Raw genomic sequence first — 240,336 nt, 5'->3', positions numbered from 1 at the left:
TGTTTTTACTCAGTTTTACTTTCTTATTTTTGGAGTAAACTTGACCGATGAGTCACAGACTAATGTTATTATTTCAGAGAAAATCTGGCCAAAATAAAACACCTTTTCACAGAAACTGATACAAAGAGGATTATATAAATCAGTGGTCCCAAACCTCTGGTCCGAGGGACCATTACCGACTTGTGAGCTATTTGTTACTGGGTCGTACAGCAAGATTTACTTTGTTAAATTAATGATTATTACTGTTGGAAAATGGGTTTTGTTTTGACGAAAGATGGTGTTTTCCTCAAAGTAAAATGAGTTTGCGGTTCTTGACACATTATTTTAGTAAGAAAAATGTACCTGAAAAGGATTGAAACAAACTTTAGACGATTTATTTTTAATGTTTTTATCAGAAGGTCTGTCCGTGAATATAATGTCAACATAATACCGGTCCGTGGTGCGAGGAAATGTTGAAGACTCCTGATTTAAGTGAGTACGAAATCGCTAAAGAATAAAGATATGCAAAGGCCATTTAATTCAGCTTTAATTTAATTCAGCTATAGTTATTAATATACACTGTATACCTAACCTTTAACGTTCTTGCATGCACTTAAAAGGAAGCTAGCGTGATTTTCAGATGATGACGGTTTGTTAAAAATTATGCAGAAGGCCAAGAACGTTGGGAGGACTTGCAACTTTTTAAGGGCTGTAACTTGCTTCATATTTAAGCCAAATAGCTCTAATTTGGTCTAAAAAAGCTTTATATAAATACACATTTCTTACTTACTTACTTACAACTTACTTGGACCGAGATGAAGACTTTGACTCCTTTCCCGCTATTTTTATGTCAACAAATAATAATTTACGTGGGACAAATAAGTAGTGATGGTCTGATGAAGCTTCATGAAGCAGTGTCATGTGGTTTAGAGGTCAGTAGGTGGCGCCATCCGTTTAAAAATGATGAGATTTTTTCATTAGAACAGTTGTTCAAAACAAAGGCAAATAGAGCAGAGACCGCCATCTAGTGGACTCTGAAAAATAATGACACTGCTTCATGAAGCTTCATCAGACCATCACTAGGTTACAGGTCCCCGGACCAGGGGTTGTGAACCAGCGATCTAGACCCTCCTGTGATCACGGTGGTGCGTTCACGGTCTCATTAACATTCTCTTCTCCCATCCTCCTTGTTACTGCCCTCGCAAGTCTCATAAAAGTTAGTTCACATACTCTTTTCCCTTTTTTTTTTTTCCTCTGGAACTTTGTGTGCGTTTGTCGGCGTGAACGGCCTCTCCCAGCAGAGCTAACGTCAAACAGACGCGGACCAACCCCCTCCCCAGTAAACAGCTCACATCACCATGTTTCACTGGCGTAATCAAGTTCAGAGTGTTGTTGCACAGATGTTTTTGTGCTCCGGTGTCACGACGAGGACCCGGAGCAGCACACATGAGCTGAGTTTCCACTGAGAAGTGATTTCATCTGTAATGAGGCACTAGAAAGCTGCAGATGTTGTGACAAAACTCTCCGGCAGGAACCATGGCAACCAGGCGGGATGAACACACACAGAGGACCTTGCCCAAGGTGATCCAAGCTCTCCCGCATGCGCTGACTCGGTGCCAAACTATCTGGCGCCTCTCAGGCTGTAGTTAACACTCCTGCTCCGGCGTTCTTACACAACGTTTGGATTTTTTTACTCCGTCGCTTACGATTCCCTGTGACCACATGTATTCACACACGGATATAACATGCGACTCCGGCGACCGCAGTCATGTAGTATGTGCTTCCCACACTGAAGGAACGTCCTCCTGCCTCTGCAGAGCAGGATGGATTGAGAACTTGATCCGTTGCTGTCCTCCACTCACTTCTAGATTGTTGGCCGAGAGAAAAGGCTTCCCCACAATACAACCCAATATTTCCACGGGCTGCAGTAGAAAGTCCCATCTACGGTGGCCCTGAAGGACAAATGAAAACTACAAACGAAAAGCAGATAATTTTTACCACCGTAGAGAAGAAGTATTTCCTCTTTTTATCAAATAAGATCCACGCCGTGATGAAGAAGAGCTCATAAGTGAAATAGACCTCAATGTTTTCTCCTCATTTGTGAGTCTTAATGTCAGAGAATAAGGTCGGCTGCTGAGACATGGATGGAGCAGCCTGGGGGTCATGATGTGGCCCCCATTGACGTCAGAGTTGAACCATGAAACGGATATGGAAATGTCTCCGACGGCTAATAAAGTTCTTATTTTAAATTGTTAAATTGGTTTGTTTTAGAACTTTTTCTTTGACCCGTTTTGGTTTATTTTCAAAAAAAAAATAATTACAAGGTTTATTATAAATTATTTGCAATAAACTGCCTTTTACTAAGAACGTATTTGGACCTAAATAACCGAATACATTTTTTAATTATAACATTAAGGAATCAATATCCAAGAGTTTATCGCTATAATTCCATTAGCTGATTTTCACAGTTAAATTGTCTGCTCGTCAAGCAATCAAATCTAATTCAAGATTCCACTTAACTAAACTCCAAATATCAACACTTGAGGATTTGGATCGTCAACTTGACAAAGGGATCACTTTGAACTATTGGACGTCTTTACTCTGAGCAGCTCCAGGTAAGAAAGGCTTGACGTTCATTACCATGTTAGAGTCTGTTTACAGTTAGGAAGCACCAGGCCAGGGGGGAACAAAAGAATAGTTCCAGCTTGTTCCATCCACGTCCAGGAAGGCTTCTGCTCCCACTTAAGATCCCTTCTTACAGATGTTTGCTAACGTGATCGACCAAGTAGCTAACTTGACAAGAAACGCTTTAACACCAGCGAGCTGCCACAGGCCTGAGCCCAGAACTGGAAACGATACTCGTGTGCGATACCTTTGAAATAAAGAAGGACATATTAGGGCGACACTTGACTTCAGTCTGGCAAAATCCACCATCAGAAATGTTTATTTTAGCGTAATTGTGAGCGTTTTATTTATTTAGCCTTTTTAAAGTTGAACACATAAAACAGGAAACGCACCTTTAGTCACGGTTGTCCCTTTGGTGAGTCGCACTTGTACCCGACAAATATGTTTTCTAAGATGTTTCTCACGTCACACCTGAGCCGATGTTACAACATGGACGTTTTCTCTTTGATAAGATCTCTGACTGAAATCATCACCAGAACACTCATGACCTTATCAAAACATCCTTTGTTGTGTTTTATTGTGAGTAATGGTGGAGAAAGAAGTTGTAAAAAAAGCAGCAGTGAGTGCAGAGAGTGTAAGAACGACATGTTAGTGTGCACTAACAACTGTTTATTTACTACACAACACTATGGTTTGGTCATATTGAGCTAAAACAAGGCGTCTCGAGAGATAAAACGGGGGCTGCTCACTGACTGGCCCCAGAATGCTTTGCTCCTCTCGCCATCGTCAGTTCTGGGTTGTGGATCAGGTGATGTAGATCCGGTGGAAGTCGTTGGCACCGAAGGCGCAGTTGCACTTGGGGCACTTCCTCTGTCGGGTGTCGTAGCGCATCTTCAGGCACTCGTAGCAGAAGACGTGGAAACACTTGGTGAGCACCGTCTCCTTGTCGCGGGTGTTGCAGCAGGGGCAGCGCAGCTTGGCCTGCGGGAGGATACGTGCGTCAGGAATGTAACAGAAAACTCAAGCCACCTTTTCTTCATTGTGCGCCTCAGCATTAAAACACCTCGGGGTGTAACGCGTTAGCCGCCTCCCCGAAGAGCAGTAATAATCTTTGAGGTCACTTCCTGGCCAACAGAAACGGCCATTACTAATTACAAGTGTGGTATTTCTCATGACATCACTTCTCTCTCTGGACTGTTGTGAGTCTGTGACAACAGTCTCCTGCCGCCAGAGCCAGCAAACACTTGGTGATTTCTTCCACTAGCAAAGGTCGCCCGCGGTTGTGAATGCGTCCTTGTCTTCCTCACCTTGTACTGGTTGATCTCCTCCTGCAGGATCTCGTCGGCGTCCGAGTACACCTCCACCTTCTTCTGCTTCTCCAGCTTACGTCTCAGTCGGGACAGCTCCTCCTGGGGACGCCAGACGTTTCAATACATCTTAAACATTCGGTACTTAAATATGCATTGTATTGTTGCCATGGAGACTCGGGACCTTGAGGCACAGCGAGGAACACGCGTATGAAAACTCCGTCTCAACTTACACCAGGACGTCAGACCTGGTTTAACGGACTGGGCCGTGATGGCCACGTTTCTGTGCCATGCTATTGAAAGAACATTCTTCCCTATAAAGCTCGATAAACTCGTCAGACGTAACGTTACGAAAACCCGTATCGCTGTCACTTTTGGCAAACTCTGGAACTCACTAACGCTTGTCAAATTCTATAGCAGATGTTTCAGTATCGCTTATATTTAAGATGACTTCGTCTGCACCAACATATTCGCTGATGGAGGACTGGACTGGTTTGAATCAGGACTAAACGTTTAATGCCAACTGAGCTGAACAGAACCAAAGCTAGTTTACATCTGACAACATTTTACCCCAAAGCTTTTGATACAAGTTTATTGATCCCTCGGGAAAATGTCTTTGGGACAGACCAGTTTCACACAAAGATTATTACTTTGGAAACATGCAAAAGTGTATTAAATACCAATCAATATTGAATTGAATTGAAGTTTGTGGGCAAAGTTAGTGTTCATTCTTTAAGCAGCGGCACCATTTCAAAAGTAACCATTCGACAGCATTGTTGGATAAAACCTGAAAGATAAACCTATCATGGTAATGTTTGTGGTGGATTCAAAAGAGAAGCACAAGTGAAAGGAACCAAATTAACCCAAATTTCAATTTCAGTTTAAAGAGAAAATATTAATTACAGAGAACTTTACCTCTAAATAGAATTTGAAAATTTTTTGTGGAAAAAAATACCACAAAATAAAACGGTCGAAACTAAAATGACGTATTGAAACAGACTAAACTGAATAAATAGAGGCTAAAAACAACTGGTTCTCCAGCTCTAGCTAAAACATTTAAGAGGTCTAATGAGGAATGTTTAATTATCGTTATTGCATTTATTTTTTGGAATTAAATGTTCAGTATGAGGCCCAGACATGAGAAGGTTAAAAATAATAATTATCCATGACGACAAAGTACTTTCAATTCTTTAATATATCCTACAATTTAGTCACTAGTATTCATGGGCCACAAATTAATTATATTTTTTTCCATGTCATGTCAGTAGATATATATACTCAATAAAAACGAACTCTCGAGAGTTGTGTATAATGACGATCTCAATATAAATCTAAATAAATGTGGTTATGTCCTTAATCGCACAGCAACGATAAAAAAAACTTTGACTTTACTTGACAAAAACTTTCCCCTCAAAACACATGACTGGTTTTTCAATATGAATTCAAATGTGTTTCCCAAGGGTAGGACAGTTCCCACCAAGGACGCGCATCAATGTGACATCAGTCTGTGCTTGTTATGTAATATTGTACATTACATTGACAAATAAATGCTCTGCATCTCTTCAGGGTTCTGAGCACCAGAGGAAGACGCTCACTGTCAAAGACACCCAGAATATTCTCTACATGTTAAAAGAGTTTGGGGAAGTTCATAGGAGTTTAGAGAAGCTTTCAAAGACTTAAGATTCAAAAGAATAATACAGTAAAAACATGGTTTCTCTTGGAATGACTGTTAAGGTTTAGTTTTAAACAAAACAATTGTTCTTTTTCGTCCACAGTAAAACAAGAGTTTAATTTACTACTAATTCAGTCAAACACAACAATAGTCTGACAAAACAGCTGAAACCCAGATGAATGATGAACAACCTCCTCACAGTTGTGCGTCAGAGGTGTGTGCAGACACACACTCATGAGGATCATCATTGAGAAGACTCTTCTCAGAGAGTGTGAGCAGATGCACATGGAGTGTGACTTCAGGTAGCAAGGGTGTGGAGTGGAATCGTACCTGAGCTCTCTTCAGGTTGCTGCTCTCTCTCTCCCGGGCGGTTCGGTTCTCCGCCACAGAGACTTGGATCTCTTTGAGTTTGGCCTGCGTGTGTTCCAGCTGCACCTTCAGGTCCTCTGCCAGCTGGGCAGCCTCCACCGCCTGCGGCAGGGAAGGAAGCGGATACAGTCAATAAAAAAAAAGCTAATGATGAGATTCCAGACTTGTAATGTAGCGGTGGTACAGTGATCTGTGATCTAACTCTACATGAAGGGAAACTTTGCTATTTAGATGTGTGGTCACAACCAAGAGCACTCTCATGTGGGATTGTGTGTCAAGACAAAACACTTAGATGGATTAAAAATACATGACTTCAGGGATTCAAATACAGCATTCGACTTTGTTTGGGAACCAAATACATTAAGATAGGAATCAGTCAAGTAAGACCATTTTAGTGTTGATCAGAGTCTCAGTGGTTCTGCTTGTCCAGGTTTGAAAAGATTAGCCTGAGGGTCGAGTAGCTTTTAGGTTAAAAGTAGACGCCAGAAGAAAAGAAAGATCATGAGAAAAGTAACAGAGCCGTTTGTATCTCAGACTATTTTAAACTCAAATGTTTGAGGCACTTCTCTCTCCTCGTTTATGGTTTTGTTTTTAATGCATCACTCTTAAAGATTTATTATTATGTTGTGTTTCTTTAAGCAGAAATGTAATATATTATAATTAAACGAACTATGCAAAACATAATCAAACATCTTTACAATGAACTATTCGTCAAAGCTATTAAAATAAATTAACTTTAAACTACTTTATTATAACTAATTTGTTATAACTTATTGTCTCATCATCCAATTGAATTAATAGGTGAGTTTTTATCCTTTGTTGTAAAAAAGAGACAGGGTTATATTTTGTATGGGAAATTATTACAAATTTGAGTGATAAAACCCCATTGATAAACTTAAATATTTAGAATCGAGGATTAAGAATAACTCATGTTTTTTCTCCATTTTATGTTAACATCTAATTAAAATTAAAATGTTAATGTAATGGCAATTAAATCGTTAAAACCATCAACATGTTTTAGAATTCCATACAATAATTAGTCATTTTTCCAGTCCGTATTGCAGTTTTACTCCCACACATGGATCCTCAATGGTTCAGAAGATCCAACTCTTCAAACAAACTGCCTGTACCTGAGGGGATTAGTAGAATAATATACAGCATAATCCAAAGTGCATGTTCACTTATTAATGGCATAAGGCTCTTGTTTAAAACCCCCACTCAGGCTATTCATCCCATAAACACATACAACGCTCACATAATGACAAGTTCCGAGCAGATGCAGAGAGAAAGACAACAAAAGGAACAGAGCTTGAAGGGGGCACGATGACTTGACATCATTATCGGGGGGGAAATCTGTTCTAAATTAAAGTTATAGTAAAGTCCGAGGATGATTGTCCTCGTGACAGTGATGATTTGTTCCAGCATTAAACAACCTGGCAACTATTATCCTTTGTTAGCTAGTGGCTCCTTTTCATTCAAGATGAAGAACTTTCCTGCATCAATCGTTTTGTCTGTCTCACGTCGTCTCTGTAGTTCGGTAGTGTTGTTTTAAAGATATCATAACGTTGGCCAACTAATAATTCAGCCTCATTCGTGCCATTAGATGTTGGTAGTGATTACTCAACCGAACAAAACTGACTTTTGACATTGGAAAAATTTTCTCCAGAATAAATTGTATTAATTGGTGATTTCATGGTTAGATTCTCAGTTAATCAGCAATAATAACAGCAGACGGAGTTCCTTCTTCAAGTTAGTTCATCCGTCGTCTCTGCCAAGTGAACATGCTCCTCTCGCGGGGCCAAACTCATCCAAGTGTCTTTCCGATCCAAACATTTATGAACACACTGCTCTGGTGGAGCTTCAGTTATGCACATGATTGCCAGTGTCTTTATTTTCATGAGGTGAACGTCATAGTGATGAGGTGATGAGACACAGATGACAACTCTCATTTGTAAAACATGCAAAAATAGACTCAAGTTAGAGAAAACTTATGTGACATGGAGAAAACTCAAAGTAGAGAATTTGCCACGTAGATTAGTTTAATGTCTTTAAGCTGTAGAAATTGTGACATCACAAAATCCAGGAGGAACCTCTGCTAAATCAACACCACAAATCCACTTCCTATTTAAAAGGGAAACTAATGTGTTGATTTAAGTGTGTCTTAAATAGATCTTCGACTCTATTGTATCATCAGTATCTGTCCGTTTGTACATAACTCTCTTTTAACTGAAATATTTACATAAGAAAATGATGAGTTTTTCTGGAGATAAAATCTTGTTTACCATAACCACAACCACTCTGACTATATGGTCAAGTGTGGTTGTTTGTCACTGCGTGTCATTAATTCTGAAAGTCTCCACCTCCAAGGGACTCATTGTATAAACAAAGCAGGGCGTGATTAAAGCTGGCTGGCTCTCGTAACCTCTCGTTCGCCAAGATTTCACACAGGGGACAACTTTATAAAGTAATACGTTTAGAACATAATCATGATGAGAGACTTATTGTATCTTGGAGAAGACGACTCATGGTGGGTGGATACAATTTGGAGACATGAATAAAAATTCTTCAAGCTTTAATCTTCTTAGCTTAAATCACGTCATACAATTTGATAAATGCTGGTAGGCTACGGCCTACATTTGAATATTGATTTCAAGCCTTGTATGTCTGTTTACCAAGGATTGACCATTTTATTCACCATCATTCTCTATCCAACTTCCTCACCAAGCTCAGTTAGAATTAAGTGAAAAACACATTGAATGCATTTTCAATTTCGACTTTTAAGTCGTCCCCAGAGATTACGTGCAATCTTTGTTGACTCCTCTCCACAACAAACATATTCAGATCCTCACTTCCCCTGCCTCCAGAAGAAGCTCCTTTTTGAGTCGTTCTGTTTAGGTTCTGGCTTTATTGTTAGCAGATTGCAATTATGGAGCTGCATAATTGTTCCCACTTGTGAAACTTTTCCCTTTTAAAACAAGTTGCCAGGCAACGGTGCAAACCTCCACAACCATACGTGCTGGCCTGATTGTTATTGTTTGCATTTGCCAAGAATATTAGCAGCAGCTTGATTACTTACAAATTTCAGTACAAGAGTAAAAGCCGAGTCTCATTAATGTTATGAACCGTCGGTGCTTTCCCCCACCACCTGAACAACAGGAGAGTGATGATAGACGTGCAGTGTTTTGGCCGCTGCTATTGTCCAGATCCACTTACACCGTGGCTCTGTTCTACCTCACAAACATCTGGCAACAATGAAACCCTGGTGATTAGCGACTCATTTCTTCTCTCACCTTCCTCTTGTTGAGTTCTAGCCCCTGAGTCCGCACAGACAGCTCCTTCTCCAGAGTGGCCAAGGTGTTCTGAAGAACACCTTCTTTTTCTTCAAGCTTCTGCACCACAAGCAGTTGAGCGTCCACCTGACACACAAACACAGTTACACCGCCTGCTTCCTGTGAACTGGATCTGCCAACCTTCGCCTCACCTGGGTCTTGAATTTAAGAACTTGGTCGGCCAACTCCTCCTTTTCCTCCTTCAGCAGCTTGTAGATCTGGTTGGATTTTATTCTCTCACTCATCAGTTTGAAGTTGGCGTCGTCCTTCTCCCGTAATTGTTGCATCAGTCGACTGTTCTGCTCCTGCATGTCCTCGAAGGCCTGGCCGGTAACATCCATCTCACTCAGCAGCGCCTCCTCCTCCTTTCAACAAGATCAGGCCATTATTCATTTCAAAACATAAAACATCTGTCAAATCTTGTGTCAAATTGACTGCCACATAAACAGGCGTTCTGAGTCTGAGTGAAAATATGAAACATTTCTTCCAGTAAAACACTTGTTTTTGTCAGACCAAGGTAAACACGCGCCTGAGAACTGAAATTCATCTACGTTTATTTGATTTTTAAATTAAATCTTGTACAAGAGGCGGACAAATGATACAATAAATATTCAGATTTATCGTTTGACTGGTTTAATTAACAGACTTCCATTTGAAAAACACTTTTCTGCTTCAGGAAAGAAGAGAGTGTTCATGGTCCCCATAATTGGCAAAAGCTTCGGCCTCCGTCTTTTTGAGCAATTTTATTTGCTTCGAAGAAAACCGCACAGAAATGTCTTCAGGTTTCACAACTCTATGTCGAAAGTCATTCACCTCCGTGAGCAGAAAAGTCCATCTTACAATTGGTGGATTTTCTCACCAATTAAAGCAGGAAAGATGATATGTGCTTAGAACAAACTTGGAATATAAACTTGGTGCCGGAGTGTCTGCTAAAATAGGAACAATGAAACAGGGTTTCAATACATTGCAACAGGATTTTCTAATCCAAAATAAAATGTTACCCTTCATGAACACTCAATGGGGGATTCCTATTCGACTGTTGGTGAGAAATAAAGAAATTCAGAGTCATGGTAAAGGACAGGACAGTGTTGGAATCTTCTGAATCATCACTAAATCAGCCAAATAGACGCTTCTTTTTCCTTTAAAATAACTTTGTAAAACCCCAAATAAAATACAAAGCATCCCAAGAATGTACTTGTCAGCCGCAACTATAAACATTTACACACTTGGACCTACACACTTGAGCCGTCACTCACTGCTGAACATAAACTCTGGCAATGACGTGTCATCATTTGTTGACCGATCTTTGTTTAAGATACTCCACACAATTTGTCAAAGAGAGGAGCAAACAAGAATCAGCTGCTCAAGGGGATTCAGAGGCCGTTGGTTCTTTTTGCAACTCATTCTTGAAATCAATGCCTTGTGGACCTTTTCAAAAAAAAAGGCAGGACATTTAAGAGGTGCTTTTTAAATCCGTTTTGGTATTTAAAGAAATACACTTCATACTTAAAGCTGGTCATTAAACATCGTATGGTCTTTTCATACATGCATATGAAGAGTTTCCCAGCACCAGACAAATGCCATATAGAAGAACATTTCCTCTTAAGCAGCCGTCTCTTCCTGGTCAAACTTCAAAGGGCAGTATCAACTGTACGTGGTTTAGGGTCTCGGTGCAAAATGTTTTTATTGGGCAATAGAAAACGTTCAAAGTTTTTTGGTAAAATCTTTGTGTAAATGCATGAAGCTGGAGAAGAGAGGAAGTCAAAGGAGACAGATGTCTCATATTGAAAGGTTTACATTTATGACTTGGCCAAGGTCAGAGCAAACATTCGCAGCACAGCGTGCCGTCAAACCGCCTTCTCCAAAGACAATCTAGAAGTCGCACTTCTTTTCCTCCTGCAGCAGTTAGAGAAAGATGCCGAGAATCCGACTGTGTTAGTCGCTCTGGAATGTGTGGTTCCCTCTGATAAGGATGGAAGCAGATGGCCCTGAACAGTTAAGACGCACAATGGGCTTCTGTGGCTGTATCTAACTTTAGGTGAGATGGTATCATGTACATATTAGGAAACGAGATAAATACTTTGACAAAGACATGTGCGTTCAGAAAACCTGTTGCTTGTTCAGTAAATAACAAGGTTTACAATTAACATTAAAGCCGTTTCTAAAGTAATGACACAAAAATCAATGTTTTCTTTCTACATTTGTGCAGTGACTAAATGCTGGTTTAAACTTAAATGGAACTAGAATTTGATTTTAAAAAAAAAGAAAAAAAAAGTATACATTGTTGGATCAAGGCATAGATATACAGTGCCTTGCGAAAGTATTCGGCCCCCTTGAACCTTTCAACATTTCGCCACATTTCAGGCTTCAAACATAAAGATATAAAATTTTAATTTTTTGTCATGAATCAACAACAAGTGGGACACAATCGTGAAGTGGAACGACATTTTATTTATTATTTATTTATTTCCTTTACTTTCAGTGCAGCAAACTCACTCCAGAAGTTCAGTGAGGATCTTTGAATGATCCAATGTTGTCCTAAATGACTGATGATGATAAATAGAAGGCACCTGTGTGTAATCAAGTCTCCGTATAAATGCACCTGCTCTTTGATAGTCTCAGGGTTCTGTTGAAAGCGCAGAGAGAACCATGAAGACAAAGGAACACACCAGGCAGGTCCGAGATACTGTTGTGGAGAAGTTTAAAGCCGGATTTGGATACAAAAAGATTTCCCAAGCTTTAAACATCTCAAGGAGCACTGTGCAAGCAATTATATTGAAATGGAAGGGGTATCAGACCACTGCAAATCTACCAAGACCCGGCCGTCCCTCCAAACTTTCATCTCAAACAAGGAGAAGACTGATCAGAGATGCAGCCAAGAGGCCCATGATCACTCTGGATGAACTGCAGATAACTACAGCTGAGGTGGGAGAGTCTGTCCATAGGACAACAATCAGTCATGCACTGCACAAATCTGGCCTTTATGGAAGAGTGGCAAGAAGAAAGCCATTTCTCAAAGATATCCATAAAAAGTCTTGTTTAAAGTTTGCCACAAGCCACCTGGGAGACACACCAAACATGTGGAAGAAGGTGCTGTGGTCAGATGAAACCAAAATCGAACTTTTTGGCCACAATGAAAAACGATATGTTTGGCGTAAAAGCAACACAGCTCATCACCCTGAACACACCATCCCCACTGTCAAACATGGTGGTGGCAGCATCATGGTTTGGGCCTGCTTTTCTTCAGCAGGGACAGGGAAGATGGCTAAAATTGATGGGAAGATGGATGGAGCCAAATACAGGACCATTCTGGAAGAAAACCTGTAGGAGTCTGCAAAAGACCTGAGACTGGGACGGAGATTTATCTTCCAACAGGACAATGATCCAAAACATAAAGCCAAATCTACAATGGAATGGTTCACAAATAGACGTATCCAGGTGTTAGAATGGCCAAGTCAAAGTCCAGACCTGAATCCAATCGAGAATCTGTGGAACGAGCTGAAGACTGCTGTTCACAAACGCTCTCCATCCAACCTCACTGAGCTCGAGCTGTTTTGCAAGGAAGAATGGGCAAGAATTCCAGTCTCTCGATGTGCAAAACTGATAGAGACATACCCCAAGCGACTTGCAGCTGTAATTGCAGCAAAATGTGGCGCTACAAAGTATTAGCGCAAGGGGGCCGAATAATATTGCACGCCCCACTTTTCAGTTTTTTATTTGTTAAAAAAGTTTAAATTATCCAATAAATTTCGTTCCACTTCACGATTGTGTCCCACTTGTTATTGATTCATGACAAAAAATTAAAATTTTATATCTTTATGTTTGAAGCCTGAAATGTGGCGAAATGTTGAAAGGTTCAAGGAGGCCGAATACTTTCGCAAGGCACTGTATTAGCACAGATGCAGGATTCTTGTTTATCAGTTGAAGACCCAATTCCAATGTCACTATATTTTAAGAAAACTGAATGTGTATATTTGTCACAATTATAACAATCCAACTTTTGTAAGGAACAATAAAAATGTCCCAGGGGATGAAACAGTCTTAAAAATAGATTAGAATAGAATTTCTTATTTTCAATGTCGCTTGTTCCACTGCAAATGAAAATCAAACAAGCGGCATTGTAACCAAATCAAACCTGCACATAGAAACCGTAAGGTGTCACAGCGAGTCATTGTTACAGCCCACACCGTCACAGCTGCTCCCACCACTAACCACCAACGTGTCTCTAATCTACAGTGACAAGTTTCTTTATCCAAGTCAACCAGACCCAGCATTGTTAGGGACAGAGTAACTGGCACTCCTTTTATTTACAGTCAATTGTGGTTTGATTTTATATTCCAAGACGATGAAGTCACTCACTGAAACATTAAAGGAAGGCAAATGCACTTTCCGCGCAGAGTTTCGTCACATGCAAATGAGTGCTTCACTTATTGACGTTTGCTGCGGATCAAGAGATGAAACACAAGCATCGGAGCCAAGGCTCGGTGACACTGCTGCAGATGCTTCTGGCCACAGTCGCCACCATGATCTAATCTCAACAATTTACATATTGGTTGCCGTGCTGAAACCGAAAGAAACATGGTTTAAGTTTGACTGAATCCATTCAAGTAAAGCGTAGCAGCGACTGAAAAACATCCGTTGGAAGTCATTTTTCGGGGAGAGAACAGCAAGGCTACTCGGAATGACCAAAGTCAGTTAGTGTGTGAAGAGCAATGTGTGAAGCATTAAGCACGCTTAGCCTGTTCCCTTGAACATTTAGTCTAACTACCTCCCGACTTCCTTGACACAAACGATAGAAAACAGATTCCGATTGCTCACAAAGGAATATTGTGCCATCCTTTGTCCCAAGCTGCCCATTTCTTTGAGGAAAACACGGCCAATCAAAGTAACCAAAACCAGTCCTGCGCCTGCAAAGGACCACCGACAAGTATTTACATTAATGAGCGCTGTCATCTTCTCCCCTGGTGTGATTCATTAAGTTACACCTTTATTTGATTTTGGGCGCTGTAATGAGAGAGGGTGGGGGTGGGGGCACATATTTGACTCACAGGCTTCTCACTGCAGGCAATGGTTCTGCATCTGTGAGTACTTGAGCGTCCACTGGGGTCCAAATGACGTAAATTAGTCGGAGGGTGTGTGCGTAGGCTGTGTGCATGTGTGGAATGTGGGTCCTCCATGAAGTCGTATAAACAAAGCACCGCGCCAGGCCTTACGGAGCGGCTATAAACAAATCCATATGTACTGCGTAGTTGAGCTGACGGCGTTGTTTATTGGATAGTTTGGGATATCTGTCATTCTGCGGGGCTGGACCTTGGCAGTGAGGAGCTGCAGGGAACACGTTAAGAGGGTCTGAGCTTTAACTACTACCTATGCAGGTTAGAGAACTTTCTAGGGTAGACTGTGAATTGCTTTATGCTGATTGCATTCAACTGGACCTCCCAAGTCAAACATGCTGCTGGCTCAAATCTGATCTCAACATCTGTCTTCTTTTCAAACAACAAAACAACATTTCACAATTCAACTTTCATTACATTTATTTGTATAATTCACCTCCTCGGGAACATAAACATGTGCAATTACACAAACAATTTCAAGTTTTGGAAGAAAGAATTGATCTTATTTACTGTAAACAAAAGGGAAATATTGACAGGAGTATTATGGCAGCTTGAACACTGGTCGAGAAAAAATATTTAATTGAAGAATAAGGTGGTGTTCTTTATCAGTCTGGGATTGAACATACTGTATACAATGTTTTGACATATCTTTTATACATATTTTTTTTTTAGTTTTACCATGTCCACCAATAGCATCTGCTTCTCTATGTTTGAAAAGTAACGTCAGAATTCAATAAGAAAGAGCCTCTTTGTGTTCTTCACAGTATTTATCAAAAGCAGACCCTCGATCACTTATAATGACGCATCTCATTTGATTAAATGTTACCAAGAAGAATCTCTGTCGCTTCCCATTTTCAAATGTGCCACAAATGTTAATACGAACTATGAAACATCTGCTTTTGCAAACATTTCCAATAACTTATATGAAGCAGCAAAAGATCATAAAAAACAAAATCTAATTGCAAAACCAGCCAAAAATACATGAATGGTCTTGAAAAAGATAATTACAAAATAAGCAACAGATTAAGCAGCATCTGATTTGCAGTAATGGCGAAACGGTATCTTCCTCATATCGGGAAACCAAGAGCTAAACCTGCTCTTGATTTATGTGTTATCGCTCCCTCATCCATCATCTACTAGAACAAGATCAGTGGAGAGAATAGTGGAGTAAGGAGTTATCAAATAAGTTCATTGTGCCAGACTAAAAAAAGGAGAATGAAAAAGTCTACTTCATTGAAAATAATCTCTTTTCTTTCTGCTAAATAATGACAAAAGAATATGATTTTCCGGATGTCAACATCCATCTATCTATATTCAGAGGAATGTAACTGAAACTAGTGGGATGATCATAAACCTATGCACAGAGACATGCATCTTCTTATTTAAGAGAAAGTACTGACAACAATACATAGACCAACAAAAGAAAAGTCATAAATCTCACGCAGCTGGATACCTGCTGTGATTTGTATTCCCTACGCGCCTGGAAACGTGACACTCGCTGGAAAATTAAAGTTACTATAACAATAAATAAATAGTTGTATCAGCAGTCCTAATCACGGTAGATGACGTTATCCACTCTGGGTGTGTCCCACAAACCAAATACTTTAGAGGGACAACATCAGTACTTGTGCAACATTTGGTCCATATCTGATAATGCTTTAAATCCATGACATGAGCACCAGCCCTCTCTCTCCCCCAAGTGTCTGACTGACACTGACAGAAAATGATTGAATGTCCGTGGAGAATTAAACATGAATAAACATTAGTAACAGGCTCGCACAAAAACATAAACTAACAGAAGTAAACACTATACAGCTGCGGTACAGATGTTAGGTGTACTTAACTTTAACTGAGAAAAACAATTTTCTAAAATTCTTGATTTAAGACAGCAGGAGGACATATTTATATTAATACATCACATGATAGTCAGGCAGCTCAAGATTACTCTCTGAGGAGCTCATGGTGCATATGTGAGGACATATTTGGCAGTCAGGAAACACCATTAAAAGACATATTGTATTGTATTGAATGTATTGTGAATGATTGTACAATATTTATTTAAAATCTAACAGATTATCTCCTTTTAATATAAACAGCAAAGCTTTTCATTAGTGGATATTTTAACCCAATATTGATTGACAATATACTCTAAACATAAAAGTCTTGACAAAAACATATTGTTAAATGAGCATTATTTGATAGGTTGGGAAGGATTTGGATTATTTAGTAATTTAAGTACACCTAATGAAGAAACCACTAATAACTTGTGCATCACTGTGGAGAATGCCAAACTTTTTCTGTAAATTGTAAAATATTGTACATTGTCTTCTAAGAAAGATTCAAATTGTTGTGTATGATTCTTTATGATTCTTATTAACAAAGCGATATTAGATGTAAACTTGGAATATTCATCATCTACAATGTATTTGGTTGCATTATGTTTAGGAAATTAGGCTCTTCAAACACTGTAAATATCTTAAATAACAACCTAAAATGTAGCAACACATTAATGTTAAATTGATCAAAATAAAAAATATATTTTGAGGCTAATTTGCCCGTTAAATAAACAAATATTCTAAATAACGTCATAAATCCTAAATACCTGTTTTGTGGCAGCAAGTTTCTTCTGTAGATGTTCAATAGTCTCTTCAGCCACTCGGATTTTCCTCAGGGCGTCTTCGTCAGCAAGCTTCTTGCTTTCCTTCCTCTCCCTTTCCTCCAGCTCTCGAACTCTCACCCTCAACTCCTCCACCTGGAAAGTTGAATAACAATCAGTGACATTTATTGAATCTGATCTATTGTTACGAACAAAGAAGAAAAATAAATAATCAGAATTCTTTATATTTGCCATTATTAGTGGAGAGGGTCAACTAATTAGGAATATGTTTTGGTCCTATGTGTAAAAAATCAACATCAAACATAGAATAAAAAAAATATGTATAAAATAACAGCAAACCTCAGCTTTGGATTTGCGTTCAGCAGCCATAAGTTGAACTTTGTCTCTTTGTTCTTTAGGTGCTGACTTGTACATGTCCAGCAGGAGCTTCATTTCTTTCTGGGACTCCTGGGCTTTTCTGAGGATGACAATCAGGTATGTAAGTCGGACTGAAGGTGAATTAAACACAAAGAATAAAAGGAAACATGAGTTGCATTATCAAATGCGGTACAGCAACAATGAGACTTTCTCTCAGCGTGCAGAATTATTCTCACAACTCAGCCAACTCCACATGTGTTCTGTGCACCTTGAAGTGACAAACTCTTTCCACAAACACACATGGACAACATCTTTTCGCCCTTTTTAAGCATTTCAAACATAAGCCACATTAATCAGGTCTGACAGCGTCAGGGTTGTAAATGAAGGCCAAAAAACAAACCAAAGTTTTCAAACAGAGCAGACTAGATTCTTATGCATGTTATAGTATATAACAAATTAAAAGACATAACATAAAACAGATTCAAACATTACATGTGAACAGTTTGAGATGCAAGAAGAAGAAGTTACTTTAGCTCTACTCTGAGAAGCTTCAGCGTGTCTGAATCCTTCCTCTTCATCTCATCAGTTCGCTGCCTCTCCCTCTCTCGATCTCTCTCTCGTTCTCGTTCAGCTTCCCTCTCCCGTTCTCTCTCCCGGGCCCGCTGTCGTTCCACTTCTTTCCTCCTCTCCTCTTCATCCTCTTGATCTTCATCATCTTCTTTTTTAATGTCCAGACCATCACTGGACATTTCTTCCAGGATCAGGACTGTTACTTCACCACTTTGGCTTCGCAGCTACGAAAACGAAAGACAATGTTGATGAGATAGACGGACAAGTAAAAGTGGTTGGTTTTAAAGTATATAAAACAAGCTCTACCTTGTTTATCTCAACTTGTGTTTCACGGAGCTTCCTTTTGTATCTCTGTACATCGCCTTTCAGCTGCAGGTTGTGGTTCTGAAGGCTGCTGATCAAGTGCCTCATCTCCCTGTTGATGGGTCCTAAGAAGAAAAAGAACAAATAAAATCATATATTTAGTCAAGGAAGAACACATTTAACCCCGATAGGCAGCCAAATAGTATAAATGTGTAATAATAAAAGCATGATTATCTTCTTTAAATGTCAGTTATTATTCTTTTGTTTATACAGCTGGACCATGCAGTCTTCTGAGTCTCGGCGTAAAGCATACCTGCTTGTTCATTGGCTGCCAGGTTCTGTTCAAACTCGATTCGGAGCATCTCATATTCTTTTCGAACTTGAGCCAGAGTGTCTTCCAGCTGGATGACCTCTGTCCGTAGCTTCTTTTGTAAGGACAGCTCATCGCTCTGACGGGTTCAGACAGGAGTCAAACAAACTCAGCATTATTCACAGTTTATCATACACTTCATTAAATAATTTGTAATTTCATTTTAATAGTTAAAGTTTATTGGTTGAAATTTCTGCAGGTCACTGAAACCAGGGCCGGGTCTAGACAGGCATGTATGAGGGGGCAGCCACAAATCTTGAGGGGGCATTGTGCTGTTACTTACTTACTTACATGTAAGTTTGAGGGGGCTCAACATTTATTTGAGGGGGCCATGCCCCCTCTTGCCCCTGCCTAGACCCGGCCCTGACTGAAACGCTCATATGGATATGAACAACTCTTACCTCTAGGTGCTCAATTTGACGCAAGTGGGCATTTTTCGTAGTGAGCAGGAGAGTTCGTGCTTCATCAAGCTGAGTTTTTACCCCAAGAGACTCGTTGTACAACAGAGAGAACTGCGACTGCAGGCATTTGTATTCCAGAGTTTCCTTCACAACTTCCTCTGGAATATTACGCAGGTCCATCTTTTTCAAAAGAATGAAAATTGTAAGTGGTTAGATTCGGAATGTTGGGTTCATAAGGATGAACTGTGTTACCTTGAGCTTCTCACTCTCTCTCACAGCCTCTTGAAGTTCCACCTGCAGTTTCTCCAGCTCCGCCATACGACTGTTAGCCAACTCCTGGTTGTGTTCCAACTCTGCATTCAGACTCTCAAACTGAGGTTAACAGACAAACCACAGGTTAAGTACGTTGGAAAACAATTCATTCCATCGCAGATGTTCCCGTTTCTCACCTTCTGAATATTCAGCGTAATCTGGCCTCCAGCTAAAGCTCCAGAGCTGCCAGTGCTGCTATATCCAGACTTCAGCTGCAGCCAGGAGAGCACAGGTTAGACACAGAACCAAAATAAAAGAGTTAGAGAGAGTTGATATTTAGTGAATTTTGGGAGCTGGTCATTATAAATCCAATAACTTAATGAATATCACAATTTCACCAACACACATGTAACTGAAACTGTGCCACAGGTGTTTACCTGTTCCATGGCTTCTGCCAGATGTTTGTTGAGCTTTTGTTCCCTATTGCGAAGTTTCTCAATATCCCACTGAAGATCCTCCACTGTTGTCTCCATTTCAGATACTTTTGTCTCTGCACTGGTCACCTTGTCCACCAGCTCGTTGTACTGGAGGTTAACAAATAACAACATGTGGAATTAAGTATATTTCTCAGAAATAAAAAAAAGTGAAAGCATGTCATTTAAAATGGTTAGAACTAGAATTTAAACAAGGGGTTGTGCAAAACTTATCTCACCTCCATGGACATTTTGTGATGTCTTCCTTGAAGCAGTGTGGCAAGGTCACGCAGTCTGCAGTTCTCTTCTAGTAGACTGTGGCTTACATTTTTTATGTCAGATTGATTCTCACCCTCTGGTGCTGCAATCGAAAATTACATGTTAAAATTGTCCCTTTTCCAATAAAAATTGAAATTCTGTTCAAGGTTCCCCGAGTTCATTCAGGGTATAGTTGGGATATCATTACACTAATCAAATAAGTTATTCTCTGAAGGAAAAGCATACCATTTTTAAATATGCCATCCCTTGTGTATACAGTATCCAGTTTGGCATAGTTTATTATTGCTTTTTGCAGAATAAATATATTTCCACAGCTACAAAAAAAGACAAACACATTCATCCCTTTAAATAAACTGGATTCACTATCATCAAAGAAAGTAGAATTTCACAAAATTCAAGGTGTTTACTTCATTTACAAAATTAGACTGAAAATCACAAAATGTATTTCTAGGAAATAGGAAAAATAAAATGTTTACGTCAAAACGACTGTCCAAGAACCAGTTTGCCTTGGTGCTTGGTTTTGTTTTTCTATTGCTTATTTTATGTTGTCTATTTATTTTGTTTATTTTATTATGTAATGAAACCACAAAAAAATCCTATGTTGAAATCTTAAAACTGGCAAAACATGTTTCTGATTCTAAAAAAATGAATATAGACAGAATACAAAAACAGAGCATCATTTTTTTTATATATATCTGAAACATTCTTTTGGTTCTGCACTTTCAACACAAGTTTAAATCAACTCTGCCTTTTACCACTTAATTATCTCTAACCAAGTAAGGTTTATAGCCACTGATACATTGAGTAAGTTCACCTGTTGTTTGCACTTGTTTGCACATCTCTTCCATGTGGCTGTGCAGGCGGTCAAAAACACAGACCAGACAAGCAATGGCTTCCTTGCTGAACTGCATACGGTCTTGTAGGTGAAGGCTCAGCTCCTCCTCACTGCTGTGCTCTAGAGTCGCCAGGAAGCTCTTTGCATTCTCACTCAAGGGTGGAAGTGGTGGTTCTGTGTCTGCACTCGGTAAAAAATGTAAGGTTGGTGAAAATAGATCGGAGGAAAAGCCATGCATCAGAAGACCGAAAGAAAAAAATAAAGAAACAACTGACCAGATGTTGTTGAGTCTTGTGGAGGTTCTGAGGGCTTGACTGTCTCCTCTGAACCCTCTGTGAGTGATGGTTTCTCTGGATGGTCCCCCTGTAAGATGTCACCCTGTTGCAGAGGTTGGGGAGGCTGTTCTGACTCTTCTTCATTTTGTGTCTCTGGGAGTGGAGGTGGTGGAACAATAGATGAAGGTGTCGCCAGGTCAGTACTGTCCAGCTCCATCGATGTAGAGTCCAGTGAAGGACCAGTCGGCGGTGCAGGTGGCGATACAGAAGGTTCTTTCGGTAGAATGCGATTGCGTAAAACATGCACTTTGTCCTCCAACTGCAGGCAAAAAGTTTTATATAAATATGAATCATGGGTTACTTGCTAAAGTCTGCTGACCAACCAACTCTTTCACAACAGTATTATTAATGCTGAATTGTAGCTTTTGATTAAAAAAAAACAAAATAACTACCTGTGACCAGTAACGATTGACAATGAGCAGGGTAGTGTCATCTGTGGCTTGTCTTTTCTCTAGTTTTTCAATCTTTTCTCGTAACTCATCCTCCATTGTCTGCCTTTGCTCCAAGCGCTCACATAACTTTTTATTCTTGAACTGGATCACCTTCATGTCCATTTCCTCCTGCACAAAAATAATTGAAATAAGTCAGAAATTAGACATTGATTGAATTTACGCTTTAAAAATGATACAACATAATTACAACAGTGTGTAAGAAGTAAGTACAAAGAGGTTACACAAATAAAGCTTATGACTTTTTTAACCTAATTATTTAGCATTTTATATTAAAAGGGAACCTACCGTAGAAGAAACTCCAGCTATTCGAATTGGCTCAATTAGAGTGGTGGTTGTCTTCTCTTCTTTTTTACTCTTCTTTTCAGGTGGACCAGGGGGACTGTCCCCACCAGAGGGACGCTTTGCTCCTCCAGCCCCCGACATCTTTCCTCTTCTCCTGCAAAATTAAAGATGAAGGGAATAAAAACCCGATCTCTGATGCTACAAATAAAAACAAAAAAGCTTTTTTCATGAGGATTAGCCCTAGCTTAGCTTTATTACGAGCAGATAAAAATGAGTAATCCTTAACAGAATATCGTTATGAAAACTAAATTGCGTGTAACATGTACATAAACCATAAAAACGACTGTATCATTACAACTATTTCCCATTGTGATGGATAGTTGTGGCAAGCTTGTATATACAGCTAGGCTAATGCTAACGTCAATCATTCGATCGATGTACAGGCTGGTGCGTTAGCGAATTATTTAACCCTGTACTTGAGCATACTATGTTTACTTTTAGCAAGAATAATAGACCAAAATAAAAGCGTAGAATCCTTCTCTATATGTGTACAAACCTTCTCCTGAAACGAATTAAAATAACAGTTGAAACATCGGAGCTGCACAGGAAGTGGAACGATAACTTCCGTGGTGATCAATGTTGTCATTATTACTGTTAAATATATTTACAACTCAAAAATAATATAAATCGTTCTAAGGTTAGTGTCTAACTATTGTCACGGTTAATAATAATTATAAAAGTGTTTTTTCGACATTAGCTCGCTTGTCTTAACTACTCCGGCCACACGGGGCAGTATAGGTGTAATGTGTCAAATACAGTCGAGGAATGTGAGCAGAACGTAAACAGAATTCTGCTGCTCTATAATATCAAGTCTCTCGTATTTTAGCCTGTACTCGTTGTCACGCCGTCTACGACCATGATTTCGATTTTGTTTTAACGCAGTAGTGCATAGATCCTCTTCGACCGCCGGGTCCACTTGTTGTTCAGCGACATTGATGGTGAGTTATTTTCTCCCGGTCACTGGACGAGCTGCTGCAAGGACACTGCTGTGGTTCGACCACTAGATGATGGACATGTTGACAACAACACCCGTGAAAATAGATGCATTTGAGTCAGATCACTCTCAGAAATTGAAGAACTAGACACTTCCTATAAGTTAAAGGTTTGTTTTTGTCACAGACTGAGACACTGGAACAATGACCAAAGACATTGTTGTTGGGGACGAGCTCCCGGACTGGGTAGGGGCCAAAGAGTTCTATCAGAAATATGACCCCAAGGAGGTGATTGGAAGGTAAGTTTTTTTTGGTCTTTTTTCAACCCTTCAGCATCTTTTTATTACTATGTTTAAGTTTTTTTTACGCTTGTTCAGTTCAATGTAACCAATATTTGTGTTGTTGTTTTTTTTTTGCAAAATGAAGGAAGAACTAGCACAATCCCATATGTTTACAACAATAGTTTTCACGATTGTACTGAGATTTCCGCCTTTATCCGACTCTTGTTTAGGGGTGTGAGCAGCGTGGTGCGCAGGTGTATGCACAGACACACGGGACAGGAGCTGGCTGTAAAGATTATTGAAATCACTGCAGAGAAAATGACGGCACAACAGCTGGAGGAAGTGAAAACCTCTACAATGAAAGAGATTCATGTACTCAACACTGTGAAAGGACATTCCTCAATTAGTATGTATAATCTTTCCTATTTTACCATGAAAATAACTATGTGATTTAATACTTTTATGTCCATTGATTGATCTAGTCACACTCATCGATTCCTATGAATCCACAACATTCATTTTCCTGGTGTTTGACCTGTAAGTATACATATTTTCATTATGTTCACAGAAAGAGAAATTCAAACCATGTTTTAAATCTTGCGCTCTCTCCTGGAAATGGTGAATATTTCTACATGAAGCATTCTTTTTTATCTGCCTCTTCTTTTCTTTAGCATGAGGCGAGGAGAGCTGTTTGACTACCTCACAGAAAAGGTTACTCTGAGTGAGAAGGAAACAAGGCAAGTGATAAGATTATTGGCTATTAATATATTTGTCGAAGAATATTCTCTACAGACCTCAAAGCGATTGATTGATTATTTAAAATGAGCTCAAACTTTTGTCAAGCATTTTGAAAGAGTTTTGTAATCTTGTAAATGTTCTGATTTACTTTTATATTTTATTTTAAAATGGCCTTGTTCTACAGATACATGATGCGAGCTCTGCTGGAGGCAGTTCAGTACCTTCACTCTCTCAACATCGTCCACCGTGACCTGAAACCTGAGAATATTCTCTTGGATGATCAAGGACATATCAAACTTTCCGATTTTGGCTTCTCTGTGCAGCTGCAGCCCGGACAAAAGCTAAGAGGTACTACACCATAAATCCAAACCAATTCTATCATATTTCTTCATGTCGAAAAAGAAAAGTTGACTTACTTGTTTGTTTGGCATCTAGAACTTTGTGGCACACCTGGTTATCTGGCTCCGGAAATACTGAAATGCTCCATGGATGAGACTCACCCTGGTTATGGCAAAGAAGTTGATCTGTAAGTCTTAACGTGGAGTGAAGTGGTTAAAAGGAATCTAACAGTGATGGTGTCCGTGTGCAGCTGGGCCTGTGGTGTGATCCTGTTCACCCTATTGGCGGGTTCACCTCCGTTCTGGCACAGAAAACAGATGCTAATGCTGAGGATGATCATGGATGGTCGCTACCAGTTCAACTCTCCAGAATGGGACGACCGGTCAGACAATGTTAAAGATCTGGTGAGCTTGTGTTCTTGCATAAAGAAAAAAAAATACATTTAACAACAGTTGCAATATATAAAAACATTATTGATGGAATCGGAGTGCGCTCAATAATGCAGTTATATCTTTAACACTTCCGTGCAACAATTGATCAAATTTACACTGTACACACGTGTTTATTTAGTTGTCATCCACAGTGACGATGTTGTTCTGCCAAGACCTCTGAGAATTTCCCGATTTATTTCCATGTATTACTATGAGGCAATCTTGGCAAACACTGAGGTTACGTCAGTACAACCGCTAATGCTCTTGCTAGTTCTACATGTGGCCTAGGTCAGACTTTTTTTCACTAATTTATGGTACAACAAAGATGTTTAGTATGTGACATTATTTTGAATATCAATATAATTATTTAAAACATATCTTTGGACAGGCTTTAAATGCCCAAAAAAAAGATTCATCTTTTTAACTTGAATTCATTTTAATTGACATACCTTTATTGATGACGTTTCCCAAACAGAATTTGATTTGATGCAAATCTTTCAAAGTTTTAAAATGATCGTTCTCCTCAGATATCAAGACTCCTGGTTGTGGAGCCAGCGGTACGCCTTACTGCTGAAAAAGCCTTGTCACATCCTTTCTTTAGACTGTACCAGAAGGAAGAGGTGCGACTCTTTTGCCCCAGAAAGACATTCAGGGTGAGTCCTTTTTTAGCTTGAGATCATTAAAATAGGCGTCTTTTCTTCTCTAAAACTATTAAATGCAAACTTGGACAGAAAATGTTGCTGTAACCAAATGTTCTTTAGAGTTTATTTATTTGTACTCATTGGTTTAGTTTTGAAAATAATGAGTAGCTCAATAGGTTATTTTGATGATGTTCTCACACATGGACAACACGCCCCGAGGGAGGCATGTGACCAACCACTGCTCTACAGAATTGGGTTTGATTAAGTGTTTTCAGATGAACTACTGAGAGACTTTTTCGACTTACCAGAAGATGAAGCCAGATATTGAAATAAAAATAGATTTTTTCTTGTTTTGTTAAAAAAAACTACATTGCAGTAACACTGTACTGACACTAGGGGGAGATACAAAAAATACTTTCTATTTAATGTATTGCTGCTTTATCATCAAGCAGTTCATTTCAGGAAATACTTTTTAATAACGGATTCATGACAAAAAACAAATGAGCAGCTGTAACTGAAGTGATTTTGTGTCGTTTATTTCCTTCTGTTTCTTCTCTCCAGGTCTTGATTGTAGCGGTGATGGCCTGTATCCGCATGTACAGTCGGTATCGCAGAGTTCGGCCACTAACTCGAGAGGTTCTGGCCAGAGACCCTTACTCCCTCCGGGGCGTTCGCAAACTCATCGACGGATGTGCTTTCCGGATTTATGGACACTGGGTTAAGAAAGGAGAGCAGCAAAACAGAGCTGCCCTCTTTCAGAACACTGCTAAGATCATGCTGCTGGAGCTGGAGGACTTCGAAACCTAAAGCACCTCATTCTTAATTATGGTCTCGCCATTAGTAGTGATGACATGGCGTGATCAAGATACTGGGTCTAAGTTAAAAAAGAATAATACATTCAGGGACCAGGGCAGTTGTTTGAGTGGCATGTCTGAGTCCTCGTTGCCTTATGGGCTGCTTTGTCTTCTTGAACTTATAAGAGATTATCTTGTTTGCAGGAACATTTTTGTCTTGAATTATTGAGATATTTACTATGTATATTTAGTATTATAACTGTGAATATACATTTGCAGCACTGAGTGGATTCTATATACTTCATAAAGACGATTATAAATATATTCCTATAACAGAATAAATGACTGTATTATTAGGTACGTAATGGTTATATGATAGAATTGCATATGTGTATTACTATGAACCTTGAAAAAAACTACAACTGTGAAAACATTTACTCATAAATATCCTCATTCTCCACTTATGTCATTCTTTAACTGTCAAAACTGTTGACAGTTAAGTGTTTACATTCACTGAACATCCATATAACATTTTATGTGGACTTCAAATGAATAAACTCTTGGAACAGTCTAGTTTCTGTGTTGTTTTTTTTATACATATAACATGACTCCAGTATCTTATCTTTTTATTAAAACAGCAAGCAAGAATGACATGGTACAGTAGTTGAAGATGATCTGAGACTTGAGTATCTTTGTCAATAATCTGAAACAATCTTGTCAAGGTGGTTGAAGCATGTCCTTAGAAACGAGAGTTACAATTAAAATCCTGAAGGTAAAATTGGACATAGATAGTAGCTTCTTACTGTTCCAGTGCTCCCTAAATATAAAAAAAGATTTTTACTAGTAATAAAATTGGTAACTTCATTACTTCATTCATTCTTACGTTCACATCGTTTTAGCCCCATATGTTGTCTACTTTTGCTTCCTCCTCCTTAGGAATCCCACAGTAAGATGTGATCAGATCAAGCGACACCTTCAAAAACACAAACTCAAATAAGAACTACTGATGATTTAATGAACAATATCTGATCACATTTCTTACCTGTGGGGTGAAAATGTGTTTGTAGAGTTTGTAGTGTCGGATATAGTTGCCGTGGATGTACTCTAAGATGCTGGTGGCTTCTTTTAAACTGAAGAGGTTGATGCTGAACGGGGGTCGCTGATGTGGGGGGGAGTGAGAGGCTCAGAAGTCATTTATAATCAGGTAGAGAGACAGACGATAGACTCACCCTAATGGAGTGACACAGAAGGAGCTCCTTGCTGTATTTGTAACACTGATCAATGTTGTTGAGAGGAGTGTCTGCAAACATACACCAGATAAGACATTGTTATTGTAGTCATTTGTTGGCTGGCTTGACCTTGAAACTATTTTTGATTCATTTCAATACACATGAAATATTTTATTCACTGTCCACATGAGTCATAAGATGTTGCTGGACAACTAGAAGAACCCACTATGAGACATGCAGTCAGAGAGGGATTTGAGGTGAGTCTACCTGTGTTTGCCTTGTGAATCTGCTTGAAAATAGACAAGAGAGCTGAGGTTTGCTCCTTTTTGAAGCAATTCTGTCGGCAGAACTGCACAGTTTGGACGTACAGCTCCAGAAGGATGTCTCTCTTTGGCTCAGGAAGGTTGATTTCAAACAAGCGACATAAAGCACTGTGATGAAAACACATTAAAACAAGTTTAATTTCAAACACACTTCTTTTGTTTTTTTTGTATGGACTTGAAATAAGAACCTTTTGAGATCAGAAGTAGATTGTAACTTCTCCATCTCTTCCATGTCCTCGTAGCTCAAATCTGTCCTGTTCACACACAACATTGTGAGGATCACCTACACCGTGTTTATAAAACGATTTTTAGGATATTAATATGAATCTTACCATAGCATTATTTTGGCTTTGAGCACCCGTGGCACCTGAATGTTCATGCAGAGTTTACCGTGAGTGAATATTTATTTGAGTAGCAAACAAAACAGAAAGAAAAGAAACACATTATGTTTTGACGTTAACAAACCATTGCGTTTAGATCCTTATCCATGGAAGTCCCTGGCTTTGGTTCCGTCGAGTCCGCCATTAATGCATTTATAAAGACTAATAAAATAAATTCACTGTGGCCAAACGTGGATTTTAGTCAAGTAAACATTACCCTAAAGTCTCGCGTCCATGTCGTATCCTAGCAACAATTTATACATCTACTTCCGGTGTCCTGCGTCATGAGACTTGATGAAAGTAAACATTTTTTTTCAACCAACTCATGTTCGTTTATTTCTTAGAAATTCACACATTGAATTGATTCTCTTTATTTTGACTTGTATCGTATAACTTTGCGTCATTCATAAATATGGCTTTAATGTGTTTCTGTCAGCTGATGTTTACACGAGTGACGTCATGACGTCAACCATACCATGAATTTCAACATGTGATATACATTTAAATAAATGCATGTAAAAAATAACATAGTGATAGTTGGACACATTAATACAACGCAAAAATTAAGAAATCTTTGTATACTTCAAATTTCAAAACTTGCTCCAAGTTTCTCTTAAAATAATATATTTTACGATAACATTGTTAGTTTATTGCATATTTGCAGAATACATCTTCTTACAGCTGAAAAATAAGCAAGAAGAAAAGATCTGTAACATTATCAGGGCATGAAGATGATCCCCTAAAAGCCTGACATTCATTAGATTCTAAATTATCCCACTTGACCTAACTTGCAATAATTTATTGTGAAAAATATAAAAATGCTTACATTAATGGTAAATATATATATATATATACCTGTATATATATATATATATATATATATATATATATATATATATATATATATATATATGATGTTGTCTCTTTAAGCACAATAGATTTTATGAGTGTTTTCTGAGGTCACCAGGCTAATTGTCTATCACTTGACCAACACATCGACCCCTCGTATCTTTTTTTCTTTCCTACTATTTCACACATCATTGCAATACCAACAACTAGCCCTCCTCTGTGGAACCAATGCTCCTCTAGAAACTGCTGCTTCACTCTGGCTGAACAGTCTCGTCCAGTTTAAGAACATTATCCCTCTTTAATCCACTTTGCCTTCTGCCACATGCAGGTGGACAGTCTGTCAGATGGACCTGTCTTAGAACAATTGGCTCTATTTAACTATAGTGACATATAATTATCCGCCACTCGTATTCCTTTTTCGTCGTTTTACTTACCAACCAGACTTGATCATGGAGGACCCTGACATCCGGCAGCAGAAACTGGACAACCAGGTACAGACATTTGTCAATTCTCAAGCTTTGTTTTGATAAGACGTCGTCTCTCTGTTGCTCCTAGATGCTTGAAAAAAGATCTTAAACTTAGCCTGTTTGTTTAATTTGAAGTTTGAGGACATTGATGCTGCCCAACAGGGATTTATTTATAAATATGCGAGGTCAAGTGTGGTCAGTTTAAGTAATTGCATGGATGCAGCGATAGGTGGCTATGTGAGTGACAGCTTGAAAGAAGGTACAACCAAACAATAATTGGAGGTCAACCTGCCAATATTTGTCTTTTGTTTCTCATTTACACACTTAATTAAGTCAAAGTTCTGGATGTTTTACAGTGAATCATTCAAGATTCAAGATTCAAGATTCAAAGTGTTTATTGTCATATACATCGAGAAACACGTTTCCCTATGCAATGAAATTCTTTCTTTGCCGTCCCTCCACAAATATCGGCGTAACAAAAAAAATAAAAATAAATATAAATATACATAGCAAAAAAGTCAAGATGAAATAACAACAAGAATGTGTAATAAATAAATAAAATGGGTTTTAGACCAAAAGTAAACTAAAGTAAACGAAACAACACCTTACACTAATAAAACTGCAAGTATTTTGAGCTTAATTTCAAAAAGAAAATACTGAAACTGTTTACTTAAGGTTGTACTTTGAACACAATGATGGTGGCTAGAATTTGAACAACTTAAGAATGATTGTTATTTAGTTATTAACAAATGGCCAATACTTCATGTTCTACAACAGAATAGGTGTTAAGTATTAACATTGTATATTTTAGCTCAGGCTCTTGTGTATTTTTTAACTAAAATGAGATAATGTATTTTCGCCGAGGTTTAATTTAAAGTGAGGCTTTGGTCAAACCTCTTCGTTCAACCATTTGTTCTTCTATTATTTTTCGCTTATTCCTTTAAAAAAGCTACATTAGATAAAACAGTGAATCTCCTCCCTGACAGAGATTCCTGTTGATGAAGAAGCAACAGAAGAAAAGGACAGACACTCAAATGGTGGTCGTGAATCGAGATGCCCGACAAAAGACCCGGAAACATAAACCTTCCCGTTCAGACGAGACCCCGCTGTTGATCAGCCAGTCCCTCAGCAGCACCTCTCTGACCGGAGAGGGTGAGAACCACCATTGAAGGATGCCGACAGTAAAGCCTGTAACTCCGTTAATAACTTCTCTTCCTCTCATGTTTCCTGAAGACCAAGTGGAACACGCACATGACAACCCACTGGATGAGATCACGCTGGGGGAATGTGGGCCCACGTCCTCCATGAAACTAGAAGAAATGAATGCAGAGAATCCTGGAAATATGAACTTTGACACTGACGAGGATGAGGTGGTGAAGATAGACAAGGAGGCTACACAGCAAGGAAAAAAGACCAAGAAGAAGGACTTGAAAAAAGAGAGATCCAAAGGCAAGAATTTAAAAAATGTATCTGTACGCCGTATCTGAGGCCAGTGTTATTGTAAGTCACAAATTAACAAGCACATACAGCGGTGGCTAAACTTGACTTACTCAATCCAGCAGCACAAAACAAAACAAAATGAATCTACAATGCTGACATAATAAAAAAAATAAAACCTAAAGAGATAGACGGCTGTGGCAAGGACGGCTTTTTCCTGTTTGGTCCATGAGAGTAGCCCATGAGCCTGTTCAAAAATATATGTGTATTTTTGTACTGATTTATACAAAGCCACTTTGTATCTAGTGAAATCATACTTAACTATTTTATAAAACCAGGAACCTGATAAGAGTATTTGAGTTTTCTATTGTAAAGTATGTCATTTTTTTATTTGGAAGTGTGTTTCAAACCTGAAGTATCCTCCTGGTCACTTAGTAACTTGCATCAGCTTGTGTTATCAAACATAGATTTGCGTCAATCATTCCAAGTGAGCACCAAGAGACAATGTTATAACAATAACATTAGTTAAAAAACTGAGTCTGTAAGATCCCTCTCTTGCACACACTAAGTTTTCAAACAATAACATCCACCAACTTGTTTTTCCCTTCCAGAAGAAGAGCAAAGTGACGAAAAAGAAAAAAAAGAGAAGAAAACCAAGAAGAAAGACAAAATGAAGGAGTCCGATGACACCCAGACGACCAAGAAGACCAAGAAACAAACACAAACAAGTAAAGCTACAATCTGGTTTACATTGTATACATCATAGCACGTTAGTGTCTCATTTTCAGAAGTCAAGTTTTTATCCACTCGCATTGATCCAAATAAACTAGTGAAACTAGTGACCAGGGTGTTGCTGGAATACTGGTTAACATGGGTTAATCATAGAGGTCTCAAGTAAGAAATTAAACTGGTATCATGTGGCCTTAAGTATCACTCATTGGTACAGAAAATTGGGAGATTAAGATATAGAAGAGTTACTAAATCGACAGCTTGATATTTTATTGAGTGACATGAGGGAGGTCTGGTACTCGCTCTACACTGGACATGAAAGTTTGACCAAATAAGTATCGTTAAATTATGAAAGATTATGGTTGAAATCCATGGGTTTTTGAACATTGCTCTGCTGGCAGAGAAGAACAATGAAGAGGCTTCTCCTGATGCTGATAAGTCCGTGAAAGAGGAAGGAAGTTCTGGCAGTAGACATTGTGAAAGCGAAGATGACGAAGAGGAAGAAAAACCTGTGAAAGCTGCCTCTGAATCCTCCAGCAAGAAGAAAAGACTTGACACAAGTACGTTTTTTCTCTACCTCTGCCAGGGGTAACCATTTTGTGGGACTCTTTTTTTTCACACACATTAAATGTTGTTATATACTGTAATTTGTATACAAAAAACACGCAATAATTACCCTTATTAACAGTTAATTCACACAATATTCCACAAAACATGAAATAAAAAAATATATAAATACATTTTTGATCAGAGCCGTGCATAAAAAACAACTGAAAGACAATTTGAAATGACAATTCCCCTTCAGCCCAGTCTCTACAATAACTGACCTATTGTGGCCCCCATCCCGATAAGTTTGAGACCCCTGTTGTAAAGAGTTCATGTGTGTGTGTGTCTAGCCAGGTGCCAAATAAGTGACGACAGCAAAGACGAGGATGTCCAGGAGGAGAAGAAGGAGGGAAAGAAAGGAGAGAAGTCTGTGTCTAGTATGGCATCTCTAAACACTAATTTCAAAGATGGATCTTCGGGCAGTGAATCCAATGAAAGAGTGAGACATCGCCACCAATGAACTTAAGAGGTTCTGGGGTTAACTATGCTTGTTGGGCTTTCACAGACAACGTCTCCGATATCTGTGGAAGACCTTGAGAAGTTTGCTTTGCAACCTGCACCAAGAGATGTTACCATCCAGTGTAGAGTGACCAGAGACAGGAGAGGAATGGAGAAGGGTCTTTACCCCACGTACTACCTCCATCTGGAGAAGGAGGATGGAAAGAGGGTTGGTATTTTCGACCACATTAATTTTACAATTGAAATTGGAATGATCTTGGTCAAGCTTGAAATTTGGTCTTGGAAGCAGCAGTCTGTCCTTTCCCCCCAGAGAGTTCCCCGAGACTACCCAACATTTGTTGAGGGCTGAGACATCAAGCAGAGAACTGTTGGATAAGCTCTCCTGTTACCAGGGAAAAAAGATCCCCCCTGCAGGCAAAAGGATAGGATAGAAGGATCAGCTCCCAAAAGTCTTAGAAGACACTCTCTAGCTTAATGGTAGTCCCGGTTGGAAAGGAGATCCTTCTTAAAGTCTGGGAATATCTAAGGCTCTTTTAACTGGATTGCCATTTTTAAATCTGATTTTACTGTGGATGGCTGATAATTTGTCAAGGTAAAAATGTTAAAAGAGGCAATTTATTCATTTATCTAACTCTGGAAAATTATTATCACAATAACTACCTGGACAGGAGGAATAAAAAAAAGACACGCAACAAAAAGTACATATAAGTGGTCATGGTAGACCCAACAAAGAAACCACTATTGAATATCATGTTGAAGTGACTGTCACTACAGAATATGAATCTTATTTGTCTTTTATTATCCAACTAGGTCTTTCTAATGGCAGGAAGAAAACGGAAGAAGTGCAAAACATCCAACTACCTCATCTCCACGGACCCCACCAATCTTTCCAGAGACACCAGCAGTTACATTGGAAAACTACGGTAAAACTGTGTTTTATAACTAACGAAATCCAGAAAAAGTATGGTAATATAAAGGGCAACTAATGTGTCAATTTAAGTTTGTCTTAAATAGATGCTGGACTCTATTGTACTCATGAGTATGTGTCTGTTTGTACAAAACTCTCTTTAAATATTTACATTGGAAAATGTGGTTAAGCCCCGCCAACTGAACATTTTTCTGGAGATGAATTGTTGTTTACCATAACCACACCCACTCTGCTGTGATTGGTCCGTGTGTCATCAATCCCAGAAGTCTTCACTTCCAAGGGACTCGTTGTATAAACAAAGCAGGGCGTGATTACAACTGGCCGAAGGAGGAGTGAAGAACCATTATTATGTTAAAATTGCTTTATTACAATTGAAGTGATTGGTAAAGCTCTCACCACTATCACATTCTTACTGAGCAAAATCTTTGAATTGTTCAATAAATGGAGCTTAAATTTAAAGGAGCAGAAGAAGTAAAACATGTTTTTGTTTCTGTACAAAGAATAATAAAGATGCAAAAAAACAATGAGTGTATCACCTTCGCCCACCATCACACTGACTGGATGTAACTTGTGTTTTTAGGTCCAACGTTCTGGGCACGAAGTTCACTGTTTTTAATGGAGGAGAAAACCCAGACAAAAAGCCATTCGTCCAGGAGTGTGAAGCGGTGCGGTTGGAGCTTGCAGCCATTTGCTACGTGAGTGCAACACATCTGTGGACGATAAATAATCGATGCCAGTCACTGAGGTCATCGACAACTCACTGGTCATTCTGCACAAACATATGGTTCTTTGTCTTTTTACTTGATGAAGCTCAAGTGAGGAAAATACTTAATACAAAAGACTGTACTGACTGTAGTGTTTCTTTGGGGTAGTTTGGTAGTTGTTGATTGAAATGTGTCAGTTTAGTCATGGGGGAAATCAAACTGTAAACACTATCATATTCAATCACATTCTACTCCCTCACAACAACAAAAAAAATATCTGTAGGAGACAAACGTCCTTGGATTCAGAGGTCCGAGGAAGATGACTGTTATCATCCCAGGCATGCTGGAGAACGAGGAACGACTGGAAATCTGCCCCAAAAACGTAAGTGTAAAATGGCTACAATGCCCTTCTTTAATCAGGCATTTTATTCAATAAGCTTCGTCCAACGACAGGATCAGGAGACTCTGCTGGCTCGCCACGCCAACCACAACACGGACAAACTGGTGACACTGGTGAACAAGTCTCCCAGCTGGAACGAACAGACTCAGTCTTACGTCTTAAACTTCCATGGTCGGGTCACCCAGGCATCAGTGAAGAACTTTCAGATCATACACCCGGAAAATGGTGAGACAAGATTTGGTATTGAAATAAATCAGTAAGTAAGTAAGCAAGTAAGTAAGTAAAGGTTATTTGTAGAGCGCCTTTCTAGACCAGGGTCACAAAGCCCTTTAACAATCAAAAATAATACAAAGTTAATTATATATTTTAAAAGGCCAAGACACAAAAGACAAACACGGGAGTCTCAGAAAATCAAGGAAAAGCCTGAACAAATAAAAATGTCTTAAGATTTTTCTTCAACCCTGGAACCTTATCATCAGGCACAATCACCAGAGTTTCAGTTTTGTCAGTTTGGCTGTTTGATCAGGTGGTGCAAGGACTGTATTGACAGAATGTGTGATACTTTGTTGTGCATTTAGGAATAAAAAAAAGTTATTTTAATCCGTCGTTGTCTTTTGCAGATGATTACATAGTGATGCAATTCGGTCGTGTTGCCGAGGACGTCTTCTCTATGGATTACAGTTTTCCCATGTGTGCCCTTCAAGCCTTCGCCATCACCCTCTCTTCGTTTGACGGCAAACTGGCCTGTGAGTGACCCGAGCTGCCGATCCTCTGCTGCTGGACTCAACCCCTGCACTCAGTTGTATTAATGCTGCCCCCTGTACAGTTTAAAGTCCTCAATAAATATTAGCTTTTTTAAGAGTGTTTTTATTTTTTATTTACATATGATTAACGTCCCTGCTTTAAGAACAACAACATCACTTCACAGTTGAAATGGTTGCTGACGTATTTGGTGTTGAATCATTCATTTTTCAGCAGGAATAAAATAAAAACAAGACAAGATTAATTAACAATTGAGATGATTTAATCACACATTAACTCGCATTAAATCTACTTTTATTTTGACTCAGGAGTACAGATCTGGTCCTCAGGCGTTGAGTTTGACATATTTGTAATAAGATATGTGGGTTATTTTTAATAAATCGTCAGCTCAAGCATACATAGTGCTGTAGATCAAGGGTATCAAACTGGCTCTGGGGCAAACTACGACCGTCTAACTTGTTTTATGTGGCCCAGAAAAGGATTCAAATTAAAAGGCAAAAATAAAATCCAACACCAGATAACAAATGTCAATCAAGATACTTAAAACATGATTAGGACATTATTGAATGAAGATGTTTCTTTTTCAGTCGAGACACGTTTGGACTCACATCCTTACTTAGGAACAGTTATTGACTTATTATACGTTACATTTTGTTTTGGCCTGTGACTAAAATGGTGGATGATAATCTTCCTGTTGTAAGTAAGTAAACATTCCTCAGATCATTTTGGCATTTCTCCAAGACTCTTCCCCTGAAGGGTCTGTTCATGATATATCGCCATCTTATCACTTCCAGGTGTTGATTTGCAGTGAAGGCCTGCATGTTTTCTATCGTGGGAAACTGCCTCCTGATGGCAGAAGACATCCTTTAAATACCTCATTTTCTCTACTTGAAGTAAATGAGATTTTACAAAGCAGTTAAAGGTTCTCCCCTCAGGTCTGCTGAAGTTTATGAGGTTGAAAATAAGGGAAAAGCTAAAATTCCTGAGAGTGGTTTGAATACTCTTAAGGGTTGCGATTCTTTCACTCGGGAAAAACTCAAACAAAACAAGGTCATGTTTTTGGGAAATGTTTCCGTTTCAGATTACAAATCCTCCATCAGAAATGGCAGGCCAATTTTGGTGCAGCACGGATCCAAATATAACCAAGACTATTGGACCAAGCATGGAAGTACCAGATCACAGATAGTTAGGTAAAATGAAAATACATTCTGGAAAGCATCTAGTGTTCAGAATAATATAGACAAACCGACTTAAGATGGTGCACACCTCTATGGAACTGATCTATATTTTAAAACTACCTTAATCCCTAACATCTATGAACAACTGTAGAAGAAAATCCACGTTTATTCATCTAGTGCCTTCTTTTTTTGTAGAAAGTTTTATTTACGCCAACACATACATGACAAAGCACCATAGAACCGTAATGTCTGATACAATAGTCAGCCTCCCGTCCTCCATTATCGTGACCTCATAGCAATCACTCGGAATAACAAAAGACAGCCAAGGCAGCAGATTCTATCATATATTACAGCATGCTGAATAGAAAACCTGGGAAGAATCAGACAGACTAGAGACACTAGTGAGATACAACAGTATAAAAGTGCCATTCATTACACAGCAGTCCAAATACTGTCAATGTAAGAAGCTAATTGAACATTAAATTTGAGGGAGGAAATAAAGGGAAGAAACAAAGGAACAGATTTTTTAGAGAGCAAAATAAAAGACATTTCCTTCCTCGGTAAATGGAAAGCACCAGCTTGAAGGGGAGCTGGTGTGGAGCTGTGTCCCTCGCACCTCATAAGACGTTTTTAAAAAGAAATGACCCGGGTGCTGAAGCACCGAGACCCTCCCAGCCTTGTGCACCGAACAGTGACGAAGAATGAAAAGAAAAAAAAGGGGAACAAGTCAGGAGAGCGGATGGCACAGAATGTGTGTAGTTTAAATACAAGTCTTTAAGCGAGTCCTGATGTGAGGGGACCACATTCATGGTGGCTGAGCGGGGAGGTGATTCTCGGTGACCCAATCCTTCTGCCACAGCTGCCCTTCAACCTTATGACGGAGAGAACTTTTTGGCTTGTGCTCGAACTCTTTTCTCGTATTCTACTCTGTTTTGGCTGTGGATGGAGAGAAGAAAAAGATAAATCAGTTTCGTAAATAAAGATGATAGAAGCATCTGCACTATAAAACGTAAGGACCACTCAAATGATCAGCTTTTCTCAAAAGAGTCTACTTGCCGTTTTAATTAACCAAACAAATGACCGAAGAAGGGAAAACTGGTCAATAAGTGATGGTTCAAACATCTTTTTTGTTTGTACATTCTTACAGTTTTGGCCACCAATTAGCTAAAGTATTTTTTAAGTTTCAGGTTTAAAGACTATTTATGCTTTTGCATTACTAATACCTTTCTCAAGCACAACCAGAAGTAGGGCAGTGACCCTCCATTTATATTGGTATGACTGTTTGTGTCATTTATATTCACCCGTTGACAACAGTTTCATAAGGACAGTCTGAACAATTTTATCAGAACAATTGGAGAAAAGACTTCACAGACAAGTCTTAAAGGGATCGTGTTTAATCTTTTTGGCTCCCTCTAGTGTCAAAACAATGCAACGACCGTCTCGTAAAATATTTGTTTTCGCCGTTAACAAAGTTATGCGTTTATTAATTTACAAAAAAAAGGAATTGATAGTCTTTGTTGAGTTAGTTTATCTTCCTAGTAACTTCAAATTGTCTCTCAGCACTATTTATAAACACAGTCTCTAAAAAAGGGTTTACTGGTCACGAGTATAGACAAAGTTACGTAATGAAGAGCAATGTTCAAATAATAGCTAAAGTTCTAGAGCACGGGTCACGGCTGTTCCAAATTAAACCAACAATTACACAAATTATAAAGGAATAAACTAAAAACATTACGCATTTTATGCATACTGAATAGAAAAATAAGAAAAACATGTCAAATATTTATGTTGTACCAGAGTTGCAGTCCTTCATACAAGTCAGTTTCGTAGCATGCTAATGAAAAGTGATTAGTCTTCCCCCCCTTTCTATCCATGTCTTAATATTTTTAGTTATTTTGCACTTCAATTGTGCAATACATGCTCTTTTTCTGAATATCCTGTAAATAATTATGTGACCTATGCGGTTATACCCACCATAGAACAAATAAAGGTGCACCTCATCTTTCATACTCAAAAATGATGGTCCAAGAAAGGTGAACTAAAGAGTGTAAAAATACCACCGTCTGACTCACTGTTGCACATTTAATAAACCAGGTAACATGTAAATGATTGAAATCTAAATTCCACACTGCTGCCGGATTGGGATTCAATTCTTACCAGTAGATTGTGTAAGCCTCTGCTTGGGCTGGATCCTGGATATTTGGCTCATTTAGGAGTTCTTGGATACCTAATAAGATCTGTTAATAAAAGACAAAGTTGTTACCTTCACTATCCCTTCTTCAAATGCATTGTGTCCAAAGATAGAAACACATGAAAGGTGTGAATAATACAATAATTAACCATTAATGAAAAGACAATATAAATAATGATGCAGTCCAACCTGCTTTATTGTGATGGCTGGTCTCCAGTCTTTGTCCTCCTCTAAAATAGAAAGACATACTGTGCCTGAGGGATACACATTTGGATGGAAAAGCGGGGGCTCAAATTTACCTGCAAAACAAAAATGTTCCATTTAGAATACGCTTTAACCAACCATGCCACATGAAAGACTGACGTTAATACATATTTATGATCATTTAGCAGAGAAACAAAGATAGACATTTGTTGAGGTCATCAGTGACAGAGGTTTAAAAAAAACATTGCTTTAGTAAAAAGCTAGTAATGGTTCAAGGACAAAATACTTTATGACATGACTCTAACTGTCAGGCAGTTTAGTAAATAAAATATTTTTTCAGGAACCAAAAAAAAAAACAACAACTTTTAACAGTTTTTACACCCCTGGTTTAAAATTACAAAACCAGTTTCTGTTTTTAGAGCTCGCCAAATCGTCCCTATTTAAGAAATATTTTCTATCTGCCATTTGCTTCAATTACATGAAACAGGCTGTCATGGATAATTTAAAAAACAAATACAATGTCAGGGCTAGTTTCATTGGATCAAAGTTACTATAGTGAGGTAGAAGATACTATAAACTGTACAATTGCTGTACATTCTGGTACGATCATTTGCACCTGCAGGCTACAGGACTGTTTGTACAGTAACATCATCCGTTCTACGAAGCTGATAAGTAGCATCAACAGGTGACCAAATGACCTTCCCGTCAAACGTTTCAACTTCCTGACTCATGAATAGACCTTTTTGAAGACTGTCAAAACGTGCACAGTACAACATTACTTACATTTTGGAGGTGAAGAGGGATAGTCATCCTTGAACAACATGCGCAACTTGAAGAGGCCTCCTTCCCACGGAGTCTAGGGAGGGAAAAGTTTCCGTCAAATTTCTGCAATAACTACATGTAAAAGAAAATCTCCAACTTTTAATAAAGTACCAAGTAATTTGATATCTAAAAACTTGTGCACCAAGATCCGTCATTTGTAAAGGAGATTGAATAGGTATCAATTACCCCTTTCTTGCCAGGAATTGCACATTCCCAGTTCATGAGGTTCATGGTTCCATCTGGGTTTTTTGTTGGTACAGCAACAAAACCCTGGGAAGACAGAATGAAACGATTAAATTAAAGCTTGACAACAAGACAGAGGTTAAATGCAGAACTGGTGGATTGTTATAACGATAATGGATTAGTTTGCACTTATTTATACAACGATACCCACAACATCCCAAGAATGAATTTTAATCTTAACTGGGGTAAACATTTGCAGCTATGGTGACCACAATCTATTCGACTTATGACCCACCAGTGTACGTTTATGCTTTCATTGCCTTGATTAGATTGCATGAAGCTGGACTCACTGGTGACAGTTGCTGAGAGGAGATCACTGAACAAACTACTGTACATCATGGATGATGACAGTCATCCTCTCACCACTGTCATCAGTGAGCAGAGAAGCAGAATGAGTGCACGAATGCTCCTTCCCAGGTGCAAAACAAATAGACTCAAGGACTCATTCATTCCTCGGGCTATTAAATTGTACAATTCTGAGTTCGCGGGCAGGAGTGGAGCGAAAGTATCATGATGTTCTGTTCTATGATAGTCTTTGTTATTTGTCTTTGATCCATGTTCTTTATCTTTAGACTTAGATTGTATCATCTTATACTATCTCTTTGTTCTTGTTTTTATGAATAATTGCTGTAGTGTTGTGTCTAAGTGGAACAAAACAATTTCCCGAAGGAGACAATCAAAGTTCTACCAAACAACCATTCACACTCATGTCAAAGACAATTTCCACAGGTCCCAATCAACCCCTGTATGTTATTGAAATGTAGGAGGAGACCCCCCTGGAAGACACCCACGCGTCATACAAACTCCACACAGCTCTCTGCCTTTGCTGACCTGGAAGCGAACCTGCAACATTTTTGCTAGGAGGTTGTGTAACCACTGTGCCACCATGGACCTTACAGGAATCTTAAAGTTGTACCAGCCCAGTCTCAAAATAAAGAAACCATATATATTTAAAGGTTTTTTTGAAATACGTACAAAGGGATGGTCCTTCCGCCATGCCTTGCGCTCCTGTGCAAGACGACTTAATGCGATGCCAGACATGGTATGAAGACTCCTGCAAATATAGAAACAAAGACAGGTCAAACAGTTGTATAACTTGTATGCGTTATAGACAAATATACATCTATACACATTATGCATGTGATAAAATCTTGTGATTCCCTTTACAGAAGTATTAGTTCAAATTGAACACTGGATCTAGTTGTGTCCTAAATTACATTTTAATTGTGAAGTGTGCCTCTGACAACTACTGTTGATCCAAGAGTAAAAAAAGCTCACTCATCAAATGAGTTCAACCGTTAATGAAACTGTTCTTTGACCAAGTTTTAGATTCTTGTTTAGGAGACCTCCTGAGGATCAATAAAGTTCTACCTAACCTACAGGGATGTTGACATGGCGAGCCTTGTCAACAAAAACTATGGACTATATTAACCAAATTACACGTTTATTGGGTCCAACTTGAGGAACGGCAATGTACTTTGAAAGTAAAATACATAAGGTTGTCTAAGGAAAGGAAGACAGTGAACGCTGATGGAAATAATGTGGTTTTATTCAACAACTGAATATGTAGTAACAGTTGTTTTTTTTAAAAAGCGCTCGAGCCATGTTTCTATTTCCATAAACAACTTTTATTCATAAATATCTGCTCAAAATCCAAAACTGGACGTATTCATGTGAATTTCCATGAGTTTACAGTTAATGTGTCATTAAAAATCACGCTAACTATTCCTGTCGCCTACACAACATGTTCAAACGACCGGCATGCTAACGGCTAACTGAGTTAGCCGGTGGAGAAGAACGACAACAAGACTCATTACAGAGAGTTCCTTCTGTCAACGTGTTCCACCAGCTGTATACTCACGGTTGTGCCACGATATTCTTTCTCAATATGCCTAAAATGTTCTATTAGAGACGGACAACTAGCCTGCTAGCGAGGTCAGCTAACTCATGTGCGCCAGAGCAGCGAGTCAATACAAACAGGCGCAGTTAGCGGCTGACACGGCCTGGTGCAGCACAGAAAATGCGCAAATGCACTTGATTTGAAACGGATTCTATTTGAACTTAGATCTATCCGGGTTTTTATTTATCCGCTTAAAACATTGCTTCCCAGTAGTGAACGTTAAATCCAGTGGAGGTTCTCGAAGATTCCAGCTGATAACACATAACAGAGTAAAGACAAAAGAGCACCGGGCTAAAGGCGCACTACGGTGCCTCGCAAAACTAGCTTAAAACAGCGCAAAAATCGAAGCGCCGATATTATTACGGGGAATTCCAAAGGCAAAATGCGAACAATCCAAGTGTGATCGTACCTTTCAGTGTGGTCGCTCGGGCTTTAGGGAGTTAAGTGAAATGAATTGATCGTGTTTGAATCTTCCTGAACCGTGTAAAGTTTCCCTCCTGAAAAAAAAACACCCGCTTTGACTCAAGCGCCGCAGAGTATTGCAATCATCCCTCAGCAACTTCCGGCTTCGCTTTAATACGACAGCGCTGTAAGCGACACATCGTGACTTTAAACTGTCATAGAAATAACTTGCCAATGTACATATAATAAGAATATATATATATTTTAATATTTTTAACCTGAAGAGATACGTATAATCAATTGGTGTAAGTATTAACCGCGCATGCGCGAGTCTGAGTAAAAATGTTCGTGTATACTATACTCGTCTCTTAAAACATATATTCCAATTTAACAGAAGTAATCTATAAAAAATATACCTTCGCGAAATTTCCCATGTATGTATCCGATAATGAGTATTATCCAAAGTGGTTTCGTTACGGTTTAAGGTTCTGATTTTCCGATCTTCATCTTGCCTTATATATCATCTTTGATCAGTCCGCGGATGGCAAACTATAAATAAAAATAAAACTAGGAAACAGTTTACGTTTTGCAAAACAAATTCATGAAAATAACAAATTAGAGATTGCAACCATAATACTAACATTGCAGGTATGTCTTTACGTTAACATTTGCATTTATATAGTTGAAGCCAACATCTGCTAACTAAAAGGTAAATTAGGACAAGAGAATAAAATACAACAGACAAGCAAAAGCAATGATTTTCTAAAAATACAACAGACTTTTGAGAATTACAACATTTTATTAGGATTTTCTAAATTATGAGTGCACTGAGCCTTATCATGCTCACATTTGTAAAGCTTGACGTTGCATAAGGTCATATATATCATGTGATTTATGAAGTGATATAGAACATCAACTTAGTCGTTTTACTTATTAAAAAAAAAAAACTATTCATGGTTACAAATGTGATCATTACTAATGCATGTCAGTGATTTGTGGTAAATACAAATTAAACCGGGCTCTTAAAGATGTTTCTTTTGGCTATACAGGATATAGTTGCTCATCAAGTGAATAAACATGCTGAAAACACCACCAGATAACCTGCTCACAAATGGAAATGACAGATGACATCAATTTGAATAGAACATCCAATAGTTATTACCAAACTACATGTCAAATGACCTTAAGTAATCCAAAGAGTAACAAAAAAATATGTTGAATCGTTTTAGAAAATGCTTCAACGAGCAACAATTGAACGGCTCAAACGTGAGCGTCGCCTCCATTGAAAGGGGAAGCAAGATTGTCTGCAGCGCTCAAGCAAGGCTGTTAGTGGATGGAGTGTCAGTCTTCTTTGTTCATTATAACTTGGGTGGAGGGGGGGGGGGGACTCAGTTCCCATTGGTTTATACACACATTTTGCATGTGTGACGAGAGCAAGACATTATTGGAAGGCTTCAGAATACTATAGCAAATGTAAACATTGCCTTTGCTCTTCAGAGCATCCAGTCGACCTCGAGCTGCTTTGCAGATCATGTTTTGTATTTAAAAAGCCCTTGTGTTTGTGTGCTTCTATAAAACATGCATCCATATTAATGTCTTTGACTATATAAAATAGTTAAAATCAAGTGTCAACAAGTGTGAGTATTTAAACTGTCAATCATGACTATTTACAAACTGTGCCAGCTTTGAGAAAGGTGCACATATGGCCCTGACGCCAAGATCCATGTGCAGTTCACATAAAACAATAGATTTGGTCATCGGGAAGAAAAGGCAACACTAATTCATCCGAGATAGAAATATTAACCTATCAAACACCACACAGTAAATTAGAAAACGATAAAAAGAAGGAGTTTAACCATGCCATATTCACACAGACATTACAGGCATTAAGTGATGTGCAGTGTTTCCACTGTGGTGCTTGTAATGCTGCGTACAAAGTCTACCTGATTAAAAGATGGTTAAAGAATCGATCACTGCAGAAAATAAAAATAGCATCATGTTCAAATGTAACAGTCAATTCATAATCAGCCAGGTACAGGTTTGCCATCTTAACATGTTCCAGGGATCTTCTAGGTAAAAAGACACTGACATAAGCATCAGCTTCCAGCCAAAACGTCACTCGGAAATCTCTCAAGTTGTGTACAAATAATGCAAAACAAAAGTTCAAGACTCTTGTTATGTAATATCCAGTATAAGCAACTTCCATCCAAAGTTGTTCTCTATACAGTGTACAAAACATGCATTTTCTAGGAGTTAAATATTGAGCTTGGATTATGTACATCAAACGAAATCTTCAGGATATGATCATAAATTCCATCACCTCTGACCCCCCTCCCCCCATCCACTAAACTAAAACCAAAACCTACCCCAATCTAATGATTCCCTCAAACATAAATAGAATTAATAATCTGTTTAGAAAACTGAGGAGCTACTATAAAGACAGATGCGTCGTCACTAAAAATGTTCCCTGACCAAAAACGTGATATTCCAGCTTGATCTGAATTTGTGATCATGAGATTTTAACTGAACTTTTACAGTTCAGACGTCAATATTTCCAGTTAGATTTAGTGCAGTATAAAATATATAACAGTCTATTGTCAGTAGGGGGGGCTATGACTCTTTTGACAGAACTGGTCTGAAACCATCATTATAAGATGAGGTTTTTAAAAACTAACCTTCTTCCTTTTTAATAACTTTATCCGCATTTGAGGATTTAACATGGCAAAGGCGTTTAAGTGTTAAAAATAAATAAAAAATTACATAAGTCATTTTGAATGAGTCTCACGATTAATATTAAATCAGTGAAATGTTTCAGACAAAAAACGATCCTCATGATCACAAACCCAAGAATGACCTGCAATAAAGACCTCATTTATATCTTATGGGCAAAATTCCGAAAGCATGTAATGAATAAATTCCCTTCTTAACCGCACTGGTTTTAATTTGATACTTCTGCCAGAGATACGGATCATCCTGCTCCCTTTACAGAGCCTGAATTTGCAGGAGAGAAGACTTAACTGGATATTTGACCCTGAGTGAATTTTTAGCTGCGACTGTCAGCCATAGTTTTAGAGCATAAAAAACATTGTAGGTTAAAATTCCTAACTTTTCAATAAAATAAAAAAAACGGCTGCTATTTGTAAAGGTCCAGTTCAAACATACAGGCACAAACTGTCAGTAAACTTATTTACATTTAAAAAAAAAAAAGAAATGAAAGAATGGAGGGAAACTCAAAGATAAATGCACCCCTCCGCATTTAAATCTCCTTTGTGCAGAACGCTCCTCCTCCACAAGGACGATGATATGTTAACACCTGGAGCGCCTAATACTGAGTCCTGTTCACATCCGAGAACCGCGCTCCTGAAGAATCTGCAGGAAGAAAAAACAAACTTGTTTGTGTGGTAAAAAGTACAGCCAGGTTCTGCCAAAACAATGTCCATTATTACCTAAAATGAAACCATGGATAAAGGTCCCAAATTTCACTGCAATAGTTATGTTTCAAGTCAGATTGAATTTGTTACACAAATGTCCGTTTGCTGATCAAAGTCAATTTATTTTTAATGTATACCGTGTTTTTATTTTCAAATCTTTACTGGTCCATAAAATGTTTTACCTACAGTTAACCTGTTTCCAAATGTCACTTATTGAAAAGAGGTTTTCAAAAAAGTTGTTTGTAAGGATATCAGGTGTCAGTTTTAACTCTTGTAATACTCATCGTTCTTATTTACATTTACTCATAGCACTGGTGTGTTTACACTGTTGTCTTCTACCCTCTATCCATTTGAGAGACACTTTAGAGTCCCCTCGATTTCCCTCAGCTTCTCTCTGCTGGATCAATCCAATTAAAAGTGGAAAAATGGATGATTTAAGGGGGTGTAAAAATAAAATCCAACAACCTTAAACGTTCTATAATGCAAGGTTTTTCTGCTGCGACACAGGTTTGTTAAAGACATGGAAATAAATGTTTGCTTCTAATGGCAAATAAAGCGGATCAGTGAGTCAAAAGGCAGCAGCTGATGATTCACTGTCCCCTCCAGTCACCATGTATACGGCATGGAACCAATTACGAGCTTCTTATTTACACCTCCTCTGGTTTGAACATTTCTGGGCACTTCAGGAGTTTTTGGTTTTCTGTTTTTTTCTGGTCAGTTTATGGTTTGTGGACTCTGACTGATTAATAGGCTTCTTCCAATTGTCCTGAAAATCAAATTAAAGAGGGGCAGGGGTGTAAACGCTGCAGAATTAAGGATGAAGGCATCTAATTATAGGAGTGTGGTCGAGGGGCTCCGAGCAGCCGAGCACTTACACTCGTGACTCATAGAAGCGTTAATCAGCAACATTTGTCAGCATCTGACTTAACATCCTGGCTATAAGCGATACGTAGCATCAATGTTCCAAACCTCCCCGACCCGGCGCTATATAAATAGAGATTATTGTTATTATTATTATATTATATTTATATGTAAATGTGATGGCCATTGAAAAAATATAACAAAAGAAGAGCCAGTACAATGCATTTATGCATTTTATTTTTTATGCATTTTTACCTAAACCAAAACTTAATTTAATTTTTTCTGCAATTTCCTTTATTCTTAAGATATTTTTATGTATGATTTCCCTTTTGACAGGTTGTGTTTTCTTTCATGGTCGGACACTGCATCTAATTTTTCATCTGCCCCTTTTACTTATTGATCACTTAAATATTAGAATATTATTATATTACCTTGACATGTTTAATACATATATGAACATAAAACTGATAAAGAAATCTATTCTTCAAATCAAATGATGTGATTTTTGTTCATTTAAATTACATCATTCCTTTTTTATCCCCTATTGTTTTTACCATCTTTATAGAAGCCAATCCTTCAGAGCAATAGTAAACGTCTAGTTATCTTTAAAAAAAATCTTTAAAACATGAAGTGAAATGATAGTGTTTATGTCCAGAGGAACTAAACCTGAATTGTGAAAGCATTAGCAACTATTGCAAAGCCACACTTGTGTCACACCTTCATCTCTGTCCGATTAAATGTTTGTAAATGCGATTGATAATCATCAGCAACGTTACTTTTAACAGCCTTTACAGACAGTCTTCACCTGAAAGAGTGAATAAACATATGCACTGTAATCCTTCATTGAAGCTTCTCATCAATAAACTAGTGGGTGTTTTTTTAAAATCCCATGGCGCACACTCATGAATGCATTTAAAACATCCTGAACAAGCAAGCATTCAGTAAACGATGGCCACGGATGGATTTGAAAAACATCTTTCCACAGACGGGGAACGCTTACCTTGGCCTTCTCACTGGGCTCACTGTTGGTCCCGTATGATTGATTGTGAAGCTCCTTGGAGACGACACACAGGAACTCTGCTTGGTCATCGTAGTTGTAAGAGGATCCGATGCTGACCAACTAAAGAGACAAGACGGTGGGAAAACAAGAAGGGAAAAATACAAACCAGAAATTAGAAGAGCTTCTGATTTTGTAGTTTTTGCAATGACATGAATAGGACCCATCACAAAAAAAACTTTCTGAAGTCCATTTTTGAATTCCAGAATTAGGGTAGACAAATCTTTGCTGGATTTCAATCAGTTGCTTAACACGTAGAATGCACTGAAACACTGGAAATGAGATGGTAACATTAAGATATTGATGCTCAAACAGATGACATTGTACGAGAAAGGAAAAAGTGAACACAGTCAACCACAAAAATGAAACATGCCGATTCACATATGAGGGATCAAAGAATGACACAGACCATAATTGCAGATAAAGGTTTTTCAAAAGATATGGGCTTTATATACTTAAACATTTGCAGGGATTCATAGGTTCTGACCCCAAAATTGAAAGATTAAAAAAAAGAAGCTTTGAAATGATGTAATATAGCAACACGTGTCATTTATATAAATGGATAGTTCTATTAAACTTTAGGTGCTTCCAAGGTCAAATGCATCTTTTTAAGTAAAGACCTGAACCTCTCGGTTATGTCTACATCACATAGTACCCAGGTGTGCATGTTCAGACTTGTATCGACTCATTAGCTGCTCACTACTACTGAGACTTGTCGTTTAGTGGTTTCTCCAGTCATGCATGACTGCTGCAAGTTTAATTAACTAGAAATGATAAACACCACAGCAGCCCCATGGTATCAGTCTTAGTGCATCCTATACTTGAAGCGAGGTCTTTCCATGGCTTTGATAGTCTTGAGTCTTAGTGTATCGTCTTAGGTCCACTCAGGCTTTTAATTTTTCTATCGTTTTAAGCTGTGGTAATTTATAATGTGATCTTATAAACAGTGGAAAATATAAAACAGCAAGTGCAATTATTTAACACTGAAACTTGCACTTGTGAGGTGCCGTTATTCTAAGATAACTCATTATTATCACCAGAATCATGGATTTTAATAGTGTGTTATTCTATAAAATATATATTTATTATATTTTACAACAAGCACCGTGAAGAAGAAACTAGAAAGAGAGAGTGAGATAGTACAAATGGAAGCATGATACCTATTTAACATTGTTGAATTATTTTGATTAAAGCATCATCAACATTCACCATAAGTGTGGTGACATGAATGGGACATACAATTATTGTTATTTTCACAAACCGTAACTCAAAAAGAAAACTTGTCAAACAGCACAGTTGCATCTACAATATACCACTCAATAAAGATGAGCATTATTTTATACACGTTTAATGTTATTTATTACTCAACCTCATTTAACTGTGTGATTCACGAGAAAAAAAAAAAAATGTAATCATCGAAACCAAAGAAAACAGGAAATATTTACTTAAAACTTGAATGACTTTAATCAGTGGTTAAGGCTTATCTACACCAATTACTCTCCTTAGCGACCATCTGGTGTATTTGATCTAAGAAGATTAGCAAGATTTCACTTCAGCTGCTCCACCCCGCGGCCCTTATCTTAGTTACCCACAGACAAGATACGACGATGTGTTGTTGGACCCGTTTTCCTTCTGACGAACGCCATTGTCTTTGGTTAGCAATAATGTCCAAGGTGACTCTAAATTAGAGCAAAGTTTATGCGCATCTCATGGTAGGCTATGTAAACATTTGCTTGTATAATCATTGTTTGTCATATGGTCTAGTGCTGGAGGGGAAGTTGACATCATGCTTGCTCAGAAACTCCTGAGAGCACCCTGTCCTGCCGCTGACTCTGCCAGTACTCTGCAGCTAAACTGACTCATTCAGAAATGATGATCAGAGGATGGCTGCACTAAGAGTCCAGAAAGGGATAAATAAAACATTTTCAGCCTTTTATAACTGCAAAAGCTTCTCCGCGAGCACCCAAAATAAAAAACCTAAAATTAGGTTTAAGGAAAATAGGTCTCACTCGATGTTTGAATAAGGAATTGATAGACGATTATCATTTCTTGAAAATAACTTAACAACATGACAGCCAAAGCAAATAATTGTGCTCAAAGGAATGTATATTTAGCATAAAAATAAAGAGGCATCATGTTTCCATGGTTTTTGGTAGAAGCAAGCAGCACAAATGAACGGTGACATTAATGTGTCGACTCTGAGGAAAGCATTGTGACGGGTAAAAACAACACGAGGACCATGCGGTGACCATCCCGTGGACACAGATATGTGGGACACACCTCTCCGCTGTTGTTTGGCAAAGCAGACTCCTCATCCTTCACCTCTCTTGATACAATCAGCAGAAACTCTGACTGGTGGGCTCGCCCGTAACCTATACTGACAAGCTGCAACAACCAATCAGAGCACAGAAGGGATGCTCGGATCATGTATGCAGACAGTGAGAAGAACATGACTTTCTCTGGGATTGAAAACAACTCCCAACATCCATACATTCTGGGCAAGAGTGATGCACAATGGGGAGGGTGAAGCGAATGAAAGGGGATTTGTGTTTGTGATGCTCTTATAAGACTCTTACCTGTTCAAACTTCCAGCCATCAGACATGGTGGACATCATGCGTGTCAATTCTTCTTCTTGGCACTGAAGCACTCGGTACACATGCTTCACAGGGACCTTAAAAACAGAGTTGAAATAATGGCATCACAAGAGTGACATCACATAGTAAAGCTCTGTAGTAGGGTTTACACACCTGTGCCGTTTTGCAATCTCTGTCTCTGATCATGTCCTTGATGAGCTTTATCAATGACGTGATGTTATAGAATTCGGCCTCTTCTAGCACACCTAGCAGCGTGTATAGGAATCATTAGGAGGAGACACTGGACCATGCAGGAAACTTTTAGATTTAGTACCTTCTTCTGCCAGATCCCTGTTCAGCACCAGTTTGCCATGTCTTAAGTAGTTGAGCACTGGCCCAAAATATGTGGGATCTCGGTCAATGAGATAGGCACCAGTTTCATCCTGAAAGTCAAGAGAAGAAATGTAATTATTTAATACTCATCTCTGTAATCCCTTCCCGTCCCAAGTTAAAATAAACGACCAGTCTTATGATAAAAACATAATGTTCTCACAGGCAAGTTCATATTTAAACTGTAATACACACATAACATGAACATACCATGAAATAAATCCACACCCAAAAATGCAGGGTGGTTTTAACTTTCAAACAGTAATATATCTCAATAACAATGTTAAAAATCCTTTCAAAACCTCACAGGCAGCGTCTTATTTCTCAAGCACAAATGAAACACTTTCACTGTTGGGCTCTAAACTCAGCATCTACAAGTGAAACCCAAGTCATGTGCAGTACTGGCACACCTTAGGTGTTCACAAGTAGGGCACACATCTCTAGAATATCGAACCACAGCGAATCCCCTTGGACATGGTTTGATTTCATTTCTTTCGTAACCACTGGGTTACTCTTCGTAACTCTTCTTCGGTCATTAGATGAGTTTCATCCCAGGAGATTCTAACAATTGGAGCAGAAGAGAAAAACAAATTCAACAGGGTCAGTTTGATTTGATTTGATTTGATGAAGCCTCATGTTTTGCACAATTTAATGCTGAATATAAGGCAGTATGTAAATGCTTTGGTTGGATCACATAGCGTCTCTGACATCAGCAACTAAGTATATGTACGTATAGAATTGTTACAAGAAGGCTACAACATTGAGCCTGAATCAATGATATCAATAAGCAATAATTGTGTGTTTAGTCCATTGTTTTAACTGGTACTAATATCACAGTATGTCTATCTTCATAGGTTCTTCTCCATAGTGAGCAGCAAGCAAAAAAAAGATTAATCATTGGATAATGAGAAAAGGTCCCAGAACATTTTCCTCTGTAATGAATGTCTGTACCCTGACGGCTGGCCAACCTCCTTTCAGTGCTTAAAATATCTCACTGGTTCCCAATTAAGTCAGTACAACTTTTACGGCTCCTTAAACGGTCAGCAAATTTCAAATACAAAAACAACTAAAGATGAAGTTCATTAAATACTATTGGTCTTTACTATAGCAGCATTCAGAACAACAATGCGACAAAGTTGGAAAATAGTAAAAACAAGTTGGAGCCACAAGCACGTATTTCCTTTTGCTTAGTCAAACGATCAACCATGGTTGTTCCCTTCTCAAACCTTAAATGCAGACCCCAGGCCAAACTGCCCAATTGGACTATGCAAACAATGAATGCAAATAAAAAAACAACCTCCTGTAATCTCCTGTAGTGTTGAGAGAGGGGCCATTATAATGGATGTTGTTTAACAACTGTGGCTTCCTGCGTCATAAATGTCTTTTTTTTTTTAATCTCAAAAACCAATGCCTGAATTATCAAATATTTAAAAAAGAAAATCATATTTGATGAAACTTCCTGGAAAGAGTCCAACACCAATATAATAAATAAGTAAGTAGGTAATTTATATTTGTAGATTTGTAGTTTTCCATAAGACAGAGTTGAAAAGGAATTACATTGCAGTTTAATTTTTTTTAAATTTGTACAGTGACTCAGAAAGTGATAATCCATGGTTTACCTTAACCTCTAATTGTTCATGGAAACGGTCATTTCCTGGCTTACTACACAAACATTCTGCTCGTTCTGTACTGTCGTCTAGCTAGCGACTCTACGGACACAAGATTATTTTTTTAAGTCAACACACTGTCCCCTTTGTTTTGTGGGGGTTCCAACGGGGGCCCAGATAATTATCTCTATGTGAACTGGGTCATCATGACACAAAGTACAAAAGTAGCGACTCAACAACAGTTTCTAGGCACTGAACGGACTCTAAAAAACAAATGTCTTCACCTTTGTTTGCACTGTGTACTGCTGCCAATCTGTAATTCCCAATTTTGGGATTAATAAATAAATATGTCCATGTACTGAACTACCCATTTTAAATGTAACATTTGTGTTTTAGTTCTGCACGGCAACGTTGCTACAACCACACGGGTGTTGACATGTCTCAAACTCCATCCATCTGCAAGTTTTATGAGGCCATATCCATTACTTATTACCAATTGATTCAAGCCATTACCCTTACTGGAAAGGGCAAATGACAATTACAGAAAATAAGCGCAACCAAAAACTAGAAGCAGATTCCCCGAAAACCAAAATCATGATTACAAATACAGAAGCGCAACCACAGAAACTGACTCACTCACATTTACAAAAATAGAAGTTCAAATACATGAATTTAAATTGGAAATGCGCGTGTATCTGCTGTGGCGTTGTATGTTGCTGCCTGGATGGATACGAATCGGACAGTACTGGCCCTTCTCCTCTTCACCATCTACACTTCGGACTTCTGCTACAACTCAGAGCTGAGTCTCGTCCAGAAGTATGCTGACGACACTGCCATTGTTGGATGCATCAGGGACAACAGCGAAGACGAGTACAGGAGTCTGATACGTGACTTTGTGGACTGGAGTGAGAGGAACCACTTGCAGCTGAACACCTCAAAAACCAAGGAGCTGGTTTTGGACTTCGGGAGGTCCAGGACAAAGCCACATCCAGTGTCCATCAGAGGCGACGAGGTGGAGATAGTGGACAACTATAAGTACCTCGGTGTGTGGATGGACAGTAAACTGGACTGGTCCTGCAACACAGACCATGTATATAAGAAAGTTCAGAGTAGACTGTACTTTCTGAGGAGGCTTCGATCATTTAACATCTGCAAGAAGCTCCTCTGCATGTTCTACCAGTCTGTGGTGGCCAGTGTCCTGTTCTATGCTGTGGTGGTTGGGGTGGAAATGTGTCCAAGAGGAGTGTCAACAGGTTGGACAGGTTGATCAGGAGGGCTGGCTCTGTGGTTGGAATGAAGCTGGGCTCACTGGTGACAGTTGCTGAGAGGAGATCATTGAACAAACTACTGTCCATCATGGATGATGACAGTCATCCTCTGAGCACTGTCATCAGTGAGCAGAGAAGCAGAATGAGTGCACGAATGCTCCTACCCAGGTGCAAAACAAATAGACTCAGGGACTCATTCATCCCTCGGGCTATTAAATTGTACAATTCTGAGTTTGGGGGCAGGAGTGGAGTGAGAGTATCTGGATGTTCTGTTCTATGTTAGTCTTTGTATCCTTTGTCTTTGTTGTTTTTCTTTCCTTGACCTATGTTCTTTGTCTTTGTCTTTAGACTTAGATTGTGTCATCTTGTTCTTCCTCTTTATGTTCTTCTTCTTATTTTATTTTTTATGTATTATTTTTTATTGTTTTTGAAAAATTGCTGGCTATTGGTAAAAAACAATTTCCCAAAGGAGACCTCCTGAGGGATCAATAAAGTTTTACCTTACCTTATCTTTTAACAAGTGGAATATGAGGATTACCAACCTTAAGCCGTTCAATTTATACAAATATTTAGGCATCATTTTAGCCCAATTCTGCATCCATGTCATGCCCCGATCCCGATTTTAGATTACTTAAGTGTTAACACACTGCAAAAAGAATTTTCAGTGACAAGCATCTTTCAACGGTGAAAACGAATTGTTGGCCAACACATCTGAATACAATTACTTAGAAATGTTGGCCAAGTGTTATATAATATAATTGGTCGTGATAATAGAAAGAAAATAATTAAATTGATGATATTCCAGTATTAAAGGTTTTTATAATTTCAGATGCTGAACTGAGCAGATGAAGATGGTATGATAACGTTTCTATAATTACACATTATAATCCATCAACACAAAAGGCTCCATACTGAAAAAAACGTAACAAATTATGTGACCGTAGTGGTTGATTTTTTACTCCGCTTCAGGGTTTTAGGCATGACACATAACCTAAATCAGGCATTGAAGACAGCCCTATTTCACACACACATACACACCACTGAGTGGACGTATACAAGCAGCAAATGGATGTTAAAAGAAAAAATGAGTTGAGGGAACAGGAATCTTTTGTGATGGATGCTTGAAAAATTGATGGAGCTTTTAGAGCAAGACGGAAAAGCCACATTAGGTTTAGAATAGTTCATGTTTGAGAGTAGACGTACTTCTTAGCAATTCATTTTTTGGAAATCTATGGAATATGTTGGTCCAAATCATCCTCAGTGATGACATGATTCATAGGCTTTCCCTTGTATTACCTTATTTTACTTTCTAGTCTACTCCAAAATGTACCACACAGGCTCAAGTCAACATCATGAATAATGCAATTCTCTTCAAGAGTCCTGCTGAAGCGTTTTACCTTGCGTGACTGAAAGAAGATGCACTTGCTAAATGATGAGGGGATAAAACACTTTCTGCCCCCCCGAACCACCACCACCTTATACACGCATAATATATATATATATATATATATATATATATATATATATATATATATATATATATATATATATATTTATATATTATTGTCCAATGATTCCAAGGACTGTTTGTAAAAGAGAGGAATGATGAGGAGACTCGGATGCTCACTTAACACAATGGGTTTGAGATGGACTGATCCGATCTAAATGAAGGATAAACCAACAAAAAAGAGGATTATTAAGAGATTAGGCTATCTGCATGAAAATAAGAGATGAGCCACAGTCTTAGTTTGACACAAAGGAGCTTATAGTATGAACAAATCACGAGACAATAGCAGGGTTTTAAAAGGAGCAATGTGATAATGTATATTTAAAGGAGAGGCAAATGTTGTGGTTTAAGCTGGTGAGGAGCTGTAGACCTCACACCAGATGGATGGGTGTTCCGGCATCTGGACCATCGAGGGACTACATATTTATGAGGTTTATTGTTTATACATTTGAATGTGTAGGGGTAGACTTAAGGCTCCAATAAATAAAAAAATTATTTTGCTTTTAAAATTACGGAAAGTAACCCCCTTATTATTATAAATGCGAATTTGTTCTGTAATGTTCGGAATTGAGTTCTTTACTATATTATTTTACACTAAGTTGTTATAACACAATTCAATGGCCTGGGTGAGAGAAAGTTAGGGACCAGTCAGCAAAAATAAAGCTATTAAGTCCGTCTACATACTTAAGATTTTGTCCACATTTAAAATAAAAAATATACCACAATGTCTTGGAAGCATTGAAAGCGTATTTATTTTCCACTTGTAAAAAGTCAAGCAGCAACATTCTGGCTGCAGCTAGCAAGTTACTTTTAATTTCAGTGCTATGTTGTCAATACTTTTCCCCTGAAAAACAATTGGGTCTCCAGAAAAAACTTAAACAAGTTTAAAATAACAAGAATGTCCGGAATTATTTCAAGCTAAAAACATTAAAAAAAAACAAAAACGATTTAATCTTCTCGACAGCCATTCAAACCAGAACCCTGGTGCTAACTAGCTTAGCATGTACCTTGTCAGAGTCGAGCTCGGGGTTAGCTTGGCTCAGCCTGTAGAGAAAGGACTTCGGGTGCTGGCACAGCGTCTGCCTCGTCGTCAGGAAATACGTCCCGCCGACGTTCAACCGAATCCACTTCGATGTCCCGGAGCCGGAGGTGGCGTTTCTCTCCAGAGAGGACTGGGTCAAACATCTCCGGTGCGTGGAGGAGCCGCTGGTCTCGGAGCTGCTCTCGGCCATCCCTCTCGCCTCTCTCCTCCGCCCTCGGCTCGGCAGCACTGAGCGACTGACAGGAAACGTCTCATGCCTTCCACACAAGACACGTCCATTAACGACAGGAAACCAGCCCTAAAACACACACGATTTGCTCCACTTCATGTAACACACTTTTCATATATTTGCATAGAATACACTTGGCTTTGTCTTGTACACTTTGTGTTATGTATTTTGATAATAACAAATAAAAAGAAGAAAATGTGACTGTGATGACGTAGTCGCCCCGTTTCCTCTCTGGTTGGAGCTTCTGTGACCGAGCCGTTTGATTGGTCGAATTCGTACCACGTGACCCCGTTTAAGTTATTTATGGATTCTTGAAAAAAGATAGTTTTGAAATTCGGTCACAGGGAAGTTAAAGTGATGAATACGTATTTATCTTTTTTTTCTTGTAAAATAAATAACGGCACAGAAAAGTGGATAGATGTGTATGTAGGCCTTCCAAGTAACAAATATGTATAAACCCACAATATGAATTAAAACAGGTTAACATAAGTAAGAATTAATTAACTTAATAATAAACTAGACAACTAATGTCATATAGTGTAACGTAAATGACAATTTACAGGACAGTATGGATGTTTTCTATCTTAAGTGAAAGCAATATATATATATCAATAAATATTTAAGCTACAAACAATATTCATAGATTAATGGTGTTCCTCAAATGTAACAAAATGTAAATAGTATTTTTTGTTGGTATATTTTTTGAACAATTGAGACAAGGCATATATTTACCACCAGCTAGCACACTGTGCTTCATTTGTAGACTTCAGGTTTAGTCGCTTCCAAATAAGACAAACAGTAACAGACAGAAAAAAACGTAATGGGCCAGTTCAGTTCTTTATTTACATGCTGCAAAATGTGAGATGCCATTGCCACTGAATGCTGCTGCGTTGTCAATTCATGTCCAAACATGGGTTTGTCAACAGAAGACAGGACAAATGGCTTTATTTGTATGCCTTAATTCCCTACATGCTTTAATTACTGGACTACCAAGCATTAAGTGGAAAATTCATCATTCAACATCTACTGACCGAGCACACAAATAATCAGAGAGAATGAACAGAATCATTAAATTATCAGAATATGATTAAATCACTGAGCAAATAGAAAATGTATGATATAGTAAGAAAAAAAGCTGTAAAATATTATAGTTTACAATAATTATTCACATTCAAAGGCTTTACATCTCAATACATACACAACATGGCCCCTGAACATGACTTCAATCCAAATATGATTCATATATTAGAATTTAAATAACAGAGTGAGCTAGAGGCTAAACAATAGCCATCAAATAACATTATACAAGAATAAAAATACAAAACTGTATCCTAAGATCATTGCATTACTTATTTCAGATTTTAATAATACATCATCTGTACATCACAGTTCTAGTCAGTTACAAGCGAGGTAGAGCTCGCACAATGTAACCGACTGCCCTCAATTTGATTCAACGATTTCTCAACATGAGGAAAACACTGCTGGAGTGTTCCCTCGACTTAGACAGATACAGCAATTTCTCCGGAAATTTGGATTCGATAGATATTCTGTAACATCCAACACCGAGCTCTGGGCCCAAGGATCCTGTTCATCTTAACTCCAGACACACACTGAAGGAAAAGGACCTTGTAGAGCAGGACCATCAGGTAATATGTAAAAAAAAAAAAAAAAAGAAAAAAAAAAAAACTAAATCAAAAGCGGTATGATAAAACATATTTCTAAAAAATGAACACACATCAAAATAAATTCATTTCCATTGGGTCAACAGCTGGATGATGTGGATATATGAGAAAGTGTACTGGAAACGGTGTTGCCATATTGTCCAGGGTGAAAAGCATTACTATGATTGAGGCAAAGACTTGATAGCATCTCTATGCGTTTGTGGTTTTTTATGTTCAGCATTGGTTTGTTCAGCACATAGGATTTCGGTTTCTCTAGGTCGGGGAGTATTTGAAGGTGAGCCCAGTATCCCAACTACTAAAATATTCACACCACAGAAGTAGCAAGTGAATGATCGAGCAGCCAAATCATCAGATAATATTCACTATGTTGGCCATTGTAGTAACAAAACAAACCCACCGTTGAATTTGTATAAAATATACCTCCTGTGCCCTGGGAGAGAAAAAAGCAAAGGAGCTACAAAAGTGGCCATGCAGGAGAGATAAGTTAGTTCTGATAATGAAGTATGAGTTAGTGGCTTTTTTACCCCACTCCTGTAGGCAACATCCTCAGTAACGATTATGGAAGGCTCACACTTGCACAAAAACTAAAGCAGACATACACATTGTTGTAGGAGAGCACTGTTTTTTTTTCCCATATCCAGGCTTTGGCTGGACTGAAGTATGCATGAGACAGAGACAATTACTCTGGTAATATTGGGGAAGTGACACAAAACAAGGAAGTATTGAATCTTCTTGCAGCATCTTCTACAACAATAAAATATATGCACAAGACAAGGACTGCCGACAGACAGCTTGCACATACAATGTATGGTATAGTTAGTGAATGACATCTGGAGAGGATCTGGTTTACAGGCTACTTTGTGTGGTATGGTATCTTTGAAGCAGGAGATCATTCTGTGCGTTGGAGAGTCTGGTTGTGTTGTTCCACACATAGTTTTCTACCTCAGAATGTTCAAAAAGATGATGGGTAGCCTTGTCATCTGTTCACAGGAAAACTGCAGTGAAAGTCTCACAGAGTGCACAAAGAACAAGCAAAGCAACCCTGAATCCAAAGTTGTATTTTTCCCATGATTCTACTCAGGAAAACAAACAGATGCCAGTGGCTCTAAGAATTTGTTGAGACTGCGGTGATGAAGGGCACTAAAGAGGGTGTGACTCTGCTCAGTGATTGGCCTTGGAGCTAAAGAGGAATGGCCACAGGAGGAACTGTCTTCCTATAGGCCAGGGTTTTGGTGCCTTTGATAGATCTTTCGCCAAACTTCATGGATCTTCTTACACCATCTGTCAGCGTTTCCGCTTGGATCCATTAAATAGTATGTTCGGTTAGGCTGTAGACATAAAAAAGAAAAGTTTTAGACTACTATAGCCACATAGGAGGAGAAATGTAAAAACAGTGGGCAGGTATGGACATGCTGTAGGAGGAAAAAATATACTGGATAGAACATCAGAGATAATCATGTACCGTGTGAACAAAGAAGGTTTTGAAGTTCTTGGCCTCAGGGCGTAGCTCCAGAGACCAAGGAATCTCTCCTTTCAGGACCTTGTTGACAGGATCCACATAGTACAGGTGTGGTCCTTCAGTGAGGAGCAGCTGTCTCCGTCGTGCAAACAAACCCTGCATTGGAATGCAACATGACTTGAGATTGTAACTCATCAACCGAGGAGGCTATAAACCTGTACTTCAATTTTAAGCTCAGTCTAATGGTGAACACTTAACATCAGTCAAGATCGGATGCTTATCCATCAACTTAGAACTGAGGTTAGTTATTTAAAAAAAACAACCACATCATCTATCCGTACTTAGACAGGACAACTTATTCAGTTAGGACAAGGTTAGTAAATGACAATTAGATGTCCCTCCAATTTAATTGGGTGAGCCAATAATAGTCTTGAGGCAAGAACATTTAGATAACGGAAGGAAATTAAAAGACAACAACTGATCAAAGGGGTGCCTGAAAAATTGACTTAGATCAAAGAGCCTATTATAAATATAATATATGTAACACAAAACTTAAGATGAACATATATTGCCCCTTTATGATGTCAGTTTTGATGTTGGGGAAAAAAGGATCTAAACTTTCTTATTAAAATGCATGTTAAAGTCAAAATTAATCTTTATGACCGAGTAAGAATTGGGGTCTAAGACACTTTATAGTGCAGGATGAGCAAACAATGGGTTTGCTGCTTTATGATTGATGCTTCAAATAAATATGTAACAGAGACAATTGAGCATCATGGCTCATTAAAACCTTGGTTTATAGTCATGTAGGCCTTGCATAAGGTCTTCATTGTCGGGAAGTTACGCACCTTTCGTTTGTCCACTGGACCCATTTTCAGAATTAAGTTGTTCTCAACAAACTGATGCCTATAAGAAAGAAAAAAAAAAACAGCTTGAAATGGAACTATTCAAGAAGTGACGATAAGGTTAAACAATATTTTCATATTCAATAGGTTACCAGGGATTTCCAGTGGTTTGTTTATCCAGCAGCAGCCGCTTCTCCTCTTCAGTAAACTGCAGGTCCAGCTCGAAGGAGTTGTTGTCCAGGTCATGGATATACTGTTCGATGTTGCTACTGGATCTCTGAGGCGGCGTGGATTCATGCGGTGACAGGGAGTGTGATGAACTGGACTGGGCCACCTGCATGTTGCTGAACTGGCTCAGGAGGTCGTCGTACTGCGATAGAGAACGGTAAGTTAGACTTTGGTTTCCAGTTCTCAAATCAAATGAGAGAAAATGCACCCTACATTTCCATAACAATCCTCATCATCTTCAGACATGGCCGGCAGGTAAGGTGTGAGCTTGGGGGGCGTTTGTTGGTGAAGATCATCCCAAGAGATCGTGTCGAAGAATGGGTGATGCTTTAATGGGCCATAGCCTCCCATTTCTTCACATCCAATACGTTTCGATGGGTCCAGTGACTAGTAAAATATTTGTAAACACCAAAACATTAGTTTATAATTATTACATAAATAAAGTCATATAGTCACAACAGAGATGCGACTACTTACCAAAAGCTGTTGGACGAGATCCTTGGCTCTGGGAAAGAACTTTTCAGGAAACTCGTACTCCAACTTTATTATCTTTTGGAATATAAGATACTCATTCCTACAAGAGATGGTTCAGAAAAGAAAGACAAAGGTCAGAATTTGAATAGCCCGAAAACACAATTTTTTTTCCACCATCACTGATAAAAATGTATATGATCGATTGTGCCTAAATTGACAGTTATATTAAACATCCATAATACTAACATGCTAAAGCCTAAGCATACTTATACCCTTGGAAAGTTTGCACAACTCTGCATGGAATATTTATGAAGGCAAAAAATTCAACTGCACATAAATTATAAACTATAATTAGATAAACCATTGAATAGTTTATAGTGGCAGTAAATAAATAGGAGATGATAAGTTGACAGTCAGAAGACTAATTGAACATGATAATAAGTAATAATCCATTTGTAAGATATAAATGGACAATGTATTGATGCGAGTCAGGCTATGATGTCCGACGAGATAGAAGGTAATACTTCTCCAAGTAGATGGAAGCCGAGGATTGGGTGGTGGTAAAAAATACTCACCCAGCTCTGAATGGTGGTAAACCGGCCACCAGCTGATAGATAATACATCCCAAAGCCCACAGGTCAGAGCTAAGAACGAACGATAAGAATGGTCAGTTGAAAAAATAAATCTTTAAACTTGTTAAAATACATAAAACCTACTGGGTGAGCACGTTTAACTTACCTCTTGCAAGCGGATTTCTCTGTTAGCAACTCTGGTGAAACATATTGTGCTGTTCCAACAAATGAGTTTGCTCTCGCTGCCAAGTAAAAACAAAAGCATTATCTACAAATGTATAATAATAATAATAAGAAGAATAATAATAATCTCCATTTATATAGCGCCTTTCTAGACCAGGGTCACAAAGCGCTTTGACAGCCATTCACACATACTGGGAGCAAGGCATTACCTTGTTTACTCTCTGACGACAACTGTTTTGCTGTCCCAAAATCTGTTATCTGAATGTGCATGTCTTCACTCAAAAGAATATTCTCTGGTTTTAGATCTCTGAAAGAATAACAAAACAGAATACAGTATAACACGGAAACATAGGACAATTGAAGAATCATGAAAAAAAGTTCCCCTTACCTATGTATAATCCCTTTATTGTGCAAGTATTCTAGAGCACAAACTATTTCAGCCGAGTAGAATCTAGTGCAGGTCTCATCAAATGAACCGATTTTTCGAATGTACTTCAGGAGCTCTCCGTTTTTGGCATAGCTCAACCCAAAATCTTCAATCACAAAGTTAAGGCTCAATATGAATTTAAATGCTTGTTGTTTTTTTGTAATCAAAATAGTTGAAATTCAAAATGACTTAAAGAGACACCTCTCATGTATTATAATGGAAGTTTAGGCCTTAAGCTAATGTAGCAATGCCCCGACACATAGACAAACATGTTTTTGTATTAATCAGATTATTGGAGTCGGTGATTTTGGAACAAAGTTTGACAAACAAAGCCACTGGTTCAAAAGGATACACAACTTCTCATCGTCTTGAAATGTGAAGTACAGTTTGACGAAGAATGGGTGGTCCAGGTTTGACATCAGATCCCTTTCCCTTTTCACATACTGTGATTTGTTCTCCTTTATTATATGTCGCTTCTCTAAAATTTTGACTGTAATAAAGAAAAGGCAAAACTTGTTATATGAACAGATTTGGTAAGGTCAAGCATTAATCTTCCCTATCACTTACTTGCATATTCTTTTCCCGTCGCCTGCTCTCTTGCCAGGACAACCTAGTGAAGATAGGATACAAAGTCAGAGTCAGTATTATTCTTACCAGTTGATTGCAAATGTTTGAAAGGTGACTCATCTTGGAATATCAAATGAAGGAATGTCAACGTGTAGCAACATCTCTTTAGCAATCATTTTTGAATACAGTAGTACTTGCCGTCGAGAAGGAGCCCTCTCCCAGTATCTTGCCAAATCTGAAGTCTTCTGGCTTCTTTTTGCGAGGCTGGACCGCCTGAGTGGCAGGCTGTGTGTGGAGGTCTGAGCCCTGCTTGCTGGCAGACATTCCTGCAGCACGGGCTTCTGAAGATGAGCCCTCCATGCTGGGACTGGGACAGTGGCTACTGCTTGCGCCTGGGATAGCAAGTGGCGAGCAGGAGTCAGGATGGTTTCTTACCATTGATGGATGCGAGCAGGAACAAATGACAACGCTGGGCTGAATGGGCACAACATCATACTGTGAAGAAAGAGAGAATGAAAAAAAAAACGTAAGATGGGTAATGATGCATCTGTCAGAAAGAACACATTTTTTTATTAATACACTGGAGACAAAATAATCCTCTGGGCATATCTCTAAAATGTTTTCAAAAGGAGATAATGTTTGATTAGAGAATTCAGGGTCTGATACTTTCTTTTGGTTGATGACAAATAAACAAAACTTGTGTAGCTGCCTTGTGACATTTTGCTTTACAATATGTAATTTCATTTTGTCGATGCTTGTCAATATTTTGGAATATAAAATAACCATCTGTTATCAACCAAGCACCCAAGATGCAACACTGTGTGTAACTCACTGCTACATTATGACAGTCGGTAAATTTGCGGTATGATGCAGAGTATGATAGATTATCAATAATCAAGATATTGCTTCCATAAATCTGTATTTGACTTTATTTCTGATGTCTAAACACTACTGTTGAATAGCAAAAGAACAGATGATTTCTCACAAACCAACCATGTAGTGTTAGTTTCATCCTCTGTAGTTTCCCCTTATTAAGCCGTTGTAACCGGGTCTATAAATTGAAACTGGCTAGATTCCTGGAAATTGAAGGACGATAAAAACACCCATGTCAAAACATCCTGATAAAGATGAGTCATAATAATCAATCATCCTTTTCCAACCAGAGGCCACTTGTTCAGTTTAACTCAAACAAAAGTGTTAGAACCATAGCACAAATCTAACATGGGCATGTTACTTATGTTACTTGAAATAGCTGAATGTTACTTTACACTACTTTTGTTCTATCCCAAGGTTTTACCACAAAGTTTTGCTTTTCTTGTTAAATCTTTGTAAGCATATCTTACTTGATAATGTTGTGGGGACAAGACCAGCAAACCATGTCTTAATATATTCAAATAAATGCCAAAACACTTGTAATGTAAGGCATACTTTCTGGTAATATACAGTATATACAATATGTATTTTTTCATTTCAAAACCTAGGTGTGGCCATTTCAAAGCATCATAACAACATGAACATTAGCTTTCTAATTTAAATCTTGTCATTTGGTGCATCATAATTTACATTGTCGAAAAAGAAAACTCGGGAGGAAAAGGAAACATTTAACCCTCAGCAACAGACGGGCCTGTGCGAACTTTCTTTGGAAGCTAACGGCTGCTAGGAGGCTCTCCGTCCAGTCAATTGTAAACTTGACGCCAACCTTAGCAATCCAGGTAAATAACGCTCATTCAAAAACAGCCATCGCGGTAAAAAGCGCGTTGTCATTCAGTATAAACGTCAAATGTGAAGACACCGACCACAGTCCGGAGGTTAAAAGCAACGAAATGACGCCGGAACTACACAACTTTATCAGCGTCCAACCTTAAGGTTGACACAGCACCGCTAGCTTGTTAGCATGATCCGAAAGCGCCAATCTCTATCTCTTAGCTTTAGCCAACAATTGCAGAGAGCCTTTTAAACGTCGTCGATAGTGAATGAAAGTAAAATGAAACGTTGTCAAAGTACGGACTTGACACACATATAAGCGTTTATGTGGGTGAAAAGGTGTGTTCAAGGATAGTACTTGAAGTAGCAGCGCTCAAGTAGGTGTTAGCCAACACTGGCTAACTAGCATAGCTAGTGAGTGGTATCGATCTCTCCAGTTGAAGGCCCAACCGAACTATTTGTTGTCAATCACTCGTCCCGCACTACCTTTCTCTCCCCGGCTTCGAACCCTGGTTCACGTTAAAGTTGTGCCGCTTACCATGTGACTTGTAGCTCTTGCCATGGGGAGATTCCTTGAGAATTTATTTGAAATAAAATAATTAGAGAAGCTCCAGTAATGGCTGCCTCTGCGCCTTCATTTTCGAGCTGTGACGTCGTTCCACAACAATGTTACCGCAGGAGAGTCCCTGTGTGTCCGCCCACTCTACTCACTCACAACTGCTACAATCACACAGATTTGATCGCAAAAGAAGACTTAACTCTCTCAACTTATTAATAATTATTTTTAACAAGATGTTGCCGATAACATATATTTATAACTTAAACAGTTTAAATCGCTAATTTAAAAAAACACAGAGAATCATATTTATATTTTATTTTGTAACTGTAGATAAAAACTATTCATAAATATACACATATTAAAGCGGATTAATATTGAGTAATGTTTTAATGCAGTTGAAATGTAAAGTAAGTCACAATAAGACCACTTGATGGCGCCAGAATTACACATTGTGCTGTATATATGGACCACAACTACAACAAACGTAGGGATTTATCAGCTAGGTGTTCATAATCAAACTAAGGTGAATATTTCGATATATATATATATATATATATATAGATAATATATAGAGTTTTACATGTATTTTGGAAGTGGATTGAGTATCAACAGCGTCATGTGTTTTGCAAAGAACGGTGGGTAAATTGGACAACATGCTGAATAATCTTCCTTCAATGATCCATCGCAGACAGACCTTGAGCCCAACATCACCAGGACCACGGTCAACAGTTTTGGTTCTCATGTAAATTACTAGCTTAAAACCCCACACAATGTGTTTACAATATAAACTCTAAACTGTGTCTGACCTATTGTTTACCTCTTTGTTAAAGTGAATTGAAATTGATAAATGTTTATTTGCCTTATGATTCAACAAAATATTCTCTGCTGTATATTTCTAAGTCAAACATTGTATTTTCCAATCTTTTCAAACAATTTTAAACCATGATTTTTCCAATATGTGATACCCCGGTTCACCATGACCTGGTGTACATAGCCTGACAGTTGATTTGTTTAAAACTTGTAATGCTTCATGGTTAAATAAAGGACAATATGTGAGTAAAGAAATATTTACATTTTAATATTAAAAATCTGATGACACTTTCTTATCATTTGAGGATGTTTCTGACTCATCATTCTTTTCTGAGTTATCATTTCCTTCTTCTTCTTCTTCTTCTTCTTCTTCGTCGTCTTCTTCCTCTTCCTCAGATGAGTCAGATTCTTCACCAGAATCTTCATTTTCAGGTTCACTAGAGAAAGGAAAAATATAATCACTCATCATCATCTCAACAGACATTTCTGTTTACCATTTCTTATTTTTAAACTAACCAATCTTTATTTAAATAGCAACGTTTATTATCAGTGTTAGAAAACACAAGAATTTTGGTTGGTGTTGACAGTAAATAGAAAAACGAATAAAATAGTTTATTCCTTGTAATTATCATTTACTAAATTCTATTTAATTAAATTCTAATTTTTTGTAACTGTTTTTTGATTTCTATAAACATTTTGTTTAAGTTTATTTGGATGTTTTAGATTCCTCATTTGAATCAATGTATTTCTAAATTGTTCTGCCTTAAAATAAAAACTTTCTCAAGCTCTGCTTGTCAATGTTGTGTTATTTCCATTAAAATGGCACACTTATTTGTGCAAATAAAAACCTTACCACTGTTTTCTGTTAAGATTTCTGCACTCTACTCCAGAAGAGACATCAAATGGATCTAAAACAAAAAACAAAACTTAATGAGACTGTAATAAAATTGCAATTTTTCCTTACCAAACTCATCTTCCTCAGGTTTTGCTGTGAGGTACTCCTTCTCCACATTCAGCAACTCTTCTTCTGTCTCGCAAGTAGAATATTTCTCTAAAAGATCTTTGTTAAGGTCCAAAAATACTCTACCCCACTTAAATTTCCCCAACACAAGTGAAGCCAGTTCCTCAAAACCTGCAAAAACAACAAGTTTTTAGATGTGAGACGGACTTTTAATTCAATCATTCATTAATTTCTGAGATTTTATTCGAGACCTCACCTACGATGCAGAAAGTGGCAGCGAAAGCCTCCACGCATGATAACTTGCAAGGCTTTCCGTAGTTGACAGGGTTTGCAGCTACAAGATAGGGCAGCAGCCGTGGATGACTTCCAGTCATTTTATTGAAGGGAGTCTCATCTAGTTTGGCCCAAGAGCAATCAATCACAGCCACACCATTGTTAGCAACAATTTCTCTGCCAAAAAGTGAAGGAGGAGATGATTAAATACTAAACTATATACATAATTTAGAAATGGTGTATCATTTCATCCAATTTAAAAGAAAATCCAGATTTGAAATACCAAAACACCTACACGCATACCTGTCTGCTCGGGTCACATACTTTATACCCATTGGGCTTAGTATAAGGCCGTTAAATCTTTGATTGAGACGAAGGTTGCGCACAAAGCCTTTACGTACAAGCTTTCTTCCAGTGCATCGCTTTGGATCACAGTGGCCCAACTCCCACATGGCAAGCGGACATGGTAGTTTGACCTGGGCAGCCTCTGCTCCTTCCTCTACATGAAGACTTGCTGAAAATGAATTTGACAGTGAGTTAAATATGATAACAAATACAGAGTAATATTAAAGGAATTTCATTCCATTAAAATAAAGGGAGTTCATAACTTAAGACAGATAAAACATAAGCAGTAATATGGATATAGAAAGAATTAGAATAGCCATCGACCTGTATGCAGGAATTAAAAACATCATAGAAATACTATAAATGTGTCTCTTGTTCATGACCACTGTTCATTTATTTGAAAAGCTGCTGCTCGGCCTAGTGGTTAGACTGGATGAAGTTTGTTTATGTACTATTGAGTTTACTCCTTTTTAATTAGTGATGACACTGGATAGACAAAACAGAAAAAACATTACATAAAGCTATACATTAGAAAAATAATCTGGAAGGTCATGGGTTGGTAGTTGATAATATTGAGTATACATCTGAACTGTAAGATAATAAATATTTTTGATAGTCATCATTTAAAAATATTTATATTATTTTGGCTTATAAAGTAGAGATTTATTAAGTCTTCTGACCTGTTGTCATTATAAGTACAGGGTTAAATCAATTGAGATATAAATGTTAAATTATCATTTACCTTCAAACGCAGTGTGCATTTCTTCTGTAAAGGCCTCCAATGTTTTACCCTTAACTCTGTGTCGAACGTCCTTGCCTTTGTTTTCAGTTCGCACAAACTTTCCATGTTTCTTTCGACCCATCGTTTCCACCAGAATGTGATATTTATCTATTGACAGACTGTTGTCAGCAGCAGTGTTGACATGTTGAGCTAGCTCTGAGCTAACTGTAAAACCCTGAATCCCTTAAAAGCAGAAGGCAAAGTACGATAGACGCACATTAAATTCGTGTTTAATTTTCTACCAATTTTTTTGTGACCTATCTTCCTTTTGACCGACTAAAAAAAAGAAAAGAATTTATAATAATAAACTAGTTCATTTGCATCGTGGAAAGCACGTCGCTCTCCGAGTAGGATTGCACGCATGCGTACTACTCATTTCCTGACAGGACCCCTTGCGTCACGTCACGTGACTCAAATAGGAACTGCTGTTTATTATTTGCTGCTGAATTGAAATGGAGTTGAAAATGCAACACTTTATTCCAAATACGCCGGTTTTATTCACTTTCTTTCTCACCTGTATATCAGTGTTAAGTACGCACTTTTATTTTTAGTAATAACGTCAGTGTATTACGAACAAAATCCAAGAGTTTGCTAGCATGATCGAAATGTTTCTGTTCCCTCGACAGTAAACTGTGGAATCGCGGGTAAGATGAAGATTGTCGAGGAGCCAAATACATTCGGGTAAGTTCGCGTTATAAAGTTTAAATATTGTTTAACACACGCCTACGTCCTCCTTTTTAAGGATCAACAATCCTTATCTGACCCAGGGGAATAGACTGCAGCCAAAAGTGACCCCCTCACCAGTGTCTGGTAAAACTATTAAAAACCAAAATGAAAAAAAAAAACGGTTTTGTTAACAACACCATTCTCAACTAGGACCTGTTCATCTTCATCGTTTGGCTGGAAAATGCTTCACACTCACTGAGTCAATGTAAGTTTTTATGAAAATTGACAGTATACTGTAGTTGGTTGATTTATCATCCCATTAAAATGATCGGGGTTCGAGTATTAACATACATGTGTCTGCTTACTTTCCAGGTATAAATATGAATTATGTCCCTTTCACAACGTCACACAACACGAACAGTCGTTCCGGTGGAATGCTTACAGTGGGATTCTTGGGTAATAACTCTGAAAAAACGAAATCACTGTATGTTTTCAGAAAAATAAGTTGTATATCCTCGATAGGATTTGGCAGGAGTGGGAAATAGCAAACAATACATTCACAGGCATGTGGATGAGAGAAGGAGATGCATGTGGAGCCAAAAGCAGACAAACAAAGGTTGGTTGAATTGTTACTAAATTACGACACATTTGAAAATACTGTAGGTCCAACTAGCAAGTACACAGATCAATATTTGACTAATTGATCTCATCAACCTGTGTGTATGGATTTGACAAGATCTAAAATCATCACAAGGTCAAGTTTACTTTGCATGTTTTGTTTCTGTGCAGGTCATATTCGTCTGCGGCACTAAAAGTAAACTTGCTAGTGTGTCGGAGCCAAGCACGTGTGTTTACTCGCTAAGATTCGAGACGCCTCTCGTCTGCCATCCACATGCGCTCCTTGGTAACTATTGTTAAATGGAATATTATAAGGCAAAACAGATGTTGATAAATTGTCTTGTCTATTAAAAGTTTACCCGACACTGAGTGAAAGGCTTCAAGATGAATGGGATGAAGCTGAGCAGTCGAAGTATGAGGGTATTATAACTGACCAGGTGAGTAGTTTAACCACTGTACACTTTATAACTACAGATCTTTCAGCATTTTTTGTGTATATATTTTGTAATTGAACATGTTTTTTGTTTTTTTCTGACAGGGCTACAACAATCTTTTAAGGGATATATTTGAGGAGGCTGGATTACTGAAGGGCCAGAAAGTGAATATAAATAAAAACGAAGTGGCAGCAGATCTAGAAAAATATGGCTCATTGCAAAAATGCACTGATGTGAGTATATTAAAATAAATGCAGTTATGTGGAGCTGATTTTTCAAAAGCTTATAGGCGTTAAATGAACATAACATTCACTTACTTGGTTATATAATCCTTTAATTTGACACGTTGTTTTGTTGCCTGCGATTCTTTTGACAGGACGTTCAAAAGCTACGAGAAGAGATTCAAAAGCTGCAAGCTCTTCTTAGTCAACACAACATTTCTTTGGGTCCAACACAGAGTAAGTTTTTTTTTTTACACAATCAAAAATAACGAGGTTAACTAAGTCATATCCTTTTCTTTTTTCTTTACAGATGAAAATCAAACTAAAGACACAGCAACAGGTTTGGGTCAACGTTTAAGAGGAGACTTTGGCCGCATTGGTTTACCCTGATTAACAGTCAGAACTACTGACAAATCAATGTAAACTTTGTGATGGCTTCAGAATAAACCAAAGAAGTATAAAAAGGACTCGGACGTTCTCAATCTTTCCTGAACCTGTTATCGCTTTTATTTGAATAACGTATAAAACCCAGGAAGCCACGATAAACACTGCAGGAACAATACTTGCAGTCGAGGCCAATTTCATACGTATAAACAAAAAGAAACAAAAATCGAGATTGAATAAACATATGCAACAGCATCCAGGTTCTGACTCCTCAAACATAAACATTTGCATATCTTAAAGGTCAGGTTCCTCTGAGCATCAGAATGGACAGGGGAAGCAACAACTGGTGTGGTTGTTGTCTAATCCAGAAAAAAACTGAAATGCTGGAGACTAGGTGTCAGAAGACAGTGGCTGGATATTTGATCGCTGCGGACTGAACGACTCAAAATGGCAGCCGGTGGAAAGTAAGACGCGTTACAGATATTAGTCATTTGGATTTATTTTTATGGCCCCAATGTGTATGTTACATGTCAAAATTAACATTGTATAAAAACGATTAAACCAAATGGATAGACTTGTAGAAAACAGCAGTCACAAAAAATAGTGCGCACTTTAAGACAACATAGAGACCGTTCAGTTGTTTCTGCCTCCAAGTCTTTTCAGTCTCTGACGCCGTCTCTCTCAACTTCATCAAGTTAGTAGTTGGATTACTTCTTTGGCTCGTTGCGCCCTCTGCAGGATGCCTGCATCAGTTTGGTCTTGTCCGGACTCCACGAGGACCAAAGCTTTCTTGACTGTGGTGTCTTTGGCTCCTCCTTTGAGACCCTCCATGTACTCGAGCATGATGGAAAACTTGTCATCAGGAATCTAGAAATGGAATGAGCCATGTGTTTACTTAGCCGGACAGTTTATGTTGTGTATTCTTATTGTATATACACTCTTTCTGCGCAGTATAAAAAAATGATCTTCACAGAATTTAAGGCAAGAATAATCCCTTTAGAAATTAATATTGCTTTTAATTTTTAAAGATGATTAAAACATGTCCAAAACATATTACATATATATTCAGCAAGCCAATATGTTTTATTCACCATATTATTGTGGAAATATATTTTGGGTGTTAATAAGTGCACTGTAGGTCACCATGACAGACACTTGATGATTCCCTCCTGTACAAACTTCTGCTGATTTTTCTTTCGACAGTGGAGCATCAACCAAACCTTTAGCCTTTTAGTTGTAGGTATTTACCATGTCTGGGTCAAACAGGTTTTGCAGTAACCAGGTCTGTCTCGTCTTCTGGAACTTCCACACGTCACGCTGGTCAGACCAACTGTAAGAAAGGCAGATGTTCAACACAAAGTGTCACATATAAACAATACCACAGACGTCCATGGTCGCACACCCTCACACTCTTAATCAGACAAACATGACGGAAAAAGCAACAAAGTACAAAATAACAAAAGTACATTTCTTTTTGGGCAAAACATTCTGATAAGGTTTTGGAAATGCTACAAATAATCTTTTACAAAATTTCATAAAATAAAAACAATGGCAGCGTTACTCATATACACGCATTTTGTCATGTATCCAATATCAAACATTTATAGAATTTAATGACATTTGTAGTATTTTAAATTACTAAAACAAATAAGTTTTTAACTAGTCAACTGGTGGCAGAAGGAAACTTGCTTGAAAGAACTTGAGCCGCTCTGGTGTTCCTTCTTTACCGCATAATGACAAATTCTCAAATGATGTATCTTTATCCAATTATCCAATTATCCACACGTCCTTAATGTTTTAAGTGACTTTAAGTGACTTTAAGTATGTGTGATTTCTGTATTTCAACACATTGTTTCGCTTCAGGATTTTTTTAAACCGTCCAATTAAACTTAAATTGTTTTCCTCCCAACGTCGTTTCCGTTTCTGTGAAAATATTGATATTTCCCTCAACAAGAATGCCTCGTGTTACTTTACGGCCCTATAAGCAGCTCTCACCAGGTCAAGTAGTCTAGGGCCTGCTGGGACGCCGGCGTTGCTGATGCTTCAGTTTTCTCAGAAGTCTTCCCCTCGACCTTCAGCCTCTCCTTCTCTTCCTTTTTAAGAATCTTTTTCATCTTCCTTTGAAGGACCCGCTCCTCGTCTGGGTTTAGGACCTCCTCACTCTCTAAAGCAGGAGTCTCCTCTTCGGGGAGACACGTCTGATCTGGAATCTGCAAACAAAAGGAAGTCAGACGAAACATGTGATTTAGCTGCTTGTTTATGTTCATTTTTTGCAAGTCAGGCTGTGATTAGAACAAGACTTTCGTTAAAGTCTGTGTTAAAACAGCACTTCCTGTGTAGCTGCTGTTTCCTGTATGTTATGCCTACACAGAAAACCACCCTGCATCATTTATTTGGAAATTTTGGGACTTCCTTTCTGTGCGTTATTTGAAACACACCGGCCCAAAATAATAATAAACCTAATGCAATGATAAAAACCTTTTAAATGTAGATTTTTAAAAAGGTGAGCGCACACGTCACCACAACTGCCAGACTGCTTTGGTGGGAGTTAAACAAGGGAGCCAGTATGCTCTCTCATTTAACAGATCTCTGTCTGCATGCTGCTGACGGAAAAAAAGAGGGAGGGGAGCAAGACTTTCTGATCACACGGCAACAAAAAGTCATTGAGAAAGTATGCTGCCGTTTTTTCTGTGCACTCGGACGTAGAAAAGCTCTTCTCGGAGAGCAGTCAGTCCAGCGGTGAGCATCATTTTCAGAGATTTTGGCTCCGAGTCCGCCAGCACCATCGCAAGATACAAACAAAGTGACGACAGCAGAGATGGTAAGTGGAAACATGTGTTGTACTCTGCAGGAACTTCCTCAAACAGAAGAAAACTACCCAAACCAGGGCGCTTCTGAAACCCGATACAAGTTTGAGTCAAAAGTTGTTTGATCACACAGTTGATTGATGAAGAGAACATTTACTACTGGAAGTTTGTACAGCAAAGTTGCAGCCGGATTCTATTCCGCATTAGATGAAAGTGTTCTTGACATTTCTTCCACCACCAGCACGAATAGACTTTTTTTTGTCACAGTTCATAGCTATTAAGTGCTGAATTTTCCAGCAAAAGCAGCCATTTCTGCTCTGGTCTTGCCACCTTTTTTCTGTAGCTGTAACTTTTACATTACATCAATCTTAAAAGAGAGCCCAGGGAAGACCTAGGACTGGCTTAGGAGATTTTTGGGGTCTCTTTTCTTATTTGAAGTGAATCCAAATAAGTATTAAACAACAGATGGATGGGTGGATGTATAAAGTCACTCATCCGGTATTGGGCAAGATTGGACCCGGGCCAAGTGTGGTTCTTAGGATGTGAAACAGTAAAAGAAAAATAATATTTAATTCAAATGTCATAAAAAATTATCATAATATTTGCCACTAGGGGTGTTTATTGGCAGGAATCTGGCGATAGAAAAAGTATCATGATAAAGGGGCAATGGTATATATATCATGGTACTGCAGCACAAAGGCTATATTTGTGGTATTGTCGAGTGTTTGACTCTGGCAGTACAGAATTTACAGACCACATGACTCTTGACAAAGTCGTAACTGCTTACATTTGTTTTGAAACTTAAATAAACATGCCCAAATATAGGCTTTAAAAGCTGCAGTATCCTCTCGTTCTCAGTCATACCTTGGATCTTGCAGGATTTGATTGTTCCTTGTAAGGACGTAATGACGCCTGTATATACATCAGTTCTTTGATGATTTATCTAAATAGATAGGTGTAAAAATGAAATGAAAGAGTAAAATCACAACTGAAGCTCAAATGATAACATCAAGTCATGTACTTGTTTAAATCCTAGAATCACGCCTTTATTCCATTCTGTTACTTATACTTAATGCAAGATTTTCAATATTATATTAAGGCTATTTGAACTAGATGGTCTTCTGCTTAACTAATGTGTATATTCTCTGTTTCCCTGCAGTCAAACTCGGTCACTCCACCACCACTGCCCGAAAACCCCTCCACCAGGAACTTTTCAAACGACGTGATGGAGGAAATAGCAGTCGATGACATCTACACAGCCAACTGCGTGTACAGTTTCTTCGCCGCTCTGGGCTTTGCTGCAGGCTGCTTCCTGTTCTACAGCTTCAGCCAGAGCTACAGAGCGCAGAGACGTTTGGCCTGGATCGACGGGCTGCTCTGCGTCTACAGTGGCGTCCAGATGCTGCTCCTGCTCCTCTCTCTCTACGCCGTCGCCTACAGACCGAGCTACCCGAGGACGACGGCTCTGGGCTGCGCTGCACTTTCCTTCACAATCAACACCGTCTCTCTCTGTGGCCTGTTTGTTCTGGTGCTCATGGCTTATGTCCTGACTCTGGATCCACCGTCCAGCGCCCCCCTGAGGAAGGCCAGGGTGTGTGCTGGTGTGGTGGGCGTCTCCTCACTTCTGATCGCCCTGATCCTGGCTGGTATTCGAGGACCGAGAGAGGATCTACAAAATACCATGAACTGTTTCATGGATAAAGGTGAAGCTGGAGTTTCATACCCTGCAGCAAAGTTGTGCCTAACTTTTCTGATTCCCTTTTCGTTCATACTGGTTCTCCTGATATGTGGGTGTATTCGGCAGAAGAAATCCAAAGGACGGTTTCTCTCCGGCTCAGAGGAGGGTCCGGTCTTCCTAGCGGTCACCGCTGTGGTGCTGGTCTGCCAGCTCTTCTATGGCATATCACTTGTGCGTAGTGCCAGGCAAGGAGAAGAAATAGGCCAACATAGGAAGGCGTTTCTCAGCGTGTCAGAGTTTGTGCTGTTCACGGGGAGCAGTGCCAGCCTGTTGCTGGTGCTGCTGGTGCACAGAACCAGTCGGGAGAGTCTACGAGGAATATTCAGTCAAATGAGGGACTGTTGTCGGAGTCCGGTTCGTGCACAGACCACAAGAAACATCATCACACCGCACATCGAAATCACAGACACACTGCAGGACATCGAGTCATAAACTCTCCAAGTTTGGTTTAAATCACGTATGTTTTGTTTTTTCCCGAACCCACCTGTATAGCATCTGCTTTACCTCGGCCCTGAGATTTCTACTTTTCTTCCATATCCCTCCACTGTTCCGTCACTTCTGTGGCTCGACTAAATCTATATTTATGCATCTTTCATTTGATCAATAAATCCAGTTTTGTCCCAACTAGTTTTTCTGCACAATTTTTCCTGTCATCATCTATAACTTGTTCAACCACCACATCTGTCCTATTTTTATTTGACTTTATCTACAATAAACATCAACTATTTACACTGATTTTAATAATATTTAGTCACCAAAACAAATGAAAAACAAAAACTACTACTCTAGTATAAGTAGATAGACCATTTTCTTCTGACCCAAGCAACTAGTCCGTTTATCTTACAGTTGATAATTCTCTACTCCAGGTATACAAGTTATAAGTTTATCCATCCATCTATCTATCCATTATCTATCTATTAGAAAAACAGCTCCTAATACAACTACTGTCCTCAACCACAATTACCTACAAGTTATTATCTGTCACTACAACAGCAAAAAAATAATATTAAAAATATGTTCAATATTACTAATATTACAAACTTATGTTTTAAACAAAAATGTATTTTATTCAGTTTCTTTTTTTGGCTATTTCAAATGATTCTCCTTTGCAACAGCAAATAACCTAGCATTGTTAGTAGCTAGTATCATTAGCCTTGAGAAAAATACATTTAAAATATTAAAGTCACATAAAAATAGTTTTCTTTAACTGTACATTATTTGAGTTAGGCACAGGTGAATATTAACCATTAGCCACAAAAATGGTTGTCATGTGACATGCAAAAATAAGTTAGTGAACTTCCAGACTTTGTGTGTAAAATCAACTTCACAGTGTGACACTGCTCTGGAAAAGCATTATACAGACAACATACAAACGCGTATTATTGTAAAACTGAAGAAAAAGTTACCAAACAACGTCATGTGTTTGCACCTGCATTCTGTTTGAAGCCGTGTTTATGGGTGCAAGTGTAAATGGTGGTGTCACACACGCACACTCCTGGTTACTGTCGCTTCAGGACGAGAAAATGTCACGGAATGATGTCTGAACAAATGTAGGTGAGTAAAACTCTTAAATGTAGTTTAACATTTTCGTTTTAATACAATCTTTGTCATTTTAAAGTGTCTGTTTAATTCAATGCATCACTGTATCTTTAAAAGGGTATACTGTGGTACTGTTTATACAAAAACATTGCACTTGGGAGTAGCAGGTGCTACAAGCTTTAAACTTATGAAAAACATGTGCTTTATGTCTTTTTTCCCACTGGGTTTCAAATTCTTGTGGATGCAACCTCATAGAAATATGATGTTGGGATATAAGGAAGATTTAATGGAATTTTCTTTCTCCCTTTGGTGGCCATGTTGTTGTTCGAGTCAGTTCAGGTCGGAAGAGGACATTCTTGTTAATTTTCTGGTGGGTAACTAGGTTGAATTAAGATGTTGTTTTTTTTACTTCTGCTGTCAGTGTTCAAATCTTCTGATAAATTGAACATGTACCGTGAGAAAATTTCAAGTCAGTTGTCCTGTAGGTAAAGTTCTAGATGTTTCAAAACAAAAGCCATATATTTCAGACAATGGATCATTTGTTATCTTGCCACACAGATATGGAAAAAAATCGGATGTATTGATTATTATTGTCTGATAGATGTTTTCATATGAAAAATAACACATTTTTACCGATAACATTCATCTGTGACTCTTGACACTTCTCCAGTCAAGTTATCTCAGAGAATAAGCCACAAGTGAAAATGAGTAAGATAATATTTGACAGCAGCAGTGAAAAAACAAATGGAGGATAAAGATAAGTTAAGCCATCCAAATATATCAAAGTGACCCAAAATAACATTTAAAGTTTTCTACTTTTGTTTTAATTTACTAAAATCTTTTTCAGATTTCCGGGGGGATCCAAAAGAAGCTTTAACCTCAGACATGGTGTCAATTCTTTGAAGATATGGCACCATGACAGACAAAGATTGATTGGCCTGATAAAGCGGAGGAATACTATGGACACAGAAATGTATGTGGATGACACAGTGATCTCCGACCTCACTCTATCCAACATATCTGTGGCAGACTTGGATGTAAAGCAGGGGGCTTCCGAGGGGCTTCAGGTTTACGTCACCAGCCTCGTGCTCTCCTGCCTCTACCTTGTGTTTCTCTTCCCGGTGGGATTGATAGGAAACACCCTTATCCTTGTTGTGAACCTGAAGCACAAGGGTCACCTTAAGGGTCCTGATCTTTACTTTGTAAACCTGGCCGTGGCTGACCTGGCCCTCGTGGGTGACTCTCTGATTGAAGTCTTCAACCTGAAGCGAGGATACTATGACAAGGCCATCCTGTGCACGTTCATGAATCTGTTCCAGCAGATCAACATGTACAGCAGCGTCTTCTTCCTGACCTGGATGAGCTGCGATCGGCTACTAGCGATAACAGGCTGGAGGGGTCGCAGCACACCACGTGCTCGTCTCAGTTCCTGCCTCATCTGGATTCTCTCATGCTTGCTCACCATGTTGCCCTTCACAACCGCTCAAGTGCAGCACGCTGGAGAGACACACTTCTGCTTTGCCAACGTGTCTCAGATTCAGTGGCTGGAAGTGATGATGGGTTTCTTGTTGCCCTTCTGTGTGATGGGTCTGTGCTACTGGAGGATTTCACGGGTGCTCCGTCAGAGCGGGAAACAACTTTGTCTTTATCAGAGGCCACGCAGACAGAAGGCTCTGAGGATGATCTCAGCAGCCGTGTTCGTCTTCTTCCTCTGCTGGTTGCCTGAGAACATATTTATTTGCGTCCACCTCTTAAGAGCAGGGAACCCTACCAACACCTTATGGGAGGACTACCAGTGGACCGGGCATGCAGTTCGGCTGGCCGCCTTCTCCAACAGCTGCCTGAACCCGCTCATCTACAGCTTCCTTGGAAAGAGCTTTCAAGAAAAGCTGAAACATTTTCTCCCCCTTAAAGCCGGCTCCACAAATGACACATTTGGTCTAAGAAAGTTTATCAACAGAGCGTCGCCTGAATCTTAATAATGAGACAACAAACTAAAAAAAATCTTGCCATGTTTGGATTGGCAAATTTAACAATTCTATCCATCCACCATTTAACATCTTTATGGATACTATAGAAAATTACTTGAATGTAATTGAAAAACAATCTTTAAACTGTGTTTTACATAACAGTGTTTTTTCTGTAATTGCAGAAGAGGCTGCTTTTGGAAAATAACGGTTACATTTTTAAACAATATAAATTGTTCTTCTAAACATGATTCTCTGTGTTGATTAAGACACTTTAAATGGGTTTTACCATTTAACCCATGTTTTGATAGTCTTAAAAAAAAAAAAAAAGGATTTTGTGCTTTTTACACATTTTAATCTCACCTCACTTTGGGCCCCTTTCTTCTTCTTACTCTTCTTTTCTTTTTTTGTCTCTACATCATTTGCTGGAGCCGTGTCCTGGGGGGTCTGTTCTGGAGACTCCTGGACAAAAAAAAACTGGTGTTAAATTATACAATTCAATGAACTTTTGGAAAAAATAAACGTATAAAACAAACTCACCTCTTTGTCCACTTTTTTCTTCTTCTTTTTAACTTCTACTTGGTCTGGTTGAGCCTCAGTTTCAGTCGGTTCCAGATTCTTTCGTTTGGGTGATTTGCTTTTTGCCATGTTGGGATGATCTACTATAAGATACAGTGCGTTTTATTTTTTTTGAAGATGTTTTTTTCAATTCAAATATCAAAACATACACAAACTGTCCACCTCTTATGTAATTAAAGTTAAACTACAAAAAGCTTCAAAGGAACAACATATTTAAGTGAGAGTTTTACAATGTTTATCTGATGTTTGGATTAAGATAGTTTATAGTATATGAAGCATTTTTTCATTATCTGGTATACAGAGGACATCAACAAAGAAAGAAGGCAAGTTCATTACATCACCAACTATAAAACTACAACAATCGTAATTGACACGTAATAAAATCAAGTTTAAACCAAAACATAAATTGTATATCCCGTCTGTATATATTTACGTCAACCTCGCAACACATGAAACACTACACTCAATGTATACAACAAGTTATTTTGTAAGCTATATATTAAGAAGAAACATCGCATTAAATACGCCATTACCGAGTCATAGTTTGCAACTACATGTGTCAGCACATTTTAAAAACACATTGACTTACTGAAATATTAGTGTTGAGAAAACTCCTGCGTGGAAACAAGCATGGAGCCGCAACACGGAAGTGGCTCCACTGTGCTTCACAATGATTGGTCAGAGTCCAAAGTAGTGTTAGTAAGTCTGACACTTTATTGTGATTGATAAAAAAAAATATTGAGCTCTCAAGTGAAAGACGTTTAATAATGTATGAATCATATATACTTGCGAGAAGAACATAAGAACATTTGAGTGTGATTTATATGATCGGAACCAATAACGAGTGATGAATGCTTCATTCCGGAAGGGAATACAGGTTGCACAACTCTGTGGTTACATGACCTGATCAGGGGGCACATAACAAAAGTTCTGTGAACTGTCGGTGGGTCCAAACACCAACGCACTTGTTCCAGATGTCTGTGGCTACAGGACGAGTATTTACCGGTCTCATCCGAGCGGTTGTCGGTCGGAAACCGCTGAGACACACCGAGACATGGAGCCGGAGGTGAGTTTGTAGTGAAGGGTAACTGATGTAATAATGTTGTAACAGAGATAGTAAGAACAGATGCTAATTTACGTCATAAGGGATTTGATGCTATATAGCTCTTGAAGCATTTGAGGCTTCCTGTATACTAGTAAGTGGTTGTTTAATGCATTCTCATGAAATACTACAGACGCTTATAGCTGTTAATTCTGAAGCTGTGTAATTTTTTCCCCCAATTTGATAAGCTCCCAGTATTCAGTAGTACAAATATATTCTAAAAAAAACTATTCATCTCTTTTTTTTCTACCCTTTTTTCTTTACAATGATTGTCCAATAGTGTCAGGACTACATCTAAAACTCTCCTTGTGTGTTCCTGCAGCGTCATCTGTGCCAGGTCGCTAACACAGAGCTGCACCAGGCGTTCCAAAGACAAAGTGACCGAGGAGGAGGTGAACATCGAACCCATGAAGTTCTCCACCAGTAAAGCAGGCTCAAAGTCATGGAAGATTGATATAAGTGTGGGAGGTGAACACGAGAGACCATGGTGGAAAGTCCTGCCCATCTCTTTGTTTGGCATCGTCCTCCTTCTGTGGTGCACTTATAGAGCGGGTACTGAAGTCGACGAAGTGATCGGCAGACCCACGAACCCTCTGGTTCCTGAACTGGTTCAGAATAAGGAACCATTGCAAAGTAAACCTAGTTAAATCAGATGGACTCTTGCTGTAAATATGATTGTATTTATTTTCCTTGTTTCTGCATTTGAATGTGCATTGTCACCTAATCAGCCTCATTAACAGTTGAATCATGTTGCCTTTTTTCAATAAATGGATACATTTTCATGAAAGAACACAGATGTCACTTTGGATCTTCTATTAACTTGAATGTATCGTTGGTTGCCATTTGTGATTTTTAGCTGCAATTGGAAGAAAGTTGTATGTTTATACAAGGGATCACTTAAGTAATGCCTAATATCTCCATAGCAGCTTTTAAAAACTTCAAATCTTCACTAATGTATTTTATACATCACTTAGCTTAAGTCAAGCTCATGATTCTTAAATTATTTATCACTACTGCTGCCAGCATGACTGGTGCGAAGCTGAATGTAGACATTAACAGGTGCCAGAGAATGAAGTGTATGGCAGGCATTAGTGTCAAAGTAATTTGTACTTATATGGCACTTTGAGAAAAAACCTGCACAAATAACATCTTAAGATGTTTCTTGAAGGAGTCAGATCCAAACACAGGGAGAGGAAGATCGTTCCAAAGCTGGTCCTGAACCGTGTGCGTGGAACCATCAGTAGATTCTGATCCACGGACCTCAGAGCCCGAGCTGGGGTGTAAGGCTGGATCAGATCACTGATGTAAGGAGGAGTCTGACAATGAATAACTCTGAAAGAACCGAGAAGAACTAAGAACTTTAAGAAAGTTGGACTTCCCATTTTCTCTTAATCCAATTAACAAATTTGTAGTTCAAGCATTTAGTTAATAACTTTTCTGTACAGACTGGGTGCCCTTCAGTGTAGCTTGCAGTATTGATGAAAATCATGACCATGGGGCTTAGAAGCACAGATAAAAATAAGTTGGAAGCAAGTATTGAGGTAGAGGAAAGTTTATTTACAATGTCAAAAATGACAACGGAATAAAAGAGTTGGAAAAAGCATTTCCAGATAAAGACAGTAATGGTAAAAAGGGGGTGATCTCAAAACAAAAAAAAAATACATGACCAGAAGACAAATGTAAAAAAGTCAAAGACAAATTAAGCACGTTCTCCTCTAATTCGTCTGGCCAGCTGGATGTCTTTGGGCATGATTGTGACCCTCTTTGCGTGGATGGCGCACAAGTTGGTGTCCTCAAACAGACCCACCAGATATGCCTCGCTGGCCTCCTGTTGGTCAAGAAGAGGAAGAACAGTCAGATAAATGCAATTAAAAAAATCCTGTCACATTAGATGGTTCAGGTGAACATACCTGCAGAGCTCCGATGGCAGCACTCTGGAAACGCAGATCGGTTTTGAAGTCCTGGGCGATTTCCCTGACCAGGCGCTGGAACGGCAGTTTCCTGATCAGCAGCTCAGTTGACTTCTGGTAACGACGGATCTCACGCAGAGCAACAGTTCCAGGCCTAAAAAAAAAAAACGTTATCAAAAAATGTGCACTGAACTTTGACACAACAACAAACAACTGAAACCTTGATTCTACCTGTATCTGTGGGGCTTCTTCACTCCGCCTGTAGAGGGCGCGCTCTTACGTGCAGCTTTGGTGGCCAGCTGCTTCCTGGGAGCTTTTCCTCCGGTGGATTTACGGGCGGTTTGCTTGGTACGAGCCATTTTAAAAACTGGAAACAAGAACACAAACTAGTCAGCATAACCTCGTGTTTATAACAATTCATACAAACGTACCCAAACAGACATAAATAAACCTAGAGAGACATACAATTTAGAGACACAGCGGATGTAAAAACTACGAATTCTGCTGCCTTTGTTTGTCTCGCAACGATCCCGTCACAAGAGGCTCGTTCGAACATGGAGGTAAAATGGCGCCACCAGGCTGCTTTGGCGGTATAAAATTGTCTACCGTTCACTTGGAAAAATCAGCATTAAAACTTGACTTATCGAGTAGTTAAGATATTTCCTTGATCAATGTGTTCATGTTTTCATAAGTATGAGGAAAATAAAATGTAAATTAGCCTCGCGTCACATTTGGCGGGCTCTCGGTGTGAGAGGAAATATAAACACGATCGACCTTCTTCTCGCTCAGAAGCAGGAACGAAAACATGACCACAATGAAATGATTACAATCGTTAAATTCGACAAATATCCATTAAATTACCTTAAGTGTTGCTGTTGAGGCACCCGAGTTTATGCGAAGACGACGTGAGACTTTGTTGACTATCGAGCACAGCCGGGGGGATTTATAGTCTTAAAGTGGCTCCGCCCACATCTCGTCGCGATTGGTTGAGGCGAGAGCCAGCGACGGGTCGTGATTGGAGGAGGATGAAATGACGTCAGTGTACGTGCCTGTGAATTTTGGATGGCTTCAGGAATGCCTTTGTTTCATGATTCTAATCTATAACAGGTTTAAATAAAAAAAAACCAAACAGTCTTTATGATACAATGTGACAAGTAACTTAAATGCCTTTTTCAATTTTTTTTAATTTTAAATACAAATAAAGTTTTTTTTAATCGAATTCCACAATGTGTTGTATTCGTAACTGAATCTTCTAAACCACCAACTAAGCCGGTTATTTAAAAAGAGCGCCACTAATAAGCATCATTTACATCTGACAATTATTTGTGATAAATTGGTATTCAACATGTCAACTGTTTAAATAATCGTCACACATGTTTTAATATCTTAACCATTCGTCTGTTATCATTAAACAGTTCATTTGACTTTTCAAATGTCCCGCGCTTTGCTCTCAAGCGCGGAACGACTTTTTTGGACAGTGTCATCAGACGGATGGACTTTAGTGAAACACTTCTGGTGAGTTTCTGGACGACGAGTGAAACATACGAAAACAAATGAAACCATGAAATTCTAAATCCTGAATGATTTTCTTCACCCGAAAATCTCTCAAGAAGCTTCGGAAAATAATGCGATGAATAAGAAAGTTGACAATAATAAGCGGCATGGACGACGAGAGACTTATGTTTATGGGTATTTGTGATTTATAAGTAGGATTTATTCTCCATGACTTCTGTGTTGATGTTTTAACTGACATGTAATGTGATTTTAATGATATATGAACTTGTACAACCGCTCTTAATTTATGCTACACCATGAGTTATTTTATGTAATATGCATTTTTCATTGAACAGATATCCAAACAGACAGTGTTATCGATGGGAAAGCTGCAACATCCTTTTGGAATCAAGGTGACAACAGCTTCAGGTTCAACTTCCTCTCTGAAGGCTCAGCAGTCGTCCAAAAAGCAACAAAGACAGACGAACCACCACAGAGCCAGGCGTCTACAAGTTCCACTTTTGCCTTCAACTTTCTAATCGAAGAGGAAGACATGGCCACAGAGACCTCAGACGTACCAGACACATGTAGCCGAGTTAGCGGTGATGTCCAGGATGTCCCGTCATCGAAAGAACCATCGAAATCCAAGAAGAAGAAAAGGTCTGGAAAGAAAAAGGGGGCATCAGTAGAACCTCAGGATCCCAGTATTGCTGTAGAGGAAAATGTGGAACTGGTCAGTGATTTGTTTTTATTTCATATGTCCAGTGAATTGATGTGAGCGTGTGTTCTAGAGCGCAGAGGAGCAGCTGAACCGAGAGCTCGACTGGTGTATTGAGCAGCTTCAGACTGGATTGAGCTCCCAGAAAGCTACAAGTCGACAAAGTAAGTAACTTTGATTTGTGAAATGATTATCAGAGGTCAATTCAATTGTTGGAATTCTTCTAAAACTATCTCAAAACAAACGGGTGCTACCTTTTTTTCATCTCTCATCTTTTGTAGAGCTTCACTTTTTAATAAGTGAAGTAAAGACAAACAATTGGGCGTCATAGGTCAGATGATAGATTGATGCTTGTGCTCGTCGCAGCCTACTCCCAGTGTTATTTTGAATGGGTGAATTTGTTACTAAGTGTAAAGTGCTTTGGGTGATGAATAAGCTCTAAAGAGCCATTTACCATTTTACCAATGTTTGTGTTTTTGCGTCTTTCCCTGGAGTCAGACAGGCTGTCTCCAATTTAAATATCCACTTAGGTTAGGGGAGTTGTGCAGGGATCATTACATCAGTTTTAGAAACATTTAACACAAACTCACCTAATTTTGTTTTGCTTGTTGTTTCAGAGGAGGAGGCATCTCGAGCCTTGAAGACTCTTCGCAGCTCCAAAGCTCCTCTGGTCAAGAAGAGACAAGTAATGAGAGCCATGGCGGGAGATTACCGGAAGAAAATGGAGGAAGAGAAGAGCAAACAGTTTAAAATGATTCAGACAGGCGAGTTGAGCAAGTCATTTCCTAGCCGAAAAAATGATTATCGTACAAGATATTTGTAAAATATTTTTCCAGTAATAGTGTCTAAAAAATGGAGGTTTTAGATCTTCATGGGGGTGCCTCCTTGACCTGAGTTCCCCCCCCCCAAACCTTCACTAAGAGTTGGTTCATTTACATGGTAATTGTATAGCTATTTTGTCGAGCGGTTTGTGAGTCTTAAGACACTTAGATTAGCCAGACACACACACACACACACACACAAACACACACACCTTCTTATTTACATAGATAAAAAAAGCATGTTCAGAAACAGTAAGTGACCATCATGTCTTTTAACTTCTTCAGAACTCTCAGCTGCCAAAGTCAAACCTGTGTCCAGTTCCCCGAAGAAGTGTGTGTTCAACCGCAGAGCTGAAGTCAAAAGCACGGCTGCTGAGGAGAATACTCCGGATGGGGATTCCAGCAAGAGCAATGAGGAAAAATTCGTCTTCACAGCTTCGACGACAGAGTTTCGCTTCAATTTTTTGTGATCTACATGTGAAGAAGCAAATGTTTTTTTTAAAGTGAACCCCAGCATGCCTTTATCCTTAAATAAATCAATGTGTGAGCAAACTTGTATGTAGATCTGTTGTTGTACAATAAACTTACCCATATGCCATCATCTTATTAGAATATATATTAATCGTAAAGGCCATTAAATCTACCATCAATTTAAACAAACACAAATTTTTCAAATGTTTTAATTTTTATAAAAAACTCGTTTAGATAGTCATTATCCCCAAATGGTGTTATTTTTTAATAGTAAAAAATAAAGTTTAGCTATATACCATTTATTATTTATGACCGCCATTAAAACGCCACTTTTACTGTATTTATTTGAACGACTCCTGCACACTTAAACACGTAATAGCGAATTTGTAATGATATTGTTACTACATTTGTTTGGTCTAAGTAAATCTAACTTTAAACCCCGCATCAGTGTTGGAGTGAAGGGTGAAGACAGGAACCTCTTAACAGGAAGTGGCGATGCTTGTTTTAACACGGACCGTATTAGGTGGGAGGCCCTAGAGAAAAAGTTTTAGTTGCTTGAACTATTTCTTTCATCTGACAACAAACTTGAGTCGCGAATTTGACTGTCGTTTTACATCCGTGGAAGCTTCTTGGCCAGGTATGTGTTAGGAACAGAAAGGTTTGAACCGAGAGCTCAGCTTCGTTAAAACAAAGCTAACTGAGACAGAAAAATGTATACAATGGCACCAAAACTACAATAATCACGTTCGTATCTATGCCGAGGTTCAATTATTTAACCTTTTAAAAATTCATTAAAAAAGAGAGTTGCCGGCCTAAACGTTACTTTTTTTATAGTGGTCACAAAAATATCTTATCAATAATTAGTTTATCTCGTTAATATTACACATTTCTTCTTATTCATTATTGTGTGTGGATTGAAAAACACCGCATTCATTTGTCGAGTTCAAAATAAAAGCTGACATTAATATGAAAAAATAAAATTGAATATACATCACATTATTTTAATAAAGGATTGTAGCTCACTATTCCCACAGATACATTTTATTAATTTATTATTCAACCTAATAATGTTTGTCGTTGTTTGTGCCAAAGCTAAACGATCCATGTAACTATAATCCAAACTTTTAAATATATTTCATTTCAAAGGAAAATTCAGTGGAGAAGATGTCGGAGCTGAGCGACGAGGCCAGTGAGTCGGAGCAGTTGGGCTCCAGTCTGTCCCTGTGGCTCGGAGACTCTCTGGTGCGTCCTGAGGAGCTGGACGTCCCTCTGGACCTGCACACCGCCTGCTCCATCGGACAGTACGACGTGGTGGCCGAGTGCATCATAAGGTAACGACAAGTCACTTCGAGGCTCGCTTGGAATAAAAAACAATTTTAAATCTGCTGTTCATAACCAGGCAGGAAGTGGACCTGAATAGAAAGAACATGGGGGGGTGGACCCCGCTCATGTACGCTTCCTACATCGGTCATGACAACATAGTCAATCTTCTGCTGGAGGCCAGCGTGAACGTCAACGCCACGACTTCAAAAGGACTGACTCCTCTGATGCTGGCGGCGAGCTGTGGGAACGAAAGCATCGCCTACTTCCTGTTGCAGGTACTGAAGTGACACACACTGATGACCACGTTGCACACTCGGGTGAAGGCAAACTCCAGATATAGAAGCCCATAACTTCACACAAATCTCTGAATGAATGAACGTCCCTCTCGTAGTTGCATATGAATTAAATGTGTGAGATTCCCACAGTTGCATCCTAATGATTAACATATCAGTTCGGGTGTCACTTTGTTTGCTAATGATGTCTTCGGGAGGTTCCCCCACAACCACGACGACCCCCAACAGGTTCTGATAATGATTTGACAACTGACCATTCGTCCTCCTCTTCTACATAGTGTTTGTCTCTTTGTCTTTGGCCTTCACTGGTGGTAACGACAGCAATCCAACATCTATCACTGCATTCTCATTGTTGTCAACAGTTGGCATGGAAATACAGAAGATTTCTATGTTTAAAAAGGGATGTTTGAAGTAAACATAAGCAGCTTGAAGTTCTTTATTTCTGTCTGATAAATGACAAACAAAGGTTACATTTTTTTTCTTTAAATATCATCTCACTTACCTGGGATTTGCTCGCAGGTATAGCAACCTCAGCAAGGAAGCCAAGTTTTTCCCATTCCCAGAAAAAAACCGGAGTTCCTGGAGAATTATATATACAGTATATATATATATATATATATATATGACATTATTTCCAGCATCCCCTCAATGCAAGAATCTGGCGATAAGCTATGTATCGCTTTACAGGGGCAACAATACGATATATTGTTAGTAACAAGGATATATTTGTAGTATTGTTCGAGTACTTGACTCTTGTGTTGAAGAATTTACAGACCACATGACTCTTGACGAAGTCGTAACCGCTTTCATTCGTTTTCAAACCAAAATATGTTCAAACATCCGCTTTAATAGTTCTGTAGTCGACTGTATCCTCTTGTCCTCAGTCACCGCTAAGATCTTGCAGGGTTACATTTTTTCTTTAGCTGCAACCACAACAACTGCTGCCATCTAGCAGACAGAAGTTTAATTGCAACACACAAAAAAACGCTATAAATATTTGCATGGCAATTATAGATAAAAATAATTAGTTTAAAGCGAAAAATGTAATGTCAAAACAGTGCTGTTGAATATTTGTATCGTGAAAAGATAATCACGATATTAAAGTGTATTGATATTTTTCACTGTCAATAAAAAATGACATGTCCCTATAGCACGGTGCAGAGCTGGAACTCAAGGACGTCCGGGGATGGACGGCTCTCTACCACTGCACAGGCACGGGTCACCAGCAGATGGTCAAGTTCCTGCTGGACAACAATGCTGACGCTAACGTGAGGTGAGTCTCCTTTGTTCACCGACATGTTTCCATCACAATGCTGGAGGTCTCTCTCTCTCCGCAGGGAGCCGGGGTCGGGGTTCACTCCACTGATGGAGGCGGCTGCTTCTGGACATGAAATAATCGTTCAGTATCTTCTGGACCAGGTGAGTGTGAGGCTCTCTGAACCATCACAACATCAACCGAGAACTTCTTTGTTGAATCTGCTTCAGAAGGTGAAGGTAGACGAGCGGAACGCTAAAGGAAAGACGGCGCGTGCTCTGGCCATGATGTACGGCTACACCAAGATCGTGGCCCTCATCGACGCTCACGGCCCCAGAATCAAAGCAGGTGAGGAGGAGCGCCACCTTGAGGGTGAATGTGGTGTTTGATTGTGAGGTTTGATTCGTCATCGTGATGCTTCAGGACATTTTGACGACCACAGCTCTTCTGAGGACTCGGACAGTGCTCCTCCGAGGTCAAGGCCCGGTCGCAGCCGAGCTAAAGGAGTTAGCATCCACGACGGACCACAAGCCATCGCTAAGTTCAGAGTGGGAGGAGCTCCAAAACCATGTGGTGGGTTTACTTCAGTTGTTTGTGTCGAGACTGCATCTGTGTGAGACGAGAGTGCTTCAGTGTAGAAAGAGTTTTTTTTAAATTATTTATAAAAATTGTAATGTTTCAGGCATCCAAAAATATTTGAATATTTATACTCAATGCTCCTTCCCAGATGCAACACTAATAGACTCAGGGACTCAACATTCTGAACATTCCTCGGGCTATTAGATTGTACAATTCTTCGTTTGGGGCAGGAGTGGAGCGAAAGTATCTTGACATTCTCTGTTAATCTTTGTATCCTTTGTCTTTGATCTATGTTCTTTATCTTAAGGTAGAACTTTATTGATCTTAAATTGTTTTTTTCCCAATTAGCCACAGCAAATACAGCAATTTTTCATAGAAGATAATCAAAAAAAATAAAATTAGAACAAGAACAAAGCGAAATAAAGAGAAAGAACAAGATGATACAATCTAAGTCTAAAGATAAAGAACATAGATCAAATACAAATAACAAAGACAAAGGATACAAAGACTAACATAGAATAAAACATCATGATACTTTAACTCCACTCCTGCCCCCGAACTCAGAATTGTATAATTTACATTGTAATTTAATTTACATTTAAGACTTAGATCGTGTCATCTTGTTCTTTTTTTATTACTCTTTGTTCTTGTTCTTGTTCTTTTTTTTTTTAATTTTATGAATAATCGTCGGTATTGCTGTGTCTACTTGGAAAAACAATTTCCCGAAGGAGACCTCCTGAGGGATCTATAAAGTTCTACCTTAAAATCTTCCCGTTTTAGCTGGACTGTCTGTCTGAAACTGTCTGTTTCGCTTATTTTCTGTCTAATCTTAATTCATTCTTTAATTCTGTACCGACACCATCCCCAACTCCTATTCTGTGTTTTCCAAACTGGCCATTAAAGTGTCCGATTCTCCTCGCTTCTTCTTAGAGCCTCCGTCCACGCAGCCTGGAGACGAACCGAGCGGAGGGATCCGCTATCGTGACGTGACCTCCCCCATCAACGAGATGGACGGTCAGAGCAACAGCAGCAGAGGTGAGGAGGTGCAGATGGAGCGACTGAAGAGAGAGACATGAGTTCTGTGTTGACAGACGACAGCCCGTTCTTCGACAACGACATGCCGACCATGAGGAGCAGCGGCAGCAGCAGCGAGAGCTTGCCTCAGGCGACGGGTCTGGACTGGGAGGGATCGGTGGAGAGCAATGAGGTGGACCTTCACCAGCACAGGTCCTCCTCCTCCTCCTCCAGCTCCACTTTCTAACAACTTCTCTTCTGCTCCAGGATTCTGACCAATGTAAAAAGAGTTCTCGCAGAATCAATAAGGCTCATCACCAGAAAGGAAAGGGTCGCCATGGAAACGACATCAGCGCGACAGCAAACTCTGAGGTTAACGCACACGCAAACGCTTCTCCCTATTCTGGACCAAAGGCCAGTATTTTCAAGTACTTCCCGGTACTTTGGGGTTTGTGTTACACCCGTCCGAATGTCTTCTTCTTCACAGGATCTGCCCGAGTTCCTGGAACAGATCGGCTTCTCCAAGTACCTGCCGCTGCTGGAGGAGCAGGACATCGACCTGAGGATCTTCCTGACGCTGACGGAGAACGACCTGAAGGAGATCGGCATCACGTGAGACTCTTTTTTCTTCACGTCGCTCTCAGCTTCAGATATTACCGAAAAATTCCCCGACAGGTTGTTCGGACCAAAAAGAAAGATGACGTCAGCAATCGCTCGATGGCACAGCGGTGCACGACCCCCGAGCGATGCCCTCGAGCAAGCCTATGCCGACCAGCTGGAGGCCGAAATGCAGGAGATGGCTATTCAACTACACAAAGTAAACCATTTAATCGCTGCTGTGTTGTTGACCCCGTTAGGAAAATTCCGAGTGTGGCCACTGATAGGAGACGAATCTCATTTGTACTCACGTGGGTGTCGTGCAGCGCTGCGAGGAGGTGGAGCGTCTGCAGAGTCAGGTGTCTCAGGAGAAGGAGCTGCGGACTGTGATGGAGGGATGCCTGATGGAGGACAAGATGGCGTGGAGGCGGGTCCACGGCGAGCTGGTGGAAAACCATAAACTTGCGCAAGACATGAACGCCACGGTGGCCAAAGCTAGAGCCGGACGCTCTCAGCTGCTCTCCTGCCTCGCCGCGGAGGAGGACGGTTCCCTCGCCAACAGAGGTGAGATTTATGGTTCGATAAAATGTGCCTTCAGAGAGTCAAAGTTGTCGTCCAGCAGGTCCCAGCGTGGCTGAGCAGCTGAAGAAGCTGGACTCGTACGAAGAAGAGCTCGGTAAGAGTCGGTGATGCTGGAGTCAAGTGCGAGTCTCATCAGCGTTTGTGCTCAACAGCAGGAACTTTACAAACTGTGCTTCAGAGTCTGAGGAGACTCAGCGCTTCAGAGAAGGTCGCGGACAGCTGGGAGAGGCCGTGATCGCGTCCAGGTAGGTTCCTCTTGAAGCTCTCGTAAGCCAGGGTGAGTTCATATTGGTCTCCTCTAGAGGCTCTGATATCGACGGAGGGTGATTCACCACCCTGAACTCTCGAAGGCTCGCAGAGCTGGGCCAGAACTGGGGCACCGCGGCAGCGTCTCAGGCTGGTGGACGCGTCCGGCAGTTCCTGCTGAAACATGACAAGCGGGCAGAGAGAAGCTCGACTTCCTCGCCTGTGCTGTGGAGGAGCTGATCCAGGCTGGATCGGAACACCTGAAACTGTGAAGACGGACAACTGGGTAATGAGGCGCCGTGTTTTACCTTAAAGTCCTGACTGAGAAGTGAGTCATTCGTTATGGATGAATGATCTCGACACGTTACTGTCGTAATGGAAACCAATCAGGAGGTCAAGAGGTTGTGAACTAATGTGAGACTTCATGTGTTGTAAGTACCATTTTTGTCCGTCATACTATTTCGCTCAGTTTTTAAAATCTTTTTATGAGTACAATACATTTTGAATGAACATTACCACACCTAAAAAATTAGAGATCTTTGTTAATCAGATAATTCTTGTGACTAACAGGGAATTACCAAATCAATAGCTGTTAGAATTATAAAATAAAAACTGATTAAATGTATCGATTGGTATGGGAAACATTTCAGCCTCATTAAAAAGACGTTAGTGTTTTCAGGGTGTGATGTCATCACAACTGAACGAAGTAGCGGGACAGACTGAAATGGTAAACAGCTAAAGTCCATCACAACTCCAGATATTCTAGAACTTGAAGAAACAATTTAAGTAAAGACGTGAGAAATGTTACACTTGTGTTTAAGCAGTAATGAGAGTAAAATCCATTTTAGTTTGTTAAGAAAAGAAGCTGTGACTCGTGTGTTGTTTTTTTTGTCATCTAAATGCACGGTTGAATAAATCCTCCTGCACTGGTCTTTTCCCCTGTCGGACTGAATCATCCTCAACACAACTTTATATATTGTTGACTTCCTAACATCCACTCATACGCTGCAACTGTCTTGACACCTGATTGGCTGGCGAAGACTGTTGGGTTGATATTGAGCAACATTGTTAGATTATATGAATTAGTTTAGAGATGCAGATGTAAATAACAGTTGAAGGTTGATACCGTGTTTGCGACACAAGTTTTTACATCACAAACCTGGTCTTACCAAAACATTTATATTGAAGAAATTGTCAAATAAATGAGCTATCCTGGTCCATATACAGTATATTCGTTAATTTAATTTTGTTTTCAAACTTAAATTAAAAAGGGAAATAAAGAAGGGTTTTTGACAAGGACACTGAAATAAGCTATTTCGCAGGGAGGTGATTTAACGCAGAAAACTATTAAAGAACATTGATGAGGTCGATTTGAACGACGATGGACATTTCCTTCCATCAAAACACGTATTTGTCCCGTCGATCGATGCGAGCAACGTCCCACGAGCATCTGCGACTGAACCACTAGGTGGCAGCAGATGTCCGGTCAACACAAACCCACGTCCATAAATGAACCAACTGTACACTATGATCAAAACCCTTGATATTCATAATCCCCATTCCTACTGAAACATTTGGCACAAGTAGTGAGAGTCAGTCAAATGTACATTCACCAAACAAAAAAACAACTTTTTAATTTGATAAAAATAGTTTAAAAATAAACTTTGACTTTAGTGGACGAGAGTTATGAGGTCTCAAATATAAAGATAATTATTTAACACGTAGTCAGATTAATAATGTACAGCTGGATGGAAACGGTTCATTGTTCATCAAGTCCTTCCAGATGTTCCCAAGGATTTTAAGAAACTGTGAAATGTAGCAGATTCAAGAAGAGAACTCTATTGAAGGCAACTCTGGAGCCGGTACAGGAGGGACAACATGATCCTCTGTGTCACATGACACACACACAGTCCATTTCCATGGTGACTGTAAATTCACAACTCGGTGCGCAAGTCGGAGTGGACGGTGCCGGCTTGTGTCTTCATGTGTACTCACACAGGTGACCACAGCCAGCAGGACAGTGGGTGTTGCCCTTCAGCCAGTCCATCATGTGCTCCAGGTGCCCACCGTGGCTGCAGCCCTGACACCACACAAACAGCCCCTTCACCACGTGGTGACACACCGCACACACGCTCGCACACTGGTGACACCTGAGGAAACAAGGATAAACACAATTAGTGTGACAACTTTAGCTTTAAAAAATACCTGTGTAACTGAAAGGATTTAAAACACACCGGTCACAGATCCAGCCCTTGTTGCTCATGGGTCTCTTGCAGTTGCTGCAGTTGATGTGCAGCGTGGTGGAGGTCTGGTTCAGACAGGTGATGGCGCTGCACGTGCTCAACTTGATGACCTCGTTGGAGACGTTCCAGAGCTCGAAACGCTGCAGCAAGTCGATGTAGGACATGTACCAGTGCTCCTGGAACCAAAACACACATTGCTGACGGAGTTTTAGGTTCAACTTTTTTTAAACGTACTGTCTCGGATTAAAAAAGGCAGTAGAAATAAAATCTTACTGGAACTTTTTTTTCATAGAAGCAGATGCTTTACAAAATAATAACAATCGTAAATAACAATCCAAACAGAGTAAGGCCACAAAAACAGAATAGAGAAATATTACCTCTTCAAATAAATGGCATGTGTTTTATACAGGATTAATTTAGTGACATTAAAATAAAAAACATTTACTTTAACATTAATACTTGTTAAGCATTAGATCCCATCAACACACGACATTATAAAAGTAATTGTTACTTTAACTGCAAATACCTTTTAATTTAAACTTGAGTAGATGAGTTAACTGGTTGATTTACTTTTACTCAAATGTTATCATATTAATAATATAAATTTTTATGTGAAATATTATTTCATTTCTCTTTTCACCTGTAAGTATAACATAATTGTTTTAATTTTTATGCATATATATCATTTTGATTGAACAGTTGAACAGGTTCTACTGTAGGCATGTAAAACGTGAGGCTCATGTTCACATTGGGGCTGCATTATCATTATATTCTTGCCCATAAATGAATAAAAAGATTTGTTGTTAATGTCCAGACTCATGCAAAAACTAAAGCGGTGCAACAGAGCTTAATGTTTAAATTATTATTCAGAGGAGAGAGAGAGCGAGAGAGAAAGAGTCAACTATTGATCTTTAAAAAGCTTCAACACACCTGAGTGAGGTCATCGATCTCTTTTCGGATTCGGTCTCCGAGAACGATCAGCACAGACACTGCCATCTGCACGTCGCCCTGCTCTGCGTAGTAGCTCAGCATCTCTTTGACGATGGGGCAGAAGAAGCTGGCGGGTAAGTGAGGGCTGAAGAGCGGCTGAGAGATGGAGATGAGGGAGAAAGACTCGATGGGCGTCAGACACATGACCTCCGCCTCGTTGCTGCTGGCGTGCGGCGAGTCGGCTTTGTCCTGCTGAAGGTGCTCGGGTGCAGAAGGATGGTCCATGATCTCGTGACGGAGCTGGAAGGCTTCCTGAGGCAGAGTGTACTCCTGCTCCTCTGTGGCCAAAGTTATCCATCAGCTATGTTTTCACCTCCACTGCAGAATATGCTGTAGATGAACCTCACCCGTTTGATTGTCGTGTTCCACTGAATAAAGGTCGTCGTCGTCCATCTCAGCGTCTCCGAACATGTATTCAGTTTGGCCGTCGCTTCCCTCCGTCTCTTCGTTTTCTGGACAACATTTCACCTAGTGAGATTCTCTCTTGTGTACTTGTTACCTTATACAATACCTTACCTCAAAACTGTATCAATATTCAAAACTAACAATATCGATTTTTATTTTCTTTTGGTTTTAAATTATATATTTTTTTATCATATCTTTTTTAAAGGTAAATATTCGAATAAAGTGTACTAAAACAATACAATTCTATTTTTATTTAGATATAACATACACATAAAGATTGCATTTGTTCATCTTTGTATTGCAGTTGAACTTCCGGCCACTAGATGGCAGCAGTAAATACATCCTTCATGGCTAAAGGAACAGTAAAATACTGCAAGATCTCTGATGACATAAGGATGAGAGGATACAGTGACTCCAGCAGTTTTTAAAGCTGATGTTTGGACTTATTTTGGTTTCAGAACAAATGAAAGCAGTTAAAACTTCCTCAAGAGTCAGGTGGTCTGTAAGTTCTGCAACTCCAGAGTCAAGTACTCTAATACTACAAATATATCCTTGTTTCTACAGTATTTCAATATATGGTGATATGTATTGTATTGCCATTCATCTGCCAATAGATAAAAACAAGCTTCTATAGTTATTCAATTCAATGACTGAATAGAAAGGAAATGAGTTTCTATGATGTTGGAAACATTGTTCTAATAAATACAGTGAGATTTTATAGAGTATAAGCAGAAGACAAGACTCACCTTCATTATTGTTGTTGATGTGAGAGTTTCCAGGCTCCAGGTGGAGGATGTCCTGTCTTACGTCCACCTTCCCTCGCTCCAGTCGACTCTCTGTGCTCATCTCCTTCATGCTGAAACTGACAGTGCTGGAGTGTGACGACGACTTGTTCACGTTCAGAGATCAAACGTCTCACCTGTTCATCAGCGGTAAGGTGCCAAGTTTATTGAGGTTGTGGTTGGTAGCTGGTGTGTTGAGGTTTGCCGGGTCTGAGAACATGATTCTCAGCATGGTCCATGTAGTAGAGACCTTTGGGTAAAGACACAAATGCTACTGAGACTATAAACAATATATCTAGACATGTATATGCATGAGCTCACACTAGGTATGAAGTTTTAATAATTTTTTTTTTTTTTTTTTTTAATTGGACTGACCTGTGGTCGCTTGAGCTCGCACGCCACTTTGGCATTGTGATCACAGAGTTCGCCAAACGGTTTTCCGCTGAGGAGATACAGTTGGGCCGTCTGCACAAACCAGTCCATGCGGCTGCTGTCCAGGTCCGTCTCAAAGACACTGAGAGCGCTGGACACTTGCGCAAACTGTTCCGTCGGGTCTGGCTTCTTGAAGAAAAAGATTGGGTAGCGGCGGTCACCAGCGGGGTACGGCTTCCTGTTGGCCTCGCTGCTGATCAGGCTCTCTTTGGCCGCGAAGGCCAGGTCGCCGAACAGGCCGAAGCACAGACCCTCGGGGTTAGCTTTGTCCACAGGGCGGGAGGCGTCCTTGAACATGTGCTGGTAGAGCGTGCTGTCTTTGGAGCCGGAGAGGAGGTACTGTGGGTTGTGCTGGTGACGCCAGACAATTCCAGTGGTCACATCTTTGTGTTCTTCAAAGGTCGCAAAGGGAATAAAGGGTCGGCGGACGTCCCACACGTAGATGTTGTGATCCACCATCATGGAGCACGTGGCCAGATGGAACTTCCTCTCTGGGCGCCACTTGACTCGTGCCACTGAGGCGATGGTTTGGACGCAGTAGATTTCCTTGGCTCGGTTTGTGGTCATGTCCCAGACCTTCACCATCTTGTCCCTCCCTCCTGTGGCCAGCCAGCCCCTAAAACATCCAACATCAATGACCATTACTTCGTTGAATAATTATTAAAAAAAACAGATAAGGTTGAATAAACAAGGACAACTGTCAACCTTTTATGACTGTTCTTATAAAGAATATAACAGATTAGATATTTCCACAGTTCAACTTTCTGACTTTGCCTTTATAGTTCTGACCTTGGTAGATAAAAAAAAATATTGCTGTAGATGAAGCATCAATGAATCCACATAAGAAATGCAGCACAGGCTCAGAACGATTTGTTCATCTCAGCAACAGGTCAAAGAAAGGGATTTACCGGTCATCGGGGTGCCAGTCGCAGCAGAACACAGGGCCGGTGTGGGCCGTGAACATTCTCTCATAGCGGTCGGGTCGTCTGATGTCCCACAGCTGGACGTTGCCGTTCTCAAAAGAAGCGGCGAATGTGTGGTAATCCTTCATGCTGAACTGGACGTCCCTCACACTTTCAGACTGCCCTGTGAGCAACGACACGAAAGGGTTAATTGAAATATTGATAATAACAGCTGCAGCAGAAGTCTGAGGGTACAGGATCAAAAAAGGCATCGAAAAATCCAAGGATTATTTACCTGAGAATGTGCTGACGGACTCCTTCTTCCGTAAGTCAAAACACTTCATGAAACCGTCCTGTGAGCCGCTGAGCAGCATGTAAACCTCCGTTGGATGAAAACACACCTTGTTCACAGTTCGCTTGTGTTCTGTAAACAACTGGTCCTGCTTGTTCCGAGAGGGTTTCTCCAGGTCCCAGGTGACCACCGCGCCGTTAGTGGCAGCAGTGGCCAGCAAGTTCTCTTCCATCTGGTGCCACATGACATCGGCGCAGCTGAAGTTCAGAGAGGGTTTGCGGCCGACGCGCAGGTTGAGTTTCTCCACAAACTGCTCTTCCTCCAGGGCGTAGATCTTGAAGATGTTGCGACCAGCCACCACCACCTGCGTGGCGTCTCGGCACACGCTGATGGCGTTGGCAGGAGCATCCAAGTGGCAGAACATCGTCTTGCCACTGATGGTGCTGTTGCTTAGAGCTGTGGTGACCCTCGCCATCTTCTCCATGTTCCTTTTGTGGAAGAACTTATATTATTATGAAAAGGACTCTGACAAGCAAGACATGCCAGAACCTTTTTTTTTACCTTCAATTTAGAAGACCCTTTCTAAGGTCAGCTGAGATTGATGATTGGAAAGGGAGCTTTACCCCTCACAAGATCTGAGTACATCACTGTAAGGGGACAATAAACAGTTAACAACTTCACAGTTATCTTTGTTTATTTTGAGGGTCTAAGATAAACAACAATGGTATTCGGCCTTGTCAAATAATATAATATTAATATTAAAATACACTTAAGACTAAACACCATGTGTGGGCACTGTTTTAACTATTTAAAAAAGTTTAATACAATTTAATAAAAAATGAAAATTTCCTGAAGAACTTTACGTTCCAACTATTTCCAAGTAAAACAGTATGAATATTTACTTTTTGTAGACGAGTCCTGATCAGGGTGTGAAGCCAGAATATCTTCACGTCATGGTCGTCCACTAGAGAAAACCTTATAGACAAAAAAGCCACAAACTTTTAAGCAAGACATATATCAAGCATTAATATCTAAAGAAAAAAAAGGTATATAGTTCTTAATGAACAAAAATGATCAGCTGTGGTTTTATTCTTTTGTGAGTGATCTAAATGAAGATAAATCAGAGCAAGTACATTTCAAAACTTGACAATTGAATAGCTAGAAGTAGATAAATTATTAACTAGTAAGTGTCACGAACCCTGAGCTCCTAAAACCTTAAACCACATACCAGGATGTACAATGTTATATTTTAGTACAACATTCATTTCTTCTTTCAAGTTATTTAGTTCAGCTTTTGATATTACCTTAATACATTAAGCCTGAGAGATTTATTATAAGTTACATTTATTAAAAGTTGTAGTCATATAATGTTAAGAAGCTCAAATGCAATGTTAACTTAACTAGTATTTGACAATAGTCATACCTCAAAGAAAATATCACTGCGTTTGTTGTCCCATAAATGTTATTAAACTAGTTATTAGTATAAACCTATAATAGGGCCGGTCGCAGGTTAAATACATAAATAACGAGACAGATATATCCAAGTTGTGCACCTTTGGCATAGTTTTCGTTTTAGTTATATCCTTTTTTTTCCAACTGTTTGTTTATCCACATTCGTGTGTTCAGGGAGGAAACAACACTACCGTGAGTCTGTCGTTTCTTCAAATTATTTGATCGATCTCATGTTGACAACTGGCAAAAACTGTAAACAAAGCTGGGAAGCTAACGCTAATAAGCTAGTTTGGCTGCACATGCTACCGCGTTCACTAAACGACATCTGTGCTTCAAAACATCTAGGACGTTTGGATAGTTGTTGACTGAATGCACTCGTTGAATATTTACGTCAATTTTACACTTTGAAGGAAAGAGATAAGTCGCCTAACCTTAAACTTCATAGCTCGTGGAACCGGAAGTAGTAGCAGCCTTGCGTCTTCTCGCGAGACTCGCAACACGCGCGCGGTTCAGTCGGAAGCAGCGTCTGAGGAACATCCTCGAGTGACAACAAACTAAATAGTGTTGTTGAGTCATTTATTAAAATCACAACCTGGCTTTATTTTTTTCTTTTAAGTCTGTGTTTAAGCTGCAATGTCTGCTCTCTTTACCTGCGAGGATCCCGCGACATGGCGGGAAGTGTTGGCTCAGTACTGGAGTGTTGTCAAAGTGAAGAGTTCAGCCAAGAAACCTGGAAAGCTGCTTAGCTTGGAGAAGTGGTAATGCTAGCTCAACTGTGCTTCTAGTTATTATCTATATAACACCTTTAAAGTCACCAAAAATGAAGCTAATTTTATTGTTAAAAAAACAAGTTGTAAAATATGATTCAAAAGTGTATTTAAGGCGATTATTACCAGCTGCATCACACTTTTAATTCATTAAATAAACCCAGCATCTTAAAAAAAAAACCACATTAATTCCAAAAATGTGTGTATTTGTTGACCAGGTACCAGGAGGAACTCTCGTCGGTGCTTCTGTCACGAGACGATAAACACGTCACGCACTCAGAGATGGTGAAGCTGATGGACTGGAAGCTGACAGTAGGTTGTCGGGGATGTTAGTGACACACACTTGTTCATCTGAGGAGGGCGTGTATCTTTTGTCTGCAGAGAGGGAAGTTCAGGCCTCGACTGCAGCAGCTCGTGGCGTCCAACTGTGAGGACACTGTAGAGAAATGTTCCAGAAAGGCCTTCCTCCTGCTGCCTGACGTGCTGGCAGCCATTACTGAGCTCAGCTCTCTGAAGGGAGTTGGCCCCGCCACGGCATCAGGTTAGCTCAAAGTGCTCTAAACACTTTTTTATCCATCCGGCGTGCAGAAGAGTGATACGGGCTTAAGGAGTGATCAAACGCCTCACTGATCCTCGCCAAGGCGGGCCCCGTCTTTCGCTCCACGTGCGAGGAATAATGTTGCTGACCGGGCTCAGTGGTTAAATGCTGCACGGACGTTCCGTTGTGTTCCAGCTGTGCTGGCGGCCGGGGCTCCAGACGCGGCTGCATTCATGTCTGATGAAGCCATGGAGAGTGTTCCGGGATTGAAGCCCATCCAGTACACGGCCAAGCACTACAGCCTGTATCTGGACCAGATTCTGAAGCGGACAGAAAGGCTAAACAAAGGTGAGATCTCTCTCTCTGTATTTTCAGAAGTGGTGCTAATGAGTGGATTCTTGTCCTCAGTGGACCCCGAGCAGGACTGGACCCCCCACAGAGTGGAGCTGTGTTTGTGGGCGTGGACCATCGGCATGAAGCTGCAGCATCCAGGTCTCATGGAGGTGGACGTGACGAAGGAGGGTGCGGACGCTGCTCAGAGACCAGCAAAGAGGCTTAAGGCCAAATAGAAATCCTATCGTTTTCACAGCAAATGCTATTTAATGTTAGTGTTTTTTAGAACTGAATGAACTCAAGCACGATTTACACTGTAAATAAATGTACTCTATTAAAATGATTGAACACATAATTCAAGTTTAACCACTTTGTTTTTACTTTCATACATTTTATGTACGGTATGAGAATGTAAGTATATCAGAATCAGAATATTGAACATTTCTGATTTTGAAACTTTCAGCCAATCACAAGACACGCCTGATCAACTGACTGATCGTAAAATAAAAATTGAATTTAGAACATTTATTTTTTGATTATTTGTATTAGAAAATCATACAATGTCTAAAAGCATTTCCTTTAGAAAATATTCAAATATAGTTAAAAATAAATACATTTCAATACAAAAGTTATTGAATTCAAAATAATACAATGGCTAAATAACTAAATTTCAATAAAAATGTCATTGTTTCAACATTTTAAATTCAACCATCCAACATTCTGATGAAACCGATACTTGAATGAACGAGCAATTCTCCTGACACACATTCACAGTGAATTTAGTTTAGGCTCATATAACATATATGAAAAACACTTCCTAGGTTGTCACGGTAACCGTATACTTACCATATTTGCAATGCGTTGTAATTAATCCTTATTACCACTAGAGTGAAATAGACTATTGAGACCAGAGCGTTGGCACAATATTCTTTATTTATATTGTTTCCAAATCAAAAGTAAAATACAATGACCAGTACAAAATAAAATATAGTCATATACTGTATATGTACAATATAAAATGGTTCTGTTTTCAACATCTAAAAAGTACAATACCTTGTGAAATTATTCATGAATGACTTTGATAGAAATTATCCAAAAGTAACATTTTGTATTCCATTAATTTTTCCCTCACGACCAGAAGAAAAATAACTTCTTTATCTTTTTTTTTCTAAACCTGGAGTTTTAAGAGGTCGAGGTTTGGGAGTTTGGCACCGTTTGATCCGGGCAGCTCAGACACCTAAAACCAGTGGAGCGCGGCGATGACTCGGCAGATATTTGCACCAACACGAGAGAGGCTTTCTCTGTGTTTTTATGTGTTAAGCGCAGAGAAACAATCCTGAATCATTCATGTTTTACACGACATGTCCTCAGTGCAGCTGCATTTGTGTTCCATCTGTTGTCGTGTCTGTGCCCTGAATTGAAACCTTTTCACCGTCGACCAACTCCTCTGGTTACCACGAATATTTGGCGTTAGTTTAACGTCAGAACTTTTTTTTGTTTGTTTGAGAAAAACACAAAAGGCCTGATTTACTAATGGAACACGAGTAAGAATCCTGGACAAATACCTTCAGTAACGTATTGTTTTGACACGATTGTTGGCCATCAACCCTTAACTCAAGGTCACTGATTGTTTCTGCACTTGAGAAAAAAATCCTCTATTGATCCTCATCCCACTTTAGACTCAGAACAACTCAAGGTTACAGACTTTTGAAGTCTCAATGACACAAACCAACAACATCAGTTTACTCACAGCATTTGTCAATTTGATATGTCAGCGCTAGTGGTGGGTTTGTTGTTTCATGAAACAGTATCGTATCAGATCCCAGTTTAAAAATGTAAAAGAAGGTTTCATATCATTGCTGCAGGTAAGTCCACTTCCTTTCGAGATGGGACACATTTACAGAACAGAAAGAGAGCTGGGGCCAAGTTTCAATGGTGACAACATTCCAAAAGTTTAGAATTTCAAAATAAAAGCAACTACTAATCAAGAACATTATCAGTAAAAACATTCATTGATTTTCATTCATTCTACCGCTTTATCCCTTACTGGGGTCGCGGGGGGACTGGAGCCTATCCCAGTATCATGGGGCGAGAGGCAGGGGACACCCTGGACAGGATGCCAGTCTTTCGCAGGGCACACAAAGACAGACAACCATTCACACAAACTCATACCTACGGAGAATTTCCTAAAGTCCTCCATCAACCTCTGTTTGCTTTTAGACTGTGGGAGGAAACCGGAGTACCCGGAGTAAACCCACGCAACACGGGGAGAACATACAATTCAATTTAATTTATTATAACACTTTGTGGTGTTTTTATTTGACTCAGGATCCTGTCATATGAAAGCTTGTGTGACGTTAATAAAGTTGAATTTCAATGCAAACATTGACATGTATTTTACATACTTTTTATATACTTTATCGCAATAAATGGCCCCCAGGATAGGAATCTAGAGATGCCTGAGTTAGTGGTTTACAGAAAAGAATATAGAGCAGAGAGTGCCACCTAGTGGCTTTTGAACATGATGACACTGTTTCATGAAACCTCATCCATCCATCACCAGTTAGTGAAAACAAAACAACGAGTTAAACCATAAAGAAACAAATCTAACATGGCTCCATTAGTGATATCCCAGTAAATCAGGCCGCTTGTGTAGTTGTGTGAGTTTCCAGTGGCTACTGTTGTCGACATCGCTTTATAAAATGTGGCTCTTCTAACTACGGTGAGTTCGTGGAAAGGCCGACATGTTGGCATGCAGCAAAGAAGAGCAGCTACTTTTTTTTTAGTTTTTCCCTCCCCATGTGGAGAGCTCCGTCTCTGAACCGTCACCCGCGCTGCGATAACAAGGCATCAGGCTTTTACAGCACGTTAGATTGGCACAGGGAAGAGAACATGTCTCCACACATGAAAAAAGATCATGTTGCTACTTCAAAATAACGCATGGAGACAGTTGCATGAGGACAGAAAAATCATGTTTCTCGCATCAAGAGTCGACACATCCTTGAGTCACATTAATGACCGGTTCTGAGCAAAGAAGGACGGGATCCCATTAACAAGTCACCTCCAGTGATGGATCTTTTTATTGATGGGCCGCACGTCATTCCCCGGCGACAGCTGACTCTGAATCGGAACATAAATATGCTTCACGCCGACAGCGACTAAATTAAAATCATGCAGTTTGTCGGATCCACTTATTAAAGGAAGATATCCTGTTTGCGGGCGATGTCTGCGCATCATCCGTCACACACCAAGAGTGGCACAAAACACACACACACACTCAAGAGTCGGGCGCTTCTGGGATGTTGTCGCGGCGGTGACCATCTGATGAGCTCAGGAAGAACAGCCGCCGTTGCCTCTAAATTATTATAGTCAGCAGAACAGCCATGACGGGTAATTGAAGCGATTCATCACCAGAACGTCTCCATTTTCAGCGCCGCCCAGTCGGTTATGAAAAAAGTGACACAAACGATGGCGGGTGAAGGTGGGTCGACAGAGATGCAGGCGAGGAGGACGACACGGTCAGGTGTGACGGTGAGGACGACCTGGCTGGGGTCAGGGGTCGTAGAATCTGCAGCAGCCTCGACTCTCTCTGCGCTTGTGATGTGTTCAAAGAGGACGATAAAGGATGAATGTTCGTCTGGATCTGTGAGACCAGCTGAGCCTTTTTGAAGGATCAAGTGTAGCGTGAAAAAAGTGTCCCTCCCGTTTTTTGGGACTACAAAAAAAAAACTTTATTTACAATCTTCCAGGAGTCATTCTTGCTACACAACATCTGTAAAAAAGAGATAAAACAAATGGATGCTCGTGGATGCTGCTCACTTTTCTTTCACTTTTTGTTTAGATTATTTTTATTATGTTGTCAGATTATCTCAAAGTGTAAGTAGCACCTCAAATTCTCTTTGTTTACATATTTGCAGATTTTGACAACGTTTTCTCCACTAAGCTAGCTAGCTATTGGCTTAGCAAACCACCAGCTACTATCTTAAAGCCCCAAATGAACAAACGTTCACACAACTACGTTTGCCATAAAAGTTGCATCTGTATCCCAGTACAATATATCCTGATGTTCTGGATCTCCGCCCCAAAGAAAGAGTTTTCCAAGTGCGTTTACAGCACGATGGCGGAAACACAAGTGGACGGCGCCATTACTGTCACTCTCTAAATGTGACTGTTGATGTATAATTCATCGATAACTTTTTAAGAGCAGTTCTTAGATGTCTGAAAGTACCGCACAAGAAGGATGGAGGAATGTCTTTTCAGGTTCCATCTGGAGTTCAGCGGCATGCTAGCTCTTGTTAGCAAACCCCCTTCAGTGTGTTTATGTTGAGGCTAGAGGCATGCTAGCCTCACGCTAGCATGTTTTCTATTGTCGTACGAACACGGCGTTTATTCTTTTCATATTTCCAAGCTGTGGTAAATCATGTTTCCGACGACAAGTGTGTCTGAAAATGGCTGGACTTCTATGCTAATTCATCACAGCAGCTTGGTTAGCTACAGATGTCTCACACCGACGATGAATTTATGACCATATGTACAATTCTGTTGGCAGCCACAGTTGGACAGTTGAATGAATTATCGATCGACAGACAGAAAATAATGAAACGTTGCATGAGTAACAGAAATTGCTCTTCTGGACTCAGCATTTTCAACAGCTTGAATCATTCAGGAGATAATAAACGCCACAGCCGGCGCGTGTGATTCTGCAACAATGCAAATGTGGAGGGGAGTTTGGAACGTGGCCCGCTCAAACAAGTTTGATTAGAAGCTAGCCATTCATGGATATATATATATATCATGAATATATATATGATACACGTATCCACAGGAAACGTCACTGATGTCAGCAGGTTCGCCCTCTGATGGCTTCAGTCTATGGCTTGTTTGGTAAAGCACTGAAGAGGTCAACTCAAAACCAGGTGTTGATTCAAAGACTGTTCATCAGAAAAACTAAACAAATCGTAGATTTATTTCGCACCATTTGAAAACCTTAACGCCTCCGGGTTATGAACACACGATAAACACGCCCACGGTCGGATGAGAACAGGGACAGCTTAATAACGATTTTCTTTTTTTTTCCAGATAGGTACATTCCTTTACAAAAGATTACAGTCCCTAAGATGGAGAAACTGAGGTAGAGACCAGGCTGGACTCGGAGAACCCAGTGCTCTCTTGGAGGTCAGAGGTCGGGTGATGACACTCATCTATGACCTCAGCAGTCCAGTACGTCACACGAGAACAAGTTGAAGCCACACGAACAGGAGTTTCTGGAGTTCCTTAAGCTTGTTGGATAAAGTCGTGGCTGATTTACGACGGGAAAGTTCCGTGTGAAGTCGACTTCTCTCCGACGATAGCCACAGAAAATGAAATGGCATAATTTACATGACTTGTTGCTTCACCTCTCTTTCATTCCTGACAACAAACTTCTGTTCAAATCCATTGGCTTCCACAGTGTAGTTGTGTTGTGTTTAAAACTAAATGCTTGAGTTGTGGTGATGCTTGTAGTTCTGTGGTGACCCTTAAAATACTCTTGCTACTAAAGTTTCAGTCCGGTTTTCAAAAATCTATCCGCCAAATGTTTGAAGAGAAATTGTTGCAACCCTTGAAAAAAAGGTGTATGTACAGTTTGAAAGAACGTGAAAAGCTACTGAAGGTGAAATATTTGATGAGATACAGAATCCAACATCCACACTACCACGGTTTCATGATGGAAATGTGCTTCCGCTCCACTGCTGTGAATGATTTCAGCCTCTTGAATCTTCTTCGAACATAAACCCTCGTGCTTCTATGGAACAATTGAACGGGGGCTAGCAAATGTTGAGACATAAGCGCTGCTTACTATCTTCCAAACCTTCTAATGAATTTAGTCAGTAAAGGAAACGTCAGTAGTTGTGCCTGAATGACATTTTCCGGTAAGCGATTGGTCTAACTTCGTAAAGCTTTAATTTTTATGCTGCATGAAAGTGAAAAAAATTGTACATATATATATATATACAGCAGGACTGGGAAAAGTGTGGCTCAAAGACCATGCATGATACTTTTGAAACTAACTTAAACCTAAAACTACAACTGTACAAATGTAAATTGTTACTTTAAATTTCATTTTCCAAATGTAAAGTCAAAATTCCCTCCAAACAGACACACATTGTTCAGGTGCAACTACAGATGCCTTTTAAAGTCCAAAGAAAATCATACTGAATGTTAAAAAAGTGTCAGGATCGGGTCAGATGATATATTTTATTTTCCCTGCAAGAACACGAAATTGTTGGCTTTGAGCTAAATTTTAATTAATAATTTAAATAACACATTAAAAATAAATGCATGACCTGTGGAGTGACGGCCTCCTGCCACTAGATGGCAGGTATTTCTAGCAGAGCTTGAAGGTGAGATTATAATCTTCAACAATAAATTCTGAAATTTATTTTATACATTATATCTAAACATTATAACATTTTTTTAATCTGCTGAACATATTTGAATGTGTTTAAGTGCACCCCTCAAAAATAATCTAAAACTAAAAAATGGTCTCTTAGCCTCACTAACCAGTCATGATCACGTTATGATGTGTGTGTGTAGCTCACACACACATCATAGGCAGGTCTCAAAGGAGCTGGATCATAACCATATATGCTGGTGTTTGTGAAGAAATTCAAGTAAGATGCTCATTCAGATGTCTCCTCTCACATATGAAACCGTAGTGTTGCGGACAAGTTCATCTCCTGTCAGACGACAACGTCTCGTCTTTGTGTGCTTTTCAGCATGTCAGAGAAACCGTTCTCTCGCCATCTTTTCAAAGTATTCCAGCGCAGCTTCAATAGACAAGTTATTCCCATTTTGTGTGTATGAAAGATTGATTAAAATGATGGATGGCTGGCTTTTCAAAAAGCCCTCCGAAACAAAAGCATTAACTGTTCAGTGAGCTGGTGAATTAAAGATTATTCAGTGAGTACAAAAGACAAAGCTCCCCAAAATGGATTTCAAGCGGCATTATATGTGAATTGTTGCTACTGTTTTTCCTCTTTAATAAAAGAGAAGCCTTTCTTTGATTCACACAGTATCTGTAGAGAGGAATCTTGGCCGACTGTGAGAGTGATTCATGGTTTTGGAACTAACTTTAGAGGAAACAGGAACTGGCGGACCTCTTGGTGCGTTTGAAGGGAAGAACCAAGGAGGGGGTTGGGGGGGCGGGGGGCTTCATCAGGGAGGTGGAGGTATCTGCACCCCCAGCAGCTCGTAGGCAAAGATGTTCCAAAAGATGGCGAAGAGGAGGAAGGTGATGAAGGAGAAGACGATGACCCACCAGGAGCACTGCTTCTGCAGGCTCTCCTCGTAGCTGCGCAGGATGAGGAGGCCCATGCTGATCCCCACGATGGCCCCGGAGAGGTGAGCCATGAAGCTGGGCTGGGGCCCCGAGGAGGGCAGCGGGGGAGAGAAGCGGAGCCAGACGGCTCGGCCCACCTCGGAACTCACTGAGGACAGAAGAGCAACGGGGTCAGCGTGATTCCACTGAACAATCTTGGCCGATGGTAACTGCCCTGATTTATGACTCGATCAAATCACTGTCTTTCCTGTTTCTAACAAATAGACCTTTTTTGGATTGAATTGTATTATTTTTTGGTATTTCTTGTTTTATTATTATATATTTTTCTCATAATATTTAGCCATACTTTTCTTTCTTTTGGCTCAGTTTCTGCGCACAGCAGTCACAGTATTGTAAGTACTTTAGTAAACATAATTTCCGACTTCTGACCCGGGTGAACAGCTCTGTCAAAAATAAATAATAAACATTTTATCTGTATAAGAAAACGGCATGTCTGTATGGCAGGAGTAATGACGAGTTTCCTTGACCTTTAAAGTATATACTTTATTGAATATCGTTTTGATTGTTTAAGCGCTTTGTGACCCTGGTCTGGAAAAGGGCTATATAAATAAAAATTACTTACTTACTTACTTACTTACTGTTTAAATTAGCAGCATGCTAGCTAAAAAAAAAGAAGCTAGCATTGGACAGTTGCTTAAATCAACTTTCAGTTATTTTAACAACGATATCAAGATTTTTGGCAGACAATTTTTTGGCGGCGTTTTACCTTGATAAGGTATTTCTTGGTGTGTTTTTCAAATTGACACATTAGGTATGACACTTATAAAGTGTCAGTATTTTACGTGAGGATGGGATTGTTTACCTCGACCTGACTGAACCCTCCCTCAGGGCACACAGCAGAAACCCCTGCTGAAGATATTTAAGTTAAGTAGTTAAACCCTGGGTTTTCATCTCTGGTTTGTTCCACTCATCAGAAACTTCTCCTTGAAATCAAAGACGCATGACAGCAGGGAGAAGCAACAAATATTCCACGAGTGTTCTCAGCACGACGTCTGTCTTTGATGAGCTGCATCCTCTGACAGTACAAAACTCCGAGGAGGAAACATCGCCGTCCTGCAGAGACGAGCCCATCTCCCAGTTCGGGGGCGGGACAGATGGAGGCAGCATATTGCTTACTAATGAAAGTCACAGCTTATTGCTACGTGTGTTGGGAGAAGAAGAAGCTGACGTGTGACTCAAATCCACTGGCAACAAAGCAACGTGTCCGACCAGGCGACAGTGAGTTTCAGAGCTTTTATCAACCATTTCAAACCTCTCGAGAAAAGGGGATTTAAACCTGAATTAATGAAAAAAAGTAAGTATATCAAAAAAATAAGTTTCAAGCTTGATTCGGGAAATATTCAGGAAGGAAACTTACTGCAAACCAGTGCCAGGATCATGCGCAGCAGCTTGTAAGGACATCGCATCCCAGCCCAGTTCTGCAAGATAAAGACTGTGTCATTCATTTGTGAGTCTAAAGTACTTTCAAGGTCCTTTTCTAAGGTAACAGGGAGAGATAGAGAAGCCTTTTAGAACATCAGAGAGATATTTCATGCTGTAGAAGACTGCAGAAGATTATGGCAACCAGTCCAGGTCCATGACATTTATACAATTCAAAATATGTTTTCTTTTATTAAAAAAGTATATTGTCGCTACATATTATCTCAACAGGTCTTCATGATCTATAAAATATGTGTCTCAGGCACACAAGGGGCCATAAATCCTTCAGCCAAAAAATACATTTACTAAACATCATGTTACTAGAATTATGTGTATAATTCTTTTCATTTTTATTCTCTGTTCATTATCTCAGCTTAACCACTGGCATCCTTATGAATCACAACAACGATCTACTCCGATTTGAGCCGACCATCTGACTGGCCACAAAAAATGACTTGACGAATTTAACAAACGTGATCTATATCTAAATAAAATGCAAACACAATTTAAATATACCATGAAATCCTATACGTTTTAGTTTTATGAAATCATGATATATTCATAAACATTAATTATTTTTCCCCATTTTGAAACAGTTCTTTTATATATTATTTTTTGTTCGGCTCCTCACAACAGCCATGGTACACTCTGTTAACCTAACACAGGAATTCAAATTTAATTTTAAACCTTTTACTCCAATATTGTTAACGGTCATTCAAGCTATAACTGCACTGCATTATGGGACTTGTAGTACGAGTGGTGGGGAAAAATCTGACTATTGTAATTCCAGGTAAACATTAGGGGTGTGAATTGGCAAGAATCTGGTGATACGATATGTATCACGATACGATATATTGCGATACTAAGGATTGTAGTATTGCACGACTGCTCTGGTGTTTTAGGATTTTCAGACCACATGACTCTCGATAAAGTCGTAACTGATTTCATTTGTTTTGAAAACCAAAATATGTCCAAACAGTATCCCCTCGTTCTTAGTCTTCGTAATCGCACAGGGTTTTATTATTCCTTTAGCTACGGGTGAACTAATGACTGCTGCCATCTAGTGTACGGAAATTATATTGCAACACAAAAATAAATGAACGCAGATAATATTGTTAATTGCAAAAACAAATTCCATTGATTCAGTGCTGTCATGTATCGTGACAAAAATATTGCCATATACCGATGTTTTAACACCCTAAGTATGCATGTGGTGGAGATTGTGTGAGCCACAATAACACACAATACTGGTTAAAGCTCAGCCGATGTCACCCCTCTGGACATCTGAGACCATCCCCACATGTTGAACAGGATTACACACCTGCCTGCCTCTCCTCCTACTGGTGCCGGCCCAGAGCCGCTCTATTAATTAGAGCTGAGAGAGTTTCTCAAAGAAGGGAGCGCGTCCTGTAAACAGATACCCTGACTCTGCAGGGAACAAAGAGTAATGGCGTCGCGACTTCTAATCCACTCATAAAGTTAAATAATTGCTCGGCCACATCCTTCCATTAGACCCCGACTGTGGCAACACGACCGGGGGACGGTCTCTCAGCAAACAGTGAGCGTCATGCAACATTAACGACGCGGGATAAAAGTAGAAAATGAAAAGGGACGTGAGCGCACACTTTAGGAAAGCTGATATTGTCGGAGCATTACTGCGAATGAATGATTCAACGGACGGAAAAAAAGGAGGTTGTTGGCGTGAGGAAGAAGAAGATCTGGGACAGGACAAGGACAGAAGATTTTGATCGTCACGGATCAAAATCTTTGACCCAGAATCTCAGAAACTACGAGAAATCATCGTAGTGTGTTGAGGCAGGAACGGTCATCAGGAGATGCCGGAGGATCCAGTCGGAAGGGTTTCGGTCTTGATGCTGAGACACGTGCGTGATGTTCTTTGACAATCCACGCAGAGCTGAGTCAGTCCTTCACTGAACCTGAAAGAATCTTTTCAACCAAGAGATGTTCGGGCACAGAAAAAGATCACGCGTGGATTCACAATTTTACTCCCTAAAACAAACAAACCCTCCCCCTAATCAGAGCAGAACTAAGTCGAAGTGTAAAGGATTTCCGCGAGACCAAAAGGGCGACGAGCGTGGCCGACCACATAAATGCTCTTTTAGCAGCGACGAGCGCACGGTTACACCGTCTGAGCGCTTTGATTCTCATTCCTGCTGGCATCTGCACTGCTGGCACCGAGCAACATTAGTTAAAGTGATTCGTCAGATGAAATGCTGCCTTCGGACTTACAGGGAAGACTTTTCACAAAGAAACTCTGGGAAGGAAATAAACACAGATTTGAACAACAAAAAAAAAAGCTCTTAAAGAACCTCTTTGGAATCTCACTGCTTACATACTTCATTCATTATTAATGCTCGAGTCTGAAATATGTAGATATGATGATACGTTCAAGGGAATGTGGAAAAAATGTTGTTAATAATCATAGTCTTTATGCACTTTTACGGATTAAATAGGGTTGATCAGTCATGTGGGCAGTGACCCTGGGTTGTCAGGATGATTGGTTAGAACAGGGAATAAATGAAATGTAGCCGAAAAATATTATTTTAGCAGCGGCGGGCCGTGCATTTCAAACATTGGCCTTCAGTGGCGCATGTTTGAATGAATCCGCCTCTCAATAACTACTTTAAGGTTCTTTATACACCACAGAGATCTGAGTGTGTACTGTTATAGGTCAATAAGACGTTCATCATCAAATGAACATCAGTGCATTATATCAAAATATCACTACAACTACAGTCTTTGTGGTTTCCATGGCCACGACACACACGCTCTGCATCGTTCTGCAGAATAAAAGCAGCTAAAAGTTTCCCTCATGTGATCACATGATCGGAGCCTTGAAAAACAGTTATATAAAAACAATTATATAAATACATATTTGTCATTTGTAAACAAAACGCTTTTATTTTATAGATGTAAAAAGAATTTGCGCTTGTGTTGCGCAGCTGTGTCACAACTTTGTATGAAGCTGAGAAGATCAGACCATCTTCACAACATCATCAATACTCAAAGCTTTAAGTAACTGATTTACAGCTTAATTCTTGCTAAACTACATTTTAAGATGTTTCAAATAAGCCGCTGATCGTATCTGTAAATAAAGTATTTGCGTTAATAACCCTATAAGTAAAACATAAACATTTACACTGGAGCTCTTCTGCACTCTTTGAATTTAAGTATGTGATCCATTTCGGAAATGTTTAAATGAACGAATATAAAACTGTTAAATTCATGTTTTCATTTGGGTTTGTTCTGATCGTGGAGGGAAAAATCTGGTTCATATTATTTAAATATGTAAATAAGGGCGTGGAAAGGGACGAACAAGACTGGGATTCATTCTACGTTGATTGGGATGTACAAAGGAGAAGTGGTTTTATTTGTGAGCAGATTCATACATCAGAATATTTTTGTACGTGCACTATTTTCTGGATTTGAGTGTACGGCCGTTTTTAGTAGAAGATCCATCAACTTCTTTGCACATGAGGCCCCTGATGAAGACTTTTTGAGGCAAATCCGATAAATCCTGTGGGAACTATAGACTGAAATCCTACATCTCAACATGTCCGTCTCTGCATGAGAGGAGAGAAAAAAAAGCTGCCGCGTTGAGTGTGGCATGAAGGCGACATTTCCTCTTATTTTAGGAAAGTCATTTCCACGCGTAACAAAAGCAGATGATGATGGTGAAGTCTGTTACCATGACAACGTTAGCCAGATGTGCGGAACACAGGGCGTAGACGCCACCGGAGCCTCCCACCACCGGAGCTCGCATGTCGGTGATGGACACGGTCAGTGAGCCTGCGGGGACAGAGGCATGCAGAGATTAGAAACTCGGACGTTCAAAAAAAATCATTAAGGGATAGAGAGAGAGAGCGAGAGAAATAGAGAAAGCGAGAGAGAGAGAAAGAAAGAGAGAGAGTCTGATTAATCAGCACAAGTCTCTTCTCTTTGAGCGACGTCAGAGCATCCAACAATGTGAACTACCTTTTTTGTCTGCCTGAGTGTCCTGACACACATTTCCTAATCACTCACACGCGCCACCATTCAGAAAGTTTTCAGGCCTCCAGCGAGGAGTCAGCTAAAATCTCAATTCCAAAGACCTTCCTGGAGTTAATTTTTTTCTAAAAAAAAGAGGGCATAACAATTAGTACTGTTGCACTCCAATCACAGAAGCATGACAAATTAAAGCCAAGAAAGAAACCCCAGGAGAACATTTCTTAAGATGATTATCTCCATTTTTAAGCTCCTTACATTCAGAAGTAGAATCTAATTTGGGATATGAAGGTATGGAGAGGCGCCAGATGTTAGGAAAAAAAAGTGCTTTAATTTGAAAGCATTTGAGGGGGAGAAGAAGATGAATACATGAAACGACGAGAGATTCTTGCAAAATAATGGATTTTTTCTTTTCTATAATTAAAATATATATACCGGTGTCGTTCTGAGAAACCTATGTCTCGGGTAAGAGAGCATCAATGTTGCAAAAGGAAATAATAACTAGCTAATAACTTTTGTGCTAAGTTATATTTAGTGGCTCTCTTGCATGTTCCTTTAACATGCTATGGAGCGTGTTGTGGGGCAAACACTGCTGATCATCCATCCAATCATGCAAACTGTTTTCAAGCTACTTTACTCATGTTTAATCGTAAGGATGCCGTCAGGGTTCACTCGAAAAATGGCCAAATTAATATACATTTTAACCTTTGAAGGGATTAATGTTGTACGTAAATAAAAGGTTATGACAATCATGTATAAATAAGAATAATAATCGTACACCTGGAATACATTTGCACAAAAAAGGTTAAGAAAATCAGAATGTGCAACACACTAAGTGATGTTTTGACAAGACGGGGTCAAACCACATGCCTATAATAGCACAAACAATACAAGTAACAATATGTTTGTTCATATATTCTGTAAGGATTGGTTTAAAAGTCATGACTCGTGTAGTAGAACTCTCTAAGACTTATTTTCCTAATTTTCTTCACTACGTCATTTAGTCTGAACAACATAGTAAGTAAGTAAGTAAGTAATATTTATTTATATAGCGCTTTTCGAGACCAGGGTCACAAAGCGTATAAGTATTGTTTTAAACAATCAAAACAATACTCAAAAAAGTACATACTTTAAAGGTCAAGATAATACTGAGAACAACACAGGAGTTCGAGAAATTCAAGGAAAAGCCTGAACAAATAGAAACGTCTTAAGATGTTTCTTAAAGGAGTCAGTAGACTCCATCAAGCGCAAAGAGAGGAAGATCGTTCCAAAGCTTAGGAGCAACAGCCTGAAAAGATTTCTCTCTTCTGGTCCTGAGTCGTGTGCGTGGAACCATCAGTAGATTCTGATCCACAGACCTCAGAGCCCGAGCTGGGGTGTAAGGCTGGATCAGATCAGTGATGTAAGGAGGAGCCTGACCATGAATAGATCTGAAAGTAAGAACCAGAATTTTAAAGTTGATCCTGAAAGAAACTGGAAGCCAGTGAAGAGTTTTAAGGATCGGAGAAATGTGAGTTCTTCTACTAGAGCGGGTCAGAATTCTCGCTGCAGAGTTCTGAATCAACTGCAGGCGAGACAGCTCCTTCTTGTTAAGACAAGAAAACAAACTGTTGCAATAGTCCAGACGAGAAGAAACAAACGCATGGATTACAAGCTCCAGATCATGTTCCGACAACATTTTCCTAAGTTTAGAGATCAGAACAGTTTCTGGTCAGTTTTCTGCAGTGTCGAACTAGAGACATGTCTTTATCAAATACAACACCCAGGTTTCTCAGGCTCAGTTTGACAGACTGACCTAAGTCACCCAAGTACTGACTCAACCCTGGAATCTTATCATCAGGAGCAATCACCAGAGTTTCAGTTTTCTCCACATTTAGCTGTAAAGTGTTTTCACTCAGCCATTGTTTGATTTCTAGCAAACAATTGACTAAGCTGTTCAGCTTCTGGGGCTCGGTTGGGTCAAATTAGTTGTAGAGCAGAGGCTTTTTGTCAAGTTACCAGGAAGATACAACTAGAAACTGATACAACAAGAGGCTTTTTTAAATTTGTCAACAAATGTACATGTCGAAAATTGGCCAAATAAAGAAACAACAACATTAAAATAAAACTATTCTGACGCTTTTCTTAAACAAGGGTGTTAAATATTGTGTATGATGTTAGGTGGCATCTTCTGATGGGCTGTAGCAAAAAACTAAGAAGAATATTTTTATGATCAGACTAAACTAATCTGGCGGATGAGACATTCCAATAGTACACAACGGTGGCAGAATGATGCGAGCACGTAGGTGTACGACACGTCAGATAAAATGTTTTGATTATTTCTGATATTCAAGAGTAAAATTGGAGAGTGACAGTTGTGAAAAATCACACAACAACATGGAAACACCTGCACACATCCGGCTGATAATGAGAGAAAGTGAAGAAATGCTTGTTTTGGAGGAAGGTTGTTAGAGCTTATGACACTTGTCACCTGGAATAAGAGCACTAATAGTGGCAAAAATTGATTATTTAGGGTCGAAATCAGACTCTTTTGAGAGCATTTCAACAAAAAAAACTTGGGTGGGATTTTACTCTTCATTAGTCACCCAGTCACGTCCAGGTTTGTGGAGGAGAAGCAGAGAGCCAGACTGCTTTGTAATCATTGTGTAAAGCTAACATTTGACTCCAGGTCAAGTATTCACTGTGGAGGGCGGTAGCTGTGGTCTGGGGGGGAATATAATTCCTGTATTGATCTCTGCAGGCCAATATAATTATTAAATTATAAATGCTGAGTCTGTGAACTCATAACTTTCTCATCAGTACTTTTTTTTTGGGGGGGGGGGAGGTTCAGGTGTCGGAGCATGTGTTTGCACTTCATAATCATCTTCAAATGTCGGACGCATCTGAGCAAACTTTATTAGCTCAGATCGCACGAGTATCACCGACAGATAGGACACCTCGCCCTTTTGTTTGTGCAAAGAAAAACTCTCTGGTGCGGCTCAACCGATGTCCTGCAGTGGTGAGTCGGCGGAGTGGGAGCGTGTGCAGGCATAAAGTGGGACGGAAATGAAGGCGGTTCTAGATCCGAGTGGTTTGTGAGGACATGGACTGTTAATTATGCAAATGAGCTGATAAGAGAAGCCGAGAGTGCCGATAAAACAAAAAACACTTTTATCACGGCGGGAGTTTGCTCAAGTTCTGATCTCAGATCTATTATGCATGTTCTTACATTCCAATTCTCCCCCCCCACACACACACGTGTGTGTAGTCGCATGTGTGTCGTGGGACCACACGGAGTAAACATTGACGAAGGAAGCGAGTGATGGTGGCAGAGATGATCACAGGAAGACAGATGGTAATCAGAGTGCGTCGCCGAGTCATTTATCTGTCGTCGTCCTCAACACCTAGAAGCTGTTTTTATGTGGATTTATGGGCGAGATGAAGGTTAAAGCGTTAGCTGACCATCTGAGGCTGAGACTCAATGCCCCAGTTTTTGGTTTGCAGCCATTATATCTCAATTTCACAGTTTAGTCCTGTACGCTATGTGGTCTCTGATCCCTTCAAAGTGTCCGAAAATGAGTTGGAGCAAATTCAAAATGGTGAATCGCCTCTTAATTGCGTGTGCGGCGCAGCTGGAAGTGCAAACCCTCGACTGTGCCGGGATCAGCCCTTCACGTATGAACAATTTAATTTGATATGTAATATAGAACGACTGTTTCAGCATATGCGCTCTGACCCGAAGGGGAAAAGTCAGTAGAAGTAATAGAAAAACCCAACATTTCCATTATTGTCTCTATGAACAATAATAATATTTTGACTCATTCTGTTAGGAAATAAATAAAAGCTTGATCAAACTTGTATTGTGAGAAAATGTGTTTTGACTTAAGGACATTTTATATTACTACAAACAATGGATGATGAGATTTTGATGGTGTTCTGTAGCTCTGTAGTCAAGGATTTCCCATTAGCCGTTAGCTCGTCCATCCAGCTCGAGTCAGAAAACATAGTTATGTAAAGAAAAAACTTGACAAAATGTGTTGATATTACTCGACAAATTGTTTTAGGGTTGCTAGACACACTTTGCTAGAACACTGGTGATGTAGTTTTTAAAGCAGCACTAGATAAGACTGACAATATCTATAAATATTTAAAAAAAATGAAACCTTAATTGCAAACTGTTGTGAAAACTGAAGGGTCTCCAGTCCTGCCACCACAGTTGTGTTATTTAGGAAACAATAAAAAAGGCTTTTGTAAGGTCAGTTTCCTTTTTACTTTTACTGGATTAAGACATTTTTAAAGGTGTCCTCAGGTATGCTTCCAGTTTGAGGTGTGTGTACTTTCTATGTTTCCCCTGTGCAAAGGCACTCTGGTTACCTCCCACAGGCCCGAAAAAATTGATTGAGGACATTGATCTATTTCTTTAGCTAGTCATTGTGAGTGTTAGTTTTTTATCTCTTTTTCCCTGTGACAGGGTGTCCCCCGCCTCTCGCCCTGAGCAGCTGGGGATAGTCTTCAGAAACCCTATGACCCTGATAACCGGAAATGAATGGGCGATCATCAGTGTGAGGCGATCTGATCAGCAATATCAGCTGTTGTTGGTTGACAAAACCCAAAAAATTGAACAGCAGATGACATTTCCTGTCATATAATAATAATGTCCACCGCTCTGATGGTGAAGTCAGATTTGCAGTTTATGGAGATTTTAAAGATTTGCCCAAGACCCCAGAAAAGAGATGACGGTGATGACTGTGGGTTTGCGGTGCACAAATACATGGTGCATATTAAACAGGCCTGCCAACTGGATTCTGGCGCTTAAGGGGATTTAAGATTTAGGATTGTCGCACCAAGCGAGGACTGAGACATGAGGTGTGCCATTATTTGAGCAGGATGCTGACACAGTTCATGTAACGCACTAATTATTCATCGCCGCCAACCACCATTTACGACACTTTAAAACCGCGCCGGGTCCATTCGTGACACACAACACGCCGACGAGTCGTGCAGTGGTGAGAATGAAGTAGTTTGTGTTGCAGAACGGGTCAGACGCACACTCAAGGCAACACTTCATCCGCCCGCATATAATCCTCGGCAGAGCTCGCAGCCTCTCAGTCAAACTTAACTGCACCATTACTGTGACTTCAGGCGTCCCTTAAGCTATGGGTCAGCGCCGTATTTAACAGTCTTTTTCAGGATAAAGAGGAGACCAGGAATGGTAAGCTGACAGGAGGCGGGAGACTGACATCGCCTCAGGCATCGTCTCTTCAGCTGCACATCAAAAAAACAAACTCCTAAAAAAGAGCACATGATGTTCCTGCACGATTTAAAACCTGACAATCCAGACTGTTTTCCAGCTTTTGTGGTGGGACCAAGCTTCAGACCAATTACTTTGCTCCCAGATGCACCGGTTGAGAGATATTAGCTTCAACGAAGCTAGGAAATTGACATCATGTTCATCGAAACAACATGTTTAAAAGAGTAAGTAAGTAAGTAAGTAATTTATATTTATATAGCGCTTTTCCAGACCAGGTTCACAAAGCGCTTAAACAATCAAAACAATACTCAATAAAGTATATACTTTAAAGGGCAAGATAAAACTGATAACACAACAGGAGCTCCAGAAAATCAAAGGAAAAAAGAGTCTCTTCATTACGAACATATTTCATGTAAATCGTTTTCTTTGGGGGCCACAAATATGCTGTGACCTTTGTGATTGGCCGATGAGCCAAAATAGTTGACGATAAACGTGCTTAGGTGAAAGGATAGAAAAATAATGTAATTATTAAGGACAAAACTTTGTGTTTGAAGATATCAACGAGTGTAATTATGGTGTGACATATTATGGCTAATAGCAAACTCCTGATGGGTTGTATTTTATAAAGAATTCTCAATATAAACTGCAGACAAAACATGAAATACAATGATTAAAAATATTTCAATTTACTGTGAAAGTCAAGAAATTCAAAATAAAATGCAAAAATATAAATAAATTCCTAAGCCGATGAATCTTGAGAATAATATCAATCCACTGCAAGTCAAGAAATTAAAAAAATATATATATTATAATTAATGATTTAAAAAATTAATCTTGAGGTAATGAGCTGTTTAAATTCATGTTGTTCATTTCCAGTGTTCCGGGGTAGCTGGCGGCTGGGGCTGCACTCATCACTTAGCATTCCCTTTACAAATAAATAAACAATGAATATAAACAGAATTCCTGGAGATAAATACAAATAGAATTCAGAGCAGAAAAAAATGATGGTTACTTCTAGGAAGAGAAAGCTCTGTTTAATGAGTAGTTGCAGGGTAGCTTCAGCTTTTGCTGACAAGCGAACAGTCAACAAAATCTATTTTTCACACAAAAAGTTAAGCTATTATACCGTAAAAATTGAAGGATTTTTGGGTCAGAATACAGAGATATTTGTATGAAGCCGGTGGGTTTACTCCACAAGTCAGGAACTACTAACTAAAATCCCACCTATCCAAAAAGTGAAATAACTAAATAGAACGTCAGTGGTGATAAAAGCGCATTTTTAGATGAAGCCAATGACAGTGTTAACCAATGAGATGCAATAATGGCCGTACCATCAAATAAGTTAAAAAAAAAAACGAACAGTAGTATAAATTTAAGCCTGCCGGAACGCTGTGTATCAAGTTCTGCTCGTGGGCACCCTCCTTCGTCTGACACATCGCTTCCGTATGCATTAAATCTTGTGGCCCAGCAGAAGATCCTGCTGTTGTCAGCACTTTGGCAGTAGCAGGCTTCCACAGTGGGCTAATAAAGCGCGGAGACGCCTAATCAAATGTATACAACAAACAAATGAGAAGAGCGCTGGTGAATAAAAAAGACCGGTCACTGTGCACGCGGCTGAGCAACGGCACTGCTTGTCCGTTCAAATTACTCGCTTACTTAGTAAGGAAACACAGCGTTAAGATGATCATTTTGGGTACTAAATATTGGTACTTTCACTTTACTAAGACGAGTACATTGTTGACAAAGTACATCATTAGAGCGAGAGCCAGAAGCCCATATGCAAGTCAGACCACAGAGGTTTGTAGTACAGCTGGTGGGAGATGAAAACAGGGCAGATTCGGGACCAGATGGAGAGATTACTCAAGACTCTTCAGTCAGATCTGGTCAACATGAGGGGAGGAGTTTATTAATGACGGTGTCGTCTCTGAAACCTTGCAACCCCAGAAAATTGGAGCCTCTAATACAACATCACAAATGGAAACTGAAATCAGATAATCCCTGGAACAAAGGCAGAAATAGACTAGAGGCATATGTCTGTTATTTTATTCTACCAATAAAAAATGTTCAATTATCATTTTTGTTACAAATAATATATAAATTAGTCATAAAACTGCCAAAAGCTAAGAAAACAAACCAGACAAGGTATGAAGAACTTGATTATTGATCAGGATATAGTCAATATTAATCACTGAGCTGTTCAATTTATCTTTGTACCACCCTTATTGAATAGGTATAAGGGTAAAACAATTAATTATTGCTGGTAAATAAAACCAGTAAACCAGTTATCCAAACACATTAACAGCTCATTTTAGAATATGTGTGTTCAAATATTATTATCATCAGCAGCTCAGGATAATGGATTTAAATACAAACTGGTAGGAAGTGTTTAAGTTAGTTTTAATGCTCCTATAAAAGGAAAATATAATATTTTTTAAAGGTTCTATAAATGGGTTTGCAGGGTTTGATAGGGCAGGAGACAAAAACACATATCTATTATTTTTGTCTATGAATAGACCAAAATTAACTGAAAATTAACTTTTATCAAAAGTCCAATCATTAGATATTTCTGGTGTGTTTAGAACTATAAATGTAAAACTGCACCATCCCCTCTCAGCTCTTCTCTAATTGGTTGGTTATTTCTAGATTTAAAAAGGCACAACCTGAAAAAGCAGTTGATAACAAGATTAGTATAATTAAAAATGTTATCTTAATTAGGGATCTGAAAGAGAAAATTCAACCACATCCAGTTGGTTTCATGACATGAACTAAGAATCTTTTTAAATATCATAATGGTGGACACAGTTCTTCCAGATACACTATCCAAAGTTGAAGAACTGGCTTAATGTTGCAAAGATTCCAAAACCTGCCTGGAACACGTCACCTCTGGTGTAGATGGAGTGAGTGTCGGTGTCGCCCCGGAAGAGTGTCAAACACTGGAGGAATGCTAGAGTTAGGAATTATGATAATTATACTGGCAGCCTCTTCATCACACCAAGGTCACCCTACCCCCCCTTTAGCGCTCAGTCGAGGGGCGTACATGAGAAACAGTGAAGGTACCACAGATGAACATGCCCTGTAGCCAGAGATGGTGTGTAGATAGCTGACCTTGCATTAAAAGCCAAAACAAAAATCTACACATACAAAAATGACTGAAAATCTCTCAACCTCAAATCACCAGCAACTCTTGCTTCCGTCCCACCCTCCTCCCCCCCGAGTCTTCTCGTCTGCCTCTCTCTTAGTTAGTGATGCTGTTGTGGTGTGAAGGTGTGGCGTCGACACTTCATCTCGACTCCCTCCCCCTAAAAAAGGCCAAGAACTCCATGAACTGCTTAATGAGGCCGCACAGTGAGACGACTTGTTCCGCTCCGTCCTTACATTCACCGCTCACTTTTATTTTATTCCTTATCTTTCCCTGGGCTCGACAACATGTGCTCACGTCTAAATGGACTGTATCATTCTCGGTACATCGTTATATATGTTTCTATTATTCAAAAGAGCACTGGGTGAAAACAGAGAAACGGAGGAGTTCGGAAAATGTATCTTCAAGTATCAGAATTGAAGAAATAGTGTTTTAAAATGTCAATTGTTTTACTGTACAGTTAAGTGATAGATGACAAAACACCCTCCCAATGTAAAACCAATCTCAAAATATTTAATAAATTAAGCAGTAAGTAAGTGAGTAAATTATATCTGTAGAGCGCTTTTCCAGACCAGGGTCACAAAGCGCTTAAACAATCAAAACAAAAAAGCAAAAATAAAAATGTCTTAATATGTTTCTTGACTTATAAAAACACCGAATCTGTGCATACTTCTGCCAAAGGCTTTCATTATTGAAGAATTGTATGGCCAGAAAAGACAGAGAAAAGATGTAATAATAGACAAAAACAATGCAAAGCCTTACCCACGACCAGCACTACCAACAGCTGCCACTTCCAGGATTAGATTAAAGTTGATTTATTTAATTGCCTGTTGATAAGTGTACCTTGTACACTAAGTTTGTTTTCTTGTTGTGTATTTTAATATTCTCAGACATTCAGGCACAAATAAAGAAACCTTGAATTGTAGGCTGCATTAATAAAAAGTATTCTGTTACTCTAGTTCTTAACAGCACTAGCGATTATACAAGTTAATGGCAAAACCATTCAAATCTAAATGAAACTACTTAATGCTACCAAAAGGAATTATATATAATATAGGTATAATTAAACCTGAATACATTCAACAACTTTTTTAGTTATTTTGCTAACAGACACCGACAGATCCATAAACTCCTTTGCAGAAGTAATTAGGGTCTGTGTGAGCAGTTTTGCGGTCATAACAATTCACCATTTGAAGTGAAAACAAACTTTGTGTTATTGTGTGAATGACTAAACTTTAACTAAATAAATATATGGATTTTCATATGTTGGTACACCACATATTCATTCAATAAAAACATCCTCAATTTGAACTGAAAATAGCAGATTTTTATAAGTAAAGTTCAATCACTGACAGATGTTATCATGTTTGCTGAACAATAATAGTAAATAATGGTGCATCAGTTACATAACTGAACGGGGAACAGATACACAGTCAAAGCCTGTAGGGGATCTGCTCATTTTTTGGAGATCGCACGAGCGCGAGGGAAGACAGAAACCATCATCAGACTAAATTAGGAGTGACAACAGAGCGGCCTGAGTCGAGGAAGAGAGATGACTCGGCCGCACGTCTGATCTCAGAAAACGACATTAATCAACTGCTGAAGAATTAAAGAAAACATGCACCTCTTCAAGTCATTTTTAAGGAATGACAACCACTTGTACAGACTGGACTGAAAAGCAAACATCACAAACCCACTCGTACGGTACAACAGGCTTCAGGCTTCTTAGTTTTGAGTCAAAGAAAATTGAAAATAAAATGAAAATTTGCTTTATCTTCAAACAAATGGCTAAAAACCAAAAGGAAGTAGAAGAAAATGGACCCCCTGTTGAAAAGGATTGTCATTTATATTAATATGAGCTGTAAACTGGTTAAGAAATGATGAAGTTTATCAAGTGGGGAATGTGTGTATCATAAATTGTGGGCAAATAAGGCCAGAAGTGAGTGACATCTTACATAAAGAGCTGATGCAATTTTCAAGTCAGGAAACCTCAGACATTCTTCCCACGATCACCCCCACAAAAACCACCGAAAAACAGAATCAGTGTCTTGGTACATTTGTTGACTTGAAATCCCAAAGCATTTTGAAATTATTTGTCTTTTGATTGAAAATACATAGAAAAACTATGAACCAGATGCTAAGTTACTGTAAGAAAGTAAAGAAGCAGAGAGCTGGAAGAAACCACAGTCAACTATGTTGGGAATGGAGACTGTGAGCTGCTGTAAAGCAGATGATCTGGATCGTCTCAGCAGAGGTGAAGAGTCATGGAGCTCAGCACGGGAACAGCATCGTGTTTTGGCACTTGTGAAAGAACTCAAACTAGGGTTTCCTAAGATTTAGCATGAAGAGGAGAATGTAAGCATCTTAACTTGGGCAAGCTTGAATAACAAAAAAGTGACTTACATTTACTCTTTCTTCAGAAAGTGTAAAGTGAATGGGACCTAAGAGCAAACTCAACCAAAATTTATGTGTGAACATAATTTTTCTCAAGCAATATTTATCATTTCCTCACAGTCCCAAAGTATGTAAAAAAAACAACAGAATCCACTGGCCAGGGATTTACCAGAGGTACCAGAGGTAAATCTTTGTTCAGACTCAGAAAATGGCTAGAGAGTCTTTCAGCAGTTTTTTTTGCCATCTTTGAGCTAACTTTGATTTATATATAATTTTAAGTTTCAGATTGTTTGCTTTGTTTCACTGTTGATCTGGAGCACTTTATCTAATTCTATATTTCTTAAAAATGCTTAAAAGTAAGTAGGTTTTATTTGAACAATTCCTTTCACAGACCAGGGTCACAAAGTGCTTAAACCAAAAGTGCAACTAATGTGTTGATTTAAGTGTCTCTTAAATAGATGTTGGACTCTATTGTATCATCAGTATTTGTCTGTTTGTACAAAACTCTCTTTTCAATTTAAAAACACTTAATCTTTCTAGAGATTAAATCTTGTTTACAATAACCACACCCTGCTGTGATTGGTCAAGCACTGATGTTTGTCACCGCGTGTCATCACCCCGGAAGTCTCCACGTCCAAGGGACTCATTTTACAAACAAAGTGGGGTGTGATTAGGAGGAGTGAATACCATTATCACGTCATAATGAACCCTGCTCTCGTAACCTCTTGTTCGCCAACATTTCAGACAGGGGAGAACTTTATAAAGTAATAAGTTCAAAACATGGTCATGATGAGAGACTTACTGCATCTTGGAGAGAAAGACTTTTGAAACATGTGAGTGAGTCAGGAGAGTCACATAAGTTGCCCTTTGCCTATGAAAATGACAACATTCGATTTGATGATATTTATTACTTAATCATCTGACATTGTACAAAGACCATTGCCAGACCAATACTCATAAAAAACATAGACATCAAATGAAGTCTACAGAATATCTCTATGGCACTCCTTCCTTAAACTAGAATTACACTTAATGAGAGTAGACAATAAATGTAAAAGTTTGCAATTAACAGGATATTTAGATGTTAATTCAACACAAAGAAAACAATGATTTATTGAATCACACATCAACCCACTATACCCTGTTTGTATTTTCTTTAATCTAATGTTTATTTAGATAATATAAGTTGTCACAAGTAATTTGTGCTGATATTCCCAGGCATCAATGCAGCGACAACATTTGGACGTGGTCTTAAAATCAAGATTGATCCTGAGGTGGCGCTATATCGTGATGCTCATGTAGGAGTTATCCAACTGTTTCTGCCTTCGCTACATCAAAACCCTCAGTATGACACAGTGATCACAGACTGTTCAGCTGTGACTATATCTCTTTTCTCGTGACCAAAGTGTCAGTTTGAAACGTGTGCCAGTTTCATCCAGATGAAAGTCCAATGAAGTAACAAGCAACTAGTGCCGGATGATGAAATATTAATCATTACTATCAAAGACGTGCATTAAAGTTCAAATGTGCCCGGCTGCTGGGATCTAGGGTACAAATTTCACGCTGCACTTCTAACTATTTATTCTATTTTTGGTTGCGGCAGTGGCTCCAATCACCAAACAGCATCTCAAACTGCACTCAAGCCGATGCCCCAGAGAGAAAGCCTGCATTAGTTGAGCCATCACTTTGCCTCGGTCCCCTGCTCACTTCTGCGCCCCAACTCTGTCATTTTTGCTCAAATAAATCAAAGCAAAAATAATTCATGAGTCCTGAATATGTGTTTCGGATTTTTGCTAAGGTTTTGAAAACCATTAACTCTCTCCTTTTGTTATGCGAGGGTTGGAGCGGCTTTGCACAAATCTGAAGTTTGAAAGTTTAGTCATGAGGAAGGGAAAAGCTTAATATCCAGTCATGGAAAAATAATGAAAGTTGTTGGATAAAAATGACGGCATGTTACTCAAATAAAAGTCATCAAGACTTTCCAAAACCTTTAAAGCAATTCATTTCAGTGTAGATGAAAACTTAAGGTCAACACTGCAACAAATAAAAAAAAAGGCCACTGTGTCCTTTACTGTGACAAACATTTAGGTTGAGGGCGTAAACTCTGTCAAATCCACGCGATACGGAGCTAAACAGAAGTCAAAAGCAGTCTGGGTGATTTGTTTTTTGTCGTGAGCTAAATTTAAAGAACTTATACGCATTTATTGTGTTGAAAATTTTCATTAACGACTCACACTGACACCAAACACACCCGTACTTCATAATTCTGTAATCAGATGTATTTAACAGGCTACATCTAATAATAACAGTACTAAAACTTGAACTTAATACGAGTATCAAAGTAGTATCATAAACTACAGAATATATTCATAAATAAATCAGCCATACATCCGGTTGTGTGTCTCCTGCTAGATGTTTATTTTTATGGTTTGTCAGATGCCGATGGTTTTTAAATTGTGTACAAAACGGCTGAGTGGCCTTTAGAGCGGCTCATTACTGAGAGTCTCAATGAACATTTTTCATCCTGCGAGACTCTTTGGGTCCATATAGATTGATAAGACGTGTTGGAAGTCTTCAAGCTTCACTCATCATTTCTAGGGACATGTCTACATGTAAAATAACTCACCTTAAACTTTGACTAAGTATTTTACAGACAGAGATTTGACACATTGATATTCTCATTACTTTGAACTACATTCTGATTAGTTTGTTGTTAATGGAACGGAAAAAAAGCTAAAGCTAAAGAATTAGAATAAGGTAAAGGAACTCAAACTTATTTATCAGGAATAATAACGGTCAATAGTCACAAATTAAACATGCAACTTGAGTCATTTCAAATTAATCGTTGGCTGGTGACAATATTATAAAACAATGTGGATGACAAAAAACACATTTATTCTTTTATAGCGGAAAAATTAATAGATTTGATTATACACAGGTCTCAAGAAAAGGCAAGACGTTGGGCAAAATAAGTAACAAATCAATAAATAAAATCGCATTAAATCATATAACCAATATAAATCATTATTTTCACGAATGGAAAAACAACATCCCATTTTATTACACTGTAACATTGTAGTAACCGTCATTTTAGGAATACAGGGAGCACCTGAAGAAAAAAAATAAAAATAAAAATAAACTATTTGTAAATATTGTATATCGGCTTGTCTAAAATGTCTGTGTTGTTAAATGGTAGCATAAGATATTTAAAGAGCATTACCGTACACAGAAAGGGATGTATGCATGATGCGTCTTTAAATCATTACGGTAGAGTCTCTTAGTCTAAGAATCGTGAGGCTGATACAGCGAACATTTATTCCTTAATAATAAAGAGCTACTAGCTAAGAGCTTTTAGAGATGAAAAAGTCTGTCTCAATTGTTGCCGCAGCTATTGTCGTAATTAAAATGTCAAATTCAAGATAAAAAAAGCGGTCTTTAATCACTAATGAAGAATACTGAAAAGAATGCCACTCACCAGCCAGCACTCCCGCCATATACAACAGACTTATTCGTAAGACGCCATGAACCATCTCCAGCGGGACGCCAATCATCAGCTGTAATAAAGCGTTGAAGCCAAGCTGCTCCAAACTACAGAAAACACAAGAGAAAACGGGATGTTGAAAAGAGCACTGCAGATATTTTTGAGGGTGATCGCACGTACCCCACATGCATGAACATGTAGCTGAAGAAGCGCCACACTTGTGCTCGGTGTCCAGGGTGGTACACCAGGGGGCTCTTCATGAAGTCGGGCTGATATGTCTGCAGCACCCACTTGTTCAGCATGATGCCGTAACACATGAAAACAATAATCTGCGAAGAAGAAGAAGAAGAAGATCGGTCAGGCTGTCACGTGCTGAATTGAAAACAAAATCATGCTGCGATTACAGACCATTTTTCTTCCACGAATGACATTAAATCAAAGCAGTGGAGACACTAACCGTCTGCTGGACAGTAACCCATCTGGTTCAATTCCATTAGGGTTCTTTCTTTCTTACAGAATAATGACTCTTTGTCTATGTGAATTAAAATGAATATTATCACACACTCAGTGTAATTACAGCCCATTGTCCTCTTTTATAAGAGCACTTGGCTGCGCTTCCCTCCCATAAAGATGATCGTCCGGGGAAATGATTAAGTTTTGTTCAGAAGCTGAGGGTTATTTTGGTGGCATTATCTCCTGTGAAGGTTTTCTTTTAATTGAATGTGATAGGTCATTATTGCGTTGCTTGTCACGCCTGCTTTTTTAGGATGAAAAGAAGCTCAGAGAAAAGGTATTACAGTTTGGATCTACAGCTGAGCTCGAGGCTGCTAAAATGTTTGCAGCTCAGTGAAAATGACATGAAAGACGAGGGAGAATGTTCCAAGTGTGCCAGGAGAAAAGGGGAACTGGTGTTACGGATTAGTACCACAGCTTTGAAGAGTTTAGAGTATGAAACGTAAAGCTAGTTTTTAGCACCTCATTGCTTCTAAAAACATGATTTTTTTCCTCTTTGACAACATTATATTGGATCAGTTGTTTTTTATAATCACAACCACAAAAACAAGCACAGAAATAAGCTGCTGTGATCAGTCAGTAATTATGATATGAATTATAATGAAGCAAAATGTGATCATTTTCATAGATTTTGCAATCAGTATTTGAAGTCAGTATATGCTTATTATTCTGTTTTGTACAAATGAACTCAGGTTTACTTTGAAGGTTCAGGCAAGTTAATTTAGGGTTTAATACGATTTTTAAATTATATTTTAACATTTAATTTAAGACCAACACAACAATATGTTAAAACTGAAATCAGTTACATAGGTAATAGGGAAGATTTTACCCAAATGTTTATTTTAACATAAAATAAACTTTATATTTGGTTCACTAGGAAACTTTCCTTGAATCCCATCATGTGGTTTTAGAAAAAGAAATCCGGCACAAAAACACTCGGCCTTGTACTCATTGCCAGGAACCGCTTTTAGACAGGAAGAAAAATGTTGTTTGAAAAGCCAATTCTCATTCAATTTACACTTCCTCATGTAGCCCGAGGGCTCTTTTCCCAAGTTGTCAGAAATAACCGTGTTGAATTAGAACCGCGACATGCATCGCTTCACTGTTCACTACCGTGATTAGCTGTCAATATGAAAATAGATTTTTTATATAAATCAATAAAATCTTACTTCTCATGTTTTCACATTGGTAATATGTGATGCCAATAAAGCCTTATATTCATGTTTATGAATGTGTAACCTTCTAAGAATCTGACCACATTTTGGGGACATCTTAAGACGTTTCTATTTGTTCAGGCTTTTCCTTGATTTTATGGAACTCCTGTTGTGTTATCAGTTTTATCTTGATCTTTAAAATATATACTTTATTGAATATTGTTTTGATTGTTTAAGCGCTTTGTGACCCTGGTCTGGAAAAGCGCTATACAAATAAAAAAATACTTACTTACTTACTTACATCAGTATTTTTGCTGTACAAATGTGTGCTCTTTAAGGTCTGGATTGTAGTTTGTAAAACATACCATCCCAGCATGGATGCATTTTTAAAGTTACATACAGATTGATGCAAAACGTAGTCTGACTTTCAATGTCTCTAGCTAGGGCCGAAATATTTGAATAGTCATAGACCCAGTTCCATCAGAGAGTATTTTCATCTACTTTGTCTTCCTCCACCGTAACTTATTTTGACCTCCCTTCCTCATCACTCCAATCCTCGTCAGGTCTTTATTTAGAACAACCATGAACCCAAAAAAGTATTGCTCCTCTTCTTGTACCCGATACTTTTATTACAAACATTCTTCTTCTTGTGTCCCTTGTCTCTGTCACCTGTCACGCTGGTAAAGTCTGGCCTCCTTTGCCTCGGAACTTTTCCACATGAACTGACCCTTTAATATTTCTGTCCGTCCTCAACACATCAAATTAACTGGTTCATCTTCAACTCGGACTTTTCTAACTCTACTACCTGTCAGTGCACTGAACAAACCAAAACAACATTGTATTTTTGGACAAAAAAATATGGTGAACTTCACTTGGATATAATATTGATTTAATTTCCTTAAAAATTAGCCTTAAGTCATTCATTATTATCATTATCGTTATCATTATTAAGTATTCTCAAGTAATTTAATATATCTTAGTCATAATATGGTAATATTTCATATGTTCAAAATGTTTATTTAATTGTTTAGATCATACAATTGTATCTGAACTTAAGGTGACTGTTGCAAAGAATTTGTTTACTTTAATAACTTTAAAAAACTCCAAATATTCTTAACTGTGTTATATTCAGCGACTCCTTCAACAACATCCAGTCTGGTCTTACCTGGACTATGGTAACAATGGCGATGAAGACAGGCGGTGGGCAAAGGCGATTCTGGTGGAAGTACCAGCGCCGGTCCGTCTCACATGGCAGGATCTCGTAGGCCACATAGCGGACGAAGCGCTTATACAAGCCCAGCCCTGTTTCGTCCAGCAGGATCTCTCTCTGCAGGGTGCGTCGGCCATTGGCGATAGCTCGACGGAAGCTGCTGGAGCGTTTGCTGCTCATCTGGGGAGGACAAAAATGTTTCTATTATACACTTTATACAAGCTGTGACGTGGTTTATGGTCAGGATTTTATGTTCAAATAACCCAAATACAAGACAATAAATGAGTGATTGAGGGATTGATAAGGTTTGGCATCGCTTTAAACATAATATATGAATGAAATGATGACTGTAAATATAGAAAATGATACTTATATGAGAGTGAAAAGAGTCCAGTTGGCAGTGGAAGGCATGGGGGGCAAAGTTTGGTTGATTTACATTAGGAACAATCTTTTTTTAATATAATTTATTTTTGGAATAAACTGTGAGAAAAACTGATACAGATATTTTAATAGAATTGTGATCTGTTTAAAAAGTTGCACATTTTTAAGAAAATTAAATGTTGTTTTTTTTTACTTACGACAATGAAGTATTTAATAAAGAATGTTAAAACCTAAATAAACCAGTAGCAGATGTGGAGACAGCAAGATTTGAGCTCATCCATTTTGAAAAACCTGTCATACATCTGTCATTATTTAACCACCATCCTTGTATATTTATATCACACTGCAGTGCATCACACTGCATCTATCTATCTAGCTATCTATCTATCTATCTATCTATCTATCTATCTATCTATCTATCTATCTATCTATCTATCTATCTATCTATCTATCTATCTATCTATCTATCTATCTATCTATCTATCTATCTATCTATCTATCTATCTATCTATCTATCTATCTATCTATCTATCTATATCTATATTAAAAAAATGTATCTGTAAGTACTAGACACTGTGGTTTGGTTTCTAAGGGAATCAACTATAAATAAATTCTGGATACAAACAAACAAGTAAAATAAAAACAAATGTATTTATATTCAATTAGAACTAAAGTAAAAAACAACAACAACCTTAAATTGAACCCCTTACTCCTGCTTTTAGTTTTCAGTAGGAAAACTTCATTCAACAGATCTAATATTCTTCTAATATTCAACGAAAAACAAGTGTAACTTTTTTATGAATTTAAAGAATAATTAACAGTAACCAAAGCGTAGTTTTACTCCTGTCTAACACTCCTCTATAATAAATGAAGTAACCCTGAGGCAAATAAAGGCTCTAACAAGTATTAATAATGTTGTTTATGAATAAAATCATAATTTATAGTATTCTAGTTTTCGAGATTATTTGTCGGAAAACAGAAGCAGGATGCAGCAAATTGAAAATGAAATATTTTATGAATGGGATTTTCACATAATTATCAATAAAATAAATCTGAATAAAAAGGCTAAATAATTACTCATGACACTTTTGTAAATTTAAAACACAAATAACCAACTTATTATGTAAACCAAATTTAGAAAGTTAGAAGGAAAAAATAAGACAGGTGAGGGAAAACATTGAAAATATTCATGGTTCATGAAGAGTCTTTATCGTGTTTATACAGCAATGGGAAACGCACGATAACCAAATATCCTTAAACCTCAATAATAAACATAAAAAACACAGTGCATAAAGTGACTAGAAGAGTAAATGTGACATTAATAATTAATGTCAGTTAATGTGGACACATAAAAAGCAACATAAAAAGTTGAATTCAGAAACACATGAAAAAGGATAAAAACAACAATAATGATGATAATAATATGAATAATGATAATATAAATAATAATAAATGACCAGAAAACAAATGAGCAGCTGCCACTGATGCCTATACTGGTGAGAAATGATCAAGAGTTGACTTTAGAAGACTCATGGACCTTGTGTAATGTGTACAGAGAGCAGAAGAAGGATGAAAAAAAAAGCTGAGACATTGTTTTAAGTAATAAGAACGTTATATAGTGCAATTTATTGTATATCTAGAATTTTTCCAGTGTTAAGAGGACCAGATTACAGTCAACATATTTTTTGAGAATGACTATTAATCATTATATTAAGTTATGCATAAGGACTGTACAACCACTTTAAGTCAACACATGATCTTTTTCTTCATCACAGTCAGATGAACTGCTGTTCTCAGTTATAAAAGAAAACCATTTCATAATAACACCGTTTGTGGAGGACTCCATGCTCCATGGATCACAACCCTTCATGACTGTGGGCTACACATAATCTAACAGAGTCCTGCTGAAAGTGCACTGGCTGCTAATGGAGGACACAACAGGGAGCAGATTGTTGATCCATGATTCAGTTTTAGAGGGAGATTCTATGTTGGAACAATAATAAGAAAATCCTTCGTTTATTTTCTGATATATTCCAGTCTAATGTTTGTTTCAGGTACGTGAAATAATTTTATTCCAGAATCCCGACGGATACCTTGTTGATGTTTTGTACATAAACTCTTCAGAGAAGGAGGAAAATATTTAACTTGTCAAGTTTATTTATTTGTCAAAAATGCCAGCTTCTCCTGAAGTATTCAAATTCCCAGTGTAAACAAAGTAATTCTGATGTTTGAGTCTGTTTTTGACTGATAAACAAAATTGTGTCAATCTGGGCTTGTGGCTCTCGAGTAAAAGCTTGGATGTTTATTCGAACGGATCAAACCTCAGAGACTCAGGCGTCATGAAACGTATAAAAACAGAAGAAGAAAGAGTGAGAAAAATATTTATTTTTAAAATGTATTGTGTTTTTTGCTTAAGTTAATATTTGGGAATCAACAAGTTAAGATAAATAAAAGCTAGAGTTGAATAATTGTGTCGACATTGTTCAGGAATAACCTGCGTTTCCCTTCTTTTGGAATGTTTTCAATAAGGTACAATATTCACTGGGGTTTTTAATTAAACTCTCTTTGTTGAGCCAACATATTCCAAATGTGTTCCATCTTTTGTTAAGTTAATTACAGTACAAAAAACTGTCACACGCATTGAAAGAGCCAGCAAGAAAAGACAAGGACACAATGCAGACTGAGCAGAGAATCAAATCAAGGCTGAGATTGCTGTGGAGTTAAAACAGGACACTTCAGATTTTAGAAACGTGTTTCTCCATCTATGGTCAAAAAAATAAAATGTTACTGTAACATGGTGAAATTCCTCAGTTGGCTGATGTTTTAAATGAACAGGTAAACTGTGCTTAGGTTGTTTTTACATCATGTTCATTCAATAAAGATGGTTTATAATTTAGATGCAAAGAGCCAGAAAGAGATCCTTTAAAAGGGTTCAGACTCAAATATAGAACCACTGAACGAATACCATCAGCTACTCATTATTTTTGCTTCCTTTAATGAGAGAATTACTGTCTAAAATTGTTAAAATGTGTTTTTTTTAATATTTAGGTAAATGAATATGATAGATCACCACCAAGTTCTTGCATGGAAGGAGAATCAATAAAGGCTAACTCCTGCAAGCCTGTGTCTCAGGGTGCTGGAGCCGAGCCCAGCTGGCACTGGCTTTTTGGACCATGTGAGGAGTGTCCACAGGAAGGTCACGCAAGCCCTGGACTACAACTAAGAGACATATTTATGGTCAATTGTATTGAGAATGTTGGTCAGAATACATCAAGTGTGAAGTGGTAAAGGTCGACTTTTGATTTAAAGTGTTTAAAATGTTTCGTCTGTAACTAATGTTACACTTATACTGTAACTAATGTTGGTAACGTAGCTGTTAGTTGTAATGTATGGTAACTCAACCGCTATAATCACGCCACGCCTGCTTTGCAAAGTATTGCTAGGACAATGGAACAACAACAAAAATGCTGTCCAACTAACACTGCTACACATAAATTCAGAAAAATCCATTCTCACATGATTCATCTGATTGAAATCTTTCACGAAATTTTTCCATCTGCAGCACAGAAAGACTAACTGAGGAACAATTATTTGATTAAGATGAGTTCCAATAATACAGCAAAGATAAACAGGGAGAACGTCTTGGTCTTTTTACATTTTACAGCAACAATCAAGCCAGAAAGCACAAAAAAAACAATCCTCCTACTTTATGCACTCGTGGGCGTTCATGTACGTCCAAGCTAGTTTTGAGGTTCAAATATATAATATTAAATATTTAGAAAGGGGATGTTGTGAAATGATTGTGATTCAGAAGCCGTCAGAGCTTCTTGTCGACAATATTAACACGTTAACATGTATTAGTAGGAGGTTGAACTTTATTCTGGGTAAATGTTTGTTCAGAGAAAGATTTGTAAACATTAAAGTATACATTTGTTTGTAGTGATGCATATTATGTCTTATTTCTTGAATCAAATCCCTTGCTTAAATTTAAACTTGATTGAAACATATTCAAATGAATGATATTTATTAGTGATTAATCAAAATTAATACATCATTAAATGAAACTGGAGTCACTTTTCTTTCAATGAAAAATAGCAGTAAATAAAGATTTTGTTTGGCCAACATCAAATGTTTCGATTTAACCCACGAAGAAACAGGATGTGCTTTGATGGAAATAAATTATTGTACGTCAGCATCAGACCTGGTCTTTGTCTAGTTCTTAAATTAAATAAAATATCTGGCAAGAAGGTGAAACATCGGACAGATCATATATGAGAGAATAAAGTGGAGTTTTAGTTTCATACCACGTCCAGCGACCACCACAGTGTTGGTTAACAATAAAAAAAAGAATGGATTTATTATAAGGCTGTCGTCCTTACAGAGGTATAGGGTTTATTTTAGGATATACTGTATTAAATTGACAATTATGTTCATGCAAGACATACTGAATATCTAATAAAACAGCTTTCTACAGCCGTTTGCCCTTTTACAAGGTCTTCTTTAGAATTGCCAGATCCCCGAGTAAGAGATTTAAATTCGTCGTACCCAATTTAATGCTGCCCTGCTGACATGAACACCACACCGTTCATCATGTAATTTGTGACACATTCAAGCGCTCACTAAACCACAGTCGCTCCTACTCATGCTGCTTCTACAGCAGCCCAGCTGCTTTTGGATTCTCAGAGTTCACATATGACAGGGCGACGATTGGCTATTGGATTATTAGTATTAGGATTGGAAAGCATTTACTTTATTAGAGTAAAACACATATAAGAATATATAGACTAATGTATATATACCCTTTGTTTAATTGACAAAAAACAGTCCACTTCACCGAGATAAAACCGACAGAAGCAGTTTGGTTGTTGAAAACCACAATAAGCATCCAAGTTCCTCCCACGTATGAATGTAAAGCAGATTAGCCAAGTAACAAAAATGGCCCTTTGTGCCCTTAGGCACAAAACAATATCGTCCAAACTAAAGCAGTTTATTTTTAGACGGCATCTGACAGTTCGAGGACGCACTATTATGAACAACATTTAACAGGCAGAAGTCACAGAAAAGAAAGAGTCATCAATCATTTCAGTGACTACTTGTTGACATTCCCAAAGACAGAAATCCAAGTTACATTTAGTTGTTCTCTTAACACTGATGAACTCATAGACGCTTAACTTTGCAAAGTGAACGTGAACTATCCCTGTCATAATCACTAAAATACACCCTCTGTCTGTGTAATTAACCGTGGCAGCCATTTTGGATCCCTGAATAACATTAGCTAATTTATTACCCGGAGGAAAACAATGACACACTTCTTCAAATACACAGCTGGCACATAATTGGGTTACTTTTTAAGACCCGAAGTGCGCAGACTTTTTTATCACAAATCTGTTGAGAATGTGTCACGCCAAAACAAAGCTTATTTTTTCCTGAGACGAAAAGTGCACATATAGTCGCACAAAATACATGGAAATGTTTGTAGTCGGTAAATCTTTTCCTCCCCAAGAGTGTGTTTTCGTGTCGGAACACGGTTGTGCATTCATGTGAGTGTGTAGAGTTTCCCCCGGAGAGGTTTTAGCGGAGCGTTACATATTCACCCCTCTGGCTGAACTGATGGAGTCCTCTGGCTAGGATCAGCCCGCATGAGAGATTAGATGAACATGAACGATGTCGGAGGCAGCGTTATTCCCGTGTTCGCGCTCAGACGCCGCAGAAGCTGTTGTCTGACGGTGTGACTCCAACACATTTACACCTACTCAGGTCTGAGAGGCAGCATGGACGTGTGGCTGCACAGCTGCTGTCGGGAGCCCGGCATCACCCTGTTATCATTACATTGTTACGTGATTCAATCTATTCCTGAGTCCCTTTTCAACATGTACGGCTAATGCTGATGCATTTTCCTAAACGTTTTCTGCCTCCAGCAAGTGTTAATGGACGGAGGTTTATTTGACTATTTAATGCTTTAACTCAATATGTTTAACTGCATGAGCAAACTATATTAAGACAAAATGTGATTTGACATGGATTTTTCTCTTTATTTTACACTAATAATACCGTTTCAAAACAATATATTTTTTGATACATATTTTTTGAGTGTATTGTACAGTTTATACTTTTTATGTATGTAAAAGTTTTTCTGTCATTAACAATATCATTTATTTTCTTTCACCTCGCTGCTATTGTCGAAATTCTGGTTAAAAACATTGGACTTTGTAGAGAATTTGCTTGAAAACTTGTGCTATCTCAAGGTCAAGGTGTCTCGAAAGCCTAAGAACAAATGTGTTTGTGGTATCCCTTGTGTTGTCTCTGGGTCTGGGAAGCCACAGACGTCGTTCACTTTGACCCAGAAGCAATGCAAGGGATACCCTAAAAACATTTGTTTTCAGGCCTCCGGGTCACCTTGACCCTGAAATAACAGGGTTCAAATCTCTTAGATAGAAACTCTATGTTGTCCCACCAGCACAAGCTTTTAATCTCTCATAACATCTAAGGTTTGTGTTTGGATCAATGAAGACTGATTGATATGCTTTTTAAGTGACAAGAAAGATAAAGCATGGTCATAAAAAAATAGTGAAGTCAAAAAAAGTGTGGATCTGTGTCTGCAGAAGAAAAACTCTAGAGTGTATCCAGCATAAACTCCGGTGTGCAAAATCAAGATTTAGGTTCTGGGGACATTTTAAGAGTTTTTTTGGACCTTCAGAGAGACCTTTAATGTGCTTGTTCGCAGCACAGACACAGAGATCAGAAACAGAGATCAGTTGGACACCTGACTGAGATCATTCATATAAAGTATCTCAGATTATAAAATGATATCCTGGTCCACCTCATTAGGGTTATTAACTTCTCAACGATGATGTAGAACAACACAGAAATGGTCCAACAACAAAAAAAGAATCTGAACGTAAATGAGAGTAAAATGGAGAAATGCAACAGTAATGTCTTCACAGGCTCAATATCCATCAGGCTCTCTGAAGACAAACCACACATCGATACACACATCAGACTCGTGGCCATGGCCGTAATATAATGGCGGCGCTGAACTTTCCAAATCATAATATGACTGTCATCTGTCACACACTGGGGAGTGGTGGTCATAAATCTGTCAGAGATAAAGACATGTGAATGATGAACGCGGAGGAAGAGCTGCAATACGAAGGGGAACTGTGAGCAAAGAGCCGCAGGACTGTGTGAGCCAATCGAGAGCTGGTTGAAATGTATAAGGTCAAAGCAGAGCAGGAAAAAAAGTCTGGGTACAATTTGCATAACATAGCATATATGAGAAGCTTTTCCTGTAGCAGACCTTCTCCTCATATTGCTCACAACAGAAATCCCTACAATATTCTGACTCAATTACTCTTGGAATTAGAACGTAAATCATAACCGGCAGGACTTGCGAGTGTCTGCTTTGGTGAGCGTCTCCGGCTCAAAGACAGAAAGTGAGACCGACACTGAGGGAAGGGGGTTAATTGCTGCATCAATTAATAATAGAACGCTAGAAGGTTTCTCTCGATGTGCAAATTGTATTCAACAGTGTGGTTATAATCTGCTGGTGTGCGTGCACGGGCTGAATCTTTGAATGCAGACGCGCGGTCGATACGAGGGCAAGGCTGGCCGTTCTCATATTACCTTAGATTACTGCCTGCTCCGACCAAAGCCGAAATAATCGAAGGCAATCTGCATTTCGCTGATGGGTGATTTTAATAGTGTCTCTATGATGGTGTCGGAGCCGAGGCTGAGTTTGATTTATTCTTCAAACATGAACCTCTCAGAACTAAAGAGATTTGCGGTACTTATGGACTTTAGGGAATAAAAAAAAAAAGGTGTTGCACCCTGGGAATGATTTCTGGCTTTCTGAAGAGAGCTTTGTCTCAAATATTGTGGCTTTCAATGACCTTACCGTTTTGTTATCCTCACATTGTAGCCAATAAAATCTATCTTAAATCATGCACTTGGTATTGATCAACGAAGACTATTCACTGCATTGATGTACCAACTGCACTGCCATGTTTTTTTCTTTCACGTGGGCAGGTTTCTCAGGATAACTGCACATGATCATTTGGATGATTGATCCTCCTATTTGGGGAGTTAAATGCTGAAATCAATTTTGGATGCTAGCAGGGTCTAAATCAATTGCACATCCTTGTTGAAGCCTCACACATGCTTCTATGTGTAAACAACACACACTTTTTACTCCACATCAGCAGATCAGCGCGCACACGGCTGAACACGTATGACGCATGCGGCGGCAGATGTCCTCACTCACCAGCTCGATGAGCTCCTGGTAGCAGACCTGTCCCTCCTCATTGCTGTGGACCAGTGCTAACAGCATGTCCAGTTTGGATGGGTCCAGTTGCAGCTCATGGTGCTCCACCAAGCTGGTGAAGTTTTCCACTGGGATAAAACCGGTGTTCTCTGGATCCAGCTGTTGATACAAAATAAAAAGCAAAAAATTAAAACAGTGAAACTTAAGAATCAATTCCAAAATCACGTCATCTGAGTTTCAATATTTTTCATTGATTTTTTAAAATCTAATACCACTGGTGTTTTTCCCACGTACAACCTGTATTATATCAACTGTGCATCAACCTATGATGACATTTTAAGGTGTTCTGGCAAGTAGCAGATACTGATCTGATACAGCTATGAAAGGTGCTCATGGTGGTTACCTTGACAACAGGTGTGCTTCTATCCTGCAGAGCTAAGATAGGTTGAAGTGGTCCTTCTTTTGAAATAAGGAGTGGAAGAATATTATATCACATTCATTTAGAAGTTGTCCTAATGTTGAGCTGTGGTTATCCAATTTAAATACAAAACATGGGTTTGTAAAAAGTCCAACATCTACATGAGGCAGAAATATGAAAAGTGAAAGTAAAGATGACATTTTTCTACATTTAAAAAAAAGTTAGCCAGTAGCTTTCATTGAACTCCCAGCCACGTTCAGTTTCTCATTCAAGTGAAACCTGACCTTTATCAAGTTCACACCAACGATGTAAAGTCCATACTTAAAATGTTATTTTGCAGATTAGAATTCTGGGCAAAAGGAAACTCAGTAATGTTAAATTTAAGGCCCTCACAATGAGAACCAAAATAAGAGTAGTTTTAATCACTCCAGGTTCACAAATATATAAACATGGCCATTGCCATAAAGAAGATGTAAAAAAGATAACTAATTCAAATATTGTAAATAAGGTAAGGTAGAGGCTGTTGATAAATATCGTTGGAGTTTCCTCATGCTTGTTGTGGATGCAATTAAACAAAGACATTTGACAAATGTTGCTTAAAAGTTGAAGATGTGATAACATTCTTGAAAAAAAGCTCCAGTTCATTCATTTTGTTTTCACCCATCAACTATTGAAGAGTTGGATATGGACGTTTGGCGGACAACTACATGCTGAGACTACAAATCCAGGAGGCTATGTTGCTCCTCACATGTATTAGTTAATATTAATGCTGACATGCTGGTGTTTCAGTTTCTAAATGCTCATAAAAAAGTAGATTTTGAATAAGAAAGTAGGCTCAAGTATTTTTGTATGGCCAGAACAACCATGCTTCCCAGAACATCATAAAGACTGTGTGACGTACACTTGTGTTGTCGCTTTTTTTTACGAGGTCGTTGAAGATTTGCCTAAAGAAAACTCTTTGATCAACTTCATTCAGCGAGCAGATCCGTTATAGAAAGCCGCAGGATTGTCTTTCTTCTATCAGGCAGAGTTAAAGAAGAAAGACAGCCGCAATTATAGTAGTGAGACTAAAGATTGGCCATGGGCAATTTAACATAATGATAAACACCATTTAAAATACAATTTACACCCATTTATTTATCATTTTACACATTTTTTTCAGTAAGGACAGCCACATGATTATATCAATTTTAATGCCAGTGAGCAAGCAGTTATGAGTCGTAAATGCACTTTAAAAATGTCTATTAAAAAATGTTACCAATTTATTTCCGCTCATTTCCAACTATTCTTTCTATCATTTTTCAGCGTTGCTTATTGTTACACCGACGTTCGCACTTGTAGCTGTATTTGTAAACATGCCTGAAGGCAAATCAGTGTGGTACGAAAAGAGCAGTTAGGAGGAGCCCTCGTTGCTTCCCGTTCTCAGTTTTACTTAAACATTAACGTTGCCTCATCAGATTTTGGGGGGCAAACCAACAGTCTCTTGTGGCCCTCTTGGGGGGTAAAGGCTTTCAGATGTTGCGTCAGTGTGGATCATTGTTGGCCATGTCAGGAACCGCAGAGAGAATAAGCTCTTCCTGGACATGGAAGTCTGTACTCTTTGGTGCTCCTGCATGAGTGAACAAAAGAGTTCCAGCAGCTGCTCGTAGTGACCTTTGTGAGCTGCTCAGTGACGCTCTCCTGCTGCAGGTTGCCGTTTAAACGCCTCTGTGCTTAACTGACAAAACAGCTTCAGGTGGCCAGTTATTGTGAAAACTTGATTTGTAGATATTTTGTGCTCAATTAAATTCAAGCAAATCGTTTTTAAACTATTGTGAATTGACTGCGCTATACTTAATCTTAGGAGACGCTTTGGTCTCCTAAGATTTATTGAGCAAACAGAATTGTTGGTAAAATGACTGAACGGAAAATAAAAGCTTCGCTAAGGCACAACAACACATGGCAAGAAAAGAAAGCAAACTGAAAAGAACAATAGCTTTAATCACTTTAGGATTCACTCCAGCTTCATTTTCGTCCCAGCTTGTGATTGGCTCAGCAGGACCACCAGCGTTCTAAAATCAGCCCAAAACCGAGAACCTAAATTGTGTTTCCAGCAAGATGAGAAGAAAAAAAGAGCCCACTTGTATTTTAAACAATCCCCTTCACTATAAGCTGCTGTGCGGGCGTTTTTACAATATCACAGGCCCGACAGACACACGCGAGCCTCTCATCATTAACCTCGCTATGAAACCAGTATTCATGTGAAGAGGAATATACCGACTACACTCAACTACACTCAGAGATCTGAACCCAAAGTTACTTGAAGCTGGATTCAAATGAAGTAAAGCAAAGCTGAGAAGAGCCACTTAAAAGAAGGGTTAAAGATGAGAAGAATCTTGTTTTTACTGTCAGCTTAAAGTGATTTTTTTTTTTTACTTTTCCTGATAAGCACTCAGTGTTTTTTGATTGAATCGTAGCCATGCTGGCCAATAAAATTGAAGGATAAAGGTGGGTTCCATCATGAGATGACAGGGAGGACAGACGCCCCACTGATTGAAAGATACAGGAGAAGTTGACTTGAAGGGAGGCAAATACCAAATATACCAAAACAGATGAATCCCAACGACTAGTTCTATATTGATGTAAAGAACAAAATAAAATTGCAAGAAGGTTCATCTAATAATCTGATGCTACACAGTAAAGGTCCTAAAATTACAATGACAACTACTGAGGATGGGAAATTCATGAGCAGTCATGTGTAACTGATGCAAAAGATCATGGGTTAGATGATTCATCGCCCTGGTTAAACAGCCATCGCTGCAGTGACTGACTACGTGGAAAAACTTGTAAAATATACTGCAATTTGTATTCTTTCCTCTTTTTTTTTGCTGGATCCAACAGGGTCTATTACAGAAAGAAAAAATACTTGTGCTCAATGAGTGGAACTGTCTGCATCCTCTCTCTTTCTGCATCCACAGCATCACTGGGGAACAATGAACACAATGTTTTTCCACAAAAAAAACACACACACTTTTTGGAATGAATGAATCAGCACTTTGATTGGGAAAGAGAAATATTGTCAGTACTTTGTCACGTTAGTTTTTGTTTATGGATTAAATAAATACAGCAAAAATGTTACGTCAGATAACACAAATTTCCCTTTTGCTATTTTTAATTTCCTTCTGTAGTTCTATGATTATTTAAAAGACCTGACCATGCACTGGGGATGCAAAGCATTGTGGGACTTTTGTGAAAGAACAGCATAAACCATCTATTTTAATCAGTTTTAAGTTTTATTGTTCAGCATGGTCACCATTATGAATGTAAATGTACCATAAAAAGAAACAATAATAAGATTACTTAATAAAAATCAACATTAATACGTTATTCTAAGAGTATGTAGGTCATGATTTCTAAAGAAAGTAAATGGAAAATGGTTTATGTTTATAGGTTTAAAATACTCTTGAGCACCCAAAATGGAGCAGAAAGGTCAATATATTATCACATACTTAATTATTAATAAGGCCGAGTGTCACCTTCTACTTTAAGAAGGCAGTAACACACGCTCCGCCGCCATGCAGCCACTTGCCACAGTGAATAGATGGATGGGATATGTTCCTCGCTCAGCCGGAGCTGACGTGGAGAACAGAGAGGCGCGTCGGGGACGTCTGATTACCGTCAGTTTCCATATGTCAACACATCGCGATGCATCCCGGAGCTTTACAGAAGCGAAAGCAGAGGGAAAAAAAAGCAAGCGTGCACAGCGACCTAATCCCAGCCTATGATGCTGATCTATCAAATCAGCACAGCTTTTACGATGACCTTATTCAGGCAGAACGGCACACGAGGGAGGCTGTCTGCGAGCTAAAGGAGGGCGTAGGATCGTTTCATGCGGCCAATTAATATTATCAATTAGCAAGACGAGGTACGCTCAGAACGAGTGTTGCCGAGCAGAGCTTGTTTCTATTGCCGGTGACATCAAATAGCTTTTGAAAACCGACAGTGACAGAAACGAGAGATAGTCAAAGGGAGATAAAGCTTTGCAGAACGAATGAGTGAGAGAGAGACTGAGAGGGGTGTTGAAAGGAAAATACAAAAGAAAAAGGCACCACTGGTGATGGCAGCGCATGGTAACCGTCTTTTCATTCTTGCATTTCTTGTCCTCTTGAGAGGCAACATATGACTTGAGTTGAGTGTGAAAAGTGCGCTGGGGAAAGAGGTGCGAACACATGAAAATAGAATAGAGTGAAGAAACGTTTCGATGGAACATGTAAGGAAGAACGGTCATGTGGCAGGCGGTGGGTGTTTTTAAAAAGGCAGACTTGGCAGCGGGGAAGATTCGTAGTCAAAATAACGCAGCTCTTTACAAATGAACCCTTCACCACAGTCATGTTATATCCACCATGCGACGATGAATTAGACCAACCAATTGATTCAGTGGGCCATAAAGACCCAGCACTTCACCCCCCACCTGGGACCAACCGCAAAACCATTTTTGATCGATGTTTGTTCTGTATACATTTAATGATGTCTTCCGTTGTGAAGATTTCTGAATCGCTGCCTTTGAGGCACAGATTGAGGGCGTTTATCAATATAAAACCGCACAGGTAAATAAATGTCATTCATGAATGGACTCTTCTAGACATCTGTTATGCAATTATATTGATGTATTGTCCAAGGATGATGCTACAGACCACTACAAATCAATGCTACTCTTTATGTACTACACCCGAGCTTTGGACTAAACCCCTCAACAGCTGCGGGGCTTGGATGGTCATGCCTTATGCAACAAGGTTGCAAGTTCTATTCTAGCTTGAGGCAGCTCTGTGTGAAAATTGTAGGTTACCTCCAAGCTTGCATGAACAACCTGAGGGCACTCCTGTTTCCTCCCACAGAGGTTAATTGACGACAATTATTTATCTGTAAGTGTGTGTAAGGTTGTTCGTCTATGTATGCCTAGTGATGAATTGGTGAGCTGTTGAGTGTGTCCTCCACTTAAAACGGTAACTAGCTGTAACTATGCTCTTGCTCCCACAAACTTATTCAAGGATTGAGTTTTAGAAAACGATAGTCATGGCTGAATTCAGATAAAAAAATACAGCCAGTACTAGGATTGAGAAATTAGCCACTCGAAAAAAAAGACCTAATAGCAACCAACATAAGGAATAGACTTATATTACATTGATGTGTGTAGCAGTGTGGCTCGAGGTAGCAAAAGACATTCAAGTAAAAACAACTTCAAGATACAGATTATCATCATGATTGGAACTTTACATTAACATTAACTAAAACCTGTTACACATCCAAGTAGTTTATCTACATCCAGGTTGACAGCTTAAAGTTATGAAACAAAGTTGAAAAAAATCATAATTAACTAGCTAATTAAAGGACATTATTTGACACATACTGTAGTTTTGAAGGTACACCAGGATGTTTAACAACATGTGAATCGCTGGAGTCCATGTCTGGCTCCTCATTTTTGAGGCATGATGCCAATAAAACAGACCGTTAGCCAGACTGTCGAGCATCAACAGGCTAAGTGGCATTTAAATGGAAAAACATGTTTGCAGACCATAAATACCGCTGTATTATCTCCGCTGTGCTTGACGGCAGTGAAGACATGTGATAGTAGGATCTAAAAAAAGAAGAAGAAGAAGGTGACAGATGGGAAGTACCTTTGAAATCTGCTGTGAGTAGAACACTTGGGTTTTTCCATCCACTTCAAAGGAAGAACAACAGATACGGGCTAACGCTGACGGCAGCAACATACCTCGTATTTTTTGGTCGACATAATGGTGTCTGAATCAAATACATTTTCCAGTTATCACAGGAAGCTTTTGGGATGTGCCGTTTTTTACCCCCTAACCTTATCAATGGGGCTATTAAGCGTCTGTTAGTACACATTCAATCGTGCATATGTGCTAAAAATACTCTTGACCTCAGCTTTACCACCCCAGACAAAGGCTAATAAACTCACTCACAGAGCCAAAATTGCTTTGTCTTTCTCTCTCCCTGCAGTAGTTTCAGTTGTTTGCTGTGACAGAGCTGCAATATGCTCCACACCTGCAATGCCAGTGATCACTAAGCACCCCTTTATTTGCAGTGACACAAGCGGCACTGCTTTTCTAGCACAACAGCAGTGAGGAAGAGCGCATATGTGGTTTTAAATCTAGGAAATCTTCTGCGGTTCAATCACTTCATGACCATTATTAAACCCATGCTTTTAACCCGATACTTGTCCGCTTGACCTCCAGCTGCCATTGAAGGTGTAACAGAACATAGTGGACACACATGGAGAGACTGAATGTAAAAATAGCCTCGTGAAAGAGTGTAGACCTTTGAATAAAGCTAGCTCAGCAAGAATATCTTTTTAGTAAAGATCCCGGTGTTCAGACCGAAGTCATTTATTTTTAGAAGAGGGGTGCTGGAACACCGTGTGTTATTGTCCAAATCAAACTGTATCAAGTTATAGTGCGAGTGATTTTGCTTAAACTTGAGGCTAAGATAATGCACTCTTGCTAACACTTTCATGTATATACAGCAGAAAAAGACTGCAAGAGGGGGTGATGAAAGCAAAAAGAAATGCTGGGAGTCTGGCGACTTCAAATGTAGCTTTCAAAGGCTTTAAACCCCATTGAGTCGAATGCAAATAATAGAAGTCGAGCGGAGAGAAGACAAACCTAATGATGTAGACTTGTACGATGAGCCCACAATTCTCTTCAGACAGTAGTAGTGCAGTTTCCAACATGAACACTCCGATGTGTAGGATCCATGTTTAACAGTTACCGTTTAAAACGTTACAATCATCAAGGCACCATCATGGACCTCTACAGCTCAGATGCGAAAGTAAGAACGCCGTCATAATGGAATTCCTGCTGGGTAGAGACTAAGAGAAGCATCCAGAGTAGGAACCCTGGACCTGGGACCACCTTTTTCCTCATAGCTGATGAACGATGGTCCTGATCTGTAGACATTATATATGACCAATACCTTTGCTTCCTGAAAGTATTTTAATGAATAATGTAACTTTATTATTATTGCATTTTTGTCACCTTTATATTCCCTTCATTCCTCGATGAATGGAACGACGGATAAAAAAAAAATCCTCAATTCAAAGACAAAAAGGGACTTCTAGTGAGGTTGCTTTAAAAAAATGAAAGTTGTCAGCTAGCTGTGAGAAACAGTTATTAAAGGAACTGGCCAAAAATGTGTGACACATATTTTAGCATCATATCCCATCAAAGCATACAAAAATAATCCTTTATTTGGATTTAAATTCTAGGAACAGCTCAGTGGAGTGTCAATCAATAAAACAGCCTTTTACAGTGTGGAAAAATATCCTCATCTACATTCCAAGGATTTGCTCCACCAAAAACAGTGTGGGCATGCACGAGGGTGCATTGAGAAATACTGTATGTATTGTTGAGCTCGCTACGCATTGTGACAAAACTGACTCATCAGTGTGACCAATGGGGATCTTCTTTCCATTCTGAATCCCACACAGCTTCCACCACTAGCAACAAGCACACATTGATAAAAGAACAATCCTGCACATGACAGACAGAAGACATTTCCTTAGGGGGTCTATTCCGTTGATCAATGCACTGCTAATGGGATATTCGTAGCACCCCAAAGGCCGGAGCAAGTAATCAATCCATCCCTCTTGGACAGATACATTGTTCAATATTTCCATCAGTCATTTTAGATCCCAAAGGGCTAGTTTTATGATCAAGAATTTAAGCCACATTAGGATGAAAGTTGAAAAACACACAGGAAAATGCTGCTAACTAAAACATACTTGTCTTCTATAGAAGCAAAATATAAATGCATCTATACATCACTGCCGGGAAAATCCACTTCCAAAGCCATTTTAGTGTGGAAATTCTGCGGATGGTAGACCAAAGCTAAATTTAAACAAAGATCTGATTGGAGGGTATAAGCAGCAGTAGGGATACCGTGGAGTTTGGGAAACCAAACGAGGAATATCATTCTTTACTAGCCTCTATGTGGCCACTAAAATTGTGGGTCTCTTGAGCAAAGAGAGAAATCCAAATAACACGGTCTATTTAAGGGGAAAACAATGACTAAACCTTTCCAGAATAGACAGACGAAACAGACGAATGATGTGGCAAAGGAAAAAGAAACATGCAGGTAGACAAGGTTATAACACCAAACAGTAGAAGTGCTGCAGCAGATCAATTACAGCTTTGTACAATCATTTTGTGACGATAACTTCCATTCATTCAGTCCAGTAAAAATAAATGCATTGACTATGAATGGTTTTTGTCCCCCTTTTCTTTTTCTCCTTCTTCAAATGAGCAAGACACAAGCCGTCTCCCGCACCCCCCGCCCCCCCCCAGCCTGTTCCCCTCTGTGGTTTCATGATCTGACCTCATCTGGGGGCTCACATGGTTCCACGATGCCTGCAGCCTTCATGTTGTCGCATACCCACGTCTCGGCAACCATCAACCTATCGATACACCCATCACCCGCCGTGCAAACACACACACGTCTCAATTTCCTGGTAGACAACAAGGTGGCCGGGAGACTGTAACCATAGAAACCCCTGCCGCTGCTTGCATGCTTACCTGCTCTTGTATGAGCTGAAACAGGGAGCTTCTATCCATATACTGGCCAGGGAAGTGAGTGGAGCCACCGAGGACAAGGGCATAGGGAGGAGCAAAGGAAAAAAGGTGAGGATGTTGGTAAGGAAAGGATCAGATAGACAGAGGTTTTTGTTGAGGTAGATAGTGGTGCCTAAATAGAAGCGTTAGTCCCCTTTGTGGCTGCAGCGTCTCCGTCTCCGGTCCTTCCTGCCCCAGGTTCTTGCTGCCGTAAGAACAGGTGATGCGTGGCTCCCTCGTTCGTGATGGCTTTGCAGGTGGGCTGTGACTATGCTCTGTGCCGGAACAGGTTGGTGGGCAGCAGCCTGGGCTACATCAGACGACAGGCACAGAGGTAAGGCAGAAGCAGCAGCTTTCATTCACTCTCCTCCTCCTCACTCTCGTCTATCCCATTGCACTGACTGTTACCTCTCTCTTTCTTCTCGTCGTACACACACTGCACTGCCTGCATACCAATGAGCGAGGGGAAGGAGGTGGTCTCTCTCTGCCAATTGGAGACATGGAAGGAGTGGCTGCAGCTTCACTTCTCACTACAAGTGAGGCATATCAGGATTAGGGGATGGGCTCCACTGCAGCTTTACGCTTACTACGAATAGACTTGTTTGGTGTGGTGATGACCGACGGTCACACAAATATTCAACGAAACATGGTGACAGCCCCCCCTCAGAGGATACAATGCTATGTTTCAAGAAAACATTTTCACGTTGGAGAGGGAAGCAAAGTGCTCATCGTCATGTTGAAAATGGTTAAAATGTTCATTAAATGACCATCATTGACAGATTAAAACAAACCTCAGATACATTAGGAGCCAGAAAGAGCAGCAGCACATCCAGGATATTATCACAAACATGCATGGCACAAAATTGAAATGCATTGGTTGGCTGGATCACTGATCCTGAAAGGAAAACATCTAAATGAAAACAGATTAATGCCAGTGCTTGCTCGTGCACAACATCCTTGTCTTTCAACAGTTGAGACACACAAATAAAAACACAGCAATGGCCTTTTCCGTCTATCTAGACTGACGCACATGGGGAGCAACAATGGAAAACAACCTTGTACTGTAGATAACAAACCACAAAGCTTTGTCAAAGTTTGTTGCAGCTTACAGTTGATAGAAGCAAAACTGGGAGAACTGGTGTGACTGTGAAATTATTCTGATTATAAAATATATCTAAACACTATGTAGTTGATAGGTTCAATGTAAAATGAAAAATGTATTTCTAAACAAGGATGAAACATAATGGCTCTTTGTCTTCTTACATTGTCACACACACAAACACATACACACACACACACACACACACACACACACACACACACACACACACACACACACACACACACACACACACACACACACACACACAAACCATATCTCTTTCACGCCACAAGAATACATTAAATCACAAATGGGCCTTTAAAAGATTTACTTCGTTATAGATTGTCTTGATAAATCACTGTATAGCTGGCAATGTGTGTATGCATGTTTTAGTACGCATAAATCTTTAGAAAAAAAAATGAGCCCCATCAAAGGAACATCATGAGAGTCAGCCTGAACAATCGTAGGATAGCCTCTCCAAACATCACCCCACCCTCTTCCATACATTGTTACATTTAATTGTTTTAACATACATATAGAAACTGAACTCTGCTGAGGAGAACTTTTAGACGTTTCTTCACCTCATTACTGGCCTTAGACTCTTTGAATTCAACATCTATGAAACTAACGTTGTTATAACTAGATATGAGTATCACTTAAAAATCTTGAAAGCAACTCTTAGTATAGTCCATATATGGAGAACAGGTCCAGCTACAACTGCACATGAATCTTAATGCCTAACAAAGGCCACTATGAACTTTAATAAGTTTATTATGTTCATTTAGCACATGATCATGTCTCAATTCCCTCTGACTACAGAAGGGAGGGCAATTCAATTTGTTTAAAAGTGCCCGCATTCTTCATTTTTATTTATATAAAATCCATTTTCTGGTATTTACTTTAAATCAATAAATACGCAGGATGTGTATCGTCATATAATAAGAGAAATAAAATATAAAAATAGCACAACGTTTTTTAATTGTATATTAATGTAAGAAAGTAAGTATGTTATTTTTATTTGTAGAGCGATATTCCAGACCAGGGTCACAAAGTGCTTAAACAATCAAAACAATACTCAATAAAATACATGCTTAATGATCAAAACAACATAAGACAAACACAAGAGTTCCAGAAAATCAAGGAAAACCCTGCACGAATAAAGGTGTCTTAAGATGTTTCTTGAAAGAGTCAGTAGATTCATCAAATGCAAAGAGAGAGGAAGATCATTCCAAAGCTTAGGACCAACAGCCTGGAAGGATTTCTCTCCTCTGGTCCTGAACCGTGTTCAGGAACCATCAGTAGATTCTGATCCAAAAACCTCAGAGCCCGAGCTGGGGTGTAAGGCTGGATCAGATCACTGATGTAAGGAGGAGCCTGACCATGAATAGATCTGAAAGTAAGAACCAGAATTTTAAAATTGAAACTGTCAGCCAGTAAAGAGTCTAAACGATCGGAGAAATTTGAGTTCTTCTACTAGAGCGAGTCAGAATTCTCGCTGCAGAGTTTTGTATCAACTGCAGGTGAGACAGCTCCTTCTTGTTAAGACATGAAAACAAACTGTTGCAATAGTCCAGGCAAGAAGACACAAACGCATGGATTATAAACTCCAGATCATGCTGTGACAACATTTTCCTAAATTTAGAGATTTTTCTCAGTTGAAGGAAACAGTTTCTGGTCAGTTTCCTGCAGTGTTGAACAAGAGACATGTCTTTATCAAATACAACACCCAGATTTCTCAGGCTCAGTTTAACAGACTGACCTAAGTCTCCAAAGTATTGACTCAACCCTGGAACCTTATCATCAGGAGCAATAACCAAAGTTTCAGTTGTAATAATACGTTGTAGTAATTATGTTAATGTTAAAAAAAAATACATATTCAGAATGTGGAATTAATAAAGGGAATCATATAAACCGTAATCAGATAAAATAATGGAACTTCTAATTTGTCGGCATAGTTTCACAATGACCTCATGATAAGTACAATCACTTTTTCTCCCCGGACCCACCATCCTACCATCACTTTTAATCAACATTAAATAAAAGATATACACAAGCATTAAACTAAGATCAGTCTACCGGGTAATGCAGACTTTCAAGCCGTGAGCACCTCCAACCTACTGGTCTCTGCTGCACCAGACGCAGCCCTTCATGTTCTATTCACTGCTAGTAGATGGAGGCAGATGGCAGGGCAAACCCCGGGCTGCCTGCTACCATTTAACAAGGCCTGAGTGCATCAGACAGGACACAGGCTTGAAGTCAGTGTGAGAGCCTGGAGAGCATAACAAGGCCTTTCAGGGAGGACAGAGAAGTGCATTAATTAGGCCGCCAGTCTGAGCTCTTACTCAGCAGCTTAATGACCGAGAGGCACGAGGCAGGTGTTTATTTTTGCAAATGTCAGAGCAATTGTGTTAACCAGGACCAGCTAAAATGTTAGAAATTCAGTGGATACTAGCATAGTGAGTGAAGGATTACATGTAAAAAATATACAGTATCAATTTATACGTATATACGAGTCCTAAACAGAACCTCTGACAGTTGTCTCTCCACCAGTTCCAACCTTCCTCAGCCCTCTTTATAGTCAAGCTATATGCGGAAGTGTAGACATCATGAGTAAAATGGTAATATTGAAAGTTGCTTTTACACCATGTTACAACCATAAGACAATATTCTTCCAGTTTATTATTATCATAGGCTTCATTCACCACAACTGTTTGATTTTGTAAACCTGATCCCTTTGGAAAAATTTTGAAAAATTAGGTCACCGAATCACCTGGTTCCAGAGAGACTGCCCTGTTTATAACATCATGAAAATGTATAGAATAAAAAGTATTTTTTACTACGAGATGATCCCACCTACACAAGGCAAATGGTGGCACAAGCTCAAAAATCGAAACTTTTATGTCTCAAGATGAAATTGAATGCTGTTACAATTTTAAACGTATTATATTCTTTTTTTTTCTGTTACGTTTATCCAAAAATATGTGTTAAAGGCATATACAGTAGTAAATCATTTTTTTCTGGGCCAATGTTTTTTTTTATAAAAATGGCTAATGGGCAAGTCACTCCAGTGATTTCACATTTTGTTTCATCTTCCGTCGATATATAAAATACAATTAAGTCATCCTAAAACAAAACAAAAAATCACTTGCCAACCAGTCGAAGAACCTGCGTTCGTGTTGAATCAAAAATGATGTCGAACACTCACTGTGGAACGAAATTGTTTTATTGCAGAGCCATTACAATCCCATATTCAGCCTTTTACCGCCCCCTGCTGGTATGATATTCCGTCACCACGTATAGACAGACGTGGCAGAATTGTAAACATGTTACCATAAAATGGGGTAGTAGGGCGGGGATGATAGATGATTTTGGATATCCGTGCCTTGTTCAATCCCTTTGCTTACTCAGGGTTCAAGGTAACCCGAAGGCCCGAAAACAAATGTGTTTGAGGTATCCCTTGGCATGTGCATTTCTGGACGCCAGGAGAGTCGTTGACCTTGACCAAAAGACAAAAATGGACACTACAAACACGTTTGTTGCCTTGACCCTGAGATAACACAAAGGTTAATTAAATTTAAATTTAAAATATTTGATTGTTTTAGGAGATTTGTCTACTTCTTAAAAGGTGTTCGACAATAGTGTGTAAAACAAAATTATTATCACAGTTTTTTTTGGTTGTTTTTTAAAAAAAACAAGAGAATAAATTAAAGTGAAAGCCGTTGTCTTAAATTTTCTTGTTGCAATAGATATTTGTTTAAATGCTGCACAAAGAACATTCTTGCTCTACAGAGAACTCATCGACTAAAACCAGGTTCAAGAACGAGGCTCATCACTGTGTTTGTCATTGCTTGTCTAGCTGATCAACGTTGGCTCCATTAGTCCTCCAGTATTAACAGGTCAAGGGTTCAAAATTGGGATTAGAGCTAAATGGAGCATTCTCCCTTAACAGTGTGGCTTTGCTGAAGGTTATTTGACTTAATACTAATCAATAAAACTAAACTCTCAAGCTTTATTCTTAAACCAAAGACTTTTTTGGGGGGATTTTGATTTTTAAAATCAAGAAAATGACCTATAAAAAAAATGTATTGCATCTTTTTTTTTTTTATCTGGTGTTGAATGAACATTGTAGATAACCTCCAACAACGGTCTCTGTGATTGGTTTGTCTGATGATTGACAGCACAGGTGCTAGAGCCTCCAACTGTCATGTGGGAGTTTGTTGAGCAGCTGACAGTATGGCAGACGTTACCTGACTGAATAGTGAGAGGGGGTCTGGACAGGGTGTTGCCGCACCGACAAAGAGCGCCTTGGTGCAGGCTGGACTGAGGCGCTTGTGTTGGTGCGGGTCCAGCAGCAAATAGTCGAGCACTTGGCAGTTAACACCTGCTGGCACATCCAGTTGTTAGTGCAACTGTCATACAAGTCGACCGACACGACTACTGTAGCACAACTGATGGACGAGTGTACGACACAAGCTCAAAAATGCAACAATAAAACATTGATAAACCTGTCGTTCTTGTTCATGACTGTAAAGTTTTCTACAATAGAGCAGCATCTGAAGAGAAACAGCCATAAAAAGATGTTAGATATAGTTAAGATCAAATCACATCAAGATTGAAATCCCAGTTAAAATGCTGTTTTTTTATTTATTTGACTGCTACCCCATTCATTTCATTTCAACTCTGGACTGGGAAGTCAGTAGTACTACAGTAGGAATGTGTTTATAAGAAGGTGGCTGGGCTGGTTTCCCAACAAAAACAACCGCCATACTGCTATTTTAACTGATTATATGGTATGTTCAGGACCATTAGCTAGAATGCATTGTTTTGATTTGAACATCCAAATAGTCCATTTTGTTCAAAATAATCCCCAAACATAACAAAGTGTTCAAGGTGAACCCTTAAAGGAAACCTGGGACTTCATTTCATTTTACTGGCCAAAACTCTGGATATGTTTCACATTAAAACTTCTCATGGCCTCAATTATAAGGTAAGGTAAGGTAAGGTAAAACTTTATTGATCCCTCAGGAGGTCTCCTTTGGGAAATTGTTTTTTACCAATAGCCAGCAATTTTTCATAAACAATAAAAAATAATACATAAAAAATAAAATAAGAAAAGAACATAAGAGGAAGAACAAGATGACACAATCTAAGTCTAAAGACAAAGACAAAGGACATAGGTCAAATTATTTGATTATTATTATTAACCATAATTTAATTATCTAATACGTTTATGTCCCCAAAATGATGTCTTCAGCCTCTTTGAACATCAATAAGTGTTGAGAACTAAGATTAACCTGCTTTGGTAAGTAGCAAAAATATCCTGTGAATCCAAAATAATTAGTTTTCCAGAAACAAGATTGATTATCTAAAGATACACAAAACCTTCAGATTCCACTTCCTCGCAGTCATGCAGAGTAAACAAGGATCAGATTAAATCTAATCTAACCTGGTTGATGACTCCAAAATTCAGAGCTAATCAGAAGGAATGCTTTTAAGAAAGACTAATGTCATCATGTTGCACAAACTGACAAAGGCCGGAGTTAAAGGTGCTGGAAGTTACCCACAATGCATCGGCCCAGACGCCCTGCAAGACTTAAGGCAGTTTTAGGTGGCTAAGATTACAAACTGGCACCAGATAAATTTAGAGGTGTAAGTGTTAAAAGACTCTGAATGATGAGGCAAAGCTCTGCATATACATGTGAAATATAATACTACCAAAAATACATGAAACAGTAAGTTATTTTCAAAATATACTGTACATTTAGTAGTAGAAGTAGATCAACTTTATTAATCCCTCTGGAGATTTTATCCAATACTTGGTTTTGCAATATATTTTTATCTGTGATAGTATTTACACTTTTTGGGAAACTCTAGTTGGCCGTATATGGATTTAGATTTTAAATCTTTTTTATTCATTCAGTATTATTGTCCCTTTAGTTTATTTGTAAAATGCATGTATGGTATGTGTACACTGCAAAAAAACATTTTTTTAACTACAATAATATAAATCTTAATCTATAAAAAAAGAATGATCAATAATTTAATTGAGAATTAAAACAAGAAAAATTAGGAATTAAAACAAAATAGCCTATATTGATTTCACCATTTGTCAGTCTCAAATCTGTGTGCCCAGAGGCACGCTAACCACAGCCTGGAGAGTAATTAACTTTTTTTACTTGCAAAGTTTATTACATTACAGTTTATTACCATGAGGCCAATACTACAAACATGCTGAGCCAATAGCTTTGTATTACAGTTGAGTCAGTGACTCCCAAGACTGTGCTGCACCAGGTTAGTCAGTCCCTCAGGACACACTGTTGCTGATTTAAATTGCACACTTGACAAATTTAATATACAATTAACAAGAGCTTAAAATTGGTATTAATTATAATTTGGTCTATTTCAACTGTTTGTTTTCAGTTTTAGCTTCAGCTTTAAACTGTGTTACCTGTACTTGCTGTGAGTTATAATTTGAATTAAAATGTCTGTAAAGGAGTCTAAAACATATAGATGAAAATGAAAGTAATCATTAACCTGTAACCATTAATTGACCTGCAAAAAAAATACAATTAAGTACATGAAAAAATACTTCTCATCATAACACTGAATCAGCAAGAGCTCTGGACTGGTTACAACAAGATGTTTGCATCTATTTATTTGATTGTACGCGGATGATGGTGTCCTGTATGTGTGTCTCCTAGCTTGTAGAGAAGTTGTTCCAACGTGTGAGTTTGTTTTATTAGCATTATGGAATGAAGAATTTTTTTTAGAGTTTGTTCACATGCTAATGTTATTTTTTGGGGAAAATCTTTTTTTTTTAAATGAAACACCATTTAGGCAGTATAAAGTATAATAATAAAGAAAAAATGTCTCACGGACCTGTTCTGGTCCCTCGACCAGGGGCCTGATCTAAATACATCTTTTAATTTTTGCACAACTATAATTCTGTTGATAGACATTTGTATATTTATTGATATAGTTTGATATCTAAATGCCCTGTACAGATAAAATAAATTTAAAAAGAAATTTATGTCATTTGTGAGACATCAGCAATGTGTCGAGGTTCAAAAAAAAGATGGAAATATAAAAGCGTACAGCCCTAAATAAAAATCCAGTGCCCTAATCTTAGACAACCAAGTTAAATTCCATAGGGTGGAAACCACCCCAGCGGGTCTGGCTGGTCCCTCTACCGGTGGATGAGAGGAGTGGCCGCACGTGTTGTTGGGCTTCATCCCCGTCATCGCTCAACGACACAAAAACAAGAAGACATGACGTCGGATGATAGATGACAAAAAAAAGTGCTCCATGATCCACCCCAAGAGCAGGAGGCTACACTCTCCCTTTCCATCCAATCCCAGTCATTACATTAAGAATATTGGATTATCCACAGAGCCATCTTTACGTTCTCGTCTTGACTAACTCGTCATCTCTGTCGCTGAGAAAAAAACAAAAAACCTTCACCAACTCCATATCGCCCCCCCTCCCTGCTCACAGTTTTTCACCACGTCACCCCCTTATTCCCCGTGACCCACTAAACTCTGCAGACAAAAACAACTCGCAGGTGAACTTTGGTTTCTCACCTATAAATATAGAGTTTTTTCTTAAAAAATAATTCTAGGAATCAAACAAGTGAGACAAGGATGGAGGTCCAGCCTTGTCTCACTTGTGTGGTTACACTCGATGTAAGTCTGTTAAGGGTGTGATGCATAAACAATATACTGTATATTTTTAAAAAATTGATGTTACAATGGTGCTGCTACAATGGAAAGAAAGTGGTTAAAGGACGTAACAGTGGATGTGACTTTCACAGTGAAATCAAAATGGCGTTGCAGGGAGGGACACCAGGCACACTATTAAAATAGAATAAAAAAAAAAATACATTTCTCTGAGGAAGGCTTTTTATATTTGGGACGTTGCGAAAGCTGTCACGGAACCACGAGGAGATTCGTCAAAAAAAACGAGCAGAACCTCATGTCAACCTCCCGACTGGTTCTGATGCGCAGCTCCAGAACAAAAGAAAAAGCCATCACTGCGCCCAAGGACTGAAGGGACTTTTGGTTCTGCTGCAGGACCAACACCTGGTCACCCCCCCAAAATCCCTTCACCCCTCACTGTGAACCACGATGTCCGGTACCGTGGAAAACGTCCGTCACGATCCTTACATCTTCATGTGCGCTGGCAACTTTCCTGAGTCTGAGGCTCGAGCGAGCGACGGCCATACTGCCAAGAAACAGGCGATTTAAGTCCAAAAAACACGGGCTACGGCCAAAGTACCCCCGCGATCGAACCCCACGTTTATGCAGACCCCCGTCACGAGCATCCCCGGTGATTTACCGACGATGACATTACGTTTATAGCAGGTTTAACAGTAAATAATCTCGACAACGTCACTCGAGTTCTATGGCCGGACTGTGTTAGTTGCGAAAATGTATCGAAGTATTATAAGAGAAAACGGGGTTCGATGTCACCGGAACCTCGTGTGGTCACCGAGGCGAAGATTCAATATTCATATGCGAGACTAATTTTTGCCGAAGGTTCCGCGGGTTTGGGTCAATTTAACGCGAATGGTGCAAAATCGTTCGGGGCGCGCACTACTTCTGGTCGGTTTTTATGGAATAAAAGTTGTTATCCGACGCCGCAGAACCGGAACAAGTGTGTCCCGAGGAGGACCGATGTCCCCGCTGTCGGACCGCGGTGCCCGGATGACGACATCGGGGTCCCCTTTGGAGAATTTCGCACAAGTTGGAGGAGGAAGAAACACAAACGGGACAGCGCCAGTTTCATGGAGTCCGCTAGATCAGCTGCTGGCAGTTGCTGTTCTCAATCACGTCCGCGGAGAGGCTTCATAGGCTCGCTGGAGCGCCTGTGGAGTAAGACACTTGCGGGATCCTCTGTCCTCACGTCACGACCAGACTTTTTTTTTTGGACAGAAGACAAACTTATTCATCACTTGTCAAGAGTGGGACGTGTTATTTTTCCACGCGTTTCCTCCACGTGAAGCAGCAGCTTTGACTTGATCAGCTTTTTTTCAGGAGTTTTTGCACTTTTTTTTCCGAAAAACCAGCCAATATGACAGAGACGTCGGCAGCTCCAGCCAAAGCCAAGAAGACGGCGAAGCCCAAGAAAGCGGCTTCTCATCCCAAATACAGCGACATGATCAAGGCGGCCATCGTGCACGACGTGAGCCGGAGCGGCTCGTCCCGCCAGTCCATCCAGAAGTACGTGCGCAAGAACTTCAAGGTGGGCGACAACGCGGACGCCCAGATCAAGATGGCCCTGAAGAGGCTGGTGGCGGCCGGGACGCTGCGCCAAATCAAAGGCGTCGGCGCGTCCGGATCCTTCAAGCTCACCAAAGCCGAGGAGCCCAAGAAGTCCGTCAAGGCTGTCGCTCCCAAACCCAAGAAGGCGGCGAAGCCCGCCAAGGCCAAGAAGGTCGCCAAGCCCAAGAAGGTGGCCAAGACCCCGGAGAAAGCCAAGAAAGCCGCGCCGAAGAAAGTGAAAAAGGTGGCGAAGAAGGCGAGCCCGAGCAAAGCCAAGAAGGCACCTGCGAAGAAAGTCAAGGCAGTCAAGCCCAAGGCCAAGCCCGTCAAGAAAGCAGCCAAGCCCAAGAGGTCTCCCAAGAAGGCAGCAGCCAAGGCAGGAAAGAAAAAGTAAAAAAACACCAACCCTTGGACTCCCTTGTAAATAATGGACGTTTTCGTATTATTTTTCTAAAGCCTCACAAAAGTGTTTTTACCTGTGGTCTTGGATGATGCGTTTGTTTTGTTTCTATCTGACGAAGTGTATATATTAAAACTGATAATTTATTCATTTTGGATAATGTACGCATCCCTCAGACATTTACGTTAACACCAACAATTGTAAAGTTATACCAATAAATAAAAAAAGCTGGAGAATCTTCTGATGTTTGCCTCATTATGTTAAAATAATCTCCCCAATGAGATTAAAATGTCATGTGTCTGTGGAATCTTGAAGTTATCTTCACTTGTGTGGACACATGAGAAGCAAAGGTAAGTCATTAGACAGTTACTTAGTGATGTGAAAGTAACAACTGCCATTTAACTAACCATATCATTTAGAATGAAGACATGTATTCATTAATAAACCACTTACGGTATTATGACATAACAATGAAAACTAATGGCAGAATAAAAAACTATTGGTTTTAAGAAAGTGTCTACTTAAGCGTCTTACCTGCGAGAATATACCGCCATCTTGTGTCGACTTGCAGAATTACACAAGTCGGATGATTCTTTGGACAAAACCAGCTGAGAATCAATCAAAAAACAATAAGTAACGTGTGTTGCAAATGTATTCTAATACATAAAACATTGATCTAATCCTTAAACTAACCTTTCAAAGAGATGAAGGCAATAAAAACACAAGGCTCTGCAAAAAATAAAGAGTTTGTAGAACAGTATCAAGAATAATTGGGATTTATGAGAATATCACAAAAATTTCAATAATCAAACGGTTTTCAAACAGAATTTTATAAAACACATTTAACAGCGGTGGCTCACTTGTATCAGCCACACTGGAACAGAAATGCAGAAGAGAAAAACAGTAAGAAAATAAATGCACACAGATTCATTCATTTGAAAATTAAATCATGTTTGGCTCCATCGGACAGAATGTACGTTCAGTCAAAAAACAAGTATGATTAGGTCACATGAGTGACAATATGACGGTTAGGTTGGTTGTTTTGTGCAGCATAGCTTTTTTTTCTTAACAGTCTCATAGTACCAGCATTCAATTTCAACAGATGCAAGGCAAGTACAGGCAAGCGTAAAATATGTTGCCCATTCTTTGAATTAAAAGGTATTACTTGCGTATTCTAACGGCTCTTTGACATGAAAGTGGATTTTTCATGCAGATTTATGCCACGATTTAGTCATAAACCTTTTTTCTTTAACTTCTTTTTAAAAAATACATTTCGATCAATAAAATATATCATCAACAGATACTTCTTCTTAAATGCAATCAACATGCTATCATAGATCAATAGTTCCACTTCTCAATTGTGTCTTGCTTATCTTTGCTCTGTTCATTTGAATGTCACTGAAATACTAAGAAGAATACATTTGGCATGAGGAAGAAGGGTTGATAACAGCAACCGCCAGTTGTGATCAAGCACCTGTTTGAAAGATTGATCAGTTCTTTGTTGACGACAGCAGGCTACCCACTGGTCTTGTTGCGTAATCTAAGGCAGAAAATCAGGTCATTGAATAACAAGGAATGTTGTGGACAGCTGTTGCCAAAATGTATGGATTCTCCCTAAAAGGAGGCCAAGCTCAGACTGCAGAGGATTGTAAGGCCGAACTTAAAGAGGGTTTGGTTCGGAAGGGAAAGAACATCACTTCAGCTTGGAGACAGCTCTGAAAATAGCAAAACCCAGAACTGCGGCAACTGCGGAGCCCAGAGCCATCCTCAGCCAGAAAGATGTGCCGCTCATGTCCGAACCGTTCAAGTGCCTGCGGATAAAAACATTTTACATTAGAAATGAACACCCACATAGCATGTTGCTGCAATCTTGGGATTTTAACAGAAGGCATTCATTTGAGGTTGAATTGGTTTAAAGGGCTTCTTTAAACTATCTCACATTTGTATTGATGATTGTCAGTAGATGACACAATCATGAATGAACCCTCAGGAGGTCTGATGATATGAAGAAGAATCATTCGTTTAAAAACCGTACAAGTTGGATCCTCAGCAGGTTTTACATTTTAAAATGTATCGTTTACTTCTTTCACCATAAGGGATTTTCATCCAAACCGACAGTAGCATTTCTCAGGTAGAAATATGTAGAATAAAAAACAACATAAAGACTAATTAATGATAAAAAAAAAAAAAATACAGTCGACCTGAGACCAAAAGAAAGTCTCCTAGTGTGGCTGGACTTTGGGTTTAACCCTTCAGTACGAGTTTGATGTGGTCATAATTAGATTTTTGCTGCAACTCCTAATGTTTATATTTTGTTTTAACTTTTGATGTTTACATCTAGAGTATATATCTTTTTTTTTTAAATGCAAAGGTTTGCATCTATCAACCTTACATGTTTGAATCACAATAGTAAACTCAGGACTTGTTAAGCTTGGTTAGACCATATATAATTGCATTTAAAGATTTAAACATGCATGTTGCAATTAGAAAATGTAATGAAATCCACGGATGTCTGCCTCTAGAAGTTCAGCCTCACACAATTAATCACCATAATGAGTCAGCCTTAACATGAGCCTACATGGAGATTAAAATGATCCTCTCTAGACGACACATTAGGGAGTGCTCCAGATTATCCAGTTTCCTTGGACAACGTTTCTGACGAGAACTTACGGGTACATGGCCGCCCAGGCAAGCTTGGTGTAGATGTTCTTGTTGGAGTCGTGCGTCAGGGAGAACTGGAGTGGTGCTGGCAGTCTGTGTTTATAACAGAATTCTGCTGGACTCATTCCATGAAGCTGCTTCACCTCGGGAAGGTCAACTTTGGAGGCTACAAGCACACATGGAATTTTGCTCTCCATGTAATGTTGCTACAAGAAAGAATTAGGAAAATAATGGTGAAAACGCAGGCTCCAAAAACACTTTTAAAAGGGTCTGACCTTGTATATACTGGCACAGTAGTCAAAGGAATGCGGGTCACTGATGTCATACATGAGACAAGCCACGTCACAGGAAGCCTCGGAAGCCTTCAGAAACTCGGCTTCCACATCTACCTCATTGAGCTACAAGAGTAAGAGAGGAGAGCTGGATTTGGTTTGGGTCAAAGGTTTGAAGTTAAGCACCAGCATTAGAGAGGAGCTACTTACAATAAGGTACTTTTCTTGATTGCCGACTTGGACTGAATTGATGGCGTAGGGAGAGAAGGCACTGCTCTGTTTGGTCTTTTTCTGCAGAGGAGAACAAAAGAAAAATGTGTTAATGCGTTATCAGAGCAGCACCCGTCACAGAGGGTATCAGAATAAAGCAGGCAGGATATGTTGTGGATAACAAAGAGTAAGATGGTATCATACGGCTATGTTGTGTCCCACAAACTCATGAAGAAAAGCCGTTTTGCCCGTTCCTTGTGGGCCGATGACCTTGCAGAGGAAAACCGACCGCTGGGTTTGGCGCTTCTCTAGATCCAACTCTTTCTCTCGTGTCACTACACAATGCAAATACATAAAAAAAAGCAAAAGAACGCTCAACACAATGTTGTTGTAGTCACTAGAAATATAAACATTTTTGGCTAAATCGCTAGGAAAGTCTGTACTTCGTGTTAGCTCTGGTGTGGAAACAAAAATGATTACATTTTAACCACTTGATATTAGTACAGTTTATATGCAGTGTTTTACAAAAATACAAATATTTTAGTGTGAAAAACAAATGCTCAAACCCCAACAAACTTTCCAAAGAAACACACAAGATGGTATAACATGAAATACACTCTTTGCAAGCCCAGACAACATTTATAAAACCTTTTTTTTTGGATGTGAAGGGGTGGGCTATTACTAAAATTGATCTACAGATGTGGACTATTGACTTTCCATCAAATGTATCAATACATTTGTTTTATTTTTTATGTACTACAATAACATGATTTGAATTGATTTAATGATGCAAGAAATAGGTCAAGTAAAAAAATAATAATAAATAAGCCCAATAAGTTAAAGCTGCTTCAAATATTTTTAACACACATAATTAAACAGGGTTGTTAAAAGAAAAATGTAGTATTGATCACATCAGACAAAATTGCTTATTGTCAAGTTGATCCTACAGTGTAAGACAAGTTACATTCGAGACCTTTTAAGACTTTTTAAATACCATTTGAAATTACATTTACCGGTAAGACCAATTCGACTATCAGCCAAAATGAAAAAAAACAGATAAACCTCCACATAAATCAAATAGCTTTAGGGACAAATGTATTTAGCAAAATTCTACCTAATATTTTAAGACATAAAACAAACATCTGATTTAACTTATCATCTGTTTACATTAAAAAATAAAATAAAATTGAAATATGAACTTGCAAATTAAGGTCCAATCTCGATCCATACATTTAATGCCTATTAAGACCTTTTAGGATCCCCAGGAAACATGAGGAACAAGAGCATATAGGTTAATATAGTGTAGCTCCCAGTGGTATAAAAGATTTTGACAAATAATCTTCCTACAAAATAGTCGGGGACTCATGCATGAAAACGCACAGGCTTCCTAACAGGTATATCTTTGTGTAAATCGGATATATTTGTGCGTGCACCATTTTCTGCATTCGAGTGTACGCCCATTTATTAAAAAATAATAAGAAATCCAGGCAGCTCTTTGTACACGAGTCCCCAGTTTTCACAAAACTTGTATTAAAGACTTATATTGTTGCTACTGATGTGAAATAATTTGAATACAAGAATATAATTATTTAAAACAAAATCAAAAGTTCACATCCATGTCAAATTAAAGTGTCTACAAACGCACCTGTGACTGCAGTAGTCAGTGAATCCTGCTCCAAGAGGATCGGGTAACCCAAGTATCCAAGGTGTTCGAGGCAACGGTGGATATCAAGGTATGCAGAAAGCCTATAAAGGAAAAGAGGTGTATTCAGTGGATTTGTACAAAAACAGTAAAGCAATGAAGAATACTCAAAATACTCACGTCCACTGACAAAAGAAGCCGCATTTTGAAATATACCCTTCATCGGTGGTCTGGACAGTCGTGTAGACCTCTTCCCTCCACGGCATGTAGGGACAAACAAGAAATAGGTTCTTCAGCTCCGAGGCCGAGAGTGCATCGTCTTTATCCTGCAAACACAAGAGGGTTTGAGCAAGTCACGGAAGAGAAGAAGACTGACATTGAAAAAGGAAGATGGCTTCTTCCATTTCACCCCATTACTCACCTCATCATACTTGGCAAACAACAGTTGAAGGAATTGGTGACAAAGTTGATTGAGCTCAGTGGTGCAGCCGACAGGAACACGCAATCTGTTGTAAAAACCATAGTAATTATGCAGTATTACCTTGCAAAAAATGCAAAGAATAAGTCAAACATCAAACAAACAAACTAAACAAATCCATGAAAGGAAACCATTACAGGGATGTTTGCAGTGACATCTGAAAACTCTCCAAGTACAGATTCACAGCTCTACTGTAGATGAATATGTAATTGGACTCACTCTGGGTAGAGATAATCATCAACAAGCTCAAGGTTGTCATCATAGCCAAATTTTCGGAGGATTGTCCATGTCGTTTCATGTCGACCCCTTTGGATAAATAGCGTATTAAGAAATAGGAAACCTAAAAAACAATGATAGAAAAGCAGAATGTATGATGGAGGAATGTGATTAAAAACTTAAATTATCCGTGAGAATTTGGCTCAGACTTTTACCATTTAGAGTCAGTCCATTGTCCTGGATGCCGTCACTGGTGTTCTTCCAAACAACCGTTTTTACATCCTCCAACGCTTGCGGCGCCAAGGGATTTCCAAAACATGATTTCTGTTAATCACAGCGTTCTGAGGTCAAATCATTATGCTCATTACACAGATAAGTGCAGAAACAGACCTGAAAGCGATTCAGTTCTGCATCACTTAGTATTCTGTCGTTGTCTTGGTCAGATATGTAAAATATTCTGCTCAGAGCTCTGACGCACAGTGGTTTTAGCTGTGGAGAGAAAACAAGGAACATGGTTTCTAGAACATGACTATATGGACAGTGGGTTTTGTTGAAAACAGCTCACCTGTTTGTCCTCTGGATCATATAGAGGGGCAGTCGGGTGCAGAACTGCCTTCTGGGCGTAATAGAACAACTCCGATATATTCTTTAGGTTCTTTGCAGAACACTTGAATGAGAGACAGCCATTGTCATTGAACATTTGGATAATCTATGGGGAGTCTGTCTAGTTATAGTTGATAAAGGGTAAAGCTGCATGAAAACTTAGTTGTTAAAACTTGAAATACACATGGTGCTGAGACAGTGTTGAACCCAATATCTACAATCTGCAAGCCTTCGTAGCAAAAACTGTAAAAGCTTATATTACCATTTCTAAATAAATAATATTAACTTCAACAGTTTGATGAAGTCTGGTAGAAAAAAAGGTTAAACCTCACCTCCACACAGGTCTCAATTTCAGAAAACTGGTTCATTATAGGAAGTATGGTCTCCATTGAACTTCCCGATCGTAGATCAGACTTGTTTCCCACAAGGATTATAGGAACTCTAAAATGAGGAAATGCATGAATCAGAGATCAAATAGATGTGATTTCCCCAAAAAGTCCACGTTTGTTGACACCTACTTGTTTCCTTTCTCTGCATTTCCGTTCACTAAAGGAATCCATTTGGTTTTGATCTAAAAAAAACAAAGTATATCCTTTTCTTTAAAATTATTTACATTTGACTGGAGAATGAATCTATAATAAAAAGTCTTACCTTGTCTATCGTTTCCTCATTGGTGACATCATAAACGACACAAACCACGTTGGCCTGTAAGAGTTGGTCAAAGGTTAGAGACAAGCTTTGACGTTTAAACCGGCAAATTTTGCACGTACGCTCACGTAAAAGATTATTATTAGTAATTGATAAGATTATTACTGACAGCGATTAGAGCTCAAACTATGTCACTGTGCTCACCTTGACTATTTCATCTCTCAAGACCTCATCACTCTGATCATTTTCTGTTGAGGAAAAAGTAACAAGCCATCATAGATTTCAGCACAACCTTTAAAACTTTGGGCTATTATTTAATTCGATTTTTGTCAAAAATAAGAGAAAATGGCTAGAAAATTCACCTGAGTAATCTACAATGTGAGTAGGGACCTTCTCTGGGGTTACATCCGCTGGGATGGTGATTTCCTCAGCTCTCGATGGAACCTTACAAGGATTAAAAAGTTTGTTATAGTTTAGGCATGAAATGATGGCAATGTTCAACACGCTAAATGGAAATGAAAGATAATAGTTTTGCAGCACAAGCGTCAGCCTTCTCTCTGAAACATCAGCCAACAGGACATGACACAGGTTTTCTGTTCATATGCATACAAACGAATGCAAGTAGAAATAGAAGATGAGTATTAGGTAAAAACTGATCAAAGAAACTACTACTAGCTTAATAAATATTACCAACTGCCAGCTACACGTACATTGAAACCTTTAACTTAAAATATCAATCACATTTTAGCCACAGACATAAGGGCTTTACTACATGTATGACTTTGTGTTGGAAAATTAATTTCACACATATTTATAGTTAACAAATCCAGCCTCTTACAAATTAATTTGATATACAAACCCGTCTCTGAGCCTTAGAAATAGAAAGAAATAGAAATAGAAAATCTTTATTCATTAGTCCACAATTTACAAAAATAGCTGTCAACAAAGATGCATCCATTTGTACAAAACAGCTGATACAGACAAACTGCTGATAGAGAAGATAGAGAATGTTGCTGACAACTGACCTGTTCTGGGAACTCTTCTCCCACCAATGACATGATGAGTGAGGTCTTCCCCACCTTGGCTGTTTGGAAGAAAGATGGAAAGTTATAGATTACTTTCCTTGGTAAACATACACACCAAAATAGACTGTGTTCTTCATTGCCTAACCTTGCACAACATGATGGTACAGGCATGTGCTTGAAATGAATAGCTTGTGGCAACTACACATGACTCAGTGGAATCATGTGTCATGTATAACGTTTAGATGACACAGACCGACGAAATTCATTATTTACATGTCAGAAAAAAGAACTTGTGCCACGTCAAAGGTCAGCATTTCAAGTTAAATGTCTGTAATTGTGTTATCTTTTTGAGAAAAATACATTCTGGAACTTTCCGAAAACGCAACACTGAAACACATTTACGGCTGTTTTCCATGAAGCTAAGTTAGCATTGCAGTGGATTTTCTTGAAATGCTCATCGTTTTAAAAACGTGGCGCTTTATTTCCTCGTGTAAAGGATATTGCTATAATATAATATTAACATAATCGATACTTCAATTGGGAGAAAACATAAACAAAGTGTAAGCTACAAGTGTAAAGTTAGCAGTGGGAGCTAATGTTTGCTAAGCTGCTAGTTATCGGTGCGAGCAACTCACGTTCTCCCAGCAAAAGTATTCGTACGTCCTTCTTCATTCTGTACTTTTGGAGCAGACACAGCACTGCAGTTCTAGAGAGACATTCAATTAACGCTTAAAATGTCCGTATATAGGGATAGAGAAACGTGGTATAAACAGCAACATGAAGCCAAGGTGAACCCATGTCTGTTCCGGTGTTTGTGACTGCAAAACGACGCCACCTGCTGGTCATAGATGCGAAGTGCAGTTTCGAAAGGATAAAGAAGCTTACGAGAAAAAATACACCTGCAATGTTATTAACATTTAACATTTTAGCTCAGAAATTAATTCAATTTTGTTTGACAAATTATGCTAGATTATGCTTTTTTTTAGTTTTCAAGATTATACATCTTTGTGAAAATAGAAGGGAAGGCAATAACAAATAGAGCATTAGGATTAAACCCTCCTATTATCGAGTGTGAATCTTTTTTTTTTTAAAGATAACGGGTAAACTTGTTTTTTTTTTTATTGATGCCTCATGGATCAAACTACTACTTTATATACTATACTAACAAAAATCATACAAGTGAATTCTAATGATATGACAAAGATGAGAAATCTCTCATACCATCTTCAGGATTATTAAACAAATATTATTGACATAGTGTCACCTCATGATTGCCCCATTATCCTTTTTATTATTGTTTTATTATTGTTACTTTATTCAAAATGTGTATTTAATCCTTTAGTATTTAATTATGTAGTTTGTATATGTTAATGATTTTTAGTAACATTTTGCTAATAAAGAAAATATAATACTCATAATACAAAAGACTAAATCTTTAAAACACTAGAGGTTCCATTAAAATGACATCCTGTTTTTAGTTGTTTTTTTTTTTAAATATCATGTTTTATGGATTATTAAACCAGCACAATAATAACTTTAAAAACATACGTGTCTGAAGGATGAATAACATATTATTTAATATGTGCAAATCATAATTACTTGCCTCATTAAAAGGTGACAAACCAGTTTTGACTTGAAGTACATGCATATACTGTACAAAAACATGTGAAAATACAGACAGATGAAAATGTCATTTATTCTTTAATTGCCACACTTCCAGACAACAACCAATCATCATTATAATAAATATAGCACATGGTTTATTGATGTGGTCATGGTCACAGTGCACACAATTTTACACAATGATTAACATAAAGTATCAATAAATAGAACTTGAGAACAAAACTAATTGGAAAAGAGAAGAAATGACCATAAAAACAAACTATGAACGTAAATATAGAAATGTTGACGCACTAAAGCAAGGATAAACAGATTATTAAAAACAAAAGTAATGAAGAACAAAAAAAAACATTTAAATACACCTAAAAAGTTTTACGGTAATGAGAATCTAATAAGGGCTGAATATGAAGGGTCATGATTTAATCAGCTTGCACAGTGAATTTCACTTTTCCCAATACATTTGTGTTCAATTTCCTAGACATTTACAAATAAATATAGAAAATCATTTACAAATAAACAATTTAAAATGACACCAGATCGTCGCAGTCAGAGACCCAAGACCTCCCACAGCATGATCTCATTGTGAGCCACGGAGATAAGAAGCTTCCCTGAAGGAGAGAAGTGACACGATTGAAGAGAGTCACTGTGCTCTACAAAGTCCTGGAACCTTCCACTGCTGGACTTGATTAACTTCAGAACCCGTTCTGATGAGAGATGATACACATATTAAAACCGCTCGTGATCTAGGAGCAGCCTTGGTGCTGACAAGCAAAAAATTGAGGTTGCGTTTTATGGATGACTCGAGTTTTACCTTTTGTTCCGACAGCCATGAGCGGACTCTGAGGACAGAGGCTGAGACACGTGGCCCAGTGAGGAAGAGCAATCTTTTTTATAATCTGGAGGAAAACAAACAAAAACAACACGAGCAGGTATTATTTACGTCAGAAGAGAGGTTATGCCTTTTTTTTTTATTACATGGACTTGGTACTCATCGTATTATTCTCCATGGAAATATTAAATTTTTTTACTTCAGCATGTCTGCGTTCTTCATTGTCATGATCAATGGTGATTAATAAAGTTGTTTCTACGTTTGTAATATAAACTACATTGAATTAAGGGAAACAATTTGATGGTTGTCAAAAAAAAAAAAGACAGAAAAATATTGATCAGTTCTGTCTTTGATCATGCCGGGCCTGAGCATTAATCCTGCATCACACCTGTTCTTACCCGTTTCTTCACTAGACTGTAAAAACACACTTCTTTCTCGACTCCATAGCCGGTGTAGACCACCAGCCTCGGGTCTGTTGGGCAGAAGGCAGCCAGGCTGGGTGGTGGGTTGTCATCCTGCGAAGGAAGAACAGTTATGAAAGTTTAGTTCAGGGATGAGCAATTGAATTTGGGCCACATTGTAAACAGGGATATAAAGTGTACAAACACAACCCGACAAAAGAAGGCTTGCAGTGACATATTCAGTATTAAATCTTACTATAAGACAATAAATATGTAGCTTTATTAAATTAAAAAATATATATACAGTATATATTTAATTCAGTTTATATAAGAATTTGATTTAATTGTTACAGACAATATAATAGACCATGTTTACAAATGCTGAGATGAGACACAATTTATCCATGAACTTAACCTCAACACAAAGTAACATGTATGAGAAACATTCCAGGTGAGAAGCTCTGAAAACTGTGACTGCAGTTGCGCTCTGTAGCCACTAGAAGGCAGAAGCGTTTCAGATTTTTTTCAGGGGTTTACTGAGGATTCTCAGGAAACGGAGCCGCCAGTAAAAATAAACAAAAACAGAGGTTTTAAAAGTAGGATTTCAAGGATATTAAAGCAGACTCGCCTCTGAATAGGTCGGTGCAGGAAGACTCAGCCAGTCAATCAATTGACACTTGGACGTCAACCAATCAGATGTCCACACACTGACACGTCTGTCTGCGCTGGCTGCCAACCACATTTCGTTCCCTTCAAAGCCAGCAATGTTACACTAAGAAAAAGAATCAGCTTCAGATGATGGGCGGCATTTGAAATACATTAAAAAGAGGAAAAAAGTCAATTTTTGACACTTCAGACAACTTATATTGAGTGTTCAGATGCAGTTTTCATTAATAAATAAACAGAAATGAAGAACGCTTGTAAATCTAAATGTTTAGTGATTCTCTGCACTGTGTAACTTTGTCTGGAGGACACGCCCGGCGAGTCAGTGTAGAATGTACGTGGACAATATACGACATCGAAGTTAAGTTATGCAGACAAGAGAGAGAGTCAGGGGAATGTTAAACAAACACAGATTTGTCATTTACTCTTCATCTGTGCACCTGCTCATTACTTCGACGTTATCTCACTAACCTTCCTTTCATTTTTGTTTGTGGCAGCATTAAGAGTCAGTCCAAGATTAGGAGCCGACATCAACACCTGCTTAGCAGTCAGACTTCTTTGTATATAGTTCTCTTTATATAGAAACCCACTGCTAGCGTTCCTAACTTGGAGATTTAAACGACTGTTTTGACTCACCTGTTCGTTCACACACTGAAGGCTGTTGATGGGAGCTCCTCTGTGGTCCTTAAATACACGGGCGATTCTACCGTTGATAAGTTGATGAACAACAATTACTCCATTTATTCCAGCTGAAAGGATCACGTGACCTAGAGAAAGACTGAAATTATGGCCATTTGAAATAAAACATGACAGGTGACAGACAGCCCTTGGCAAAATGTGTAATGAAATTTGCAGCCAGTGAATAGTTTTTTCTTTTCTCCTAAAGAACATTTTTCTTCAGAACCGCAGGCAGAAAAGGACAGTAACTGACAGAACTGATAAAAACACACAGGAAACAAAGGGGGAAAAGTGAATTGTGAAAAGGGAAAAACATAACCAAATGTATTAAAAAAAAAAAAAAAAAAATGGACAAAGAACAGAGAACCTACATGAAGACAAAGGAGAAAAAAGAAAGAAAGTTTAAGAAAAAAGAAACATGATTGATGAAGCAGGAAAGGTGCTGCTAGAGATTTCAATGAATTGAGGATAAAACTAAAATGTTAAGTGAAGAAGTTTATACAATTACATTCAATCATTCATTTTCTATGCCGCTTAACCCCTTATGGGAGTAGCAGGGGGGATTGGGGCTTAACCCAGTTTCTTCGGGGAGGAGGCAGGGGACACCCTGGACCCTCGTGTTGTCTCAGGATCAAGGTGAACAACCTCGCTGGCTTCCAGAAATGATGGCAGCTAATGATAGATTTAGAATTTGTTTCTGATCTTCTAATTCTGGGTTCTATCTGAACTACATCTTCTACCACTGCAAAGGCAGAAATTATTTTTGGGAGGAACTCACCTTCAGCAGAGAACTGGACAGCAGAAACAGCCACATCATGTGCCTTGAGTTTCCTCTTCATATCTGGAGACAAGAGCTCAAAAAGACGAAGAGATCCATCGCTGTATCCTGCAGCCAAAGAGATGGACTCCATAGACGTCGGACTCCAGCACACGCAGCGGCACGACTGACGCACACAGATGTAGATGGTCACACTATGTTTTAAGTCTTGATACCTCATTTGAAAAATGGACCTTGGATCTAAAAGGAAGCTGAGCAGCTCCAATTATTTCTTGAAAACATACCTGATCAACCACTTGAAATTCCACAGTCATTTCATAGCTACAGGCAGACCAAACCCTCAGATGACCATCCTCTGTGCCTGTGGCAAAATGGCTCTCATCATGGCTGAACACCACTTCATTCACCTGAACGGCAACAAGACAAACTGGGATGAATCCTCTTGTTGACGGAACAATATAATTCTGAAATGGTCAATTAAGTCAATACAAGTGAAATCATTTCATTCTGCACCATGTTGTTTTTGTTTTCTGTGCTTGACCAAAAGGATCTTTACTGTTGTTACTAGTTTCCATGCAGGTCAGGGGTATAAGCATGCGGGGCAGAACAATCCCATATGTTTGCGTGGAAAACCTAAATCCATATCAACACTCATGACACAAACGGATCCATTGTCAAGTTTAAGAAAACATAAAGGTAAGGTAAGGTAAAACTTTATTGTGCAAGGGTTTTAGATAAGAATGTCAACCAGGGTGAGCTTGGAGGAAGACACCAGAGAATGACAAGCCATTGTCTATGTTAATATGAATTGACCAATCAAACAATTTAGCTAGCATGCTACTTTCCCCAACAACCCTTTAACTTAAGAATAAATGTACAAAATAAATTAAACACTTTAATGAACAAAATTGAATTTAAACCTTGTGTTATCTCAGGGTCAAGTTGACCAGAGGGCCCGAAAAAAAACATGTTCGAGGTATCCCTTGTGTCGTCTCTGGGTCAATGTGAACAACCTACATCACTGCATATGCATGTATGGAAGCCAGAGAGGTTGTTTCATCCACAAGGGATACCACAAACACATTTGTTTTCAGGCCTTCGGGTCACATTGACCCTGAGATAACATAAAGGTTAACTCAACCCATAGCATCTTAAGCAAACTGCATTTTATCCAGGTACATTTATTTATAACCATGTCTCTGAAAACCTTATTTAAAATAGAGCTCCTGGAAATGATGCCTTTGTTTCCCTCATTTCTCAAATGATACATGTTTAGAATGAAGGTGGTTACCTTTGAATTATGACCACCGACCAGCCTGAAGACACTACTCTGTGACCAGTGGATGTTCCACAAGGTTCCAGCAGTGGTGCCTGCAATGCCCATGTCCAAGGTGTGATCGAAAGCAACACTGACTATAGCTCCATCCAGGTACTCTTGCTTCAGAGCCACAGGAGTGCCACTGTTGAGAAAGAAAGGCAAACATGACAGCCTGGAAACAACAACTTGCTGTTGCCGATCATAAACTACAAAAGGACGACATATCAATGGTTTCTATTGCAGTGGTAAGAGGAGGTAATAGACATACCGGTCTGATATATAGGAGACCTTTTCCCGAGGCTCCATACGCTGAACACTTGAGACCTCCCACAGCTTTAACCAGTGGGTGAGGCTGCCTGTCAAGAGACGGTCTCCTTTGTACAGGAGCATCCCTTCAAGGAAAAACATTAAGAACGTTTCACATCTTGATTGTTGGAACTGATGAAGAACCTGAGTATAGTATGGAAGAAAGGATTTCTGACAATTAAGAAACTATATAAGCAGCTCAGGTTATTATTATTATTTTCTTATTTCTTCCTAGTTAACTAATGCATCACCATTAAAGTGGATTTTTTGATCTCTTGTTTTAATATAGGCATGGATAAAAAAAAAAGAATAATTTCATTTAAGAATAAGTCTTAAAATACAACAAATACAAATAAATACATTTAAATGTTGACATTTAAAAAAGAAAAGTGATTTTGTACCAATCTCTCCTTTATCAGCTGCCCAGGTCTTGAAGCAGATCCGAGTCTTGATGTCCCACACACAGACGTGTCCTCTGCTGGTGGCTGTGAATAGAAGCGAGTCTTCATGGTAGCACAGGGCTGTCATCTCCACGTCACCCAAGGCTGCTGGTGTCCTCACACCCTGGAGCTGAAAACCAGGTATAATAACCACAAGCTTCAGTCATTTGAGCTTCATCTGAAAAATGTATCCAACTTTAATTAAAATTTATTGTGGCCCCAAGACAAGATTTAACAAGGTACACGTGCAATATTTCACTTGTTTTAATAGGAAATGTTTCGTGCAGCGTTTTGTGAAAAGTCAACAAGACGAGAAAAATAATAACTGCTTAATGACTTGTTTTATTATTAAATTGATGTCAGTTCCAATAAACCAAGGCTTTCTTTTATTTGGCACTTTTTCTCGAGAGAATAAGAAGTGTACAATCTCATGTTGGTTAATTATCAACAATATTATCACGTAACAAAGAAATATTTTTATTTAATTGGTGCTTAAAATAAATGGTTCAAAGAACCGTGAAAATACTTATTTTATAACTGAGGACTAAAAGTATAAATTCAGCTATAACTGGGGTTTTATATAGGGGCAAATCTACAGTATAAGGAAGAATTATCATGTTATACAATATAATTATCCATATTTTGGCAGAGCCAAAAAGAAGTGAAACTGATATCAGCAATTCATTATTGAGGTTGTGTTTGCGGCTGCTCCTGCTGCTGCTAAACTTTTGACTTTTCCACGTCAGGAGTGAGGAAGATAGTGCAGACCTTATTATAAATCAACAAGTGAAACAGACCCCATCTGAACGGAACGAAAGAACTGATCCGGATATTCATTTCTACAACAAAAAAGCCTGAGAGATGCAAATACCACACTGATGAATAATTAAACGACAACTTTGACATGGATAGAAAACTATGACAAGGTTTACTTGACCTAAACCACTTCAAAAGACCCTTCAGTATTGTTGCGGTGTCGGAAACATGGATTAAAGAAGATAAAGGCACATATTTTTCCCTAGAGGGACATACTCTTGTATGTAGTAACAGAAGAGAAAAAGCGGGAGGCTGAGTGGCCCTCTTCATCTACAATACCATCAAGTATGAGTCCTCACAAAGTATGTAAAAAAAAAATGTTGAGAACCTATTAGAACGTGTAACAAAAGGTAATAGGTAAGGAAAAGATATTGTTGTAAGCTGTGTTTACAAGAGGTCTCCTTTTAAATGATATAAGTATCTAATCTATGACTGGAAATGCACAATGAGACAGACTCAGAATAAAAACAAATAGGTTATAGAGTCAGGACAGAAGATGGATTGAATTCACTGAATAATGAACTACTGAGGTATAACTGAAATAATGTTTACAATAAAAAGGATGTGAATGATGTTTATGATTCTTTTCTGCAAACTTTGACGACACTGTATGACAAACACTGTCCTGTGAAAACAAGAACAAATCAGAAATAGGAACTGAAACCATGGCTTACAAAAACATTGATTAATGCCTGTAGAAAAGAAAAAACACTCTGTAAAGACAGTTTAAAAAACAAGGACAGGCCAGCCGGAGACTAGACACAAAAGGTACAAAATCAAACTGAAAAGTGTTCAGAGTGAACGCAAGGAATAATACTACAGAAAATTATTGGAAGAAAACATGAATCATTCAAATAGAAAACTATGGGAAATTTTGAATGATATTACTAACAATAAACGCACAAAACCCAATTACCCTACATACTTTAGACACAATACTATACAGGAATGGAACCCATTAATCATAACAAACAGATTCAATGAATTCTTTGCGCCCGGAGCTAGCCAAGGACATTCCGTTCTCACACTTGCGATGGGACCACTTTCATAAGAGCGCAGACACAAACAAAATTAAAGCTCAATGTTTCTCACTCCGGTGAGGGACATGGAGATTAGACACGTGGTCAATAAATGTGTAGAATAACATCCACTGATGTAAATGACATGGATATGAAATTGATTAAATATTTGTGATCTACTGTTGTAACATTTTCTTCTCCCGCTTTCCCTTTCGTGACATGCATGTAATATTTTGAACTATGTTGAAATGTTATGATTTAAACGGTCATGCCCGAAATAAACAATATTAATTCAGAACTTAATTTATAATACAGATATGTCAAGCCAGTCCATTTTACTTATACAGAAAAATCTGAACCCTTGAAAAATATATAAACAAACATTGACTCATCTAATCATATAACCTCACGTATTCTGTCCCTTTACACAAAATGTAACAAGGTAACAAGATGATGTAGAGACAGGTTATATTACATGTAATTAGCTTGCAATTATGTTTTAATTTGAATATTCAATTGAAGTCAATAAAAGATGTGCCAACTACTGGTGACATCTCAAAAAATAAGTAATTTCAGACAAAACCACCCCCTAATCCACCAGCTAATATGGATTTACCTTAATTTTCGCATCAAGGCCTCGACTGTGGAGAAGGCCAAAGGAAAGTCCTCTGCTGCCCACACACGCCAGTTGGGAGGCTGCTGTGGGGCTAAAGGCTCCGGCATGAACCGACCCTGACACACTCACACTGCACAACATCTGGTGGGTGCAGCAACTCCACAGTGCAAGCTCAGGATTAGAAAAGTCTCCTGCAGACAGAAAAGAACTGAAAGGCAGCATGTTGAGGATTTAAGTAGAACATTTGAGTCTGCATAGTTATAAAAAGCGTTTCAAAGACCTTCTAGCCATATTAAACTGGTACATGACCACAGAGAATTTGCAAAAACAGATGCAGGAAAAGGACAAAAGTCAATTCTTTAACGAGCTTTCTAAATGTTGGACTCAACATATGAACATCAAGGTTAAAGCATTAAGAGATTAATTGACAAACATAGTGTTGTATTCTTTTAGATTTGTTTATTATAATATGTACAATCAATGTGTAATCAAGACCACTAATATCGTGCAGTGTACAATTATTTTAAACTATGAAAAAAGGTCCAGATGCAAGTAATTTGACTCACCAATAGAAAGAAGGTATCGATCGTCTCTGGAAAAGGTCAAAGCCTGCACAGCTCCTGTATGATGGGAGATGGACTTGGAGCAAGTTCCACTCGGGACGTCCCAAATGCAAATGATGCTCAAGTGGTTGTGACCCCCACATGCTGCTGATGCCAATGTCTGAAAGTTGGAATGAAATTTAAATATATTATATTTTAATATGCATCCATTTTAGGATCCCAAATGTAGGTTTGGTATTTGGAAAAAAAAACTCAAGTATTAGTCATTTAATTATTTTCTAAAAGTACAATACAAGATCAAGGTCCAAAACTCCATAAAGTATAATAAAATCAGGAAACATTCAAAGACGGAAAACAACAACGGGTAAAACCTACACACCTTTGCGTCGTGTGTCACAGCGAGACAGGAGATCTCCTCCCTGTGACCGTGCAAGTGTCTCTGACAGCCAGTGTTAAGGTCCTCGATCACTACTATACTCCCACATGAGTAGGCAAATAAACCTGAAATACAAATATTTATGCTCAAAATTGCTTGCAGGTTAAAAAAACCCAACATTCATTAAATTGCGTTTTTTCATTTGAATTGACATTTAAATGAAAGGCTAAGGAGGTTATTGTTCCTTTTTCATAATAAACATAACTATCAGTAATTTTCATGAAGATAGAATTTATTATTATTATTTATGTTCTCATAGTTATGAGCATACTGTGATGAATCTAGTCTTTACGCAGTCCAGAGGACATTTTTTAATATTTTAATATAATATATATATATATATAATAGCTGATTTAGTGAAGCATAGCCAAACTGAGGCTATTACATGCACCTGCTGGCAGATAAGAGAGGTAATTATATAGCAATTATACGTTTCAATTGCTTCTTATTTCTATTAATTTGAATGGAAACAGAAATTTTAAACTCATGTCATGGCAAATTTGCATTCATTAGAAAAGTCAACCTTGCTCTGGACTCCACACCATGTTGCCACGCCCGTTGTTGTTGTACCCAATCACTGTGTGGAGCTTTAAACCTGGCTCCCCTGGTTCAGGATCAATTGCAGCCTAAATTCGATAGACGCATTATAGATTAAAAAATAAAATTGTAATGTGCATTCATAGTTTACTTTTTTTTTACCTGATCAGATTCAGATGATTTTGAACGTGGTATAAAATGTATGTAGCAATCTGGGTGGTTTGGTTTCCTTTTATGATCTGAAAAAAAAGAACTAGCAAACTTTATATCAAAGTTTTCTTTTTTCATCTTGAACCATGGATTAGGAACTTGCCGTTGATGCTAGTGGTGTCCTGGGATTGGGAGTCATTGATCTCTGTCACTGGAAGGAAGGATTGAGGGTTAAGAGATGAACCAGGAACAGGAGTGGTGACTGGAACGACGGAACCTTGCTCAGGTCCAATGGAACCTTTGGGAAGTGGTGGGAGAGGAGACTAACATCATGAGTACATAGAGAGAGCCTGAGGGCAGTTAAGAGCCTCTCTTCCAAAGATCATTACACAAGCTTTGAATTTGTGATATAATATATAATATGAAAAGGAGTGCTTCAACCGAGGCACTGAATAAAGAACAGGTGATCAAAACACTTAAGTACCCTTTAGAAGAAAAGCACTTAAGATGATTTATAAAGTCAAAACAACATTTGAAAGCATGACCAGAACAGAGAGGGCCGTAGCTTCGAGGAATAGAGACATCTTTAGGATTACAGGGTTATAACAAATTGTCCTCGTTATTGCTGTTGTTGTGAGGACTATTATCTCAGCGCTCTCACCACAGTGATCGACTGGGTCAACAACCCGCTGTGGTGCGAATGGAGAGGGGAGCGGAGATGTCTTTCGAGGAACTGCATTCGAAAGCTGATGATCTTTGACAGCCTCTGGAATGATTATCCATTTTTTTGGTCAAGATAATCATGAAAACAATAATAATAATATAATATAAATAATGTTGATATTACCAATTTTGGTGGCAGAGTTTGAGTCCAATGTTAGAGAACTGTAAACAAAAAAAAAAAAGCCAAAAAGGACTGAACTTTTAGAATTTTAAACAATAAATCAATATTAACAAGAAAGATATTATTAAATGCTTTACCGTTTGGTGGTTGTTTGCGAAGGAGGGGCCGCCAGAAAATCCCAAAGAAAAATAGCATCACCGACTGAGATGACCCCCAGTTGGTCAGGGGTGAAGCTCACCTGGTTGATGGGCTGACTGGGACCGATAAAGGTCTGACACATAAAACAAAACTTATTCAAAACAATGAAAACTCTTCATCCGAATGTCAAAATATTCAAGAAGAATTTTGCTCTGATTAGAAGAAAACTCAATGTAAACATTATCAGCACTAAAACCCAAATGTTTAACTGGTTCAGTGTGCAGGTATACATTATTTTCTTTTAGAATAAATAACCACAATGAGGTTTCTTGTACTTTAATGCGCATTTTGGATATGTCGGATAAAAAGCATGTTTCTGACGTTATATGTAATGTGGCCTTTCATTTGTTATAAAGTTAATATTTTAAGACAGTATCATATTTCTTCTCCAAAGTTTGAGTGCAAGAACAGTTTGATCTTGGCAGCAAGAAAGAACTTGGTGCCCCCCAACAGCTGAAGCTCAGGAGAAGATTTAATTGAGACGTTGCTCTGGTCGTTCACTAACACGCCCTAATCCCAGATAAATTGAAAAACAAGATGAATGCAGCTAAAACAGCTTTAGATGATCGTCCTTGACTCTTTAATAAATGTGGCTGCTGACGTACGTGGAGCGTGAGCCGATATAATAATTATGGGCTTCCAAGTGGAATCAATACCTTTTCTTCTCAGCATAGAACACAGCAGAGAAACGCCACAGAGAAAAATAAAAATCACCTGAGGGCTTAAATGGCTCCTGTGGTAGTGCCATACTTTGAGAGTGTTGTGTCCTGCTGTTAGCAAGAACTGACCAGCCTTGCTCACAGCCAGAGAGGAACACTGGCGTCTGTGCACAGTCGAAATCTGTGAGGACCAAAGACATGCAGACAAGTCAAAACAACATTTATGGCAGCCCACTTCATAAAGAGCCACAAAAAAAATCATCTTTAGTGGGTGACAGTAAGAAGCTCAGATGGTCATTCAAGCTCAGACATTCGAACATTAATTCAAGATGTTTGTTAAAAATGACGGCTATGCCAATTTATTTGCATCTTTTAGTATTTGCTTTTAAAAGCAATGTCAATGCAACTGTCTAATGGATTCGTTGGACAGAATTTGCCTGCAAATTCTAGAAGCTGATCATAACAATTATTTTATAATGGACTCCACACCAACAAGCCAAGAAGCATTTGGAAGTGGCTGGAGAGTGACCAGCAATATTCATGGGAATTCAAGAAAGCAACAATTGAACTGATGTTGTATAAAATGGCGGTAATTCTTATTTGATGTGGTAACACCACCCAGCACTATTGGCATAGACATCGCAGGTTCTTTATTGGCCGTAGATTGTCCTTAAAGAATGGTAAAGATGACTTGGACCGACTTTGTTTATTTCGGGGCTTAATTGTGTTTTTAATCAGGCAAAATGAAACAGAAATATAAATGAAGCACTGAAATTCTTGTTGCTTTTTGTCTAGTTACCACAGTTTATGTCATAAACAATGCCATCATAGCATAGAGAACCGGTATCTAGCTCTAATACAGACCAATAAAAATGGTATTTAACCATATATGTGAATCGTTTATGAATAATGTTTAATACAAAAAAAATACATCATTTCAATTATATTACCTTGCGAAGCAGTTGTGCCGTCTTTGTGCTCACCCAAAGGATTGTGTTTGCTGAGGTGGCTATCAACAGATGCTCTGTCGAGGCGGGAGAGAAGCAGAGCTTATGTGCAGAATCTCTTTCAGAGCTGTGCACGTCCAACTTGCTGACATCTATTTGAAGCACCTGGAAAAAGTGAAAATGTTTCAGCATGAATGGTGAAAGAAGAGCTAATTAGGAACAAGACATGCAGCCAGATCTTGACTGGGCTAAAAAAAACATTACATTACTCATGGATAAGGGTAGCAAATGGACAAAGAAAAAGCTAATGGGTAGGAAGGAATTAGCAGGTGATGTAGGTACCTCATCCAGGGAATGTGCGTCAGTGATGGTGACAAGGTGCTCAGTGGGTCCTACAAATGCCAGACAGCAGCTGTCACTGCTCACTGCGAGAGCTTCTGGAGCACGCCGAGTTCCTGGTGCTACCACATTACCTGAATCATGAAACACAACCAGGAGATTCTTCAGTTCAAAGGAACTGCCTAAGGAGTTCAGAGAGGGAATTGTGGGAAGGTACAGATCTGGCCAAGGTTACAAAATAATTTCTGTAGCACTCAAGACAACAAGAGTTTAATATATAAATATATAAAATTACATTTTAACTACGACATGATGCTTCAGATTCCTGCAATTATGTTTTTTAATATTCCTATGTAGATATAGTGAAAGCTATTTAAATATTGTGTACACGCCAGCACAAGACAAACATATCAATGATGTTAAACATTTGATCTTTGTGTTAGCCAATCATAAATGCACAATCCTCTCAACAGTGGTGTCTGGTGTTTATAACTGGCCAAATATGACACCATTTTTCAAATCCTTTTTTTCCAAATGTATAGATTTGAACAGTTCAAATCATACAAGATTAATTAGATTCCAAATGGTTTTAATTATGCTCTTCGGGCTTCTTTAATTTGTAAATAATTATAACCATTCTTTTACACCTTTGAGAAATCTTTTTAGAATCTAGTAAAATGTCCTAAAATGCATACAACGGATCTATAGAATGTTGTTTTTAGACAGCAGCACACCATTAGAGATAAATGAACATGGTAAAACAGCCATGAAATAGAGAGAATTACATTTGTGTGTGTGTGTACACACAATATAAATCGATCAACAAAAGCTACCAAGAATACCAACCAGTATACTCATATGATTGTGAATTAAAACGGTTTCATAAAAATGTTCAATTAGCTACTTTATTTTTTGAATATACATTGTATTAAAAAAAAAAAGAAGATAAATTGAAGTTTTGAAAAAGTTATGACAAGGGTAACAGGTAAATACAAGTACAAGGGTAAATTGGTAAGAAACTACATGAATAAATTGGTTTGTTTGAATGTCATTTTAAGGCCAAAAATAAACCTGTTAATGTTTTTTTTTTAATATTATTCACTGGCAGTATGAACACGTGGGTATCCTTACACACAACCCTGATCACTCCATGGTCCTTCTCATTAGCATTGTAAAGTGCTAAGGAGCCCCGACTGTCAGCACTGTACATGAAATCTCCGTTCGGAGAAAAAGCGAGACCAACAACCTCCCCACTGTGCTGCCTGAAACATGATAATATTTATATCAGCATACAAACTCAGCATGGTAGAAACTGAAATTTAAGTCCAGACCCACCCGTGTTCTGCCAACAGCATGGCACTGGAAATATCAAAGACTCTAATAACACCGGAGCTGAAGCCGCAGGAGATGACTTGCTCGCAAGGATGGAAGGTCACTGAGCAGGGACGGTCCTCCGAAACAAAATCAAACAACTGACAGGAAACAAATAGTGTTAATTCAACTTTGATTAAAACTGTCAAAACTGCAACTCTGGATGTAGCTTCTAGGTTAATGGTTGATTAAATATGGATTAAAATGAGAATTTTAATTGAAATTCTTTAACACATATCAGACTAAATAAGCAGGAAAGTATTTAATAAATCAATTGACCATAAGAAACAGTCTTATTATAAAAACAAACATTGAAAGATTGTCATTTGGGTTCAGTAATTCCTTAAATAAGTATAAATATAACGAACTTGATGCAGAGAATCCATATTCCAAATGCGCACGGTTCCGTCAGAAGAAGCAGTAGTAAGATGTCGGCGAATGCCATCGGCACTGAAACCCAGTACGGTGTCCGTGTGCGACCGCATTAGCGTGCTGTACCCGCGGCTGCTCACGTCTAGGAATCCAAGGCTACCAGTCACTGTGGCTGCCAGGACTTGGAGGCCATTTGACGATATGGACACAAAGCTTACAGGTCCCTCATGTTCTGAAAAAAACCCCCAGCCAAGTCATCATTAATCATGTAACATAACATCACACTTTTTTTAGCAGAGAAAAAAAACGTTACATCTTATAAATATCAGCTTACAGGCTAGAGGACACTATAACTGTCCATTGGCATGTTTTGACAGATTACTACTTATTTATTGGTCTCTTTATTACAACATATAATGGTTGATACATAGACGGAGATGGTACTAAAAGAGTGTTGAAACTTTTTAATTGATTTTACTCAAAGAGGGTCACAGAGATCTGCCTTTTAGTACTCTATGTCTATTGATGTCTGTTACAAACGACAAGGACATACAAATGAATGAACAAAAACACTGAGCAGAGAAGCAGATGAAGCACGAATGCTCCTTCCCAGATGCAATACTAATAGACTCAGGGACTCATTCATTCTCCGTGCTATTGGGCCGTTTAATTTTGAGTTTGGGGGCAGGAACGAAGTGAAAATATGATATTCAATGTTAAGCTTTGTATTCTTTTTTCTTTGATCTATGTTCTTTATCTTTATATCTTGCACTTTTTTATTGCACTTTGTTCTTGTTTTATGAATCCATCGTCTGTGTTGCTGTGAATTGGACAAACCATCTATTACTTCCTTCTGTTTTTGAATGTAAAAAATGGTATTTGCTGACAGTCAAAGTGATGCATTAAATGTAAGAGGTTAAACATTCACTTGCTTCATTTTATTTACTGATGAATTCTACAGAATCTCATTACCTGGAGTGTAAAATTTCTGTTTAGTAAATTCTGACCACTTGTACCTGCTTCAAGGATGACGGCAGAAAAAGTGAGCGGCCAGAGCCGCAGGAACCCATCGTCAGAGCCTGTGGCACAGAATGACGAGGACACACTGATGCTATTGATGGCAATGCCTGGACCTGATAAGAAATAAATAGGCAAACAAACAGAACAAAAACCTATATGAATATCTGTGGTGCAACACTGCATTGACGAGATGTACTAGTAACCTGTGTTTAAAGTCAGGTGATTGTCGTTCTTGATGTCCTGCTTTGGTGCCGAGAACAACCTTCTCACATGTTTAACGACGGATCTGTTGTAGTCTATTTCAATAATATGACCACTCCGACTGCTTGCAAATCTGCAGAGAGAAAAAAAAAGGGATCCGTTATACGAGATCTCACTTGTCTGCAGCTAAAGGTTGTAAAGGTTTTTACAGTGTGTTCTCATCCTGATCCTGGAGGGGAATTCTGCCTTCCTCAAATGCCACGTCAGTAATGTCCGACAAACCATGTCCGGAGAGATCAACCGGACGGGAACGGAGTGTCCCGTTTCGAAGTCGCCAGAGACGGATATTGTCGCGACCACATGATACCATTCTGCAAGAAAACAAGCGAGTTCTCCAGTTTGTGTCGTATTTGATGCACTTGGAAAATATAACAAATATTGAATATAATCTTTGTCATCTTTGACCAAATTCGTGGCGACATTTCTGTTGTAAAGCCGCAGGTTCCTCAGAGCTTGGAGCGTCACAATTGCTGGTGAATGTCAGGGATCAACTCAGGAGAACCTTGAGCACCATAGGGGTTCACAGAGGTTTCATGCATGTATCACATTATGCTAATGAGACATTTTGAATTACCCATCTGTGAAAGAAATATCTGATCTTCTCAAAAAGATGAAATAAACTCAACATTTCAGCTAAAATCCATATTAAAATCAGTTCAGAACAGTGAAATCTGAGGAGCATGAGGGAAATGTAAATAGGTATTGTGATGACAAAACATTTCAATCAATAGGCGGATTATTATGCCGGCATTTAGCTGGCATTGATCGGATATATTTTTAGTCAATGGACAGAATAAAATTTGAAAAAGAAATCCACACATTATGCTTGTGGATAAAGTTCCAGCTTTTATCGTTCAATTTTACACCTATTACTCTTTACTTATTTTCTTTTGAATAGAACAAACCTAACATTACACTCTTGTATTAATGGCATCCTGTCTTTCTTTATATGAAAACCACTTCTTCCACTTTTTGTGCATGGTCAGTTCTCAACCCAAGAGAGAAGGTGATTTGTTCCATTACAAAGATACCATTCACAACATAACTCCATTGCTTAATGCTTTGTGGTTCAGTTTCGTACAAGTCTTTTGTAAAATATCTCCAGTTCCTTGAGCTTGTAGGTGTATGTTGTGTTTTCTACATTGATTGCCATTATGCCTGTGTAATAATAATGCCTAATTGTTTTTTCCCATTTCTTTATAATGTATTGTTGTTTCCAAGATGCTGAAGGGCACGATTAAGTTTAGAAATTATTTTATTGACATTTTGTTTGTATGATTTGGAGAATATTTCAATAATTGTGTTTCAAACAAATATGGTTTTATTCTCTTGTCGTGGTGATCTTTAATTTGCTGTGATCCCTTTAGCACACCATTGTTTAAATTTGAAATCAGATGCTCCAGGTTTGAATTTAATGCCAGCCAGGCTAACACTCTCACTTCCCCTTCCAATTTGTAGTGCTTACCACTTCTCCTCCACAGTTCATAGTTTGTTTAACAACTTCTTTTTAATACGATTGTTTTGTTTTCACAATCACCCAGTGCAGATTGAATTAATCATTTTTATTTCTATGTCCTTCCATCTGGATCGGTATTTAGGACAACAGAGACACACAAGATATCTTAACTGGGCTGCTTGAAAATAGTATCTCAAATTGGGTATTGACATTCCTCCATCTTCTTTATTTAATTGGAATGTTTTGTATGAAACCTCAAGGTTTTCTCCCATTCCAAATGAATCTTGAATGTAGAAAATTCTTCTTCCAAAGTCTATATTAAAGACAGACCAGCGGTTGAAGTCTTTCTGAATATCTTTATTGATTTTTTTTTTATCATTTATGTCAGCTACCTCTTGTACGTGATGCAAGTTGTAGTCCAAGATATTTTATTTTTGGAGATTTCCAGTTCATTTGATAATTTCATTGGCTTTCTGAATTTAATGTCAAAATTCAAAGATTCTTATTCACATTCAATTTATAGCCTGAGTATTTTCAGTGTTCCGTATTCAAGTTTTCATTACGCGGGGAAATGTTCTATTGGGGTGGTTTAAATATACCATAATGTCATCTGCAAAGCGTCCTACAGTGTGTTTTTGTTTTCCAATTTCAATACCTTTGATATCTTGACATGTAGTTTTTAAATGGCCATCTAATCCATAATTTTAACTACAAGAGCAAGATAGCAAACACAACATCGAATTATTTTATAATAAGACATTTTTTTATAAATAAAAAAAAAGAAAAATGGTTTTGAAACAAATATTTACAAATAATAACGGTTAATAATAATGGTTACTTTGCCCCTGATCAACCATAATATCACACCTTATAATTCTGACACCTAAACTGACTTAAATAAGACCAGCTTGAGATAGTAAAGCCAAGATCCCAAGAAATGTATGTTGAGCACCTCTGGTCTAAAAATAGTTTGAATTTCTCAGTCATTATTAACAAAACATTTTAATGTTTTGATAGAAAACATCTTAACATCTTAGAACTGATCCTCCTCCACATTGAAAGGAGTCAGTAGAGGTGACTTGGGAATGTGATTAGAATGTCTCTGTCTGGGGAGAGGATAGTCTGAGTCTTGCTGCCCCCACAACCCAACCCCAAGTGACAAAAGAGGAGATATGTTCAAAAAGACAATAAATCAGAAACACGCCTTCACACCACTGAATAGAGACTGCTTGAGTGTCTAAGTGACCTCGACAGTTTTTTATATAAAAATGAAATTTGCATTTATACAAGCTGATATTTAAATTCCAAACACACTCAGAACATGTATTCAGAGTAACACGTTATTCATGGTTTTGTATACGAATGACTGCTTTTCTGCCGTTTGTGTTTAAAATTGTGAATTTACATATCCGATTGTTTATCTGGCACAGCCTGCAGAGAATGTTTTTCACGATTCCTCAAGTGCACATTGAAATAACAAATACCTTTTCTCATCAAACGGGTCAACCTTCATGGTGTGGACGTCCAGATCTATATGCGATTTGGCAAGGATGTTCATCTGTCCACCCTTTACATGGAGTGTGTTCCACACCACCACCAGCTGCAGATGATCAAAATAAAAGGGAACATAACACCAAAAACTACAATGACAAGTTTTAAATATGGACAGAGTAGTCATTGTGAGGAAACGTATGGAACTCACCGTTTTCTGCTGTTTATCCTTGCCAACCCCACAGAGAATGCTGGCACTGACAGAGAAGCTGTAAAAATATAAAACTAAACTTAATGTTAAGACGTCAATCAAATGGTTCCATAAGCTGGCAATTGTCGCTAAATCATGTTTTCTTGGATTTTTCTTAATATACTAAATAATAGTTTAATTATTTAAAAATTAAAACTTAACACTTAATATTAGACACAATAACCAAAAGAGGATCATTGCTGTGAGAAATATATTGTTAGAAGCTTAAATGTCTTATAGATCCAAGTAAGTAAGAACCGGTAATTAGTATTTATAGCACGCTTTTCTAGACCAGGGTCACAAAATACCCAATAAAATAAATACTGTACTTAAAAGGTCAAGACAACACCGAGACGAACACAAGAGTCTCAGAAAATCAAGGAAAAGCCTGCACAAGTAAAAATGTTTAACAGACTTGCGTGCAGAGTTTTTAAGCTGCCATGTTATTTATAAAAGTTAAATCAACTTGTTTCAAGTAGAATTAACATCATCATCATCACTTGTGTGTCACTGTTGGTGTGTGTTAACTCCAAAGAGTAAGGACAGATTTCTTAATTTTCAGGAAATGTTGATAACAGAATACACATTTTAAAATGTCATGATTTCCTTGAATTTCGCTGGGATGTAAAGTAGCATCTGTTTAAACACAACTTTTGTGTTGTATAACCCAAGCTTGACTGTGAATTAAAAAACATTGAGCTCGCTCATTACACTCGACATCCCTGGATCAAAATGATATCTCAAAAAAGGGCTGAGAAAAGACAGTATTCTTGTCCATAAAGTGTTGCTCAGGATACTTACCAGAGTGAGGTTAACACATGAGCCTCAACCCTTACAATGCTCAGACAGTCTCCCTTTTTGAAGTTCCACAAGCGAATAACACAGTGGGTGCCAGTTTGAGCAGAAGCCAGTAGGGTTGTGTCACAATTTAAGGCCATTGTGTTAACCTGAAAAAATAAAAACGACTGCCGTGAGGTGACTCATCATCTTTAATCATAGATCAACAAGGTTACAATGTACAACAGCTCAGTTCAGTTTATATAAAAGGAGAATGTGCAGTTACATTAAAAAGATGGCTGCACCAGATTTAGCACAATGCTACTTTCCATCTGTAGTCCTCAAAGGTAACACAAAGGTTAGAGAGGTCAAACCCTTTATCCTGGTTCAACTAAACTCAAACAATGACCTCAAAATTGTTTCCCTGCACATTAGTAAATTAACAACATACATTTTGGATTTATATATATATATATATATTTTTTAACTTTATACTATGACATTATGGTTATTTAAATCAAATGATTTATTAGAAATAACGATTCACCTAAAAGTAACAGTGTTAACTGTAGGTTTAATGATTAATAAAAAAGAAAAAATGGACAGAAAACTTAATGTTCTACAAAATGTGAGCTATGACAAGACTGAGAGAATTAATTAACACTTGACATGAAGTTCTCCATGAGTGTAGACCACCATAGATATAGACGCTAGCAGAAAGAATATTCTGGGAAAACTAAAAATTTGAAACATACATGCTCATATTGTTTTAATCAGATAAACATGCTTCTCCACTTTAATGATTTCTTAAAAGATGTACCTTGTCGGTGTGACCTATGAAAAACCGCTGCGCTTTTGTGGAAATCTGCATGCAGACAATGATTGCATGACATGGGTACACCACGGAATCTCCAGATTTGGTCCACAATGCCTGAAGTGGAAATCATCATTCGTTCAGTTTAGTGCAGGACTTGATTTAATTTTGAATAATTCTCTTGTTACGCTCACAGATTTGGTAGTCGCGCCTCCAAAGCCAATGATTCGACTGAGCCTTAGAATTGGGTCAGGTAGCAACTTCTGCCATGAAGAAAGACAAATAGAAATGTGGGAGATGAAATGAACCAGCCTTTAAAAAATAGTTTCACTATATACAATCTTACTTGTTCTGCAGTGTCGTAAAAAAATGTTTCAGCAGGATGTGGGACAGAATAAGCCTGCGCCTGAAACAAGAACATCAAATATGGTACAAATTTAAAAATAAATGATTTCTACACATGAATATAGATCAATACAAGGGTTTAAACTGATTCTTTTGACTAAGGGTCACAATCAATAACATTATAAAAAAAATGCTTTGGCTAGAATCAAGCAAATGGCATCGACCTAAACATGAGAAACCAGCTTCTCAACATATAAAAGTGAGAGTGAAATTGGTAACCAGTTTCTGACACGATAAAAATAGAACCAAGAAACAAAGAAAAGTAACCATGGTAATAACCATAAGTATACATTACATAAAGCACATTTCTAGCACTCTCCAAAAGAGCAGCCAATTACAGTATACATGTAAAGCAAGGTAATAATAAAAACCTAACTAAAAGTATCCATGTTTGTATCCTTTCAGGTCTTTGTGTACTATTACATACATGCCACGCTTAGAGGGCTTCGCATGTACCAATAGAACTGGAGTTCAGTTCAGGTAACTCATTGTTTTTCTCCTTTGACCATTGCACTTCATATTTGCACTTTTTTTTTATCTCCCTGAACTTTGTTCTTTTTATTTGCCCTTTGTTCTTGCTTTTTTGAAACTTCTGTACCTTCAATTGTCTGCTGTTCACTGTAAACCTAATTTCCCGAAGGAGATCTCCAGAGGGATTAATAAAAAAACCGCAAGCAATATGGAGAGTTAAGTAGATGTAAAGTAGATGCACGTGGATACTATAACTACTAACTATTTCCTTTCTTTTTTTAAAACAAACAAACCATAAACTATGGAGCATTTATCAATAATGAACAAAATCGTTGTTTCCTTTAAGTTATCAACCAATACAGCAAACCTATTCTCCTAATGATATTATCAGTATATAAAATTAAACATTTGACACATATTACTCGATTTTAAAGCAAAGGTCAACAGCTGTAAAAAATCCAGGTGTCAAAGGGTTGAAATATATAAAAATTTGATGTAAAAATAAGTTTTAGAAAAGTTACAGAAGCTACTAACAAGAAATAACTTTCTGCTGCTATTCATGAATTTTCAACTTTCAACTTAAATTGCATCATTTTATCCTGATCACAAATGCAATGATAAATGTTTTAAAGTTTAGCACTTGCCAACAACAGAAGCTTTACCTCCTCATCGCTTTCCTCACTGTCGTCAAAGTTTTGTCCATCGGGGTGAACATACACATGAATGCCTTCGCTGTCAGAGTTACATGGAGGTCTCGAGGTTAGTTGGCACAAGTTGGATCTCAAATCCTCGTCGCCATCATCATCATCATCATCATCATCATGATAGAGATTATTTTCTCTCTGACTTGCTCTTGGAGGCTGAAGAGTACATTGAAAATAAATTGAAGACATGTCGTGTATGGAATTTGGAGCAATTTGAGTTTAGATTTAAAATGCGAAATGTGAATCTTGAATAAGTGGTTGCAAAATTAAGAAAAATATATGTAGGTATAGGATTTGAAAGAAAAGACAAAATATTCTTAAAATGTAATACTTGGATTAACCAATAGCTTCAACGTAATAATTTAGAAAATATAAAAAATAAGAAAATGTCTCATATCTGTCAAATATATTGGATAAAACACACTGCCTTACAGATATAGCCGGACTGAGCTGCTTGATGACAGACCCCGAACAATTAACTGGTTTGCCATTTCTAACACAGCAAGGATCCTCATTAACTGACTGAGTTGGAAGCACATCTGAAAAAAGAAATCATGAATGAGTCATGGATAATATCTAAAACAACGTGTAATGAGTAGAGTTGCATTGAATGATATGATTGTGATTGAATAAAAAGAAAAAAAAACAAAAAACTAACCAGTGGGTTGAAAGGATTTTTCTTTCTGAATTAATTTATTTGGCGTTTCTTTTTCCTCCAACGGAAACCTAGTGAAAAGCATCAACATGATTATTTTCTCAGTCAATCAAGGCAAAAGGCAGAACAAAAGGTTTGATGGCGCTTAGGAAGAAAACTGAAAATGTAACTACAGATCATTTAGAGAGATCAATAAAGTGTATCTAATCTAATTTACATGTTAAAGCTCCTAACTTGATCTTTGTTGTACCACTAACTAACAATAAATACATACAACATTTCCTAAATAAATCAAGGAAATAATACAATAATTGATCTCCATTATTATGGATTATTTTCAAACCATGTCCTTTTAAAATAAACTGAACTGAACTGAACTGAACAAAATGGCTTTCATAAACTCTGAGCTACCAGAACCATATAAAAAGAAGACTAATACATTCTAAAGCCATGTTTAGCCAAATGTAATTTAAGGCCTAATAAAAACTATTCATAACCACATGTCCTTCAATGTAGGTTAAATATTGAATCACTAATATTGCATATTTTTTCGTTACCTGCTTCAATGTGGTTTATAAGTATTACAACTTTATCTTCATTGTTTATTATGCCGTTATCAACAGGCTTTAGAAGCATGTTCATCTACCTTAGAGAATTGACAATAAAAATATTGTGACACACATTTAACTTCTGTCATTTTCTTAATTCAGAGAACAATTTACTATTAGCTGCACAAACATAACTTAAAAGTTAAAAAAATATATTGTAAACACCTGTTTATGACCTGCAGGTGTTCACGTTAACATTTTTGATACGACAACAACAACAAAAAAATCTAAATTACGTTAATTATTTTTATTTTGTTTTATGTATACCTGATGTAATCATAGAGCTCGTGCCATAACTTTCCTTTGGGCACAGGGAACACCATATCCCTGGGCATGGGGGCAGTCCCTTGAGGACAGGTCAAACCTAAAGTCTTTGCTTCACTAAAGGAAGGCCCTGTTGAACAAAGTACAAAGGGAACAAGAACTTATCTTATGATGTTCTATAGATGGTCATGTAGTTGAATACTTTACAGTTTCAAAGATCAACCAGCAAGGCAATATCACGTGGAAAATAAATCACAAATTTACCTGAATATTAATGTATGCATGGGAACAAATGTACATGCTCACCAGGATTCAGCAGTAGATGGCTGGTGAACATGTTTTTAACATACATGTTGGAACAAAGTTTGATGGTCTTCAAGTAAATGTAGCAGCAGTCAATGAAGGCAGAGAGTGTGTGCTGCAGATCCAGAGTCAGACACATCCAACGTACTTTTGTGGGAGTTTGCCCAACTACATCAAGAGTGAATATCAGACAGAATCGAAAATCAGACATATATTGAAAAAATACTGAATAAAATGATGCAGACGTACCTTCATTGTTTTGGTCAATTAATTTTGGAAAAACAAAAGGAAGCTGAATGGTCGTCGGTGAGCACTTGAATTCTTTGAACATGTTAGAGAAGGAGATGCGAACAACTTGGCCCTCCTTCCATAGACGACGGGTAAAAAATGTGTTAGGTTTGTGTCTCGGAAAACTCATATTTGATCGAACCACGAATTTAGGAGAACATACCTTTACAGCAACATCCAGGTGGGCCACAAAGAAAGTGCCTTGGATAGGCTTGAAGAGAAGATAAAAGTATCGCCCTGTCAGGCCCAGTGACTGATGATTGTATTTAGGTACCAGGATGTAGCTGCTCGCTGTAAAAGAACTCCGAATACGAAATACAGAACATTTCAAGGTCTTGTCCTGAAATGGTTTTGGAAAGAAAGAGGGAGATGAACATGACATAACAGAGATACCTTTTCCTTGATTTTCTGGAACTCCTGTTGTGTTAACAGTTTTATCTTGACCTTTAAAGTATATACTTTATTGAATATTGTTTTGATTGTTTAAGCGCTTTGTGACCCTGGTCTGGAAAAGCGCTATATAAATAAAAATTACTTACTTACTTACTTACTATACTGGAAACAAGAAACATTTAGCTTTACATTTTTATACACACTTACATTTAAATATAATGTTTGATTTAATGTTAAAATAGAACTCATTTAAAAACCTAAAGCTTCATCATCATTGGCTTCATATTCCAGGTTATGAGGTGGACGTTTCTAGTCCTGTTTTATCACATGTAGCTGGAGATAAACAAACAATAAATACCGTGTAAGTCGAGACATCTCCTTCTTTTGACGACTTTCTCCATTCTTCGACTTTAACGTGTTTAAAAATGTTGACATAAGGATGCTGCCAACCTGAGAAGTCGAACAAGGTGTTGTTAACCACGTCGTTCAAACACACGAACCAATAACATAAGAATTACCTCGCGAGGCCATCATTGCCACTTGTGGATTCAGCGTCACCTAACTTGACAGCTTCCGTAAATTGACAGACATTAAAGCCTTTGTAACTAGTGTCGGTGATCGAAACAGGCCTTATATGTAAGAATAAACAAACCTTTGTGTTTATGTTGAGCTACTGAAGCGCTGTCACTTGGTTTTTCAATTTACCGGGTACCTTCACGCACTTCCCGCTCTAGAAGCCAGTCGTACAAACCGGAAATGCGTCATTTTTTCCTGACAAGCGCACCGCCCGCTGGGTAATGGAGTCATTTAGATTCTGTCATCAAAACGTAAGTAAGTAAGTAATTCTTATTTGTATAGCGCTTTTCTAGACCAGGGTCACAAAACGTAAGTAAGTAATTGTTATTTATAAAAGTTGTTTTTAGCATTTAAACTGGTGGTAAATGCATGCACGAAGTCTAAAAAGCAAGTCTAAAAGTCTTAAAGGTTAAATGCAGTTGAAATGTTCATATATCTTTATTCATCTTTACAATAATTGATACAAGAAAACAACATTAGGAAATTAACAACAATCATTGCAATTATAAGCAACTGGCAACACATTGAAGAAAATCTAAAGTTCAACTTCAACTCTCCTGACTTACTCACATCATTACTTTAAAGAAATGAAGTCTTCCTCTACAATCTGCAGTAAGTCCCTCATCATGACAATTGTAACGTATTACTTCATAAAGTTTTCACCTGTCTGAAATCTCGGCCCTGCTTTGTTTAAACAATGAGTCCCTTGGAGGTAGAGACTTCTGGGATTAGTGACGCGTGTTGACAAACTGTGATTATTAACAAATAGCAGCAAAGTGGGTGTGGCCATAGTAAACTTATCTTTAGACTTAGATTGTATCATCTTGTTATTTCTCTTTCTTTCTCTTTTTTATTGTTCTTACTTTTTTTAAATTTATTTTAATGAATAATTGCTGTATTGCTGTGGCTAATTGGAAAAAAAACAATTTCAATAAAGTTCTGCCTAACCAAACCTAATCAAGGTTTTAGCTCTAGAAAAACAAAGTGTTTACAGTGGGCGGGGCTTAAGCACATTTTCTTATTTATATATTTAAATGAAGAGAGAGTTTTTTACAAACAGACACATTCTGATATGTACAATAGAGGATCAAAATATAATTAAGAAACACATAAATCAACCTATTAGTTGCCCTTTAACAACATTCAGTCTGTCATTACAACATTTGGGAGGAGCTCCACTGGTTCCTGGAGGTGTATGACGAATGGGACTTGAACACAGTCAGGTGATTGTCCAGCTGCATCTTGATCTGATGCTTCTGTGTCGTCCATTATTGCAGGGTACGAGCAATTCAACAGAATATTTGCAGGTTGTGATGCGCCACATTGAACCTGAGCGCTGCCACACATTGGCACACATCCAGGCATCGCCCTTAATGTCAAGGTGGAGGATCTGTTCTGATCCGACACTGAAGCAATTGAAATAGGTTCGACTCGAGTGTCGAACACAGCTAGTCACTGTCCACAGCATAAAGTCTCGGTGTCTGTCCTCCAGCTGCACAGCTTCCTCTTCAGTTCTGTTCTCACCTAATGACAGAGAAAAAACTTCCCTGAGTAAATATTACAAATATAGCCCAAACAAACTATAACTATGATGATCATGATATTTGGATGATGATACAACACATGCTTGTCGTTGATATATAGGTAAATATGAAAGTTGCTTAAGCTCAAAGAGTCATTTTAAAATATCAACTCCAACTGCATTTTTCTTCATGACAATAACAACTTATTATGTGAAAGGCATCTACGACAACATTTGACTGCTGAACGCAATATAACTTTGAGCAATGTGCTATTTAAAATATTATTTATTTGTTCTATTTATAATATATTGGCACTATTTTTCACTTATTTATATTTATATTTATACTTTTATATACATTCATTATATGCAATATTTAAAAACATTTATTTATTCTGTATTATATTGCACTATTACTTACCTACTTATATCTTATTAAGATTTATATTTATACAGTTACCCTATGCTGTGTTTTTTAAACGGTTGTCAAGCAACGAAATGTGCAGTTTTCACTGCTGTGTTCTTCTGTGCGATGACAATAAAGAAAGTCTAAAGTCTAAAGTTTGGGGGCAAGGGCGGACTGAAAAGATGATTCTATTCCATGTTAATCTTTTTATCCTTTTCTTTGTTATCTTTCTTTGATCTATGTTCTTTATACTTAGATTTCTGTCATTTGTCTTATTGTTCTTTTATTGCACTTTGTTCTTGTTCTTATTTTATGAATCTATTGTCTGTGTTGCTGTATGCTGGAAAACAATTTCCCAAAGGAGATCAAATAATTAATTTTAATTAATATGATAATAATCTATGTGCCACAAACATTTTGGTAATTATAAAATTGGGAACTGAAGCAGTTTTATTTCTGCTGAGGACAAGTGGATACAGAGTCTGATACGAAAGAGTAGCTTAAGAATATTCCCCTACATTTCACTTTAGCTTTCTTTTGATTTGCTCGTGCAATAAGGTAAATATAATGTCTGATCCAATCCAAGTTTAATATTATAAGGTATCCGTCATCGCCTTTTAGGATTGAACTAGTCTGGCTTGGAATGTCATAGAACTTTCACCTTGATTCCAAAATAAATCTTTTCTGCAATAAATTGAAAGATTGAAATCGAAACATAAGTCCAGTTATCTTTTTTAAGTCCTCCCAAGTAAGATGGGAAATTTTAGCAAAAAACATTTGTTTCCTATTTTCTTTCCCAAACCTGTAACAACAAATCTACACAATCCTAATGACCTGACACATTTTGTGTTATTCATTCAAAAACACACTCTTTATTATGATACAAACCTCTTTATTAGCATAGCAGTAGAGAACACCCACCAGGAAACCCTGTAGAGGCGACAGAAATTGAAGTCAACGGATTATAAAAATTATGAACTTCTCCGAAAAGATAATTGAATTTACCTGCACCGAGTTCAGAAAAACTGTGAAGAAAACTTTACTATAGTGTAAAACTCCTGTGGTTTGCTCATCTGTGGCAAAGATGAAAATTATTTCATGAACTCCGAACAAGGGGATCAGCGTCAGAGTTGCCTTTGCCAGCCTTGAATAAAAAAAAATTAAAAAAAATCAATACAAGAATTGTAAATAATACTATTATTTTATGTGCGTTTTGTTGCATCTGTTGAAAAATATACATATCATTATGGGGCTGCAGAAAAAATGTGACCTATTAATTTAACCTTTGATTATTCTTACTCTTTTGAGTACAGCTGAGAGCTCATTCTTATTTTTGTAACTATAATCAAATCATGGCCATTTCATAAAGGTTAAAGGGGATGTATTTTAGTCACTCTCAAGACTGCCTGCTGTTTTAATGTCAACGTGATTTGACCAAAGCTGCTCCTGAGAGATTCTACTTCTGGTGGGAAAATATCGAGAAATTTGGTTTGGCTGCTTGAAATGTGGCTCAACCGTTCAGACTAGGGATACGTTCAACACCACATATGACGATGATGGAGTCAATTTATTGCTATTTATTATACATTTGAATATTTAAAATACATACATTTGAATATTTATATATACTTGAGCTAAATTGAGCTAGAATCTCTCAGTCAGAATATAAAGTGTTGTGAGAGTTGGAGCTTCAACTTGCCGAACTTTATAATCAGGGTATCCGCTTTGATTGTTGGCTCGAAGCTTGGAAAAAATCACTTTCACGATCTTCATGAGGATAAATAAGTTAACCTTTGGAAACAGAGCAGCAAAATTAGATAGAATTGTTGAAATAATACATGGTATAATTCAACAGTCAATAGCAAACGTCATTCTTACGACAGAGGCAAAAAGGATCGGCAATCGAATGATCCACCAGTAGTTCATGTTCTCATTAAGCGCCCAACACCTGGATACAATGAAGCTATTCTGAGCAGCGATCTTGTTTCAAGTGCAACACGTCTTAACTACTTACTCTTTGTTTTCCTTCAGTAGCTTCATCACAACCCAAGGAATTACGAATAAAAGGGGTGTTCCTAGGAAAAAGCATAAAGGGATTTATTCATTCAACACCTGTCAATTCCAATCCTAGTCAAAAAGAACAGAAAAAAAAGAACTTTGTTGTAAAAGAATATCCACCAGAATCCTGAAATATTCCTTCTGAAATGCATTTTGCTGACAGCTCTGTCTATAGAGTTTGCTCAATTCAAGAGTACAGGATGAGTTGTGGTCCTGTTTTTTGTCTCAGATGTGTTGATCCAGCGATAGATACACTTCAATACAGGGGATTAAATTAAAAAAAAGTTTTGGGTCAGTTTTTAAAAATAAATAAAAAGTAGTTGTTGAAACCTTTTTTTGTGTGTGTTCTTGGTATTGTCTCGTATGTCGGTGGTCTTAGTATCTCTGGTGCTCTTGGTCTAGTTTGGTCTTGGGCCCAAATAGTAGTTTTTAAATTTTTGGTCTGAATCTTGTCTTTTTCCATTCCATATTAGACTGTCTGTGTCTTGTCACTCTAGTGTAGTCTTATACTGGAGTAAGAACCCAAACTTAAAAAATAAAAAAGGATACAACTCTGAGCATGAAATTCTTATTCTTAACGCTTACTTCAATTTTTTTAATTGAAAAGTGTTTTTTTTGAAAACATGTTTTCTTACCCCAGCCAAGGCAAATGTAGGGGAAATATTTCCTGCTGTCAGTCAACACAGAGGAAATCAACACTGAGTACAGATAGATAGCTTCTCCAAAGAACCAGTAATGATTGGCCAGCACGCAGTACTGCATCATTACATGTGCTATCCTGCAGCCAATCGCAGCCTAAAAATACAAGGAAAAAACGGTGTTGTACAACACAGATTTATCGGTCAAGTGGATGTTCCAGCTAACCTCGTGACTGAGCAGCTCGCTCACATCTGTTTGTTTGATGATTTCTCTACCCCAATGACGCATCAACATGGAGTCCTTGATCATTATCGACACCGCTCTCAGGATGAAGGAAAGGAAGAGGTTGGCATGGATGTAATTTCTTGTACAGTGCAGTTTCCTACAGGAATAGACAACGGAGGCGATTACTAATATTTGAGATTTGCTGCAAACCTTAATGATGATGTTTACTTGAAGCTCAGAAGAACAATCAGAGCACTGGTGAGGGTGACCAGAGACAAAGAGTGGCCCACGGTGTACAGCACCTTGAAGCTCACCATCAAGTCCACGAACCAAAGCTGAAAAAAACAAGTTAAGTTAATGCAGTCTCTGGATAAGATCTCTAAGATCTCTGTTTCTCATACCAAAAAAGCCAAATTATCAGACACTCTTGGGTATAGAAAAAAAGAATATCAAATAACCCCAAAAAAAGGGGGGCAGGGGTTGTAATTGCCAAAAAGAGCTGAAATTCTTGGAAACATTTCTGTCAAAATTGGACCGTTTTGAATTTTCATTTCGGTCTTTTCCTCTGTTCGCAAACCCCTTATAATGAACAGAAGGAAATACTGACATTATCCCTTACTTACTATGTAATACATTTGTTTTAAATGTAGCTAAACATTTGGATGTATTTAAATTTGCATGGGGGTCATCTGTGCCCACTTTCCTTTGGCCTGATCCTGATCTGAGGTCAGTTGTCTACGCTAAACTTCAAGCAATTAGGTCTCGATTTAACTAATGATATTTGAGAAAAGGTTATTGTCCAGCATCTCCAGCATGTTCCAGACAGTGTGTACAATTAGAGAAAGTAATTTAAGCCATCTGGCACAACAAAGAAACATGACAGGGCCACACCTCTGCAAAAGGACTGAACTGCATTGACTCATAAACAAAAGTAATTTTCTTTGAAGGCCATTTCCCACCAATCCTGAAAGTGTCATTGATGAATCTTTTGTCATGCTATTCTTTTGTTGTGGTTTAGTTATAGTTACTTCCTGTCTTCCTGAATGGCTGGAGATGATCAATAATCACCTGCAGCATATCAACCCTCGGCTTCCAGATCACTGCGCCAGTTCATAAGAGGTGTATGGCTGTTTCTCTTCCTAGTTGTTTCTTGCTTTTCTTAAGATTAATATATTGCCTTTCTAGTGTCGTAGTATTTTAGTTATTGTTTTTTCCTAGAGAGTATTTTGAAATCCATGCTTTTCTGTCGTTTCCCGGTTCCCTTTTCTTTCTATCCTTTTTTATTTCCCGGTTAGATGGACATTTTGTCTTAGGAATTTTTGAGGGGTATTGGACTCTTTTTTGTTAGATGAATTGTGGACTTTGGTAGTTTATTATTATTATTATTATTAGTGTTAAGTATTCATTTGGGTAAATACTCCTACCTTTTGTTAATACCAATATGATTGCCGCATGTTTCATGTTTATTTAATCTTATTTTCATCGTTTCAGTTCAGTTCCCGTCTGAAATCTGAAAGATTAGGGAAGCGCGAGCAGAGCGTATTGTGTGTTAAACCTGAGCAGCAGGATATTTACGGGAATTTAGCGTTCATCAATATTTAGTAGCTACGACAAGATTTCAGCTACTACATTTTAATTCATAATGCTCCTCTCTTATATGAACAAATACGCAGATGACCTTGAAAAAGGCAAAGTAAACATAACATCTTTTTTTTAAATAACACATTTATTTAAATCCGTTGCCAAACTAGTAAACAATCATCATATTTTTTCTGACGGACTGTTTTCCTCAACAATACTATTGAAACTATTGAATATTGTTTTGATTGTTTAAGCGCTTTGTGACCCTGGTCTGGAAAAGCGCTATACAAATAAAAATGACTTACTACTTACAATACGAGCAATATTCTCGTCGGTGTGTGTGTGTGTGTGTGTGTGTATTCTTACTTTGAGTTTTTCTGATTAGTATTGTAGAAAGATGTGTTATTAATTCACTCACCTATAACGTTGAAGGATCCAACAGCTTTATCTAAAGAAAAATGCTTAACTGTAAATCAACAAGACTTCCTACCTCATTGGATTCAACTTCCTTTTCCTCCTCACACAAGGTCTTGTCCCTCCACACATAGCCGTCATTATCCAGCTCCCACAGACCATCAACACCGCACCGTCGGCGCACAACACCTTGGTAAACTGATGTAATTACACGTGTCATTATAAACATCAGCCTCTCCATTTAAGTGTAAACACAAAGGTGATGTTCATTCAGTAACACTTACCTTTGTCATACCAGGGCAGATATAATGGACAGGAAACATTAACCAGTGAGCCCGCTGGAGCATCTGGCCAGCAGGCGTATCTGTCGAACGTCCTGTTACAGAACAATCCAGCTGCAAAAACACAGGTATAGATGCATGCAATACTAATCTTAGACTCTTTTATTTCATTAGAATTCCTTCTGAATGATTGATGATGTGTTCCAACCTTGAAGCAGAGGCTCGTTTTGCATCATTTCCATGCATGCGTCTTTATACAACACCCACTTTTGGTATGTCTCCTCTAGCACGTTGCCACTGCCCATCTCAACCTGCATTGAAGAAGCAAAATAGTAGACTTTGTTTAAGTACTTAAGTACTATAAACCACTTTATACCAGAGTCCAGAGATAAACGATAATATGAAAATGAGGGCAAAACATAAAATACACAATACTCAAAGAATATATTATGCATCCTCCCCAAGCGATATTAACCATGAAAGATTAAATTCACGAAGCATGCTAAAGATTTTAAATACATTACACCCATTTAATCTCTATATACCTGACATGTGCATCAGATGTACTCAACCTAGTACTATTTCACTGTACATGCAAGTGTCTTAACATGATTTATTTTTTGGTAAAAGGTTTCAGTACTTTGTGGTCAAATTATTGTAAAAGTAAATCCAAATTGTTTTTTTTTTTAAATATATACCCTACTGGCTAAAGATGTATGTTTTGATATGACCTTGGAAAGAATCAGTTACTTTATGGAAGTCAGACAACATCTCAAAGAATGGAGAAATGTCACTTAGTCCCGAAGGAGACCTCCTGAGGGATCAATAAAGTTTTACCTTACCTTAATTTTAAATCTAGTTAGGCAGCTAAAGTACATGTACAAGGGACAACAGCGAGGACGAATACAGAAGTCTGATATGTGACTTTGTGGACTGGAGTGAGAGGAACCACTTGCAGCTGAACATCTCAAAGACAAAGGAGCTGGTCTTGGACTTTGGGAGGTCCAGGACAAAGCCACCTCCAGTGTCCATCAGAGGCGACGAGTGGAGATAGTTGACAACTATAAGTAGGAAGCTCCTCTGCATGCTCTACCAGTCTGTGGTGGCCAGTGTCCTGTTCTATGCTGTGGTGTGTTGGGGTGGGAATGTGTCCAAGAGGAGTGTCAACAGGTTGGACAGATTGATCAGGAGGGCTGGCTCTGTGGTTGGAATATAGCTGGACTCACTGGTGACAGTTGCTGAGAGGAGATCACTGAACACTGGGGGCGTCTATAGCTCAGATGGTAGAGTGGTTGCATGTTCAATCCCAGCTCCAGACAAGCTTGTGTCGTTGTGTCCCTGAGCAAGACACTTTACCCTGATTGCTCCTGATGGCAGATTCGGGGCCATGTGGTGCAGCCTACTCCCATCAGTATGTGTGAATGGCTGTCAAAGCGCTTTGTGACCCTGGTCTAGAAAGGCGCTATATAAATAGAGATTATTATTATTATAACAAACTACTGTCCATCATGGATGATGACAGTCATCCTCTGAACACTGTCATCAGTGAGCAGAGAAGCAGAATGAGTGCACGAATGCTCCTCCCCAGATGCAAAACTAATAGACTCAGGGACTCATTCATTCCTTGTGCTATTAGATTGTTTAATTCTGAGTTTGGGGGCAGGAGTGGAGTGAAAGTAGTATCATGACATTCTATTCTATGTTAATCTTTGTATCATTTGTCTTTGTTATTTGTCTTTGATCTATGTTCTTTTCTATCTATCTATCTATATATCTATCTACTGGTGTCCACCAGGCTGTACTAAAATTCATGGCAATAAAGGCAAGATTGGAGAGAGTTGCTGAAACTGGCAGTTGGAAAAACATCATCAAATCTCTGCGTGAGCTTTTTAAAGGAGTAATTAAAAGCTTTCGTTTTACTTTTCCAAGGGTGGTCGCAAGGGCAGTTTAAGAATGGTTCTCAACTGTGAGGAAAATTTATATTCTGAAGATTAAATAATTAACGATAAACATTTCTAAACTATTTAACTATTTAACCTTTCTTGCCCAAATCTACTCAATGATAACAATCCATGTAAATAATCCCCTGCTGCTTTTGCTTTCACTAGCCAGCATGGACTGAAAGAAAAATAAGTCTGTTATTATAACAACAGGCAATTTGAAACAATCAGAGAGACTCTCACTTGAAGTGGAAATTGTAGTTTTGTAAAGGGAAAAATGTGAGGTAAGCACAATAAATGATGTGCTATTAAAAAAGCATTTTCTGCAATAAAGTATCTGACACAAACTAAATGAGCATATAGAGAAAATACAATAGATCATGGAATATAACAGGTTTTACATGAGCATACTAAACAAGCTAAATGTTGGTGTAACTGTAACCAATTAACCATCGGTGCATCACAGACCCACTAAATGTAGCCATTTGTCCCCATTCAAGGTGTGGCAGATAAAACCCCCCAAAATAAAACAAAACAAAAGTAAAAAAAAAGGAACATAGAGTCAAAGATAAATCTCACCAAAGTGCTGAATCAGCAGGAGCTCTGGAGTGGTTTATCTGCAACAAGAGTCATTTTCAGTAGTTTACCGGCTTTTTCAATGTTTTTTTTAACCTGACCGAAAAAGGCCTCTTGAAATGTCAAGAGTCACAGGCTTATGTTACCAACTTCTTTGCAATTGAATCGTCTCATTAAAACAAAAATTAAACATAGAACTACGACCATTTACTTGAACACGATGATCAGAGATACTGTAAATGTACCAATTACTGCTTGATGAAATAAACACTCTTTAGCTGTATATTGTATCTTTTTCTGTCTTCTCACCTTCTTCCTCAAATCATAAGGTTAATACACTCTGTTATTAGAATTAGAAATAATTTCCAATCAGTAATATAGTTCATTTCAGTTCCTGCAAACGAAAAAAAAGGACTAAGCTAAAAAAAAAAAGACTTCAAGACAATTCAAGGCGATGACACTGTTACCAAGTGCTTGCTCACGCCACATTTACATTTAGAACAGAGAGAAACGAAATGTCAAAGTGAAAACGGTGAACTTAAGAAAGGTTCATCTCCGGCATGCACAACACTAACTTAAGAGGTAAACTGCGACGAAGGGTGTGATAATACAAAGAGTTATACTTGATGCTTCAAACTTAAGATAAATAAGGTATCTCAAATCTAGCAAGAAAAGAAATTCAACATTGCCTGCAAAGAACATTTTGTTACAGAAAGAGAAAAGACAGCAAAAAACCATGGTGTGTTCCAAATAATAGCAGCGTGCTGGCTTCAACCTGAAATAAATGCCACATGATTGACACACAGAACCCCATACAGTTAATTTTATTAGTCATTTAACTACACACTTCCATTTTCTGCCTATTCATTTATTTCTGTCTATTAGTTCAAATGGATTTGTTTTAGAATATTATGTGCAGTGTAAAAAATGCATTAAACACACACACATAACACACATCAGTTATTTTGAACACAACTGGATGAACCTGATGTTTTGATGACCAGACACTGACCTACAGTGATCATAGACAATAATAGTGGATGAAGATTTTAGAAAAGGTTTGACGGATACTTATGGTTTGTGCCTGTTTATTTGGAAACACTGAAAATGTCATCTGTTCCCTTCATGGATTACACTGATGTAGATAGAAGGAGCTCACGCAGTTCAGACCACAACATCTTAACTTGTAATATCTTGTAAAATATCACCTTGACCATCCATTTAAATAGTGCAACAAATAAGCGTCATTATTTTCCTAAAGAAACAAGGACACATGGACAAATGCGTTAACTGATCATTTACTTGTTAATGGCATGTTATATTAATAGATTATGTCAAAATGTTATCAACCTAGGGGTCAATTATGTTTTGACTAATTAGAACACTGTTATAATACTGTTGGCAAATTGAATTAAATTATATTTATTATTATAGTTGCATTGGACAATTCCTCTTTTGCGTATGTACACCGCTGGCAGAATAGAACAAAAAATAAAAGCAATGTATCTAAATCAACACGTAATAATACAAAAATAAGGATGAATAAATGAAAGTGCAACATTTCTTCATGTTATTTGTTGAGAAAAATGTTTCAATTACATGCGTTTTTTACTTAAACCATCGATGCGTTATTTATGTATTACGCAGCATTTTTTCTGATTCATCCTTTGAAATAGCGACTTCTCCTATAAAGTGACACATATATATATAATATATATAACACATTCAGCTGAATTTACATCTAAATACACGCGGAGGTTGAGATACATTAAAAAAAAAAAACACTTACATATGGAGCTCTAGATGTCTCTGTTGAGAACTTCAGTAAAGTTTGCGAGAATAAGGTCGTGGACTGAAATGTTGTGGAGCAGAATTCTCATTCGTTCCGAACCCATCCGAAAAAGGCGAAGAGACCCAGAGGTGTTTGAATGAACAGCCGGAGCAGCAGCGCGTCTGAACAGAATCCTACCTGCGAACGTCTGCAGGACTCGGGAGCGCAGGGACTGTCTGCAAGTGCACTTCTTCTTCTGTGTAAGAAACACGCACGCAAAACGCGCATAGATCATGAAAGGATGATCCATTCCACATCATTCCTTTACTAATCTTTCAACCTTCTTTATAACCTCGGTTTAAAATAATAACAATAATTAGATAGCAGTATAATAATAATAACAAAAGCATTATTGTTCAATTATTTTTATAGACGTTTTTAACCTAACATTTAATTGGACTGTTTAAATAATGTTTATTTATTTAATTTAATAAGTTATAACATTAAATTGATTTGGGGAGTTCTTGTTTCGAGGTATTGTTGAGAGACAATTGTCGTCCAGCAGTTGTTGACAGGTCCTCCCATATCCATCTACTTCTACCCACCTGCAGGAGTTGCAGCGAGAACTCAGCCTTCTACACCTCATTTTGAATTTTGCTGAATAAAATACATCCGCGAATGTTTCTGACAAGGACACCTTTCCTGGTCATGTATTCGATTCTAAGATCCTTCCATTTACTGCATCCATGGTCAAAAGATTCCTGCTGTGATGCTGAAGAAATACTGTGGCTGCTCTCACGATCAATGAATGCCACTAAAGTGTATGAGAGGGACATTTCACTTAAGGCTTTATATAAGCAACTATCAGACTGCTTGGTGGAAACACATAATTATGACAGCCCCAACATTTTCCAAAACATTGAGATTCTCTGAGCGGATCTCATCCATCCAATCTTTTTTCCCTCAGCCCTTGTGATAGATGAAACTACCTTAAATTCCTGTGACCTTCCATGAAAGAGCTTATCACTCGCTAACACATTTTTAGAGCTCCAGTTCCCAAAAGAAAGTCTTAATATCCAGGCATATGAAGTGGTGGTCCCGTCAGAAAGACCCACAACATTCCTTTAGGCTGAGCCTGATAAGGTCCATTAGATTGTAGGGCCCGGCTCCACGTAAATGTCACAGTGACAAATGTTGAACAAGGGCTACGTGTATTCTGGTTCTTCGAGATTTGACATCCTCAAATAATAATTATTTTTGCACTGCATATGAATATATATAGAGAGAGATGTTGCTGGTCTTTTTATGTTTTTTAAACCCTTGTGTTATGTCTTGGTCAAGGTGTCCCGTTGGCCCAAAAAACCAATGTGTTTGAGGTATCGATTGTGTTGTCTCTGGGTTAGGGTTGGTTGGATAGTGACGTTTGTGTTCTTGGATTCTTTATGTCGGGAGTAAACAAAAAAATATTTTGAACAGATCAGATCGTTTATTAAAAAAATAAATAATTGAATTCTCAATCAACATGGACTTGGCTCATTCATAAACTACTGCAGATGGTTGTATCAACTCGTGTCCACTCAGATGTCGACCACACAGCATGGAACATTGGCTCTTATGGCATCTGATATAACCTTCGCTCCAGATTCTCCGATGCCATTTCCCTGCAAACTGGACAAACATGTTTGGTTTGACTGATGCATCATCAATCTTAATATTATTTTGTAAAAGTGAGGTATAAGAACACAACTTGCTTTATGTAGGTCAATTGGTGATTTCCTTTTAACGCCGTGGCAATGAAGATGGCTCCATCCATTCCCAGAGAGTTCTCCTGCAGACTGAGGACAACAGCAGGCAGAGATTAGCATTTATTAAGTGATGACATCCCTTATTTTTCTGCATATCTATATTGAATAGAGGTTGAATTAAAACATGCTTTAAAAAAATTATCAAGGAAAGTGCTATGGTGTTTTAATTAGCATTTAAAATCATCATTCTACGAGGCCTGCAGACCTTTATCTGTGAAAGCAAACCAAATGTGGATTAACTCATGAGATATTTAAGTTGTGTATTAAACATACTATGCATGTTTGATTAGGTTTCCTTTCTACTGTGATCTTAAATAAAATTATACAACAAAAAAGGTAATTCCAGGTGATCTTCCTCCTTCCTATTTTCTAATTTCTATTAGTGAAAACTCGCTTTCCTTCCACTCAAATTCTTTCTTATATACATCATGTTCACTTTAAGTAATTTCCAGACTTACTTTAACGACTTAAGGCTTCTGTTGCACTTCAACGCACTCGCCAGTGCCTTCGCTCCTTCCATCCCCACAGTGTTTCCACGGAGACTGCAACGAAATGAACAAATTATTTTATTAAGTAGCTTTGTTCTAAAGTTTTCTTTCTTTTTTTTTTCCAAAACTTTATCTGAAATTGCCATCAAGATATGAAATTGTAAAAGTATTCTGCAGATATATATTGAAAAATTGGAACATTACATTTGGAAACATGTTTTGGGAAAAATTATTTTATTGCCAACCTGCCTTTGCTGGTCTCATACTTTCACAGAGTGGCATCAGAGAGAAATCCAGGTGGACTTTAATGTAGCGTATGCATATATTTCACTACTTTGACGGGGAGATGGTTATGCAGTAGATTTACAATATAAATCAATGATGTGGTTTATGCAGATTAGTCAACATATTGATGTGTTGGACGACAACAAGCAATATTTCTAACCTGCCGTTGCAGATACATCTTTAAATCAACAAACCCAACATGGAAAAATGTTAGTTTAGGGATTTAATATGTGGGCAAATGCATCAACATTTGTGTCCATGGACATCTTCACTGGAGTATCCGACCTCTTTACATTAAAATAAACAAATGTTATGACATAAATGCAGGTGCAAGTGTTTTACTGGCAGTCTTAACATTTAATATTGTAGTAGTAACTCATAGTCCAATGATGGCTTTAGCAAGCAGCCAAGAAACAAAAGGTGATTAAAAACCTTGATATAAAGCAAATAAAAAACAAAACATTTCTGCTAAACCAAAAGTGAAGGTTAACATTTTCAAAAATAACTGGTTTGACAAATGATGGACATTCTAGAGACCTGAAGACCTGTGTGATGTGGAGCAGAATACATTTTTATTTAAAAAAAAAAAATTATATATACTTATATATATAACTTATGGAATTTAATGTACACTTGCCGTATGAAAAAAAGAGAGATTCTAGTGTTTTTATAATACCCCAAAATTAATCTGGGGCGACTGTAAGTGATCTAAACATTCATATATTTATTTAAAGTTGAAAATAGTTAAACACATATCAGTAAGTAGATATGTAGTTGAATAAAGACAAACTTTGTGCCCTTTCATTTAATTCAATTGAAAAAAATTGATTAGTTTATTCTATAAAGACAGTGTCTCTCTTGAAATGCAGTTTCAATACGCATTTTTAACCTGAACCAAAACATCTAACAGAATTATCACTTACACAACATTACTCCTTTAACAGTTAACCACTCCTTATTATATATTTCCTGGCTTACCAGTATGGTGAACCTCTCCCTTTCCACAGGGGTTTTTCCCAAAGCATTTAAACATGCCATTGTGGAGCCTTTGCTCAAAAAGCCAGGCTTAGACCGGACTGACCTCAGCAATTTAAGGCCTATTTCTAAGCTCCCTTTCTTCTCAAAGCTCTCAGAGAAGGTGGTGTCTGAGCAGCTGTCATTGTTCCTGGACCAGAGCGACATCCATGAGAAGTTTCAGTCTGGCTTCCGCAAACATCACTCATCAGAGACGGCCTTACTGAAAGTGTCCAGTGACATCATGACGCCGGCTGATTCGGGTCAATACACTGTTCAGGTTCTCTTGGATCTGTCCTCATCCTTTGACATAGTTGATCACCAGATCCAGATCCAATCAAATGAGGTCTGAATCGGTGGATCTGTTGTGAGTCCCTCAAAGTTCTGTTCTAGGTCCTTTATCGTTTTTGCTGTATTTGATTCCCCTTGGTAAAATCATTCAGAGATTTCCTGATGTTTCTTACAATATTTCTGCTGATGACATCCAGCTCTACTGCTCTTTTGATCCAACTGAGCCCTGGAGGCTGAACATCTTAGTCAATTGTTTGCTAGAAATCAAACAGTTTGCAGCTAAATGTGGAAAACTGAAACTCTGGTTATTGCTCTTGATGATAAGGTTCCAGGCTTGAGTCAATACTTGGGTGACTTAGGTCAGTCTGTAAAACTAAGCCTGAGAAACCTGGGTGTTGTATTTGACAAAGACTTGTCTCTAGTTCAACACTGCAGAAAACTGACCAGAAACTGTTTCCTTCAACTGAGAAAAATCTCTAAAATTAGGAAAATGTTGTCACAACATGATCTGGAGCTTGTAATCCATGTGTTTGTGTCTTCTTGTCTGGACTATTGCAACAGTTTGTTTTCATGTCTTAACAAGAAGGAGCTGTCTCGCCTGCAGTTGATATAAAACTCTGCAGCGAGAATTCTGACTCGCTCTAGTAGAAGAACTCACATTTCTCCGATCCTTAAAACTCTTCACTGGCTTCCTCTTCCTTTAGGATAAACTTTAAAATTCTGGTTCTTACTTTCAGATCTATTCATGGTCAGGCTCCTCCTTACATCAGTGATCTGATCCAGCCTTACACCCCAGCTCAGGCTCTGAGGTCTGTTGATCAGAATCTACGCACACGGTTCAGGACCAGAGGAGAGAAATCTTACCAGGCTGTTGCTCCTAAGCTTTAGAACAATCATCTCTACTCTCTTGATGGATCTACTGACTCCTTCAAGAAACAGCTTAAGACACTTTTATTCGTGGAGGCTTTTCCTTGATTTTCTGAGACTATTTGTCTCTGTGTTGTCTTGACCTTTTAAGTATTTATTTTATTGGGTATTTTTGTTGATTGTTTAAGCGCTTTGTGACCCTGGTCTTGAAAAGCTCTGTACAAATACTAATTACCGTACTTACTTACTTAATATTGGAGCAAAAACTGAAGAATATTTGGTTTTTGCTATTAGTTTGTGACAAATTGACAAGTGTAAAACGTTTTATTCAATAAACCTTTCAATATTACAATACCACAGAAAAAAGATGATGATCTACTTGCACACACATTCAACTGTTTATTTTAGAAGCATGACAGCAAGTGATATGTGAAGCTGTTAAAACCAAATTGTCCGATCCTTGGATTTTGGCTCAGTGACGTAGAAGTGATGTCCTCTGAACTGCCTGTAAGATAGATGGAGGCACTTTGACATTTGACTTCTGTACAGTGTATGGAACAATGTGAGAGGCCTTAAGGGAATTCTTCTTTGTTATAACTTGAACTTTCTGATGAGCACTTACATTTCACAGTAAAATGTAAAATAGTTGTAGAATATAGTCTAAACTATGTATTTGATTTACCTTGTACTCTTCTGTAATTCTACTAACTTGAACTCACCTACAAATTTCTTTAACCTCACAATTTTTCTGGCAAGATATTCTTCTCATGCTGCAGGTTCGGAGTTAACCCACTGTTGGCTTGTAAACGGTGCCACCCAGGACACAAGTTTGATAGGTTAAACTTGTTCAAAAAAAGTGATACATGAATGTCTTCTTATACAGTTTATTACATTTCTCCCATACCATTGTAAAATAACAAAAATAAATGTTTATTTTAAATAGAAATTGAAAATGGCTGGATTTAGAAACATATGAATCATGGAAATAAAAAACACATTATTTATAGTTTTGGGGGCGATCAGCCAAATTATTACTCAAAGTAACTACTACATTATAGCATTTAGAAAACAGATTTTTATATGAGAGAAACTTGATTACCTTGGAGACGTGATGGTGTCCTTGCATGTGTCTGGTTGATTAAATATCCAGTCCTTGAGTTGGTTTAAAAATAAAAGTTCCGAAAATTCTGTTTTCTTGATGGTCGCCCAGATGACAATGATAAAATAAAGCATATTTTCGGATCACATTCGTTTGTACATCATGGTAGAAATATATACGTGCAAATGCTTTATGATTCTGTCAGTTGAAAACTTGTTAGAAATTATGCCAAATAGGAAAAGAGATAGATAAAGGTTGAAGTGTTTTTAAAGTAGTTGTCCAAACCAAAGAGAAGAAAATAGAAGCGAGCAGAACATAATGGTCCACCCGATTGGAAGCTTGAGAGCTACTTGTTCTTCTTAATGCTTCCTCTTATATGTTGTTGAGTATTCTTTGAAATCTGTAATTGCCGTTTCTGAAGCCATGAGCATCATACTTAAAAATAGAACATTGGAATAGTTTTTTGGCCAAAGTAAGACAAGATGCGACTGATACTCACTCTAAAGTCTGGAGCGTCTGGTTGGTCATTAGAGCCTCAGCAAGTGCGATGACACCAGCAGTGCCGGCAGAAACTCCTTGGAGACTGAAGGAATAGCATGACACACAATCACAACATAACTCCGGCAGCATTAAACATCTGTAAGTGTAACAGGATACGATAATAACATGCAGGGAAAAGTCTAAAGCTGACACTCCGGGGAAGAAAATGGTGTTAAAATGTGTTTTTTTCTGTATGTTCTAAAAGTGATTTTAATAAAGTTTTTCTTTAGCACGTCAAGTATAATGTGTATTGTTCTTCGGCTTGTGGTGCAACCAGATATTACCGACCAATGATTTGACAAAAAAAGATTTGAGAAGTTATATATCTTTATATTTGGAGTAGTTGATGGTTAAATGTTTTACCTAAACCTGCTTGATGATGTATGGCTAATCTGTCTTTAATAATAATAATAATGCCTCATTGGTGAAACATAAAATGATCTATCTATCTATCTATCTATCTATCTATCTATCTATCTATCTATCTATCTATCTATCGATCTATCGATCTATCTATCTATCTATCTATCTATCTATCTATCTATCTATCTATCTATCCACCTATCTATCTATCAATAATAATAATGTATTGTTTGCTTTTGTTTGTAAGACAAAGAAAATAAAATGTCACAGAATAGTGCTGAAATAATAATAATTTGTAGTTCTCAAAATACCTCAAGTAACAAATGGCAAACTAAGCACAAAGAGCTGGATCACACTTTTCAAGCCTAGAAAAAGCCTAAAAATCGAAATATGGAAAAGGTTTGAAATCGTCTACCGGTATATAGATATTACTTGTCTGATGAAAGCTCGGTTTCCTTTTTTCTCAAAGCATCCATTTGAGCATCAATTATTCACCTAGCAGTTCACTGGTTTCAGAAGGACATTTACCATAATGTGCGAAGAGAACTGTTGGTTTTCAGGGATGCAGCCAGAGAAATGACCCCCTCGTTCCCGATAGCATTCTCCTGTAAACTGCAGAGGTTGGAGGTCGATTAATTGGTTATTCTATGTATTAAATCATTATTAAGGTCACTAAAGAGGAGTGAGAAAACCCATTCTTACTCCAGGAGCTGAATAGTTGTGTTGGAGAGCAGAGCGTCTGCCAATGCTTTAGTAGCTGCAGATTTGATGAAGTTCCACTGAAGACTGAGAATTGATCAAATAGATTGAAAAAGTGGACAAAGTACATCTGAATCATTTTATGAATCACATTTAGAATAGTAATGTCCCTCTTATATGAATAATTATCAGCCGTTAAAGTGATTGACGCAACAGTATTATTGAATAAAGCGATAAGTAGGAGTCAGAGTTCATGAATTCATATTCCTTTTGTGTTCTGCTTTTAAAGTAACCCCGCAATAAAAATAAAAATATAACTAACTGCAGACTGGTGAGCCCACGGTTCCGTTTTATAGCACTTGCAAGAGCCTGAACTCCTTCATCATGTAAGAGGTTAGCTGTGAGACTGGAATAAAACACACACACACACCATTAACACAAAAAATAATAATACTTCTTGTTTAAAAAAAACGTCAAAAGGCTCACTCAAGAGCTTGAAGAGAGTTGTTGTCATGGAGAGCCTTGGCCATGTTCTTGGCTCCCTCCACACCGATTGAGTTTTCTCTCAAACTGAAAATCATAAAACAAGTTTTGAGTGATTTAGAAGTACAAAATAAGCATAATACCAGTGGTCTTATTAACTAAATATTAAGTAGATTTCATTATGAAACCTGGCACAAGGGGCAACATTATTTTAAAGAGCAACAAATGTGTTAATTTAAGTGTCTCTTAAATTGATCTTATTAATTATTAGAATTAGATAACTCTGGGCATGATGCCAATGTTTGGCCCCTGCTCGTTTCACATCTTCAAATGTGGCCCTTTTCATAAAGAGTTTGGACACCTTTGTCCTACACTCCATCAAATTCCTATTCTTCGACAATTTGTCTTTGTTGTTATTGGGAGTCTCTGTATAATTGTTGACATTATCAAACTGATATCTTTATAAGTCCTTTAAATGTACCTACTTTGAATAGAAAATAGAACAACTGGGTCACACAGAACAACTTGGATTTGGTTCACATGCTCTACAGTAATCCAGAAGATTGCGAACGCACAAACATATTCAGATAGATATTTCCTATTTTAAACTACCCTGAACCTGAGATTCCAGAATTTAAGATACCAAGAGAACGTTTACATTTTAAGCACGTTGGTAATCATCACGCATGCCTTACTTACGGAGACAACCAGCGGATTGAAGCTAAATTTTAACCTGTTTACCCTGACTACTCATTATTTTGTGTAGGTGGGATCAAATTTGGGTGCAGGTACATTCTGCATATTATTTCATGGACTTTTTTCACAAACACATGTGTCATGTGATGGTGCTTTTATAGCGATGTGTATTTAGTAATACATGGGAGAAAAGGGATATCAATACAAATTGCACTTTTCAATTTGCACAGTGCTGATCGGTGTGCCGACTCCCTCGGTTGCTAGGAAACCCCCTTTTTTTTTACCATTTGAATAGTCATTACTCGTGTAGAGATCTCTAGCATTTTTTTATTAACACAACTTTATAGCAGTATGTAAAGAACTTGAACTTGAACTTGAACAAAAAACTGAAAGCCAGCTTAAAAAGCCAGTTTTCTGAATCAAGGATTTTCAAAACAACATTGTGACGTTGTTTACATTGAAACTCACTTCAAGGAGACCAGTCCTCTGTTGATTCTGAGTGCCCTTGTGAGGGCTGTCATGCCATTGTTGCTGATTGAGTTGCTCTGGAGTCTGAAAACATATTGAAGCAGAGCGGTCAGGAATCATGGAAAATCAGTCTTTAATTGATATGTGTGACACGGATGTGACGCTGTGGTTATTACTGACTGTAGGGAGAGCAGAGTGTGGTTGACTGTCAGTGCTTCAGCCAGAGCACATGATCCTTTATCCCCTAGTTGGTTGCTACAGAGCCTGAAATCAAATGTAGAATGTTTTGTTTTTCTTAAGACTCATCATTAGGTCTTTAGTAATCAAGTGATTACATACATGAGCCTTTTCAGTGTTTGGTTTTTCTTCAGGGCAGTTGCAATACTTTTGGCTCCCAAGGGTCCAATGGTGTTCTTCCTCATGCTGCATCATTATAACCAAGTCAAGTACAAGTACACGGCATACAATAATTGATGGAAAAATATCAAGCTAAGTGTGTGAGTGTTATCAAATTTCCTGAACCACAGTTATTTACATGGAAATCATTGCTTGTGTTCAGGGGTTGGCTTGGTCTGAGTTGTGTGTTAACGTCTCAAAGGTAAACGAACCCTGTTCATTAGCAAACAGGAAGTAAATTAACCTGTGAATTCATTTAAGACCATCTGTAAATCCTTTTAGTCCATACATTTCCGGTTGTGAACTTAGTTCTCGCTACCTGGATAATCAATACCGAAAGATGGACTATAAGTTGTGACCGAAACAGCTCCCACTTCAGAGTAATAATGGGACATTCTAAAGAGAAGGTTCTGTATTCTTCTCTCCTCATTATGAGTAAAACTTTTGTGACTTACGTCTCTTACGTCTCCTCTTTGTCTGCGCTGACACTAACTTTGTATCATGTCGGGAGAACAGCTTACTTGAGAGTGACCAGCTTTCTGTTGCACCGTAGAACTTCAGCGATTGCGTGAGCGCCGTCCTCTTCAATAGAGTTGTTCTGGAAGCTGAATCAAACGTAAGTGTGTTTATTTTCTCTGAATGCACTGTACTCCAGTGGCACTCACTTGATCGATGAGAGAGCCTGATTCATTTTCAGAGCCTCCGCCATAAACTTTGCACCTTTCGAGCCAATGTTGTTGTTGCGGAGGCTAAATATAGAACAAATGGGTTTAGATTTTGGAAGTCGACGCTATCAAACATTTAAAAATTCAAGGTGGTAAAGGTCTTTGGGATCACACTGATCAAATTGATCTAAACATGACCCATGTTCCTCTTCCTTCCATTCAATCGACACAAAATGTCACTTTTTCACCTCGGTATAATCTTCCTCTCAGCTAAATAGGAACACACAGGCGAGAGAGCTTTCATATGGTAATGAATTTGAAAGCTCCTTAGTTCATATTTTTGGCAGGTGCAACTCATTATGGCTCATTCATCATTCAAAAAAACAAGTTTCTTATAGTTTCTAGTAACCAAAGAAGATCTTACTTGAGGGACGTTAACGTTCGGTTGACCAGAAGGGCCCGACTTAAGGCTTTGGCACCTTTGCTCCCGATTGCATTCTCTGCCAAGCTGAAGATATAGATAAGAGAAGATATGTGTTAAAACAGTCACACAAATTCAATTTGTCTATAGTGTTTAATTGGATCAGTTTATTTCATTACAAATATAAAAATAAATATGATTTAATTAAGAATAAACTTAACAACCTTGACTTCATTACTAGAAATAAAACAGGAGTTTACACCAAGATGGCACATTAGGCAAGCAGATCCGTGAGCTTCTGGATTGACAGCAAATAACATCATGATTATGATTTTTTTATCCTAAATTTCCAAACAATATAAAGATTTATCACTTAGTTCTTACTGATCAAAATAGAAGTCAGTTTGAACTCCTTCTAGGCTCTGAAGATAATAGACTCTCCTGAAAATCTCTCTACAGAAACTAGGGAACTTGTTTCAATACATTAATATTGAAAAGATTGACTATAAAGTCAAATAAAATACTTAAAAAATATAAAGCTTGTGGAGGTTAACAACAAAAGTTTCAGCAACAATAAAAGGTTGTCGGTATAAATCTGTATTTACCACATGATTTGAATTCATTTGTCAGTTTGAATCTTATGATGACCAAGGTTTAAATATAAATCATGTACGACTTAATTCAACACATCCCTACCTTAACTTTAGAATCTGGCAATCTTTTGCGCTCAGCAAACTTCCCAGTAGCTCCATGACATCATCTTTGAAGTGGTTATTCTCCAGTCTGAAAAGGCGTCGTGAAGCTTGTGATCAGAAATCATCTTAATGTCAATTGAGAGACAGAGCTGGAGCTGACCTGAGGTGACTGCAGTACAGCAGCTGCGGCAGCAGACATTTGACAGTGGAGTAGTTGAGTGAAGCTGTGAGGTTGGTCTGCTCCTCACACTCCGGAGAAACATGCAGCAGGTATCCCAGAACCACACACTGGGCCAGCGTTAACTTCTCCGGCATGGTACCGAACCGTAAATCCTGCTCAATGCTCCATATCATTTCTGTATTTCTCAGCTCCTGTAGGCAGTAGACCAGATTGACAGCCCGCATTGACACAACAGCGCCCCCGCCGGCCAAAAGTCCCTGCAGAAACCCGGCCGCCCAGGCCTTTTGGTAACCATCATCTTTACTGATGGGTAAGAGACCAGCGAGCGGTTTCTGTGCCATTGGACACAAGAGTCCGGCCAGAAAGCGTACAAACATATCCAGGTGGCCGTCCTTAGCCTGCTGTGCATGCTGAAAGGCGCTTCGGAAGTGGTTTTGGAAGCCAATTTTGGGCCAGGACATGGCGCTTTCCGAGAACAGGTCGAAGATCGCCCGCTTGGAAGACACATGGTAGAAGGTGGCGGCAACAAACTCCTGCATCGTCAAATGAATAAATCTGTACGTCGTGCACAGACAAGACTCCTCACATATGAGGAGGCCCGCGCCAAGACTGCTTTGGACCATCAACGGATCGATTCCATAAAACCTGAGGTCCTGCTCAGTGAAGGCAAACTTATGCTTAAGGAGTCCGTAAAAGGCCATTCTCCCAAGATTTCCAAATAGCTTGCGATAGTTTCCGTGGATCTGCTCCGCTTTTATCGGGTCCCTGCCTCTCGCTTCACCGACTTCTGCCTTCATGGAACAGAAGTAGGAATAGAGTTCAGTACAAGTTTTTGGGAGCATCTCTTGAACTCCACATTGAAGGATGTAAATCAGTGTGTCCATCAATATCCAGCAAAAGCGGGGAATATAGCAATTCACCATCAAGATCTTGTTGGACTCCAGGTGAGCCCATATTTTTGAGGCAAAATCTTTCTCCGGGCAGTGCTGAATTATGAAGTTGTGAATGTCCTTTGTGGAGAATCCTGGTATTTCAGTCACACGGTCTACCAGTCCGCCAGGTATAAGTGAGGCCACTCCTGGTCTGGAGGTGAGCCACACTGCTACATCTGGAAGAAGATTTCCTTGGATGATGTTTGTCACTAAATCCGGAATGCTCACCTCTTTTCTCGGGTCAGTGCAGGGCATGGCATCGTTGAAGTTTAATGTGCAGCAAAATTCATCTAAACCATCAATGATCAGTAATGTCCGACAAGGGCTTGTGAGAATGACTTCCGGTTCGGTGATGTGAGGAAAAGCCATCTTTACCAGCTTCTCAGCTGAGATTTTCTCAAGAACGTTTAGCTCACAGAAGCTTAATGGCAAGATCAAGTCTATATCTGTACAAATATGGCCGAGGCTCCACTCTCTGACAAAACGTCCAACATGCATAGTCTTCCCAATGCCAGCCACTCCAACCGTCAGAGAGACTCTTGGAGGTATGCTGACCCGAGTCATTGGCTCCAAAAGTTTGGACAGGTTTACCTGCCTGAGTTGATTCCTTCTACCTCCATGAGTCGCTGCCACCTGCATGACATCGTGCTCTTTTTGTTGGAGGTCAGAAAGTCCATCAATCAGGAGTAAGGATTTGGTGGGGATGTCCAGTGAAGTGCAGTTGACGGACTCTTTGTCTTTGAGCTGTCCATGTCTTCTATCAAGAAATTCTTTGTGCTGCTTCACCATGCGATCTGTTCAAATACAAAAGAAAATCACTAAAATTGCATTTTAGAATCTTTATATAAAACTAATATACAGTTCATTTGTTGTAATCAGATGTTCAAAATGTACTTTTGTGTTGGAGATAATGAAATAATAAAATGACTACTTAGACTTTAGCCTCGTAATGAAATCGATTAACAACATGCATTTAAAGACTTAGAGCAATAAATTAACAGAAAATATAACCACCTCAGATCAAGACAATGACAGATGCTCATAAACAAAGAGAAATAAGACAGTTAAGCCAAAATACACAGAGGCATTGTTTTAGTCAACATCCGCTATAGCGCTTGTATGGATAGAAGAAGACTCAATCCACTGCATGAAACATCTTGAAATATCCTAGAGGCTGCACAGATACAACAAATAATCTTTATAATTTGGAGTCTTGACAGTGTTTAGTATTGAAAACCTTCCTGCGCTTTTTCGCAAGTAAAAATCGTCATTGTCTCCAATCACCCGGAGATGGGATCATACCGTTAGCACTTATGCACCGCTGCAGGGTGGAAAACAAGTTGGGGATCTCTGGTCTAAGAAATTGGACGGTTTTGTGAGGCCTTCAGTAGACAACTGAGAGAGCCAGCGAGTGAATATTGGGATATTGCTACTCTGGATGATTGGCAGGGTATAGTTTGAGAATTCCAAATCTAAAACATAAAAACCAAAAGAAGACAAGCATGACCATAAGAAATAAAGAGAAAAAAACAGGTGGTAGGAGAAGAGATTGAATGTGTAGGAGGATGAGAGGAAAGCCAAAGAAAAATGAGCAGAAATTGGATGTTGGCAAAGTAAAACAAGATAGAGTTGGAGACTGATCAAGGCATCGGGCAAATCATTAAGTGGTTTTAAGAACTTAGACAATTCTGAACATTTCCAAACTTCCTACCGTGGTTTACAATAAGCCGAGCCACATAATATTGAGAGCTTTCGAGGAAGTCCTGCAGGGCTTCCCTTGCCTCGTTGTCTTTTCCATTGATGATGGCCAGGAGCAGGTTCACCCGCTCGTGCAACTGACCTACATCTCTGACCCTCGTCTTCTCCGATGGACTCAGCACCTTTTGTTTTTGCAGATGGGTTAAGAGCTCCTCCAGGAAGGATGCCGAGATGAATCGTAGCATTAGATCTTGATGCTTTTGGACCCATCCATGGTCTGAATCAACAAACATGTAAAAGACAAACTCTGAAACAGATAATGACTCAACACACAAATATAAATCTAAATAACAAATAGTTCAAATATTTTACGCAACCCTTGAAGTATAAAATAACCCAGAAAACTCCTGAACATCGTAAACTATCACAATTATGTATTAGTTAGTTATATAGCTGTGTAAATGTATACATTTTCAGAGTGATGCTTATTATTAAATGGAAAAGTCACTTTCAATGGCCAAATTTTCCGTTCATCCCTAGTTGTACAGTAATAGCATTCGGAAACTTTAAATAGTACGTGCACTGATAACCCAGAAATATTTCAGGTTTTAAATGTTGTTGCTACTCGGGTTGTAGGAGTAAAAGTGGATGAGAACATCCTTTTTTTTTAAACAACTAAATAGGTGGAGAATAAACTCTTGCAGCCAGACATAGATGTCGTCTGTAAATGAAGCCTTTCAGTTGAGTCATCATCCATTTATGTTATCTGAGGATGAATGTTAGCTGGGATTTAATCAACCCTTTAAGATCTGACATGATGGACACCAGCGTGAGCTAAGAATTGTTCAGGCGATACGTAATAAAAGACAGCTCGCCATACCAATCCGTTTGCATGAAGTCTTAAATTTAAGAAAACTTAAAGCACTTCTTAAAGGTTCTTTCCATAGATGTGATTTTAAGGGTCCATAACATGAACAACATGAATATTTCGTGTGGCCAAAAATCACTTTTGTTTCCATATTCTTCCATAGATTCTATAAGAATATAAACTAATGCTATGTTGGGATTTTCATAAGTGGGTCCAACACTGGCGCCGTTCTATGATGTAATGATTGAGACCCAAAGTGCATATGCAGTGGGTGCTCCTGTACTCCATGTGCATGGTCCATTTTGACCTGATGCAATGAAACTGGAGTGTACGCAGAAAATAAGGGCGACAGGAGGGTTAACCGTTTGAATTGGATCTGGGCGTATCATTTTAAAATGAATATTTATACCCAGTTCCACCATTGCGTCACAGATAATCAATTCAAGACAACACAGAGGGTGTGTGTGTCCTCAAGTAGAACTGAAGAGGCCTTTGATTACCTGTTTGCTTCACAGCTCACACCCTATTGATGCTCGGCTGATAAGGAAACATTCTTCTTCCCTCTTTCTTTTTCCATCCATTTGCTTCAACCCTCACATTTGCATTAATCATTCTGCAATGAAAGTGTTTTGGGCCATACATCGGTGTGTATCAATGGAGGCTCAATGTCCTGATGGACGTCGACTTTTAAAGATTCCTCCAGGTCAAGTGTCACGTCATAAATAGCACAGAATCTGCCCTTTGTAAGTAAGTAAGTAAGCTAGTAAGTAAGTAAGTAATATTTATTCATATAGCGCTTTTCGAGACCAGGGTCACAAAGCGCTTAAACAATCAAAACAATACTCAAAAAAGTACATACTTTAAAGATCAAGATAATACTGAGAACAACACAGGAGTTCGAGAATTTGTGAGCGTAATAATGCAGAGCACCCGTGTTAGCAGTGTGGCAGGTGTTCCACCCTCTAGCAGATGACATATTCTCACCCTCCATTTGTGATTGCGTAGAGGTAGATGAGGGATTTGACTGTAAATCCAGGTAGCAGTCGTCCTGCCACATGACGCTTGTTTTTCGGCTGAGAATCGAATCATTATAAGCACTCTTCTCCATGTGAGGTCTTTCCTGTCTTGCGTGGGAATGAGAAAAACACATTGCATCATGATAAAGTAATTAAGCTGGAAATAGAATATAAAAATACATGTTTTACAGAAATTTAATTGTTAATTTTTGACAAAATAAAAGAAAGAAGTATCTGGCGCTGTAGCATAAAGGGGGGAATCGTTTCTCCCACACTATCTTTGATAAACACAAATGAATATGCAGGAAAATAAATCATTAAAATCAAATTTTATGAAGTACAATGATTAAAACATTTATATTTTAAACAAAATAAGCAAAAGGACAGCCAGTCTAAACTACAGGGAAACCATGAGGCAAATGAAGTATTTATAATGCAAAATTGACACATTTAAAAAGGATAGCGGGCGCAGACCTCTGCCAAGCAGGATAAGCGTTGAACTATGACATTTTTTAAACTGCCAGAATACAAGATCATGTCTTAGATTCATGCGTTCAGTCTGGCACCATTCTCGGAAGAGACCAGAGACCACACCTAACTCTAACACTAACCCTCGACTTTAGAATTTCTGCCTTTTTCAACAGGTTTCCTAACCTTAAAATGGGTTAAAGAAACAACCCATCTCATCTTCCATGATGGAAGACTTTTCATCTTCACCTAAGCTGAGAGAAAAGCTGCCGTGGTCGTGGTGGCTGCACTGTGCCGTGAGTCTGAAAGGAAGCCACTGAGGTTTGAGTTTCCTGTCTGCAGTATCATGAGAGAGTGCACAACCTACCAACAACTTGTTGACTTCTGTTGTGCTGGTATCTTAGCAAGTTGACTTACTAACTAACCAAAAGAGCAGTAATGTCTGTTTAACAAACAATATTTTTGATCATGCTACATTTATTTCCACTATTCTACAAATTGTGCTACTACAGAGAAGTTAAAAAAAATACGTTTTTTTTCATTTTCCGTGATACATTCACAATAACCATTAGAAAATAAACAGATGTTAAAGTACTCACCACAGATGTTGAAGTACTCACCACGGGGTGGTTCTGACACAGCCACTTTAAACGGTAATCAACATTTGTAGATTTCTTTAGAGATGAGTTTAACACACATAGAGAGAAACTAGATCCTTATGCAAAAGACGCAAACTGAAAATGCTGCTTGATGGTGCATCGATTTCCTGTCACATCCTCTTCCTGTGTTGTGGTGTACAGAAATAAGCTCAATTCAGTCAGATGAGGCAACAATATACACATTTCCTGTCAGTGGTCCTAATCTTGAAAAAAAACAACAACAATCCAATTTGAAAATTCGTTCACATAATTAAGCTAGTTTTTTCATGTGATCATTTGAACCACTGCACTGGAACAACAGCCAAACTTACCTGTTATTATTTTGCTTTTAGCAACTCAAACACTTTTTCTTTCTTCTCCTCCTCAAGTTATTGCAATAACCACTTGTCAAAAATACATTTTTCAAGTGCAGCTTATCATTCTACTGGCAAGACAATAATACCACCCGGGAGTGGAATTCTCCAAATAGAAATGTGTCCAACACCCTGTGGATCCTACAAAGTTTATCTATCCATCAATCTATCTATCAACAAGATTTACTAACATATATGAAGGGAAATATGTATCGATGAAGTATGTGTTATTTATTCAAATTATTGTATAGTGGAAATAGACAATATAAATACAAGCCTAAAGAAAAATAATCGTCAGAAACCAACACATACAATTCATTTTTCATTAAACTCTAGTGTTATCTCAGAGTCAAGGTGACCCAAAGGCCCGGAAACAAATGTGTTTGAGGTATCCCTTGTGTTGCCTCTGGGTGAAGGTGAACGGCCTCCCTGACTTCCATAGATACATATGCAGAGGTGGAAGCCGTTCACCTTGACCCAGAGACAACACAAGGGATAACACAAGTTACAAACACAGTTACTCATTTTTGTGATTAAGCAATCTACACTGAAGAAACCTGAAGTATAATTTCCTTTTTAAGTATGCTTTTGGTTTTATCTGTTCCCTAAAGGAAGTTGTTTCCAAGATGACCTTGCTGCCTGGACCGATAAATGTACTTGTGTTGAGTAAAGAAGGAAAGTGGCTGCACTAGTACACCAGCATCTCCACAGATAGTCCAAACCATCATTTCTTCCATTTACACGACAGTCACAGTTACATGACACAATAGGAAGGAATGTTTTATGTTTTCTGGAGGTGTTTCTGAAAGAGAAAAATCACTTATTTGGACAGCAGGCAAAGCAACAGACACAGTGTAATGAGTAAACCGAACAAGTCACAACATTGTTAATATTTCATTGCATTAGAAATACTAATAGCTAAATAGCTAAAATCTATTTTAAGAAATCTCCCTGCATAGAGAGATCACTGCTGATAGAGGCAGCTGCATTATTCCATAGCTGTTCAAGGAGAGACAGTAGAAGAAGTACAACATAGAACGAGGACAGAGAACTTTTTATTAATCCATAGAGAACATAATTGAACAAGCAGTGAAACAGAACATGTGTATTTCTTCAAGTAGATTAAGGAAATAATAGAGAAAAAAAACCTGTGGGCGACAATCTGTCGAAGAAATCATTCAAAACAATACCATAATGATACTAAAGACACCAGGAGTTTATTGATTATATAAAAACATTCTCTCATGTGTTCAATCCTGTCTTAGAAACGGAGTGAACAACAAATATTTACCAGACAACATTACATAACAAATAAATAAAACCTGTGGAGGAGTAGTTGAATTACATGATGGATGGACGGAGACAAATTATTTGAACAAGAAACCACAGCTAGGGTCACAAAATGAGAATTATCTGAATATTTGCAATAGAAAGTCAAAACTTTGCAGCAACATTTAACAATTAAAAGAATGTCAATCGATGAATTTATTATAAACTAGCTAAAAAATGATAAAGTGTTGAGTTCCTAGCTGCTTTTTAAATGGACCTACCTCAGTGAGACATGAGAGAAAGTGATCTTATTGAAGTGTTTTAATGACTACCTGAGCTACATTTGTGATCACCTGTGTGCTACATGCTCGAAAGGTCAACTCATTACAGCACATACGTTGGTTGAAAATATGTACTTAAGTGACACATTTGAGTACAAAGAAGGCATTTTCATTTACATTTAATTGCCAGGCTTCAGAAAGAGTTTATTCAACATTCAACACATACATTTCCCATCTTTCTGTGCTCCATCATCTGATACATAACACTTTGTACGTCTATAAACACAATTATTGGCACTTTTAAATGGACCAGAAAGCATAATATATAAAAATATGAAATCACAAATCTTTATCCACAAAGTACCTTGACGTCATGTTCATTCAATACATACCTCAAACTATAATAAACTGCGTGACAGTTTTTTTTAAATGAGGGAACCGATGCAAAAGTATTTAGAGACGCCAACATAAAGCTTGAATATTAAGAACATTTGTGGCTTTGATCTCCGATTTAACAGCCAGTTTGACTAATTCACCAATTTAATCAGAGATCAACAAAGTCTACACAAAATGAAAGAAAAAAATAATGGACGGAAATGCTGTCCTTCAGAGAAAGTGCGACGCATCTGGTTTCATGGTTACAAGGTTGAATGGATTTAAATGGTTCTCAAATTAGGGGTCTGTGTCAGAAAGAAAGGTTTGTTAAAAATCCCTGATCCGACAATGAGGGGGAAACTCAGACTAAAACCTGTGAATCTAGTCAGTTACCATAGCAACATAAGCTCTGAAACAACCACTGTTAGCATTAATGATTCCTTCTCAAAATATGGTTTAAATTAGAACAGATGTCATACATTCTGTCCCAGATGGGTTTCGCTCAGACAGTCAAGACGAAACATTTCTACTATCCCAAAATGACACTTGATTTGTGGTCGTATTGTTTTGGTCATAATGTGGCGAAGAAGGCTGATGATTTTTTTCTTTTTTTTTTTTAATGCCATGTCATGTCATCCGTGCTCTATTGATGAGGGTTTTTTACATTCACAAGCACAAGCTTCGCGCTGGTAAACTTAGACTTGGGGTTGATTAAACCATATTTCTGACATGAGAAGGTCAACCCACAGTTTTACACAGTCTTAACAACATGTTTTTGAAACAGATTTCTTCATTAATCAAACACTATTGTTGACCAAACCTTCATGACTGGAGAGACTATTTTGAATACGATACAAGGGGGAATAAACATGAATCACTCCGAGTACACTCACGACAAAAAAAAAGTCTTCATTCAATGTCTTTTGAATCCTGGGCAGAAATAAATTGGTTGACAGAGAAACAAAATGAATAATAATTAAAAAGAGAAAATGCATGTGTGTTTAAAGTTAAGGGTTTAAGAATTATCCCTCGTGGGAAATTATTAATGTACGGTTGACTATGACGGGAAACTTTTGTTTGTGTTTTTATTTAAACCGGTGACAGAGAAGGATACTGTGATCAACTAATTGACAGAGGAATGAACCAATCACGTTGCAGAACACAAAATGGGGATAGATTTAAACATCTAGGATGAAATTAAGAGAGATATATCTACATTTCATAAAATTACTGCTTCACTAAATGATCGTAGGGAGAGAAGAACATGTCGTGTACATCTTTTGTTGATTGTCAATGTTGTGTTTTTATGTAATTGGTGACATTTGTCTTTTTCCAACAACTCTAGTCTAAGTTAAAAAGTCTAATGGGTGATTGGAAACTTATACCATTTCTAACTGAGGCCATAAAACATTTTCGTACTTCCTGAAGACAGAACTTCTTAAAATCTAGTCAAGTAAACACTATAAAAAACACTCCATCTGTGCCACAAAAGTTGCATTCTTGAACCACTCGAAAAGTGCCAGCTCAGCACAAAATCTTTGTACATCACCACGAGCATCTCCTGAAAATGACGGACATTCCAAAGGAAAGAAAAGAGGTTGCCTGACGTGTTTTTTTTTTTGTTTTACCTCAGATGAACTAATCCTTCAATTTTGCTTGGGTTGACAAATTACCAGGACAAATGTGAGGCCAGAGGATGAAGAAGAGCATTAACAATACGGTGATTATCATCATCATCATTTATAAAATTGTGAGTCAAACATAAAGAACTCTTCTGTCAAGCAACAGTCTGTCCCTCAAGAGTAGTACCGAGCACTATTCACATCTGAAAATACATCTTCGTTTAACAATAGTCTCTTATCAAGCCTCTCAGGCTGCGCAGCGAGACGCTTTCACTGACCAATCTTTCCCGGAAGTCCCTTCAAGAGGGAAATGTGTAATTATAGATCCGACAGACCTTCAGCGTGTTCGTTCAGCTCCATGGTGAAATAATCCAGAGGACGCCTGACGGATGAAGAGAACAACAGTTTTTCAACATGATCTCAGTTGTATCACCTAAAGTTCACTTGCAAGTCTAAAACCTGTGACCTGTTATCATGGCAACCAGCATTTGGAACTGTAAGATCAGTTGAATATTTGAATCAATGCTAATAATTAGAACCATTATTATGAAGTTTTAACTGGAGCGATTAAATCCGGATAGGTCTTGGTAAAAGCATAAGCTTGTCAAGTGGACAAAGTTACGTGACGTTACAGAAGACTAGCTTTACATCGGCTTGACATGAACCTGACCCATCTCTGCTCTGTGCGTCTGAAGAGTTTGAATAAATCGACTGGAAATTATTTTACTGAAGTCTCAGAACAAGAAAGGCTTTTAGCGTTTTTTGAAGATTGAGACATTTTATATTTAAAGACGATTATATAACACTGAAAAAAGTTGTTGAAAAATATAGAAACTTCTCAAGGACAGTAATTAAGTTAATATACATGTCTCTGAATGTATGAACATAAAATGAAGAGAAAGAATGAAAAGATCTCAAAACTGTTTATGAAGTTGTTTTTTAAGTCAATTACTAGTGAATAGCTACCAGATCTGCTTTTACTTCCTTCATGTGGTCACACTTTTTGTCGTGTCATGATGCAAAGTCCTTTAATAGATCAGGGATTTAGAAAAGGGGAAACACGTGACCGTAAACTTAGCATTTTCTCTCCTTAAACTTAAAAAAGGAGAAGATGAAGATGTCAAAGAAGTTGCAGAGGAGGGAGACTTTTTTTTTCTTCCACATTACAAGACCTTCAGAAATAAAAAGGCATTCATGTGAATCACGGTAAGGGTGAAAAGACGTCAAACATCCTCCCACACTTTTCAAGTACCTCAGCTCTTTGTTAACGACAACTTTCCTTTCACTGCTAATAATCTAACTTTTCTACCTAACTCATCTTACTACTTACTACTTACTACTGCACCGTGTGGAGGATCATTGGATGGACATTTATAGCACCTGCATCACCGGTAAGGCCATCAGGATCACTGGTGACCCCACTCACGCGTCCCACAGCCTCTTCAGCCTGCTGCCGTCATAAGGGGAGACTAAGCAGTCTTTGTTTTTTGTTGATATTCTGTTTGTTAGTTAAATAATTAAGTATTTTTGATCATTCATTTCATCGTATTGATTATTTATTTTTATTTAGTATTTATTTTCAATGTCATTTCATAGTCTACTTCACGTTTTGCATCGTGGGTCTGAGAGGACAAACAAATAAAATAACTTGGAACTTTTCAAGGTCTGAACAAGATCAGGAAACTGCTTGAGCTGTTGCTTGACCACTTTGATTTTGTTTTTAAACACTTTTAAATATACATTTTCACATCTAATACATCTATCATACATATCAATATTATGTATTACGGTTTTATAACTAGGGGACAGCACTGCTTTTTTTATAGCCCGAGGTAGAATCTTATTAGTGGATGTTTACATTCTTTTTAGATTATAATTTAATTTATAAAGAGCCATTACTCCCTCAGAGCCCGGGGGAGGTGTGGCTAACCCTTGGTAATTATTGAAAACAATAATTCAGGCCTGATGAATGTGTTGTCTTACCTCCTCCTGTAGAAATATACAAATAGAGCCGCTCCGAGTCCCAAGAGAAGGACAGATAAAACCAGACCGATCTGCAAACCAAGAGCTGAAGCTGGAGAAGACAAATGATGCACAGTTACTTTAAGTTTTTACACACTTTTATAGCCTACATACTTGCTGAGGAAGACAGCATAACAAATGCAAATACAAGTGCGGGAAAGAAATAGTTTTTACTCTAAAACTCCAGCTGTGGAATAACCTGAAAACACTACAACAGATTTTCTATAGACAGACAAAATATTAATTTAAATAATTCAGTTATTTTCCATTATAAAGTCAGCTAAAAGTATATTGAATTTTGTATTTGACTGATAAGTTGTGATAAAGGATGTATTTCTCAAAACTTATTTCCATTAACAGCTTTCTATAAAAATCACAAAAGAGGCTGCTGAAGAAAGATTTAGAATTTTTCATTTGGCTCAAATTTTAAAAAAATTACTCAAGTTGTTTGCTTTTTTGATTTAAGGGTTCTTTTAGGGCCAAATCTATAATCTTCACGTATGTGGTCAAATACTGTAAATCGCCCCAAAGATGGATTCTCCATTGACAGAAATAAGTCACTTAGAGCAGGCAAACCCGAAAGGCCTGTGGTCTTTCGCCACATTGTGGTAGACAATTAGCTCTATATGTCAATAGTAACAACTTAAACTTGCTATCAGAACTTGGGGGACAGAAATAAATATCCAACCCAACTTATTAATGTTGCAGACTGAACTGCAACCTCCCATGATGCAACCCTCCCCAATAGCGAAAGCTGATCGGTCACTACAATATTGATCAAATATAAACACTTGTATATAAGGAATAGGATCTGTTTTTATAATACAACGAACAAAATGACTCGCGTTTGATCGCTCGAAACGTAGTCTATGAGGGTCACAGACGTTCTTGTGAAACAACATCACATCAGTTTCATAAAAGTGAAGCTGCAGCGAACAAGGCAGAGCAAAAGCAAGTTTACCTCGTAAACTTATATTAATGCATCATCACATGATTTTGCGACAAGTCTGTGGTGCAAAAAAAGTTGAGGATCGCCGACTTAAAGCATTAATAGGAAAGATTAAAGGTATTGGTTTTGTTCCACGTGGGCAAGTACCAAATATATTGTTTGTGTACAAACTGAGAGAAAGTCTCATGTCACATGTCAGTTTAAGGTTTTATCTTCCTGGTCAGTTGGAAAAGTTTCTCAGTACTTCTCTCCGTCACTGACCAAGAGTAGTTTGGTCGTCGCATGACGCTCACAGGCTCTCCGTGAGGGCCAAAGTTATGTAGTAAATGACATTGATAAAAAAATAGGTAGATCATGGCAAAACATGTGACAAAATGAAATAATGTCATGTTACCTGGTGCTGCTTTATGATGAGAAGTTCATAAATAAAGAATAGTTCCACTTCTTTTTACTGATTTTTTAATCGTTTTAATAATATGTCACATGTCAAGAAAAATGTGGATTTGACGAACGCACATTGACTAGGGTTGTCAAAACTCATCGGAAACAATAGTAATTAGTTATGGTAGAGATGGACACGCTGTCCATCATTAATCTTATTGTTTTTAATTATTGCTGATTGTAGTCTGTACGCCTTAATGTTCTTTTTCAGCTTGCTAACATAAAACAGTGTTTTCTTCTATTAGCTCTAGAATCCTGACATTTGGTACTTACTTTCAACTTACAGTTGGAAAAATAAATCCCAAAGCTGCTGAAGCTTTGAAATTTAGCCTTTATTTGTAATTGAAGATGTTATCCATTTGTTTTGCATGTATTATTCATTTTAATAAAAATATTTGGAGTATTTGTAATTATTGAATCCATGCAACCTGAAAACTAGTATCGTATATGTAATATCTGTCTTAGTATCGATAACAAGTTCACAGGTTTAGTATCATGACTCTAATTTTTGGCAGGGGAAAAAAGACAAAAGAAAGATGCAGATTCTGAATTAATGAAGGTGAAAAATGTAAATGAACAAGAAATGTACTTATAATAGAAGTAGCACATGTGGTAGGGACAAAATACATTGATTATAAAGACCGGCTCAACGGGTACTCTACCTGATAAGTCCTTAATATTAGGAATTAAACCCGAAGCAGCCTGGTGCATCTGACTGAATATTAATCCTGATGCTTTCTCTCCAATTTCAGAATACGTGGCTCGGGTGTTAAAAGAAAACACTCTGCCTATTAGGTTGTGGTTAAGACAATTATTTAAGAAGAAGGCGGACAGCTCTTTATCAATTGTAGACATGTCTTTAGAAATGTTCAGATGAATATAATTAGATAATTCTGCCCATTTAGATTGACGCAAACCATTTAAATGTGTTGCAAAAGAGATAATTTCCCACTCAAAGTATGCTGTAGGTGTCTCCCGCATCATGGAAGATGATCCAGAGAAGATTCTTGAATCGAGCGCTCATCCGGGGAGATGCACATATTAGGAGCGTGATCCGAAATAACTTAAGTTTATAGTTTAAGCCATCATACGGATTATTGCTTTAATTGAGTTTGCATTTTGTCGCCGCAGGAGCTGTGAAGAGGTGCGAGGTTGCCGGTGGCCTGATAATTTATGACCCCAAATGTCTGCTCTGTTGGGACAGAAAGAGGAAGGTTCTTGCCTGGAGGCGAGTCAGTGAGACAGTGGGTGTTCCTGGAGAGTTATGACATTCATCCAGCATATATTGCATTCGCTTTAATGCTAACTCAGGGGTTATGTAGTTCATTTGGTGAATTTAATTAATAAAAATAAAAAAATCAGAGAAGACGACTTTCGCAGGACAAATGGTTGAGTCTTAAAGTAGAAGCGGAGGCAGGCTGACATTCGCCTCAAAACAAAATGCTCGTCATGCCACGTTTTTGGCACCACAAGTAAACGAATAATCAAAACACGAGGGCGGCACAGCATGTCGTGGAGCGGAGTGGGAGTCGACGTCTCCACACCTTGGCAGGGGACCAACATTTATACTTGGAAACATTTGTTTGATTTGAATGTTGACATTTTTAGCAGTCTTAGAGCTTCAGTTTCAGTCATCATTGGATATAAAAAGGTGATGCTGTAAAACTTGTCTTAAACTAGAGGTTAGCTGACAGACTTGGGGGGTGGGGGGGATTTGCTGCCCTCTAGTGTGGCTGCAGCCATAGACTAAAGATTTCATGAGACAAATGGCCAATGAAAGGGATAATGGTCAATTCTCCCGATGATGAGGTGAGGTGGCCCAGCAGCATGTTCTCATTTGTCTACATGCCTTTAAAAGCTTCGATGCCTCATCAGCAGAGAACCAAACTGACACACACACACAAACACACACTCCTCGTCGACACATTTGTTTTAACGCAACACAGCAATCTTACATAGAGGAGAATAAAGAGGAGAATAAAAGCAAATCTTGTTTAATGGGTTCATGGTTATTACAAGCAGCACTAAGCACAACTAAGGTTTGATTAGATTTTTTAAAACCTAATTAAACTATTATTACTATCTTAAGTTGACACAAGTTTTGTACCATGAACATAAATTGAATTAACTCTCTGAAGACCTGCGTGGAAAGTCTACACTTTTCAGAAAAACAAGCAACCAAACTGCTTTACTGCAGTGGGTCAAAGACAGTGTTTTCATATGAAGTACTAAGACTGAGACTTTTTGAAGTTAACAGGATAATAAAAACAAAACACAAATAGAAAAATCTTGTTTGTTCTTGTTTTAAGAACACATGCACATTCTGAATGATCCAGTGACATTGCAGTTACACGTTAAAACATTTTAAAAATAAAATAAAATCTTACATACTACTGCTTTAAGGCCTAATATTTGTGTCAAATGTCCTTAAAGATGACGAAGATGACATTGAAAAACAGTTTGAGTAAGCTATATTTGAATTAATTCTGAATTTTTTGTTTGAGTGTCAATTACTGGGCTTTCCTGTTTTTACGGTTCTTAAATTTGACTGCCTGAGGAAAAAAATTAAAAAAAGTTTGATGTGAATCCTTAATGCAAGTTAAAATGTATTGAGCAGCCATCTGATCTGTTGAAATGTTTCCCAGCCACGGCTGAGAAAACTCTAAATTCACCTGAACAAAGGCAGTCAAACAGCCCTGTGACTTTAGACTCCAAGTAAATAAATGAGTAGACTAAAAATGTGGGGTGTCATTAGCATGGAAATGATAACGGTGTGAAGCAATTTATTTGGAAATGGGATGCAGATTAAAGTCTGCTGGAGATGATTTATCTTTGTATTTATTTAGAAAGTATTCCTTAAAGGCGGCATTTATCTATTCTCATTCACTTAATACTTAAACAACTTGTTTGTTGCCTCAAGTTCTCGATCTTTCTTGTCTGCACCCGACTTCTGTTCTGTCGCACAAATGTGACTCACCGCGGCCCGTGAAGCGGTCAGTTGTTGGAGAAGCACAAGCTTCTCTCTGAGCTTCAGAAGCGTTCTCCAGAGACGTCTGGGAGATGAGGGTCTTCTGGTGGGCTGACAATGCTTGGATGAAGCCCTGAACTTTTAGCCAACCCGACAAACAAGAAACGTTTGCTCCTAAATGAGAAAGAAAAAGCTAGTCAGTGGCCCACAAACAGCCTTAATATATTTTTTTAGCATCATCTTCAGCAGCGAAACAAACATAGATGATAAGATAGGAAGGTGTTGCACCTTGTAAATGTACAGCAGAGACCCCGCAGTGACACCTCTGCTCCAGATAGTCCACCACCTCCTCCACTTTCCTTCCCTTCATTACAGCGCTACAATCTGCAAAAAAGCAGCAGATTAACAAAACCTACTTTTCAAGTTGAACATAATTTTTCATACACACCTTCCGAACCATCCCACCAATCGCCTGGTGGTTGCAGGCAAAGGTCCATCTGACTTGAGAAGTTGCTGCTCGGGCAGATGTTATTGCTCCGGGGCGTGGCAGAGGAGCTTGTCCAGGAGGGGGCGCTTCTGACTTCACAGCAGGAGCAGCGACTCAGTGACACTGGGCCACCGGATGTGGACCTGCAACAGCAAGAGAGACAGGATTCTTTAGGAGTGACCACACAGGTGACCAAAGATGACCTAGTTATAATTATAATTTTAATCAAAGATGTTACTTTTATTATTGTGTACTGAGAGACCTTTTAACATCACCAGCAAGATAAAACTTAAAACTGAGAAAAATATTTGACCGTGTATTTTAAAACTTTATATACGCAAAATGTGGCTATGGCGATCCACGACCTTGCCGTTGCACCATTCAGACACTAGGGGGAGACAGAATCAATCTGTTCAATCGTATATATCTTATGTATAGATAGAAATATATTGCTGTCTTTCAAGTCTTTGTTAACATTAGTTATATGAAACACTTAGACCATATAAGCCCTCAGTATACATATATAAATATATATATATATATATATATATATAGCACCATTTGTAAGGGGTTGAAGCATCTTGTGATAAATACTGTGCATCTGTGTTGTGATTGATGAACAAAGTCACAAAATTAGATTATCATGCAGTCTTATTCGCTAAAATGAACAAATCTCTTTTACAAATGTGTAGTTAGCTTGAATTTTGGCGTTTGGCTCCTGAGTTATAGTATGTAGATAAAAAAATCAAAATCAAAATGAGAGTGAAATGTATATTACTACACTAAATGTTTATAACTACACTCTACATTTTTAGTACAATATATATATATATATAAAGCAGACATGGCGATATTTCGGAATAAAAACCGATGTGGAAAGCCAGTGGAGGTTCGCGAGTGTTATTTTGCACTGGAAATTATCTCTCAGTTATTTTCTTTTATATTCTATTCTTAAACCAGTGTCTCGTGGAAATTTTCAGAAGCTAAACAACTTAACTCAACATTTGTACTTACAAAAAGGATTGTGCAGGAACTGGTATCGTAGTTAGTTATTGGTATTGAAGATTTTTGATACCATACTTGTATGGTCAAGTTCAGGAGATAGTGAATGTATGAATATGAATGTGTGGTTCTGTGAAAGTTCTTAAACATGATTTAAATGTATATAAAAGAAAACACATTTGGTTGAGTTATCTCAGAGCAGCACTGATAACTAGGTCAATGCTGCAGGGATTGGATATTGACTGACATGCCAATTTATACCAAATGTGTGTTCGTGTGTGCGTGTCGACCTGTCACATGTCAGTGAGAGATGAGCAGGAAAGTGTCGATGTATATTTTTAAAACTTCACTTCAAGCCAAGATAGTCCCAGTGAGTCACATCACTTATTTTTAGTCTGAGCAGATTCTTGTCGAGAAGATAAGAGGAAGATCATTATTAACTCGAGAAGGAAGCAGAAGTTTCTCAACATCTGAGGTCGCATGAAACGTATCCAATTGTTTAATGATGACAACCTGCATCTCTTGTGTTCAATTAAATACAAGAGTATGAAACGTTATTTGAACGTACTAATAATAAAAAGCGTGTAGTCGCACTTTACCTAGGAGCAGGAATCACTTGTCTCCCTCTAGTGGTGGACAAAGAGGAGAGCAGCTGTTGGTTGTCACTGAACACCAGAGCATCTCTGAGACTTGAGTTGGTCAAAGCCGTCCCTGCTCGACAGACACTGAACAGGTCGTAGCAGAGAACTGCAGCACCTCGTCCTGGAACCGTCGACCCCTCCGGGAATGGCTGATCTGAGCGGCACAGAGAAGAGGCGTGAGTGAGATCTTCTTTCAGGTACCGAGAGCTCCTCCTCTTACCTGCTTCCTGCACATTTCCGACCACGTAAAATCCATCCCAGCCGGTGAAGCCGGTCAGAGGGATGGCTATCGTGGTGCCGCTGCGCTCCTGGTCGTACAGGGTGAGCACCAGGCCTCGCAGGTCGGTGGTCGGGGAACCGTGCAGCTCCACGAAGGCGGTCTGTTGACTGTGATTGGTCCAGAGCCCGCTGGACACCTCGTTGATGACCACACCTTCCGGGGCTGGCGGAGGGCGGGGACAGATGTTCTCTCGCAGAGGTGTGGGCGGGGCCACCTGTACCAAGAGTGTTCAATTACACAATTGCTAGTTGGCCTTAATAAAATTATATATTTTTCTAATTTAATTTTTGACTTTATTTTGGAGGGGTAGAAAATACTGTATTTACTCTACTTTACTGCAGGAAAGAAATGAAAAAAAAATAGTTAATCGGCTCTCAAAGGTCATAATTATAGGGAACCAGCAATGAGTGCGAGAACAAAACATAATGCTGACATTATCATGTGGCTGGTAGTTCCTCTCTCATAGTTTGACACCAAATCAAGAAAAAGTCTCACTTACTTGTTGTATATCATTTAATTATGTATTAACTTAACCGCTTAGTTTGTTTTTTTTGGGTCAGTTTTAAGATGTCAATTTATAAAATTAAACCTTTTAACGGACAGCTGGACGATCATAGGAAAATGGTCTTCCTACAGTTTGAATGATAGTTCATTTAAATGAATGATGGTTGAATATTTACTTACACTTGATCTCACCGAAGTATGTTACTAACTAATTCATTTCATTAGTTTTGTAAAAGATTACGGATGTGAGAAAAGAAAACGATAATTGTAACTATTGCAAGGTTTTTTTCTCTGTACTGTATTAATCTTTAAAATATGTTGATATTTAATTAATATTAATTTATTTTTATCATTGTTATTTTATGATTCATATTTCAATCACATGTATAAAATAAAATAAATTTCATTTATATTTACAATTAACATGCAAATATTCACAGCATTGTAGCTGAATTAACAATAAGAACCGGACCATCACTGAGGCCTAGAGGATACAGTCGATTAGAGCAGCTTTTAAAGCTGATGTTTAGACATATTTAAGTTTCAAAACAAGATGTTACGACCTCATCAAGAGGGGTGTTGTCTGTTAACTCAACACCAGAGTCAAGTACTCGACAATACTACACATATATCCATCCTTGTTACTACAGTAACTCAATGTATCGCGCTGTTACCTATGTATCGTTTTGCCAGATTATTTTCAATATACAATATACCCTTTAAAATACATCTAGAAACCATTTGTCTTCCCCAGCAAACCTCTGTGGCTCGGGTACTTACAATATACCCTTTTAAATACATCTAGAAACCATTTGTGTTCCTCAGCAAACCTCTGTGGCTCGGGGTACTTACGGAAAAAGCCGACAGGTCGTGAGGGTACAAGCCTCTGCAGCGGCTCAGCGACTCGTCACCAGGCAGTACCTCTGAATCCTCCAGCAGGGGGAGTTGACCGGGAGTCAACGCTTTACTCAACTCCACAGCATCCTTATCCGATCCTCGCTTCCTATAGACCACCGCATCCAGCAGCCCTTTGGTGGGAATCCCTTTCTGTGTAACGGAGGGCGGTCCATAAGGGCTCCTGTAGAGAGCCACGGCGTCAGGCCCGTTCTGGATGGTGCTGGGAGGCAGGCGGAGCGATGGGGCCGGCACCAAACGGTCGCTGCCCAGCAGGAAGTAGCCTCTGGAGGTGGTGAAGTGTCCACTGAGACTGATCTCCCTGTAGGGTTTGTTGTTGTGGGCGCTGAAGAGGAGGATCCAGATGCCCTGGAGGGAGACGCGGCGCCCGGACGGGTGCCAGAGCTCGATGTACTCGGCGTCCTCGGCCTCCCCGGGAGAGTCGGTGTTCAGCTCGTTGATGAGGAAGTGGCTGGTGCCCCAGGGAGAGAGGTGCGGGGGTGCATCTGTCCCCCCTGGAATATCTGCCATAGTAGGAGAAAACATTTTCTGTCACTAATCTCTTAATGCATGTGATCTCTTGATGAGGAAAAGTAAAAGACGTTTTGCTATGATCAGTTCAACTTTAATTGACTTGCTAACCAGCATTCTAGCTTGTAATAGATTTAAAGTAAGAAAGTGACTTTTTAGATCTTTTTAAAAGATATTTGGTTGAGTAAAATGATATTTAGAAGAAAGGGGGTGAGGGAGAAGATGAAGAAAAAGAATAAAGAAGAAGCAAATTAACTATTTTAATTATTATTTCAAACCATTTCCACTGAACTCTATTGTTAAACATGATATAAAAATGACACATAAAAGAAAATCACCATCCTAATTAATATTGAAATCTATAATATGCATCTTAAAATCCCTAAATTTGAACCTGTCTCCAGGTAGAAGATCCAGGGTTTCTTCCATGACCCTACCAACTGTGGCAGGGCATCAAGACCATCACTGATTACAATGCCACACCTGGACCCTGCCAAGATGATACCAGCTTTCTTAATGAGCAAAACAGTTTTTTTTGGAAGATTTAAACAATGAACGACAATACTGCGAGGAAAGCCACCCCTCACCCAGACGAACAGACACTCGAAACCAGAGAGTCCTGAGGAAAGTTAATGCACGGAAATCTTCGGGCCCTGATAAAATCTCAGGACGGCTGATCAAGGAATGATCTGCATCCTCACTGACATCTACAACACGTCACTGACCCAGGCTTTTGTCCCCGCATCCTTTAATTCTGCCTCGATCATCCCAGTGCCCAAGAAACCAACCATCACGTGCCTTAATGACTTTCATCCGATTGCACTAAAAACCACCATCATGAAGTGCTTCGAGCTGGCAGTTAAGGACCACATCCTCGTTGTACTGCCCAAATCTTTCGACCCGTTCCAGTTTGGGTACCAGCCTCTGTGTGCTCCACTGGAGTCTGGAGCACCTGGATGACAAGTACACCCATGTGCGAATGCTGCTCCTGGACTTCAGCTCAGCATTCAACACCATTATCCCCCAGAACCTGGTATGCAAACTGGGCCTGTGCAACTGGCTGCTGGACTTCCTTACCAACAGAACCCAGTCTGTCCGTGTGGGCAACAACACCTCAGGAGTCGTCTCTGTGAGCACCGGCTCCCCACAGGGCTGTGTCTTGAGCCCACGACTGTCGTCCCAGGTACAATACCAACCAAATCCTGAAATATGCAGTCGTGGGCCTCACGCTGCAGAACAGAAAGATTCTTTCCTCTGGCCATCAGACTGCTGAATGAAAATATGACTTGAGCTATGCACTATTTAAAATGTATTTATTCTATTTAAATTATATTAGCACTATTGTTAACTTATTTATACTTATACTTTATATACATTAATTATTATATGCAATATTTATAACGTTATTTATTTATTCTGTTTATACTATATTGCACTATTTTTAACTTATTAATATTTATATTTATACTTTTTAAATATACATCTCCCTGCTGTGTTTTTTGACGGTTGCCAAGCAACGAAATTTCGTTGCCAGTTTCACTGCTGTGTTTATTGTGCAATGACAATAAAATAAAGTCTGAAGTCTAAAGGAGTTCTGAATCAGACTTAATCTATATCTATAACTGCTATGTCTGGACTCAGATGATTTTTTTTCCTTTTTGGCCTTATTTGTCAGCAAAGGCCAAATGGTTTTAGCAAACTACTCCCTTCTTATTAGTCTGAAAAAGGTTCATTCTCTTCTTCTCATTCCAAGCAAGGTTTGAAAGTCTGTTTGTACAAAACTCTCTTTTCATTAAAATATTTACATTAGAAAATGTGCTAAAGCTCTGCTTACTGAAAACACTTGGATTTTCTGGAGATGAAATCTTGTTTACAATAACCACGCCTTGATTGATCAATCTGCATTGATTGATCAATCATCAAGGTTAGTCACCGCGTGTCATAAATCATGGAAATCTTCAACTCCAAGGGACTCGTTGTATAAACAAAGTGGGGCATTATAACAGCTGGCTGGAGGAGGACATTATTGTGTCATAATGGACGCCGCTCTTATAACCTCTCATTTGCTGGGATTTCAGACGGGGGAGAAATGTATAAAGTAATAACTTCAGAACATGGTCATGATGATGGACTAACTGCATCTTGGAGAGGACAACGTTTCAAACATGGAGAGCTGGGTTTTCACATTAGTAAACTAAACTAAATTGTTAAAAAGAAAAGAGCTTTGAAGCTTAAATATAAAGCAAGCTGCAGCTTTTTAACGTTTTTTACCTTCTTTTAGCCCTTGGCTGCTTGAGAGAACTGACGCTAGCCCCCTTAGCATGTTACAGGGACCACAAAATATTTATAACTAAATTACACAATCTTCGCATTATTCACTCAAATTCATTTTTTTGAAATCCCCGGGAAACTTCAGGTACAGCTGGTGTAAATATGTCTAGGAATTTTAGTAATATGATAATTGAAAAATACTTACAAATGCCATGGGGGCAGATCTTCGGCCAGGGACACTGGTTTGGTTGACCAGGGGTCTGCGGAGCCTCCCAGAACACACCCGGGTCTCTGGTCCACGTGGCCACCCCACAGCGACTCAGGTAGTAACCTCCCTCTCGCAGACTGTAAGACAAACTCTTTATATTTTCCACTCGAAAACAAGTGAGAATCTAAGCAGTGCTGATGCTACTACTTCTTGCCTGTTGCTCAGCTGATACGGTACTCTGCCGGGGATGAGAGTCTCTGTGAGGTTGGCGCTTGGTCTCCTCCCAGGTCCCGCAAACACAAATGCATCCAGGGGCTGGACCTGGCTCAGAGGACTGCCCACGGGAAATTCTGCCGCGGTGCCGCTGTAGATGGCGACGGCCCCCGACTCGTCTCCTGATGAAGAAACACACAAATACATGACGAGATGATGAAGACCAGGCGACTCCAGATGACCACCTTTCATGAAGCGCTTCTCAACCGTCACTGGGATGAGTCCACTCCACGCCATGTCCACGCTGATTTCCATGCTGACGCTGACCCGGTCCGTTTTCCCGTCCAACACGACCAGAACCAGCGGGCCCGCCCCGGGGGCCTCGGTGAACTCCACGAACCCGTCCACCTGACCGCCCCCCAGCTTCAGCTCGGTGATGACGGGGACGGACGTGGAAGAGGCCGGAGGCGTGCAGTTGTTCCTCTTGCCGGGCGACGGCGCCGACACCTGGAATCCCCATCGGTCTTCGGAGAGCAAACACCGCTCGATCGACTCGTCCCCCTCGAGCGTGGTGTCGTCTTCCACGAAAGCCATCTCCCCCGGGGTCAGGACCTCCGCCAGGACCTCCCCCCCCGCCGAGCGACGGTTCATGTACACGGCGGCGTCCACCAGGCCGACCGCCGTGACGTTCATCTTCTCGTTGTAGCGGGCGGCGGACGTGTGATACAGCACGATGGCATCGGGTCCGTTCTGAACCGTGTTGGGGGGCAGGAGGATGGCGGGTTTAGGCAGCATGTCCAACGAGCCCACCAGGAAGAAGCCTCTGTCATCGGTGCTGTGTCCTTTCAGGTCCAACACCTTGTAGGCCACGTTTCCATTCCCGTTATAGAAGACCAGAGTGTAGCCGTCCAGCGACGCCCGCTGCCCGCTGGTGTGGTAGAGCTCCACGAACTCGGTGGTGTCCAGTTTTGGGTTGTCTGCGTTGATCTCGCTGATGATGAGGCAGGGCTCCCCTCGGGCCCCGACCATCACCAGGACCAGACACAGAAAGTGGATCAGCATGATGCTCCTCCGCTTTCACAAGACGTCTGAACGAA

The 240,336-nt window shown here is 38.6% G+C and overlaps 25 protein-coding genes across 39 annotated transcripts in view; 10 read left to right on the top strand and 15 right to left on the bottom strand.

The window, feature by feature from the left end:
* Nucleotides 1–3,256: 3,256 nt before the first annotated feature.
* Nucleotides 3,257–22,534, bottom strand: rnf40 (ring finger protein 40). 3 transcript variants are annotated; one of them, XM_087794274.1, is made up of 20 exons: nt 22,474–22,534; nt 21,925–22,069; nt 21,580–21,747; nt 21,128–21,446; nt 20,832–21,032; nt 19,978–20,099; nt 19,703–19,849; nt 19,463–19,537; nt 19,266–19,385; nt 19,014–19,193; nt 18,556–18,691; nt 18,246–18,367; nt 17,898–18,163; nt 17,352–17,469; nt 16,998–17,147; nt 9,434–9,646; nt 9,243–9,368; nt 5,914–6,054; nt 3,912–4,013; nt 3,257–3,585 (listed from the first exon to the last, which is right to left on the bottom strand). In XM_087794274.1, the coding sequence occupies exons 2-20, from the start codon at nt 22,060–22,062 to the stop codon at nt 3,409–3,411; spliced, it is 3,021 nt and encodes a 1,006-aa protein (XP_087650400.1). In that variant the 5' UTR covers nt 22,063–22,069; nt 22,474–22,534; the 3' UTR covers nt 3,257–3,408. The 3 variants fall into 3 exon arrangements, with proteins under 3 accessions (XP_087650400.1, XP_087650399.1, XP_087650401.1); XM_087794273.1 differs by having other exon boundaries at nt 21,925–22,075; nt 22,478–22,525; XM_087794275.1 differs by having other exon boundaries at nt 9,434–9,643; nt 21,925–22,075; nt 22,478–22,525.
* A 215-nt stretch (nt 22,535–22,749) lies between these two features.
* Nucleotides 22,750–26,710, top strand: phkg2 (phosphorylase kinase, gamma 2 (testis)). 2 transcript variants are annotated; one of them, XM_087794270.1, is made up of 10 exons: nt 22,750–22,919; nt 23,101–23,212; nt 23,425–23,600; nt 23,677–23,731; nt 23,866–23,931; nt 24,117–24,280; nt 24,368–24,458; nt 24,522–24,675; nt 25,230–25,355; nt 25,905–26,710. In XM_087794270.1, the coding sequence occupies exons 2-10, from the start codon at nt 23,118–23,120 to the stop codon at nt 26,148–26,150; spliced, it is 1,173 nt and encodes a 390-aa protein (XP_087650396.1). In that variant the 5' UTR covers nt 22,750–22,919; nt 23,101–23,117; the 3' UTR covers nt 26,151–26,710. The 2 variants fall into 2 exon arrangements, with proteins under 2 accessions (XP_087650396.1, XP_087650397.1); XM_087794271.1 differs by lacking the exon at nt 22,750–22,919 and having other exon boundaries at nt 22,961–23,212.
* A 36-nt stretch (nt 26,711–26,746) lies between these two features.
* Nucleotides 26,747–28,414, bottom strand: cfap119 (cilia and flagella associated protein 119). The gene is made up of 9 exons (XM_087793401.1): nt 28,155–28,414; nt 28,022–28,056; nt 27,878–27,943; nt 27,634–27,797; nt 27,367–27,437; nt 27,180–27,296; nt 27,021–27,110; nt 26,941–26,954; nt 26,747–26,875 (listed from the first exon to the last, which is right to left on the bottom strand). Exons 1-7 carry the CDS (start codon nt 28,212–28,214, stop codon nt 27,033–27,035), a joined length of 591 nt encoding a protein of 196 aa, XP_087649527.1. The 5' UTR covers nt 28,215–28,414; the 3' UTR covers nt 26,747–26,875; nt 26,941–26,954; nt 27,021–27,032.
* A 935-nt stretch (nt 28,415–29,349) lies between these two features.
* LOC148077592 (uncharacterized) lies at nt 29,350–35,419 on the top strand. The gene is made up of 12 exons (XM_087794269.1): nt 29,350–29,409; nt 30,372–30,537; nt 30,619–30,834; nt 31,434–31,550; nt 31,953–32,111; nt 32,448–32,596; nt 32,663–32,824; nt 33,427–33,539; nt 34,125–34,239; nt 34,532–34,630; nt 34,702–34,873; nt 35,269–35,419. The coding sequence occupies exons 1-12, from the start codon at nt 29,368–29,370 to the stop codon at nt 35,400–35,402; spliced, it is 1,644 nt and encodes a 547-aa protein (XP_087650395.1). The 5' UTR covers nt 29,350–29,367; the 3' UTR covers nt 35,403–35,419.
* Nucleotides 35,420–36,769: 1,350 nt separating this feature from the next.
* ube2ib (ubiquitin-conjugating enzyme E2Ib) lies at nt 36,770–42,493 on the bottom strand. Its single transcript, XM_087794268.1, has 7 exons — nt 42,358–42,493; nt 41,024–41,102; nt 39,992–40,075; nt 39,767–39,839; nt 38,969–39,078; nt 38,746–38,825; nt 36,770–37,524 (listed from the first exon to the last, which is right to left on the bottom strand). Exons 2-7 carry the CDS (start codon nt 41,087–41,089, stop codon nt 37,461–37,463), a joined length of 477 nt encoding a protein of 158 aa, XP_087650394.1. The 5' UTR covers nt 41,090–41,102; nt 42,358–42,493; the 3' UTR covers nt 36,770–37,460.
* Nucleotides 42,494–44,512: 2,019 nt separating this feature from the next.
* On the bottom strand, nt 44,513–56,386 carry kctd5b (potassium channel tetramerization domain containing 5b). Of its 2 annotated transcripts, XM_087794265.1 has the most exons (7): nt 56,053–56,386; nt 50,608–50,716; nt 50,448–50,539; nt 50,276–50,371; nt 49,980–50,084; nt 47,643–47,762; nt 44,513–45,719 (listed from the first exon to the last, which is right to left on the bottom strand). In XM_087794265.1, exons 1-7 carry the CDS (start codon nt 56,275–56,277, stop codon nt 45,690–45,692), a joined length of 777 nt encoding a protein of 258 aa, XP_087650391.1. In that variant the 5' UTR covers nt 56,278–56,386; the 3' UTR covers nt 44,513–45,689. The 2 variants fall into 2 exon arrangements, with proteins under 2 accessions (XP_087650391.1, XP_087650392.1); XM_087794266.1 differs by lacking the exon at nt 49,980–50,084 and having other exon boundaries at nt 56,053–56,331.
* Nucleotides 56,387–57,134: 748 nt separating this feature from the next.
* Nucleotides 57,135–65,176, bottom strand: pdpk1b (3-phosphoinositide dependent protein kinase 1b). The gene is made up of 14 exons (XM_087794264.1): nt 64,996–65,176; nt 62,952–63,248; nt 62,754–62,796; nt 62,539–62,676; nt 62,148–62,292; nt 61,969–62,066; nt 61,743–61,818; nt 61,580–61,648; nt 61,008–61,104; nt 60,744–60,917; nt 60,455–60,672; nt 60,306–60,363; nt 59,461–59,613; nt 57,135–59,326 (listed from the first exon to the last, which is right to left on the bottom strand). The coding sequence occupies exons 1-14, from the start codon at nt 65,017–65,019 to the stop codon at nt 59,213–59,215; spliced, it is 1,704 nt and encodes a 567-aa protein (XP_087650390.1). The 5' UTR covers nt 65,020–65,176; the 3' UTR covers nt 57,135–59,212.
* Nucleotides 65,177–66,069: 893 nt separating this feature from the next.
* tsr3 (TSR3 ribosome maturation factor) lies at nt 66,070–68,546 on the bottom strand. Its single transcript, XM_087793266.1, has 6 exons — nt 68,148–68,546; nt 67,364–67,574; nt 67,044–67,237; nt 66,791–66,958; nt 66,680–66,734; nt 66,070–66,263 (listed from the first exon to the last, which is right to left on the bottom strand). The coding sequence occupies exons 1-6, from the start codon at nt 68,266–68,268 to the stop codon at nt 66,098–66,100; spliced, it is 915 nt and encodes a 304-aa protein (XP_087649392.1). The 5' UTR covers nt 68,269–68,546; the 3' UTR covers nt 66,070–66,097.
* Nucleotides 68,547–68,587: 41 nt separating this feature from the next.
* gnptg (N-acetylglucosamine-1-phosphate transferase subunit gamma) lies at nt 68,588–70,592 on the top strand. The gene is made up of 11 exons (XM_087794260.1): nt 68,588–68,717; nt 68,813–68,867; nt 68,929–68,996; nt 69,063–69,117; nt 69,225–69,308; nt 69,375–69,468; nt 69,642–69,756; nt 69,825–69,907; nt 70,009–70,137; nt 70,281–70,362; nt 70,436–70,592. Exons 1-11 carry the CDS (start codon nt 68,639–68,641, stop codon nt 70,513–70,515), a joined length of 924 nt encoding a protein of 307 aa, XP_087650386.1. The 5' UTR covers nt 68,588–68,638; the 3' UTR covers nt 70,516–70,592.
* Nucleotides 70,593–70,988: 396 nt separating this feature from the next.
* Nucleotides 70,989–79,830, bottom strand: chlsn (cholesin). Of its 2 annotated transcripts, none has more exons than XM_087794261.1 (6): nt 79,729–79,830; nt 79,101–79,222; nt 78,924–79,022; nt 72,505–72,719; nt 71,758–71,839; nt 70,989–71,376 (listed from the first exon to the last, which is right to left on the bottom strand). In XM_087794261.1, exons 2-6 carry the CDS (start codon nt 79,206–79,208, stop codon nt 71,200–71,202), a joined length of 681 nt encoding a protein of 226 aa, XP_087650387.1. In that variant the 5' UTR covers nt 79,209–79,222; nt 79,729–79,830; the 3' UTR covers nt 70,989–71,199. The 2 variants fall into 2 exon arrangements, with proteins under 2 accessions (XP_087650387.1, XP_087650388.1); XM_087794262.1 differs by having other exon boundaries at nt 79,101–79,219; nt 79,729–79,775.
* Nucleotides 73,056–75,975, top strand: LOC148077586 (uncharacterized). The gene is made up of 2 exons (XM_087794259.1): nt 73,056–73,330; nt 74,476–75,975. Exons 1-2 carry the CDS (start codon nt 73,328–73,330, stop codon nt 75,484–75,486), a joined length of 1,014 nt encoding a protein of 337 aa, XP_087650385.1. The 5' UTR covers nt 73,056–73,327; the 3' UTR covers nt 75,487–75,975.
* On the top strand, nt 76,559–78,917 carry LOC148077585 (G protein-coupled estrogen receptor 1-like). Of its 2 annotated transcripts, none has more exons than XM_087794258.1 (2): nt 76,559–76,608; nt 77,441–78,917. In XM_087794258.1, exon 2 carries the CDS (start codon nt 77,553–77,555, stop codon nt 78,570–78,572), a length of 1,020 nt encoding a protein of 339 aa, XP_087650384.1. In that variant the 5' UTR covers nt 76,559–76,608; nt 77,441–77,552; the 3' UTR covers nt 78,573–78,917. The 2 variants fall into 2 exon arrangements, with proteins under 2 accessions (XP_087650384.1, XP_087650383.1); XM_087794257.1 differs by having other exon boundaries at nt 76,565–76,604.
* A 182-nt stretch (nt 79,831–80,012) lies between the features above and the next one.
* uqcc4 (ubiquinol-cytochrome c reductase complex assembly factor 4) lies at nt 80,013–81,022 on the top strand. The gene is made up of 2 exons (XM_087794263.1): nt 80,013–80,205; nt 80,564–81,022. The coding sequence occupies exons 1-2, from the start codon at nt 80,114–80,116 to the stop codon at nt 80,886–80,888; spliced, it is 417 nt and encodes a 138-aa protein (XP_087650389.1). The 5' UTR covers nt 80,013–80,113; the 3' UTR covers nt 80,889–81,022.
* A 755-nt stretch (nt 81,023–81,777) lies between these two features.
* Nucleotides 81,778–83,118, bottom strand: h3f3d (H3 histone, family 3D). The gene is made up of 4 exons (XM_087793265.1): nt 83,013–83,118; nt 82,383–82,518; nt 82,152–82,305; nt 81,778–82,069 (listed from the first exon to the last, which is right to left on the bottom strand). The coding sequence occupies exons 2-4, from the start codon at nt 82,508–82,510 to the stop codon at nt 81,941–81,943; spliced, it is 411 nt and encodes a 136-aa protein (XP_087649391.1). The 5' UTR covers nt 82,511–82,518; nt 83,013–83,118; the 3' UTR covers nt 81,778–81,940.
* A 563-nt stretch (nt 83,119–83,681) lies between these two features.
* On the top strand, nt 83,682–85,736 carry c6h8orf33 (chromosome 6 C8orf33 homolog). The gene is made up of 5 exons (XM_087793403.1): nt 83,682–83,840; nt 84,002–84,378; nt 84,437–84,527; nt 84,981–85,127; nt 85,470–85,736. The coding sequence occupies exons 1-5, from the start codon at nt 83,813–83,815 to the stop codon at nt 85,652–85,654; spliced, it is 828 nt and encodes a 275-aa protein (XP_087649529.1). The 5' UTR covers nt 83,682–83,812; the 3' UTR covers nt 85,655–85,736.
* Nucleotides 85,737–86,195: 459 nt separating this feature from the next.
* On the top strand, nt 86,196–92,479 carry anks3 (ankyrin repeat and sterile alpha motif domain containing 3). Of its 4 annotated transcripts, none has more exons than XM_087794256.1 (16): nt 86,196–86,292; nt 86,802–86,986; nt 87,055–87,253; nt 88,423–88,544; nt 88,609–88,690; nt 88,757–88,874; nt 88,950–89,099; nt 90,036–90,140; nt 90,197–90,312; nt 90,387–90,491; nt 90,607–90,731; nt 90,795–90,936; nt 91,043–91,280; nt 91,336–91,392; nt 91,451–91,543; nt 91,601–92,479. In XM_087794256.1, the coding sequence occupies exons 2-15, from the start codon at nt 86,820–86,822 to the stop codon at nt 91,531–91,533; spliced, it is 1,809 nt and encodes a 602-aa protein (XP_087650382.1). In that variant the 5' UTR covers nt 86,196–86,292; nt 86,802–86,819; the 3' UTR covers nt 91,534–91,543; nt 91,601–92,479. The 4 variants fall into 4 exon arrangements, with proteins under 4 accessions (XP_087650382.1, XP_087650379.1, XP_087650380.1 ...); XM_087794253.1 differs by having other exon boundaries at nt 90,387–90,533; nt 91,339–91,392; XM_087794254.1 differs by having other exon boundaries at nt 90,387–90,533; nt 91,454–91,543.
* A 684-nt stretch (nt 92,480–93,163) lies between these two features.
* On the bottom strand, nt 93,164–99,517 carry wdr24 (WD repeat domain 24). Its single transcript, XM_087794251.1, has 12 exons — nt 99,474–99,517; nt 98,493–98,565; nt 98,152–98,237; nt 97,594–98,078; nt 97,305–97,482; nt 96,340–97,012; nt 96,102–96,214; nt 95,929–96,044; nt 95,125–95,229; nt 94,718–95,055; nt 93,779–93,963; nt 93,164–93,694 (listed from the first exon to the last, which is right to left on the bottom strand). Exons 4-12 carry the CDS (start codon nt 98,072–98,074, stop codon nt 93,526–93,528), a joined length of 2,358 nt encoding a protein of 785 aa, XP_087650377.1. The 5' UTR covers nt 98,075–98,078; nt 98,152–98,237; nt 98,493–98,565; nt 99,474–99,517; the 3' UTR covers nt 93,164–93,525.
* Nucleotides 99,518–99,593: 76 nt separating this feature from the next.
* Nucleotides 99,594–100,996, top strand: LOC148077578 (uncharacterized). Its single transcript, XM_087793402.1, has 5 exons — nt 99,594–99,800; nt 100,028–100,121; nt 100,191–100,350; nt 100,543–100,695; nt 100,756–100,996. The coding sequence occupies exons 1-5, from the start codon at nt 99,676–99,678 to the stop codon at nt 100,914–100,916; spliced, it is 693 nt and encodes a 230-aa protein (XP_087649528.1). The 5' UTR covers nt 99,594–99,675; the 3' UTR covers nt 100,917–100,996.
* A 6,513-nt stretch (nt 100,997–107,509) lies between these two features.
* On the bottom strand, nt 107,510–148,869 carry rhbdl1 (rhomboid, veinlet-like 1 (Drosophila)). Its single transcript, XM_087794250.1, has 8 exons — nt 148,230–148,869; nt 139,245–139,403; nt 130,559–130,783; nt 127,907–128,055; nt 127,721–127,833; nt 113,187–113,287; nt 109,416–109,476; nt 107,510–108,146 (listed from the first exon to the last, which is right to left on the bottom strand). The coding sequence occupies exons 1-8, from the start codon at nt 148,266–148,268 to the stop codon at nt 107,875–107,877; spliced, it is 1,119 nt and encodes a 372-aa protein (XP_087650376.1). The 5' UTR covers nt 148,269–148,869; the 3' UTR covers nt 107,510–107,874.
* Nucleotides 148,870–158,233: 9,364 nt separating this feature from the next.
* h1-0 (H1.0 linker histone) lies at nt 158,234–159,265 on the top strand. The gene has a single exon (XM_087794249.1). It carries the CDS (start codon nt 158,437–158,439, stop codon nt 159,019–159,021), a length of 585 nt encoding a protein of 194 aa, XP_087650375.1. The 5' UTR covers nt 158,234–158,436; the 3' UTR covers nt 159,022–159,265.
* Nucleotides 159,266–159,787: 522 nt separating this feature from the next.
* On the bottom strand, nt 159,788–167,585 carry rhot2 (ras homolog family member T2). The gene is made up of 19 exons (XM_087794248.1): nt 167,418–167,585; nt 166,783–166,841; nt 166,120–166,201; nt 165,962–166,005; nt 165,761–165,814; nt 165,628–165,680; nt 165,442–165,550; nt 165,072–165,173; nt 164,897–164,995; nt 164,722–164,830; nt 164,510–164,630; nt 164,234–164,318; nt 163,993–164,138; nt 163,816–163,916; nt 162,375–162,505; nt 162,171–162,251; nt 161,964–162,086; nt 161,698–161,894; nt 159,788–160,838 (listed from the first exon to the last, which is right to left on the bottom strand). Exons 1-19 carry the CDS (start codon nt 167,452–167,454, stop codon nt 160,721–160,723), a joined length of 1,851 nt encoding a protein of 616 aa, XP_087650374.1. The 5' UTR covers nt 167,455–167,585; the 3' UTR covers nt 159,788–160,720.
* Nucleotides 167,586–168,495: 910 nt separating this feature from the next.
* Nucleotides 168,496–193,548, bottom strand: wdr90 (WD repeat domain 90). 4 transcript variants are annotated; one of them, XM_087794243.1, is made up of 43 exons: nt 193,495–193,548; nt 193,361–193,412; nt 193,201–193,292; nt 192,613–192,789; nt 192,165–192,525; nt 191,862–191,988; nt 190,990–191,057; nt 190,764–190,870; nt 190,290–190,487; nt 189,098–189,157; nt 188,946–189,014; nt 188,758–188,868; nt 187,962–188,107; nt 187,122–187,179; nt 186,904–187,019; nt 184,113–184,274; nt 183,906–184,036; nt 183,699–183,815; nt 182,679–182,914; nt 182,275–182,411; nt 182,071–182,201; nt 180,943–181,073; nt 180,604–180,765; nt 179,709–179,834; nt 178,934–179,067; nt 178,800–178,837; nt 178,614–178,718; nt 178,116–178,250; nt 177,965–178,041; nt 177,789–177,891; nt 177,209–177,330; nt 176,833–176,989; nt 176,267–176,457; nt 173,777–173,945; nt 173,338–173,461; nt 173,043–173,211; nt 172,036–172,158; nt 171,752–171,917; nt 170,932–171,062; nt 170,261–170,404; nt 169,630–169,746; nt 169,214–169,298; nt 168,496–169,106 (listed from the first exon to the last, which is right to left on the bottom strand). In XM_087794243.1, the coding sequence occupies exons 2-43, from the start codon at nt 193,374–193,376 to the stop codon at nt 168,949–168,951; spliced, it is 5,487 nt and encodes a 1,828-aa protein (XP_087650369.1). In that variant the 5' UTR covers nt 193,377–193,412; nt 193,495–193,548; the 3' UTR covers nt 168,496–168,948. The 4 variants fall into 4 exon arrangements, with proteins under 4 accessions (XP_087650369.1, XP_087650370.1, XP_087650371.1 ...); XM_087794244.1 differs by having other exon boundaries at nt 192,165–192,329; nt 192,411–192,525; nt 193,361–193,535; XM_087794245.1 differs by lacking the exons at nt 193,361–193,412; nt 193,495–193,548 and having other exon boundaries at nt 192,165–192,329; nt 192,411–192,525; nt 192,613–192,751; nt 193,201–193,249.
* A 441-nt stretch (nt 193,549–193,989) lies between these two features.
* On the bottom strand, nt 193,990–203,075 carry LOC148077573 (glucagon receptor-like). The gene is made up of 13 exons (XM_087793263.1): nt 203,064–203,075; nt 200,753–200,855; nt 200,548–200,658; nt 200,340–200,461; nt 198,497–198,603; nt 198,269–198,425; nt 198,040–198,199; nt 197,361–197,421; nt 197,225–197,294; nt 197,046–197,137; nt 196,352–196,490; nt 196,235–196,276; nt 193,990–194,942 (listed from the first exon to the last, which is right to left on the bottom strand). Exons 2-13 carry the CDS (start codon nt 200,847–200,849, stop codon nt 194,871–194,873), a joined length of 1,230 nt encoding a protein of 409 aa, XP_087649389.1. The 5' UTR covers nt 200,850–200,855; nt 203,064–203,075; the 3' UTR covers nt 193,990–194,870.
* A 3,228-nt stretch (nt 203,076–206,303) lies between these two features.
* On the bottom strand, nt 206,304–222,003 carry nlrc3 (NLR family, CARD domain containing 3). 3 transcript variants are annotated; one of them, XM_087794240.1, is made up of 19 exons: nt 221,869–222,003; nt 220,770–220,909; nt 218,931–219,194; nt 216,267–218,013; nt 216,108–216,194; nt 215,415–215,498; nt 214,991–215,074; nt 214,847–214,930; nt 214,269–214,352; nt 214,110–214,193; nt 213,930–214,013; nt 212,769–212,852; nt 212,605–212,688; nt 212,286–212,369; nt 212,112–212,195; nt 211,180–211,263; nt 207,095–207,178; nt 206,583–206,666; nt 206,304–206,499 (listed from the first exon to the last, which is right to left on the bottom strand). In XM_087794240.1, exons 2-19 carry the CDS (start codon nt 220,891–220,893, stop codon nt 206,409–206,411), a joined length of 3,405 nt encoding a protein of 1,134 aa, XP_087650366.1. In that variant the 5' UTR covers nt 220,894–220,909; nt 221,869–222,003; the 3' UTR covers nt 206,304–206,408. The 3 variants fall into 3 exon arrangements, with proteins under 3 accessions (XP_087650366.1, XP_087650367.1, XP_087650368.1); XM_087794241.1 differs by having other exon boundaries at nt 220,770–220,905; nt 221,869–221,990; XM_087794242.1 differs by having other exon boundaries at nt 220,770–220,858; nt 221,890–221,990.
* Nucleotides 222,004–223,314: 1,311 nt separating this feature from the next.
* LOC148077571 (uncharacterized) overlaps nt 223,315–240,336 on the bottom strand; it is a 19,333-nt gene continuing 2,311 nt past the window's right edge. Inside the window, exons 2-12 of the mRNA XM_087794239.1 lie at nt 239,485–240,336; nt 239,241–239,421; nt 239,024–239,163; nt 235,975–236,540; nt 234,559–234,832; nt 234,297–234,492; nt 232,657–232,838; nt 232,497–232,592; nt 232,218–232,382; nt 227,812–227,902; nt 223,315–226,210 (exon numbers count right to left, since the gene is read on the bottom strand). The exon at nt 239,485–240,336 is cut by the window's right edge and continues 11 nt beyond it. Of these exons, the coding sequence (XP_087650365.1) occupies nt 226,147–226,210; nt 227,812–227,902; nt 232,218–232,382; nt 232,497–232,592; nt 232,657–232,838; nt 234,297–234,492; nt 234,559–234,832; nt 235,975–236,540; nt 239,024–239,163; nt 239,241–239,421; nt 239,485–240,301 (2,772 nt within the window). The 5' untranslated portion in view covers nt 240,302–240,336 and the 3' untranslated portion in view covers nt 223,315–226,146. The remainder of the gene's footprint in view (nt 226,211–227,811; nt 227,903–232,217; nt 232,383–232,496; nt 232,593–232,656; nt 232,839–234,296; nt 234,493–234,558; nt 234,833–235,974; nt 236,541–239,023; nt 239,164–239,240; nt 239,422–239,484) is intronic.

Source organism: Callionymus lyra, chromosome 6 (assembly GCF_982586985.1).
Source record: "Callionymus lyra chromosome 6, fCalLyr1.hap1.1, whole genome shotgun sequence".
NCBI lineage: Eukaryota > Metazoa > Chordata > Actinopteri > Syngnathiformes > Callionymidae > Callionymus > Callionymus lyra.
This window is presented reverse-complemented; position numbering and strand designations above follow the sequence as displayed.

Coding starts and splice junctions, on each gene's coding strand:
- rnf40 (XM_087794274.1), bottom strand. CDS start 22,062: ATGTCGGGGGCTGGAGGAGCAAAGCGTCCCTCTGGTGGGGACAGTCCC. Junction 19,538..19,702: donor TGGCAGAAGCCATGGAACAG/GTAAACACCTGT, acceptor TCCTGGCTGCAG/CTGAAGTCTGGATATAGCAG. Junction 4,014..5,913: donor GCAACCTGAAGAGAGCTCAG/GTACGATTCCAC, acceptor TGGCGTCCCCAG/GAGGAGCTGTCCCGACTGAG.
- chlsn (XM_087794261.1), bottom strand. CDS start 79,208: ATGGCAAAAAGCAAATCACCCAAACGAAAGAATCTGGAACCGACTGAA. Junction 79,023..79,100: donor AGAAAAAAGTGGACAAAGAG/GTGAGTTTGTTT, acceptor TTTTTTGTCCAG/GAGTCTCCAGAACAGACCCC. Junction 72,720..78,923: donor AGAAAGGGGCCCAAAGTGAG/GTGAGATTAAAA, acceptor TTTTGTTTGCAG/ATTCCAGATCAGACGTGTCT.
- LOC148077592 (XM_087794269.1), top strand. CDS start 29,368: ATGGAGGACCCTGACATCCGGCAGCAGAAACTGGACAACCAG. Junction 29,410..30,371: donor AGCAGAAACTGGACAACCAG/GTACAGACATTT, acceptor CCTCCCTGACAG/AGATTCCTGTTGATGAAGAA. Junction 34,631..34,701: donor TGGAAATCTGCCCCAAAAAC/GTAAGTGTAAAA, acceptor GTCCAACGACAG/GATCAGGAGACTCTGCTGGC.
- h3f3d (XM_087793265.1), bottom strand. CDS start 82,510: ATGGCTCGTACCAAGCAAACCGCCCGTAAATCCACCGGAGGAAAAGCT. Junction 82,306..82,382: donor AAGAAGCCCCACAGATACAG/GTAGAATCAAGG, acceptor TTTTTTTTTTAG/GCCTGGAACTGTTGCTCTGC. Junction 82,070..82,151: donor CTGCCATCGGAGCTCTGCAG/GTATGTTCACCT, acceptor CTTGACCAACAG/GAGGCCAGCGAGGCATATCT.
- cfap119 (XM_087793401.1), bottom strand. CDS start 28,214: ATGGCGGACTCGACGGAACCAAAGCCAGGGACTTCCATGGATAAGGAT. Junction 27,944..28,021: donor AAAGCCAAAATAATGCTATG/GTAAGATTCATA, acceptor GTGTGTGAACAG/GACAGATTTGAGCTACGAGG. Junction 27,798..27,877: donor TCTACTTCTGATCTCAAAAG/GTTCTTATTTCA, acceptor TTTTCATCACAG/TGCTTTATGTCGCTTGTTTG.
- tsr3 (XM_087793266.1), bottom strand. CDS start 68,268: ATGGGTCGAAAGAAACATGGAAAGTTTGTGCGAACTGAAAACAAAGGC. Junction 67,575..68,147: donor AATGCACACTGCGTTTGAAG/GTAAATGATAAT, acceptor ATTCATTTTCAG/CAAGTCTTCATGTAGAGGAA. Junction 66,735..66,790: donor ACCTGAGGAAGATGAGTTTG/GTAAGGAAAAAT, acceptor TTTTTGTTTTAG/ATCCATTTGATGTCTCTTCT.
- gnptg (XM_087794260.1), top strand. CDS start 68,639: ATGGAGTTGAAAATGCAACACTTTATTCCAAATACGCCGGTTTTATTC. Junction 68,868..68,928: donor GAGGAGCCAAATACATTCGG/GTAAGTTCGCGT, acceptor CTCCTTTTTAAG/GATCAACAATCCTTATCTGA. Junction 70,363..70,435: donor TTCTTTGGGTCCAACACAGA/GTAAGTTTTTTT, acceptor TTTTCTTTACAG/ATGAAAATCAAACTAAAGAC.
- kctd5b (XM_087794265.1), bottom strand. CDS start 56,277: ATGGCCGAGAGCAGCTCCGAGACCAGCGGCTCCTCCACGCACCGGAGA. Junction 50,540..50,607: donor CAGGGATCTGGCAGAAGAAG/GTACTAAATCTA, acceptor ACACGCTGCTAG/GTGTGCTAGAAGAGGCCGAA. Junction 47,763..49,979: donor TGCCAAACAACAGCGGAGAG/GTGTGTCCCACA, acceptor TTGTCTCTTTAG/TTGGTCAGCATCGGATCCTC.
- rhbdl1 (XM_087794250.1), bottom strand. CDS start 148,268: ATGGATAGAAGCTCCCTGTTTCAGCTCATACAAGAGCAG. Junction 113,288..127,720: donor TATGGCGGGAGTGCTGGCTG/GTGAGTGGCATT, acceptor CTGTCCCCGCAG/GCTCACTGACCGTGTCCATC. Junction 108,147..109,415: donor GATCCTGGCACTGGTTTGCA/GTAAGTTTCCTT, acceptor TTCTGTCCTCAG/TGAGTTCCGAGGTGGGCCGA.
- rhot2 (XM_087794248.1), bottom strand. CDS start 167,454: ATGAAGAAGGACGTACGAATACTTTTGCTGGGAGAAC. Junction 165,551..165,627: donor AATGCAGAGAAAGGAAACAA/GTAGGTGTCAAC, acceptor TCCTCATTTTAG/AGTTCCTATAATCCTTGTGG. Junction 165,174..165,441: donor AAATTGAGACCTGTGTGGAG/GTGAGGTTTAAC, acceptor CTCTCATTCAAG/TGTTCTGCAAAGAACCTAAA.
- wdr90 (XM_087794243.1), bottom strand. Junction 187,020..187,121: donor AGGATAAACAGCAGAAAACG/GTGAGTTCCATA, acceptor GATCATCTGCAG/CTGGTGGTGGTGTGGAACAC. Junction 178,042..178,115: donor GGACACCACTAGCATCAACG/GCAAGTTCCTAA, acceptor CTTTTTTTTCAG/ATCATAAAAGGAAACCAAAC.
- pdpk1b (XM_087794264.1), bottom strand. CDS start 65,019: ATGGCAAGAGCTACAAGTCACATG. Junction 61,105..61,579: donor TTACCACCATTCAGAGCTGG/GTGAGTATTTTT, acceptor CATCTCTTGTAG/GAATGAGTATCTTATATTCC. Junction 59,614..60,305: donor GTCCAGTGGACAAACGAAAG/GTGCGTAACTTC, acceptor ATTCCAATGCAG/GGTTTGTTTGCACGACGGAG.
- anks3 (XM_087794252.1), top strand. CDS start 86,820: ATGTCGGAGCTGAGCGACGAGGCCAGTGAGTCGGAGCAGTTGGGCTCC. Junction 87,254..88,422: donor TCGCCTACTTCCTGTTGCAG/GTACTGAAGTGA, acceptor ATGTCCCTATAG/CACGGTGCAGAGCTGGAACT. Junction 90,141..90,196: donor TCAGAGCAACAGCAGCAGAG/GTGAGGAGGTGC, acceptor CTGTGTTGACAG/ACGACAGCCCGTTCTTCGAC.
- h1-0 (XM_087794249.1), top strand. CDS start 158,437: ATGACAGAGACGTCGGCAGCTCCAGCCAAAGCCAAGAAGACGGCGAAG.
- uqcc4 (XM_087794263.1), top strand. CDS start 80,114: ATGTCTGTGGCTACAGGACGAGTATTTACCGGTCTCATCCGAGCGGTT. Junction 80,206..80,563: donor ACCGAGACATGGAGCCGGAG/GTGAGTTTGTAG, acceptor GTGTTCCTGCAG/CGTCATCTGTGCCAGGTCGC.
- LOC148077578 (XM_087793402.1), top strand. CDS start 99,676: ATGTCTGCTCTCTTTACCTGCGAGGATCCCGCGACATGGCGGGAAGTG. Junction 100,122..100,190: donor TGATGGACTGGAAGCTGACA/GTAGGTTGTCGG, acceptor TTTTGTCTGCAG/AGAGGGAAGTTCAGGCCTCG. Junction 100,696..100,755: donor GACAGAAAGGCTAAACAAAG/GTGAGATCTCTC, acceptor TCTTGTCCTCAG/TGGACCCCGAGCAGGACTGG.
- ube2ib (XM_087794268.1), bottom strand. CDS start 41,089: ATGTCTGGCATCGCATTAAGTCGTCTTGCACAGGAGCGCAAGGCATGG. Junction 40,076..41,023: donor GGCGGAAGGACCATCCCTTT/GTACGTATTTCA, acceptor CTGTCTTCCCAG/GGTTTTGTTGCTGTACCAAC. Junction 38,826..38,968: donor CAGCCATCACAATAAAGCAG/GTTGGACTGCAT, acceptor TTTTATTAACAG/ATCTTATTAGGTATCCAAGA.
- wdr24 (XM_087794251.1), bottom strand. CDS start 98,074: ATGGAGAAGATGGCGAGGGTCACCACAGCTCTAAGCAACAGCACCATC. Junction 97,013..97,304: donor GACTGGCACCCCGATGACCG/GTAAATCCCTTT, acceptor TGGATGTTTTAG/GGGCTGGCTGGCCACAGGAG. Junction 95,230..95,928: donor CATCAACAACAATAATGAAG/GTGAGTCTTGTC, acceptor AATGTTGTCCAG/AAAACGAAGAGACGGAGGGA.
- phkg2 (XM_087794270.1), top strand. CDS start 23,118: ATGACCAAAGACATTGTTGTTGGGGACGAGCTCCCGGACTGGGTAGGG. Junction 23,932..24,116: donor CTGAGTGAGAAGGAAACAAG/GCAAGTGATAAG, acceptor CTTGTTCTACAG/ATACATGATGCGAGCTCTGC. Junction 25,356..25,904: donor GCCCCAGAAAGACATTCAGG/GTGAGTCCTTTT, acceptor TCTTCTCTCCAG/GTCTTGATTGTAGCGGTGAT.
- LOC148077573 (XM_087793263.1), bottom strand. CDS start 200,849: ATGGGCAGTGGCAACGTGCTAGAGGAGACATACCAAAAGTGGGTGTTG. Junction 198,200..198,268: donor GCGAGCTGCTCAGTCACGAG/GTTAGCTGGAAC, acceptor TTGTATTTTTAG/GCTGCGATTGGCTGCAGGAT. Junction 196,277..196,351: donor TTTTTCTGAACTCGGTGCAG/GTAAATTCAATT, acceptor TCGCCTCTACAG/GGTTTCCTGGTGGGTGTTCT.
- nlrc3 (XM_087794240.1), bottom strand. CDS start 220,893: ATGGAGAAGAGTGCTTATAATGATTCGATTCTCAGCCGAAAAACAAGC. Junction 212,196..212,285: donor ACAACTATTCAGCTCCTGGA/GTAAGAATGGGT, acceptor CAACCTCTGCAG/TTTACAGGAGAATGCTATCG. Junction 206,667..207,094: donor AGAAGCCTTAAGTCGTTAAA/GTAAGTCTGGAA, acceptor TGTTGTCCTCAG/TCTGCAGGAGAACTCTCTGG.
- c6h8orf33 (XM_087793403.1), top strand. CDS start 83,813: ATGGACGACGAGAGACTTATGTTTATGG. Junction 84,528..84,980: donor GAAAGCTACAAGTCGACAAA/GTAAGTAACTTT, acceptor TTGTTGTTTCAG/AGGAGGAGGCATCTCGAGCC. Junction 85,128..85,469: donor GTTTAAAATGATTCAGACAG/GCGAGTTGAGCA, acceptor TAACTTCTTCAG/AACTCTCAGCTGCCAAAGTC.